Here is a 288,358-nt window from a genome sequence, read left to right as displayed (position 1 = left end):
AAGTCATCCTCCTGCCTGCCACCACCCTGGTGTTACAATGGTGCAGAGACTGTAGGGGTAAACAAGGAGGGGAGGTTGGAACCCATGTGTGGCAACAAGGGCCCTTGTTGCCAAACCATATGTGATCACAACTTCCCAATTCACCCTTGCATACCAGACCCTTGCTGTCACCAGCCCTCCAGGATCTGGGTGGTGTTGGTCGCTGTCATTGACACCCTCTGCCTCCTCTACATCCTCCACCACTGCAACACCTGGCTGGTTGGCCTCCACATTCAGAAGGTATCTCCACTGCTGTAGCAGATTGTGGTGGTGTCCTGTGGCTTGCACAATGTCAATGGGCTATATTGAAGCAGTCCAGGTACCTGAACCACTGAGGAGCCCGGTGCACAGTTCCACTATTGAACAGGTGGCACCATAGGCTTCATTATGTTGGGTCTCTGCCTCAGTCTCAGGCCTCCACTCCAGTAGCATCAGCCAAGTCCAAAGTGGGTACCTCTTGTCCCCCAAGAACCATCCCTGCACCAAGCTCCTCCTGAAAGATATCCAGACATCAAAGCTCCTCAATATCAGACTGATGCAGGCTGCCAGAGTGTCTGGCCCAGAATGCATGATGCACAATCATTACACACCAACTGCACATTAATTGAATGTGAGTCCTTTTATCCATGAGTCTAAAATTTTTCTCTAGAGCATCAAGAGTGATATGGGTGCAGTCTATATCCCCCTGGACATTTGATATCTCCATGATGGCTGTAAATCCTGCACCCAGAGCTTTCAGCTGGGCCTGGCCCAGGTCAGCTTTTATACACTGGTCAGCCCAGACATTCAGAGCATCCATAACATCCCTCATGCACCTGGGCAACTGTGAGATACCACAAAGATCTTCACTGGTAATCTGGAAGGACCTAGTGGCATTAAATTTTAAAGGCAGCCAACATTTGCACAGCTACTGGGAATGGGTGCCCCTCCATGTCCCAAGCCATCAGGCCCTGCAACAAGTGGCACAGGTCACACATTAGCTCCTTTTGGAGCTAGAGCTGTTGATGTCATGTGAAGTCCAACAGCTGCTCAAATGACTCATGTGTAGAACTCCACTCCATCCTTCTCTTACCAGTCCCAAGATTTTCCAACTTACCCAGAGTCAGTGCTAAGACCCAAGGCCAGTGCTCAGACCTGGGTCAGCACTGAGAGGCCAAATTTGGACCCTGTGAGCAGCAACAACCAACACACACAGACCTCCAGACTCAAAATGTGACGTAGCCACCATGAATCAGCACCCTGTCTGCAGTACAGAGTGTTTACAATCAGAAACCTACCTCCTTACTCACCCTCACTATTCCAGTGCCTGACCTTTATAGAGGAGGTGTTTTACTCATTGGTTGCAGCTGCAGCAAATGAGGTTATTAAGACAAGTGAGGTGGGACGATTGGGAATGAAGCTTGCTAATAACATTGTGATGAATGCAAAAAAATGCAAATTGACACTTTGCTCATTTTTGGTGACCTCCCAATCACTTCCATTTTTTTGGTATGATGGGAATGAGTGTGAAAATGGGTACCATTCCCACTGGTCAGCTCACTCCCGATTTTACAACATTTTCTCACTGGGCACGATGAGGTTATAAAATTATGCCCGATTATCCTGAAATTTACTGCAGCAGCTTAGAATAACCCTCCAATTCCCCTCATCTATTTGTAGGAAGAACCTAAACCCTGTTTGGTACCTTAAATCTTTGCGTACTTGATTTCAGACCTACATGTGTGACAGTCACAGACTTAAAGCTTCATCCTTCAGCGCATTTTATTACTGTGCCATCCCCAATTATATCTTTTTGGGAGAAAATGACTCGAGCTAACTTGGACCCCCACTCCACAACGACACCCAAGTCCTGAGCCCTGCACCATTCCTCTCATATCAATGGGAGATATTTATATGAGAGTTTCTACTTCTGCAATAAAATAAAATTGAGCAAGAAATTAATGATGCCATTCATCATAAAGATTGGAGGTAAAAGGAATTAAAAATAACTTGGTCAAATAAAAAAAAGTCAAATTGCCCTACCTGTGCATGAAAGATATAAGGTATGTTGTATGAGCTGTTTCACTAGGGGTGGCACAGTGGTTAGCACTGCTGCCTCACAGTGCCAGGATCCCAGGTTCAACTGCTGGCTTGGGTCACTGTGCGGAGCCTATACGTTCTCCCCATGTCTGTGTGCGGTTTCCTCTGGGTGCTCCAGTTTCCTTCCATAGTTTGAAAAATGTGCTGGTTAGGTGTATTGACCTGAACAGGTGCCAGAGTGTGGTGACTAGGGGAATTTGTTCGTGCTTGTTTAAAATTATACACCAATAAAGGTTCTACTTGGCCGACACAGTGCCTCCTTCACCAAGGGCAAGTATTTGTCACACAGTCAACATATATGGCCATTTATTACCTTTATTCTTTGAGCAAAAGTATTAAGCACAGTTGGATGCAAACACAAATACTTTATGGACAAGGAAAAGTAAATAGAATCATGTTGCCAGCATTTCTCTGAACTCATGCAGGGCACATTATTTCAGGAAAAACCTTGCGAAGTCTGGCTGCACCTGACCAAATTTTAGTAAAAACTCTCCCAGTAGATATTTCAGCAATTTGCTGATTCCTAGCGTAGCTCTTCATTGTAGCTTCTTAGACCAAGCCATTCACCATGTGCTGATATTCATATTTAGTCCACAATTTCCTATTTTCGCTTCACCTCCCTAGTTAAACCATACATGCATCTGTATATATGTATATGAGAGTGTGTGTGTGTGTGAAATAACCAAGGGGAATCGATTTCAAGTATTTTTTCCTGCTATATGTCTGATTTCTCTCAGAAGTCATTACTTAGAAATGGAGGCATTATCTGTCTGTCTGATCCACAAATCAAACTTGGTCATAACTACCGCACAAAATTATTTACTTTCATTAAGCCATTTCCTAAGGCATTCAAACACTGCTACGGGAACTGTGCCTTATCTGATTTTTTTTAAAAATTGCTATCGCGGTGGCTTAATAATTGTCAGAACCCCAGTTTGTTTTTAATAGGAACTAGCCCTGGGTTTCCCAGTGGATTTAGTGTCTAACATGGAGAAATCTAACAATCAATTAGGTCACTTAGTAATTAGCAGCCTGAGAAACAATGGGAGTCATTTTTCTTTAAAAGTTTGGAATTCTCAAATATTCCAACAGAATTTGTACTTGATGGGCCCAATTTTACCATAGGGGTAAAGAGGAGGGGTGGGGGGGGCGCAGGCTCAGGGGGAAGGATGAACTTGGGAGAATCTCCATCACCAAACTGCGCCACCCAACCAGAGATCCACTTGAGCCTGCCCCCCTCCTCCGGCAGATGCCAGCGGAACGCCAGGAAGGTGCTGCAGGCTGTCCAACGAGTGCAGTAAGAAGTCTTACAACACCCAGTTAAACTCCAATAGGACTTTAACCTGGTGTTGTGAGATTTCTTACTGTGTTTACCCCAGTCCAATGACAGCATCTCCACATCAATGAGTGCAGGTCAGCAGGATGGTGCAGGGACAGCAGCAATCGAGGTAGGTTGGGGGTGTGCTCTGCCTCCCAGGGGTGGGGTCTGATCGTGAGGGTGTGGAGTCTGCTAGGGGGGCTTGTATCCCAGGAGTGGACCATCGGGGGAATGCTGCCTCCCAAGGGGGATGGATCATGGCGGGGGAGGGGCTGCCTCCCAAAGGGGATGGATCGCAGCAGGGTGTGCTCTGCTGAGGGGGGTCTGCCTCCCGGGGGGGGTCTGATTGCGGCTCATTCCCCCCCTCCCCCTCCCACTCCCCCGACTCTCTCTGTTTTTGTCTTTCGTGACTGGGCGCACTGTTTCAGATTATTTTCGAACTGCACATGCGCAGTTCAGAGCTCCGATCGTTCTGGCAGCGCTATGCCCCGCCCCACAGCATGGACCGGACCAGAGCTGGCAAAAAGCATACAGGTGCGCTGGAACAGGGATTTCGGGCTCCGATCTGTTTTATGTCTGGATCCAGCACTTAGCCTCCGAATGATAAAATCTGGCCCTATACTGGTCATTACAACATCACTAGTATTGGAGCGACAAGCTCTATTATGTGAATTATGTATCAATCAGAGATATAAAAGGAATATCAGCTTCTCCATCACTAACACAACTTGACTGCTCTTAAATGTCAGGTTCTCTGCTCGGGTGGGTTTACAATTCACGGTGTACAAAGCTAAGTGACTGACAACAAAACAAACGTGTCATACGGTACAACAGGTAAATCAATGGTGATGGCATGCCTGGTGCATACACTGTATACTATAGTTCAAAAAAGTTTGCAATTCTTTCACATGCCTTTTGTGGAACATATGATCACTGCATTAAAAGAATCAATGCTAAATGGCAATATTGCCAGCAACTTATTTTGTGCACTGTGGCACCTGATGGTTGGCAGTTAAATGCTTCAATATTCCTTTTGGTTGTGCAATTCTTAAAAGTAGCCCTTGCCCCATGATCTGTAAATACTTCACTTCAGTAATTCTTGCTCAAGCATTCCACTACAGCTATCTAAAGGGTAGACATTGTACGTGAAATGTGAGGTGTGATTTGTGCTACAGAGCCTGGCAAGTAAACATACAAATGTGGTACAAAAAGAAATGATTGTAGATTAATCTGTGAAAGGGATAGGGAAAATATGAATTATGAGAAATTCACTTTGTGATTCTGGCTTGTAAATACGAGCAATTAGCAAAAGTTGTATAAAGCTGCCAAATGCAGGAAACTGTCAGTCAGGAGACTGAGAGCCTCCAGGCTGAAATTACTTCACAATTAATTACAAATCTGCAGAAAGCACCTGCATTTAAATCTCTGTCAGTAAATTCTTCAATAAAATTGGAACTGCTGGTTTGTGTCCCGGCATAAAAATAGTTGTTGCTAAAACAAATTGAGTTCTTTGAAGCTTTGGAACTGCAAGTTTGAATATTGAAAAGGGAAAATAATGATCTGCTTACCCTGAAGATGGTAGACCTTGAACCCATCTCAGTGCATTCCTTCTCGACATGAATGCATAGCACAAAAACACCTCAAACCTCATATCTAAATTGGCACAATCAATAGGCTGTGCATGCAAATACTGCATTCATGTGGGAGAGGGGGTGGCATTCTTTTGAAATTGTACAATGGAGTACAATGTTAATGTAACTTCAGGGAATCATTAATTTCTTACAATTGCCTGTGGCATATCTGAATAGAGTTTTATTGTCATTTTATGCAAAAATGCTTCTCTGTCTCATTCCATCTGGGTTACTGCGGAATTAAAAATATGATTAATCCTACTTCAAAATAAGATGGATCAAGTAATCAGTAAAGAAATAGGTGCCATAATTATTTGCTGGAAGTACATTGTAAATAATTTGACCCCTACAAATTCTTTGGTTGGAGTGGATGAAGTGGGTGTTGTAAAGAGAGATTCACTGCACCCAAGATGGGATATAAAGAGACAAAAGTGTTTGTTTTTCCTTTTTTGACACTACAGTATATAATTTAAGCGTGATCTGTGTAATGAAATCTCCTATTAAAGCATTTCTTTTCCAGTAAACCAACTTAATTTCTCTCTATTGAAACAAGTTGTGAATTGCCATGAAGGTTTCTGCCCATGTGTAGTTATGGCTCACTCTTGTCTCTTAATCAAAGACAATTCATAAAATTCATAAAAACATAGATCATTCAGCCCATCAAACCTGCTCAGCATTCAACATGATGATGGCTGATCATTCACTTCAATGTCTTTTATCCACATAAACCTCATATCACTTTGTCATTGATATTTAGAAAACTGTCATTCTCTGCTTTAAACATATGCAATGACTGAGCTTCCATAGCACTCGGATAGAGAATTGCAAAGATTCACAGCTGTCTCAGTAAAAAAAAACTCATCTCAGTCCTAAGTGGCTTTCCCCTTATTCTGAAATTTGTTGCCTGGTTCTAGACTCCCCAACAGGACAAGTGGCTTCCCTGCATCCACCCTGTCTATCCCTTGAGGTATTTTGCAGGTTTCAATTCGATCACCTCATTCTTGAAAATTCTAGAGAATACAGACCCGGTTCCTCCAGTTTCTCTTCAGAGGACAGTCTCACCGTTTCAGGAACAAACCTGGTGAACCTTCATTCCACTCCCGCTATGGCCATAATATCCTTCCAAAGATAAGGGGACCAAAACTGCATACAGTACTCCAGTCGCGGCCTAACCAAGCTTCTGAACTGCATGTGCACAGTTTGAAACAAGTTGAAAAAGTGGGCCTGTGTCAGATCGCACCTGAGCTGCAAAAAGCAGAAAAAGCAGCGCAGGTGTGAGAAGTGGGAGCGATGGCCCCCACGGACAACATTAGGTCCCTTATCCACCCCCCTCGCTACCCAGACCGATTGCGACCCCCTGCCTCCCTGCCCCACACCGATCACCCGTAGAGTGGCTGTGGACTGCCCTGCCCTGCACCTCCGCTTCCCCCACCAGAGATCCATCTGGCCCTCTCCCCTGAGAATGATCTGGCCTCATTCCCCTCCCTCCTCTCAAGAGGTACATCTGATCCGTCTCCTCCTTCCTCTCCACCCCGCCACCAGAGAATAATTTTCCCCCCACTTAACCAGGCGATGACCTGCCCTCCTCCCGCCTCCCCCCCCAACCAGAGAGTGATCTGTCTTCCCCTCCCTCACCCCCAATCCGACAACAATCTGCCCTCCTCCCCCCCAATCAGACAAAGATCGGGCCTTCCTTCCTCCTCTCTCCCTCTCTGAGTCAGAGAGCCGTTGGAAGCTCTGAACTCGCCTCTTCAGCAGCTGGAGCGCCCGATTCAGACTTTTATTCAGCATGTCCATTTTGGCACAATTCCAGATTGGCAAATGCCGTCGTAAAGGGGGAAATGCTGACAAAGTTGGGCGGGTGGTTTATTAATTCAATTTAAATACATGCAAATGCATTTATATCGCTGTTGCGCCCATTTTGGGCACGAATTGGAACACGGCCATTCCTGAGCCTTGATAAAGTGGCCACCTGCGTGGACACGGCGCGGATCACGTTAATGTCCTTACACCCGGCTTTACCACATTTTCGCACCCGAAAATGGGCGTGACACAATGGTAATATCGTGCCCCTAGAGACTTATCAACCTTCAGTTGGACTTGTCAGATCCAACCTTCTTTCAATTCCTCATTCTCCCTTAGATATCTAATTCTGACAGATAAAAAAGGGGAGATTTTAACCACTTATGGGCGGGGCGAGCTGGTAAAGTCACGCGGGAGTCGAGAAATCAGGGACACACCCGATTTCTTGTGATCTTGCCAGCACCGGTAATCCGGTCAATTCAGTCTCCTGCCCATTTCTGGCGAAAGGCTGAATAAATTATTTAAATATATGTAAAAGCTCATTTAAATATAATGGACGAGCCCGGGATGCGATCATCTGAGCTCATTTGCCTTTGTGGTCTCACTGGGAGAGGTTCTTTACGGCAAGGATCATGTAAGACACTGATGAACAGGGATTGGCTGTGATGGCCTCATCAGTAGAACTGGAGGCTATTGAGGCTCCCCAGGACGTCAAGGGCAAGAGGAGGTGCCCGAGCCTGGCACCCTGGTAGTTCTAGCCTGACACCCTGGTGAGCAGTGCCAGGCAGTGGGACCTGAGGGGGTGGGGCCTACAGGGCAGGGCCAAGCCAGGACAAGCTGATTGGGCAGGGAGGAGGGCCTCTGTCACTCTGCATCATGATCGGTGGAGGGGGCAAGGGGCCATACTGCTACACTGCATTACAATCAGTGCGGGGGAGAGAGGGGAGTTGGTCTGGGCAGCAGTGGCAGGGATATTTCTGGGCTGTGTGGAACTTGCAATTGGCTGCAGGCCCTCATGATAGTTGGGGAGTAGGGGTTGGATCACGGCCAGCTGCAGCAGCAGAGGCCTTACAAGTCTCTCTCTCTCTCTTTCTCAGACCTGTCATGGGCTCTGCAGGTTGCCATTGCACATGTGCAGCTACAGTGATCTACACACAATAGCACAATAGCACCCTCTGCTGCCTCAGCAGGTTGGCTGATGATTTAAGCCCCACTGCCTTCCCTTACAGCGAGGAATGGTTTAGCCCATTTCTTCATACACTAAGTACATAAATTTCTGGATTTTAACTCGTCCAAAAAACAGATGAGAAACTTCGAATCCACAGAATCGCTCCAGTGCAAAAAAAGTACCTCACAAGAGGTTATTGCAGAAGGTCGAGGGACATGGAGTTGGGGGTAGGGTGTTAGCGTGGATAGAGGATTGGTTGTCAAATAGGAGGCAGAGAGTGGGGGTCAACGGGTGCTATTCGGATTGGCGGATGGTGACTAGTGGAGTGCCCCAGGGGTCGGTGCTGGGGCCTCAGCTTTTTACCATTTATATAGATGATCTGGAGGAGGGAACCGAGTGTAGGGTGTCGAAATTTGCTGATGACACCAAGATTGGGGGAACGGCAAATTGTGCGGAGGGTGTGGAGAGTCTGCAGAAGGATCTAGATAGGCTGGGTGAATGGGCCAGGAAATGGCAAATGGAATTTAATGTTGGCAAGTGTGAGGTGGTCCACTTTGGTAGGAAGAATGGTAGGAAGGATTATTACTTACGCAGAGAAAAACTGCAGCAGGCGACAGTGCAGAGGGACCTCGGGGTCCTTGTGCATGAGTCGCAAAAACCCAGCTTGCAGGTGCAGCAGGTGGTCAGGAAGGCGAATGGGATGCTGGCCTTCATAGCGAGGGGGATTGAATATAAAAGTAGGGAGGTCTTGCTGCAGCTGTATAGGGCATTGATGAGGCCGCAGCTAGAGTACTGTGTGCAGTTTTGGGCGCCGTACCTGCGCAAAGATATTTTGGCCTTGGAGGGAGTGCAGAGGAGGTTTACTAGGCTGATACCGGAGTTGAGGGGGTTGAGCTATGAGGAGAGGCTGAATAAACTGGGCTTGTACTCGTTAGAGTTTAGAAGAATGAGGGGAGATCTCATTGAGATGTATAAGATGATGAATGGGATGGATAGGATAGAGGTGGAAAGACTCTTCCCGCTCAAAAAAGACAGTAGGACTAGGGGGCACAGCCTCAAGATAAAAGGGGGGCGGTTTAGAATGGAGTTGAGGAGGAACTTCTTCACTCAAAGGGTGGTGAATCTCTGGAATTCTCTGCCCGTTGAAGTGGTGGAGGCTGCCTCGCTAAATATTTTTAAGACGCGGGTTGATGGGTTTTTGATAGGAGAGGGGATTAAAGGTTATGGGGAGAGGGTGGGAAAGTGGAACTGAGCAGCGACAGATCAGCCATGATCTTATTGAATGGCGGGGCAGGCTCGAAGGGCTGGATGGCCTACTGCTGCTACTGTTTCTTATGTTCTTATGTTCTTAAGGCCATTCGGCTCATCGAGCCTGTACTGACAACAATCTCATCTAGCACCTATCCCTGTAACTCCACATACTTACCCTACTAATCCCCCTGACACCTAGGCCAATTTAGCATGGCTAATCAACTGAACCCGCTCATTTTTGGACTGTGGGAGGAAACCAGAGCACCTGGAGGAAACTCACACATTCACAGGGAGAATGTGCAAACTCCACACAGACAGTGACCTCCCAAGCTGGGAATTGAACCTGGGTCCCTGCCACTGTGAGGAAGCAGTGCTAACCACTGTGTCACCCTGCTACCCCAAAAGTTGTTTTGATAAGAGCTCTGCCAAGGTATTCATTTATCTTCTCTGCATTTCCCTGATCCCCATTATAAATTCTTCTGACTCTGCCTGTAATGGATTCACATTTGACTTTGTTAAATATTTTCTTTTTATAGAAAGGTTTTACAGTCCATTTTTATGATTTTTTTTGTTAGTTTGCATTCATATTCTAATCTCTTTCTGTTTGAAGGTTTCTTAGCCTTCCTTTGCCGCATTCTTAAGCGCTCTCAATCCCACTATTTCTGATAACTTTATAGGTCCTTTCTTTTAATCGTATACAATCCTTAACTTGCTTTGTCTGACTTTTGTTTTTGGGTTTTTATGCCCTGAAGTAATACATAGTTTCAGTGAAGTATTAAATATTTCTTTGGAGTGTGGTGGCTAGAGGAATTGCACAGTAACGTCATTGCAGTATTAATGTAAGCTTACTTTTGACACTAATAAAAAAAAGTTTGTCCATTCCCTCTGTACCCTGTCATACCTTTTAATGTATTTCCCAATCCACCTCAGCCAATTTGTCCCTTGTAACTTCTTCATTTCCTTTGTTCAAATTTAACATTGGCTTCAGATGGAACTACCTCACTTTCAAACAGAATGGAAAATTCTATCATATTATGGTCACCCATCTGTAAAGGCTTTTTTAATTGACCCTTTTTTTGTTATGTAACACTAGATCTGAAGGAGTCTGTTTTCTAGTCAAATGCTCAGTGGACTGCTTTGAGAAACCAAATTCCACCTCAGGTTCTTTGTCAGAGACTTGGGCTTATAGTCCAGACTGATTCCAGTATGGTACCGAGAAAAGTGCCAGAGTAAATAGAATGAAGTTACAGAGAAGTTTTGCTATAGTTGTACAGGGTTTTGGTGAGACCACAACTGGAGTAGTGTATGGTTATGGTCTCCTTACTTAAGAAAGGATATGATTGTATTAGAAGCAGTTCAGAGAAGGTTCACTCAATTGACTCCCGAAATGAACTGTTCGTCTGATGAGGAAAAATTGGACAGGTTTGGTTTGTTTAGAAGTTTAGAAAAACGATAGGGGATCTGATTGAAGCAGGGACTGGGAGAGGCTGCACCAGGTTCAAAATGCCAGGGTCCCGGTCAGTGAGGATGGGGGTCAGGGATGGTGACAGGGTGCTGGGCTCATTGGCTAAGTAGCCTGTCAATCTGGATGATCCAAATGCCACATTGGCTATTTTGGACACCGCAGTATAGACCACCCCACTTGATGAGTTACTGAGCCAATGATTGATGTTTTTCTGAATCTGGCATGCCAAGGAGATCATGCCAAATTCCCCTTCTCTTTAGGACTTGTCGGGTGCTGCATTCTTCACTGTTCTTCAGATCTGGCTGGAAAACATATAAGCATATAAACAAAAGTATCAGGATCAGGAATAGGCCACTGGCTCCTCAAGCCTGCTACGCTATTCAATAAGACCCTGGCTGGTCTGATTATAACCTGAACTCCACATTCCCACTTACCCCTGATAACCTGCACTCACTTGCTTATCAAGAATCTATGCAGCTCTGCCTTAAAAATATTCAAAAACTCTGCTTCCACGATCTTTTGAGGAAAAGAGTTCCAAAGACTTATAACCCTCTGAAAGAAAAAAATTCTCCTCATCTCTGTCTTAATTTTAAACAGTTCTCAAGGCTTGAGCACGCAGTAAAATGTCTAGTGCCTTGATGGTTAGTTTACAAAATTCTCAGCTTTCCAAACTCTTCCTGAATCCTCCCTCAGTCAATGGTGTCTATGGACTTGGCTCTTAGGTCCTCTTTGGTTACTTGACTATGCTGAAGCCCTGGTCCTGGCTTGTCTTTAATATGAGATTCAGAGAGTGTGATTGAGTGAGGGCATGTGTGAGGTTAAATGTGAAGGTGTACACTCCAAACTGACCTTGATAGAATTGATATGGAAGGAAGATTGGAAGCTGGTTGCCTTTCAACCTGAATTTTCCTGTTGTCCTAGCCTAGTGTCTGGATTGGTGTTTGGGAAAGAAGGTGGAGAGGGAAGATGTGTGTTGCTGCACTAAATAGCCTCTGAGTGTGCACATCTATTTATGTGTGTTTCCAGTGCACTACCAGTCCCATGGTTCTCACAATCATTCACATTCACCCTCATACTCTCAGAGCTAAAAGCAAGAATGATAAAATCATAGAATCCTATGATGCAGAAGGAGGCCATTTGGCCCATCGAGTGCACTGATCTCGATCCCACGCAGGCCCTATCCCCACGACCCCATCCATTTACCCTTGCTGGTCCCCCTAACACTAAGGGGCAACTTAGCACGGCCAATCCATGTAACTCGCACATTTTTGGAATATACAACCACCTGGAGAAAAACCACGTCCAGGTCAGTGTTAGATCAGCCAACTCCTAAGCTTAATTTCTGTCTTCTGCCCTTTCCCTCGTGACCTGGTCTTGGGGCCTAGTTTATCTCTTTTTTGTTTTGTTTCTTCAGTAAAAAGGGGAGAAAAAAGTTTTATTAGATAGCTGTGCTGCTTGGCACTTTTAAAAAAGTTATTTTTTATTAATTATTGATACTAATTTATTGCTTTGACTTTTTCTTTTGCTCAGCAAAGTTGTTTCTGGTTTGTTCTTAACTTAACATCGTTTTGAAATTCATATTTGATGCTGTGCTGAATCAGAACTCGGGCAGCCGCTGCTGGGTTTCTTGCGAAGGGGAACGGGAGGCTCAGAAGAAGCCTGAATGCTTTACAGATGGCTGACAAAAGGCATTATCTTTGCTCCAGAAGAAATGCAAAGTGTTCGAAATGCTCAGCATGTTTGGCAGCATCTGTGCAGAGCGAAACAGAGGTCAGTGACCCTTTGTGACCCCAGAGGATGGTGAACGTGTGGAATTCACTACCACAGAAAGAAGTTGAGGCCAAAACATTGTCTGATTTCAAGAAGAAATTAGATAAAGCTCTTGAGATTGAGGGATATGGAGGGTAGTGGGATCAGGATATTGAATTTGATGATCAATCATGATCGTTATGAATGGTGGAGCAGGCCCGAAGGTCGAAAGGCCTACTCCTGCTTCTAGTTTCTATATTTGACAGAACTAGTGTAGATCATACATCTGAAGAATTGACTCTGTTTCTCTCTCCACAGATACTGCCTGACCTGCTGAGTATTTCCAGCATGTTCTATTTATATTGCATATTTCCAGCATCTGTAGCACTTTCCCCACCTAACATGTGCTCCACTGGGTATTTGCCACTGTGATTAGTTTCAATTTAAATTGAAAAAATATTTAACAAGTCTAATTATTCTGTTAACAAAGCATATTAATGCAGGTGAATTGTTTCAGTTACAATCCCAGTTGGATGGGAAGATCCCAGAATGCAACCCTGGTTCAAAGGACTTTAATTTTTACTTTTTTCAGGAAACGTGGAGGAACAGAGTCACAGAACTGCTAATTAGTTTTAACTATTAAAAAAAATCAAACATGAAGGTGGCGATTCTCCTGAAAAGATTCTAAGTCTTGAATTCACAGGAAAACTGAAGTAATTCATGCTTTTTTTTCAGTGGAAGTTCATATTAGAATCTCCCACTAGAGGCTACCAGCTTAATCGCTGGCCAGCCCGGGATCCCTGCAGTGCTGCCCCACCCGACCCCCCCCCCCCCCCCTCCCCCGATGGCCCACTCGTGGACCCTCTGTGACCATTCCCAGGCTCTCCCTCCCATCCGGACCGCCCCAATTTCAAACCCCCCTCACAGGCAGATCCGACCCCACAGGCAGACTCCTTCACCCTGGCGGATCCCTCTCCCAGCTGACGCCCCCACTCTCAGACACACCTTCCCCCAGGAGATTCCCCTCCCTCAGCCTGCCCTGATCGCTGGCCTCTCTCCTTCCGATAGTAGTCATGATGTAGATATGCCGGTGTTGGACTGGGGTAAACACAGTAAAAAGTCTGACAATCACCAGGCAAGACTGTTCCCTTCCTGTTGGTGAACACTTCAGTGGTCACGGGCATTCAGCCTCTGACCTTCGGGTAAGCGTTCTCCAAGGCGGCCTTCACGACACACGACAGCGCAGAGTCGCTGAGCAGAGACTGATAGCCAAGTTCCACACACATGAGGACGGTCTCAACAGGGATCTTGGGTTCATGTCGCACTATCTGTAACTCCCATGACTTGCCTGGGTTTGCAAAACCTCACTCACTGTGCTGTCTGGAGACAATACACATCTCTTTAACCTGTGATCAGTGCTCCTTCCACACAGATTGTCAGCCACTTTAGGACTTGAACAGCAGGTTAGGCGTAAAGATTCGCATTCTAATTAGTAATCTCTAAACTGTCTGTGCTTTATATGCTCTGTCCGAGGCCAAAACTCTCCATTCACCTGACGAAGAGGGAGTCCCCTCGAAAGCTTGTGAGTTTACTGTCAAATAAATCGGTTGGACTAAAACCTGGTGTTGTCAGACTTTTTACTGTGCTCTCTCCTTCCCCCATCAATTCTCATGTACAGTGGCAGCAGGGCCCCTCCCCACTGATTGCCCCCTAAGCCCTGCCCCCCAACAAGGGTCTGCCTCCAATGGCCTCACCCCCTTGAAACTGCCTTATGCCTGTTGGGCAGTGCCAAGGTGCCCCCTGGGTGTAGACACTTTGCCCCTTAAGCAGTGCCAGATGGCACAGGCTGACACTGCAAAGGTGCCTATGCCTACAGGGCACCACCCCCTCATTGCCTGAACACCTGGGGGCCCCAGTTAGCCCCCTTTCACTTCAGCAGAGTCATCCTGATAGTTCCCCATAAGTGGGGACCTACTGTAAGTCCTGCTAGAGTGAAATATTCTGGCAGGGTGGGAGATGCTAGTTGGTCTGGAGAATTCATTCCCAAGCCCACTAATCACATTGTAATAACATTAAAAACAGATGTAAATTACTTAGTTGTTCCCACCGGTTTCCAGCACGGATCCAATGGCACTGGAAATCAGATGCTGGGAGATACGCACACGGCGGGGTGGGAGAATTGCCCTTGAAAACTTTGATTATGATACAATGTTCTTTTACTTTCTCATAAATATACACAGAGTTTAAAGTTAACATGGGTTACAAAGTATATCTTAAGCTACTGATGTTTCAATAAAGTCCCTTTAAGCACACAGATTGGCTGTGGTCAAATACATGTGTATTGTCTATGGATTTCATTTCAGATGATTGTCAAATAAGAATTTTGAAATTCCACTCCCAGAAAAACACACTTTAAATTTCTCTTTCACAAGTATGTTTTCTATCAGCATTTTGCATTCCAAAGACCAGTCCGGGTTTTCCAAATTACTCTTTCAAACAAAGCTTCTACTCCACTTTTAATAAAACACCCAGCATCCAGGTTTTACAAGGATTTTTTAATCTTGCCTGTTGTACCAATTCTTCACAGTTGTTTTAACTATCAATTCCTGGACCAGAGTAGATGGCATGAAACTTTTGATTTACCTCTGAAATCTGCTTTTCCACTTCAGAGTTGTTGCTGCATCTATCTCTTTCCCTCACAATACATTGTCTACTTTTCCTTTGAATTTGCCTAAACAATACCTTGGTCACTGGTCTCTTAACTTCAGTCTTCCTTGGACATTCTTTCTGTCCCAATTCCCTGGTTGTCTGGACTGTATCTGGTTCTTTGGGAAGTCTGCCTCTTATCAGCTTCCTTGTCCTATCCAGCTTGCCTTTTTCTTGGCAGAGTTGAGTGATGATCATGCTTGGTGTCCTCTCTGCAACTGCAAACAAATTTAGCTAAAAACTAAACTCAAAAGTCTTTCAACCTTAAAAGACCCCCAAGTTGCTAAGCAACTGCCACATGCTCTTGTCAGCTTATTTACTTTTCATGCCGTGACCTTCTCTTAAGCACACTAGAAGTATAGTTTGAATTGAGCATATAAACACCTTTGTCCAGCATGAAACTAACTATAATTTTACCCTTCTTTCCACAGAAAGATTACACCCATTTAAAACTATTCCTTATTTCTAAAGTTTCGAAATATAAATCCCTTAAAGCTACCTTTGTTTTCACAACAGTTGGTGCTAATTTACTAGGAAGTTTTGACGCTAAGCTTGGAAAGAAAACCAGGAGCCAAGCACCAAAAAATATGTCATTATTAGTTCGAGATATTCTCATTTGTACATAGGATTGTTGTCCATTGTGTCTGTGTTTCTCTGGTCTTTTGGGTGTTTCTGTCTGGATATTGCATTGTGCCATTTTCAAAGAACCTGAGCTGGTTGCACAACATGAACAACCAGTTGTGTGTAATTGTCTGATAAAGCCAGGTTTGTAAAGTGTATCATAAAAACCTGAGCTGTCGATGGGCTTTATAAATAGAGGGACGAAGTACAAAGGTTGTGCTAAACATATATAAAACAGTTTAACTGCACAGTGACTCTGGTCACTGTGGGAAGAGAGGAAATGGAAATAATTCAATTGATAAATTACTACTTTAAAGCTGGAAGGCATATTTTGTTTATATTTACAGAATATCACCTGCTGTGGTGAAGATTTTTGAACCTCTACAGCTACAATCAAGATTGATTCGAGTACACTCAACACGGAAGTCAAGTCAAGAGTGCGTTATAGAGTATAACGTGATTGTTGCACAGGTCTGTAAATAAATGTTATTTACTTGACATTGACCAACCGTTGGGATTTGTTTTCTTTTAAAAAAGTTAAAGCTGTGAAAACTGTGGCGATGAATAATGAATAATGTGTTTATATCTTTTTAGTGTTGAATGTACAACATTCATTAGGACCAGCAACTGAGGTCCTTCAATGTTCCCCTCAGGAGGTACTTACTAAAATATAACACAAACATATGCTAGAATGTCCAAACAGTCAAAGTGTTGGATTTATTCACATATTCCCATCCATGCAGGGTTGTGATGGGAGCGGTGGTGGGGGGTTGGGGGTGGGGGGGTGGGGGGGGAAGGTGCGGTAGGACTACCTCCACAACCATTACCTCTGACATAGTCAGAATTGGTAATGGTGGATCAAACAGCCCAGAATTCAAGTACCCTAGACCACCCGATTCCAGGATTCATCAGTACGGAGGTGAGGAAAGAATTTAATAACAGTGAAGCTGATGCAGAAAGGATCAGCTACATAAAAGCAGAGCCGACTGTGCCAGAAAAAAAAGCTCCATGCCCATTGTGAACCTCACGAAAGGACCACTGTCGTTGTCTCCCAGCCTGCTGTGCTGCTCGAGCAGCATAGCGGGTCAGGCGAATCCCAGCCACAGTGTGCTGGGAAGGCATTTATTATGGAAACAGCAAACTGTTCTCATATTGTACTTTAAATAAGAGAGGGCTCCTCATCTAATTTCAAGCAATCCCTTTGTAACATTAGTCACCCCTTTAACCATCACATACTTGGAGGTGCAAACAGGAACTGGGAGGAAATAAATGGGAAAGTTGATACACAACAGGCAGGTGAGATGTAAACAACATAACTGAGGAAGATAAGTAAGAAGTAAGTAAGAAAAACATGAAATGCATGCATGCACATGACTTGTCAGTTCTTACTGATAAGTCTGCCAGTGATGTTGTTCTCAGTAAATCAGAGAATACACTGTTTAAGAAAGGTAGGCTTTTAGGCTGTGCAATGCATAATGAGATTATCATGGTCACTGGTTTGCACTGACAAAAACTTAAATTCTGTTACGTCAAATCTAATGGGAAATGGTGACAGGGAAGGTGTTATAACACTTGTATATTATAGATCAACGTATATAGTAAAACTAATTTCAAAAAAAGCTTGATATTAAGGTATATTGTCATGCAGTGTGCAGGATCTTTACACATCATTTCACTAACATGATTTAAAATGTCCCAGCACAAGTCAAATTCATGTAATACAAATTGTTCATGAAACAGTTAAAGATACAATGAGTAGTATGAGGCACATAATGCTAAATAGAAAAGACTTGCATATTTGTGACTTTTACTGGGTCACTCAGAAATGTCTCATGTAAACAAAGTTAAAATTGTATTAGTGAATGTAGCAGCTATTTTCACATGCAAAGAGGTGAATGACAAGTTAATATCAGTAACATGAGGCAAGAAAGCACAAAGGCAGTAGCTAAATAGGGGAGGTTTTAGAGAATCAAATCTGTCACAGCCCTGCAGGTTCAGTGAATGTTAGTAACATTTCAAAATATATTGAAATCCATAGGATTAGCAAAAGAATTGATTGCCTAGAATGAGAGCCCAGTAGGAGATAGAACACAAAATTCAACTTCATCAGTACACAATACCATACAGAAACATTTCAAATTACTCAAAGGAAGAAAGTCCATTATCACAGCAGCCAGGTAAATGGAAGATATACCATTTCAAAAAATTACTGCATTTGCAAACTTCTAAGAACTGTACATGGTAGAATTTCATAAGATCACCTATGTATAAAATAGAGTCCTCAGTAAATGTTGCTCAGTTGCTGAGTGGTATGGGGATATGTCACCTGTTACTTGTCACCAGAGCCTTCATGAGCCTTCTCTAGGGTTTGATGAATGTGGGAGTATCATCAACAGATAAGAAAATGTCAATAATACAGGACAGGTACTAGCTATCTACACTACATCACCTGCCCAGGCACTTGCAGTGAAGGGATTTCACCTGCTTAAGTGGGTCTATTAGTATTATCCACTACAGTACATGAACAAGGAGAATATGACTGCACACTTACATATCTAATTACATGAAGTAATGCAATTAGGCTGGCGTCAGATGAAATAACAGCTTCATTTTGTGGATAGTCTTGTAACTATACTGGCGTGAAAACAACAATCATCCATATTTCCTGATGATCTAGCCTTTGTAGACCTTTTCATAATCTTGCAGGAAAAGATCCCTTTGGTGGCTGAGGTGCTGACTGGTCCAGAGTACTTTAATCTGAGGAACTTTGCAGATAATAGTTTCACACTAAGATCAGAGGCCAATAATCTGTAAACCTTAAAATAGGAACAAAACTCCAATGTATTCAAATAGAAACATTGACTTGTGTAATAATCTTACTAACACCAATCTTCCATCACCAATCGCAGGAGATTATAGATAACTCCAAGAAAAATAGAGTGGTAATAGTAAGGGATTTTCTTTCCCAACATTAACTGTATTAAAGGGTTGGATGGAGAGAAATTTGCTGAGTGTATTCAGGAGGAATTTCTCATTCAGTATGTGGATAGGCTGACTAGAGAGGGAGCAAAACTTGACCTCCTCTTGGGAAATAAGAAAGGGCAGGTGGCAGAAGTGTTCATGAGGGAACACTTTGGGACCAGTGATCATGATTCTATTAGTTTTAAGATAGCCATGGAGGATGATAGGTTTGGCCCAAAAGTTAAAATTCTAAACTGGGGCAAGACCAATTTTGAATGGTATCAGGCAAGAACTTTCAACAGTTAATTGGGGGAGTCTGTGGGAAGCCAAAGAGACGTCTGGTCAGTGGGAAGCTTTCAAAAGTGAGTTAACCAGGGTTCAGGGTAAGCACATTCCTCTTAGAATGAAGGGCAAAGTTGATAGAAGTAGGGAACCCTGGAGGACTTGGGATTTTGAGGCCCTGCTCAAGAAGAAGAAGGAGGCACAGGCCGGTGGGGTCAAGTGAATCCCTTGAAGAGTATAGGGGGTGAAGGAGTAGAGTTAAGAAAGACATCAAGAGGGCAAAAAGGGGACATGAGATTGTTTTGACAGATAAGGCAAAGGAGAATCCAAAGAGCTTCTACAAATACATAAAGGCCAAAAGAGTAACAAGGGAGAGAGTAAGGCCTCTTAAGGATCAACAAGGTCATCTATGTACAGATCCACAAGAGATAGATGAGATCCTAAATGAACATTTCTCATCAGTATTTACTGTTGAGAAAAACGTGGATGTTAGGGAATTAAATAGTTATGTCTTGACGAGTGTATATATTACAGAAAAGAAGGTGCTGGATGTTGTAAAGCACATCAAGGTCAATAAATCCCCGGGACTTGATGAAGTGTATCCCAGGACATTGTGGGAAGCTAGGGAGGAAATTGCGGGTGCCCTAGCCGAGATATTTGAATCATCAATAGTCACAGGGAGGTGCCTGAAGATTGGAGAGTGGCAAATATTGTGCCTTTGTTTAAAAAGGGCTGCAGGAAAAATCCTGGGAACTACAGGCCAGTGAGCTTCACATCTGTGGTGGGTAAATTGTTGGAAGGTATTTTGAGAGAAAAGGATCTACTGGCATTTAGAGATGCAAGGACTGATTAGGGACAGTCAGCATGGCTTTATGAGTGGAAAATCATGTCTTAAAATTTGATTGAATTTTTTGAAGGGGTAACCAAGAAGGTAGATGAGGGCAGTGCAGCTGATGTTGTCTACATGGACTTTAGCAAGGTCTTTGACAAGTTACCGCATGGTAGGTTGTTGCATAAGATTAAATCTCATGGGATTCAGGGTAAGGTAGTTAAAGGGATACAAAATTGGCTTGACGACACAGCCAGAAGGCAAAGGGTTGTTTTTCAAACTGGAGGCTTGTGACCAGCAGCATGCCTCAGGGATCAGTGCTGGGTCCACTGTTATTTGTCATTTATATTAATGATTTGGATGAAAATATTGGAGGCATGAGAAGTAAGTTTGCAGATGACACCAAGATTGGTGACATAGTGGACAGTGAAGAAAGTTATCTCAAATTGCCATGGGGTCTTGATCAATTGTGCCAGTGGGCTGACGAATGGCAGATGGAGCTTATTTTAGATAAATGCGAAGTGATGCATTTTGGTAAATTGAACTAGGGTAGGGCTTACTCAGATAATGGTAGGGCATAAGGAAGAGTTACAGAACAAAGAGATCTAGGATTACAGGTTGATAGCTCCTTGAAAGTGTAGTCACGGGTGGACAGAGTGATTAAGAAGGCATTCAGCATGCTTGGTTCCATTGGGCAGAACACTGAATACAGGAGTTTGGACATCTCGTTGAAGTTGTACAAGACATTGGTAAGGCCACACTTGGAGTACAGTTCTGGTTACCCTATTGTAGAAAGGATATTATTAAATGAGAAAAAGTGCTGAAAAGATTTACTAGGATGCTACTGGGACTTGATGGTTTGAGTTATAAGGAGAGGCTGGATAGACTGGGACTTTCTTCTCTGGAGCGTAGAAGGCTGAGGGGTGACCTTATAGAGGTGTATAAAATAATGAGGGGTACAGATCAGCTGGAAAATCAATATCTTTTCCCAAAGGCAAGGGAGTCTTAAAACTAGAGGGTTTTAAGTGAGAAGGGAAAGATACAAAAGTATGCAGAAAGGCAATTTTTTCACAGAAGATGATGGGTGTCTGGAATAAGCTGCCAGAGGTAGTAGTAGAGGTAGGTACAATTTTGTCTTTTAAAAAGCATTTAGACAGTTTCGTGGGTACGATGGGTATAGAAGGATATGGGCCAAATGCGGGCAATTGGAATTAGCTTAGGCATTTAAAAAAAAGGACGGGCCAGGACAAGTTGGGCCAAAGGTCTTCCATATTGGGTGAGCCTCCACTCGTCTAATAGGGGGACCCATATTCAACGAGGCCGATGGGGAGACCTATTGATGATTGCCTTTGGATAGCAAAACAACCTGGATTTTAGTTTGGAGGTGAGTTCTGTGCCAGTGGAGATGGAATGGGAATAGTGGTGGATTTCTGTTGTGAGGTTGGGGAACCTGAAATAATGGATTTCCAAATGTAGAATTATAGAGTACATACAGCACAGAAGGAGGTTATTCAGCATCATGCTTCTACTGGTGATCTTTAAGGGTTACTCAAGCTTGCCTCATTCCCTTGCTTTTTCCCTGTACATCAGCACATGGACTTTAGCAAGGCCTTTGACAAGGTACAGCATGGTAGGTTGTTGCATAATGTTAAATCTCATGAGATTCAGGGTAATGTAGCTAAATGAATACAAAATTGGCTTAATGACAGAAGCCAGAGGGTGGATGTGGAAGGTTGTTTTTTAAACTGGAGGCATGTGACCAGCGGCTTTCTCTTCAGATACTTATCCAACTCCCAACAGAAAGCCATGATTGAATCTTTCTTCACCACACCCTCATCCAGTGTATTACAGATCCTAACAATTCATGGCATAAGGAGTTTTCTGTCATGCCACATTTGTTTCTCCTGTCTATCACCATAAATCTGTGTCCTCTGGCTCTCAACCGTTCTGTCAATGGGAACAATTTCTCTCTCTTTGCTCCACTCAGACCCATCAAAATTTTGAACTCCCCATTAAACCTCCTAAGCTATAAGAACTGCCTGTTTTGCCAATCAATCCCCATAACTGAAGTCTCTTATGACGAGAAACATTCTCAATCTTCTCTGCAACCTCTCTAAAGATTTCACATCTTTCCTGACATGTGATGCCCAGAATTAGATATAATATGGCAGTTGAAGTCGAACCAGCATTTTCTAAAGGTTCACCATAACTCTAATTTCTTTTTGTACTCTATGCTATTATTTTAACAGCTAGGATTCCTGGTGCCTTCTTATCAATGATTTGTGTTCATCTGAATCCCTCGGCTTCTAAGCCCCATTAAGAATTATACCCTTTATTCTATATTGCCTATCTTTATTCTTCCTGCTAATATGTATCGCTTCAACAACAACCTTTGTGGCCATTACGGAGACATGGTTAGAACAGGGACAGGAATGTTTGTTGGCAGTTCCGGGGTAGAGGTGTTTCAGTAGGAGTAGGGAAGATGGCAAAAGAAATGGAGGAGTAGCATTGTTAATCAAGGATAGTTTAACGGCTGCTGAAAGGCAGTTTGAGGATGATCTGCCTACTGAGGTAATATGGGCTGAAGTTAGAAATAGGAAAGGATCGGTCATGCTGTTAGGAGTTTTCTATAGGCCCCCAAATAGTAATAGAGATGTGGAGGAGGAAATGGCAAAGCAGATTATGGATAGGTGTGGAGGTCACAGGGTAGTTATCATGGGTGACTTTAACTTTCCAAATATTGATTGGAACCTTTATAGGTCGAATAGATTGGATGGGGCACTTTTTGTACAGTGTGAGCAGGAGGGTTTCCTGACATAATAAGTGGATAAGCTGACAAGAGGTGGGGCCACATTGGACTTGGTACTGGGTAATAAACAGGGCCAAGTGTTAGATTTGTTTCTGAGGGAGCACTTTGGAGATAGTGACACAATTCGGTGTCTTTCATTATTGCAATGGAGAGGGATAAGGTAACACATCAGGGCAAGATTTATAATTGGGGCAGGGGTAATTATGATGTAATTAGGCAAGAATTAGGGAGCATAAGATGGGAACAAAAACTGTCAGGTAAAGGCACAAATGAAAAGTGGAGCTTGTTCAAGGAACAAATACTGCGTGTCCTTGATAAGTATGTCCCTGGCAGGCAGGGAGGAAATCCTGAGTGAGGGAACCCTGGTTCACAAAGGAGGTTGAATGTCTTATCAAGAAGACAAAGAAAGAATATGTAAGGATGAGAAAACAAGGTTCATTTGGGTCGCTTGAGGGTTACAAGGTAGCAAGGAATATGTTAATAAAAGAGCTTAGAAGAGCTAGGAGGGGGCATGAGAAGTCCTTGGCATGTCAGATCAAGGAAAACCCCAAGGCTTTTTACTCTTATGTGAGAAATAAAAGAATGACTAGGGTGAGATTTGGGCTGGTCAAGGATAGTAGTGGGAACATATGCATGGAGTCAGAAGAGATAGGTGAGGCGATGAATGAATACTTTTCTTCAGTGTTCACTAGGGAGAGGAGCCATGTTTTGAGGATGAGAGTGTGATATAGGGCGATAGGATGGAGGAGGTAGATGTTCTGAGGGAAGATGTATTAGCAATTTTGAAAAATTATCAACCTGAGGGTTGATAAGTCCCATGGGCCAGATGAGATACATCCTAGGATACTTTGGGAGGCTAGGGATGAGATTGACGAGCCTTTAGCTTTGATCTTTGGGTCCTCACTGTCCATGGGGATTGTGCCAGAGGACTGGAGAGTGGCGATTGTTGTTCCTCTCTTCAAGAAAGGAAATAGGAATGACCCTGATAATTATAGGCCAGTTAGTCTTACTTTAGTGGTTGGTAAGTTAATGGAAAAGATCCTGACGGATAGGATTTATGACCATTTGGAAAGATGCAGCTTAATCTGGGATAGTCAGCACGGATTCGTGAGGGATAAGTCTTGTCTCACAAATTTGATTGAATTCTTTGAGGAGGTAACTAAGTGTATAGATGAAGGTAGAGCAGTTGATGTTGTATACGTGGATTTTAGAAAGGCATTTGATAAGGTTCTCCATGGTAGGCTCATGAAGAAAGTAAGGAGATATAGGATAGAGGAAATTTGGCAGATTACATAAGTAACTGGCTATCTTGTAGAAGACAGAGGGTGGTGATGGAGGGAAAATTTTCGGACTGGAGGCCAGTTACCAACAGTGTACCACAGGAGTCAGTGCAGGGTCCTCTGCTATTTGTGACTTTTATCAATGACTTGGAAGAGGAGGCTGAAGTGGGGGATGGGTGGTTAGTAAATTTGCTGATGACACCAAGATTGGCGGAGTCGTGGATGAGGTGGAGGGCTCTTGTAGGCTGCAAAGAGACATTGGTAGAATGCAGAGCTGGGCCAAAAAGTGGCAGATGGATTTTAACCCTGATAAGTGCAAGGTGATTCATTTTGGTAGGACAAACTTGAATGAGGATTACAGGGTCAATAGCAGGGTTCTGAGGAATGTGGAGGAACAGAGAGATCTCAGGGTTCATATCCACAGATCTCTCAAGGTTGCCACTCAAATGGATAGAGCTGTGAAGAAGGATTATAGTGTGTTAGCGTTTATTAACATGGGGTTTGAGTTTAAGAGCCGTGCGGTTTTGCTGCAACTATACAGGACCTTGGTGAGACCACATTGTGTGCAGTTCCGGTCACCTCACTACAAGAAGGGTGTGGAAACGTTGGAGAGAGTGCAGAGAAGATTTACCAGGATGCTGCCTGGTTTGGAGGGTAGGTCTTATGAGTAAAGGTTGAAGCAGCTGGGGCTTTTCTCTTTAGAGCGGACGAAGATGAGAGGTGACTTAATAGAGGTTTATAAGATGAGGAGGATAGATAGAGTGGATGTGCAGACACTATTTCCTTGGTTGGTGTAGCTGTTACTAGGGGGCATAACTATGAGGTTCATGGTGGGAGATATAGGAGGGATGTTCGAGGTAGGTTCGAGTGGTTGGGGTGTGGAATGAACTGCCTGCTGTGATAGTGGAGTTCACTTTAGGAACTTTCAAGCGGTTATTGGATAGACACATGGAGCACACCAGAATGGTAGGGAGTGGGATAGCTTGATCTTGGGTTCGGACATAACTCGGCACAACATCGAGGGCCGAAGGGCCTGTCCTGTGCTGTACTGTTCTATGCTCTATTTTCTATGTAACCATAATGCATTAATATAGCTTCTTTGACATAATAAAATATCCCCTGGCATGTCATAGAAGCATTATGAGATCAAGTAGTACAGTAAGGCACATAAGGAAATTTTGGCTGAGTTTCATCCTTATGGTAGATAATGAGAGTTGGGAAAATTCCTAGCCTGCCTTGTGCTCTGGGACTTCATCCCTGTAAAAATAAAAACTGAAAAGCCCTCTAGTCCTCATCCCTTCTCACTTCCCATACCCGATACCTACTATCTAATACCCCCTCACACTTATATGGCCCCCAATGCCCCCATGCTAAGCTATACTCCCAACATAATCTATAATGCTAACACATCCCAATGGTATATCATGCTCCTTCCATGCCAAAATATACCTCCAAACAAGACCTATGGCACTCATGCCAAGCTATGGACTTCAAACAATCCTGTGGCCTCTCATGCTTCCATACCACGCTAAGGCACTAACGTGCCCATTCACCCACTATACACTGTGTAGAGCTAATTAACCCCATTGTGATAATAGGATGTGTAAAAACATGTTCAAAAGCAATCATTAATTGATAAATGTCCTCTTTATACTACAGCCCAGTAAAGGTATCAATCATCCAGATAAAGCATCAGTAAAGGAAAGTGGGAGCATTGAATCCTTTATTATGTCAATAATCATTGTGAAATAGACAGCTTAGATCAGAGAACCAGAGCTTTCAATCAAGCAATGTTTTCCCTGGGGCTCAGGGATTTCAACAGCCTAATGAATTTCTGGGCTCTCAGTCAAACCTCATAATATATTCTTGCTGAGAACTAAGAGAACTATTCTAATATTAGTCTAATCTAGAGCAATAGCTAAAGTTATTTGTTTATTGGTTGTCAAGCAGGGTTAATGTTATTAACTGAATCTGCACCACATTGATGAAGTTAAAACTAAGGCACAGCAGCTTTCTTTGTGGGAGAGAGTTTATTGTCTCAGTTCACAGTTAACACTGTCCAATCACATAGTGTCCCAGTATTCACTATTTAAATTTCTTTGAGCAAAACAAATTAACAATTAAAGGGAATGAATGAACAAAAGATTGCTTTCCCAATTTATAGGGGTGCAAATACCCATTACCTGTTTAACAATGTAATTGTCATTAATTAGATCGTTAAGGTTTAATAAGACATTGATAAATAAAAGCCCGTGCCAAGAGGGGGTAACAAGCTAGCATAGATAGAAGAGAGGCTAACTAACAGGAAGCAAAGAGGAGGCATGAATTGGTTGTTTGCATATCAGAACGATGTAATGAATAGTGTGTCACAGAGTTCTGGGACTCAACATTTTACAACCCAACTGCTGCCTACTTTCAACCATTCAAGGAAAGAGTGGTCCACTCTCAACAGGTTCAAGACCGACCATGGCTCCTGCCTGGCCAATCTCTACAGATGGGAAATTATTGCCAGCCCCCAATGTGCCCACAGGAAAGAGAAAACTATGCACCACATCCATGAATAGTGTCCAATCCACAGACTCAGGAAAGGCAGATCTACACTCAACACAGCAGAACTGAAAGAAACTGCTTGGCTTAGGGACTTTGCATTTGCTAAATAAGTAACAGACAGATAGAAATAAATGTTTACAATTAATACAAATAACTTGAATGAAAGGATTGAAAAGTTGGTTGCCAAATCTTGACATGAGGATAGGTGGAAGAGTTAATTGTGAGACAATGTACAGAGGCTGCAAAAATATATAGCTAGGTTAAGTGAATGGGCAAAGATCTGCCAAATAGAGTATAATGTGGGAAAACAAGAAATTGTCACTTTTAGCAGAAAGTAAGAAAGAGGCATCTTACCTAAATGATGAGATTGCAGAGCTCTGGTACTCAGAGGAATCTGGGTGTCTTAGTGCATGAAGCAAAAAAAATGCTAATATGCAGGTATATCGAGTAATTGGGAAAGCTAATAGGATGTTATTATTTGCTGTGAGGAGAGTTGATTACAAAAGTAGGAAGATTATGCTTCAGTTGTACAGGCACTAGTGAAACCACATTAGGAGCACTGCATTGGTCACCTTATTTAAGAAAGGATGTAAATGTGCTGGAAGCAATTCAGAGAACTGGATACCTGGAATGGGTGGGTTGTTTTACAAGGATATGTTAGACAGGCTGGGCTTGTATCCGCTAACCCTCAAAAGAATAAGGTTTGACTTGATTGAAACATGGTCTTGGCAGGGCCGATGTAGAAAGAATGTTTCCTCTTGTGGGAGAATCTAGAATAAGGGATCACTGTTTAAAAATAAGGGGTCACCCATTTAAAATGGAGAGGAGGTGAAATTGTTTCACTCAGAGGGTGGTGAGTCTTTGGAAGTCTCTTCCTGAAAAGGTGGTGGAAGCAGGGTCTTTGAATATTTTTAAGACAGGGTGAGATAGATTCTTGACAAACAATGGGGTGAAAGGTTATCGGGGTAAGCAGGATGCAGATTTGTGGTTACTATCAGATCAGCATTGATCTTACTAAATGGCAGAGCAGGCTCGCAGCGCTGCTCCATCTCTTTGTTTGTATGTTCATATTGCATTTACTTCCTCCAAACATAGCTGTAAATATTGATTGTTTATTTCCCACTTGTCACTTTTCTAGTCCCATTTCATACCTTGAGTACCGTTCATCATGTTGATTGTTCACCTTTGCAGACGTTTTCAGAATGTTCAGTTCCATGCTATGTAATTTTCTGTTGTGCCCTTGATGGCTCCTGCAGAAAAAAGTACTGCATGTACAAGTCTAAAGTAACCTTCTTTGGAGACAACTTGACTTGTGCCAGTTATAATAAATAACAAATTCCCTTTCAGTAAAAAGTCTCACAACGCCAGGTTAAAATTCAACAGGTTTATTTGGAATCACAAGCTTTGGGAATGCTGCTCCTTCATTGGGTGAGTCACCTGATGAAGGAGCAGTGCCCCGAAAGCTTGTGATTCCAAATAAACCTGTCAGAAATTAACCTGGTGCTGTGAAACTTCTTACAGTGCCCACCCCAATCCAATGCTGGCATCATAAATTCCTCTCCATGCGTGTTACACTTATAGTATGTCGTATGATAATAAGAAGCAATGAAATGCTGACATGTATCACACTATAAAGAAAACTGTTGGTGGTGAAAATCTCTAGTGAATCCAGATGATGACTCTATACATTGATTGGACAAGGTTGTGAACGGAAAGCGATTTTTTTTCCCCTATGTCAGATATACTGAGGACAATCACTACATCTCCAATATTGGCTCAACAAAGATCAAGAAAATCAGTTGGGGCTGCAAGTGAGAGTAGGAGTTTTCTAGTCTGTGGGCCCAATTTTACCATCAAGTTGTGCCTGTTTTTGGGCGTTTAAACGTGGTTAAGTTGGGGGTAAGGTGAGTAGCGCGATCTGCACCTACCTCGGTGCCAATTACCCCTTGTCCAAGGCCCAAAAATGGATGGGATCTGGACCATGGCGGAAATGGGTGCGACGGCCACATGCATTTCAATTGACTTAATGGGCTGCCTGGAAGAGTGCTGAGAGCACTAGGACCCAGCAGCTCCATATCAGACATTGGACACCCTGCTGAGCCACAGTCCCCCACCCTGCCATTCACTCGCAGAGCTCCCACCAACCTGAGAACAAAAATGGCCAGAAAAAAAGTGCGCCTATTAGCAGCAGAAAGCCGTCAGACACTATGCATTTACCTCCTCACTAGCTCTCTCTGATGGAGCGCACAAATCAGACTTTTATGGAGCATGTCTGTTTTGCACCGATTCCAGATTGGTGAATGCAATGGTAAAGGGGGAAGTGCTGGTAAAGTTGGGCGTGCATCCTTGGCCTGTCTGTTCATCCTTGGGTTTTTTGTGGAGTTGCCCCTCATTAGGGCAGATCAGCTGGAGACAGTTTGGCAGAGCATTCCGGCAAGTTCCATGCAGTTTACTTGTTAGCACTGAGGGGAAGGCAAGTGAACACTTGCATGTGTGCTGATTGGCTGATTGTGTTGGTGGGATGGGGGGAGGTGGTGAAGGTTGGTGAGTCAATGCCTCAATGATTAGGGAAAGGGGAGACAGAGGGAGGCATCATTCAACCATTGGAGTCCGGAGGAGATGGGGGCCTTGTGCGGGAGGGTCCGGGTTAGGGGGGACGGGGGGAATCATTCTGTCTGAAATCAATGGGGGCAAAGGGGGATCCTTTGTCACTCTGCCTGAGATCAATGGGAGGGGAGGGAGGTCCGCTGCCACTCTGCCTGAGATCAGTGAGAGGAAAGGGGAGAGGGGGCCATGATCAGTCTGGATGGTTGGGGGGATGGGGGGCGTAGGGGGTTGGGGGGGGTGGTTGGGGGGGGTGGGGGGGTAGGGGGTTGGGGGGGTGGTTGGGGGGTGGGGGGGCAGGGGGTTGGGGGCGTGGTTGGGGGGGTAGGGGGTGGCTTGAAGGGATAAGGGAGTCAGTAATGTTGTAGGGAAGGGACAATATCTGTAGGGGGAGGCATTATCCGGTCTGGGAGGGATGTGGCAGGGGAGTGGCATTCTATCATTTTTTTCTGCATATACACAGTTGGAGGTATCGATTGGAGCTGCAGGATTTTAGGCGCGATAAGCTTGTGCAGCGCGATTTGCACTCGCAGATATTTTTGCAGGCAGAGTATGTATGGGGGTGCCTGAGAACAGGTCTAAAAGTAAAACACTCCCAGTTTCAAGTCAGCCAGCACTTAGAATCAAAATGATAAAATAGGGCCCTTTGTGTCTGATACTGACTGACCAAAGAGAAAGTCATACTGAGGACTCATAAGACAGTTTGGCTCATAACTTTGCATAGCTTTAGTTGAAGCAACAGGAAGAATTGTTTTAATTCACCTACTGTTTCCTGATGTCCCATAATATTTAAGCTGCCATTTCAAAGGTTTACCTGGTCTTTCACACTTAATCTTCTTTGCACAGAGCCGAACAATTCTTTAAATGTCTGTTACACTATCTATAATGCACTTCTCTGTTAGCCTCCTCACAGGCTGTTTTATTACTTCAAAACCTCAATACCTTTTTTTATTTCCTGCCATTTTAAAATTATTTTTACTTAGCCTTTGCATTCCTTTGGCTTGCTGATTCAACCTTTGTGGCTTGTGACAGGAAATGTCACGGTATCACATCCTTTGAGTTTCAATTTGAAATGCAATTGGCTGGAAACTATTCATGCGATTCGAAAAGTTTTCAGCCTGGCCTTTTAATCCATAAATTACAGCTTTATTTTAATCTTAATTTGTGTTTAAAATTCATGGATTGCTCAGCTGCAAGGTAGGAAGTGTTATCATTAAATAAAAGTATGAAAGTATAACCAGTAGCAATATTCTTGCAATGGTATTCTAATACATTACCATTTATATGGTTTTCATACATGGTTACTTCTTTTTGGTGTTACAATCATACATTAACATCTACCTACGACTCTATTAATAATGGATATTCTACTAAAGCCATAACTGGATACCTGCTATGTTCATAAGAGATCTGTCATCTATTTCATATGATCCAAAAGGGTAAAAGCAGCATTTCTACATGTTTTAAACACTATGGCTGGAACTCTACCACCTCGCCCACCCAGAATCGGAGCAGGCGATGGTGCAACAATAGAAATCTCTGTTGACCTCAGATGAGAAATTCCAGTCTCGCCCGAACAAGGCCATAAAATTCCGCCCTTGTCAAAGAAAGAAGAGAATTATCAATACAGTAGTGATAATAATGATGTGGCTTGAGGCATGTTGTGAGTGAAAAATCCCACTGGTCAATTGGAATGATGAGCCAGTAAGATCGTGAGAGAGACAAAAAACAGGGTTTCAGGTCAGGTTTCTAACCTCTCGTATTGTTACCAGCACTGTGATGCTGGCATGATCAGTCTCGTACTTGGGAAAGATGCAAGGCTGATTATAATATTTAAATCTGAAATTAAATATTGTTAATGATCCTGGGATGGAATCATGATGGCCTCATCAGTGGGACCAGAGGCCACGGAATCCCCCCCTGAGTGGTCAGAGATGGAGGGGGAGTGGTAGTGTTCCTTAGGCAGTGTTTTAGCAGGGTTTGCGGGGTTACTGGGTATCACTGAAACTTTAGACAATATAAGACTTACGAAGCCAGTGTCTTAGTTTAAAGGCATAACTTTTATTTGACCAGTGAGTCACTCGGAGAAATTATCACAGAGCCCTAGGCCTGTCAAGATGAAAAACAGCCTGTCTTCTTCAATGAACTCTGATGTACAATGGTTAGGAAAGGTCAATTATACTCTTCTTATCAGACAGAGCTGCCTTTCATTGGGTTTGAATCAATCATCTTCAATATTCATAAATCAACAATAATACCTGTCATATATCCAGCTAATTGCATCTTACCATCTGGCATAATGGTATTTCATTAGTTTGTAAAGTCTGGACGTACCCTCCAATTTTGGCTAACAAAACATTCTGTATTCTTTAGTAACCAGACACCTCACCACTAAGTTCAAAGTTAACATTCCCACAAGTTCCCCTCCAGATCACTGCTAAGTCAGACAAATGTGATTCTGCATCCGGGCATGCATCCATCTTACCTAGACAGCGAATTAATCCTATTCATGAGATTGCTCTAAATGTTCCACCATTAGAAACTCTGCTGATAAAAACTTGCATATTTCCCATGTTTCATTCTTCCCTTTGGATGTGGTTTTGTCCTTTTGCCCTCTACCGTCATGCTTTCACAGCAATCTGCCTTTGGGCCAAAGCAAACAACGATTTTTATAAAATACATTTATAAAGTAATTTAATACATTCGAAATATCGTGTAAGATTTCCTACTGCATTTCGTATGTATGCAGACTGCTCCCTTGTTAGCTTATAGGTCTGGTTTAAAATCATTTATCTTAATGCTGGTAGTTCTGTCAGTGTCTTAAACATCTAGAGATTTAAAATCTTTACTAACCTATTAGGATTAAGCTCCCCCTACACATTTAAGTCTCGCTACATAGTGCAAGCTTGGCGCTGACAGCCGGGACCCTGGTATTACCAGCCTGGAGGTTGGTTTCTGTAAATTGTTAATTGTTTGACTTTGAGCAGAAAAAAAAGCAGAAAATGGTCATTCAGAAAATATGCTCAAAGTAAATCAATCAATAATGTCAAACTGAATCTCAGACTCAAAATTCAGCTAAATTGGACCATTTTCGTTCCTTTAGACCTTGCCCTGAACTGAGTTCTTATACCTGGAGATGTCCTTGTAAGCTGATCCCAGGTAAAGTGATGATGTAGCCCTGGTAAAGAGACAGAGAACATCATCCTGAGTTCCCACTCTTGATTGCTATTTTATGACCATGACTGTAAAGTGCACATGGAGGGGGCAGAATCAGGCCAATTGGTACCTTTGACTATATCATATGAAGAGGATAATAGAAAAAGGGCAAACAAAAGGAGTGAAGCAGCTAAAATCGAATTCAAGAGGCAGAGAATGTAGAGCACTGAGTTTATTGGATCTATTCCTGGTGTAAAATTTTGCTTGATGAGACAGCAGGTTGGATAATTGAATGAGGAAATGAGCAGACCTGATTTGGACTCTTCCCTATTTCCCAGTTTTTAAAATGAATAGCCAGAAAACCAGAAATGCCATGAATGATGCATGTGACTACAATACCTCTAGACTCTATATTCTGTGTTAGAAATATAGACAATCAATTTTAGAATTTAGATTAGGTAGTGGCGGTTTCTGGATTCAGGCTGAAGAAATTTTGACACAGAACACAACATTTTCAGAACCAGATTGAGAATTATTAGGTGAAGGTCAGGGTTTCCAAAACATTGTTGAGAGTGCAGCCTTGCGATGATATGATATTAGTGTAGTAGAGTTACAGAGCAGCAATTAAAAATGGGGAAACCTGAATGGACAAGTTAACCCAAACCAGTCATTATCTGGTTGGTCTCCTAAATAAGGCCTCATGGCAATATGGCTTCATTATCTTCAGTTGTATTTTGGTAATAACAGTGATTTTCTTTTCTCAGGAAACATAGGGAAATGGAAATTAGTGTTGCCTAAATTAGGGGATCAAGAGGAGACAATGGGGGAAAAATCCTATGTGATTACCATAACACCATAAGTCATAGGAGTAGAAATAGTCTAGTTGGCCCTTCAAGCCTGCTCTGCCCCTCACAGAGATCATGACTGATCTGATGTGATAATCCTCAACTCCACTTTTGCACCTTATCCCCATAACCGTTGATCCCCTTACTGATTAAGAATCTGTTTATTTTAGCCTTGAACATACTTAATGACCCAGCCTCTACATAGCCTCAACAGACCTCTGTGGTAAAGAATTCCATAGATTCACTACCCTCTGAGAGGAGAAATTCCTCCTCATCTCTGTCCTAAATGGGCAACCTTCACTCTGAGATTATGTCCTCTGATCCTAGATTCTCCTAGCATGACCTCTCAGCATTTACCGTATTAAGCCTATCTGTGACAGTACTGCGTTATTTTTATGCATTCTATATTGAAAGTGGGGTTGCTTCAAGAGGAAGGGCTTTGTTGTAAGAGTCATGGGAAACATACAGCAGATAATACTGATTTTAGCTAGGATTGTGTTACTTTGTATTTAATGGATCTTTTGTTTATTTAAGTTCTCCTGAGAATTTTGACTAGGGATATAGAGTCATGTGAGTTTTAATTAGGTTGATTGACAGGGACAGAGTCATGGGGTTAATTGGAAGAGCTAAGTTTGCAGGAAAAAATCAGTTTCATTTTAATTTAAAGCCATGAGCAGTTGCTGCCCGAAGTTGGTGGAAGAAAGAAGTGTCTCTCTCTCCAGAAGTTTTCTGGAAGTTCCAAGACTCTTAACCTAAGACAAAGCAAGTATGTCTGAGTTTTTCTAACTAATTTATAGAGGGGTTTAAGTCTATAAGAGGAATATTGCTTGATTAGAACAAATAGTGATAGGTTAGCAGTTAAGAATTATATCTTACCGTGTTAAAGTATTGTTAAAAGTTAAGATAATTTATATTATAATTAAACTTTGCTGTTCAACAAAGTTTGTTTTGATAAAAACTCCCTAGTTTGTCAGTAGAATAGCATCTTGAGTGAAACGTCATATCCTCACAGTGTCAAAATAGAAAAATTGAGTTCTAGTCTGTCTTTATTGTGTATCTTGGGGCTTCTGATCTGTTGCCTAACATCCCTGAGAATCTTGTCTCAATAAGGTCACCTCTTATTCTCCTAATCTCCAGTGATTACATACCCAACCTTTTCAACCTTTCATCACAAGAAAATCCCTCCATACCTGGGATCAATCTCGTGAACCTTCTTGGGACTGCCTCCAATGTCAGTACGTCTTTCCTTAGATAAGTGGACCAAAATTGTTCACATTATTCCAGGTACGGTCTAACTAGTGCCTTGTATAGCTTTAGCAATACTTCCCTATTTTTATACTCCACCCTTTTGAAATACAGGCCAACACTCCAACATAGCCATCTAAGCTCCAGCTCTTTGCTTCAGAGAACAATTTCAATCCTCCTTGTGATACAGTCCCCTTCTACCACTACATTCTTTCCTGCTCACCCAATTTGAATGGCTTCCTGTACCATAGTGTCATGGTCAACTTATCCATTCTGCAGCCCCACTCTTATTTAAACAAGCTGAAAGAACCTCAAACCCTTTGGACAATTGCAGAGGCTGACACCCTTGCAGTATTGTCCTTTGGGTCCCCTTACCTGCCCCAACTGCAGTCACAGCCCCCTGTTCCTGACCACTTTCCAAATCAGAAGACCTTATCCTAAAGTATCTAGGTAACTCTCTACCTTTCTGATGTGTTGCAGTGTCTGCAGTTCAGCGTCCTGAATTACTCTGAGCCAAAGTCCTTCAAGCTGCACTCACCACAGATGTATTTGCCCTGGATCACAACATTATCCTGGATCCCTCACACGTGGCAGCCTTGGCACATCACCTGTCCTGCCTCCTTAATGTGTTTTAAATAATTAATTTATTACATTATTTACTTATTTATGGTGCTTTTTGTATATTTTCAACTTATAAAAGAACAGTGCCTATATTATTTCAGCCTTAGGAAATATATAAACCTTAAACACTTACTAAATACTCATCAGATACAATCCAACCAGATAGCTACTCATGCAGCAGGCCAAGACCACTTTCTGAAGAGTGAAGAAGTTAGAAAGCAAAAAGCAAAAGAGTACCCCTTTTCCCTGCACTGAATTTCCATTTTGATCCAAATTCCCAAATATACAGACTTGGACTGTGTCTTTCTGTTTGTGCCCCCCCCCACCCCTCCTCCCCTCCACCCCCCCTCCCCCCCTCCTCCCCTCCTCCCTCCTCCCTCCTCCCCCCCTCCTGCTCCAGATTGTGCATCTCTTAATGATTCTGGAGAGAGTAGCCTTGTATTGCTGGATGACCTTCTTTTGACTTGTCCTTTCATATTTTTCCATGTATGTTGCACAAAGTGAGAATGAAAAGTGAAAGAGGAAATATTACCATACCAAATATTTGGAATAAGAAATGTTCATTAAAAAATTCTGATTAATTTTCACTTCCTTTGTTTGAATGAGAATGACTGATCTCTTTAGTGGGGGAACAGGTTGGTGGAGTCATTGAATATTGCAGTATGATGGAGCTGAATGTATACAAGCCTATCAATATACAGTGCTATATTGATTATGCCAATTCAGATTTTGATTCAATTCCTTTGCACTCTCAGGCTTGACAATTCTTCAAAAGCCAGACTTCTCCGATCATTTTGATGTTACAACCAATTGCAACTGTTTGAGTGCTAAATATCTGTTGATGTTGGTGCTCATTGTTCAAAATGTTTGCATCCATTCCCTTCAGGTTTTTGAATGGTTAAAAGTAACAAAGTCTGGTTGAAACTCATACTCGGGGTTTTGAAAATGTGTTAGATCCACTAACACAGCACAGTGCTATATTACATCATAGATTTATCACATAAATTGGATTTCTGTAATCAGTGACCTGCATCCACAGTCAGAAAAATGGCTGTTATTCCTGTGGAGCACAGAACTGATGGCCTTTTGCAGTGTTAAGACCAATAAGGTCAGAATAGGTAGCAGCTCGAGATGATAAAGTTCCGGTCAGTAAAGTACGATCAATGGAGCAATTTAGAGAACATGCCGACATTATTATCACAGGATCTCTGACTTACAATGGGGTCACATTTCCTCAGTGATTCTAGACAGCTATATCCTCTCTATATGAACACGAGTAGTGAAGTTGTTGAAGTTCATGTCAGCTTACTGTGAGGAAAGCATTGAAAAGGGTGGTGGTCATCACCAATCTCTAGTGTGGGCATGTTTTACTTTGTAAAGAAAACCATTCATCTTGCATGTTCCCTGACTTATGAAGGGATCTGAATTCTTACAATAGTTTACAGGATATTTATGGAACTGGAGATGTGATTTTAAAGGGATCCTTATCAATAAGAAATTCTAGCAATGAAGAGGAAAGTCTCATTTGGCATCAAAATTGTATTATTTGAAATACAGGGCCACAGTCTTCAGCCAGTTATGTCAGTCAGCAACAGAAGGAAGATCATTTATATCACAAAGCAGAAAGGATTTATGTTTATCAACCCAGGGCTACAATAAAACAAGTGTTGACTTCAGTTTTCCAACAATTACATCATGAATGACACAAATGTCTTCAGCCTTTTGATCTCATTTCATTTTAGCATACCGTCTGACACTTCTTCAATCCTTTCAGCCTCAAATTTAATAGGTGCACAGATGAATTGGGAGGACTTCTACATCACAGCAGAAATTGGAATCAGGCTTGAGGGTTATTTGAATCGTAGACACCTGAGTTTGATCAGTGTTTTTGCCTTGTACAATTAAAGGCCAGAGGGTTGCTGCACTGCGAATTGCCTGGCTGCTTTGTTCTTTTGTCCTCTGTTGTCACCTCCTCAAGAAATATAGCTGTACTTCAGTCAGTCAGCAGGCAACTTCAGGTCATTTGCCTCTGAGATCCTACTCCAACCATTTAATAAGATGTGCTCCTGGAAGTCTAATTGAGGATTTTAACATTGCTATCTGTACACATCACAAACTGGCCACTGTATTAACCCATCAGCTGTCCTCCATGTTTCCTTATTTGAATGCTATGTAAGGGATATTCTATGAAACCAATTTTGTGTGTATTGCTGCAACTAGTAAATTTAGTTAATTATGCTGCTGCTATTTAATACCTTCCTCAATTTAATTTGAATAGCATATCATAACTACAGATGGAAAATGTGTCGGAGATTGTTTTAATTGAATGTATTAACAGATTCAAGTCATTTCTCACAAGTACCATTTAGATAGAGTTTACCGTAATTTATTTGTGGCTCGTGACAGCTTACATTTAAAATTAACCAAACCATCACTTAGGATGGTATAGAAAAAATGTCACAAGTATGGTCACTGCAGTTGTGATCACAAACTCCCTACAGTGTAGAAGGAGGCCATTTGGCCCATCGAGCCTGTACTGAGCACAATCCCACCCAGCCCCTATCCCCATAGCCCCACATATTTACCCTGCTAGTTCTACTGACACTAAGTGGCAATTTAGCATGACCAATCTAACCTGCACATCTTTGAACTGTGGGAGGAAACTGGAGCACCCAGAGGAAACCCAAGCTGGGAATTGAACCCGGATCCGTGGCACTGTGAGGCACCCCAAAGGTGTGATGAATGATGTCAACTTATTAACTTTATCTTTCAGACTTCTCTGTGTGCAACACGTAATGCATTGAGACCTTGCCAACTTGGCCTCTCAAAGGCAGATGTTTGAATGTTCAAGGCTGACTCTCCACTGCCGTAGTGAGGGAGTGCTATACTGTCAGATTTTCTGTCCTTTGGATGAGATGTTAAAGTAAAACCTCACCTGTTCTCTCAGGTGGACATAGAAGATCCCGTGGCACTATTTTGAAGAACAGCAGGGAAGTAATCTCTGCTTTCTGAGCTAATGCTTGTCCTTCAATCAATATCACAAAAGACAGATTATTTAGTTAATATCACACTGTGTTTTGTGGAAGTTTGCTGTGTGCAAATTGGCTGCTGTGTTCCTTACATTGCAACAGTGACTACGTTTGAAAACTATTTTCTTGGCTTGTAAAGTACTCTGGGACATCCCGAGGTAATAAAAGGGACCACATAAATGCCGGTCTTTCTTTTACTATCAAGCTCAAGTGTAGTTCTCAATGCCAGCAGCTCTTAAAGCTCCTAAGAAGCTTTCACACTGCAAGTAATTAGGGATAGAAACTCCAGACCAGTGCTAATGCTTTGGAAGACATGCTGCAGAAGATCCAACAGTGAATGCAGTTGTACTCTTCTGAGGTAAAATCAGTCAAAACCAGTTGGAAATATCACCTGGTCATAAATGATTACTGCTGAAAATAATAGGTCAGGGTAATTGTAACTAGATGCAACCAGAATACCTGGAGATCACAAGTGGAAACCAGTTGGCGTACCCACTTAGCCTGTTGATTTCAATGGTGAATTTTATTGGAACCAATTGACGTATTGACAAGTTCAACTGTATACAACAGGAATAAATGGCATTTGCACAGGGAAACAAGTTGTGATTTGACCTGCCCAGATGGCTTCAACTGTAACCATTTGTGTCGTACTGGCCAATAGCTCCCCCAAATGCCACCTTAGAGTAATTTCCTCTCTTCACACATTAATGTGACTAACACCATTAATTGCCAAATTGGATGATTATGATGCATTTTGGGAGGGAGACTGAGGAGACAGAGGACAGAATCTTACAGGGAGTCTGAAAGATTACCACCTGGATGGCAACTGGCATGATCCCACATGGAGGCAATCTTACCATAGACAGGTGAGCAATGGAAGAGGCACCCTGCCTAGCAATGGCAGGTAGCTCATTAATGGCAGTTAAGCAGCCACCAAATAAGGATGCCAATTACTGGCAGCAGACACCACCCCCCCCACCCCCCCCCCCACCCTTTTCTAATGGAGGCACCTTCCCTGCAGCAAGTAAGAGAGGGCCATCAGAACTAAAGGCTCGATGAACCAAAGATGAGGGTGTGGGGCGGGATGCCTGGTGTAGCACAATGGGTTAATAGTTATGGCAATGAGATAATGAGATATCTCATGATGTGACAGTGTGATCAGCAGTCACGTGCAAGAGACTAGAGAGAAGATAGTTTTTTTTACACAGAAGAGAGATATACATACCTAGTAGTTTTGAAGAAATCTACCTGATTCAGACCTAAAGTAGAGGGAAACCTAACAGTTTTGGTCTTTCACAGAAGAAAAAGCCAGTTCAAGATCACTGACGAGCAGTCCCACTGGGGATCCATGTTCAGGTAATTATTAGCACCTCCAAGGGCACGTCCATGTTGAGGCATCCTTGCGATCTCAGATCAGCCTCAGCAGAGCCCACTTCCCTAAGTGTTTGTGAGATTCCAGAGCTCCTGGCTCTCTGGCCTGGCAGTATCAATAGCATGGCGTCCTAATAGGATGGCAAGCACAAAGGTGGGCCAATTAGGAGACCCCTGCCAGGAAGATTGTGCCAGCGGGTGTGCTGTGGGTAAGTGCAGACTCAAAACCACCATTTCATTCCAATGTCAGGGCCCTGAAGCCCAATGTAAAATGCAACCCGCTTGTGTCTAATTTTAGGCACTACACTTTAGGAAGGTTGACAAGGCCTTTGAGTAAGTGCAACGAACATGTGTTGAGAGACTTACTGAAGAGACGAGTGACTAGGGATTGTGTCATTCAAGTAGAGAAGGCTACAAGTGGATTTGATAGATTTGTTCAAAACTGTGAAGCTTTTAGATATAGTAACAAGATTTCCAACATCTGCTGTACTTTGCTTTTAGAAATAAGTTTAAACGTTTTCACTGAACCAGAGGATACAGATTTAAGATAATTGGCAAAAGAACCAAAAATGACAAGAATAAAAATTTATGCAGAAAATTATTATGATCTGAAATGCTTTGCCAGGAAGGGTGATGAAAGCAGGTCTAATTGTAATTTTTAAAGGAAATGAAAATGAGAAATTTATAACACTGTGGAGTTAGAATGAGGGCTGGGACTAATTGCTTGGCACTTTTACAGAGGGAATATAGGCATGTTGAACAGAATTATCCTCCTCCCATTTCAATGTTATGTGAAGATTCTTTGATTCTATGAACCTTGATTTTTCCTATAGTCACAAAGCATCTATATGTTGATGAAATTTTCACCTTTTCTATTCCTACATGTGGTTTTCTCAGGCTACTGACCTGCATGGCCACACGTGTAGTCAAAAATGCCTTGCATTAATGGAAACTGTCACTCCAGAGAAAGTAAGAAGTCTCACAACACCAGGTTAAAGTCCAACAAGTTTATTTGATAGTAAACCCACCAGCTTTTGGGGTTTGCCCCTTCGTCAGGTGAGTGTAGAGTTCGGGATACCAGAACTCTCCACTCACCTGATCAAGGGGCAAACCCCAAAAGCTTGTGGGTTTACTATCAAATAAACTTTAACCTGGTGTTGTGAGACTTCTTACTGTGTTTACCCCAGTCCAACGACAGCATCTCCACATCATGACTCCAGAGAAATGCAAGGCTCTTGCAGGCGATCGATTTCCACAGGAAATATAATGAAATCCGTGAAAATCAATGTACCAAGTCACCTGGCCCACAAAATCGCAGACTGCAGATTGGGGGATGCAATTGAGATTTTTCATACTTGTAGGTTGCTGCCCAAATAACAATTTAAAGCACTGTGCCAGCTCTGCAAACCATCATTTGCAGCACATATTTCCACTTCAAGCATACAAAGCTAAAAAGAACACCTTCCCTTTGAGATGTCCCTTGAGAACTTCAAATCTGTCAAACAGTAAAATAGTTTTTCACATAAAACACTTGCTTGGATGATTGAAAAGGGACAGGGATTGAAGAGCACCTGATTGAGAAGATGTGAATTCTGCTATACCATTGATGACAGGTGACACAACAGTGTCAACTTTTATAATCTAACTTAATCATGAACTTTCAGACAATGGAAGCTATCTGATTACTGACACTCATAATCCACTCACAACTCTCTAACAACCTCATAGCCAGAGAGCAGATTTCATAGCAGCATGTTGAAGCTGATGCCCAGATGCATTGTAATGGTGTAGATGCTTATTGAACCTATGCTAATAAGGTACGCTCTATCTTGTTCCTAGTGCTGATGCTGGAATTATGGTCCTTGGGATTTTAGACTTGTAAGATTTGGCATCGTAACATAGTTTTAATACTATGGGTGCTATTTTAGTACTAAAATTACATCTACATCACTTCCACTCATTTCAAACATAGCTGGTCATAGAGTAATACAGTGCAGAAAAAGGTATTCGACCTATCAAGTGTGCACCAATAATATCTACCACTAAAGGCGCTCTAATCCCATTTCCTGCACTTGTCCCATATCCTTGGCTATGATGATATTTCAAGTGCTCATCCAAATATTGTACAAAGATTTTAAGGTTTCTGGCTTCGACTAGAGTCCCAAGCAGTGCATTCCGTATTCCCACAAACCTCTGAGTGACTTTACAAGATCATTGCCACAAGTGTGCATTGGAGGTAGAGTTGGCAGAATGTCATATGAATCAGTGTCTAATACTGACTTGATGCCAGCTGGCTGTAGTCAATGCCTTCTGTTAAACACCCACAATTGAACATGTGTTCAATGGAACAATGGACCTTAACCACTAGTTTTATTTAAAACAGGTTATTTGCTAATTACACTGAGTTTTGGAAGTGCTGGGGTTTTGAGAAATTGATTACGGTTAATGAAGTCTGCCTGGAGTGGTGCTGCATGTGGGAAAGGCATTGCTTGTAACTACAAGGTCTCGCAACACAACATATGTTCCCAGTCATTGGAGCCATAGTGGCAGTCCCCTTTGGTTACAGCATGAGGAAGAGATGGTGCAGAGACAGCAGAGAAGAAGCTTCCTGCAGAGGAAGGAGGATGAGGGGAGGTTGAGCTCTCAGCAGCAAACCTATCTTTTGGGAACATTTCTCTCATCTCCAGCTGAATGATGATCAGTGTGTACATTGCTTGTGATTCACAGAGAATGTGCACACAGAGCTCTGCCACCTCTTGCAACCAGTCATGCAGCCTCAGGGCAGGTAAAGCATGGTGCTGTCAATGGCTGTGTAGGTGGCCTGAATTTATTTATGTGTGGACCCCTCAGGACTGGAACAGTTGACATACATAATGGGTGGGATTTTACAACCTCGCTCAGGCGAGATCGTAAAATCCTGCCCGAGGCCATGGAGATTTCTATTCTGTGAGCCCGCCTGCCCTGATTCCAGGGCGGGCACAGTGGTAGAATTCTGGCCCATATTGTCCAGCTCATCATCCATTGCTGACTCAGAAAGATGTCAGGGGCTCTATATGCCATGACAGGGGACTTCATTATCTTTTCTCTGAACAGTTTTTCCAGTATAGTGAAAATCCCCATGACATAGATTGCCATTAACTGCACATCTGGGCACGGTACTCAATGATGAGGTGCACTTTACCAGCAAAGGTTACCACTCTTCGAATATGCAGTTGATGCCTGGGCATGCTCAATACATTATGCTGTTAATGCCTATTATCCTGGGTGCAGTGTACCATTCTTGTAAACTTTTTCTGTAATCTCTCCAATGCATTCACATGCTTCCTATGTTGTGGCATGCAGAACTGCACACAATATTTCAGCTGAGATATAACTGGCATTTTATATAAGTTCAGCATTGACTCCTTGCTCTTGTACTCTATGTCCCTATTAATAAAGCCCAGAATGTTATATGCTTTAACTGCTCTGTCCACCTGTCCTAACCCCTTAAATAATCTATGTAAATATACACCAAGTCCCTCTCCACCTGCACCCACTTCAGAACTTTACCCCTAATTTTATATTGTCTGTCCTCCCTACCTTCTCCGTATTGAACTTCATTTGCCATCTATCTGCCCACTCCACCAACCTGTCTATGTCCTTTTGAACTTCTACATTGTCCTCTTCATAGTTAACTTCCAAGTTTTGTGTCAAGTGCAAACTTTGAAATTATCCCCCGCACAGCAAGATCCAGAACATCATCAGGAAATGCAAGGGTCCCAATATCGACCCCTGCAGAGCACCACTTACAAACTTTCCTCCAGACCATACTGATGCCCTCAGTGGTTCCATTCATGCTGCTGACCATGAACTTAATGATGGCTACTCCAAATGTTTCCAGTGATATATCCTTCATGGAGCTGATGACATGTAGCCATGTCTTCAGCCTACCAGTTATGTTTCTGCTGCTTCCAGCTAGGAGTCATCCTATCCTGCAAGAGTGAGTGAAGTGTGTTGGTGAATGTGGCACAGTGTGTTTGCATGATATATCTGTCATATTTGTATAACTGGACATGTGTGCAAGTTGTGAGCTGTGACTGCCAAGTGCATGAAGGTGTATGAATTGTTGATGGATGGATGAGTAAGGTGTCTGCAGTGAATGGTGTAGCATGTGAGGATAGAGGTGCAGTCCTAGGCCTTAGCATGTAAAGGTGCATTCACTGAGTTTGATCTCTCATCTGCAGTCATTGAGCTTCTTGTGGCACCGAATCCAGTTCCTTGGGGACAGACTGATAGCACTGAATGCAGCATTAGCTGCTCCCATTGCCTGTTTTTGTATCTGCTTGTGGACGGCCTCCTAGCCTCTCTCCCGTGCACCTCCTGCACCAAAGCCTCCAGCACATTATCAGAGAACTGTGGGGAAGCTCTCTGGCTTGTTGCTCCATTTTTTTAATGACATCCTATTCTCTGAGTCCTCCTTCACCTTTTTGTAGCTCTAGCTGCGGATTCAGAATGCACCTTGTCGTCAATGGAATAAAAGCAGAAAATATTGGAGGTACTCAGGTGGCATCTGTTGAAACAAACATTCAATCTCTCTCCTGTCTTCCTCCCAATCAGAGACTTTCCTTTTATCCTTGTCCCACCCATTTCTTCCTAAAATCCTATTATATAATCCAACTTGCCCTGGCCAAATGAAAGGTCATCAGGCTGAAACATAAACTCTGTTTTGCTCTTTACTGATGCAACCTGACTTGCTGCATATGTCCAGAATTTTCTTTCTTTACTTTGGATTTCCAGGATTCACAATATTCTGTTTTTTGCTAATTAAGGCAAATTAACTTTAAGCTTTTCACACAAATTTGAATCCTTTGCTGATTTTAGCAGATGCTCACCAGAGTAATTGGTGGTGGGCGACATGTCACGATCATTATAATTAGCAGACAATATGATACTTGCTGCTTGTATTACTTTGATGAGGCAAAGGCTGATCTATGCATTGTGAAACCTGCCCCTGAGAAAAGAAAAACCAGGAAAGGGTAGCAGAATAGAGACTTACTTGGGAGGAAGGATTGAAGGATAAGGGTTTAAAAAAGAGTAATGAGCCGTAATTGCGACAAAATTGGCAATACAGGCCTGTTGCTTGAAATTCTCCACTTTTGTTCCTAAAGTTTTGGGTGATTCCTGGTTCTGTGGTTTGAAAACAGGATTGGGATCAAACTTGCAAGTGATGGAATCAGGTCAGCAGGCCAAGATGCTCCCGCCTGCCTCCAGCTGCTCTGGCCAGAAGCAGGTGAAGAATAGAAATGGTGATGTATCCAACAGCAGTATAAATTCAAAGACTAACAATGGAGAAGGACAGCATTCAGCCTCGATCTTCCCAATGGTGGAATGGCCACCCATTGATTGCTGAACAGGCAGCCCTGTAGAGGTCACCTCCCGTTGGCAGGCTGGGATCATCAAGGCCAGAGACTCTACCGGGATTATAGGGAACAGGTCTAGATGGGACTTCCCCACAATGTCAGGGGGATTACGTGGGGTTACAAGGATAGGGCCTGGGTGGGATTGTTATCAGTGCAAACTTGATGGCCAAACGGCCTCCTTCTGCACAGTGGGGATTCTGGGATTCTATGCCCAAGTTGGCAAGTGGAAAAGGTCACACTCACAGCTCAAACAATTTCTCCTGAGGGGCCTACCAGGTTTGGACCTCATCATCTTTGAGTTTGATGTATGCCTATGCTCTCTTTGCAGCTGAACAGTATCTTACTCGCCTGGGGAGGCTGCCAACTTTCCAAAATTCTGCTTGGTTTTATGGCCTCACGAACTCAGCCACTGACCTTCAGTGGCTCAAGTTCCCAGAGGAGACCCTTTCACTGGCTGCATTCTGGAAGATTCCTTCGGTGGGTTGAACTCACGTCAGAGTTAGAGCCTATTTGTCCTCAACAGAAGTACGTTTTCATCAGCAGTAAGGTTCTGCTCTTTCTGCTCATTAAAAGAGGATAATGGAAATGGAGAATAAATTATTACAAGAACAGTATAAGTTTCTACTTGACATAAAAATGTATTTCAGATATTTAAATTTAAGATTATTATTGCTCTAATGCACCTATTCTAGTGTTTGAACAGTTTTTTTACTGTCTATTTCAATGAGTCAATCATTGAGCTGAAAGCAAGGAGACCAGTTACCCCAAGGAGACTGGAGTCTCTCATTCTCCTCAGCAACCTAATGGTTAATATTTCCTCGATCAATATAATTGTAAAAACTGATTTCATTTTTATTGTGCTATCAGACCGGTAGCACCAAAACACTTGGGTAAGTGCGTTGTTTAAAGAGCTTTATGTTCATTCATCAAGCCTAGTTTCCAAGGATATACACTTTTTGATTAATCCTGTGTCTCTGTTGCTGGCAAAAAAAAATGAAATATGAGTTAAATCATTCTGCCAAGACGGAATGAAATAAAACATTAGAGATGGAATTATCACAAACACAAAAATGAAAGTCGTCCCACCGCTCATAACTCATTGCTTCAGACACATCAAGAGAATAATGAAAATTAGCAGTGCATTTGTGTGAGGTTGTAATAATAAAGGACTCTTACAATAGGTGCAGTGTTAATACAGAGAGGTGAAATTATTGTCGGTAGTTGTCAGGACCCAGTGCTTTTCCTTTACTTATAACTCATCATCACAATAACCAAATAAATTGAACATTTGTGCACAATAAATGTAACTGAAAATAAATGTTTTTCTGCACGAGTGCAAATTTCAATTTGGCATTCCATGAAAGTTTGGTATTCTATGTAAATCAACTTGAACGGACCAAATCAAAACACAAGTAAAAATAGTGAAAGTACATAATGCTGGCATGGTGGCACAGTGGTTGGCACTGCTGCCTCACAGCGCCAGGGACTCCAGTTTCATTCCTGGCTTGGGTCACTGTTTGTGTGGAGCTTGCATGTTCTCTCTGTGTCTGCGTTGGTTTCTCTGGGTGCTCCGATTTCCCCCCACAGTCCAAAGCTGTGCGGGTTAAGTGCATTGGCCATGCTAAATTGTCTTTTTGTCCTGGGATGTATAGATTAGGTGGATTAGTGGGGTAAATGTGTGGAGTTGTAGGGATAAGGCTTTGGGTGGGATGGTTGTTGGTGCTGACTTGATGGGCTAGATGGCCTCCTTCTGCACTGTGGGGTTTCTGTGATCTATTTTCTATGACCTATAACTTGCAAAATGTGGGTTTGTGGTCAGTTCTTGGAAATGGTCAGTAGCATGAATTCATTGAGCAGAAAATGAACAAGGACTCTCAATCTTTCACTAAACTTTTATTGCTAAATGACACTTGGGGCCTGATTTTACCATTTTCATTCTAAGTGCTGAATCTGGGCACAATTCAGATCCGACTTGGAAATCTGCTTTCAAGTGCCCCCATACACATTTAGCCTGAAAAAAAAAGATGTGGGTCTGAATCGCACTGTGGGCAGGGCTTAGCACACCCAAAATGATCGGAGCTCTGAACTGCACATGTGCGGTTAGAAAAGAATTTGGAAGAGTGCCCCTGTCATATCACTCCTGGGCCACAGAGAGTGGAGAAAATAGCCCATGAGCGAAAAGCAGGAGCGATATCACTGTCCCGCTTATCCATCCACACCCCCACTACCCAGACCAATCGCGACCCTCTGCCCAGTTCCACTCACCGATTGCCCACACAGTAGCAGCAGACCCCCCCTATCCCCCGTCCCTCCCACCAGAGATCCATCTGGCCTCCCCTCTACCCGCCCCCCCACCACTGAGCGATCAGACTTCCCCTCCCCCCACCAGCGAGCGATGGGGCCCGTCCCCCAACACCAGTGAGTGATTGGCCTCCCCCCACCCCCCCCAACACCAGAGATACATCTTCCCCGCCTCCTTTCTTCCCACCCGCCCCCCAAAACCTGAGAATGATCTGGCCTCACTCCCCTCACCCCCAACAGGTACATCTGATCTGCCTGCTCCCCCCTCCACACCCCCTCACCAGAGAATGATCTGGCTCCCCTCCCCCACTCCCCATCCAAACCAGACAACAATCGGATCTCCCTCCTCCCCACCCCCACCACTGATCTGAGTCAGAGAGCTGTTGGAAGCGCTGAACTCACGTCTTTGGCAGCTGGAGCATCAGAAACAGACTTTTATTCAGCATGTCCATTTTGGCCCGATTCTGGATTAGTGAATGTGGGGGTAAAGGGGGAAATGCTGATAAAGTTGGGTGAGCGGTTGATTAATTCGATTGAAATGCATGCAAATGTATTTAGATTGCTGTTGCACCCATTTTGGGTGCGAATCAGATTGCGCCATTCCCGGGCCTCGGTAAAGTGGCCATCTGCACGGGCGTGGATCCCGTTATTGGCCTCACACCCGACTTTATCACGCTTTCGCACCCGGAAACAAGCACGACGCAATGATAAAATTGGGCCCTTGGAGCATGTTTCAAAGTCCCTGGTAAATTTTATTTTTCATTCAATTATTTTCTCCTTTTTGTCTTTTGACCTTCGCATTCTTTGGTGGAAAAGGCCTCTTTTTCGAAGCAGGTAGCTTCTAACTGTGTGATTGCTGAATTAGTCAACACTAGAAATATGATACTCGAACAAATTGGCTTTCTAGCCAACCTTCTCACCCCTCCATCCTGCTGCATGATATGTAGCAACCAGTCTGAAAAGGTTAATCCCCAGATAACTCAGCACCAGGCATTTAGCAGAAATCACTGGTCCATAAAATATTTTTCCCATCGAGGGGACATAGTTCAATGATTTAGAGGCTTTAGTTCCAACATATATTGTTTTTCTTGTTTATCAAAGGTAGCTGGGAAAGGTGGCTCTGTGGAGATATTACATCCTGCTTTTTGTACTCCAGGGAACCCATTCACGACAGAATTATTATTGAAATGCTGCAAACCCAAGGCCATTTAATAACATTGCTATATCTTAAAACTGAATTTTCTCCATTTGTAGCATAAATATGCTGACTTAAAACACTAATAAATGATTCATTGAATGTAGAGAAGGATAGGAAGCAATTTTTAGGGATGCAATGTGGTGATATCTTTTTATTTGCTCTTATCTGTCCTAGAACTGCTGCCCTACTTCTTGTGAGGCTCCGACAGGTGCTGCCTGCAGTCTATCAGCTGCAATGGCCACACTGGCCAATGCATTAACACACACATCGTAAAATACTGAATCTACTCTGGAGAAGGGGAGATCCTGTGGCACAATGGATAGCGTGCCTTGGTCTGAGCTAAATGCTCCAGGTTGAGTTCCACTCCAGGATTTATTGATAATGGAAGATGTGTTCCTATCACAGCTAAACAGGTTGATTCTAAGAGCTGCAAATCTTTCCAACGTGCCAATGGTATATGATCAGAGTAGGAGAGCTTCCTGGTCAACCTTGTGATGTAAAAAAAAGGAGCATTTGTGGTTCCAGCCTACAACATGCATGTACATGTATATGTTGCTACAGGAATTTGAACAACCTGAGGTGATTTGTAACACAACACAACCATTCTCGAGAGGAAGAAATGATACTAGCCTGGTCGGCAAAAGTGTGAATCATTTAATTTGTCTCCCTGTATTTGCCACAATTAACAATTAATGCTGGGCTGCATTTTCACTTGGGTAAAGACTGATTCATTTGTTTTTCTTCGGTCTTGAAATGTGGTCAACACAAACAAAGTAGCATTTATTACACATCCCTTATTATTAGTTATATCCGAGGGTTCACCTATTGAGTTTATATGGGTAGAACTGAGAAATAAGAAGGGGGGAGATCACATTGATAGAATTGCACTATAGGCCCCCAAATAGTCAGTGGGAAATTGCAGAGCAAATATGTAAGGAAAGTGCAGATAGCTCCCAGAAAAATAGGGTGCTAATAGTCAGGGACTTTAACTTTCTCAATATGGACTGGGACAGCCACAGTATTAGCGGCTTGGATGGAGAGAAGTTTGAGTGTATTTAGGAGGAATTTCTCATTCAGTCTGTGGGTGGCCTGACTAGAGAGGGATCAAAACTTGACCTCCTCTTGGCAAATTAGGAAGGCAAGGAAACAGAAGTGTTAGTGAGGGATCGCTTTGGGAACAGTGACCATAATCCCATTAGTTTTAAGATAGCTATGCACAATGATAGGTCTGGCCGAAAAGTTAAAATTCTAAATTGGGGCAAGGCCAGTTTTGATGGTTGGTAGAAGTAGGAAACCCTGGATGACTTGGGATATTGAGGCCCTGGTCAAAAAGAAGAAGGAGGCATATGACATGCATAGGCAGCTGGGATCAGGTGGATCCTTTGAAGAGTATAGAGGGTGTTGGAGTAGAGTTAAGGAAGAAATCAGGAAGGCAAAAAGGGATACGAGATTGCTTTGGCAAATCAGGCAAGGAAGAATCCAAAGAGCTTCTACAAATACATAAAGAGCAAAAGAGGCAAGGGAAGGCAGAATGGAAATTCTGAAAAGAATGCTAAAGACATACTAGATGAATTAGCAGAGCATTTAAACAGCTCACTGTCTGACAGCAGGCAGCAGCCCTGCAAGTAGCAATGAGTAGACCCTACCCTCACTTTACAGCTGTTGGCCTTCTTGCAACAATGAGCCGATGGCCTTTATATGAATGCAAAGGTAGGTGAAGAATCAATGGGTTGTTTATTGGACACCAGAGCACAATTAACGTGGATACCCAGGGATCAGTTACCACAGGTTTCTCCTGTCTGGCAATAAAATGTGAGCCAGAGGGGCAATATGTGAGACAGTTTCCCTGATTTACAGCTGGGGCACAGAATTGAGATGTCTGAATGTGTAGGACCAGTCACACAAGCCCTCCTGGGACTAGGTGGATCCAGCTTTGTGTTTCTTCAGGTGGAATACCAGGCTCTTGGAAAAAGATGAACTGAAGAAACACTCGGTTTAGGCTAAGGGCAAGAATGAATGTGAACTGGTACAAATGGACCCAGTAACTTTTAACAGGACCCCTCTTCCCTGCACTAGGCAGTATCCCATTAGCTATACATCTACAGATAGAATTCTGCTCATCGTGAATCAGTTAGTGGAGAGAGGAATATTGATTAAAACTCATTATATACAACAGTCCTGAAGGCAACAGTGTGTTGCCTTCTTGAACCACCACAGCCTGTGCAGTGGACAGAGATTCACTATGTTTTTAGGGAGGAAATTCTAGGATTTTAAGCTAGCAACAATGAAGGAATGGTGATACAATTCCAAGTCAAGATGATGAGTAACATGGAGGGAAACATCCAGGTGCTGGTATTCCCAGGTATCTGCTGCCCTTGTCTTTCTGGAAGGTGATGTCAATGGACTCTTGGTGAGTTCCTGTAGTGCATCTTGTAGATGGTACATACTGTTGCTATCATGCTTTGGTGGTGCTTGGAGTGAATGCTTGTGGATAGCTTGCCAATCAGGTGGCTGCTTTGTCCTGGATGGTGCCTAGCTTCTTGAGTTTTGTTGGAGCTGCAATCATCCAGGCAAGTGGAGAGTTTTCCAATACACTCCTAACTTGTGCCTTGTGGATGATGAACAAGCTTGGGGAGTCAGGAGGCAGGTTACTAGTCTTTAACTTGCTCTGGTAGTCGCAGAATTTATATGGCGAGTCCAGTTCAGTTTCTGGCCAATGGTAAGCCCCCAGGATGTTGATATTGGTGGATTCAGTAACGAGGTTGCCATTGGATGTCAAGGGCAGATGGTTAGAATCTCTATTATTGGAGGTGGTCACTGTCTGTCACACGTGTGTGCTGTGAATGTTATTTGACACTTGTCAGCCCAAGCCAGGATATTGTCCAGGTCTTATTGCATTTGAATATGGACTACTTCAGTATCGGAGGAGTTGGGAATCTTTGTGCAACTTTCTCCATCATTGGTGAACATTCTCACATCTGATCTTATAATGGAAGGTGGGTCATTGATGAAGTAGCTGAAGATGGTTGGGGCTTCGAACACTACCCTGAGGAACTGCTGCAGTAATGTCCTGGCACTGAGATGATCGAGCTGCAAAAACCACAACCATCTTCCATTTTGCTGGGAATGAATCCAACCAGTGGAGAGTTTTCCCCCGATTCTAATTTTGCTTGGGCTTCTTGATGCCACACACGAAGTAGTTGTTGTATATATTTGCAGCAAGTCCTGGACAACATTTCGGCTGGTCTGATAAACGGCAAGTAACATTTATGCCACACAAGTGTCAGGCAGCAATTACTATCTCCAATAAGAGAGAGTCCAAACATCTGCCCTTTCGTTGAAAGGCATTGCCATAATTGAATCTCCTTTTGTCAAGATGATGGAGTTAATCAATGAGCAGAAACAGAACTGGACCAGCCATACCAGATCAAAGGCTGGGAGTTCTGGAGCATGTAATTCACTTCATGCCTCCCCAAAGCCTGATCACCATGTACAAGGCACAAGTCAAGAGCATGATGAAATACTGCCCACTTGCCTGGATAAGTGTAACTCCTACAACACTCAAGAAACTACAACCCTCTTGGACAAAGCAATACATTTGATTGGCACCCCATCCCCGACTTTAAAAATTCACTTCCTCCACCATCGATGCACAGCGGCATCAATGATTACCATCCACAAGGTGCATTGCAACAACTCTCCTAGCTTCCTTCTCTAGCATCTTACAAAACTTTGACCTTGACCTCCTAGAAGGACAAGGCCAACAGATGCACAGGAATGGCACCATTCCCCTCTAAGCCACACACCTCGGAACTACATCACTGTTGCTAGGTCAAAAACCTGGAACTTTGCTAAAATGACATAATACCAAGGACTGCTGGGCTGCTGTGTTGAAGTATCAAAGCTGGTGAACTAAGTAGCCTGACTCCGCATCCACACACCTCACACATTCCATCACAGTTTACAAAATGTACTATGAACAAGAGCCCTGTGTGAAAAGACAAAAATTCCAGGAAAAGCCACACAAGGGTAGGGTATGCATTTTGGAAGGCACAGGTCGAGTTTTCCCAAGCCCAGATGCAATCCGGGCCCCTGTGTTAGTTTCTAATGAATGTGGAGAGAACAAATATGTAGGGTCTAGTTATTAGGTGGCAACGCTTGCTTCCCAAATGCTGGCCACCTCCAAAGATATACTTATTTTTCTTAAATGAAAAATTGGCCTTCATAGAAGAGTGCCACCTAGCAATAAATTGTGAAATTAATCATCAGTACTCCTGTTAGATGTTCAGTGTTCTATTCAGCTAATCCAGCACATTTGGAACTTTTTCTTTTGTTTGCAAGAAACCTAAACCATTCACAAGCCTTATTTATCACCTTGTGTCAAGTTCAAAATGCATGGATTGGCATGCATGCTGCATTTGAGTAAGTCTGTGAGACTGGTGACTGATAACTTAAGATTCCAGTACTTGAAGGCTTATTATTTCAATCACATTGTTACCATTAACCTTCTGCAATCATGTTAAAATCCCATTGATAATTATTTTCCTACGTATTTTTAACTCATAAGCAAAGGCTGATCTCTGAACAAATACAATATTGCAAACACTGCAAAGGTAATGAAAATATCTGTGAATTCACTTGATAATGATTATGTACAATATATTTGAAAACCGAAGACATCCTGCTGCTCTGCATTTGCGCAGAACTATTAAAAAGGCTTAATTTTTGCATGCATTTAACTTCTTGCTGTCCACTAACAATAAAATTAGCCACTGTTAAGTGACACAGTTTTGACAACATATTAATGTGCTTCAATGAGTTTAACCACACAGCAAGTATTTGGTTGTAATTACTTTGAAATTATATATATGCACACCAATTATGAACAGTAAATTACAGATGACAGTCTGCTATTTGTTATATATACAATTTGAACTTCAGTTAAGTACTATTTCAGATGAGAAAAAAATACTCATTAATATGAAACAAATTAAAAACAATGTAAAATGGAAATTTTAATTTGTCTTTGGCACTTCTTGAAGATATTTTCGGTACCAGAGCATTTACGACTGCCGATGCATGACATATGGAGGCACATGGCAAGATTCCCATTAATTTTCATTATGTCCTTGACTGAGTTATGATTCTGCAGCCTTCAAAAAATATTGACTTCTGATTGTTCTTTGTTTTCCTCCAAGTTTATGGAAGATCAATGGTATTCGACAATAATTAAACAGAATCTGGAAAATTGTGGGATTCGATTAGTGTTTGAGACATCCTGAGGATACAGAATGTTCTCTATATGTATACCTCTGTGCTGCAACTGAGTAAGAACTCTCACAACACCAGGTTAAAGCCCAACAGGTTTATTTGATAGTAAACGCCACAAGCTTTTGGAACAAACTGTTCTGAGTCACATTGTGACTCACCTGATGAAGGAACAATGTGTTCTGAAAGCTTGTGGCGTTTACTATCAAATAAACCTGTTGGACTTTAACCCTGTGTTGTGAGACTTCTTACTGTGTTTACCCCAGTCCAACGCCAGCATCATGACTGCAGCACAGCGGCAAGCACTGCTGCTTCACAGCGCCAGGGACCTGATTCCCAGTTTAGGTCACGGATGTGTGGGGTTTGCACGTTCTCCCCATGTCTGTGTGGGTTTCCTTCGGTTGCTCTGGTTTCCTCCCACATTCTGAAAGATGTGCTGGTTAGGTGCATTGACCCAAACAGGTGCCGGACTGTAGCCAGTGGGGGAATTTCACAGTCACTTCATTGCAGCATTAATGTAAGCCTTACTTGTGATTAATAAATAAACTTTAGCTTTAACTCCTGCCCTTTTGAACAGATTTTACATGATATAGTATTGATTCATTAGGCTGGGGTTTGAGCCCAGACATACCAATGGTGGCACCCTGGGCAGGATTTTTCTGAGGGCCATCCAAATGAAATATCTCCACCTCTCAGGGCTGTCAGTCCAATCAGAGGGCCAGCAGCTGGACAGTGCCATAAAAAGAGGTAGCAATTGCTTAAGCAAAAGGGAGATGAAGGTGGCACAGTCTGTTCTAATGTTGGCAAAAATGTGGCCAATAATTGGAAAATGGCCAATTATTGAGAAACTAATGGCCAATTAATGGGAATTGGAGAACATTCTCCATTGGTTTGAGTCTTAGAACATAAGAAATAGAACATAAGAAATAGGAGCAGGAGTAGGCCATCTAGCCCTTCGAGCCTGCCCCGCCATTCAATAAGATCATGGCTGATCTGTCGTGTCTCAGTTCCACATTCCCGCCCTCTCCCCATAACCCTTAATCCCCTCTCTTATCAAAAACCTATCAACCCGCGTCTTAAAAATATTTAGCGAGGCAGCCTCCACCACTTCAACGGGCAGAGCACAAAGTAAGATCATTGTGTATATCAGAGGCCAGTCACATCAACTGCAAGATATCATTGCAGGACTTCCTTAGGGCTATCTTAGAATCAACTTTATTTGAATTTTTTTTCAATATCTTTGATTGCATCATAAGGTCAAATGTCAGAATTAATTGATATTTGCACAATGTCACTGGGCCCAATTTTACCACTGAGTCATGCCTGTTTTCGGGCGCGAAAACCTGGTAAAGTCAGGAGTGAAGCGATTAGTGCGATTCACGCCCGCGTCTGTGCAGATGCTTTTACCAAAGCCCAAAAATGGCTGCGATCCAAACAGCGCCCAAAACGGGCACAATGTCTATTTAAATGCATTTGCATGTATTTAAATTGAATTAATGGGCTGCCCGCCCAACTTAGCTGGCATTTCCCCTTTACCATCGCGTTCGCCCATACAGATTCGGCTCAACAAAGGTGTGATTTGGATGCTCTAGCATCCAGGTTAGTTCAGAGCTTCTAATGGCTCTCTAATTCCAAATTGGTGATGGGGAGTCAGGGAGGAAGAAGGTGGGTCAGACCATTTTCTGATAGGGGGGTGAGGAAGGAGGTCCGATCGCTCTCTGGTGTGGGGGGGGGTGGGGTGGGGGGCGGAGGAGGAAGGAGGCGAGTCAGATGCATCTCTGGTGAGGGGGGAGGAGGGAGGCCTGATCATTTTCTACAGGGGGATGGGGGGGGAGGGAGGAGAGAGGCCAGATCACTCTCATATGGGGAGTGGGGCTGGGGGAGTGCTGGTGGGGGGAGGAAGGCCAGATGGTTTTCTGGTGGGGGGGGGGGTGGAGGAGGGAGGCTGATTGCTCTCTGGTGGGGGAGGAGGGAGGCAGGTCAGATGTATCTCTGGTGAGGGAGGGGAAGAGGGAGGCTCAATTGCTGTCTGGTGGGGGAAGAGGGAGGCCCGATCGCTCTCTGGTAGGGAGGGGAGGGAGAGGGAGGCGGGTCAGATGTATCTCTGGTGGTGGAGGGGAGGGAGTCCAGATGGATCTCTGGTGGGGTGGGGGTGGCAGGGACGGGGGAGACTGTTGCCACTCTATGGGCAATCGGTGAGGGGAAAGGGGGGCAGACGACCGCAATCAGTCTGGGTAAGGGAGTGGTGGGTGGATAAAGGGGACAGTTATGTTGTGGGGGTGGGGTGATGCCTGAGGGGGCCATCACTCCCTGGCCGCTTTATTTGCTTTTTGCTGCCTGAGAGCAATGTGATAGGGTGTGTTTTACAAATATTTCTTCACTGTACATGTGCAGTTCAAAGCTCCAATCGGAGCAGCAGCATTTTTGGTGCAATGAGTCCCACCTATAGTGTGATTCATACTCACGTACTTTTTTTCAGGCTAGGTGTGTGTGGGAGTGTCTGAGAGCAGTTTTCCAAGTCGGATCTGAATTGCGCCCATCTTCAGCACTTAGAATCAAAATGGTAAAATCGGGCCCGTTACATCACTTGTGACTCCTCAGATATTGAAGCAGCTTATATCAATATGCAGCAAGACCTAAGCAACATTCAGTCTTAGGCTGATAAGTGGCAGATAACATTCTCAGCACGCAAGTGCCACGTAACGACCAACTCCAATGATAGAGATCTAACCATCTTCCTCTGACGTCCAGTGGCATTTTCATCACTGATTGCCCCAACATCAACATCTTGGGGTAACTACCAGAACCTGAACTGGACCAACAATATAAACACTGTGGCTACAACAGCAGGTCAGAGGCTAGAAATTCTGTGGGGGGAGTAACTCAACTCCTGACCCCTTCCCCAAACTGTGTTCACCATCTACAAGGCTTAAGTCAGGAATGTGATAGAATATTCTACACTGCCTGGATGTTTCCAGCCACAACAACACTTAAGATTGACACAAGCCAGGACAAAACAGTCTGCTTGATCAACAGCCCATCCACCACCATAAATACACAAGCTATCCACCATCAGTGCATAGTATGTACTAAATACAAGATACACTGCAGCAATTCACAATAGCTCCTTCAACATAGCCTTCGAAACCCATGAACCCCTACCACCTAGAAGGAACCTAGGACAGAAAATGCATTGGACCACCAACATATTCCTCCTGGAGTGAAGCTTCTGACTATCCATCCTGACTTGGAACTATATTGCTGTTCCTTCACTGTCACTGGGTCAAATTCCTTGTAAATGGTGGACAGTGTGAGCATACCTTCACCAAATGAATTAAGAACAAAGAACATGGGAACAGCACGGGAACTGCCCTTTGTCCCACTAGACCTGCGCTGATCATGTTGTCCTATTTAGACCAACTGCCTGAATCCCTCTATTACCCACCTGCTCATGTGTCTATTCAGATAAGTCTTAAACGTCGCTAAAATGTTTGGACCAGCCAGCGATGAGGGACTTTGTCAAGTGCTCTACTAAAGCCCATGCAAACAATATCCACGGCCCTTCCCTCATCAATCATTTTTGTCACCTCCTCAAAAAACTCAGTCTAATTAGTGAAACATGGCCTTAAGCAGTTCAAGAAAACAGCTTACCACAACTTTCTCAAGAGAAATTAGGGATGGGCAATAAATACTGACACAGCCAACAATGCTCACATGCCATGAAAGAATGAAAAAAAATGTTTTAATTGACCACTCATCTGGACAGTGAGCAGCCTCACTGCTGATATTTCTGCGTTGAGAATATCTGATGGCACCAAGAAGGCAAAGTGCTGCCTCCATACCATTTGTTGGACTTTTCCTATGTCCCTGGTCTGTGAAATGTTTCCTGAGGGTTGATAATGAAGTGTATAGTTTTGAAGAACAAAGAAAAAAGAACGAAGAACAAAGAAATGTACAGCACAGGAACAGGCCCTTCTGCCCTCCAAGCCCATGCTGACCTTCTGCTCTTACTGGATCCTTATCCCTCCATTCTGTCCCTATTCATGTACCCATTCAGATGCCTCTCAAATGCTGCTAATGTGCCTACTTCCACCACCTCTCCTGGCAGCATGTCCAGGCAACCACCAATCTCTGTATGAAAAATTTACCCCGCTTTTCTCTCTTAAACTTTCCCCCTCTCAATTTGAACCTGTGCTTCCTTGTAATTGACACTTCCAACCTGGGAAAAAGGCTCTGACTATCCAGCCTGTCTATGCCCCTTATAATTTTGTAGGCCTCTATAATGTCTCCCTTCAGCCTCAATTTTTCCAGTGAAAACAATCCCAGTTTATTCAGCCTTTCCTCATAGCTAATGCTATGAGACCAGGCAACACCCTGGTGACCCTGCTTTGTGCTCTCTCTAAAGCTTCCACGTCCTTCTGGTAGTGTGGTGACCAGAGCTGCACACAATACTCCAAATGCAAACTAACCAAGATTTTATATTTTATACATGATTTCCCAACTCTTGTACTCATTACCCAGGCTGATGAAAACATGATGTGGAGATGCCGGCGTTGGACTGGGGTAAACACAGTAAGAAGTCTGACAACACCAGGTTTAGGTCCAACCAATTTATTTGATAGTAAACTCACAAGCTTCTGGGGTTTGCGGTTTGTCAGGTGAATGGAGAGTTCTGGCCTCAGACAGAGCATATAACAGCACAGACAGTTTACAGATTACTGATTAGAATGCGAATCTTTACAACTAACCTGCTATTCAAGTCTTAATGATGCTGACAACGTGAGTGGAAAGAGCATTATGCATAGGTTAAAGAGATGTGTATTGTCTCCAGACAGTACAGTAAATGAGGTTTTGCAAACCCAGGCAAGTCATGGGGGTTACAGATAATGTGACATGAACCCAAGATCCCTGTTGAGACCGTCCTCGTGTGTGCGAAACTTGGCTATCAGTCTCTGCTCAGCAACGCTGCGCTGTTGTGTGTCATGAAGGCCGCCTTGGAGAACGCTTACCCAAAGGTCAGAGGCCGAATGCCCATGACCGCTGAAGTGTTCACCAACAGGAAGGGAACAGTCTTGCCTGGTGATTGTTGAGCGACAAAAGCAAGCATGCCATAAGCTTTCCTAATCACCTATGTTGCCACTTTTAGGGAACTGTGGACCTGCATGCCTAGATCCCTCTGTTCCTAAGGTTTCTGCCATTTGCAGTATAATTCACACCTCAATTTGATCCTCCAAAATGCATCACCATTTGTTAGATCTTGGTTGTTTTTGATCATTTCTAATAATTTTGTTTTAACACCACTTTAAATGATGGTCATCAGGAAAAGAAAACTATGTTAGAACCATTTGAGTCTCATCCTTTTTTTACAGAGTCTTCAATCCTAATAATCCCTTGCATCCTCTTTTTAAGATAATTAAATCTACTTTCAGAGGAATAATTAGCAGTACTTCACTGTCACATTATTTTTAATTTTGTAAGCAGATTTAATATAAAAATGGATCCACAATTAAATTGTTTTGCTTTACATTTCCTCAGCTTTTCTCCGTATATATTATTTTCCCTTGTACCCAGCAGGATCCACAGTTTCTCGACAATGATGACAACTTTTCAAGCTGCTGTAATGAGTGCTGTGTAGCTGAGACTGTATGAGACACATGATTATGATGATTAGTGACGGTGATTTAAATAGAAAGCACATTGATGCACCACACTCAGATTCTCTCAGGCATAGGAGCACTTTGCCAAGATGTATTATGATTGCATGGGAAATTTTAAAGAATGCAGTTGAATATAGAACACCAGCAATGTCTTGTATCATTGCCTGTTCAACCACTCACTCAGTAATGAGATCTAACAAGCAATCTTTATAAATTTTATTTTGCGCAAAAGCAACTCAATTTTTGTAAGGTCTTTACAGGTTGCGACTAATATGTGACAATGAATTCGGGAAATAACTTTATGTTTGGTTACTCCACAAAATGAAGCCATTCAGCCCAAAATGTCTCTGCCAGCGGTTTGCTAGAACAATCATAAACCAATCCCACTGTTCTCTCTGTCTTCCTGCATCTTCCTCGGCTTCAAATATTTATCCATTTTTCTATTAAAAGATGAATGGCTTCTGTCTCAACCACTCCCTATGGCAAAGCATTCCATTTTCCAACAACCATCTTTTCTCACTCACTGACAGTTTTAAATTGATGATCCATCTTCACTGACTCTCTGTGTGGAGGAAATAGTCTTCCTTATATACTCTGTCAAAACCCATCATAATTTTAAAGATCCTCTATTAAATCTCTTCTTACCTTTCCACATTCCAGTGGAAATGGATGAGTATCTCAGGCCCTGCTGCATACCTATGATTTTCCCTGCTTGAGCATCTTTGTGAATCAACATTTTACTCTCTGTGTCTTGACTGTCCTATCTATGATGGATCTCTCTAAATTAAACACAAAGCTCTCATTGCAGCCTATCCATTTTTCATACAAATTTATAATTTTCTTTTTATTCTTTTACTCTAGCCTCTGTAAAATCTTAATGCGGTTTGTCCAATTTTATGAATTTACTTTCCTGCCCTCTTGCGATTGTTATGGTTAAGGTCAGGAATTCCAGAGTGTTTTATGGAGTTCACTTGGATCATAAGTTTTGCACCTTGAACTTGGCTAAGGTAAGCATCATATATTTCACTTCAGTTAGGATTCGAATGACTCACTAGGGAGCTTTTACCAAACAAAGTTTATTTAAGAACATAGTTAACATGGATGCAAAGAAAATTAGCAATAACTTTTATCAATAACAAACAAAAACAACAACCATGATGACGTATAACCCTTAATAAAGATATCAAAGATGTTCCAATCAAACCAATCCCATAAACAAAACCTTTCCACAGGTTTGACGCAGCAAAGATGTGATACTGGAACTGAGTCCTTTGGATGAATGCTGCCGTTCTCTTGAAACACTCAGAACAGTTTGAAATCAGAACAGCTTTCCAGAACACCAGGGAGAGACTCTGGTCAAGCCACCAAAAGCAGATTTTCTATTGCAGAAAGGCAAGAAACCTTGCTTTCAGCTAAGCAGCAGAACTTCCAAAACCCAGGGAGAGAAAGAGAGAGACATTTTTTTCCAGCTTGATGTCTCTTCTAAAACTAAAACTAAACAGTAACTCAAAGCTGAAAATGAAAGAGCTTCTGTCACCTGACCTGCCAACCAGTTTTTCTCCTAAAAACGTAGGGCCATAAAACAACACAGAGTGAAAAGAAATGAAACCCATTTAAACCACTGAAGGCGCAATAGGGGTCGGTGCTGGGGCCTCAGCTTTTTACCATTTATATAGATGATCTGGAGGAGGGAACCGAGTGTAGGGTGTCGAAATTTGCTGATGACACCAAGATTGGGGGAACGGCAAATTGTGCGGAGGGTGTGGAGAGTCTGCAGAAGGATCTAGATAGGCTGGGCGAATGGGCCAGGAAATGGCAAATGGAATTTAATGTTGGCAAGTGTGAGGTGGTCCACTTTGGTAGGAAGAATGGTAGGAAGGACTATTACTTACGGGGCGAAAAACTGCAGCAGGCGACGATGCAGAGGGACCTCGGGGTCCTTGTGCATGAGTCGCAAAAACCCAGCTTGCAGGTGCAGCAGGTGGTTAGGAAGGCGAATGGGATGCTGGCCTTCATAGCGAGGGGGATTGAATATAAAAGTAGGGAGGTCTTGCTGCAGCTGTATAGGGCATTGGTGAGGCCACAGCTGGAGTACTGTGTGCAGTTTTGGGTGCCACACCTGCGCAAAGATATTTTGGCCTTGGAGGGAGTGCAGAGGAGGTTTACTAGGCTGATACCGGAGTTGAGGGGATTGAGCTATGAGGAGAGGCTGAATAAACTGGGCTTGTACTCGTTAGAGTTTAGAAGAATGAGGGGAGATCTCATTGAGACGTATAAGATGATGAATGGGATGGATAGGATAGAGGTGGAAAGACTCTTCCCGCTCAAAAAAGACAGTAGGACGAGGGGGCACAGCCTCAAGATAAAAGGGGGGCGGTTTAGAATGGAGTTGAGGAGGAACTTCTTCACTCAAAGGGTGGTGAATCTCTGGAATTCTCTGCCCGTTGAAGTGGTGGAGGCTGCCTCGCTCAATATTTTTAAGACGCGGGTTGATGTGTTTTTGATGAGAGAGGGGATTAAGGGTTATGGGGAGAGGGCGGGAAAGTGGAACTGAGCAGCGACAGATCATCCATGATCTTATTGAATGGCGGGGCAGGCTCGAAGGGCTAGATGACCTACTCCTGCTCCTATTTCTTATGTTCTTATGTAAAAGGACTCCCATGGATAGCCTGGTAATAATGACAGCTGAGAGCTATAGAGAACATGATTTAAAAAAAAACTCGTAAAGGTTCACTAACATCACGCTAATCATCTGCACCCTTCAGCATATTTCCATTGAATATATACTCACATTCCATGGTTGTCCACTATATTGAACATCACCATGATGGGAACAGCACCAACTGGGAGTTTCCTTCCAAGTCACTCACCATCTTGACTTAGAAATATATTTCAGTTCCTTCACTGTTGCTGGGTCAATAACCTAGAACTCCCTCCCTAAAAGCGCTGTAGATGTGTTAACATAGTAAGAAGTCTCACAACACCAGGTTAAAGTCCAACAGGTTTATTTGGTAGCAAATGCCACCAGCTTTCAGAGCACTGCTCCTTCATCAGGTAGGTGGGAGTTCTGTTCACAAACAGGGCATATAAAGACACAAACTCAATTTATAAGATAATGGAATGCGAGTCTTTACAGGTAATCAGGTCTTAATGGCACAGGCAATGTGAGGGGAGAGAGGGTTAAGCACAGGTTAAAGAGATGTGTATTGTCTCCAAACAGGACAGTTTGTGAGATTTTGCAAGTCCAGGCAAGTCGTGGGGGTTACAGATAGTGTGACATGAACCCAAAATCCCTGTTGAGGCTGTCCTCATGTGTGCGGAACTTGGCTATCAGTCTCAGCTCAGCGATTCTGCGTTGTCATGTGTCATGAAAGCCGCATTGGAGAATGCTTACCCGAAGATCAGAGGCCGAATGCCCATGACTGCTGAAGTGTTCCCCAACAGGAAGAGAACAATCTTGCCTGATTGTTGAGCGGTGTTCATTCATCCGTTGTCGTAGCGTCTGCATGGTCTCCCCAATGTACCATGCCTCGAGACATCCTTTTCTGCAGCGTATCATGTAGACAATGTTGGCCAAGTTGCAAGAGTATGTACCATGTACCTGGTGGATGGTATTCTCACGTGAGATGATGGCATCCGTGTCGATGATCTGGCGTGTCTTGCAGAGGTTGCTGTGGCAGGGTTGTGTGGTGTCATGGTCACTGTTCTCCTGAAGGCTGGGTAGTTTGCTATGGAAAACTGTCTGTTTGAGGTTGTGCGGTTGTCTGAAGGCAAGAAGTGGGTGTGTGGGGATGGCTTTGGTGAGATGTTCGTCTTCATCAATGACATGTTGAAAGCTCCAGAGAAGGTGTTGTAGCTTCTCCACTCCGGGGAAGTACTGGACAATGAAGGGTACTCTGTCCGCCATGTCCTGTGTTTGTCTTCTGAGGAGGTCGGAGCAGTTTTGCTGTGGCATGTCGGAACTGTCGATCGATGAGTCGAGTGCCATATCTTGTTCTTATGAGGATGTCTTTCAGCATCTGAAGGTGTCTGTTGCGATCCTCCTCATCTGAACAGATGCTGTGTATACGGAGGGCTTGTCCATAGGGGATAGCTTCTTTAACGTGTTTAGGGTGGAAGCTGGAGAAGTGGAGCATTGTGAGGTTATCCGTGGGCTTGCGGTACAGTGAGGTGCTGAGGTGACTGTCCTCAATGGATGGTCAATTACCTGATGAAGGAGCAGCGCTCCGAAAGCTAGTGGTATTTGCTACCAAATAAACCTATTGGACTTTAACCTGGTGTTGTGAGACTTCTTACTGTGTTTACCCCAGTCCAAAGCCAGCACATCAGGTGTATTTACATCACAGGGACTTCAGCAGCTCAAGAAGACAGCACACCACCACCATCTCAAGGGCAAGTAGAGATGGGTCATAAATGTTGACCTAGATAGTAACACCCTCATCTCATACAAATGAATTAAAAATAATTGACATTGCTCTTAACTCTTTAATTTTTTTTTCTGTTCCATTGGACTTAGTTGATATGTCCAGTTGTTTTCATGTTCCTTGGTTTCACGTTAGCTCCATGCCCCATGTCATTTCTTAGAACAAAATCATGAAATGCTACTTTCTTGCTGACTTGCACTGGTCTAGGAAAGAGTGGATTTGATACTAAGTCTGAAAGTTGGAGCAAAAAGCTAATGAAACAGGGGAAAAGTCTTAAAAATTAGGGATGTTGAAGTTTGTGTCTGGAATATGTATTTACCTGGAGTCAGGATAATTTATTCATGGTATACCACTGTGGATCTCTTTAGGATCCAAAGCAATGAACCTCACATTCAAGTCGATATAATGAATACAGATTGTTTTGCTTCACCTGCCTTGTGTCCCTTACTGTGATGTGAATAAAAAAGTCTATTTTTCTTCCAAAATATATCAATAACAAACTGCTATGGAAGTAATCAAATGGCAATGTGTGATTAAACACAATTCTGCCATCAGCTTTTGAAAGAATTTTCAAGTGCTTCCCTATTTCAGTGCATAGAAGCTCTATGAAATTTCTGCTGGATTGAATGTGAAATGCAACCATATTTTTCATCAGTCTCTGGGAATTATAGCTGCATTTTTATGCCAGTTTAAAAAAACACACACAACAGAGGTTTTCTGACTCACTGCTGCTGTTTGTCAGATCCAGGTTAGACTTCCCTCTGCCACAATCCACCCACCAACTTTCAGAAAAGAGATGAGGTCACACGGTGTGTACCAACACACATGAAGTTCAATTTGAACTCACACCAATATCAATGAAAGCACTCCCTCCCCATCCACACTACTGCTATTGATTAATGACATAATTATGGTGGAGGCTACAAAGTCCACTTTTAGCATGTAAATGACCCTTTGGTGGAAAAGCTACATGGAAAAGCCAAATGATGGGTGGACATTTTACTCTATGGGGGATGGCACTTCGATGACTTTGTATGAGATTCAGGTCCGTTTTATTACTCCCCAGAAAGCCCAGTGGTAATGGATAAAATGAGAGCCAGCCTTTTAGAAGAATCTATTCACAGCGGTACACATTACGAACCCCCACCTCTTAAACTCAATTGTTTATTCATGCATGGGATGTGAATGTCGTTGGCTAGACCAGAATTTATTGCATATCCCGAATTGCCCTTGAACCAAATGTCTTGCTAGGTCATTTCTGAGTCAATCATATTACGGTTGGTCTGGAGTTACATGTAGACCATACAAAAACAGCAAATTTCCTTCACTAAAGGGTGACAAATTGGTTCTAATAGCAATTGCCACCATTCGACTTTCAATTCCAGATTTTTTATTGCATTCAAATTTGCCATTTGCTATGGTGGGATTCAAACCTGGATCCACAGAGCAATACTCTGGATTACTAATCCAGTAACAATACCATTACGCTGTCACCTCCCCCTATGTGTAGGAGCCCAAATGATATCTTGTTGGTGCCCACCACCTACATCCAATTTAGTAAATTAATATATTGTACATGCAATAGTATGTTGTGTTATCCGTTGCAAATGGCTTACATGTGGTGTTGTTGTTACTTTCAAGCTATTTATCACATTTTTATTCAAATCAACAAATAATTCGAGATAACATCAAGTCATGGATTTTTTTTAAAAAAGTCACAACAAATACATGAACAACAAATTCAGCTAAAGGTATTACTGAAGTTGTTTGGAAAGTCAGTCGGAAATTTATGGGAATTCACATAGCAACAATGTAGAGAAACTAATCATGGAGAATAAATAACTTGTAATGGGCGTAAGCAATGGGTGCTGAAAGGCTCTAATTTGCTAAAAAGACTTATTTTAGCTGTTTGAGCCTTATACATTGGGTATGAAACAATTATTTACTGCATTGAATTCCATGCAATGCCAGAAACACAACCAGAATCGAACTATAATTACACCAGTGGCGGTGCTGTAGAATCTTAAAAATTAAGGACAGAGCGTATGACTCAAAATGGATACTGAATAACAACAGCATCCTCATCCTCAAATCACCTGAAAACTATATTTCATCCTCTAGCATAAGTCAAATGTAGAATGGTGTAAGGGACACAGTCACTACCACCTTTGAGCAGCATGGCATAATTCTTTTAAAATGCACTCTCCAGGCTCCAGCAAAAGTAAAATACTCTCCAACAGCACGGCAAGGAGCTGGCAAACAGTTTCACTGACAACTCCTGTTAAAATATTTGACAGCATCTCTTGCCATCAGCATCAGCTCAAATTGATGCCATCACACCCAATTAGATATGAGCTGTCCTTAACGGGTACCACGCAAGGCAGGAGGCAGAAGAAGTACAACTAACTGTTCAAATTAAGTCTTGTAAGACATTCCTTTAAGAGATGCAAAATGGAGCCCCATGATTGTGAGACATAACCAATCAGACACAAATATCCATTGTACCACCTGCAATGGTTTTGAGGCCTAATTTCTTTACAACAAGGTCTGATCAACACTGCAAAAAGAATTAAAATACTCCATCAGAAAAGGCAACAGTAAGTTGTTATCATACTTCCCAATACCCCTTTTTTACCCTAGGCATCACCATAAACTTCATCCTCTTAAAGCAACATTCACATCACTAATCATTCACAGTACACACTGGGCTGTAGGCAGTACACACTGGGCTGTAGGCAGCAGTTTCTTTTCCTTCAGTTCAATTTCCCTTTCAGAAAGACAAACTGCCTTCAAGGGGAAAAGGCTGGCTGCATCACATACTATTCACAGTCATTGTTCAGCCCCTTGCTGCATAGTCACGCACACAACAACATGGGCCCCACTTAGACCAATTCTGCAATTAGATGAATGAGGAGGCAGCACCAACATTTCTGCTACCTATTGCCACCTTACACACATAAAATATATAACACAAACCAATTTGTTGCCCAAATTTCTTTGATCCTTTTCGGCACAAGCATAAATTCCATTCCCCTGGATTCCTGGGTATGGACTCCAGCACCAACTCAGAAGCACAACTTCAGCTCTTCAGCTGCGACGAGTAGAACACTACTGCTCCAAATGGATATCATTGCCAAAACTGGCCTGCAACATAGAGTCACCAACATTCTGATGCCTTCTTGGATCTTCAGGGCATATTCCAACCCACATTCATTTAAAGTTTGCTACCAACAGCTTTTAACTGAACAAGGAGCTTCTGTTTTACCATTCTGATTTGAAATGCTGGGCAGACTTGAAACTGGGAGTGTTTCAGATCTGACTTTTCTCAGGCACCCCCATACACACTCTGCCTGCAAAAATATCAGCGATTCTGAATTGTACGACACAAGCCTGTGGTGAGGCCTAACAATCTCGAAACCCTGCGGCTCCAGTCGGCACCTCCAACTGCATATGTGCAAAAAGAGGTAGAATTCTGCTCCCCTGCCACATCCTTCATAGACCAGATAATGCCTCCCCCGACCCTCACAAACATTGTCCCACCCCACAACATTACTGACCTCCTTATCCTTCCACCTCCTCTGCCACCCAGACCTATCACAGGCCCCTCCCCCCTGCCCAACAATCTCAGGCAGAGTGATCCATCCTCTTCCTTCCCCTGCCAGCCCCCCACCGATCTCAGGCAGAATGAACCTCCCCTCCCCACCCACCTCAGACTCTCTAGCACAAGCCTCCCCTGATTCCGATGGCTGTGTAACACCTCCCTCTCTGTCCCCTGTCCCCAGTCACTGAGGCACTGATCCACCACCTTCCCCCTCTCCCATCAGCATACTTGCTAGTGCTCACTTGCCTTCCTCTCAATGCTACCTGGAAGTTGGCCAGGACCCTCAAGGTTCAGGGCATCTAGAGGACGCCTGTCATGTGCATCAGAGACAACCTAGAGCGAGGTAGGCAGCTGGCTCCCTCTACCTCCAGTGTACATTTTGGGAAGACATATAGATGTAGTGGTAGGCCATATAAGGTTAGGAAGTTGTAGTTGCATTAACGTGTTATTAATAGGATTAGCATTAAGTTTTAGGTTGGGAGTCAGGGACTTGTAAATATATTGGGGGCAATTCTCCCAGCCTGCTGTGGGGCGGAAGAGTCAATTAGAAGCAGTTTAACTGACTTTCCACTGGATGCCATGGCCTCTATGAGTCTCCAGCAGCCGGAAATTGGCACAAAGATGCATAAATTATTTAAACAAGTATTTAAATACAATTTAAATATCAATAGTGGGGCCGGGACTGAATTCTTTGGGCCTGCTACCCTCTCCCCTCCAGTCAGGAGTGTTTCACTCCAGCAGGGTTTACAGTAGCTCTCCACTTGCCTTCATTGGCCAAGACATTGAGTACAAGAGATGGGAGATCATGTTGCGGCTATACAAAACCTAGATTAGACCACATTTTGAGTATTGTGTGCAGTTCTGATCAGCACACTGTCAGAAGGATGTGAAATCTTTGAAGAGAGTGCAAAGAAAGTTCAGCAGGATGTTGCCTGGTGTCGAGGGTGTTGACTATATGGAGAGGTTGAATAAACTAGGATTATTTTCACTGGAAAGACAAAGGCTGAGGGGAGACCTGATAGAGGTCAACAAAATTATGAGGTGCATAGACAAGGTGGATAGTCAGGGGCTCCTTCCTAGAGTGGAAGTGTCATTTACAAGGGGATACAGGTTCAAGGTAGGAGGGGAAAAGTTTAAGAGAGACGTGCAGGGGAGGTTTTTCATGCAGAGAGTGGTGGGTGCCTGGAACGTGTTGCCAGAGGAGGTGGTGGAAGCAGGCACATTAGCAACATCTGGATGAGTACATGAATAGGGAGGGAACAGAGGGATATGAACCGAGTAAGGACAGAAGTTTTTTTTTAAGTTTAGTTAGGGCAGCATAGTCAGCACAGGCTTGGAGGGCAGAAGGGCCTGTATGTGTGCAGTCCTTTTTTGTTCTTTCTTTGTTCTTATGCACATAAGTTCTAAACATCTGACTCAAATCTCTGACACGAAGCTCAGTGTCAGAAACACTCATGGAGGCAATTGGGTAGTGGATGTCCAAATATCAGAAACTTAACATTCCTGGGCAATTTTGGCACATTTACGCACATCAGGATTTCTGCAGGGTCCGTGCATGCATCTCCCAATTTATGTCTCATTTCCGTCAATCCAGAGACCAGAAGATTTGCGCCATCTTGTTTAGTAAGTTAGCACTGTGAAATATGCACACTTCTGCAAGTTAAAGCTAATTCGATATTCAATCTAAGGGACAGTTACTTAATGACAGAAGTACTACATAAATGTAATGCTCCATCTGCTCTCCATTCACTTTGTCCCTTGTTTTAAGCATGAGTCAGAAGAGGTTACTGATTGACTTTGCTGGATTGACATGAATGAGAAATTATGAATCCTTAAAACTAAATGGTGGATGCAAGTCATCAAATGTCCAATTGTTCGACAAAAGTAAATGCAGGTATAAATAAGTTGTTAAGGGTCATGGGGGAGGGGTAACTCACAATGCTTTGCACTGAGCATGGAGATTTTTGATTTAATTTGTTTTGGAACTTTGGTTGTGCATATTAACTCTAGTTTTTGCTTGAGATTCACTGAAGGATTGGAATTATTTTAAAATAAGATATTTCCAGAAGAAAGAGAAGGATTTAGCAGATGATCACATTTTTCATTCCAGCTGCCAATCGGGAGAAAGCACTGAAAGAGACAGGAGCTGAAGCAAAAGGCTGTGTCATCGATGTCTTTATGAATCAAGAGGCTATACAGCTGAAAAGAGCCTGAATTCAAAAACTCCAGGCCCTATTTTATCACTTTGCTTCTAAATGTTGGGGGGACTTGAAACTGGGGATGTTTCAGATCCGATTTTTAGACATATTCCTAGGTGCCCCCATATGCACTCTGCCTGAAAAAATAGCAGCGATTCTGAATCATGCTGCAGAAGCCTGTGGGAGGGGCTTAACTTGTCCAAAATGCTGCAGCTCCGATTGGCACCTCCAACTGCACATGTGTATTAAAAAAAGAGATCGAAAAACGCTCCCTTGCCACATTGCTCCCGGGCCAGATAATGGCTCTCCCTGGCCCCCCACAGACACTGCCCCACCCGCATAACATTAATGACCCCCTTATCCTCCCATTCCCCCACGACCTAGACCGATCGTGGCTCCCTGCCCCCTTCCCTCCCCACTGATCACACGCAGAGTGGCAGCGGACCTCCCCCCACATACCCCCTGCGCCATCTGACGCACCACCATTCCCCCCCACCCCCAGTCACCATCTGAGTGGAGACATCTGACCCACCTTCCTCCACTTGACCCCCTGATTTGAAAACCCACAAATATTTGGCTCTGAGACCTGTTCAACTTACATCTCTCTGAGGAATCCTCTAACAATCCAGAAATCTGTCTTCAGTTATTCAAACCTATCTGGACAATAGTTCAAGAGAGGAAAAAGACTCCTTTCTTTATTAGGCCCGCAGCGACTGTCTTACTACAATTCCAAAGCGTGAATTATTCTCTTTAATCGTAACTTGTCAAGTATAATTTTTTTTGAACTGTACCTTCTTTTGTGTGAGTATGGGAGTGATTGACTGAGCATTTAAACTTCTGAATTGAATGTGTGAACGAATAACTCTCTTCACAGAAGAAAACTATCAGTGGGGTCCCCGAGCTGCATCTCCTCACTGCCTTTGAAGAGCGTGCACAGGAGCTGGCAGGGGAGGGTGAGGAAAGCCAGGCTGATGTGCGACATGGAAGTAAGCACCTGCAAAATGTTCATTCGTATGTCATATCTCAAGTAAGTGGCATGCTGCCTTAATACCTGTCTCTCCCTTGAAGTGAATTTTGTGTCTTTTGTTGTTGGTACAACCCTGATGCACTTGGGGAGTCCCCACCCCACCCCCTGCTGCTCCAGTTGAGATGGCCCGCGACAGCTCGGAGAAAACCGAGGAGTCCTCCGAGGCTAGTGCAATGCAGGCTTCCACCACACAATCCTCCAATGTAGATCCTATCACCACAGCGGGACAAGTTAGTGGTGAGGCTCCTGGATTACTAATTGGTGCGCACAATATAGCGATATATGCATATTGGGTAGAGCTAGGAATGTCTGAGGCCTTGGGCACATGGAAGGTCTATCGGAGAGGCAAGGATTCAGCTGGTCCTAAGCCAAGTGCAAGGCTGCTGGGAGTGCACATCCTGAAACTTCTGCAGATGCATTAGCAGAGCCAGGGAATGCAGGAAGGGCTGTCAGCAAAACTGCAGCAACTGCGAGGCTATTTGGAGGATTTCTGTCACAGAAGATGGTGTTGGCATTGCGTGGTACCCAGGCAAATACTGCAGGGATGGCATCTGCAGTGGAAAGGGTGGATGGCCATTGTAGGGAGGACTGCAGAGTTTATACAGTGAGGAGTTGTGTTAATGCCTGCAGAGCTCCCTTGACGGTAGCAACAGCTGACAGACCTTGTTATTGTCAGTGGGGCCCGGGTTGGAATGTCAGTAGAAACCACAAAGCCCTGTCCAGCTGATGGCAGTACAACCAGAGTGATATTGGTGGTATTGTGATCAGACTGCATGTACAACCCTTCAGGGTCAGTCTGCGGGTAGGGGAATGCACATAACACAAGCCCCAGGCCAGCGTGATCCCCCAATCTGAGGAACCCTGGATGGCATGAGCACCACATTCCCCCACCGCCCCCCCCAAACCCTAGCACCCATGCAAGATCCCATCTCACAACATGGCAGTACCTGAGACCTCCTCTGCATCCTGGACGTTGGTGCTCAGTAGTACTCACTTCTTCACTCTGTTTCGCTACTGCTACACCTGAGCCACACTTTACAGAGCAGTTGTGATTCGCGCTGGAGTGACATCTCACCGGAAAGGTGAGAAGCTTCTGGGAGGGGCAGAAACATGTATGCCAAACTCGCTAATGATATGAAATCCAGCCAAATACCTGCTAACAAGCTTTGGCTCATCTTGGGTGCAAAGCAGTTCATGCCATGAGAAAGGGGCTGGGAAAATATCAAAGTGATTGGCATGGGCTTAAATCGGATTTTTAGCATTGCCACTCTTTTTCCCTGCTCGCCATGCTGATCAATGGACACAGTAAGGTAGTAAGGTTGCACGCATAATCTTCAAATCACTGAAAATCAGGGCAGTCTGTTGAAGGGATGGGCAATAAATGCTGGCCAGCCAGCGATGCCCATATCCCATGAATTAATTAAAAGTAAAGGCAGATCTCTGTTAATTGCCACTATCAAAGCAGAGTTTAATTATGTTTCGTATTTGCACCATTTTTCACAAAAAATGACAAAGTCACCTGCGTCATGCAGATTGTTAAAGCAACATTATTATGGATGGGAATTGTGGGGTAACATTGGGATTCTGTTCATAAGCTCTGAAATTAGTTTGTGTGCAAACACTGAAAGAGTACACGGTTGAGAGTTCGGCTGTTCTATTACTCCTGATTTGGGTGGGCTGAGGGATGTAGTACTTTGGTTTTGTTTCCATGGTAACAGGTAACTGTGATTGCCACAGTATTCCATCACTCTTCAGGATCAGAGTTGAGGAAGTGGTGCCGGGGGTGGTGTGTGGGGGGGGGAGGGGGAAGGGTGGTGATGTTTACAAGCTCCTGCAGAGCTAATGTTTTGAAGATTTGCTAACCTTGCCTGCGCAAAATCTTTTCTTCTTCAATATACTCCTGACCCTTCCTGAAAGTAATGGCTGCCGCTGGGGGCCAGTCCACAGATGTTGGACAGTTTCTGATACTTGACCTGCTGCCTGTTCTTCATTTGCAAGATGTGCTGGTTGTCTTCACCCAACATCTTTACAAACCAACTTTCTCCCAAGGGTCTCTTGCAAAAAGTAAAGTGAGCACTAGCTGACTTATTCCTTCCTGAGGCAAGGGGCACTGAGATCAGCAAATAGCCTCCCTGCTGCTCCATCCACTGAAATCTGTAAATTAATGCACACTAGTTGTTAAATGTAGAAGCTTCCTAACCTTCCGCATAGGCTTAATTAACTGGGCCTGTGGAGCTGCTACAGTGGCACTTGAAAAAGCTTGGAGGAAAAGAAAAATGATTACCTTTTGCAGGAGAGGAAAGTAAGTAATGATTTAACAAGGAAGTCCATTCGACAAAGCAATGTTCTTTTGAACAGATGAAACAACCAAGAAATTGCAGTCCATTTTGTGTTAATGAAATCCAAGGAGCAAATAATGAAAACACTGTGCATTAATTTGCTTGAAGGCAATTAAGATCTTAACTGCTCTTTTGACACGCTTTGCCATATCGAAATCACCACTGCTCATCGCCGTACGAAGCTCCACTGTCACAGGTACCACGTTCACGGGCTTGCTGCCAGTTGACATATCTGTCTCTGTCACTAATATCCGTGCTGTAAAGGGACTATATTCATCATAGAAATTTATTGGAAGCGACTGCAGAGAAAGACAGTTCTTTCAGGGTCTGATTTAAAACACAGCAGGAGACTCTTTCTCACTAGAAATGTCGATACGGAATGCGAACAAGGACAGAATGAGATAAAAAGATAAAAAAGCAGCTAGCCGATTAGCCCATAGTCTCAATAAACAACATACAACTCCTCCCTGACAGGCTCAGTGTCCTGATGGATGGGAATGGGCAAATCACCAAAGTGAACACCCCCAAGGGAATAAATTTGGGTCACCTCATTAGATAGGAAAAGCACCAGATGTGTGACATGGACAATTACGTGCCCATTTTGTGCTACCACATTGAGGGTGAAAGTTACTCCCTCTGTCATTAAAGACTTTTTATTTATTTTTGGTTCATTCATGGGACATTGGCATCACTGGCTGGCCAGAATTTATTGCCCATCCCTAGTTGCCCTCAGAGGGCAGTTGAGAATTAATCACAGTGATGTGGCTCTGGAGTAGACCAGGCCAGGTAAGGATGGCGGATTTCCTTCTCCAAAGGACATTACTGAACTGGATTACAACAAACAGCAATGATAAGGTCCTTACTTTGTTTATGGTTTGTTCTAGTGATGTAAGTAAGGCTGCATTCAATGTCAATCCCTAGTTATGGCCATCTGAAAATAAGTAATAGGTTTTTTCCTTGAAGCATTACAATATTTATAGCAAAAGATGTTAGGCAGCAAATTCCAGGATTTCTGGTCATTGCCAATGAAGGACTGTTTGTCCAAGCCAAGATCATCTGTAACTTGGAAGGGACCACAGAGGTGAAGGTGATTTGCTCTCATACTTCTTGGCAGTAAAAGCTTATAAAGGAGGGGAGATGCTGTAAAAGTACAGTTGGTGGCTTGAAGCACCCCATAGAAAGTATTCAGTGCACTATAGTGTGCTGGTGGCAGAGGGAACGGGTGCTGATTTCAGCCACAGAGATGTTAATCGAATGATCTGCTCTAACCTGTATGATATTGAGGCAATTGAAAGTTGCATATATCTAAATAGGTGATGACTATTTTATCAGGCTCCTGTTGATTCTAAGTGACTAATTGAAGCTTTGATCTGGATGATATAAGGATTCACAAGGTTTATAAGTAATTTTTGATTTGTCTGTACACTGGCCACTTTAACTATGCAATTATTTTCTTTCAGCTACTACAGTTTCTCTGTACTTGTGGCTGGTGAGGTGAAGTGTGTTAATCCAAGTCTCTGACTTGCTGGTAGCAAAAAGGTGATGGGCAGAATTTAATGCTTTTCTTCAGGCAGATTCTGTGATTGAGTAGCAGCCGTTAGTGATGGGATTCCCACTGTACGGGGGGGCTCAATTGAATGAGTGACCCAATGCTATTCAGGTCAATGCAGGTAAAAAATGTTATTACTTATCAGTGTGACAAGTAGGCTTACAGTGACACTGCAATGAAGTTACTGTGAAAATTCCTTAGTTGCCACACCCCAGCTCTTGTTCGGGTAACTGAGGGAGAATATAGCATGGTCAATGCACCTAACCAGCAAATCTTTCAGACAGTGGGAGGAAACCGGAACACCCGGACGAGACCCATGCAAACACAGGGAGAACATGCAGACTCCGCACAGACAGTAACCCAAGCCGGGAGTCAAACCTGTGTCCCTGACAATGTGAGGCAGCAATGCTAAGCATTGTGCCATTGTGCTGTTCATGAGGTTTACATCATAATATCATTGGGCTTCTTGGAGAGAAACAATGTGGCTCACCCACCATTTCTCCAATGATGGGCAAGACTCCAGTTGCACTCATTAAAATCCACCTGAGGAGCTGCCTAAATTCAGGTGGACATCCAAATGCTAAATGTGAAAATCAACCAGGTGGTAAAGACATTTAAAAGTCAATCCTTGTGGTCATTGGATATTTGTTACTTGAGGGGAATGTTTTATGAGGGGTTTGCAAGACTATGCAAGTTAGGTTTTGTCCTGGAAGTTTTCTTGAACTTTGAAATCTTTGAAATTGAGGTAATTTGCACCAGATTTTGCTGTCAAATTAACAGTAAGAATAATGACACCTTTGGTGAGGAACAGACATGTAGTTAAATGGAAATATCCAAAACTTGCCATCTGAGTTGTAGCATTCTGCCATGAGCTTTGTGCACACAGTATTTTACTGCCCACCTGATCATACACATGCATTAAATTTTGTGAGGCTGCTGTATTTGCATGGTAGGTATGAACTGAAACTCCTGAAGTTATTTAGAGCTCATAATCACAAGTGTAAGTACTTTTGCAATGATGTGCGAAGTGAAATGCTGATGACTGCCCATCACCATCTCTAGCTCCAAAAAGTCCAATTTATTTGAGGAGATGGAAGAACTGTTAACTTTTTCCTGTCTTTCTCTCTGTCTCTCTCAATCCAATCTTTTTTCCCTTCATTTATTTTCCCTTACCCAAATGACATTTGATTCACAAACTCTAATGTACTCTCAGTCCATTAATAAATCTCACTGGTTAGGGAGAAATCCTGCTGATACTTTGGTCAGTCAAGTCTCACATACCTGTATTCCCTTACTGCACTGACAGCTCTGACTTTCAACAAGATGGTGGGCAGAAATGTTTTGATGCCATTGGATGCCCTACTTAACAGGAGCTATCCTTTTTGACAATTTGACCTTCAAAGGGTGTAAGTTTACAATATGAGCTAGGTGACCGTCTCTCCTTTTTGTTTTACTGTTATATGGGTGGAGGAAAACAGAGCAACTCTTCATGTAGAAGCTTTTTATCAAGGACAAAATAAGGGCACAATCTGTTTAAAGCACTCCAGAGAACTATAAAGGGTTCTGGATATTTGCTGTTTAAAAGGACCATTGTGAATTATGTGAGATATAAAAAAAAGGAAGCTAGTGAAATCTGCCAGGCTTGTTCTTGCTTCTGTTCAATTTTACTGTTCAATACGCCTGATTCGGAGATTGTAACGCAAGAGATCGTTCATCAGAAGATTTCCTCATTTGTCATATGGAAGTACCTGGATCATGGTAATCTATTATTTCTATTAATATTTCTATAATTATATTGATAATTCTATAATCAGTACCTTGTAGGTAAGAAAATTCCGCTTGTGACCAGTATTCCAGGTTACTTTGCATAGAGTGTCACAACTCGGATCACAGGGTTTGTCAACTTGTGAATAAACGTTTAACGTTGGCCTGAATTTTTTGTTCAGTGATAAAACAAGGCATTCATCCCTAGCCTTGAAGGAAGCTACTCACAAAGGTTTAGCAATCTCTGTGTTGTGATTTGTTTCTTTCTCAATGGCAGTTTAAATCTGGTGCCAAGTCAAGAGGATGCCTTGGCATGCAGAAATAAGCTTGCCAGCATGAAGACAATCACATTGAAGTGCTCAGAAGCAAACCAGACCTAACAATGGAGGAGCCTATCCACATTCCGTCAGATGTTGTGAATCTGACATGTGACCATCTCAAGGCCACTCTGGTAAGAACATAAGAACATAAGAACATAAGAAATAGGAGCAAGAGTAGGCCATCCAGCCCTTCGAGCCTGCCCCGCCATTCAATAAGATCATGGCTGATTTGTCGTGGCTCAGTTCCACATTCCCGCCCTCTCCCCATAACCCTTAATCCCCTCGCTTATCAAAAACCCATCAACCCGCGTCTTAAAAATATTGAGCGAGGCAGCCTCCACCACCTCAACGGGCAGAGAATTCCAGAGATTCACCACCCTTTGAGTGAAGAAGTTCCTCCTCAACTCCGTTCTAAACCGCCCCCCCTTTATCTTGAGGCTGTGCCCCCTAGTCCTACTGTCCTTTCTGAGCGGGAAGAGCCTCTCCACCTCTATCCTATCCATCCCATTCATCATTTTATACGTCTCAATGAGATCTCCCCTCATTCTTCTAAACTCTAATGAGTACAAACCTAGTTTATTCAGCCTCTCCTCATAGCTCAACCCCCTCAACTCCAGTATCAGCCTAGTAAACCTCCTCTGCACTCCCTCCAAGGCCAAAATATCCTTGCGTAAGTACGGCGACCAAAACTGCACACTGTACTCCAGCTGCGGCCTCACCAATGCCCTATACAGCTGCAGCAAGACCTCCCTACTTTTATATTCAATCCCCCTCGCTATGAAGGCCAAGATTGGCAACCATCATGGAGACCTTCATCCAGCAGGTCCTGAACTCCAAGACCACACTCGCTGGCGGGCATCATTAGAACGTAGATGACGTGGGGACAAAACACCTTGACCTTCCTCCAGCTGCTCCATTTTCTGCATGAATCAAGCCAAGATCCTCTGACACCCACTGGGAGGATGAACATCGGCCAGACACCCTGATGGGCTCCCCTCCGGATACTTCATGGGTACGCAACTGGTCAGAGTCCCCCATGCCTGTACCTGTACCCACTCTAGCAGCGCAAGCTGCTGAGGGCGCACCTGCTCATGAGCAGAGACCCTTATCAGGTCAGGGCTCTCCAGGCCTTGGGCTAGCAGGGGATGTTTGCGCAGGTCATCATGCATCAGGATGTAACAGTCAGCCGGTTGCCTTTGCCCTTGCTGTGGATATCGGGGCTGCAGCCAGGCGTAGTTTTTGGGCTAGGAAAATTTTTTAAAAATTGATTTCACTTCTAGTTCATTGGTCTGCTATCTCTGAAAATAATTTGCACTTATTGAAACTCATTAGATGCGTATATGAATGTTCTGGTTAACTTACATTAATTTTATTTGGACTTCGGGATCCTCTTATCTTGAGGTTTCATCGTCCTACCAGATCAGTGACAGTGCCCCATTATAAGGTGAACATTCATGTGATGTTAACCTCAATGCAGCTGGTCTCTAGACACTTGTTTGTTATAAAACCACAGGATCATAGAATCCTACAGTGTAGGGGACCATTCAGCACATCGAATCTGTACAGACCACAATCCAATCCAGGTCCCATCCCCATAACACCATTCATTTACCCTAGCTAGTCCCCCTGACATGAAGGTGCAATTTAGCATGGCCAATCCACTTAACCCATGCATCTTTGGACTGTGGGAGGGAACCACGGCACTTGGAGGAAACCCTGTGCAGACACGGGGAGAATGTGCAAACTCCATACAGTTACCTAAGTTGGGAATTGAACCCAGGTACCTGGTGCATTAGGCAGCAGTGCCAACCACTCTGCCACCGTATCATGTTGCCAGGGAGATGTGTTTAAATCTTTATTAGAAGTATATGGTGGGAAAGATTTGACCCTTGATTCCTCAAGGGACAGCAGTTGTTGAGGGCAGCTCATCATCTCAACAGCTGGTCTCCAAACCCAAGGCATGCATTTTAAATGAGAGTCCTAGGCTGGTCCAAATCTCATTAATAGCAGCATTTGCAGTATTAGATGGCATCAAAAGCAACAAGCCTTGCCTCACATTACTATTGTCCCTCAGTGGACTCGATGTCCACAGACTGAGCACATTAGTAGGTTACCACTGGCCGAAACAGGACTCCCACCCTCAGCACTGATTCAGCTATCCCCTCAGATAACAGGAAATGGCTTGCAGGGCTAGGAAGGTGTGTTAACACACAGAACACAGAACCCTACAGTGCAAAAACAGGCCCTTCGAGTCCACAATGACCGCAATCCCACCCATTCCCTATCCCCATATCCCTACACATTTACCCACTAATCCCTCAAATCTACACATCCCAGGACACTAAGGGGCAACTTTAGCACAGCCAATCAACTTAACCCGCACGTTTTTAGACTGTGGGAGGAAACCGGAGCACCCGGAGGAAACCCACGCAGACACGAGGAGAATGTGCAAACTCCACACAGACAGTGACCCGAGCCGAGAATCGAACCCAGGACCCTGGAGCTGTGAAGCAGCAGTGCCAACCACTGTGCTACCATCTCCAATGTGCCACATTAATAGAAACTAGGAACAGGAGTAGGCCAATAGGCCCTTTGAGTCTGCTCCGCCATTCATTTTGATCATGGCTGATCATTGAATTCAATATCCTGATCCCCCATACCCTCCTTATCTCCTGATCCTTTTAGCCCCAAGAGCTATATCTAATTTCTTCTTGAAATCAGACAATGTTTTGGCCTCAACTACTATTCATGGTAGTGAATTCTACTCATTCACAATCTATGGATGAAGACATTTCTCCTCACCTCAGTTCATAGAATCATAGAAACCCAACAGTGCAGAAGGAAGCCATTTGGCCCATTGAGACTGAATCAACAGCGTTCCCACCCAGATTCTAACACCTTATCCTCACATTTTTACCCTGTCAGTCCCCCTGACACTAAGAGGCAATTTACCATGGCCAGTCATCCTAACCTGCATATCTTTGGACTGTGGGAGGAAACCGGAGTACCCGAGGAAATCCACACAGGCACAGAGAGAATGTATAAACTCCACACAGACAGTGACCAAAGCCAGAATTGAACCTGGGTCCCTGGCACTGTGAGGCAGCAGTGCTAATCATTGTGCCACCATGCCACCCCTGACAATACCTCTAAGCTACTGCTTCCCCGCCGCTCTCCCAACTGGGCTATTTCAACTTGTATTACAAGTTGCTGAGTGTGAGAAAGGGAAATGGTACAATTTCCTTTACAGGGATTCTATTTAATTTGATTTGATTTATTATTGGCACTTGTATTAGTATACAGTGAAAATTATTGTTTCTTGTTCGCTATACAGACAAAGCATACCGTTCACAAAGAAGGAAACGAGAGTGTGCAGAATGTAATGTTAAAGTCATAGCTAGGGTGTAGAGAAAGATCAACTTAATGTGAGGTATGTCTATTCAGACTTTAACGGCAGCAGGGTTCTTGAGTCAATTGGTAAGCAATCTCAGAATTTTGTATCTTTTTCCCGTTGGAAGAAGGTGGAAGAGAGTATGTCTGAGGTGCATGGGGCCCCTGATAATGCTGGCTTCTTTTCTAAGGCAGCGGGAAGTGTAAACAGAGTCAATGGATGAGAGGCTGGTTTGCGTGATGGACTGGGCTTTGTTCATGACTCTTTGTAGTTTCTTATGGTCTTGGAAAGAGCAAGAACTATGCCAAGCTGTGATACAACCAAAACAAAAATGCTTTCTATGGTGCATCTGTAGAAGTTGGTGAGAAATATAGCAGTAATGCCAAATTTCTTTAGTCTCCTGAGAAAGTAGAGGCATTGATGGGCTTTCTTACTATAGCGTCCGCATGGAAGGACCAGGAAATGTTGTTGGTGATTTGGACACCTAAAAACTTGAAGCTCTCGGCCATTTCTTTTTCCTCCCTATAGCCCTCTGCTATGTTTCTGTCTCGGAACAGAGGGAACATGACAAACAATATGTATCCTCTTAAGCAATCAAATTGAAAGGGTGTGGAGGCGTGGGGGGATATTTTACCAGGCTCTTGAAAATTGGTTTGGATGTGTGGATGTGAACAAAATCAGAGAAAGCTATGTTGTGCCAGTTTCACAAAGTGTTCCTGCATCCTTCTACTTTTCCATAAGAACTTATGTGCATTGATGGCAGCAGCCAATTGAGATTGTTTAATGACAGTTAGGGCCAAATTTCCAAGGGCAAAGTAATTTTGACACTATCCCATGGGCCCCACATTGAATCAGAACCTCAGTTACTCAGGAGCTGACTGTCCAGTGGGAGGTCCTCAAGCTGCAGACACTTACTCTAGTAGTGGTTGCCATGGATCACACTGGCATCCATCAGAGCCCACATGCTACTCCCGCAACACATCACCTACCTTGCCAACCTTCTTTTGTTTTATTGAACTAAATAATTGTTTTCTTTCTTAAACGTTAGCAAATTAATGCCACTAGTCCTGCTTGAGCTTATATTCTTATTATTTCAATTAATGTCATACTTATCCAGATTAAAATTCCTTAGTTGAGGTAAGAGAAAAGGAGAAAATCCTCATCAACCAATCAATCACTTACCTCCTTTGCAGTTACATCATGCTTTGATTTTCTTTGGTATACACCGAACCCACAGATACACCCTCTACCTTTTCACTCTCTTATTGCTGTGTCCAGCTTACCCTCCATTTCTGGGAAGCAACTTGCAACTCCTACAGCTCCCAGTGGCTGTCAAATGGTAGCAAAAAGAATACCTCCTTCCTGCTCTGCATCAGATTCCATGGACCAAATCCCCAGCCACATATTCAGTCTATGTCCCACTCAGGCATAATCTCATCTCCTTGCATTCCCTTATTTGAATTTACAACATCATTCTGAGTATTTGCATATGAATAGGACTCTGTTTCTTTAAAGTAGCTTGGTGCATCGTTATAAGAAAGGTATATGAATTATTTCATAACTAATTTGCATATCATTGATCATTATATGTGCCCTGTAATTTATGATGAAACCATCTCCATTAGCCAATGTATTTGTCTCGCAGATTGCCGTCTTCCCATCTAATTTTCTCTACTTTGTTGCAAAATCCTGTTGAAAATATGATCCCAATGGAATTTTTTTTCTCTCAGAAGGAGAAATCAAATTAAAATTGCATTCAATTGAACATTCATAGCGTGAATGGATATTTCATTGCTAGTAATCCTTAACAATTCCTCCCTCTCTCGCTTAAAAAAGCACAAAAAGTTCAATGCTGCTCCCTGCTAATTACCAAAAAATGAAATAAGGAAAATGTTTCATTCGCATGGGCAAGGAAATGAACATTCATCTCACCAGTCCACTGCTGTAATAGTTTGCCTTCCCTCATCATGTTCAGCAGTCACTGATGTGAGTTTGATTCAGACAATTCCATCCTTGCTGAACAAGTCTTTTGGGGAAGAAATACACTGTAATAAGGTTCATTGGGGAAAACTAGAGAGAAATATAACCACACTTAGACCAGCTATTATTCCCACTGTGATTCACTCAGTCCCTTGTGATGCTGTGGGTATCCAATTTCAAATTAAACTTTTTGGAAGGTATTGCCACATTTTGATAATATAATTGCTCAAGGGTTAATTTACATTTCTGTATTTTCATTACACTTTTAACTTTTCAATTCTTTGCATATTTTGTGTTATCAGTACTTTGAAAACTGGTGAACCCAAGCTCCAGTATAAAGCAGAAATATCCATCAATAACATTTAGCAAAAGAAGACAGTGGCCGAATTTTTCCAGCCCTTATTGCCGGTGGATTTTCTGGTCTCGTTGATGGCGACCCCAAGTGGCGGAGGATGCAGGACATGGAAAACCCCACAGACATTGAAGGGACTGGAAGATGCCACCACCATCCAAATGCTATGGGCAACATGTTGTCAGAATCAATAGGCTTGATAATAAGCCTAATTGACCCTTAATAGTTTATTTAAATGAGAGGCAAGCAGGCTGGCAATTATGGGGGAGAACTCAGGGATAGACAGGAAGGTGGTGGGATGGACACCTACCCCATTTTATGTGCCCCTCCACAGGAAACAAATCTGCTGGGGACACATAAAATTCAGCCCACCGATAGAGATTGAAATCTATTACTGTTGATAAATTTGCATTTGCTAAGACCCCAATATTTCAGCATGTGTATTTCCTTCGACTGCATTTAGTATGAACTTCAGGATGACAATCATTAGCTCTACCTTAGTAAAAGCAATTGATAATGTTACAGGTGGGAGAAAGCTGGGACAGTTTCCCCCTTTCCTCAGCTCTCGGCAAGATAGATTGATATGTATTTTTGAGGAGAGTTTCAACTTCCTGAGTGCTGTGAATTTTAAAAAAAAGAAAAAAAAGGCTCTTTAAGTTTAAATTAAAAAAGGATAAACATCTATTTCTCACAACAGCCAACTGTAATCGCAATGGACATTCACTCTTCACACACACTAGATACGCACGCACGTAAAGATGATTTTTAGCGGTGTAAAAGGCACTTAACTTGCTTAATGGGTGAAAGGAGCAGGTCACTTCTTTAAATAATTCTGAAGAATGGTGGATAATTACATTGTAAGCCTGAAGGATTCTCTCTTGGAAGCCTGAAAACAATAAAGGTTGAATGCTTCTGGCTGTATAGTCAAAGTTATGGTTGGTGATGCTCCTGTAGTATATGTAAGAAATAAATTCTCTGGCCTCGACCACCACAGGATAGGTAATTTGACAGTCTGTCGAAAGGACATGTGGCCTTGGGTGGGAATTTCTGGTCCCAGGGTGAGCACAACTGGAAAATCCCACCTATAATTTTGCAGGTAAAATTAATTAGTCCCATTTTATTACCCGAAATGATTGTGTTTTCAAGGCAGGACTCAATCTTGTGCAGGGCAAGAGGTGGCTTCCCTCTGGTGTTTATATCCCAGATTGACTCACTGGGCTGCCCTTGTGGTTCAATAGATATTAGTTATCTCCAGCTAGTTTCAGCTATTTGATGACAGTATCAATGCATTCTATTGTCTAAAGGGATGCTGGCATGTGTATTTGAAAACAATGGGGGATGTTAGATATCCCATCAACATGACCTGGCTATAATTTGACTCTTGAATGTCTTAACATGAAATTCCATTTTCTTGAGGCCTGCAAGTCTAACAGCCATTGTTATTTTAAATCTCTTTAATTGAAATGGAACCATAGAATCCCCAGAGTGCAATATGAAGCCATTTGGCTCATCAGGTCTGCACCTACTCTCCAACAGAGCATTTCACCCAGGCCCTTCCTTTCACCCTATCCCCATAACCCCACACACTTACCATGGCTAATCCATCTAACTACATATCCTTGGATACTAAAGGGCAATTAAAATTGCCAATCCACCTAACCTGCACATCTCTGGACTGTTGGAGGTTCCAGTCACAGGGTGAATGTGCAGACTCCACACAGTTATCCAAGCCTGGAACTGAACCTGAGTCCCTGGTGTTGTGAGGCAGTAGTGCTAACCACTGTGCTGCCTTATCAACAACGCCTGAGAAGGTCATTTACATTTTAATGACTTGTAAGAGGCATGTGCAGACATGAAGTTAGTCTGTTTCTGTAAAGCTTCTTCACGCTCAAGGCATAAAATCAGAAACTTCACTTATCTAAATGATATAGGAACTGATTACACTATTAAGCAAACATAATAATTGTGGTCTTGGGCAAAGAATGTTTATGACACTGAGACATTTTCTCCCAGAAACTGATACTAAAGAACAGAATAATTAATTTTCCACTTAGTTAAATTGCTGAGCAAAAGGGAAATGGCATAACTCGTGAGAAAAAATAGTAAGTTTCTTTTTGTAATGTATTGTTCTCCTGGGCATTACATCAGGAACACCGCTCATTTCACTGGCTTAAATATATTGAAAATTCAAATCATCATAATTAATCCTATGAACCACTTATTTTTTAATTTGTGACATTACTTATGCTGTCCTGAGGTCAAGTAGATGATTTATTCTGTGGGATTTGAAATGAAAAGGACAAATTGACATTTCCCAGGTAAAGCAGATTAGACTGGTTTCTGACACAAAAAATATTCCCTCCTGGTTTCTGACATGTACAGTATTTCCCTCAAGGGAGATGTTAACTTTAGCTGATGTCATCAGGACCCAACTCCAATTTCTAAATCAGTGGCTCTTCTGCCAGGCCAGGCCAGGCCAGAGGGAAACCTGTTGGGCAGAATTCTCTGGCCCACGCTGGTCTAAAAGCTGCAAGTTTCCTCCCGACTGTCACGTTGTCTGCAACCTGCCCGCTACAATTGCAATGGCAGGGCTGAACATGTTTTGGCTGGACCAGGCAACGTAGGAATGCAGGTTATGTCCTGGGAGGAGAAATGATGTTGTGATCACAGTCCTGCTCTTCGTGACTCACAAAAATGATTGAAAATTGTAGGTTTTAAGGGTTTCTTCAGCTGGCGAGCCAGTATAATGAATCAAAGGTTTTATGGTGGACACTCTATCCAGTTCTATCTTAATATGAAAATCAGACACTCTAGTTTGTATATTAAGAGACTGAAACAGGAGGACATTTTGACTACTTACTGACAGGCTCTGATAAAAGTGGTGGAAGCCAGAAAGTTGGGCAGTGCATCTTCAAGATTCCTCTTTGGGCCTTTAGTGCATGAATTTCAGCAAGTTGAAGTTATTTCTGATCAGACTAATACATATTAACTGAATTTATTTGGTCAGATTTATTTAAATAATAGAAAGAGTATCCTACCCAGGCCTTTCTCCTCCACCCTATCCCCACAACCCCACAAATTTACCGTGGCTAATCCACCTAATCTTCACAAGTTACAGCAACTTTTTCTGTCACTGGAAAATAACAGTGGTGGGTCTGCCCCATCCAGAACAAATTGAGCAACTACTGTAGATGTGTCTGACTTGTATTATGGACCTCGGCTTGGTCTGTGCTGCTGACAGATGGAGATCAGACTGGTTTCCAGAAGGATCAGAGCTGAAATTCTTTCTGAGGAACGCAGAGTTTGAATGACTTTATAACTAAGTGTGACCACGAAAATCTGAGTGACTGCTAAGCCAAATTGTAACTTCTGTCTTAGTTGTATTCGCCATTTAATGTGCAATTGATTTTCTGCCTATTTATTTTCGACCTCAATTTGCTGGCTAAATCATTTTACTTCCAGCCACAGAAGAGTTGGGGAAGGGGAGGGCAGAGGGGGCAGACTGGAGACAGGTTGTAAATCAGACTTACATATAAACCTGCAGTTGTTTCCACTCATCTCTGACTTTGGTGAGCTACAGGTGTGAAAGTCCGAAGTGTGCACATTACACTTGGAAAGAGCATGTCTGAAACTTGTGTATTCACTTGGATAGCCAGATTACTCTTCTGGGGAGGTAAGGGAGCTCTTTGGATATTGTCCTGGGACACCTGTGGGAGAGGTAAAGCACCCATTAGGAAAGGTGAAGCACCCTTTGGGAGGGGTAAGGCACTCTTTGCAGGGGTAAGGCATCATGTGATTAGGATTGCTAAAGCTAGACATGATTGTGCTGTCAATTTCAGCAGAATGTTCAGGAAGCTTATTTCTCGTAGTTTCCTCTGATGGTAGTTTTCATATCCCATTTCTTTCTTGATCCTAAATAAACGTCAGCAGTGGCTTTTTTTGCCTGTGTGAATTGATATGAAATCAGCACTCAGACAAATTAAAACAGCTCCTTCTATACATAGAGACATTTCAAATAAATGGATTGGATTTCCAAACCAACTTTAACTAGATTAGCTTGATGTATCAAACTTGGTTAGATCACACTTAGCCTATGAAATGGAACTGGAGAGGATGTAGAGAATATTTACAATGATGATACCAGAACTGCATGGGTATACACATTAGGGAAGAATTGACAAGCTGGATCTCTACTTTTCTCTTGGAAAAGGAAGGTTGTGGGATATTCTTTTTAAAGTTTAAACTTTTTAAAATAACTTTTTAAAGTTCTGAAAGTTTTTGATAAAGTGGCGATGGACAGAGGAGAAATGGTAGGATGGTTCCTTGTTTTTCCACCTTTCCACTAATTGCAATACATTGTGTTATAAACAAGTGATTTAAAGTGTTAAAAAACGCAGACTTTCTGTGAGTTTAGTGAAAGGTGTTGATTTCTTAACATCCAAATGTAATTGCAATAGCACCCACTCACACATTCACACAAGGAACACACATATAGGAAAAGTTGATTACACCAGAGGTGGAATGCAATTAGCTGTTTAAAGAATCCAAATAGTCACCATTACCTATTTTTTCAATGTGATTTTTTGAAATGTTGCAGGCCTGGTGATTTCCTTTGGGTTCACTGAAATAAAAAAGAGTTTGGAAGTTTCTGGTGATGAATTCACAGTGGCTTAACCCTTACAGCAGCAGGTTGCTGGCTTTTTCCCAGTTGACATGAAATTGAGTCCGTGTAGTAAAGATCTGGCTTGGTTCTGCACAGGACTAGGTAAAAGGATAGACTCTGTCCTCTGCCTGCTCATGTTTTGGCAGGATCATATCCTTTGCTGGGTGCCACTTTGTCCCTCTGTGGTCTCTATCTTTCAGACTGACTGACATCTGGTCTCAATATGTATGCTAATGAATGCTTTCTTCACAAACTGGTTTCTGTCAGGTTACCTTTATTCCTGTTGTCCACACAAATGGTCACTGACAATGTCACTGAATGATCTGTTTCTGCACTGTAGACCAGAGAGATTTTCCACTGCTGACGCAAGCTGAAAACATGTTGGGAATTGTAAAAAAAAACCTGACCATTGGTTGGAACATCATAGGCTGGGCGTGCCTAGTTTCTTGATTTGTAGTTCTCAGCATGTGTCAGGGGCACTACAGCAGAAAATACTAACCAACATCTTGTGGATTTTGCTGAGGTAAGACAGCCTCAGTTATAATGCCAGCATTTTGAAAGCCAAAAAATGGCTTCTGACATTTTCAAACCACTGCTGAGCTTATATGGAAAGGTGCTCCAGAGCTGTAGATTGGTGAATGGCGCCAGCCAGATTAATGTGTGAGTCCAAGTCTGAGATTAGCTAGAGTTGTTATATATTGACTCCCTACCAGCACACCAATTGCACATGCAGTTTAACCACTAACTAAGGATAGCTGTAAGTCTGTGATGTGGCAGCGAAGGGAAGAATATTCTCAGATTGCTGAGGCTGGAGGGAGATTGTATTTTGGAGCAATCCACAAAACATATGCAAAAAACAATTATTTGCTTCACTGGCACATGTTAATGACATCTATTTACTATTCTGAAATATGAAACCATTTATTCTACACTTTAACCTCTGTGGCTGAAGATTTGAGCAAAAGGGGGTGGGTATTTTCTCTTTTTGTCCCACATCTCCATACTTATGGGCTTTTTGTTTAGAACTGGCAGTCATCCATCTTGATCCAAAATTTGATTTTTGATTAAAGGCAATCAAAGCTTCACATCTTAAAATGGATTTGTAACCTACGTTACCCTGAACATATCTTCTGATGCTGACAGCTCAGCTAATAGGTGTATTTAAACACTGGAATTGCACACAGAGAAAAATCAATTTATTCTGACAGGCATAGGCAAAGTCAACATGTAGATGACACAGCCTCCAACATTTATTCTGATTTGTTATCTTTTTCATAAAAAAACTGACAAATGCACAGCCTTTACCAGATATTAATCTGTTCCAATATATAATATAACAAAACACTTTGCCCTTTCTAAATTTCAACTTTATTTCCAACATTGTTACTGGTTATTTTGGAACATCCTTATGTGCACACTCCTGTAAAAGTAAATAGATTTGCCAGACTATGTCATTCATATGCATAATGTTAATAGCAGATGTTCTGGACTTCCTGTACAATGTTTACACGTTTGACAAACCCAACTGAATGATGGGCATGAATCATAAATTAAAACAGAAAATGCTGGAAATATTCAGCAGTTCAGACAGCATTGTAAGAGAGAGAAATGGACTTAACAAGATGGTAGTTAATGGAGGTGGCAAAGATCACACCATGCTAGGATGATCACCGTGCAAAGAGAACCCCTTCACAGGACAATCTCAGCTGTGGCCAAGGTAGGCAGTGAAAACCTCAGGACCTGTCTGAATGAAGCACTGCACTCCACCTCTCCCGACTCAAGGCAACAGGCCTGTTCTAGTTGATCTCCAATAATTAACCTTAATTGCTCATAAATGTGTCTTAATTGACTACACACTCTTTACAACTCCCCACCACCCCATCCCACCTCTGGGGAAAATGAACCTGAGGTGGAATAGTGTCTGCAAGCCAAGCTCACCAGCAACATTGCAAATTTATATATCTGCTGCCCTTCATTCTTGCCCTCCCCATATGTGATCAAAAATTGTGCCCCTGATGTCTCTGTCTATGAGCAACTGAAGAGGAACAACAGTGACTCCTGCTGAATAATTTACCTTTATGAACATCAGGTAAGAAGAAAATGCCTATAAGTCAACATTATGCTGAAGCTATCTAGACCTATCGTGATGTACACATGAGAATTGGCCACTCTGACAAAGTGTTGGAAGATGACCAGAAAGTATGTAACTGTCCTCCACTATTCATTATCTTTAGGATAGGATTGAAGAAAAATATGATGGTGGGTTTGGGGAAAGAGGTGTCAATGGGGTATGTACATTGATTGCCAGCAATGTGATTTCTTTGATAACCATTTAACTGATATTTTTCACATATGGGGGAGAACATGTTCTTCCATGTAGATTCTCCATAGCAGACAACACTACTTGCTGTTATCTACCTGCACAGCTCCTCAGTTATATCAATGGAGAACAATGATCACCTATCAAACTGGGAGTGGTAAAGGAGACCAGATTGATGAAGCTTTCTAGAAATCATCTAAATGTTCCTGAAGTCGAAGGAAAGGCAAGGGATCCTAGAGCAAAAGAGGAACTAAAAAAAGTCCATTAGTCCAGAGACTTATAATAGTGTCTCAAAGTGTAGAGGGAATTGGAGAGGTTATGGGTGGAATCATTTTGGGCTTCAGCAGTTGCTGGCACAGCCACCAATGATGGAGTGATTAAAACTGGGGATGCACAAGAGGACAACATTGGAGGAATGTGTGTGTTTGTTGGGTTATAACACTTGGAGCAGATTACAGAGATAGAAAGGAGTGAGACCATGAAGGGATTCAAAAACAAGGATGGGGATTTTAAAACTGATGTCTTACCAAACAGGAGCCAAAATGTGTCTGCAAACACTGGTGATGGATGAAAAAGATCTTGGTGCTAAATTTTGACACCTTTAAGCTACATCTGTAATTTATTCAGGAGCACTTTTACTTAGATTGGAAAGTTTCAATGATTTATGACTCATTACAATCAGTAAGATAACCAATCCTGAACTATCCTTATCTAACTCATTGGTCTTAAAATTGATTGCTTAATTCCAGACAAGGATTTTTCAATCAGGGCACATGTAATGTGTTCACTTAACTGCTATGTGGCAAATGGACACTTCATGAACTATGGTTTTGCAAATTTCACTGAGAAACGTGACTTGCTTTCTGCCTTGAAGTTTTTCTCTTGTGTAGTAATACTGCCCCATCACTTTGAAGGATGGAGGTTAAAGAGCAGCTAGCCACCTCATACTCACCAAGGCAGCAACTAAACTAAAGTCTTAACAAGATTCTTAAAAATATATATTTAAATTGACAATTGTTCTTGAGCATTAAAACACTACCTGCTTTTGAACCACATTTGGCATGAAAATAAACTTGAAAAGAGCAGCTAATCCTAGTCGGAGTAGACTGCTCTATTTTCATTGAGAGCAGCACAATTTAAATGTGATTGGCAGAGGGTCAGAACATTCCATTTTCAGGCAGAACTATTGTAAAATGCTGAAAAATATCATCCATTTTTCAAGACCTGCCAATATAATTGGTGCGTGTACCTGACCTGAAAACCTCGGGATGTGATTCTTTTTTTTCCCTCAACCCAATGGCCCTTCTGTCTGTGAAGGACAATGCAATGGAAAATGAACCTTTTCAGTAATTGCATATCTGTCTCACTTGCAAATAACACTAGCAGCGTGCTCCTGTGTGCCACACCACAATGTTCCAGCTTTTAAGGAACCGTCATACCTGATTGGCTGTCTCTTGAGGCAGGGTCAAGGAAGCATTGCCACAAGCTATTTGATAATAGAAATTTTTTTTGCGAAGGGAGGAAAGTTCTCGTTTTTAACCAGTAGATTATTAACTCTCCCATTTCTATTCACTGGCACTTTTGAGAGAGAGAGAGAGAGAAGATATGAGGTTAGAAATTTTCAACAGATATGTCATGACATCAAGAAGAAGATCCGAGATTACGATCACTCAATGTAAGAATAAAGGATATTTAGGAAAAACTACAGAATGCCGAAAATACATGTATCAGTAGAACTCATCTCCTGAAAATTGGCAGAAAGCTCTCCACTATCTGCTGATGTGCCTGGGACCAGGATTAATCATCTTGTTGACATTTGTTTCTGTCATGAGCAAAATATCATGTACCTTTTCCAAAACTGAAGCCATGAAACAAAGGTTAAAAAAGGTTAGATTTTTGAGGCAACAGTTTAACTCTTGCCATTGTAAATCTGCATTCAAATGGGTGACCATTGTTTTAGTTTTTTGTCTTTTGTTTGATATCGAGTGACAACATAATCATAATCGGGTAACATAATCAGGTCCTTGACCTAATCGTAGTTTTGCTCCCTCGAATCTATTGCAGATTTCTTGATGAAAACTCTTGTTGCACGTCAAATGATTTAAAGTGATAAAACGCCATTTTATTTTCTCAATTAACAATCTCAGAGCATTATATTTTATTCTATACCTGCACGCATTTATGCCAGTCACTTTCACTTGACTGTGGAATCTAAGAATGGATACCTTCCTTCAAGGTTGGATCAGCAGACCTGGATTTTGTTTCAGGCTGGGGAAATGCAAGTTGAGTCCATTCCCATCTTTTGAAATCCAGTATTACTTCCTAACCTCAATCCTGCAATATTATTGTCTCTGAGAGACATGGGGAGCAGTCGGGTTTTGCAAACTGTGATATAGTATTAGAGGAATGCAGGTGCGGGAATGAGCTGGTTAGTAGGCCAGCCTTGTGTTTCAGGGATAGAAGCCCAACTAACAATGCATTCTTATACACCCTACACTTCACTCACCCTATCCTCATCCACAGCTGTGCCCCATTATATCCCGATGTTCCCATCCTGCATTCGACAAGCTGCCACATAAAAGGTGGCTGCATGAGATAAAGGTGTACGGAGTTGCAGGTAAAGTATTAGCATGGATAGAGCATTGGTTAACTAACTGAAAGCATTTATGGGGGTAAATGAGTGTTTTCCTGGTTGGCGATCAGTGACTAGTATCCACTCATGGATCAGTGTTGGGACTCCAATTGTTTACAATTTACATGGGTGATTTGTAGTTGGGGACCAAGTGTTGTGTGCCAAAGTTCACAGATGACACTAAGATGATTGGTAGAGCAAAATGTGCAGAGGACACTGACTATCTGTGAAGGGATACAGATAGTTTAAGTGAATGGGCAAGGGTCTAGCAGGTGGAGTACAATGTTGGTAAATGTGAGGTCATCCATTTTAGTAGGATTAATGGTAAAAGGGACTATTATTTAAGTAATAAAATATTGCAGCATGCTGCTGTGCAGAAGGACCTGAGTATCCTTGTGCATGAATAACAAAAAGTTGGTTTGCAGGTGCAGCAGGTAATTAAGAAGGCAAATGGAATTTTGTCCTTCATTGCTAGAGGGATGGAGTTTAAAAACAGGGAAGTAATGTTGCAACTGTGCTGGTGAGGCCACAGCTGGAATATTGTGTATAGTTTTGGTATCTTTACTTGAGAAAGGATACACTGGCACTGGATGGGTTAGAGAGGAAATTCACTATGTTGATTCCGGAGTTGAGAGGGTTGGCTTATGAGGAGAGATTGAGTAAACTGAGGCTATACTCATGGGAATTTAGAAGAATGAGAGGGGATCTTATAGAAACATATACAATTATAAAGGGAATAGATAGAAGCAGGGAGGTTGTTTCCACTGATGGGTGAAAGTAGAACAAGGTGGCATAGCCTCAAAATAAGAGGAAGCATTTAGGTTTGAGTTGAGAAGGAATTTCTTCACTCATAGGGCCATGAATCTATGGAATCCCCTGCCCAGTGAACAGTTGAAACCACCTTGTTCAATTTTTTTTTAAGGCAAAGGTAGATTTTTAACAGTAAAGGAATTAAGGATTATGGTGTGCCTGTGGGTAAGTGGAGCTGAGTCCACAAAAAGATCGACTATGATCTTATTGAATGGTGCAGAGGCCAAATGTCCTACTCCTGCCCCTAGTTCTTATGTTATGTTCTTATTCTCTCCCTGCCTCCTCATACACTCCATACCCTCTCATATTTTCATGTTCTCTTCATGTTCCCTGGTATCCTCCATAACAGGTTGCATAGGTTGGCATAGATGGGACATGGGGAATGTGTGTGGGGTCAGGGGTGAAAACTAGAGAGCTGTTTTTTGCTTGATCCTTTTTTATTCAATTCTTCACAGTGCTGAAGCATGGAGATGGACTTTCCACCCAGCCTGCGCCTGCAACTGCAACTGCCAACTTTCTCATTCATTCTGGCTTGGCTTATAATCCACCGTACAGCCTAGAATGAAAATTTTACCTGCAAATGGCCATTTTTAAACATTGGGATCGCAGAGCTAGGAATGCCCCCATGTCTGTATCCCTGACCCTGGTGCAAAATCTGGGCCTTACCACTTACCGCATTGAAAGACAGATAATTCTTTAATAATCTTGCAGAACTGAAGTTCTGCAGTGCCCTCCTGAAAAGTCATTCTGGAGTTTCTGAAATTCAGTCAAGCATTCACAACAGACTCAGTTGTATTAACAAACTCTTAGAACTGCAAAAAATGAAGTTTATTGAAACTATTTTTTTTGGCTAGAGCAAATGTCTTATCATCCTGTCCAGAGCAAGGTGGCTGATATTTTTATTCTATAAGTGAAATGTGCAGACGGCTTTTCAATTTAACTCACTTAAGCTCATTACACTAGAGATTCAAAGCAAGGTTTACTTTCATTTTCAATGCATAAGACCACTTTTCCCAATGGGAAATGTGTCACTATGGTTAAAACAGATCTATGTTACAATATAACATCTAATAGTGACATCAGAAGTTGTCATTTAATACTTGTATGCCCCTGACTACTCAATCGCCCTCCACCATTGGTCATGTTCTTTACAAAGAGGCAATTTTTTAGGGCTTCCAAACCATGATTGGTATAAGACAATAGTGGGGAAACAAGAAATTCAAATTTGCTATCAGTTCAGAAAAGCAATCTCTGACCTCAGCAGAGGTACATGGGGGGTTATGAGTGAAGGCCTTTCTGACCTGAGGAAAAAGGTCACACAAAAATAGATGAGGTCATGAGGCATTGTAAATATGAAATTGGTGTAAAAATTCTAATTTTTGTTACTCCTGCCCCTATTCTCAACTCCATAAGCAGATGAAAATCCAATCTCGTGAATGGCTGTAGTAGAATGAGACTCTTAAGAGAATGATAGGTTGAGCATTTTTTTTCTTTCAAGCCTTCGAAACCTCTGCTTAGTTTCAGGATCATTTCAAAGACTTTCCAAACCTGTAATTTGCTCGTTGGTGCTTTTTCAAGTCAATAGTGACCTTGGAGGATATACAGAGAAAATAGAAGACATCTGGAATGTATGGGGGCATAGGAGAGAATATGGTGAGGCCTGGTGGGGAATATGTAAATTATAAGGGAGCATAGGCAAATCTAGAAAGCATGAAGGGGGCATGATGTCATGGACAGGACATGGAGGACTCTGCGAGTGTGTGTGGGTGTGAAGTTTGAAAGGAGTGTGGGCTTGTGGGCCCAACAGTCATATTTACAACTGGAACAATATCACAGTAAATGGAGGTGGACCTTCTAGTCTGCCAACATCACCACCAGCCTCCTTGATGCCTTGGGCCTACCTCTCCAGAATGAAAATATGGTGGGTGGGGGTCTCCTTAATGGAAATAGCATTGAGAGTTGGAACTTTCCCAGCTCCCACTTGTCATCTTCACAAATCCAGCCCCCATCTTATTATCTTGCTGGTAAACAAAGATTGGCCAGCAAAAAAGATCGGTTGAACATCTGTGAAAGCTATTATCCACCAACAAAGTTTTTGGCCTAACAGTAAATGAGAGGTCTGACTTTTAATCTTAAACTCCAGAATCCACAGTAAAACTTGCATTTTGAGAATTATTTGAGCATACTCCTTTAGGAATTGTGTTTAAACTTCAAACTTTTGAAATGACAAGCCTACTTCATTGCATTTGCTGATTTAAATAGAAAATATTGGCAAGGTTTTCTGCAGAATTAATCTGAAGAGAAGAATGCCTTTGGTGGCTTTGTTGATGAGACTTTCATGTGATGGATCTGCTGTAAGAAATCCTTGACACTGTGCTTTCAATATTGAAGAAAGACTTGAAGTAATCTACGTCAGCACCTCGAGTCAATTCATTAAGTAAGGTTATAATGTGACCATGAGCCAGCCCTGAAGAACAAATGCGATGTGAACTGTATAAATCGCAAATTGAAATATTCAGACAAGCAAAGTTGCTCCAGTTGATATTTGTAGGGCCCAATTTTACCATTTTCATTCTAAATGCTGAATCTGGGCGTAATTCAGATCCGACTTGGAAATCTGCTTTCAGGCACCTCCATACGCATCAGCCTGGAAAAAAAAATTGCAGGTCTGAATCGTACTTTGGGCGGGGCTTAGCTCACTCAAAATGATTAGAGCTCTGAACTGTGCATGCATAGTTAGAAAAAAATTTGAAAAAGCGCACCCATGTCAGATCGTTCCCGGGCCACACAAAGTAGAGAAAGCGGCCCAAGAGTGAAAAGTGGAGAGATGATGCGCACACACATCACTGTCCCCCTTATCCACCCATCCTTCGCTACCTACACACATCACTGTCCCCCTTATCCACCCCTCACTACCCACACACGTCACTGTCCCCCTTATCCACCCATCCTTCGCTACCCACACACATCACTGTCCCCCTTATCCACCCCTCACTACCCACACACGTCACTGTCCCCCTTATCCACCCCCCCCCCCCATTACCCACACACGTCACTGTCCCCCTTATCCACCCCTCACTACCCACACACGTCACTGTCCCCCTTATCCACCCCTCACTACCCACACACGTCACTGTCCCCCTTATCCACCCCTCACTACCCACACACGTCACTGTCCCCCTTATCCACCCCTCACTACCCACACACGTCACTGTCCCCCTTATCCACCCCTCACTACCCACACACGTCACTGTCCCCCTTATCCACCCCCCCCCATTACCCACACACGTCACTGTCCCCCTTATCCACCCCCCCCCACTACTCACACACATCATTGTCCGCCTTATCCAAACCCCATTACCCACACACATCACTGTCCCCCTTATCCACCCCCCCCCACTACTCACACACATCATTGTCCGCCTTATCCAAACCCCATTACCCACACACATCACTGTCCCCCTTATCCAAACCCCATTACCCACACACATCACTGTCCCCCTTATCCATGCCCCCCTCTACCCAGACCAATCACCTCCCCACCCACAGAGTGGCAGTGGACCCACCCACCCAACCCCCCCCCAACTTTCCACCAGAGATCCATCTGAACCCATCCCTCCCGCCCCACCAGTGAGCGATCGCACCCCCCCCTCCCCCACCGACAACGATCTGGCCTCACTCTTTCCCCACCACCGCCCCCCCCCCCCCCCCACCCCCACGAGAATGGTCTGGCCTCCCTCCTCCCCCACAAACCGCCCCCCCCAGACAACAATTTGGCCTCACTACCCCACTCAAAGCGCACCTCCCTCCAGAGAATAGTCTGGCCTCGCTCAACACCCCCCCCTCCCCCAGACAATGATCTGGCCTCACTCACTCCACCCAGACCCCCCGCCCCGGCCAGAGGAACATATGACCTGCCTCCTCCTCCCTCACCACCAGACAACGATCAGCCCTACCACCGGCCCCCCACCCCCCAACCAGAGAAAAATCAGACCCCCTACTCCTTCTCCCCCCCACCAACCAGACAACGATTTGGCTTCATTCCCACCTCCTCCCCAGCAACAGAATGCTCTGACTCACCTCCGTCCCCTCCCCCCCCCCACACCACTGATCTGAGTTAGAGAGCCGTTGGAAACTCTGACCTCGCCTCTTCAGCAGTTGGAGCGCCCGATTCAGATTTTTATTCAACAGGTCCATTACGGTGCAGGTCCAGATTGGCAAACGCGGTGGTAAAGGGGGAAATGCTGATAAAGTTGGGTGGGCAGTTTATTCATTCAATTTAAATGCATTTAAAGCACCATTGTGCCCGTTTTGGGCGTGAATCAAATCACTGCCATTCCCGGCTTTCGGTAAAGTGGCCATCTGCGCGGATCACGTTAATGGCCTCACACCCGACTTTACCACGTTTTCACGTCCAAAAACGGGCACGATGCAATGGTAAAATCGGGCCTGTAGTTTCATTTCCCTATAATAATGCACTAAATAAAAGCTTTTGGTAGCTAGATGGTGCAATGAACTGGGTGAGGAAGCTTATGTAATTAGGTTCTGGGTTCACATCTCAGCTGACCATTAATTTAGTGAAAATCCAATCGCACAAGATTGCGGCAGGATTTTATGTATTTTTTGCTTTCTGCAGTTCTATCTGTAAGACCTGCGCTTTGAAATTTCAAAGAAACTATATTAAAGCAGTGCTTGGATTATCTCTAATTGCATATCCATTAAACAGTATGGGGGGTGGGGATGGGAGGGAGAATTATTTTGATTACTTTGTGTCACTACATCTTATGGAAAGCAGGTCGTTTCTGAAAGGCCATCAAAATATCATAAACAGAAAATCATTAATATTAATAATAAGCCTGCAGAAACATGTTCCCCAAGGGAAGAGTAAAGCTACACAGAGAATTTGCCATCTGACAGGCAATGCAAGGCCAATAATTATCCTTCAATCAGTCAACAGGGAAGTTGTTCTCAAATGAGGAGAATTTTGTGGGCTCCTGCAACTCATAGGATCCATCCACATCTATCAGATATGAGTGTTCCTCTGAATTTCAACTTTGAGTTCCAATCTCCTCTTGCCTGGACGAGACACTGAACCTTGTGACCCAGAGGCAAGAATGCACAGCTTCAATGTTTTATTCCAACCATTCTCCCCAGTGAGGGGTGGTGAGTAGTCCTGGAGACCAGGCATATACAAACATAATGGGATCAAATTAATACTGCATTACAGATTTCTTGTGAAGTCGTTATGTTCGCAAGTTAGTTAAAACAATTAATAATTCCTGTCTTTGTATGAAACTAACTCCAATATGTAACGGTGCAAATTCTGGGGTTTTTGTTTCCATCATCATCACGGGGCAGGTGGATTGTTACCATTTGCCATCATTGTCCCTCTGAAACTTACTGTAACTTCAGCATGTTGGGCATGCAATTGTGGTCTGTCACTTGATCCTCTGGCACAGTCTGTACTGGTAAAACTTGTTGAAATCATGGAGAACTTCAACTTTTCTGCTCACGCTTTTAGAAACTCCATAAAACGTCACAACTTGTTCATCCAGATGGAATTGGGTTTTTAATCGTGATTTGAGTAATAACTATTACTGAATAACTGGCTCTGAAAAGACACTGCCGTTTTCATGAAGTCACTTTGAATAATTAGTAGAATGCTAGCCCTATCTTTAAGAAACAATCTTTAATTGGCAATATCTACATTGTCAAAGTGATATTTTCTGGTTGGGTGTTGGTGAAAATGCTTTAATGTGATTGGCTGTTAGAATCATGGAATCCCTACGGTGCAGAACGAGAACATTCGGCCTATCGAGTCTGCACCGACTGCAATCCCACCCAGGCCCTATTCCCATAACCCCACATATTTACTCTGCTAATCTCCTATGGTCAATTTAGCCTGGCCAAGCAACCTAAATAATGTGGGTATGCCCACAAGCAACCTAACCCACACATCTTTGGACTGTGGGAAGAAACCGGAGCACCTGGAGGAAACCCACACAGACATAAGGAGAATGGGCAAACTCCGCACAGACAGTCACCTGAGGCTGGAGTTGAACCCGGGTCCCTGGCACTGTGAGGCAGCAGTGCTAAACACTGTGCCACCATGCCGCTCCCAGTCTTGGACAGTCTGGCATCAGTATGTGTCTACACAGAGAATGGCAAGTAAATAACATTGCAATCAGTTGAGGTATCTTTGAAAGGTGATAGATTTCAAGTTCTCATCACAGAGATTGTTAGATCTCTCAGTAAGGCATACTTCGTCAGCAATGAGTGCTCTTGTTCCACTGATGACTGCAAACGGTAGGCCATTATACTAATGGTTATTGACTTAAACCCTACTTCCATAAACCTATTATATTCATTTTTGAATATGATATGAAAGACATTCAAGTTAGTTAAAGTATTAGATGATTGTTCCAGTCACCAAGCAATCTGAGAACATGATGATAATGAGTCTGTTTTACACCAATGGAAATAAAAACCGCACATGGTATAACAATGGCTGCCAGTTTGTTATCAATGTCTGCCTAGTATTGTAGATCAGTTTCACCCCGATAAATCTAAAGCTGGTTTAAAGGGTTGAACTCTGAATCATTTGCTCTATCTTCAGTATTTGAGGGGAAATGAATATATGAGACTGTATTCAACTGCCTGTTTCAATGCTTAATCCTACATTGATTGTTAAGTGTAACAAGTTGTCCATTTTTTTCCCCATAACTCTAAATTTTATTCTTCATTATTGACTTCCCAGTAAAAGTGTTGCTATATTATAATCTCTAAGGTAGTAAAAATTCCCGCCACACTCATTGATTTTTGTTTCAGGCGAGCCCTGAATTCTTGGAAATAATGTGACATGCACAGTATTTTATTTTTTCAGTTCATCCATTATGTGGGATAATTAAGTTGTTACAAATCAAAAGGAATCTTTGGTTAAAATTAGGAAGGTAATATAATTTACATTTCTTGTGTTTTAAACAATACAATCAGCTTTACGTTCTATACTTTTTCTACTGACCCAATTGCTTAGCAAATTTATCAAACAGTCCTGATCTTGTAGCTATGTTCCTGGTATTAAAAACAACTCCATGTGCCTTCTCATCTTCAAAATCTATTCTAAAAGTCTCTCTTTTCTCAAACGACCACCCCATATCTGACATTTCGGATGGAATTTTCCGGTCTCGTACGCTGTCACTGCCAGTGAGAATGGAGAATTTGGTGCTCAGCTCAATCTCCATTCACAGCAGTGAGTCTGGAGAATCCCAACTGCGGACGAGGTCAGAGAATCCCGGCATTAATGTAACATTGATATTCAGCTACAAAATTACCTCTGTTGGTTTAATTAATCATCCTTCATGACTGCAACCATGACTTATTGCCCCTTCACATAATTCTTAACTTTCCTGTTATCTTCTACACAATCACATTCACTGTCAAAGCTCCATGCTTCACCTCCACTGCACCAACCTCGGCATAAAATGAGGGAGCTCGTCAGAGTCATAAGTAGATTGGGAGAAATTGTTATGGTTGAACAAAGGATCAGGAACGGGAGGGTGCAAAGTGATTTGCAAAAGAAGGAAATGTGATGTGAAAAAGACCTTTTCATATGAATGCATTCCAGACCTAAACCAGTGCAAGGAAGTTTGGTGGAGACAGATTCAATTGAGGTATTCAAGAGGATGTTAGGTGATTACTTGAAAAGAGATAATGCAAAGGGGTACAGGGAAAAGACAAAGGAATGGCACTAAACCATGATGCTCATTTGGACAGCCAGTGCAGATACTATTGGCCATACAGTGTCCTTTTGCATCATAACAATTCTGCAATTCTGTGAGAATCTGGCCTGGCTCTCTCATTCAGTACAGAGGGAATTCAGAATTGCATGAAACATTAAATTAATTCTCAATTGAACTTTTGAGTGGTTGCATTCCTAATTGCATCAATGCTGACATTAAATTTGCTGAAATAATTTGTCTTCATGTGCTCTTGTGTACTCAATTCTCCATCTTGGATGTCACTTTTAATTGTTTACATGCTGCATTTAGGTACATCATTTTGATTTACAAAGATAGATTGTAGTAATTGGACTAGTAATCAGGAAGTCTGGGATTAATTATCCAGAAACATGATTTCAAAGCCCACCTTGGCAGTTTGAGATCTTCAGCACTTTTATTAAAAGAACAACTGATGTCAATAAAATTGATCATGTTGGATTGTCAAAAAATCCTAACAGATTAATTAATGATTTTTGGGGAAGGATATGTGACTTTGCTCATATAGTTGTCAGGTAGAAACTATAAGCTTGAATAAAAAAGATTTGGAAGAAGCAAATAAGAGAAGGCAAGGAGGAATTTGAAAAGAAACTGGAAGCTAGCATAAAAAGGAATTGTGAAGTCTTCGATAGGCATTTAAATAGTAAATGGGTATTAAATGGAGCTCATGATGTGGAGATGCCAGCATTGGACTGGGGTAAACACAGTAAGAAGTCTGACAACACCATGTTTAAGTCGAACCGATTTATTTGATAGTAAACTCGCAAGCCATTCGCCTGACGAAGGGGCAAACCCCGAAAGCTTGCGAGTTTACTATCAAATAAATCAGTTGGACTTAAACATGGTGTTGTCAGACTTCTTACTGAGTTAATTGGAGGAGCAGGGGTAATGAGGGAACCAAAAGGAAATTTACATATTGAGCCAGAGGGCACAGCTGACAGGCAAAATTTTCCCCAGAAATGCTTCACGTCGTTAAGACTAGAAAACCGGTTGGCATGAATTGGACCGCAATCGTCTCACACTTAAGTCATTTATTGGGACAGTGGTGTATTTTGTGCCAGTTCTGGGAGAGGTGGGCTCTAAACATGCCGATGAACCTGGCTGCCGAGCTATTATGCGTCATTTTGTAGGGCATCCCGATTTCACAGTGCACAGGAAGACTCCCTCAACAGCGGCATGTTTCCCCAATACTGCACCTTCACAGAACGCTGGCATCGGGTTATTGGGGCCCTCCCAATGGGTCCCTCTTCATGACCCAGGAGATGTCCCCTTTCATGCCCCACCCCTTTGTGGCTCACCCCTTTAGTGTGAGAAACGAGACTGGAAATTGTGCATTACTGGCCATAATTTCTGAGACTCCCTCATACTCTGGTTTCAGAGGTTTGAAGAATTGCAAACATTACACATTACACAGCTTCTCCTTGTTAACAAACACCATTGTGATCCTGATGAAGTTTGTCATGTCCAATCATTACATTTGCCAACGCAGAGTTAATTTCCACATGTGTTACAATGATACCCAACTCTGCAATCTCAGTAATTCCAAGGTTGTCATCGCACAATCCAGTTGCCTGCCCATTTCTAAGTGCTGGAATGAATCATAATTCCCTTCAAATTAACATAATTTGAAACCACCACCTTCATTTCTGTTGGTGTTGATTGTATTCTAATTCATTTAGTTACCAGAGTACACAGGCATCAGTTATGACAATACAGAATCAAGTCATTAATAAGACATTATACTGTATGATTCAATCTTTGCTCTCAGACACATCACCGCTCATGATTCCAATATGTATACGTGGGTCTTTACTGAACTCACATTTCAATATGAATACTCAGGTACATCATACTTGACAATCCCACTCACGGCTCTCACACTAATTCTACCTCTGATCTCTATACTTTGTGCATCCTCTCACTAAATCAGCAGAAATCAAAGACTTAAAAAGTAATATCAGAACAACATTGTGAAGACAACAAGATGTTTTTTGTCGTTTCAATCGCTTCCAATTATTCTGTTGCCATGGTTGCATGCCCTGCTATATTTTATAACTATAAGCACTGTGACCAGATCAACAAAGACATGGATGAGCGATATTTATACAATCCACCAGTTGTCTACCCTTTCCTCAGCCCCACCTATACACGACATCCCAGTCAGTGAGAAAGTTGTTTTTATTGTGGACTGATCCCACAAACAACCCAGGACATTGATACATGCCGGTAGTGTGAACTGTCACTCCCACTGTTTCCACCAACGTGCAGGCCAAAATTTTACATTCCCAGTCGTCAGGTTTTCAAAACCTCAGAGCGATTTTACACTAGGGTCGCTTAAAAGTTCATTTAAGGGCTGTTTCTCACCAAGCCTCAGTTTTCAGCCTGGCAGGTGGATGACAGCTTGGGGCAGACCTGGAAATTAAGAAAGGTTAATCTCAGGCATGAAGGGGGATGGGATGCCTGGGAAAGTGCCTCCATCGGGAGCCCCCTTCTGACTGGGGACACTCTCCCCTATAGCTCGGTAATCTCTGGACCTTCCTATCCCTGACACCCGGAGTGTCTTCCTGATGATCCTCCCCTGTCATCCCTGCCCTGAGACCTCTATACCTACTTGGGCTTCCAGTTCCTGGGACTCAGGTTAAGGCAGCTGTATAAGGCCAGACTTCATTCCAACTGAGGAGTGGAGGTTCTGCTGTATGCAAGTCAACATTAGGACATAAAATGGGAGCGGGGCTCTCGGGAATCAGCGGAGATGTGATCCCCACCATCTCTTCAAATGATGGGGGCCAACCACCTTTGATCCTAAAAGTTCAGGCCCTATATTCCCTGTATCGCTTCCCTTGTCTGCTGATTACATTGAATCTGATGGTCCAAAAAAGAGCATTTTGTACAACCCTAGACAATGCATTTAATTTCACATAGAGTTCACCATCAAGAATCCATTCTCCCAGCTTTAATACACTGCCCAAATATGATTCTACCATTGTCAAGGCTCTAATTGAAATCTTCATCAAATGGAGGGTCAATTTCTTAAGTACTCTCCTTGCTGCACCTAGCAATGTTTAAAGTCTTCGGCAAACAATTCTCTTAAATCCACTTTCCATTGCTACTTCTTTTGTAACCCTTTAAATTAATTGCAGCAAATTCTGAAATGCTGCGGCTGTGCATTTTGAAAACAGACATCCACCAAACTCTTTCCTTACTAGCTTGGTGTTTATCTCTTTTGTCTATTACAATGCTCTGAAACATTCTTTTATGTAAGAGCTTCTAAATTGCTGCGGCATAATAAATTCAATACTCAATATAAATTACTTTTAGAACTATAAAATGCACTAAGGTTTAAATCTCTGAATAATTACAAAGTGCACTATGGTGCAATTCCATTTATAATGATGACAAACTACACAAAGGTTTAACTCTCTTTGAATACATGATGGTGTAGTTCCCTTCAAATGACGTAATTAAAAGTCTAAAGTTTATTTTTTAGCGCCACAAGTAGGCTTACATTAACACTGCAATGAAGCTATTGTGAAAATCCCTTAGTTGCCACATTCCAGTGCCTGTTTGAGCACACTGAGGGACAATTTAGTATAGTCAATGCATCTAACAAGCATGTCTTTCTGACTGTGGGAGGAAACCGGAGCGCTCGGAGGAAATCCATGCAGACTACGTACAGACAGTGACCCAAGCCAGGAATCGAACCCGGGTCCCTGGCATTGTACTGTTGTGTTGAGATTGTGGAAAATTAACTACCCTACGACTATAGATAGGAAAAAAAGTCATTTTTTACAGTCTTTTCGAAAATGGGCTCACGCTTGTTCCTTGAATTTGCCTAGTACCTGCTTCACCAATCAGATTGTTGCTAATCTGTACCTCAACTGAAGTGACCCAATGTATCTCCATTCTCTTTTTTATATCCTTACCAAGCAAAAACTTATCAATCTCAGTTCTTGAAATCTCCCAGTTATCCTTTAGGAAGAGAATTCCAGATTTCTACTACTATTTGTGTGAGCAACTGTTTCCTGATTTCCCTTCCAAATGACTCAGTTCTAATTTTAATCGTTTAATGTCCAATTCTTTTCGATTCAACCCCCCACCTCCTGCCCCATCCTCAAAGCAAAGTCAGCATGGAGATGACTTGCTCCTCACTGACCTGCCCCACAGCCATAGTGTGCTGTGGGCAGGCCAAGCAAGGCTGGTGTGAAACGTTCACCCCTCGCCAGGGAAGAGGTCTTGCCCTCGGGAATGGCTGGCCAATTGGGTGGGCCAGGAGCTCCATCTGTCCTGGCAGCACCATGAGCACGTTAGTGGACATTGCTGAGACTGCAATGCTGCAATGAGGAAAATGAAGGCAGCCCAATGGACCCTAGAAACTGTTAAGTCCATGATCTTTGAAAAAAAGAGGGTTTGGGTAGGTTAGGGTCGGGGGATCAGAGCGTAGGGGGTGTGGGGGGTTTAAGGCAGCAGATGGGCAGGAAGAAGGGGAGGTTTATCTCTGGGACCTGAAGCAGCAAAGGGCAGCCCCTGAAGACAGAACAAACCCTTGCTTCCTTCCTGCCCTTAGAGGAATTTAAAACAAAAACTGAGCTGCCCATCCCTTCCTCACTGCCCTTGCCACCAGTTTCATGGCATGGGGAGTGTACTGTTGGAGTCAATTGTCTTGGTAGCAACTCTATATTTGATCCTTGATTATCTATTTAAATAGATTTTGGTATCTGCCCATCATATTTTATCTGTGCCCCCTCCCCCCCAGCCCCACTGTTGAAAGCACACCCCATGGCAGCACGTGACATGCAGAAACATGTTTGTGGTGCAACTGCAGTGGAAGTAGTGTACATGGACTTCAGTATTGTTTTCAACAAAGTACTACGCTGGAGATTATTGAAGAAGCTTAACGGGAATGGAATTAGATTGAACATTGGGAAGAAGAGAAAAAATGAGCAAGTCAGTTTCGCAAAGAAAGTGGGTAGTGGTGTTTCAGTGTTCAATTCTGGGGCTACTTTGTTCACTGATTTCTACTTAGAGTAAAAGGGAATAGTATTGAAATCTGCATGTGGTAGGAGGTTAAGTTCATTTGTTAGTGTCACAAGTAGGCTTACATTAACACTGCACTGAAGTTACGGTGAAAATCCCCTTGTCACCGTACTCTGAAGCCTGTTCGAGTTTATTGAGGGAGAATTTATTATGGCCAATGCACTTAACCAAAATGCCTTTCAAACTGTGGGAAGAAACTGCAGAACCTGGAAAAACCCACGCAGACATGGGGAGAATATGCAGATGCCACACAGACAGTGACTGTCCGGTTTGATTCCCAAGCTGGGAATCGAACCGGAGTCCCTGGCACTGAGACAGCAGTGTTAACTATTGTGCCACTGTGATGCCCCACCATTCTTTAGAAGATGGAAGGGGGATATTGATAAAAAGGGGAAATTCAATGTTAGTAAGTAGAAAATAAGTTCATTTGTGAGAAATCTATAATTATTTTATGGGATTAATTAATGTCCAATTTAATCTCTTTTAAGATGTTAATATATATAGCCTCATCAGATAAGAGTTAAGAGCTTTTTCATTTATTTCAGATGACTGAATAATTAGGAGAAGTTTAAGAGGAGGGCAGTAAATATCACAAAATTGACGAGCTGATAAGGATGAAATTTAGAAAGTACTTTATTTAATTTTTGGTTCTTGTTTGATTAATCGCTCTTTACTCAGAGAAATGAAACATATTCTGGAAAGTTTCTCAATCTTCAGGCCACTTCAGAACGAACAGCTGCACTCTGTAATTAACATCTCCATGCGTCATCAAACCCCAAAGGACTGAGTTTTTATCCAAAAGCTTGTCACCTAACATGCAGCGTAATATATCCTGGAATGAGCATTTGAAAACAGTGGAATAATTCATCTTGTTTTTTATTGTTTGACCTATCTCTCCCCTCATCTCTTTTGACAGATCTGGGCAGATTACCTTCTGTACACATCTCAGTGCCTGGATGAGTCTATCCAAATAATGTAAAGCATGACCTCTGCTTTATTTCCTATTAGTTGCTCTTCCCCCAATGCAGATTTTTGCCCATGAGATCCCAGCATCCATATATAATTGGAAAGGGACTCAGACCAAAAAGAAAACTGGAGTGCAAGGCAATCTTTAAGAGCTCACTGCTTACTCTAATGTAGCAGGACCTCCAGCAGCAATGGTGATGGTGAGGGGGAGATTACTAAGAAGGAGAACTGGTCAGCCCTTGTGGGCCCCTCCCTGAATGGAACAGGGAACAGAAAAAATGAATGCTTTTGGCAAAGGAGAATGAGGTCCAGTAGAAGTTACTGTGATCAGTACTGACCTGGTGGTGGGTAGCTAGGCAGTAGTGTGTCAGACATGCTCCTGTTTTGCACGCACCCATGGATTTAAGGGTATTGAATATAGGGGCATTTCCAGAGTGAATAATTGGGATGGCAAGTAGTGAAAAAAGTAAACTTTATTTATTAGTCACAAGTATCTTGCATTAGTACCGCAGGAAAGTTACTCTGAAAATCCCCTGGTTGCCACATTCTGGCACCTCAGTGGGTACACTGAGGGAGAACTTAACGTGGCCAATGCACTAACCAGCACATCTTTCGGATTGTGGGAGGAAACCAGAGCACCCAGAGGAAACCCATGCAGACACAGGGAGAATGTGCAGAGTCCCTGCAGACAGTGACCCAAGCTGGGAATCGAACCTGGGTCTCTAGGGCTGTGAGGCAGCAGTGCTAAGCACAGTGCTAACCACCCTGCCACCCCAAAGGCATCAAAGTTGGCAATGATGGTTCAGCAAATTGACAAATGCTGAGGTTTGATGGTGAACAAAGGGCTGAAGCCCAGGCAATTTGTAGGCTGAGAGTTCAGATATTGTTGGAGAATTTATTTTTCAAAGAGCCAGAGGCAAAAGGAAGCAGCTTTGGAAGGGTTCAGGAGTGTGTAGATGATGAGGGAAAATGTAAGAAAAGGCCGCATCAGTCCACAAAACTAGAGAGGACATGGTGATAGTGAAAATGCGTAGAAAATTTGATGCAGAAAAAAAGTTGAAGGATAAGAAGATGGCTAAGGTGTAAGGTTGATGGAGTGAAATGAAGATTCAGGTCACTTAGATTGAAGAATTGCTCTGTCATTTGATGGGGCCCATTAGAAAAAATCTGTAAAAGACCAAGGAGTTGGGAACTTAGCATGGATAGAGGCAAGAGAATAGGAGGGCAGAACAGTAACGAGGAAGTTGGTTAGAGATTAGGGGTCAAAATAGAGAAATGTACAATCTCAATACCAGGGACAAGAAAGAAGAGAAAGGCCCAAGAAAGGAACAAACCAATCAGCTTCATTCAAGGTAGCAGGCCTGGTGGACAAATAGATGCAGTCTATTAGGGGACACAGCATTTGCAGAAATTGGTGGGAAACATGAAGGTCATGCTTATGCTCAGAAGCCAATAGGGAAGTGGGATTAAGCTCAGAGGGTAATAGGTTCCCTAACAACAGCACAACTCAGTTAAGAAGTCAATCATGAACAGTGTTCCATGTTCCCCAATCAAATGAGAAACAGAGTGACTTTTAAAAAAAATCATTTACAGGATGTGAGCATTGCTGGCTGGGCCATCCCTAATAACCCTCGAAGGTGGGGGCCGCCTTGAACTGCTGCACTTCCTGAGTTGTAGGTTCACAGTGCTGAACAAGATGTTCATGTCAAACATTTTCTGTTTGATCTATTTGATAACTTCCTGCAATGAGTCTCCGCTCATTAAAATGTTTGAAAGAAAATATCATAAAAGTTGGTTTCAGAACTATTGGGGATGATTTTCTCAAGTGCTGAATTGGTGGGATCACGACTGTTTTGTCAGTTCAGCTTCTCACTAGCTAGGGTTGTGTGTGGGGGTGGGGGGTGGGGGTTGGGGGGTCCTGCGGAATTTGCCAGTTCTGGAACTCAGCGCGTACATAGTGGCCCCGATCTGTCAGTTCCTCATTTGCCGGCCAGCTCAATCACTGGCCAGCATGGGACACCCACAGTGCTGCCCCTCCAGAATCCACCCCCCTCCCCAATGGACCCGATCACGGCCGCCACAACAATTCCCGGGCCAATCCTGAACCCCCCCCAATCCTGGAGTGCCCTGATGTCCATCCCACCCCCTAGCAAATGTGATCTGCCCCACCCCCTCACCCTGGCAGACTCCCTCCCACACCCGCTGACACCCCAGAGTCAGACCCCGATGGCAGGCCCGCCTGGCAGACCATGCCTCCCCTCCAGCCTGCCCCAATCGCTGCCCTCCCTCCATCCCAGACCGATCATAATGCAGAGTGGTAATGGGATCCCCCACCCCCACTGATCACCCCTAGGCCCCGCTCATGACAGGCCCCACCTCCTTGACACTACCCAATGTCTGGTGGACAGTGCCAAGGTGCTCCTCTGGGCATGGGCACTTTGCCCCTTGAGCAGTGCTGGGGGCACAAGCTGGCACTGCCAAGGTGTCCATTGCCCAGGGGGCACCAACTCCCCAACGCCCGGCCACCTGGCAGGCCCCAATTGTCCCCCCTTCATTCCAGTAGGGTCTCCTGCCAATTCCCCGAATGTGGGGAGCTACCCTAAACCCTGCTGGAATGAAGTACCCCTGGCGAGATGGGAGATTCAATCGGGACCGGTAAGTTCCCAATAATTATATTTACAATACATTTAAAACATGTTTAAAAAAATGCAAATTACTTATCTGCTTTCCCGTTGGTTTCCCGTGTGGTCTGGTCTCCGACTGTTCTCCGGCTCTGGGAATTGCTCATGCATTTCTGGTGCATGTACAAATCGCAGAACAAGGCTGGTGACATGCAACTCCCACCCTGATCCACCAGAAAAGTTGCAGGTCGGGTTGGGAGAATTGTCCCCATTATTTCAATTATTATATCAAACTTATGCTGAAGGCGAGAAATTTATGTTTGCTGCACGTCCATGAATTCATTTCTTAATCATGTTTGTGGCTCTGAAGAAATTATTCTTTTTGTGATCAATAGATTGTCTCGGACTGTTAACTACTACATGCCACTGTACGAAATGACAGGTCAACTCAGTTATAGTGACTGTACTGACACATCAGTCTATCATTATCTTTGTTCAATAGCATAATCACTGTTATAAGTACATCTAAAATGGTGAGCCTAGAGGGTGAAGATTACAATACTTTCTAATTTCCCACCAAATTATCTTGTATCTTGTTTTGTAGGAACACAGGACAGGAGAATGCTATTTAGTCCCTCAAGACTAACTATCCCACCATTTAATGGGAAAATGGATATACTGTGACTTCGTATATCTTCCTTCGCTTCATGATTTTTGTTAATGCAAGATATTAAAAGACAATCAACCCCAGATCTAAAATTGATAATTCATTTAACATCAATCGCATTTGCCAAAGACAGTCCAAACTTCTATTCCATTTTAACCATAGAACCATAGAAAATTTCAGCTCAGAAACAAGCCTTTTGGCTCTTCTTGGCTGAGCCGAACCATTTTCTGACTAGTCCCACTGACCTGCACTTGAACCATATCCCTCCACACCCCTCTCATCCATGAACCCGTCCAAGTTTTTCTTAAATGTTAAAAGTGACCCTGCATTTACCACTTTATCCAGCAACTCATTCCACACTCCCACCACTCTCTGCGTGAAGAAGCCCCCCCAATATTCCCTTTAAATTTTTCTCCTTTCACCCTTAACCCATGCCCTCTGGTTTTTTTCTCCCCTAGTCTCAGTGGAAAAAGCCTGCTTGCATTCGCTCTATCTATAACCATCAAAATCTTATACACCTCTATCAACTCTCCCCTCATTCTTCTACACTCCAAGGAATAAAGCCCTAACCTATTCAATCTCTCTCTGTAACTCAGCTTCTTGAGTCCCGGCAACATCCTTGTGAACCTTCTCTGCACTCTTTCAACCTTATTTACATCCTTCCTGTAACTAGGTAACCAAAACTGTACACAATACTCTAAATTCAGCCTCACCAATGCCTTATATAACCTTACCATAACACTCCAACTTTTAAACTCGATACTCCAATTTATAATGTGTTTCTTAATTTCATCCCTCAATGGGATCCAGCTCTCAACTTTAGACTATGCCCTTAGCCCTTGACTCCCAATTCCCAAACGAATGGAAAGATGGGGTGCGATTTTCCATCCCTCTGCCAACCGCCCTTTGATCCTGCTGATATCTACGCTGTTTGGCATAACTTGCCCATTCCACTGACAGGGAACCTATCACGGGGAGGGTCGCCTTTGGTGGGGCTTGAAGATCGGACTAGCCTTCTGGTAATTTAACATTTGGAATCCAGGGGCTGATTTTCTCATCCCAAGTTGGGACGGAATAGAGGAAAAGCTACAAAAAAAAAGGTGCTGACAGCTTGGTCCCCCGCCTCTGTTTCCCACTCTCATGGTGTTCCCAAGGATGGTGGCGAGGGGGGAAAGGGGATGGGTGTCATGAAGGGTGGGTCAGCTTTGCAGACTTCTCCACAATGATATCTTGCATTGGTTCAAGGGATCATTGGAAGCCAATGGGAGTTTCTGAATGCTCTGTAATTGTTCTGTCTAGTCATATTGCACATTCTCCTCATGTCTGCATGGGTTTCCTCCAGGTGCTATGGTTTCCTACCACAGTCCAAAAATGTGTGGGTTAGGTGTATTGGCGTTGCTAAATTACCCCTTAGTGTCAGGGGGACTAGCTAGGGTAAATGAATGGGGTTAAGGGGATAAGGCCTGGTGGGATTGTGGTTGATGCAGCCTCAATGGGCTGAATGGCCTCCTGCACTGTAGGGATTCTATGAATCTATGGTCTATCAGAAGCTATTGGGAGGCTGTTTTGATGTAGCTGCCAGATCCCTCACATAGCAGTAACATTCTCATTGCTGGTAAAATGCCAGTCAGGTGAAAAAATAGCTGTCGATAAGCAATTAACTGGTTGCCCAGCACTATTATTCCCGCTGGTGGGAATATCTCATGTTGATGGGAACACATCAGGCTTTCCTCTTGCTGCCACCATACCACCCCTCCTACTTTTCATTCCATCTTTAAAGAGCTCGTAAAATTCCAATCCATGTCATTTTTATGAAAGGATGGACTCACATTTGTAAAGCGGCAAAAATATCCCAAATTAATTTTTAGCCAAAGCTTTACATTACAAAAATCCAGCAGCAAATTTTCAAGTGCAAAATCCAGAAAAAGCAATGGGGAAAATGACACAAAAATACGTTTCAGAAATCTGAAAGGGCAGAGAGGTCACTGTTGTTTCATTGAAATATCCACACCTTCTGAAGGTGTAGCACTCCTTCCATACTTAATAAAAATATCAGCTTAGATTGTGTGCTCCACTCTAAGAATTGAGCCCATAACCTTTGTACTCTGAGTCAGAAGTGTTACCACTGAGACAAAACTGACATTTAGTTCAAAATGGATGTGGTAGTTTTAGTCTTACAATTTGACATTTTCTGTTATTTGAGTTGACAGGAGGTGTTGGGAACATCCCACACTCTTCAGTAAACAATTTACCGTGATTGGAGTTAATTATTTGACATGAGTGAGGCTAACTCAAATAGAGCTGTAAATGAAGACACAGGTTTTGGCTTGAAGAGAATTTGGCATGCTTGCAGACACTGTCATCAAACAGTTTGCATGAGGAAAAGATAATTGTAATTATCTTTTCCTACCTTTTTAATGTGATGTAGTGATGCTATTGAAGGGGTAGTTCTCCGAAAGCTTGTGCTACCAAATAAACCTGTTGGACTTTAACCTGGTGTTGTGAGACTTTTTACTGTGCCTACCTTTATATACTCAGATGTATTATAGGCATTAATCTGTATGAAACGACAAAACACAAAAAAAATCAGGAATTCCATTTAATAATTTTAGGAATGCTATATTATAGCAATTTTTGTACGGTTAGCCAAATGCCTTTAATTAAAAAGCCATTAAATTATTCTCCCCTCTGGGAGACTGTATCTTACAGTCTCTTCTGCTTGCGCACACCTTTGATGGTATTGACATCAGAAATTTGTACAAAGCCTACCAAATGGACCATTCAAAAGCACCTATTTGACTGTAAAGTATTGGGCGATATCCTAAGGCTGCGAAAGGCACCGGTGCCAACAATGACCCAGTGATAACTTTGATTGTGATTTCAACTCCAGAGATTTGAAGACATAATCCATGTTGATGTATGAGTGCAGCACTGAGGAAGTATTAGGCTGTGAGGAGTGCTGCACGGTTGAGGTACCGTCTCTCAGATGAGGCATTAAACCAAATGTTTACCTTTTATCGAGATGTGAAAGATCCATTGTATTTTTCAAGGAAACATTGTTAATACTTATTTTAGATATATTTTGGTGAATATATAACCGTAGGGTGACCAAAATAGTCGCTTGGAGTCCGAGTGAATAGCTATCCCTCAACTTACATCACTGAAATGGATTATCCAATCAATTATTTCATTTATCCTTTTTTTGCTATGTTGCTGCGCACAAACAAATTGGTTGTGTTTGCCTAAACAATACTGAATAACAAATGTACTTTGGTTATAAAATGCTTTGGGATATCTTAAGGTCATCAAAGGTGCCATATAAATACAAACTCTTTTCCTTAAATTATTTGAACATGAGACAGTATTTCACTTCCATAAAATTTTGAAACCATCTCAAAACCCCTTATGTGTTTTTTTTTTGAAAGGCACTTAATAATGGCCTATTGTACTTTAATTTCTGTGCTGGGATTGTTTGCAAGTTTATTATTTACCCAGTAGTTGTGTATTAGCTGCATATGATAGAACTCTATTCTTATTGTGGTTGATAGCTTAACTGAACTAGCATGTCTTGAGACAGAAATCATTTCCTATTCACCAGCATGCTCATTCCTCACCTTGATGCGTATTTTTAAAAAAGAAATCTGAGTGTCTAGAAGAAAAATAACAAGCGCCAGGCTAATAGATCAATTCTCTTAGGTCTACTGGAGTTGCTGTTCCAAGCATCTCATCACAGCTGAACTTTCCTTGTGGGTATTTTGATGGTCGCTGCATTGTTTTCACTGTTTAGTTACTGCTGGCAGTGTGGCAAGCGTAGCTGGACAGTTGTTAAGCAGCACCTATGGCATTTTATGTTTGCCCCACAGACCAGCCTCAATGCAAAATTATGAATTTTAACCTGCAAGCCAAAAAATGCAACCATTAACGTCTGTGCTTGACTCTCAGCACTTGCACATCAGAGGGCACATTTGATGTATTGTCATGCAGAACACAAGCAGGCACCGGGGAAATTTCTGTTCTCAGCAACAATAAACATTTTTTCCTGCCAGTTCCCCGTGTAGGGCTTTTTGCAGCAGTGGGCGGGGGGAGAGGGGTCATGTTTTTAACAATTCCAGGTTTCCAGGGAACACATCATGCACTGGACCACCTTGAAAAATCAAAGTAGTGTAATTTGATGACCAAAGAAACTATAAATTGAAATTCTATCATTAAATGGAATCTCAACGTTCCAATACCAGTGGCTAAATATTACAATGGAACAGAATTAACTGATGTTATCTATTGCAGTGTAAACTTTTTACTGCAATATCTAATAATTCAATGTTAGGAGGAAATTGTTCCTTTACTGTGATTTCATCAGCGATTTATTTTTCAAGGCACAAAATCTACAAAACATTTTGCATACTGCATCTCAGGATCATTAAAGATGAAATTCTCTTAATTCTTAACCGTTAATTCCAGTTATTAATTTCAATCCAATTCACTGGAGGGCTCCTTTATAAAAGGCGAGGCTTACTTGGTTCAGAATAGCCACAATAATTAAAGATTTCCATGAGCTGATGGGATTGCACTACTCTGCCCATTGCCTAACCCATATTAAGTCTTTTTTTGAAATTTGATTTCTTATCTAGAATGGAATTGTACAGAATCAGTAAATATGTTCCAGCAGGATGATTTAAAAGATTTGAAAGTAAAGTGATATTTTAAGCATTATGAAACGTGCTTGGTGCTGATATTTTTTAGTGGAATTCATAACTGTTGACCAAGATAGCAATCAATTTCTGGTCGTTGTATCTCGATGAATGTAATAGGGAAGTGCACATAGCGTCCATTTAAGTGTGTATAGGGTTGAGACAGAAATCTGTAACGAAGTAAAAATACAATATTCCCCTGGTAAGTTTCACTGTTCAGCACGAAAATTTCCTTTCAAGTGATAGACACAAATAATCTACAGAACCATAGAATCCCTTTGGATTGTGGCAGCAAACTGGAGCACACAGAGGAAACCTACAGAGAACGTGTCCCGAGGCTGGAATTGAACCCAGCTCTCTAGTGCTGTAAGGCAGCAGTGCTAACCATTGTGCCACCATGCCTCCCCTAACTTGCTGTCCAATTAAAAAAAATGGTGAACAGGCTGTTAAATCTGGAGGGCCTATAGGAGGCCTTTCAGCTCTGAAAAAGCAGCAGGCTGCCATTTCAGATAATTGAGGGATGATCCCCTCTCTCCAACATTTTAAACATAAAAATAAAAAATTCTCTCAACAGCTGGACCATCATTACAGTGGGAACCAGGAAGGCCTATGGGCACAGCTGAAGCTAGGTAGGTGTGGAGGGCCTCAAACCCTGCTCGAATGCTGACTCCTCTGGGTCTGTGCCAGAGGAGGCTTTCTCAAGGAAACTATATCAGATGTCTTAACAGGCTTCTAACCCTTAACTGGCTACCTGTTACTTGCAGGCAGGTACTCTGGCTGAAGCTTTAGACTCTAATGGGGATGGGAGAGGGGTAGTGGCGGGAGGAGTGGGGGGAGGGGGGAGGAGGAGGCGGCAGAGGGAGTTCAGTCACAGGAGATTGGAGACGATGTGCTGCCTCTGCAAGGATAGTGTCAACAAATGAACCGTACCACAAATGGTGCAAAATTCATCGACACCAAATTCTGGTCTGTTTTCACCCCTATTGTGGTCTAAAAATTCAGTCATGTTAGGATGACTTCACACTATAAATTGTGTAAGTCCAGCATGAATTCAGGACAATACCTGACTTGATATCAGAATGAAGATGACTGAGGTGCCTTGGAATATGTAGTCTCACTCCACTTCCTGTGCACTTGGATTGTACTTTACGTTAGTAACAGCAGAATCAAGAACACTTTGCACTGAAGCTAAATTTAGTCATTCACCTGATGGAGTAGTGCTCCAAATGATTGTGCTACAAAATATATCTGTTGGACTTTAACCTGGTGTTGAAAGACTTCTTACGGTGCTAAATTTGAAGAATAACTGTTCCGTAACTGAAAATATCTTATGTTAAGAGGTTATGCCAAAACTGGAGACATTTCAGGTTGTGCTTTAATATTTAAGCTGCATTTAAGAGTTAGAATCAGAAGTGTCTAAATATTATACCTATGAAAGTAGATTGATGTGTGAAATGAAAAGATAATCATATTCTTTCTGCAACATCATGATTTTTTAAAATTATATCATTTCTATTGTTAGATGTCTGTTCACTTAGGCTGTAGGACATTGGTTGAGAATTATTCACTGACTTTCATCGTTACTATTGAAAACATTAAAGTTGCATGACCCCTACAGTCCTTAAATCACAGACTGTCAGAAGCACTGGTTAAATAAAAGATAAGTTGTGATAGACATAAAATTTGGAACAGTATTCCACCAAATTCTCAGAAAACTGCGCTTTATTTTTGGCTTCCAAGGACATGTTTTTCTTTTATTTGATGAGTAGGATCATTCACATTGTCATTTGACTCACCAGGGATATCTTTAAATGGGAGATGAATTGCCGCAGTCGGTGATTGGAGGTCTGGCAATGGAATAAGTTTGAAGGTTCTTTTTTATCACTCCTGAGAATAAAGCAAAAGAAAAAGCTATATACTTAGTTCTATAGAGAGCTGCACTGGATTATAAATCTTATTCAACTTAAATGGTGACAAAACACAACATTTCCTTTCTATAATATAATTTAGCCAACCCTTTTTCCTATGGTCCTCATTCCTTTGTGATTTCAAGTTATTGAAAAAGCAATGATTTCCAGAACCTTTATCAATCTCTGAACATGCAAAGTGAATGCACTTGCATTGTTCTGCTAACCTTGCATTAGTATGTCCTTCATCAATGTGCTTAACAGCTTATATTTTTGCTTAACGTGTTAAAAAGACACGAACTGTAATACTGTTCTTCATGAGATGACCTTCAAGCCATGGGATCCTGTCAATGAAATCTCCCAGCAGGTTCAATGGGTTGAATTTTACACAGAGCATACTGCTCACAGCTGCCCCACCCCTGCCACCTCGCTACTTGGAGAAAAAATGTTGGTCTTGACCCGGTCAGCATTACATAAGGCTGCCTCTGCAAACGTAAGACATTCTGGGCCTCAGTGAGAGGAAGTCTCATCCTGGAGCTGCCATCCAAACTGATTAGCCAGCAGCTCAAGCCTAGCGGTCCCAGGAGCAGCAATACTCAGTAGAGGGCACTACGCGGACTGCAACAGGACCCTGAGCTGATGGCAACGTGGATGTCAGAGAGAGGGATCAGTCGAAGGTAATAAGCAAGGAGAGATTAGAGTGTTGAGAGGGGGCAAGACGGCTGGTGTATGTGGGTTTTGTTGGCCAAACAGGAAGTGACCAAAGATGGTTTGGCGAGACCCGGATTTGATTCCTGGCTTTGGTTCACTGTTGGTGTGGAGTTTGCATATTCTCCCCACGTCTGCGTGGATTTCCTCTGGGTGCTCCGGTTTCCTCCCAGAGTACAAAGATGTGGGGGTTAGGTGGATTGGCCATGGTAAATTGTCCCCTTGTGACCCAGGTTGCGTAGATTAGAGGGGTTAACAGGAAAAATATGATGGGATAGGATGTAGGTGGGATTGTTGTTGGTGCAGAGTCAATGGGCCACATGGTCTCCTTCTGCACTGAATTCTAAATACTTATCCATTCTCACCTACCGGCCCATGCCAACCACATTATGGCATAGGCAGCACAATATTCAAGTCAATTGGCTGATTAACAAGTTCAAGTGTCATTTAATTTTTTTTTAAATGCTGGGCATTTTGATGTTCCTCTGCCTATCGTTTTATGGGAATTGGGTTGGGGGTGAGTAAGAAGGTGGTGGATTGGCCACTCATCATATTTAAATGACCCCCCCCCCCCCCCAGTAAACAGTTCCTGGTAGCAGGGCTGCAAATTGTTTGCCTCAACTCATTTGATACCTCTAGATTTTATGCTATCAATCCCTTGTCGTTGCTGTGTGCGTGATGAGCTGTAGGTTTTTTTTTTGTCGTGCTGCTGTTTGGGCCATTTGAAGCCTTTTTATTAGCAATCAGGTCTCTTGTAGGGTAAAACTTTAAATCTCTACAGAGTCAACTCAGAGAAGTAATTGCCTCAGTAATGTTGAGCAAATACAGCTGCTAATTAAAAGTGGCAGAAGATACAAGGTGACTCAAAGAGAGTATTGATTTGACTTTGTTTCCAGACGGTAAGTGACATTCAAGGAAAGGATTTAAAATGTCAATGTAAGCGCACAGCTGGCTCTGACTTTTTCCCCCTCTTGTACATGAGTTACTGAAACGCAGTTACATGAAATAAAACCATCCAGTAAATTGTCATAGCTGTGGATTAATGGCTGGTTGCTACGTGCTTTTGGAAGAATGCTTACCTGCCAGTTAACTCCTAATGTTGTTGTTTGCCAAGCGAGCTCAAGCTGTGTAAACTCCACTCCGTTCGTCGACACCAGTTAAACTGATTGGAATTAAAGGGTTTAAGCAGTCATTTGAGCCACTCAATCTGAACAGGAAATTGCACTTGGGGGGTGGGTGGGCGAGGGAGGCGGGGGTGGGGGGTGAGGGAGGCGGGAGTGGGTGGGTGAGGGAGTGGGTGGGTGAGGGAGGCGGGGGTGAGGGAGGCGGGGGGGGCGGGTGAGGGAGGGAGGCGGGGGGGGCGGGTGAGGGAGGGAGGCGGGGGGGGCGGGTGAGGGAGGGAGGCGGGGGGGGGCGGGTGAGGGAGGGAGGCGGGGGGGGCGGGTGAGGGAGGGAGGCGGGGGGGGGGCGGGTGAGGGGGGGAGGCGGGTGAGGGAGGGAGGCGGGTGAGGGGGGGAGGCGGGTGAGGGAGGGAGGCGGGGGGGCGGGTGAGGGAGGGAGGCGGGGGGGGGCGGGTGAGGGAGGGAGGCGGGGGGGGCGGGTGAGGGAGGGAGGCGGGGGGGGCGGGTGAGGGAGGGAGGCGGGGGGGGCGGGTGAGGGGGGGGGCGGGTGAGGGAGGGAGGCGGGGGGGGCGGGTGAGGGAGGGAGGCGGGGGGGCGGGTGAGGGGGGGGGCGGGTGAGGGAGGGAGGCGGGGGGGGCGGGTGAGGGAGGCGGGGGCGAGGGAGGCAGGGGTGGGGGAGGGAGGCGGTGGGTGGGTGGGTGGAAAGACCCAGGGAGGATGTTGGGAAGGCCCTGGGGAGAAGAGTGTTTCAGTGTGGGTCTCAGTCTGGGTATTTGACATAATTACGCTGAAGTTGGAAGTGATTTTATTCCCTTGAATTATTGGTGTAAAACTGGCAGAACAATCTGAAGTTACTGATTTAAATTGTTTGGTTCAATGCTTCCCACTGCAGCTCAATTGTGCAGGGGAATTTAGCACTTCTGGACAATTGCTGCAGAGAAACCCTTAACTGGAAACTTCTGAGAGGGATTCCCCCATGCATGTTTGAGACAATCCTTAAATCCAATGTCGGGGAACCAGGAAATTACAGGTCATAGGTGAATAATTTTCACAGAATCATCTGTTAGGCAACATATCCCAGAGACTTCCAACACCATCTTTAGTTATGTACTGTCCTCTGGGAAGAGAATATTATAGAACAGGAGTTCTCAATCGGGGTCCCCAGCTCCCTTGGGTTTGTGAGAGGGGTTCAATGGTATTCTAAATCATTAGATAATCTTTAATATCTTGGCAAATGAGCCTGGAGCTCAGATGCACATCATGTGATCCATCTATTTAATTTTCATTTGTGGGTCTTACAGTCTAGCTGTATGCTAACTCCTTGATGTTGTTACCATATGACACAATGATGTTGCCAGCGTTGGACTGGGGTAGGCACAGTAATTAGTCTCACAACACCAGGTTAAAGTCCAACAGTTTTATTTGGCAGCATGAGCTTTTGTAGCATTGCCCCTCCATCAGGTGAGTGAGGACATCTTGAAACCCACCATACAAAAGAACCCCCAGCTTCTGTCGCAACTTTACGGACTTCTTACAGAAATCCAGCACCCATGGGACTGTTGTACCAGGAGCACTCCTCATCACAATGGATGCCTTGGCACTCTATACCAGCATGCTCCACAATGACAGCATTGCTGCAACTGCCGCAGTACTCAATGCTGACAACTGCCAAGCTCCAGGTGCAATTCTACAACTTATTTGCTTCACCCTAGACCACAATATTTTCACCTTCAACAATCACTTCTTCATCCAGGCAAATGGGACAGCCATGGGGACCAAGTTCGCACCTCAATATGCCAACATCTTCATGCACAGGTTTGAACAAGACTTCTTCACCACACAGGGCTTCAATCGACGCTATACACTAGATACATTGATTAAATTTTCTTTCTTTGAACTCATGGTGAACAATCACTGAAACAACTACATGACGACATCAACAAGTTCTATCCCACCATCAGACTCACCAAGGACTACTCTCCAGAATCAATTGCATTCTTGGACACATGCAAATCCAGCAAGGATGATCACCTCAGCACCTCACTGTACCACAAGCCCACAGATAACCTCACAATGCTCCACTTCTCCAGCTTCCACCCTAAACACATCAAAGATGTCATCCCCTATGGACAAGCCCTCCATATCCACAGAATCTGCTCAGATGACGAGTATCGTAACAGACATCTACAGACACTGAAAGACGCCCTCATAAGAACAGAATATGGTGCTCAACTGTCACTCACCTGATGAAGGGGCAATGCTCTAAAAGCTTTTGCTACCAAATACACCAGTTGGAGTTTAATCTGGTGTTGTGAGACTATTTACATATGACACAAGCAAGCCTTTAAAAAAACTGTGTTGTGTCTCAGAGACCTATGATAGTTCTAAATCAATGGAGGAGGGCTTCTGAAGAAAAAAGGTTGAGAACTATTGTGATAGAGGTACCTGGAAGGACAGAAAAGGAAGGCTGCCCAAAATGGGATAGCAAAGCACTCTTTCTAAAAAGTTATACTTGCACATTGTTGTGTGCATTGAAATCTCTCCACTCCAATTTATGGACCTACCTAACCCCCAGCCAAGTTTCATCCATAAACCTCTCCCTCCCTGGCCTGTCACATTCACTGGGTACTGAAAATATACTATGGAGGATGTGGCAACAACAATGGAGTTCTCAATGGCGCATGTCTATGACTAGGTGGAACAACCATTTTGTGTTCCAAATACCATAATAGATATCTTAAACTCTCTTCAATAGACACTATCTTATCCATTTAAACTGTGAAGTGATGACATTGAAAGAACCTTGAGACAGGGATTCACAGACACCAATACTGCTCAGGTTTTATCCCATGTTCAAGGAGAACCTAACATCAGGAGTAAACTGTAAGAGTAATGTTCATTTTGGGGCATTCAACATCCCTGTTCTAATGAGTAAATGTCCACTCTGTGGATGGGGTCAGCCAGCCACATAGCAAATGTGGCAGGGTCAGTTGAAGTGCCTTCTTCGAAGTCAGCATACAGAAGTAACAAATCCACCTGCTGCCAATCAAAGAGCAAAGTATCTGGTACTATTGACCTGGTACGATGCAATGAGGTAGGATTAATAAATGACCTCATAGTGAAAGTGCCACGAGGTAGCAGTGGTTATAGTGCAATTGAATTTTGCATTCAGTTAAAGGGAAAGAAGAATGGGTCCAAGACTAATATTTTAAACTTAAATTATGGCATTTATAAGGGCATGAAAGCAGTATTAACTAAAGAAAATTAAATTAAAAAAACAGTTCAGTAGAGACACGGTGGCAGATATTTAAGCAGATATTTCAGAATGCATAGTATAAATACATTCCACCACGAAAGATAAATTCCAAAGGGAAGACCCATCATCTGTGGTTAACTAAAGTTTAAGATTGTATCAAACTTAAAGAAAAAGAATAGAATTGGGCAAAGGTGGGTAGCAAATCAGAAGATTGGACAGAACATTAAAAAAACAAAGAATGACAAAAGGATTGATAAGGAGGGGAAAGAGTAGCAGAGAAAGCTAACTAGAAACGTAAAGACAGAGGGGGCAATCTTAACAAAAAATTCTAAATGCCAAACGAATGTGAAAATGGAAAATAATCCTGCTAATTTTATGGGCAAGCTCCTAGTCGCAATTCTACGGTACTAAGTAAAAAAAAGAGACAGGATTCGATTCTCACCATTAGGGGATGGGGCAAAGTCTAATAATGCCAGTGAAGCCAGCTGCTGAGCTCTAGGGTTCACTATTGTGCAGGTGGCCCCAACTCCCAGTATACTGAGAGATCTCCAGTCACTCCATTAAAACCCACTGATCGCTTATTGTACCAGTCTCTCCACAGCCCTCCACTCAACATTGTCCTCCAACAACCCCCCAATTCCTGCCACAGCTGATCAACTTGTGGGCAGTGCTATGCTAGCAGTACCAGTGTGCCAGGCTAACAATGTCCCAGGGGTACTGCCTGGCTCTGTCCCGACCACCCAGGTGGCTTCAATGGCTTATATTCCCACTGATGAGGCTATCATATTTGGTCCTCACCGGTACAGACCATACGTGATCCTCGCCAGTGATGACCACGACTAGTAAGCAGGTAAGGGCAATGAGCCTGATCAATAGCTTCCGGGACTCACTAGTTATATTTAAATTAGGTAATGAATATTGAAATTGGCTTTGCACTCAAAGGGCATTAACTTGATTTCAGTGGCAAAAAAACAGCTGGTAACATCACAACAGGCAAAAGACCAGGTACAGACCCAATTTTTTTGCCTCTTGCCTGATCTATCTGGTGGGATGAGCCAATAAGATCACCACCAGAAAGTAAGAGTTTCTATAAATATTTTAACAGAGAGTATTGGTCCTCTAGAATGTGAGTCTGAGGAATTAATAATAGAAAATAAGGGGACGGCAGAGGAATTGCACAAGTATTTTGTATCAGTCTTCACTATAGAGGATACAAGTAACATCTCAGAAATAGCTGTAAATCAGGAAGGGAGGAAAAAGATCAACAATATTACAATCACCTAGGAAGTGATACTGAGCAAATTATTGGAATTACAGGCTGACATGAGTCTGATTCCTGATCAACTACATCCTAGCGTCTTAAAAGAAGTGGCTAGTGAGGTAGTAGATGGGTTTTAATTTTCCAAAATTCCCTAGATTCTAGAATGGCTCCATTTGGTTAGAAAGTAGCAAATGTGAGCCCATTTTTCAAAAAAGGGATGAGAGAGAAAGCAGAAAACTAAGGCCAGTTTGGTTAACATCTGTCAGAGGGAAAATGTTAGGAGCTATTATTAAAGAGGTTATCGCCAGAGTGAACAAGATTTTTTTGCAAGGGAAATCACTTGTAACCATTTTGTTGGAGACCTTTGAAGATGCTGCAGATGAAGGGAAACGGGTGAACGTCCTATGCTTAGATTTCCAGAAGGTATTTGAAAAGGTGTCATATCAAAGAAAGTAAAAGCTCATGGTGTAGGGGAGACATATTGGCATGATTGAAGAGAAGCTAACTAACAGGAAGCAAAATAAGCATAAATGAGTCATTTTCAGGTGGGCAAGATGTAAGGGATTGTATACAATATATATATATGACAACGAACTAAAGCTCTGGTTGCTAAATTTGCTGACGAGTCAAAGATAGGTAAGAAACAAAGTTGTGAAGAGTACATAAGGAGACAACAAAGGGGTGGAGATTGGTTAAATATGTGAGCAAAGATCTGGCAAAGTGTGAAATTGTCTATTTTGATAGGAAGAATAAAATTATTATTATCTAAATTTTTTTCAGCGTCTAAGTCCATAAGATTGGGAGTGAAAACTTGAAAAAAAAATCGGATCATAAACTTTCCCATTTTCATGCTAACTAAACATTTAGAATCATTCTTGTAAAATTCCACCTAATATGGTTTATCTGAGTGACTCAGGGAGCTTTCCAAAGATCTTCCTGCTGTCAGTAGCGGGTATCCATTCAACATCTTAAATTTGCAGAGCTTAGTAAATTGCCACTGGGAAATCGCATATGGCCCTCCACGACTCAGTACATGATTAATGTATTTACCACTAGCATTATGGATAATTAATAATCTGGAGTAATCATTCCTTTTACATGGGTTTTTTTCTCAGCAGTGCTGTTAACAATTTAAATAAAAATTAATTCTCGCAATATAGAATGTCCTCCCTACATTTTCTTGTAGCATGTAGAGCCTAATTGCACTGCTACCCACAAAAACTACTTCCTCCAATGGAAATTAATTGCCTCAAGAGCAAAAATTTAAAATGATATGAAATGCTACGGGTAGAGGGGAGTATTTCTGCAATGTTTGCATTTCATGTGAAAAGTTGTTGAGTAAGCAATAAGAGATGTAATTGTCTGCAAGTCAAAGTGGGAATTTGCACAGCAAAACTGACATTCAGTTTGCCCAAAACAATTTATTTTCTGATTGTACTTGACGAACAGAGTGTCACCTTCTTCTGCTCTCAATTCTACCGAAAGATCAGTGTGTTCCCAATGGAGACAGAATGGAACCTGTCTTAATGATCACCTTCCTAGAGAAGTCAGGAGCATATCAGTCTGTTTTATTTTCCCCATTGTATTTATTAAGAACAAACTCTTTGCTATATTTCAAGTTACATTTGCAGCACGCAAGGTCAGATTTTCATCTAAGATTAAATTGTGCTGCTACCAGTAATGATGGAAGTAATAGTAAAAGGCTGGACCAGAAGTTCAATTTAATGTTCTTAGGTCACAATGCATATTTACAATGGAAACATACTTGAACAAAGAACAAACTTGTGTTCAGCATTGTGGATTATATATTAAGCATTATACATTATACATTAAGCATGCATGATCTTATACAATCCCTTCCCAAATTGCTCCTTAGTGTTCCAAGATGTGTAGGTTAGAGGGATTAACTTTGCATTTACATAAACATGAATTCAATCTTAATATAGTTCCTATTAGTCTGACTCCAAATAATATGAAGGCTTTCTTTGTTTCCTTTCTTTATTGTCGTCTTCAATTCTCTGCCCGAAGTCAGGTCTGATCCAGAGCACTGAGATTTCCAACATGGTTAGGGCAAGGAGATAGGTCCTAAATCCCCCTCCCCTGCCCCCGATTTGGAATGGGGAGATCAAACCCTGTGCTGTTGGCCACATTGACCATCCAGCCAACTGAACCAATCAACCCTCTACCCACAGGGAGCCTGAGTTGCCAACATAACCTTTACCTGTGTGCTGTAGCCTGGAGCTATATATGGATAGTGATGGTAGAGGCTTCAATTTCTTTCCATCACATGGCTGACCAGAAATTTCTCCTGCTTTTACCACCTGCCATTGGCAGATGGCATTGGAAGGATTTTCAGGTGAATCCTCAATCTGTTTGGTCAGTTAGCCACTGGGTTCTGGAGTAGGATTTGAACCCAGAGCTTCAGGCTCAGAGGCACAGTGTGCTACAACTCTGCCACAAGACTTCCTTTTCCCGTGATACCCATTGTACGTTTGTTTTCATTTCTGCTAGTGTAATTGGAAGGGGAGCCTAGACCATAGGATTCTTTCTGCCTGACCCAACCAACAACATTTTGACAATTCAGCTAACAGGAAGCAAATATCCCTTTCGTACAGGGAGATGAATGAAACATGTTCTGTGCTACTCGTCGAGTTTGCAGGTTTCACTGTTGCCCCTTGCATAACTGTTCATAAACAGTTTTTGCATTTGTTGTTGTCAAGTTTGTCTTCGGGTGGCACGGTAGCACAATGGTTAGCACTGCTGCTTCACAGCTCCAGGGACATGGATTCGATTCTTGGCTTGGGTCACTGTCTGTGGAGTTTGCACATGCTCCTAGTGTCTTGTGGGTTTCCTCTGGGTGCTCCGGTTTCCTCCCACAGTCCAAAGAAGTGCAGATTAGGTTGATTGGCCATGCTAAAATTGCCCCTTTGTGTCCTGAGATGTGTAAGTTAGAGGGATTAGTGGGTAAAATATATAGGGATGTGGGGATAGGGCCTGGGTGGGATTGTGATCGGTGCAGACTCAATGAGCCGAATGACCTCTTTTTGTACTGTAGGGTTTCTGTGATTTCTACCAAATCTGCTCATCAGAATCTTCCTTTTTTTGAATTGAGTCTTTAATCCCTCCTGTACATTTTGTGGCTATGTTTGTCCATGGGTTTGGTGGGAAAGCAGAATGATGGCTGGGTAAAAAAAGACCCAGCTATATCCAAAACAATTTTGGTCGGGTTGCACTTTAATGGTTGCATCGAGAAGTATGTAAAAGATCAATGTTATGTATTTAGAGATCAATAACAATGGGAAGAACTTGGGGGCTATGAGTCCAAATGTCAGATATTTATATCCATATATATGATATACATATCTATAGTTTAACAAGGCTGACTTTTGAGACCTTGAGGGCAGGCCTGGTGTTTTGAACACTCTGCATCAATGGGTCACCAGTAGTAGTCAGGTTGGCAGTGAGGTGCTGGCTGTATTGGGTTCTCTTATCAGGGTCACTGAGTGCTGATTTTTCTGCAGCACTGTTTCAGTTGCTGTTGCTGCTTTGAGGCTGCATTGATGTTGATCACAGGGAGATTTAGATGCTGGTCTATTCAGCAGTTGTCAGCTCCTGTCATTGTTCAGGTCATACACATGACCTTGCGGTCCCTCGCATGGGCAATGACATAGTTGAGCCGGTGCCAGTGCTTGGAGTGAGGGTTTTGCCACGAGGCCTTGTACTTGTCTTTCTGATGGAACAAGGTGTTGGTAATGACTAGTCTGTGTTCTAGGCATTTTGTCTGGAACAGGTATCATTGTTGGATTTCCCTACCCCACCCCCGCTCCCTGCTGATTACCCCTTCCCAGAAGATCCACATCTGGCACTGAAGTGACCAAGGAGGATCACCTTGTCACCCATTGGCACTCAGGTGAAGGATTTTTCAAGGTTGGAATAAAATTCCTCTTTGGACTCATCAGTATCTGCCAGTGTTGTGGTGCACATGCTGAGGACTGAAGCATAGTAATTCTGGGGTGGGGATGAGCCAAGGCATGAGAGTGTTCCTTTATCCCACAGGAGAAGTTTCTGAAATGGCTAGTTTGTTTTTAAAAGTGAAGCCAATCCTGTGGGGGTGACAATCTTCTCCTGGCTTACCTTTCCTGAATAACTGTAACTTGAGCTGGCCTTCCTCTACCCACTGGATCATCAAAGGGGCAATGTCAATTCAAAATGCTTGAGTTCCTTTGCAATGATAGCAGTACACCGTTCCAGTCTGTCACTACTGGGGTTGTCTATGAGTCCAGATCCTGAACATCATTTTAATATATAGAAGATGTCTTTGTGTGAGTTATTTTAACATGGGTGGCTGTTAATTTAGGATGATGCACAAGGTTTCAGTCAGTTCAACATAATTAGAAACTTCAATTTTACATAGTTTCAAATATTATGAAATGAGCAGAAAGTTTGCATCTGCTACTGTTGAATACAATAGGAATTCTGCACCTCATTACTTTGAAAAATGGTCAGGCAAAACCAGGGATCTCATTCAAAATTATAAAACCTATCGGTGCAGTTTGGACGGGATTCTCCCAGCCTGCTGGACTGCATGAATAGTGCAGTAGGCTGGGAGACATCAGCGGTGGCAGATTCGCAGGATTCACGCTGGGCGCCTGGGCCTCCGCCTGTCTCCCAGGCACCGTTTTTGAGAGTAATCTGCTCTGCACTGGAAATTGGCACAGAGCTGATTATCATATTGAAATGAGCATTTCAATATGCTTAGTGCGCCTGGAACAATATTCTCTGGGCTCACTAGCATTTTCCTTCCTCTCCCACCCCACCAGGTGTGGGTCCCTCCAGTGGTGTTTATAACTGCTCCCCACTATTTTTTAATCACTTTAATCCTTATAATAATCTAGACATTCTATTGCATTTTCAGAATCATTAATATTTAACAAAGAGATGCCCACTTAGCAATTTCAGAAAGCTTCAAGAGAAATATTATGGGAAGATTTATGGCCTGAAAGAATGCCATTAGATAACTGGTGCCCTGACCCCCTTGGGAGCTCCTGGGTAAGGCAGGGTGCCCCTTGGACAGTGCCAGCCTGGCACTGCCAAACTGACAGTCTGGTACTGCCCAAGGAGCAAACTGGCACTGCATACCTGGCACCTTGGCACTGCTTGTGCAGTGGTCTGCCCAGTGCTATGCTGCTGGCCTCTTGGGCGGGAATAGACACCGCTCCCTGCTTTCCAGAGTGAATCCCGTTGAGGTGCTCTGCAGTGCACAGAGCGTCTGAGATTCGCTCTAAGTACACCAAAAAAAAAGACAGCAGTTGGATTTTTTTGGGAGAATCCTGGCTTTTCTGTTTCAGCTTTGTATTGATACAAACTGTATGATGTAGCATGCATGTGAAGTCACCATAATAAAATTTTAAACATTTTGAAGCTTGAATTTTTAACCACTTTAACCCTTATAATAATCTGACCATTCTATTGCATTAATATTTAACAAAGAGCAATTTCAGGAGGCTGCAAGAAAAATATTATAGAAGGATTTACGCAATGAAAGAATGCCATTAGATAATCTGACAAACTCGTGAAATCGCACCATCCGAAAAATCCTTCCCTAGGCGTGTAGCAGGTTTTTATTCACAGTGCTTTAAAATATCTGCACCTTGCATTCTTCCAGCAGCTCCAAACAACTTTGTTTACTTTTATCAGATCCAACACCTAGACTGGACCAGTTAAGCACAGTGAGCATCAAGCCTTAACAGACTCAAATAATCAGAAACAGAACAATTGAATACCACAAGGGCAATCTACGAATTCAATATGGATACAAATTAATATATCCACTGGCATTCCAATCCAATAAACCCTTTTAAAATTAATTTTTGGTCCTACCAACGGCTTTATCTGGATGACCTCATGGTTTACTCCACAAACTAAGCAGTCTCAGCATCTCATTCAGCATGACCCCGAAATCAGTGCTCTGCAATTTGTCTAAACTTAGTAATGTAGATTGCAGTGGTCTCTCCTGGGGCTCTCCCCATGGAATTGTATTTAAAATACTGCAGAATCATTGAGGGATTTAGGTAATAATGCCCTTTTACCAAATCCACTATTTCTGAAATGAATTCGAATTGGGTGCATTCAAAGACACAAGACTGCAGATTCAATTGTAGGCCTGGGTCCCATAAGCACTTAACAAGACTGCCCTTTTCTCCCACTTCTTTTCTATTCTGTTTGCCTTGAAATAATACCCTGACTGCTGAGTATACTGTATCCAGTCTTCAACAGACCCATCAATGGGATCCAATCAACCTAATAAAGACATCTTAGCAGCTCACTTCCACTTTGCTACCTGACTTTGAACTTGACAGAGTTCTGAGCTCACCATCATGGGACCACACTTGCTGCTTTTTTCCTCATTGCCAATGTAATAACTTGGCTAAACCAGTTAAGTACAGACAACAAATGCATATTTGTACAACATGCTATTTACAGTGCAACTTTGACACTCCCAGTCTGCCTCCTGGATTAAACTGAGGCAAAAACTTGCACTCTACGAGGGTGATCCCCCACCCTAGTTCCCAATTGGGCTCCCAGGTTGTGTGAACCTGTCAGAAGATCCCCTCTTAAAGGGGCCAGACACCCCATTAAGTTATGGACCTGCATAGATGGAATTATGTTCCATAATTTGTATTACCAAGGCAGCAATACAAAGCCAGCAAGATAATAAATTCCATCATTTCTCTGTTATTTTTAAGCAGGCATTGTCTCTATATTGCATCTTTGATATAATTTTTTTATTTGTTCCAAATGTTCCTTTAAAGAAAATGGAATACAGAGTTTTTTTTTGGTGCCTTCGTGCAAATATTGGCACATTCATGGATGCCTGCAAATATCTTCCAGCAATCCTTTGCAAATATTAAGACTCTGAGGGAATCCTTGTGAACGTTACCACATCTGGGGATGCTATGCAACATTAGAAGTCTGTCTGAAAATATTGATACAGTTTCAGAAGGTCTCTGTGCTAATTTCCAGAAGACAGTGCTGCCTAACCAAAGGCAAATAGTGCTAAGTATTACAGTGACATTATGTTTGTTAGGAGATGCGAGGTTGAAGCAGTGGGTGGAATTTTTTGTAGCACGGAATCTTTTGTAGCATTGAGTTTTGGCTGCCAGACGCTGGCAGTTCTTGTACCCAGCAAAGCTGCTGAAGTGGCAGTGACTGCTGATCGGAGGACACCCTCCCGAGTCGCAGGATCACTGAGGAATGCACTACAGGTAAATACTGGGGTGGGGAGGGGAGAATGTTTTAAGATTTTGCAGCTGTGGGTTGTAGGGAGATGGATGCGGGAAGGGGGGGGGTGGGGTGCTGAGGTCAGAAATAAGAGCAGGTGGGTGGCTCTCAGCGTGTTCCCTCCCCGCCACCACCCCAGCCCCCCCATCCCAATGTCCAGTCCTTCAATGAGTGACGGATTGCCTTTGATTGAGAACATCTGCACCACCCTCTGCCCCCATCACAACCCTTGAGGTGAAATGCAGCTCACACAGGTTCACCCAATGTACATGTTGCATGATGACAGGCTTACTTGCAGTGGGGTTAAGCGCCAGTGGGATAAAGCCATTATGTGGTCATTAATTAGCAATTTAAGGATGTCAATTGGTTGCAGGGCAGGAAGGTTGACCATGGATAACTCTGAAGGGATTCTGGTACATCACCCCACCCAGATAAATGCTCTTCCCACCTCCATGCTCCCCACATACAAGGGCAGAAAATTCTGCCCAGTGTGTGAAGTTAATGGGCAGAAATCCAGTGAACTCTCTGATGTCCTTTCATGTTCACCCTCTGAGAATCCAAGTAAGAAACCCAACCCATTCTTGCTATATCAATGACGTTAGATTAAGCGACAGCTTTCAAAGGTCTCCAACTGAATTGCAATGTTTGTTCCCATCTCAACAAGAAAGGAGGGCATTAAGCTCTAAGTTTTGGTTTAAAAAGCAGCACCTACTTTCTTATTGTGCCTCTGGATACAAAGAAAACTACAGCACAGGAACAGGCCCTTCGGCCCTCCGAGCCTGCGCCAACCATGCTGCCTGGCTTAACTAAAAGCCCCTAACCTTCCAGGGACCATATCCCTCCACCCCAATCCTATTCATATACTCATCAAGACGTCCCTTAAATGTCACTACCGTATCCAGTTCCACTTAGTCCCGGCAACGAGTTCCAGGCACCCACCACTCTGTGTATAAAAAAAAAATCTGCCTCGTACATCTCCTTTAAACCTTGCCCCCTAGTAACTGACTCTTCCACCCTGGGGAAAAAAAGCTTCTGACTATCCACTCTGTCCATGCTTCTCATAGACTTCTATTAGGTCTCCCCTCAACCTCCGTGTTTCCAGTGAGAACAAACCAAGTTTCTCCAACCTCTCCTCATAGTTAATGCTTTCCATACCAGGCAATATCCTGATAAATCTTTTCTGTACCCTCTCCAAAGCCTCCACATCCTTCTGGAAGTGTGGCGACCAGAATTAAACACTATATTCCAAGTACGGCCTAACTAAGGTTCTATCAAGCTGCAACATGATTTGCCAATTTTTAAACTCAGTGCCCTGGCTGATGAAGGTAAGCATGCCATATGCCTTCTTGACTACCTTCTCCACCTACATTGCCACTTTCAGTGACCGGTGTACCTGTACACTTAGATCCCTTTGCCTATCAATACTCTTAAGGGTTCTGCCATTTATAATATATTTCCTATCTGTATTAGATCTTCCAAAATGCATTACCTCACATTTGTCCAAATTAAACCCCATTTGCTACTTCTTTCCCCAAGTCTCCAACTAATCTATATCCTGCTGTATCCTTTGATGATCCTCAACGCTATCCACAAATCCACCAACCTTTCAATCGGCTGCAAACTTACTAATCAATCCAGTTATATTTTCCTCTAGATCATTTATATATATTACAAACAGCAAAGGTCCCAGCACTGATCCCTGAGGAATACCATTTGTCACAGCCCTCCACTCAGAAATGCATCCTTCCACTGCTACCCTCTGTCTTCTTTGACCGAGCCAGTTTTGATTCCACCTTGCCAGTTCACTTCTGATCCCATGTGACTTCACCTTCTGCACCAGTCTGCCATGAGGGATCTTGTCAAAGGCCTTACTGAAGTCCATGTAGACAACATCCACTGCCCTACCCTCATCAATCATCTTTGTCACTTCCTCGAAAAACCCAATCAAGTTTGTGAGACACGAGCTCCTCTTGACAAAACCGTGTTGCCTCTCTCTAATATATCCACTTATTTCCAAGTGGGAATAAAGCCTGCTTTGAAGAATCCTCTCCAATAATTTCCTTTGCTGGCTCTTCCAGCTATTCATACTATTCATGGCTCCACAATAAGAGATGAGTCTAACTGCTGCAAGCAATCTGATTCAAATCATAATTTCTCTGAAAAACACAGCACAGCCTGACAGAAAAACTGTTGTTTGACATGGGAGACTGGGCTGAGGAAGTAAAATCTTTCCGTGCCATATTAGAATGCTAATGCTTACAAATCCCTTCCTGTGCAACTTGAACAGAAATGTTAAGCTATTTAGAGTAAACATGTCACAGCCTCAGTTAAAACTCATGGGAAAGGCGTTTCATATTCAAGCACTAAGCATTCAGCTATCATCCCACAGTACAAAAGCAGTCAGAGAATAGAGGTGTGGGTGCAACTGCTGGGAGAAGTAGAAACACTGGAGGGCAGACTTTCTGAATCCAGCATTGCCAATGAGGTCATACAAACAGCATTGAAAGGTATTCTGAAAACAGCCAGACAAGATATGTCATCAGTTTGGGATATCGCCAGTGCATTGGCAGAATCCCATGTCAAGAAGCAATACTCAGAGGAAGTGCCACATACTGAGACAAAGAGAATCCTATTAACAGCAACCGTAATTGTCTTAATGAAAAAGGAGCAATATAAAGTCTTGTGCGGTGAGGGAGAAATCACTCATTACTGATCTGAGAGGAGAAAGATTCTTCAGTAGCTGCAACAATTTCACGTCCATTGTTAGATTTCCAGTGCATCACCTAGGATAAAGCCATTATCTCATCCTTTACATTGGGCTTGAGCAATTAAGACCATTCTTCTGCCTGTTTCTGTGTAACCCCAGCATCTCCTGTCTGTCAATTACTGGAAGAATCCACAGAGACACATCCATAGCCCTTCCTCTAGCAGGAGCCTACCTCTGCTAAACTGTCTGGAAATCATTTTCAAATAGTTTACAATGATGGAGAGAGTGTTAAAATTATATAAGTTCTCTGAATTAAAAGAAAATCAACACTTTGCCACTGCTGCAAATGGCACCATGAGCAGTGATACATGATCAATCTCACTGAGCCATATCAATGTTACACCGGGATAATCTTGGTGAATTTGTTCTGTGATTTCACATTGTACAACATGAACAGAAACACTGGGCAAACATGGTCATCAAACCAAACTACTGAGAAATCTATACAGATAAAGTTGCTGATTGTTTGTTCAGTGTACTAGAAAAAGTAATAAAGAGTGAGCTCTTGTTGGAAACTCTCTGCCTCTCCTCCATCTTTTGGCAGCTTGTCCTGCTTTGTGTGGTCTTCACTCAGTCTCCCAGTCATAACTGATTTTAAGAACAAGGCCTATTATCATAATCTTTTCAAGGAGCTGCTGAATGTGATTCTCCCAAGTCGCAGTGCTAATTTTTTTAGCTCAGCGGACTGGGAGATTGTCACATTGGCCAATTCACGGAGTTCGGACGAGTGTCTCCTAGTGCTGGATTTCCGGTCATTTGAAGAGAATTTAAAATGATTAGTGGACCTGGAACTGAAGTCTCAGAGCCTGCTAGCATTTTGCATCCTGCCAGAGTATTTCGCTCTAGTGGGAATTACAGTAGCTCCCCACTTTCGGGGCATGCTCCTTGGAGTGCCAGCCTGTCCTCCTGGTACTGCCCAAGGAGCATACTTTCAAAGCCAAGGGAGTACCTTGGCACTGCCCACTGGGCAACATGCAGTGCCAAGGGGGAGCAAGGCCTCTGGGGCGATTGGTAGGGTGTCTCGCTGCCATCTGCATAGAGATCAGTGGGGGAAGCAAGGAGGGCAGTAAAAGGAAGGTCAGCCTGCTGGCGGATTGGCACCTTGTTGGGGGCGGGTGGGGGAGTGGTGGGAGTAGGGATCGGGGAGTGGTCGGGGTAGGGATCGGGCCATGGGGTAGTTTAGGGCTGGACCTGGAAATGGTCAGGGGAGCCAGCAAATCAGGCTGTGGGGGTGGGCAGAGAGCTGGCGATTGGGGGGGGAGTCGTGGGGCTGGCCTGCGATTGAGCTGGCCAATCATTGGTGAAGCTGTCACTGGAGGACCATTGCGCTGATCTCGACGCTGACAGATTGCCATATGCACAATAGCCTCCTTAGCGCAACGCTGCCAGCCTTTCCAGTGGCGATGGTGACCACCACCACCCCCTCCCTGCCCTCCCAACCTTAAACTTGATGATATTCACGCCAGTGCACTCCGCAATCCACAGACTGTGGGAAATTCTTCTCTGAACTCCCTGAAATAAACAGTGAATTACTGCAATTTTCACATGAATTTGACACTCAGAATTTTTTTGGGAGAATTCCAACATTGGTTTGTGCAAAAACCTTGCAAAAGTCCCACACTACTCTCCATATTACTCCCTGTACAATTTGGAAACTTGAAACCATCATGCAGAACACTAAATGCCCGCATCATTATCATAACAATCAGAATGAAACAGCAACAAACCTGTAAACAGTTGATTAATTATTTGACTACTGCTGATGGGGGTGTCCTTTGTGCTGCAGAACATTTGTTCAGCAGTAGGAGGTTAAGGGAGGGCATCAGCTGGAGCTTGAGTTCTAAGCTGGCAGAACTGTCATCAGATTAGAGTTGCCAGCTGATTGGTGTCCTGATCTGACCCCTACATATTTCTGGCAGATATTAAATGTGTCCCTAGCCAAGCTTTTCCAGTACAACTCAACACTGGCATCTACACAGCAATGTGGAAATTGCCAAAAAAGCAAGACAAATCCAACCTTGGTCAATTACTGCCCCATGTGTCTACTCTTGCCCATCAGCAAAGTGATAGAAGGTGCTAATGCTAAAAGTGGCACTTAACTCAGCAATAACCTGCTCACTGATGTTGGCTTCAATCAGGGCACTGATTTCCTGACATCATTACAGATTGATCCAAACATAGATAAAAGGTGAGGTAATTGAGACTGCCCTTATCACCAAGGCAACAGTTGACCGAGTGTGCCATTAAGGAGCTTTAGCGAAACGAGTCAATGGGAATCAGGTCAGAAACCCTCCACTGGTTGGAGTCATACGTAGCACAAAGGAAGATGATGTGGTTGTTGGAGATCAATCATTGCAGTGCCAATACATTACTGTACAAGTTCCTCAGTGTAGTGTCCTACACCCAACCGTCTTCAGCTGCTTGACCAATCACCTTCCCTCCATTGTAAGGTCAGAAACGGGATGTTCGCTGATGACTGCACAATGTTCAACACCACTTGTGACTCTTCAAATGCTGAAGCAGTTCATGTCCATATGCAGAAACACCTGGGCAACATCCATGCTTGGGCTTTTAAGTGGCAACTAATATGCATGTCTCACAAGAGCCAAATAATAGCCATATCCAACAAGAGGAAACCTATCTCTAGCTGACATTCAATAGCATTACCATCACTGAATCCCCCACTATAAATATCTTGAGGTTATCATTGACCAGAAACTATACTGAACCAGTCATAAAAATTCTGTGATTGCAAGAGAAGGTCAGAGGCTGGAAATTCTGCAGTAAGTCACCGCCTGACTCCTTAAAGCTTGTCCACCATCTGTAAGGCACAACTCAGGAGTGTGATGTAATACTCACCACTTGTCTGGATGAGTGTAACTCCAACAATTTTCAAGAAGCTGGACAGTATCCAGGGCCAAACAATTCTCTTAATTGCTGCCCCACCAACCACTTGAAACACTAATTCCCTCCACCACCGAGGCATAGTCGTGGCATTGTGTACCATGTATAAGATGCATTGCTCCTTCAACAGCAGCTTCTAAACATGCAATCTCCAGCAGCTAGAAAGGCAAGGGCAGCAGATGTATAAAAACACCACCACCTGCAAATTTCCCTTCAAGCCAAATGATAATCCTGACTTAGAAACTGTATTGACAGTTCTGTCACTGTTATAGATGAAAATCCTAGAAATCTCAACAGCAATCTGGGAAGAGCACCTATTGCCTTGCAGGCTATAGTGTTTCAAGAAGTCAGCTCGCTACTATCTTCTCGAGAGCAAATAGGGATGGGCAATAGATGCTTATCTGATCACCAATGCCCACCAATCTCAGAAATAAATATATGGTAATCCCTTTAGTAAGGTTGCATTTGGTGCACTTTGCATCAGAAGTGTACAGACACAACATGAACACTATTTTGAAACCCTAAAGAAATACCAAATCCAATTTGTCACCATTTCTGTTTTTATGTCTGGTTCTGCTCAGAACCTTGGTTCAAATTGCTGATAACTTGAATTTGCTTGGTAATATTAAGCCAGATATCCACAGGTTTAGACTGAAGCAATTAGAAACAAATTTTTGTGGACCGGCCCACTTTGTCTGAATGTGGGGAGTGTGCCGAGAGGTTTTGGAATGGCTCAGGAACTGTGTAACAGGGTGCCTAGGCTCTCTGATGCAATAATGGAATTCCAAAGCAGTGGGGGAACACCCTATATCCTCAGTGGAGAAGGAGTTCACATTATGACCCCATCCCCTGCAACAAATAATGTTGCTCCATCTGGTCTCATGTCCTCCTTCCATTCCTCTTGCAGATTAAGTGGTCCCATATTTGATATATATACTTAAATGATAGTATGATTGCTTTAAGAGCTGGTCACATGATTTGATGGTGATGTTATTGGGGTGTTTCACAAGCTTTTACTTTCAATTTCTATTCTGTACAGGTGACAGCTCCTGTTGTTGTCATTTTGAATTTATGGGCCCAATTTTACCATTTTGACTCTAAGTGCTGAATCTGGGAGTGTTCAGATCCAACTTGTAAACCTGTTCTGTAGCGACCCCATACGCACTCTGCCTGAATAAGAAACAACAATTCAGAATTGTGCTGCAGAAGGCTGTGAGTGGGGCTTATAGTGCCTGAAATGCTGCAGCTCCAATAGGTGCCTTCAACTGCACAAGTGCAGTTTAAAAAAAATTGAAAAATGTTCCCCTGCCACATTGCTCCCGGGCCGGATAATGCTTCCTCTTGGCCCCCACAGGAATTGCCCCATCCCCCAACATCCAGGCCAATAGCGGCCCCTTGCCCCCTTTCCCCCCCCCCCCCCCCCCCCCCCCCCCACCAATCGCAAGCAGAATGGCAGCAGATTTCCCTTTCCTCCACACCAGAGAATGATCTGACTCATCTCCCTCTCCTCCCCCACCAGGGAATGATCTGACTCACTCCCTACCCCCCAACTAGAGAATGATCTGGCTCTCCACTTCCCCCCCACCCCCCCCATCAGAGAATGATCTGGCCCTCCTTCCCCCCCCGCCCTCCAATCAGAGAATGATCTGGCTCTCCTCCCTCTCTCCCCTCCATCAGAGAATGATCTGGCCCTCCTCCCTCCTCCTCTCCGCGCCCCCCCTACCCAATCCGAGAATGATCTGGCCCTCCTTACCCCACCGCCCCCCAATCAGAGAATGATCTGGCTCTCCTCCCCCTCTCCCCCGCCATCAGAGAATGATCGGGCTCTTCTCCCCCGCCATCAGAGAATGATCTGACCCACACCCTCCCCCGCCCCACCCCACTGATCTGAGTTAGAGAGCCACTGGAAGCTCTGAACATACCTCCTCAGAAGCTGGAACGCCCAAATCAGACTTTTGCTGACCATATCTGTTTCGCACTGAATCTGGACAGGCGAACGCGATGGTAAAGGGGGAAATGCCAGTAAGTTTGGGTGTCCAGCCCATGAAATCCTTTTTGGGCGTGGTCCCGATCACAGCCATTTTAGGCACTTGGTGAAGGGGGAATGGGTACTGAGGCCACATAGTTACGGATCGTGCTACACGCCTCACGCCCAACTTTATGAAATTTTCACACCTGGAAATGTGTGCAACATGATGGTAAAATTGGGCCGTACATGTGCAGACCACATCTTTTTCTTTTTGTTTAAAACCCACAGCTTCAAACATAATTGGGACATTAAAGAAAGAAAATTGGCGACAAGTCAGGGCTCTGTTGAGAGCTGGGCCTGGGTAAGATGTTCTTTCAGAGTTGGTCAAGACTTATTGAGCTAAATGGCCTCCTTCTGTGCAGGAGGGATCCTATGAAAAGATCCTAAGTAGAAAAAATATGCATCCTCGCAATTCTAACATTAGAAGGCTGGGGAAAATCAATTACAGGATTAAAAATTTAAGTGTCAGTGCAGGAAGACTAAGGAAGAAAAAAAAAGGGAAAAAAGTAAACATTGCATTTCTTTACAAAACAAAAGGTTCCTTTAAGCTGCAGGATCCACACCAGTGTTGGAGTGCAGAATGACAGAGTGGGAGACTTACTATGCAGTTGGAAAAGTCTGGAAGCATTCTCTGTGGTTTCAAAAGAGGGTTTTTTTCCCGATCAGAGAAGGGTGAGATTCCAGGTAACATCTGGCATGTTTGAAAAATGGAGACTTTTCAGTATGGCTGGGGCTGTTTGAAAAAAATAATACATCAGTCAGAGGCCACCTATCAGCACACTCCACAAATACAGACAAAGTGGGTTGGTCCAGCCAACGTTTACTCCTCCACAAAAATTGCTTCTAGTTCCTTCAATCTAAACCTGTGAGTATCTGGCTTAACATTGCTGAGCAAATTCAAAATATGGCATTCAAAGGCCATCAGGATAAATAGGGGAGTTCCTGGAAGATCGTAAAACTAATAAAATTATACAGGGCATCTCGAGTCTCTAGTTCCCTGCAAGAGAAATGATGGGTCAAATTAAGATCCATGGGTCCTTTCAATGAAGAAAATTAATCATGGATTTTGTATGCCAACAGAATCTGGGTACCATCAAGAAAAAGAACAAGTTGCATTCTACAAAAAGAATTTACAACACGGACTAAGAGAATACCCAGAAATTGGAATAATCAAATCTATACGATTCACCCTGTATAGATAAGACATTCAGATAGAGCTCTTGATCATATTTCTGGAATCATATAGATTTGGTTATTCCAAAGTGGACAATCCATCAAGATAGAGGTTGATACTGGTGCTGCTGTATCCTTAATTCATGAGACTACATACAAACAAAAGCTGAAGCATCATCTTCTAAAACCAGCTGATATGATTATAAGTACATACACAGAAGATAAGGTGGAGATGCTGGCGTTGGACTGGGGTATTCACAGTAAGAAGTCTCACAACACCAAGTTAAAGTCCAACAGGTTTATTTGGTAGCATGAGCTTTTGGAGTACTGCTCATTCATGAGGTGAGTGAAGAGTTGGGTTCACAACAGGGCATATATAGGCACAGACTCAATTGACAAGATAATGGTTGGAATGCAAGTCTTTACAGGTAATCAAGCCTTTACAAGTGCAGACAATGCGAGTGGAGAGAGGGTTAAGCACAGGTTAAAGAGGTGTGAATTGTCTCCAGCCAGGACAGTTAGTGAGATTTTGCAAGCCCAGGCAAGTTGTGGGGGTTACAGATAGTGTGACGTGAACGCAAGATCCCAGTTGAGACTGTCCTCATGTGTGCGGAACTTGGCTATCAGTTTTTGCTCGGCGATTCTGAATTGTCATATGTTAGTGCTGTATAGGGCACTGGTGAGGCCGCAGCTGGAGTAGTGTGTGCAGTTTTGGTCGCTGTACTTACACAAGGATATTTTGGCCTTGGAGGGAGTGCAGAGGAGGTTTACTAGGCTGATACCGGAGTTGAGGGGGTTGAGCTATGAGGAGAGGCTGAATAAACTAGGCTTGTACTCGTTAGAGTTTAGAAGAATGAGGGGAGATCTCATTGAGACGTATAAGATGATGAATGGGATGGATAGGATAGAGGTGGAGAGGCTCTTCCCGCTCAGAAAGGACAGTAGGACTAGGGGGCACAGCCTCAAGATAAAGAGGGGGCGGTTTAGAACGGAGTTGAGGAGGAACTTCTTCACTCAAAGGGTGGTGAATCTCTGGAATTCTCTGCCCGTTGAAGTGGTGGAGGCTGCCTCGCTAAATATTCTTAAGACGCGGGTTGATGGGTTTTTGATAAGCGAGGGGATTAAGGGTTATGGGGAGAGGGCGGGAATGTGGAACTGAGACACGACAGATCAGCCATGATCTTATTGAATGGCGGGGCAGGCTTGAAGGGCTGGATGGCCTACTCCTGCTCCTATTTCTTATGTTCTTATGAAGGCAGCCTTGGAGAACATTTACCTGAAGATCAGAGGCTGACTGCCTTTGACTGCTGAAGTGTTCTCCAACAAGAAGAGTGTCGAGCAATGTCCATTCATTCATTGTTGTAATGTCTGCAAGGTCTTGCCAATGTACCATGCCTCAGAACATTCTTTCATGCAGCCTGTCAGGTAGGCAGTGTTGACTGAGTCACAAGGGTATGTACCGTGTACCTGATGGATGGTGTTCTCACATGAGATGATGGCATCTGTGTAAATGATCTGGCACTTCTTGCAGAGGTTGCTGTAGCAAAGTTGTGGGGTGTCATAGTCACTGTTCTCCTGAAGGCTGGACAATGGTCTATTTGAGGTTGTGCGGTTGTTTGAAGGCAAGTAGTGGGGGTATGGGGATAGCCTTGGCGAGATGTTTATCTTCATTGATGACATGTTGAAGACTCTGGAGAACATGTCATAGTTTCTCCGTTCCAGGAAGTACTGGACGACGAAGGATACTCTGACTGTGTTTGTCTTCTGAGGAGGTCAGCATAACTTCTGTAGTAGGGAAAATGCTTGAATCTATCAAGGAAAAAATAGCAAGATACCTGGATATAAATTGTCCCATTGGTAAGACACAGCATGTGTTCAGGAAGGACTGGTTGGTGCAGTTTTTCACTGTGATGCATTGGAACTGTCAATCAATGAGTCGAGTGCCATACCGTGTTGTTATGAGGGCATCTTTCAGCGTCCATAGGTGTCTGTTGTGATTCTCCTCATCCTGTATATATGAAGGGCTTGTCTGTAGGGGATGGCTTCTCTAACGTGTTTAGGGTGGAAACTAGAGAAGTGGAGCATAGTGAGGTTATTCGTGGGCTTGCGGTACAGTGAAGTGCTGAGGTGACCAAGAATGCAACCAATTCCAGAGAGTAGTCCATGGTGAGTCTGATGGTGAGATGAAATTGTTGATGTCATCATACAGTTGTTTCAATGATTGCTTGGCATGAGTCCAAAGGAAGAAAATGTCATTGATGAATATATTGTGCACCATTGCATGAAAGCCCTGTGCTGTGAAGAGGTCTTGTTCGAACCTATGCATGAGGATGTTGGCATATTGAGGCACGAATTTGGTCCCCATGGCTGTTCCGTTTGACTGGATGAAGAACTGGTTGTTGAAGGTGAAGGTATTGTGGTCCAGGGTGAGGCAGATGAATTGTAGAATTGTCTTTGGAGATTGGCATTTGTTGGCATTGAATACTGAGACTGTTGCAGCAATGCCTTCATCGTGGGGGATGTTGGTGTAGAATGCCGAGATATCCATTCTGATGTGAAATGTCCCTGATTCAATTGCTCCATGTGTGCTGAGTTTCAGTAAGAAGTTCATAGTGTCGCAACAAAAGTTGGGTGCTGTTCAAATGAGGGGTTTCAGGATGCCCTCGCATAGCACACAGGGTCCTATTGCCTGATATGATGGGATAGCTGGGTGTGTTGACCTTGTGTATCTTTGGGAGGCAGTAGAGATCTCCAAAGCAGGGAATATGTGGGATAAAAGCACAGAGGGTGCTCTGAAGGTCTGGGTCAAAAGTCTTGATCAATTTGTTGAGTTGATGGGTGTGTTCTTTGGTCGGATCTGTGAGTAACTGTCTGTAGTATTCCTCGTTGTTCAGTTGTCGGTTCACTTCTTTGCAGTAACCTGTTCTGTTCAGTATGACAGCGGCCCCTCCAGAAGGCCATTGCCCTCGACTTGACATGTACGCCCAAGCCATCAAGAAATGCACCAATGCCAAATTCATCAGCTGCACTCAAGACAGTTCTGAACGTCACTCAAGCACAACCCAACACCATCCACGCTCTCAAGACTAATCGCAACATTGTCATCAAACAGCAGGCAAAGGAGGGGCCACTACTGCACCAGCCCTATGCTAAAGATCACTGGATCTGTTTTTAAGTAGTCTTTCTGAAATACAATGTTTCTTGGATGACCTCCTAATTACAGGGTCAAGTGAACAAGAGCACTTGAATAATTGAGAAGCAGCATTGCAAAGCTTTAAGGCACATGGGCAGGATTTTACAGTTTCCGGACGAGCGAGACTGTAAAATCGTCTCCAAAGTCAACAGACCTTCCCATTGTCCACTCCTCGCCCACTGGGCAAATAATGGGAAGGTCTGTTGACCTTGGGCAGGGCAATAAAATTCCGGCCATGATCTGTGTATCAAAAATGAAAACTGTGACTTTTTCCAGATATCAGTCTAGTATTTGGGTCCTGTTACTGATAGTAAAGATCTATGTAAATCACTAAAAAGATGGAAGCTATTTTAGAAGCACGATGCATTTAAGGTCATTTCTAGAATTGAACATAAGAACATATTATGGCAAATAAGTTGTTTCTAACTTACCTATTATTATCTATGGACTATTATTTAAATGGTGAAAAGTTACAACATGCTACTGTGCAGAGGGACCTGGGGGTTCTTGTGCATGAATCACAAAAACTCAGTTTGCAGGTGCAGAGGTGATGAAAAAGGCAAATGGAATATTGGCCTTTATCTTGAGAGGGATGAAGTATAAAAGCAGAGAGGTCTTGCTGAAATTATATAAAGTTCTGGTGAGGCCGCACCTAGAGTACTGTGTACAATTTGGTCTCCTTATTTAAAAAAAGATATATTAGCTTTGGAGGGGGTACAGAGAAAATTCACCAGGTTGATTCCGGAGATGAAGGGGTTAGCTTATGAGGAGAGATTGAGTAGACTGGGCCTGTACTCATTGGAGTTTAGAAGTTTGAGAGGAGATCTTAGAGACATATAAGATAATGAAGGGGCTAGAAAGTAGAAGCAGCGAGGTTATTTCCACTTAGAATGGAAACAAAAACTAGGGGGCACAGCCTCAAAATACGGGGAAGTCAATTTAGAACAGAGTTGAGGAGGAACTTCTTCTCCCTGGGGGTAGTGAATCTTTGGAATTCTCTGCCCATTGAAGCAGTAGAGGCTACCTCGTTAAATGTGTTTAAGTCACAGATAGATTTTTGAATAATAAGGAAATTAAGGGTTATAGGGAGCAGGCGGGTAAGTGGAACTGAACCGCTATCAGATCAGCCATGGTCTTATTGAATGGTGGAGCAGGCTCATGGGGCTAGATGGCCTACTCCTGCTCCTATTTCTTCTGTTCTTATGTTCTTACCTACATTATTAAAACCCTTGAATAATTTATGATGTGTAAATTGGGCTGGACAACAGAATGTGAGAAAACATACAAGGACATCAAAGATGCTTTGCAGAAATCTGAAATATTGGTTCATCTTAAGCTGAAACTATGATTGCTGTTTGCTTGCAATGCTTCACCCCGTGGAGTAGGGGCAGTAGTTTCACATATTGTGCCTTTGGGAGTAAAACAACCAATAGCTTTTGCTTTGCAAACTCTGCCTGGTGCTGAATATAGCTATGCTCAGCTAGAAAAGAAAAACATTGAATATAGTTTTCTGCATACAAAAGTTTCATTATTTACTTGCTTGTCATTTCACATTATTGACTGATCATCGACTCTGAGCTATTATTTTTGAGTTGTATAAAGGCATAGCTTTGTTAGCTGCTAGCCCATAGCAAAGGTAGTTACTGATCTTATCTGTACACTCCTGTGATATTAAGTATCTTCAGACAGAGTCCTGCTGATACGTTATACTGCATACCTTTATCCATTAAGCAGATACCGCCAACTTGTTGTGATAATATTCTTTATTTTTTTGCAAGTAGACCATTTGCCTCTGACAGCTCCTCAAGTTCAGAGACATATCCCAAATGATCTCGTGATGATGAAGGTGATGGATATGGTATTGAAAGTAATGATAGTTGGAATTCACAGTACACCTCCTGATTTGCAATCATATGTGTCAAGAAAGTTTGAGTTGATCAGTCAAGATTCTATACTGGAAAATCCAAGTAATCATTGCTCCTGGTCTGTGTGGAAGAGTTCTTGAAGGATGCACGGCTATTATCTGGATGAAGGAATTAGCCTGTAGTATTTTTGGTGGCCAGGTCTGGATGCTCAGATTGAAAAAAGAGTGAGATAGTGTCATTACAACACCGCACCATTGTCTCCTTTATAAAATTGGAAATGGCCTAAAATGCCAAGGCAATGACATTGAATTTAGTGAAATTTGATAATGAGGTTCCAGCTGGGGCAGAACACAAAGCACTCCATGGGTTTAAAATAATGCAGTCAAATGCAGTGAAAATCTCCTTTGCAAAGAAATGAGGGGTCCCGAGGATCAAAATGGTTCATTTTGGCTTTTTTTTTTCAAAAGCTGTTGTTTCTTGTAAAATTGTGTAGTAACTGATTATATTAAGGATACAGTTTAGGCGATGTATCCTCAAGGCAGGCAGCCGGCTCCTCACAACCAGCCCACCTATTCAAAATCACTTTTGCTGAATCCTTCGACCGAATCAGACGAATTTCAGTTCTTACAAGCTCAGTATCACAGTTAAAATTGGAATGGATTTTACTGGTCCATTTGAGGGTTAGTCATAATTGATGCACATTCCAAGTGGCCAGAAGTTGCTATCATAGGCTATACCGCAACTGAACTAAGTATTGAAAACCTTGATGAAATTTTCGCAAGATGCGGTACCGTTTACTTCATAAGCATTTGAGAATGATCACAAAGTAAATGGTTTTCTGCATATAAAATTTGTACCTTTATCATCCTGAGATGTGAGCAGGATGCAGAAATGCTTCAGCATGATTTGGACAGGCTGAGTATGTGGATATTTGCATGGCAGATGCCGTATAATGTGGAGAAACATGATGTTATCCACTTAGGTAACAATAATAGGAAGACAGATTATGACTTGAATGTGTGTAAATTGAGAGAGGTGGATACTCAGTGAGATCTTGGTGTCCTCATGCATCAGTCACTGAAAGTAAGAGTGCAGGTACAGCAGGCAGTAAAGAGGGCATGTTGGCCTTCACAGTGAGAAAATTTGAATCTTGGAATAGGGATATTTTGCTGCAATTGAGTAGGGTGTTGGTGAGGCCACACCTGGAGTGTTATGTGCAGTCTTGGTGTCCTTATCTGGGGAAGGATGCCCTTGATACAGAGGGAGTACAGGTTGATTCCTGGGGTGGCAATTCTGTCAGATAAGGAGAGACTAATTTGGCTCGGATTATATTCACTTGAGTTTAGAAGAATGAGAGGGGATCTCATAGAAATATATGAAACTCTACAGGGTTAGACAGGGTAGATTCAGAATGTTCTCAATGGTGCGGGAGTGCAGAACGAGGGTCATAGCTTACTCGCTGCAGTATTCCTAGCCTCTGACCTGCTCTTGTAGCCACTGTTTATGTGGTGAGTCCAGCTGAGTTTCTGGTCAATGCATTACTCAGTAGACACTAATACAGATCAGTCAATAATCATCCTATCATTAACTACAGCCAGTAACGATACACATCCTGACCTCATGGGATTTTATTTCCCATTAATTATGGGTGTTACCTCCCATCTGTTTCCCAGCAACATGGGATGCTGGACAGTGAAATGGGGGAATGATTCTCACTGAATCGAATCCACATGGCTCTCATCTGACCCTGAGAAATCCCTTATCTCTGCATTCCACCTCCATTATTAGCTTGGAGCTGTATAGCTCTATTCAATGGCAGCCATCTCGTTCCCAATAACTGCTGATAATGTAGCCTGCATTCAGTAGGGCTATTGACCTCTGGAATGCAGGCACTATCTCCTGCCTCATACCATCAAGCCCTGCTGTGTTTTGCTGTTGGCCGAAGCTTTCACAAAATGTCACTCAAAACAAACTGCATCCATTTTATAAATTCAAAATACATGTTTTAAATGAGAAGTACTTGTTATTCATATAGAGCTGTCTTCTGTAGCAACAGCCCTTGTCAGTGTCCTCCATAGCCTAAGATCATTCACTCTTAAGTCAGTATTGTTTTTGTATTCTTAAACCCTTGATTATGTATTTTTATTAGACTAATTAGCCCCTGTACATCAGGGTACCAGCCATAATTTTAGCAAAAGCAGGTCCAATTTCTTACACAATTCAAGCCGAAGGTCAAATAATTTGGCAATGCCATGCTGACCAATTATTATAATCTTGAAAAGATTTCTCAGAATCATGTCCAGAAGTATCAATCTACTTCTAGTGTTGTGAATACCACTATGAAAGGCTTAATTGAATCTGAATTGCCTGATGATTGTGTCTATGCTACTATACCATATGAGATTGATGCAGAATTAGTTCTTAGAGAAGAAGTGTCTACTGAAGCCGCAAACCATACTTCCAGGACCAAGGATAGCCAAAGAGGAATAAACATCCTCCTAATCAATTTTCTTATTGACTGTGTATAATGATTAATGTTGCATAGCAGTAGTGTGTCTGGAATATTATTGATCCTATGCAGAACATTGTAGTCCTGACCACAGAAGTTAAGAGGGGGAGGGATGTTGTATATTTAAGTGGTTGCTTGATTGCTTTAAATGGCAGTCACATGGTTTGATGGTGATGTAATTCCAGATTTTTTTAAGCCCCTGTTTAGTTTCAATTTCTATTCTGTGCAAGCAAGAGCTCCTATAATCAAACTGTTGTTGTTATTCTAAATCTGCATGTGCAAATGTAACCCCCAACAGTTATTACCATATTGCAAGCTGATCACCACCTGTGAGGTATCCAGTGAGGAAAAGCAACATAGCTTTAATCCCCATAGAATTTCCAGAATGAGTGTTGATAAGGTCTGTACAAAGTGTTACAGAAAGTATCCTGATGTATTTCAAAATCTTCACCGAACCTCTAGTGAACTGTAAAAGGTGATGAAACTTTATCTTGTGCTCAAAATCCTTAGCTATATCATGTTTATTCTTAATTAGCTGCTCACTGCTAAGAGACAGCATTAGGTCAAGCACTATCCACAAAAATACCATGCACCTTAATTAATGAGCACTAACAGATAATTTAAATGGAAGTCGGCTTCGTAACAATCTATCAGACAGCTGTTCCTAATGCAGGCTTCGACTTCTTCACCACGATATCACTTTATGCATAAAAATCGGCTAAGCCAACTTGCTGAATCAGGACCTTTTACTTGATCACCTCGGAGGCTCTATCTCTTGAAGGAGACCTAAAATTACACCTAAAATATTTTAATTGTGAAGTCGGCTCTAAACCCACAATCCTTTGTATCAGAGGAGAGGAGTCAGACAGTCAACTATGGAACAAAGGGCGTTTCCATAGTTTTGGTAACACACAGTTACAGATTGGACTGGAGAATATGGAGGAGAAAATCTCCGACTGAGTTGAGCACACAAATCCTTGTAGTATTTCTCAATCATTGTAATAAATAGCACTAATCCACTCACCCATGCAGGCAATATTGCTTCCTCTTTCTTGTCTGGGCTGACAAGGTACCATTGGGGTAACAGATGGCAAGTGTTTACATTCTGTAGCTGTTATTGGTTCAAATGTAATGAACTATGAATTTTTTTTTACTACAGCAATATGTTTCCCAGACTGCTTGATGGAACAGTTCAATGTTCTGAAAGAATTCAGCCACCTTCAGTGCAAAAACCTTATCCTTGATTAAATATGACTGCCGGGACAAACCTGTGCCAATAGAAAGCCTCCTAAAAGTTAACTCTTGACTGACCAGGTAGATCAAACTGAGCAGCAGTATTAAAACGTCTGTACATTTTGTGGAATTTGATTAGTTAGATTTTCAGATTACCTGAATAAATTAATTGTGTCTCTTCTGGAGAAAAGAATCTGCAAGGCTGGAAAGAGTTACATCATTGATTTATTTTTAAATTACCGCAATAAAACAGAACATAATGAATCTCGTAGGGGATGCATTCATCGTTAAGGCAATGTGCACTGTGTTCAGTTATTAGCTACATATATTTGATTTTAAATTAATGGAAACATTGACACAATCTACAATTGTTTAATTGGCTGTGTACATCTACTTTTCATAAAGCTTCTTAGTTCCACTTTTATGGCATCAGAACTGTGATCAATTTTTCATGAATATCCTTCTGGGTAACAATGCAAATTGGGAATGTTTATATGCAACAGGCTGGGAGAGGTATAACACTGGAAAGAACTTAAATGCTACAAGCAGGATTGCTGATTGGTGCCCATGAGTTTACATGAGATTGTGGTTCTAGATCATGGAGTCATATAGGCTTAATTTTCGTGGCTAAAGAAGAATTTGTGTTGGAGGTGATCAGAGAGGCAATTAAAGGAAGATGATGTTATTTTTAAAAAAGCATTTTGTCCATGAGTGACGCTGGGGAAATTTAACTTGTACACCTAATTCTTGAACCTTTGTCCTGATTGGCTAGTTAGGGTAGGGAAGCATTGAACTGAACTGACGAGAGGAATTTTCCCAGCACCTTGTAAGTGGCTTTGGACCAGGAAGGCTGGAAAATGGCAAAAAATACAACAGGTCAGTTACCTGATGTGTTCCCAAATTCAGTCCCCAAAGCCCCTTTCATTAGTCAGTGCCAAGGTAGCTTATTGCTATGATTGACATAATGTCCATGATAATGAAGGAACTGTGAAGATATCATGGGCTGAATTCCCCCATTTGAAATATGAATCCAACATGAGACTGATTCCCTGGTGGAGAAACTCAAAGGGCATGTGGCTATAAATAGGATGAGATCTTCTTAATGGAAGTTGATTAAGATGCTGGCTCCTGCAGTGCTATCAGTTAGGGTCAGTGGATGGCCTAAATTTGAGAGGGCCCAATTTGAAGGGCAGCCACCAGACTCACTGTGGATGCTTTACTGCTGAGGTGAATGGTGAAGAAGCATGCAGCATGAGGTGGGACTGGCACCATCTAGTAGATCCATCCGTCCATCTCCAGGTGACAAGCAAACAAGTGCAAATATCTTCTGTCCTTGAAAGTAGGCACTGCATATGAAGCTCATGCTGCTTCAACCTCCCAACTTGCTCTCACCTTCTATGAGTGGACATGCTTTAGACAGAGTGGGGATTCTGTTTGTGCCTGGCAGAATTCCAAAGTCTTTATAAAAATGTCTGCTAGTTGTCTCTAACATTGGCTTCCCGCTGTGACAAGAAGGTTGCCATCACTGAGGGGAAACGGATCTTATGAATTGTTTTGCTATTTTCCCGGTGGCCCCTCTCCCCACCACCACTTCCAAAGCCACCTCCAAGGAGCTGGAATAATTCCAGCTGTAGAATAGTGGTGAATGGGTGAAGACTTTCTGAACTGTCTCAGTTTGTGCAAAACACAAACAAATAGGCACTTTGGTGAGGTATTGGATTGTGGCTAGTGTGTAGGGGACCCATATTCCAGCAAAGAATCTGTGAGAATTAGAAGGTATTTGGAACTGAGAGCTTTACTTGGAATGCACTTTTTTTGGTTTGTCGCTGATTAGCACTTTGCCCCAGAGCCAGACGACAAGACAGAGAGTGTAGATAATTGAGTGTAACAAACCAAGGTGAACATAAGTTTGGCAGCCACACTGTCTCTCGACACTCTCCCTCCACACACTCTCTCTACACTGTCTCCACAGTCTCTTGCCGGACTCTCTCTCCTGACACACTGGGTGGGACTTTATAGCCTTGGTTGCACCAAATTCGGAAAATCCCACTTGAGGTCAATGGATCTTTTCATGGTGTGCCCCTCACCCACTCCGATTCCCATGGCAGGTTGGCCTGTAAAATTGCAGCCACTCTCTCCCCAGACACACACTCTCTCACACACACACCAAATAGAAGCTAAAATAACATACAAGTCAGTCCTTCGCTTGTCTGTGAGGTGTAAATTGTGGTTGTTTGAAGTTAGGTGGTTTTGAGTTCGGAAGTTGACTTTGTTCAGGTCAGCATTTTATTGAACTCATTGGCTTCAGTGTGAGAGAGATATTTTCTGCTCTTTGCAAACAGGACTTCAGATGACTGTCATGTTTCTTTTCTCTTCCTGCTTGTTCCTGTCTCTGCTTGTCAGACCCAGTTTTAATCTCCTGTTTATATATTCCCCAAAGGGAATTCAATTAGCATGCCTTGCATTCATTGTTGTAGATCAAGTAATCCCATCTTAAATCTTTACATCTCTGAAATTTATCACACATTTCAAGATATAGATCAACAGGATATGGTGATTATTTTATCTTCCACAGGGGTTTTGAATATTTGAGTATCTGACCAATGTCCCACATGTTGTGACTTCAATGCCTTCTTTTTTACGAGCATCCCTGTTTGAAATGGACCTTGACCCCCACCATACAACCTCCTCATGGATGCGATATGCTATGTAGGAGGTCTGTAGTGCACTTTCTAGAGAAGTGGTCAAGTTTACAATATGAGCTATTGGGTGACCTGGGCAACCTTCTTTTGATCAGTGCCTTTTGCTTGTGTTTTTTTTAAACAAGTCCCCTTTAAACAGCTCAGTATGTCTTTGGTTAGCTGGTGACATTATAGCTAGAGCTCACTCAGTCATCATAGAATCCCTACAGTATAGAAGGAGGCCATTCAGCCCATCAAGTCTGTACTGATTACATACCCGCACAGGCCCTATTCTCGCAACCCCACATATTTATCCTGCTAATCTTCCTGACACTGGGGTCAACTTAGCACGGCCAATCAACCTACCTCACACATCCTTGAACTGTGGGAAGAAACCTGGAGTACCCGGAGGAAAGTCACGCAGACATGCAGGAAAGTCATACAGACAGTGACTGAGGCCAGAATTGAACCCAGGTCCCTGGCAATGTGAGACAGCAATGCTAACTGTCTCATGTCTATCATTGTGACATTGTTGAAGATTTTGCATATACCTCTTCCAGTTTATGTAGTGGAATCCATAAGATGCAACATCAATTGATCTGATCCATACACCATCAGCTCAGAGACTGGCATCATGCATACGATAGAGGGTAGGCTAGAGAAGAGATTTTCAGAAGGTGGAGGTGGTGACGTAGTTGCATTGTCATTGGACCAGTAACCCAGAGACCTAGGGTAATGCCCTGGGGACCTAGGTTTGAATCCCACCATGGCAGATGGCAAAACTTGAATTAGATTTTAAAAAAAGTTCTGGAATTAAAGGTCTAGTGATGATTATGGAGCAATTGCATTTTGTTTTAAAGAAAGTCATGAATGTTTGTTTAAGGGGTTACACAATCCATTGTTAGTTTAAGGTGAATTGGTTCTGTTCTAAGTGTATATTGAGTGAATGGAATTTCCACGACCTGGCATGGATGTACGAGTGGCCACTGATGGTGGGTGAGGGTGTGAGTCAACAGGCAGGTGGCATGAGGAGTGGGTAAGAGTGTGAGGGTTGAGGACTTAGAGGCCTTCCCTGCAGAATACTAATTGACTCCCAAAAGTGAGCAATTAGGCCCACCACAATTGGTATTAACATAGCAACAAGCGCAAGATTCACCATGCGGAGAGCATGATAAGCAGGTGCATGTGTATTGGCTCCGCATTCCCAATAATAAAAATTCACTTCCTCCACCACCAAAGTACAGTCTAGTGGCAGTGTGTGCCATCTGCAAGATGCACCACAGGCATTTCCAAGGCTTCTTTGACAGCACCTTCCAATCTGTGTGGGTACATCATCACCTGCAAATTCCCTCCAAATCACACATCATTCAGACCCCACATCCTCATCATTCCTTCACTGAATCTGGGTCAAAATCCCGGAACTCCCTCAGTGGGTGTATCACTATGCCAGTGACTGCAGCAGTTCAGGAATCATAGAATCCTACAGTGCAGAAAGAAGCCATTTGACCCATTGAGTCTGCACTGACCACAATCCCACCCAGGCCATGTCCCAGAAGCCAGCTCACCACCACCTTTTCAAAGGCAATTAAGGATAGGCACTAAATGCTGGTTGAGCCAGCGATGCCCATATCTTGTAAATGAATTTAAAATAAAGCATAATGGGCTGAAGGGCCTCTTTCTATGCTGAAAAGCTCTCTGATAATGGTTTTCGTCACGTCAAGCGTGTCTCACCAGGAATTTTACACACTCTCGCTTCCAAATACTTGTGTGTTTGGGACCTCAACCTATTTGACCATATTATGAATGCATCTTCCGTGGCCATAAAGTCCCAGCCTTGTGGTTCAGAGATAGGGATTCTATCCATTGTGTCATAAGACCTCTTTATGGAAATGTAAGTCCTCATGGGAAATGTAGGGGTGAACATTTAGTAGTGCTACATAAGCAGATTGAACAAACAATAAATTGTCTAATTTAGATGTTGGAAAGGAAACTCTTGATTATTTAGCATTGAGGTGCATCGTCACACGTTCCAAAAACTTTACTATTCTTCCTATGAACTAGTTTATGGCGCAAAGCACTCACGTACAGCTTTACCCAGGCAGAAGACAGCATCTGATGAAGTGGAGTACTCTGTCCATAAGAAGAGGATTTAATGCACTCAGTGCATACCTCATTGTCTGAATCAAGGCTGAATGTGCGCAAGGTAAAATGTAGCACTCCTCTTTCTCTTGGTTAATTGCTGACACTTGCACGAACTTGGAATTGCTGTTATGGTTTTAAAAATGTCACATATCATCAGCCTTTTCTCATTACCAATTTTACATCATTATTATTGTTACTGTTAAATATTTCAAAGAACACTGAAGTATTAAACAAGGTCATTGCAAGCATCTCAAAAGGAATGAAGCCTTTGAGTAGAAATTAATTTGATGCACACAGACCCAAATAGAGTGAACTATAAAAGTTATTTTGGCATCTAAAGCCCAAGTGTGCTCAGGATTAAATTCTGAGAGAGTTGTATCAAAATAAGTTGCTTGCAATCTTGCAATTTGACCATTTTATTGAATATTTAGTCAGCAAGATACAAAATCTCATTAAAGCTATTCTCAATTGATTGGAAGATGTTGTGGATGAGTGGAATGCTGATTTACACCACATCCATTCATTTTGCTGAGTTGCCAATCTCTTTTGGAAGGTGGGAATTCGAGACCAAATCATAAAGGTTCCAAACACATGAACAGACCAAATAACCACTCAAGTATTCTCCTGTATGTCAAAACAGGATAGTTCATAACAAATAGGCTACCCATCCTGTTCAGCTGCAGCAGGGGAAAGACTTGAATAAAGAAAGAAAGTGAAATGTAAATCTGGGAAGCATATGTTCATTGATTGTCATAACTCTACAGTGCACGTCAGGGTTTCAATACCTCTAGCATAATTATTACTGATGCTGAACTAAACCTCAGGACTCCTCAGAATTCCGCCTGCTAGGAGTTCTTTGCCAAACTGACTGGCTTCCAAATTTCTTTTTATTTCTTTGTGTTTTTCTTTGCTTGCACTTTTTTGCCAGCTCACTATACTCATTGCCCTGGTCTGCCCCATTGTACTCTCGTCAGCCAGAGAACTCAACTCCTGAGAGGGATCAATTTTAACTTCCCGCACCCAGTGGAAACCAGATTGCAGGGCAGGGTGGGTACATGGTTAAAATTCAACAAAGGATTTACCCACTCTTTTTCTCTGCTCTCGTGAATGTAACCTTTACCCCATAAATGATTTCAAATATGCAAGTAAATCTCCGACCACATAATTGACCCGATCTGCTATTAAAACTGAGACCTGAGTGGGAGTCCATGATGAGTTCCCAACTAGGCCAAACTCACTATGAACAGTCTCCAGGGCCAGAAGATATCCCTGCCATTTTGATTGAGAAATTGGTTATCTGCACATACAAAGGTGAAGCCTATAACTATCATTCTCAGAAGGATTGCTTTCCAACATTCTTTCCAGAGTGCTGGATTCAAACTGAATCAGAACACTATGTATGGAATCATAGAATCCTACAGTGCAGGAAGAGGCCATTCAGAATTTGAGTCTGCACCGACCACAATCCCATAACCCCATGCAATTACCTTAGCCAGTCCTCATGACTCCAAGGGGTAATTTAGCATGGCCAATCCACCTAACCCGTACACCTTTGGACTGCAGGAGGAAACCAGAGCATCCGGGGAAAATCCATGCAGGCAAGGGGAGAATGTGCAGACTCCACACAGACAGTGACCCAAGCCGGGAATCGAACCCGAATCCCTGGTGCTGTGAGGCAGCAGTGCTAACCACTGTGCTACCCAGCACCCATTGAAGGTCCTATTGCTTTATCTAAACTGAAATAAACAGTAAACTGAATAACACTCTGACATAAGAATTATCTCTCTTATTTTTTTGTGTACCTTTCCTTTGCTGGCCTGTTTATAACACATTGGAATGAAGGAGATTGTAAGGTGCAACTTGGTGAGAATATTTCAGGCTGCTGCGCCTTGTCCAGTTCCACTCAAAGTAGATTAAGAAAATAATCCTAAGAAGTATGTTGGAACTAGGACATTTCTGAAACTCTTGTCCACCTTGAATTCAATTCTTGCAAGCTGTGTGTTTTATTTCCTGTACATTATTTATGTTATGCTCAAAATAATAGGGAGTACAAAAACAGTCCACCAGACACAGATGCTTACATGTAAGTCTGTTCACTCAGCCTATTTTAATATTAATCCTTCCTTTCTCCTTCGACTTCTTTTCATTTTTTACCTATTGTTTCTGAACAAAATGAGAAGAGCAAATATCTAAAAGTAAATGACTGCAAATTCTGGATATGTGAATAAAGCAAAAGTGCATGGCATAGCTAATTAGCTAAAATGAATAAATATAGGGAAAACATGCATCATTAAAATTCAATAAATATTACGATTAAAATTATGATTCTAAATGTACCAGTTTTGAAAAGGGATCATTTTATACTACTCATCTTTTAAATCAACAAGTCACAAATAAATATAAAGATTGACTTGTTCATGAGTTCCATTTTAATAATAAAGACTAATACTGTGGCAATGCAAACGTGACAGAGAATGAACCTTCTTTTATTTTTAAAGATTTCATTTAATATTTGAAGGTTGCTGAGGTCATTCGTGTCATCTCTGTGAAATAGAGAGTATACCAGCAACATAATGCAGTCAAACAACATCTTGTCAATCTGTGATGTGGTGTCATATCAGTGTCAGCGTTGTCATCATAATGTTTGCATGTCTGCTCTTCCTATTCTGTAAAGTAAACATATTGAAAGACTATAAGCCTAAAGGAAAGTTGTTTCAATAAAAAGAGGGCTTGTAGATAGGTCTTTTGTGGAGTAGCAGATGCATCCTCGACTGCTAATAGCTGTCGGGCTATCAGCGGCTTCAGCTAATCTGCTAACCGCCCATTTTTATTAGAAATAAATTCTTTCAATAAAATATGACTCTTACTACCTAAAATGGAAATGAAGTGTGACTTGGCACCAAAAAAAAACAATGGTTTAATTTCTGTTGTTAAAATATTTAATTTGCATAGTTGTACTTAGCGTTCCATTGAGTAGTTTTACTTCCCACTGATGGTAAATTAATACACACAAAATACCCTGAGTTCTGGTGGTGCTTATCTGGTAAATGGAGTTAATTGACCCATATTTAACCACCCAAGTAGCCTTAATGGTCACAGATGGGATGATTTTCTCTAATGTTCTGTAACTCAAGACACTGGGGTCATTAGCTGGAAACTACACTCTATTTTTCCTTAATAGCTGAAAAAGGGGAATGAATGTATAAGAGTTTCTATTGTACAATAAGGAATAATTTAACTGAACTGGGTATTATTTCATTGTGCCTCATGATAAGTTTTACATAAGTAGGTTGGTCATATTTGGATTTCAATGTATAATTCGTATATTTGAGGAGTGAGTTGAGATCTTTAAAATAATCAAGGAGTCAATAGGATGGATGCAGAGAATAATTTCCTCTGTCAAGAGAACCCACAACATGGTGGCAAATCTTAAAATTATTGTGAGGATACTTGAGGACAGATCAGGAGGGGGGTGGTGTGGAGGCAACAGGGGTCTCGGCTGCTGGCTGGAAAGATTCCATCTTTATGAGAGGTCCCATTGCAATTTGTGTCACTTAACAGGATAGTGGCCAGCATTGCACCAGGATTAAAGATATCTCGGGGCAGAAATTCTGCCAGCCAATCAGAAGCCAGGCAGTTCTTCTGTACCGACAGCACCTCTGGGAAAGTGGTGGTTGCTTTTGGTACTGCACCCAGCCAAGACCACAGACTGAAAAAGGACCCAGGCACAGGAGGGTGAGGGTGGGAAGGCTGTCGCGGGGAAGTGGAATGGCTGTGATCAGCAGCAACAGCAAGAGTTGGATCTGAGAAGCCCCTCCCTTCCTAATACTAGTTCCCTTCTCAGGAGCTGGATGTCTTTTTTTTATATTTGTTCATATTGGCTAGGCATTTATTGCCTATCCCTAATCTCCCATGAGAAGGTGACAATGAGCTGCCTTATTGAACCACTGCTCTGCATGTGGTGTAGATACATCCACAATGTTGTTAGGGAGGGAGTTGTAGGATTTTGATCTAGAGACATTGAAGGAATGGTTAGGATATGGTATTAGGATGGTATGCGATTTGGAGGGAATTTGCAGATGGTAGCGTACTGATTCATCTGCTACCCTTGAACTTCTAGATGTTAGTGGTCATGGGATTGAAAGAGTCTTGTGGAGTTCTTGCAGTGCATCTTGCAGATGGTATGCACTGCTACTACTGTATGTTGTTGGTGGAGGAAGTGAATGTTTAGTTTTGGGAATGGAGGTGCCTATCCATCTGCATTTGCTGGTAATGCTCTCTGCATGGTGGACCTCCCACCTGTCATATGGTAATACCAACAATGGTATGGTGATGCCCCTAAGAGGGCCTTAATTGCTCACTTATGGGTCTCAATTACTATGGGGCAGGAAAGCCCTCTGGACCCTCAACCCTCACATTTTCCCACACTTTTACCCAGTCCTCATGTCACTTGCATGTCAACTCTTTCCCCCACCCACCATCAATGACCATTCATATATCCATGCCAGGTCATGGAACTTCTCCACCCAATCACCCAGTATACAGACTTATCAACCTCTAATAAAAATGAATAATGTGTAACCCCTTAAAAATGCATTCATAACTTTCTTTAAAACAAAGTGCAATTTCTCCACTCCTTTAAGACGTCAATCAACCAAAACTTTAAAGTAGCAATAATAAAAGTTATAAGTACGTGACACATAAATATTAAGCCATTGACAGAAGTGATCAGAGAAAAATAGCTTACTATTAATATCATAAATGTGTAAATCAGGCAGAGTTTATCTTCTCCCTAGCCATGTCAATAGAGACAGTCCTGATATGAGTGTTTGGGTTCTCAGTCAAGCACCAATATGCATCAGTTAACATGGAAGGAGAATGAGTAAGCCTTTTGACCTTGCCTTACAAAAGTTCCCAAAGCCAGACTATGCTTCACTGCTCTTCTGAGGAGTCACGAATAATAATGGAAGAGCTGACCCAACTTCATGAAAACGTGAGAGATGCTTACCCCCAACATATAGCCAGCCAGATCAGGGGTGCATGGTGCAGACTCACCAACTGCACCCTTACCCCATACTGCCAGAAATTGGAGGTACCGGGAATGCGGCAGAATCTGAAATCAGATCCTGCCCATTTTGAAATGAGTCCAGAATCCTTATAGCTCCATGACAATCCGGTCCGAAGTCATTTCCCATAGCTTTGAGAAGCTGCGATTGCTGCACTATTACTGTGATTTTCCTAATTATGAATAATCACTAGGGGATAGAAATAATTCTAACTGTGTGATTATCACTGATACTTCTGCTGGAAGTTAGCCAAAAGTACATGCTAAATGAAATGGATCTGGAGTTATTATTGTGCTGTGGGAATAATCAGTTTGTTTCCAATGAGCGACTGAATGCTCTGCACAATTGTCACTTGAAAATTTTGTAATTATTTAGGATTGAGTTACGGGTCTCTGACCAGCTACAAGATTATTGTACAAACTTCCCAGGATAATGTACATACATACATACTAATAACAATCAATAGTTACTCATGAGCAACAAGAGAGGTGAAGTGGCAGGCTCATGAATTTGAGTATAAACCACTTAATTCAAAAAACGAAACGGGAAGTTAGTAGAGATCTTAAAGGGCAATGACGACTGTTACAATTAAATGTGGAGGGGTTGAAAGGCTCTCTTTGTTTGCAACAATATATTTTTTTAAAGGGACAAACTTGCTAATTCCATCAATGCTTAACTGTTTACATGCTGTTAAAAATGACACAATTTCTTTGCATTTTAAAAAAAAGAATTGTTTACATTATACTTAACCTGGGCTAAGTAAGCTCTCTCTCTCTCTCTCTCTCTTTTGCGCTCTCTCTCACACACACACACCCCCACACACACCCATACACACACATATAGAATACAGAGTGGGGAGAGTAGATTAAATAAGTAGTTAATTAAAGGGGTATATGACACTTGTTGGTTGGTGACTCAGCTGGCTGAATTTAATAGTCTTGCTGCCTAAGGCACCAAAGTGGCTTAAGCTGCAGACAGACAATTTACCTGTTCTTCTGGAGACCATTGTGCTGAGTTGAATTCTTTTTTCAAATCCCTGTCTGCCTTGATCTTCAGAATCAACAGATGCCATTCAAAACTTGAGAGTTGAATGGAGAAAGCAAGAGGAAAGGACGTCACTCAACCTTTTCCTTCAGTATTACAGTTGTTGCCACAGTCTGTGGGGAAAACAGTTGCTTAAAAGACAAATGGATTGGGTAGCACACGACAATCTCTCCCTCAAGCTGCCCCGTGACCAAAATATGGTTGTGCCTGTTGTATTTGAGTTACCTTGAATGGATCATGGCTGGGATTACCTCTCTAATCAGGGCTCCGTTGTCCAAATAGTTCTGTCTAATGGTTTGTTGTCACCCAGTTGAGAGCCCAGGTGATTGTCTAGAGGCTTTTCTAATGGGGAAGGAGATGGCCCCCATTCATCTCCTTCAGGCAACTGTTCCTGGTGCATCTTTGCAGATGTGCAATTTGATTAACTTTTAAGAAAAAAAAGTAACCTTTAAAATCAGAGGCTGGGAACTACTGCTCCCAGTGGTCTCAGGGGTTTCAGCACATGTGCCAGCTGTGAAGTGATTGCGCATGTGTGATTGATCCATTTGCACTGTCTTCAGGTCAGTAAATGGCCCTGAGCACATGTGCAGTTCACGCTTGTCTTTTTGCAGCTGGAAACTTGTGCAGAAGAAAAGGAGGAATAAATGTGAAAAAAGGGTCAGGAGACCTGAAAGATGAGCACCTCGCTGAAAAAGGTGTCCAAAGAATTAAGACATAGGAGGGGTAGCAGGGTTCAAATCAAGAACGTGGTCCCAAACCAGGAGTGGAACAGAAAGAGTTCCTAAGAAAACAGTTAAATAAAGGACAGGTCTACAAACAGGTCCTGTTAAGTGAAGTTAAACATAAGGAGCAAAGGAAAAAGCTCAAAATTAAAGAGACTGACCTGTGGGTAGCAGACTTGGATCAAAGTGGGCTTGAGAGAAGCCTGAAGACACAAGGAGATGGCTGAAGGTGACTGTGTGCTGGGGCATTAACGCGCAGAAGTACCCTTTGGAGCTGTAGTGTACCACTTGGCTTGGCTGAATATCAGAGAGTGAGAATGACCGGTAAAGCTTTAGTGTCAGTAAAGATCCAAGGGAAATGAGCATCGGAAAGAGAATTTGAAACCCTGGAAGTGAATCCTTGTTGAAGATATCTGAAAGGAAGCTTCATCTGGGAGAGAATCCCAAGGTGAGATCTTTGAAAGTGGAGATTGTAAGCCCTCATGAGAAAAACAGTTTGTGAGATTGGGTGGCTCACGGTGTGATAAGCATGTGGAGAATTGATGAGAAATCTGTAGAATTTGGTGGCCCCTGTCAATATTTACACTGCTGCCTGTCAGCTGAAAGGTCCAGGTCATTCTAAGGATTTAAAATCCTACCACGTGATTGGGTGGGGGCGGAGGGCTGGTATGGAGGTTAAAGCGACTAATCCACTTCAAAATTTGCACGCTGACGGGCAGGAATTTGGATGATAATTGCAGGGCTGCTTGAAATCACTGGTGCTCTTCAGGCCTGCAAGGGCTAGAAGGGGCAGTCCAGCCACGACACTCCCATCCTGGCAGAGAGTGGCAAGGTCAGCGACTTGCCTCAAGCCCAAGATCTTTGAGCAACCCCTCTTCTGTAGCCCAGCAGCAGAGGGGAAAATGGGCACTGAACCAACCTACCTCAAGCCCCCTCAGGGCCCAAGGCGTCAGGCTAATGTGTCAATGCCAGGAAAGTGCACTCTTGGCACTGCTGTGGCGCGTGGCTTGAAAGGGGCCTGAGTGGGGGGGGGGGCTGTCTGAGAGGAAAGGGTGTGTTAAGTAGGGGGGTCTGACAGAGGAGGAGAGGTGGGCTAAAAGTGAGAGATTTGGGGCGGTTTGTTCAGTTCAGATTATCCTTATGTCTGTGTGTGAGGGGAGCGGTGTGAAGGGGAGAGTTTCCAGTTATTTGTGGGTAAAGAGGATGGAGAATTTTGAAGGGGGGGTTGGTGGTGCTCCTCTGGTCAGTCGAGGGGGCAGCATGTCATTTTTTAAGGGGAGGGCCCAGGCTGGCATGGGCACCTAGTCCCAATTTGGGGAGAATCATGGCCATTGTAAATGGTCTTGAGTTTATGAATTAAATGTATATCTTTACAATTAAAGTTGGGGGTGATTTTGCACATTTACTGGTGTTTGCATTGCCATATTTCCAACTTTTTTGTCTGGTGTAATATAGTTCATTTTTCTTGTTTAATAAATGTTTTATTCTTCTGTTAAAATTTAATCAGTCGATGCTTGAGAAGCTTTTCAGTAATTGCCCTCCAAGGTTTTGAAGAAAAATAAAAGTTAGGATCCATCAATGTTCCACTTTGGCATCTGATTTGTCTGGTATTAACATCAACTTGGATCATAAGAACCATCCTTGACTGTGATCGCAAGGCACTAGAATGTGTCTTTAGTCTTTAAAAAAAAAGTTAGTATTTTCCAGCCGGTAAAGTCAAACACTGTTTTTTGATGTGAAGCATGATTTGTTATATAATAATATCCAGTGATGCATTCACAAGAGTAGTAACATAGGAGCATATGAATTAGGAGTGGGAGTAGATAAATTAGTCCTTTGAGCCCACTCTGCCATTAAACATGATCCTAGTTGATCTTATCAGCCATGTTCAGTTGTGTACAGTTCTGGTCACTCTATTATCGAAAGGATATTATTAAACTAGAAAGAGTGCAGAAAAGATTTACTAGGATGCTACCAGGATGTAATGATTTAAGTAATAGGGAGAGCCTGGGGAGACTGGGATTTTTTTCCCTGGAGTGTAGGGGACTTAGGGGTCAACTTATAGAGGTCTATAACATAATGAGGGGCATAGATTGGTTAGGCAGTCAACATCTTTTCCCAAAAATAGAGGAGTCTAAAACTAGAGGGTATAGGTTTAAGGTGAGAGGGGAGAGATAGAAAAGGGTCCAGAGGGGCAATTTTTTCATACAAAGGATGGTGAGTGTCTGGAACAAGCTACCAGAGGTGGTAGTAGAGGCAGGTACAATTTTGTCTTTTAAAAAGCCTGAGTAAGATGGATCTAGAGGGATATGGGCAAAATGTGGGCAATTGGACTGAGCTGAGCGGTGAAAAAAGAGGACGGCATGGACAAGTTGGGCTGAAGAGCCTGTTTCCACGCTGTAAACCTCTATGACTCTATTCTGGTTTCAACTCCACTTTTCTGCCTGCCCCCCATAACACTTTATCCTACTTTCTATCAGAAACACATCAACCTCTTTCTTGAATCTGTTCATTTGATTCTGCCTCAACTGCACTCTGGGGCAGTGAGTTGCACAGATCCACAACCCTCAGAGAAGTCGTTTCTCCTTGCCTCAGTTTTGAACATACCTCCTGTAGTTCTGCTGTAAAATGAGACTAGTTATAGTGTGTATACTATCTGAATCTGGAGTTGGGATCGAGCTGACACTGGAAGCCATTGGAGTGAAATTCATTGGAAGGGGGCAGCTCATTCCATCTCACTTTTGCAGCAGAAGAAATCTTGAGATTTGATTTACACTGAGCAAATTTCGCATCAATGTGAAAGTTCTTTGCACCAATGCCAATCTTATAATCTCAATGCAGAGTTGATCTGAAAGTGAAATGTTAATCATTAAAGTGTTGGCTGGTTCAGAGACATTCCAGTGTGCCAGGACAGGGCTATTTTACAGACCATTGCTTCAGAAATAAATGTTGATGTTACAGCTATTAAAATTGCTTGAATATCAGGGGCAGCAGAATTATGAGAATTTTAACAGTAAGTTATAAAAAGAATCATGTAATATCAAATTTGAAATCTAAAGCATGGGATGGAATGCTCCCCAAAAAAATCAGTGTCATCGTGGACGGCATGGTGGCATAGTGGTTAGCACTGCTGCCTCACAGCACCAGGGATCCGGATTCAATTCCAGCCCTGGGTCACTGTCTGCGTGGAGCCTACACATTCTCCCTGTGTCTGCGTGGGTTTCCTCCGGGTGCTCTGGATTACTCCCAGAGTACAAAGATGTGTGGGTAAATATGTGAGGCTATGGGGATAGAGCCTGGGTGGGATTGTTACCAGTGCAGGCTCAATGGGCCAAATGGATTCCTTCTGCACTGTAGAGATTCTATGAAAATGGTAAGAACAATGGAGTAATCCACGGCTGTCTCTCAAATGTGCTTTTAGATACAGGATCTCAAACTGCTCACGATATTCCAAATGGGGTCTGACCAGAGCCTTACACAGCTTCAGAAGTACATTCCTGCTGTTGTATTCTAGCCCTCTCCACATGAATGCTAACATTGTATTTGTCTTCCTAACTGCCAACTGAATCTGCACGTTAACCTTAAAAGAATCTTGAACAAGGACTCCCAAGTCCTTTTGTGTTTCTGATTTCCTAAGCATTTAGAAAATAGTCTATGCCTTCATTCCTTCTTCCAAAGTGCTTAACCTCTCGCTTTTCCACATTGTGTTCCATCTGCCACTTCTTTGCCCACTTTACTAACCTGTCCAGGTCCTTCTGCAGTCCCCCACTTCCTCAATGCTACTTGTCCCTCTACATATCTTTGTATCATATGCAAACTTAGCAACAGTGCCTTCAATTCCTTCCTCCAAATCAAGAATATATATTGTGAAAAGTTGTGGTCCCAACACTGACCCTTGAGGCACACCACTAGTCACCAGCTGCCATCCTGAAAAAGACCCACTCTCCTGTCAGTCAGCCAATCCCCTATCCATGCCAGGATCTTACCCTTAACACCTTGGGCACTTAATTTATTTAACAGTCACCTATGTGGCACCTTGTCAAAGGCCTTCTGGAAATCTAAATAAATCACGTCCACTGGCTCTCCTTTATCTAACTTCCTTGTTACCTCTTCAAAGAACTCTTTTATGGATTTGTCAGACATGACCTCACCTTTACGAAGCTGTGCCAATTCCGTCCTACTTTATCATGCACTTCCAAGTACTTTGTGATCTCGTCTTTAATCATGGACTCTAAAATCTTGCCCACAACCAAAATCAGGTTAATCTGCCTATAATTTCCTATCTGCTGCATCCCTTCCTCCTTAAACTGTGATGTTACATTAGCTACTTTCCAGTCTTCTGGGATCCTCCTTGCCTCCAATGATTCCTGAAAGATCATCATTAATGCTTCCACAATTTCCTCAGCTATCTCTTTTAGAAATCTGGGGCATAGTATATCCGGTCCAGATGATTTATCCTCCTTCAGACCTTTCAGCTTCTCTAGAAGCTTCTCCTTAGTGATGGCCACTACATTTACCTGTGCCCTCTGATTCTCCTGGAGTTCTGGCATCCCACTGCTGTCTTCCACCCTGAAGACTGATGCAAAGTAACTATTCCATTCCTCTGCCATTTCTTTCTATTATTACTTCTCCAGTCTCATCTTCCAATGATCCAATGTCTATTTTTGCTTCTCTCTTACCTTTTATATATTGAGAAAAACTCTGTCTTCTTTTATATTACTAGCTAGCTTACACTCACATTTCATCTTCTCCCTCCCTTATTGCTTTTTTAGTTGTCCTCTGCTGGCTTTTAAGGCTTCCCAATTCTCTGGCTTCCCACTAATCCTTGCTTTTGCTTTTATGCTGTCCTTGATTTCCCACATCAGCCATGAATGCCTTGTCCTCCCCTTAGCATGCTTCCTCCTCCTTGGGATAAATTTCTGTTGTGCCTCCTGAATAACCCCCACTGCTGTCCCACTGTCGTCCTGGCTAGGCTCCCTTTCCAATCAACTCTGGCCAGTTCCTCCCTCACGGCTTTGTAGTTATCTTTATTTAATTGAAATACCATTCCATCTGATTGCAGCTTCTCCCTCTCAGACTACAGGGTAAATTCTTTCATATTGTGGTCACTGCTCTTGAAGGGTTCCTTCACCCTACGTTCCCTAATCAAGTCTGTTTCATTACATGTCACAAGTCCAGAATTGCATGTTCCCTAATCGGTTCTGTCAGAAGCTGCTTCAAAAAACTATCTCTTCGATATTCCACAAATTCGTTTTCTTGGGATCCACTACCTATATGATTTTCCCAGTCTACCTGCATATTGAACCCCGCCCCCCATGATTATTATAATACTGTCTTTTTATATGCTTTTTCTATCTCCTGATTATTTGTTGCCTCACATCCTACTAGGGAGACTCCTGCCAGTATGGGAGGGTGGGGCCTTAAGAGACATCGGAGAGCCTGGATTCAGAGTGTTCGTGTGCTGTTTTGCAAGGGTGCCTTGATCTCATGGTGCAATGAGAGAACTCCTCCCTCCCCCTACAGATATTAGGAACACCCCCCGACTCATCAGCAGCAAAGTTGGAAAATCACCCCTCCTGGCACAGATTGCCAGCATCAGATCTCTCCCTAGCACTGGCACTGCCTCTGACACACCAGCTGTGTCCACCTGGCACTGCCAGGTGGGCATTGCCAGTGTGCCAGGTGGGCACTGCTAGTGTGGCTGCTGGGCACCACTAGTGTGTCAGATAGGCCTGCCAGATGGGCTCTGCCTGATGAGTACTGCCCAATCACCCCCGGACTTCAATAGCTCCCTAGCCTTCAGGCATGACTATCATACCAGGTTTCTGCTGTTGGAGACCAGTCGTGATTCTCACCTCATCATACTTAAATGCTACTTTAAATATGCTAATCACCTTACACTTTTCTGGGTGTGAACTGGTTTGTGCCATTAGAAAGGGCCCAGCAAACTGTTTGGTGCTGGGTATGAAACCTATTTTTAGGCCCAGCACACTATTCTCTGGGATTGGTGCAATTTGTGACAGGCATGGCAACGTTGGAAAATCACTCCCATTATTTTAAATGGGCTAATATTTGTTAAAATGGCAGAGGCATTTTATATATATTTTTTCATTTTATTCATTCACTGGCTGTGGAAATTGTCCATCCTTAATCACCCTTGCGAATGTGGTGATGGTGATCTGCGTTCTTCAATTATTAAAGTCCCTGGGGTGTAGGTACAACTACAGCGTTGTTAGGAAAGGAGTTCCAGGATTTTGACCCTGTAATATTGTCTTTTTTATATGCTTTTTCTATCTCATGATTTATTTTCTGTTTCACAGTCTCGGGTTGAGATTCTAAACTGGAAAAAGGCCAAATTTGAAGAAATGAGAAAGGATCTGAAAAGCGTGGATTGGGACAGGCTGTTCTCTGGCAAGGATGTGATTGGTAAGTGGGAGGCCTTCAAAGGAGAAATTTTGAGAGTGAAGACTTTATGTTCCTGTCGGGATTAAAGGCAAAGTGAATAAGAATAAGAAACCTTGGTTCTCGAGGGATATTGCAACCCTGATAAAGAACAAGAGATGTATGACATGTATAGGGAACAAATAAGATACTTGAGGAGTATAAAATGTTAAAGAAACTACTTAAGAAGGTAATCAGGAGGGCTAAAAAAAGACATGAGGTTGCTTTGGCAATCAAGGTGAAGGATAATCCGAAGAGCTTCTACAGGTATATTAAGAGCAAAACAATAGTAAGGGATAAAATTGGTCCTCTTGAAAATCAGAATGGTCGGCTTTGTATGGAACCAAAAGAAATGGGGAAGATATTAAATGGGTTTTTTTCATCCGTATTTACTAAGGAAACTGGCATGGAGTCTACGGAAATAAGGCAAACAAGTAGGGAGATCATGGAATCTATACAGATTAAAGGGGAGGAGATGCTTGCTGCCTTGAGGCAAATCAGAGTAGATAAATCCTCAGGACTGGACAGGGTATTCCCTTGGACCTTGAAGGAGACTAGTGTTGAAATTGCAGGGGCCCTGGCAGATATATTTAAAATGTCGGTTTCCACGGGTGAGGTGCTGGATGATTGGAGGATAGTTCATGTTGTTTCGTTGCTTAAAAAAGGCTCAAAAAGTAATCTGGGAAATTATAGGCCGGTAAGTTTGACATCAGTAGTAGATAAATTATTGGAAGGAGTACTAAGAGATAAGATCTACAAATACTTGGATGGATAGAGACTTATTAGCGAGAGTCAACATGGCTTTGTGCGTGGTAGGTCATGTTTAACCGAACTATGAGTTTTTTGAGGAAGTTACCAGGAAAGTGGACGAAGGGAAGGCAGTGGATACTATCTACATGGACTTCAGTAAGGCCTTTGACAAGGCTCCACATGGGAGGTTAGTTAGGAAGGTTCAGTCGCTAGGTACACATGGAGAGGTAGTAAATTAGATTAGACATTGGCTCAATGGAAGAAGCCAGCAAGTGGTTGTGGAGGATTGCTTCTCTGAGTGGAGGCCTGTGACTAGCGTTGTGCCGCAGGGATCAGTGCTGGACCCATTGTTGTTTGTTATCTATATCAGTGATCTGGATGTTAATGTGGTAAATTGGATCAGCAAATTTGCTGATGATACAAAGGCTGGAGGAGTAGTGGACAGTGAGGAAGGTTTTCAAAGCTTGCAAAGGGATTTGGACCAGCTAGGAAAATGGGCTGAAAAATGGCAGATGGAGTTTAATGCAGACAAGTGTAAGGTATTGCACTTTGGAAGGGCAAACCAAGGTAGAACATGCAAGGTAAATGGTAGGACTCTGAACAGTGTAGTAGAACAGAGGGGCCAGGGAGTACAGATACATAATTCCCTAAAAGTGGCGTCACAGGTAGACAGGGTCATGAAGAGTGCTTTTGGAACATTGGCCTTTATAAATCAAAGTATTGAGTATAAGAGTTGGAATGTTATGGTGAGGCCGTATAAGACATTGGTGAGGCCAAATTTAGAGTATTGTGTGTGCAGTTTGCTCACCTAATTACAGGAAGGATATTAATAAGCTTGAAGAGTGCAGAGAAGATTTACAAGGCTGTTGCCGGGACTTGAGAAACTGAGTTACTGAGAAAGGTTGAATAGGTTAGGACTTTATTCCCTGGAGTGTAGAAGAATGAGGGGAGATTTGATAGAGGTGTATAAAATTATGACGGGTATAGATGGAATGAATGCAAGCAAGCTTTTTCCGCTGAGGCTAGGGGAGCAAAAAAAAAACAGCGGGCATGGGTGAAGGAGGACAAGTTTAAAGGGAATATTAGGAGGGGGGGATACTTCATGCGGAGAGTGGTGGGTGTGTGGAATGAGCTGCCAGATGAAGTGGTAAATGCGGGGTCACTTTTAAGAAAAACTTGGACAGGTACATGGATGAGAGGGGTGTGGAGGGATATGGTCCAGGTGCAGGTCAGTGAGAGTAGGCAGAACAACGGTTCGGCACAGCCAAGAAGGGCGGAAAGGCCGGTTTCTGTGCTGTAGTGTTCTATGGTTCTAATGGTGCAGGAACAGTGATATTGTTCCAAGTCAGGATGGTTGGCTTGAAAGGGAACTTGAGAGTAGTGGTGTTCCCATGTGTCTGCTGCTGTTGCCCCACAGGATGGTAGAGTTGCAGGTTTGGAAAGTGCTGTCGAAGGACCCTTGGTGAGTTCTGCAGTGCATCTTCTAGTTGGTACACACTGCTGCCACTGTGTTGGTGGTGGAGGGTATGAATGTTTGTGAACGGGGTGCCAATTAAGTAGGTTGCTTTATGTTAGATGTTGTCAAATTTTTTGTGTTGTTGGAGCTGCACTCATCCAGACAAATGGGGAGCATTCCACCACACTACTGACTTGTGACTTGTAGATAGATGGTGGACAAGACTTTGGGGAGTCAGGAGGTGAGTTACTTGCTGCAGGATTCCTAGCCTTTGACCTGTCTGAATGGAGTTTGCTCTTCCCACATTCCAAAGATGTGTGGGTTAAATTGATTAGCTTTGGTAAATTGTCAATTATTGTCAGGGGGATTAGCAGGGTTACTACACGGGCTTACAAGGATAGGAGCGAGGTGGGATTGTCCTCGGTGCAGGCACAGTAGGCTAAATGGCCTCCTTCTGCACTGCTAGGGTTTCTATGACTTGATCCTGTAGCCACAGTATTTATACGATTTAGGCTCGTGCATTTCTGCTTCCTCCACCTTTCTGGTCAATGGTTACCCCTCCCCCCCCGCCCCCCCAGGATGTCTATCATAGGGGATCCAGCAATGGTAATGTCATTGAGTGTCAAGCTGTAAAGAGGATGTGAGGAGACTATAATAGGTCATAATATATTTAAGTCATGGGTAGATAGGTTTTTGACAGAGAAGGGAATTAAGGGTTATGGGGAGAGAGCGGGAAAGTGGAACTGATCCACTTCAGATCAGCCATGATCTTATTGAATGGCGGGGCAGGCTCGAAGGGCTAGATGGCCTACTCCTGCTCCTATTTCTTATGTTCTTATGTTAGGTCATAGGTAAGTTAAGTAAGTGGGCAAAGCTCTGGAAGGGAGAAAATGTGAAATTGTCCATGTTGGCAGGTAGGTTGTAAAAGTCTGTCTTCTAAATGGTGAGAGATTGCAAAGCTCTAAAGTGCAGAGGGATCTGGGTGTCCTAGTGCATAAATGGCAAAAGACTAGTACAAAGATACAGCAAATAATCAGAAAAGCTAATAGAATGTTATAATTTATTGTAAGGTGAATTGAATATAAAATTAGGCATGTTTTGCTTCAGTTGCACAGGACATGGGTGAGATCACATTTGGATTATTTTGTACAGTATTTAAGGAAAGATGTAAATACACTGGAAATAGTGCAGAGGAGTTTTCCAAACTAATACTGGTAATGAGCAGGTTGTTTATAAAGAAAGTTTCGACAGACTAGGAAGAGATGACTTAATTGACACCTTTAAGATCCTAAAGAATATTGACAGGGTGGAAGAGGAGAAGATGCTTCTTTTGTGGGAGAATCTAGAACCCAGTGTCACTGTTTATAGAACCATAGAGTTCCTACATTGGAGATGGAGGCCATTCAGCTCATTGAGTCTACACCGAATCTCCAATAGACCATCATACCCAGGCCCATCGCCATTTAGGACAGAGGTGAGGAGAATTTTTTTATCTCAAGAGGGTTGCATTTGGAACACTCTTCCTGAAAAGGTGGAGGAAGCAGAGTCTTTGAATATTTTCAAGGCAGAGCTGGATAGACTCTTGATAAGCAATGGGGTGAAAGGTTATCAGGCATCAGCAGGAATGTGGAGCAGAGATTGCAATCAGATCAGTCATGATCTTATTGAATAGCGATGCAGACTTAAGGGGCCAAATGGCCTACTCCTCCTTCTAATTGCTAAATTTTAATCAAGAGAGTACTGAGCATGTGGAACCCAATATCCCAGGGAATAGTTGAAGTGAATAAATAGTATTGAAACATTTCAGTGAAAGCTGAATTAGCATATGAGGCAGAAAGTATAAATTGTAAGGCTGATACAGTTAAATGAGAAAGGACAGAAGGGGGTTTGAATACAGAATAATGCTTTCTTGGACTAGATGGGCAGAATGGTCTGTTTCTGTGTGATATAGCTTATGAATATTACACCATGAGATTTTAATTCATCCACTTGTCCCTCAAGCTCTCATTTCATTTTTGCTATTTTTATCCTGTTTTTTTTTAAATTTTAGTTTAAACTTTTGCCCTCGCTTGTCCATCCTGACAAATTTACTTTCAAATGCTGCCTTTGATGCTAAGCAGCTTGAATTGAGCCTAAAGCATGAAGTGGAAATATAAAAGGTTAACTCTCTGCCTGTGTCTGTTCAAGTATCAAAAGTCTACAGAGTGCTGAACACTGGAGCCGTACATGGTCTGCAGTGTGAACAGGACCACCATCCACCCCAACTCCCACCCTCTGTATTGTTAACACTCTGTTTCTCCTGTGCTCTGAAGCCAGATTTCTAAAAGGCAGACCGACTTTATTCTCTTTCAGGGAATATATTAATCCATTACTGCACCTTCTGCAAATGAGAGGACGCGCCATTAAAAAAAATCCATTAAAATCACGGACAGTGTTTGGAAAGTGCTACTCTCAATGGACTGCAATAAATACAGCCTTCAGCCTTTCCTCGCCCTGAAACTTGTGATGTGTCATTTTTTTGACGGAGGGTCCTTGAGGCGATGGGTGAGCCGCAGCACTGCATCCTTGACGTCTTTAATTAAGTGGAATGTTTACCATTAGGTGCTGACATGTACCATAAATAGAAGCACAGCCGTAACTATCCTCAGGAAATCAGTGATGAATAAACTCTATTAAAATCATCAACTTCTGGCAATTGGTTTACCTACCTCATTGAAGTGCATCCTCGGAGCACTGCATTATGTGTGGACAATATGTCATCAAAAACAGTAAAAGTCAGATCTTCCAAGCAATGACAATGATTGTCGGGGTGCCGCTTAGCTTGAAGATTTCTCTTATTTGGTGCTGCTGAGCATTTCTTCCAGGATTGCCTGAGCCCCTCTTTCCCAGAAGTGAGTAGCGCAGCATCCATTGGGGAACTCCATCAGAGCAGAGTCTGGAGAAGACAGGACATGCCCTCCTTTGATGGAACTGGCTGCCATAAGGTACGCTTAAAAGTCCAATCTGAGTGGATGAGTGAGTTAATGGGAGGGTGGGTAAGTGGGTAGACTATTAATGTGGTATGGGGCTAATGTGGGTAGGTGTGTGAGATGGTATTGATGTGAGGTGGTATGGGGGTAATGTAGATAGGCGTGTGAGTCGGTATGGGGTTAATGTGGATAGGTGTGTGAGTCGGTATGAGGTTAATGTAGGTCGGTGTGTGAGTTGGTATGGGGGTAATGTGGGTAGGTGTGTGAGGTGGTATGGGGGTAAAGTAGATAGGCGTGTGAGTCGGTATGGAGGTAATGTGGGTAGGTGTGTGAGGTGGTATGGGGGTAGTTTGGGAAGGTGTGTGAGGTGGCATGGGGGTAATGTAGATAGGCGTGTGAGTCGGTATGGAGGTAATGTGGGTAGGTGTGTGAGGTGGTATGGAGGTAATGCGGGTAGGTGTGTGAAGTGGTACATGGGTAATGTGGGCAGGTGTGTGAGGTGGTATGGGGGTAGTATGGGTAGGTATGTGAGCTGGTAGGTGGGTAATGTGGATAGGTATGTTAGGTAGTACATGGATAATGTGATAGATGTGTGAGGTTGGAGGTGAGTTGAGAGGTAGGTAATCTGGTGCTCACAGATGATAGTTGGGTCTGATTGCGGGGGTAGTCAGGTTGGGTCAGGGGTTAGCCAGACAGGTGGTCAGTGAGCTAGTTGGACCTGGTCAGGGGAAACTTGTGTAGTCAGAGATCATGGTGTAGTTGGCAGTTGTGGGGGGTAGTTGGGAAGTCAGGTGATTGAAGGTAGGTGGGTAGTTGGGGATCGGGGAGTGTAGTTGGTGAGTCAGTGGGGTAATCAGGGGATGAGGTGAATGTATTCAGTGAGTTCGGAAGTGATTGGGGGATCAGTTGTTGTCAGGTGTTAGACAACGATTTAATCTTTCTAATTTATCCAGGTAAGTCCCACTGATATGTCTGAAGTCTCTGATTCAAATCAGAGTCAGAGACATTTGTTGAGGGTCCTGGGGAGCAGGGGAATTTCATATTGTAAGTTGAGACTTCCCAGGCAATTCTCAAGAAGGTGCTTTTGATTGGAGTTCCACAGGGTTCCAATAAGCATCTTTGGTTGCATGTCTGATCTCTGACAATCTAGAGACCAGAAGAATTGGCCTCATGTAAAGAGATTATAGAAATAAATTGTACTTTACGCTATTTTAGTCTCAAGTTGTTTCTGAATCCATTCTGAATCCATGCAGAAGGATCTAGATAGGCTGGGCGAATGGGCCAGGAAATGGCAAATGGAATTTAATGTTGGCAAGTGTGAGGTGGTCCACTTTGGTAGGAAGAATGGTAGGAAGGACTATTACTTACGGGGCGAAAAACTGCAGCAGGCGACGGTGCAGAGGGACCTCGGGGTCCTTGTGCATGAGTCGCAAAAACCCAGCTTGCAGGTGCAGCAGGTGGTCAGGAAGGCGAATGGGATGCTGGCCTTCATAGCGAGGGGGATTGAATATAAAAGTAGGGAGGTCTTGCTGCAGCTGTATAGGGCATTGGTGAGGCCGCAGCTGGAGTACTGTGTGCAGTTTTGGGCGCCGCACCTGCGCAAGGATATTTTGGCCCTGGAGGGAGTGCAGAGGAGGTTTACTAGGCTGATACCGGAGTTGAGGGGATTGAGCTATGAGGAGAGGCTGAATAAACTAGGCTTGTACTCGTTAGAGTTTAGAAGAATGAGGGGAGATCTCATTGAGACGTATAAGATGATGAATGGGATGGATAGGATAGAGGTGGAGAGACTCTTCCCGCTCAAAAAAGACAGTAGGAGTAGGGGGCACAGCCTCAAGATAAAGGGGAGGCGGTTTAGAACGGAGTTGAGGAGGAACTTCTTCACTCAAAGGGTGGTGAATCTCTGGAATTCTCTGCCCGTTGAAGTGGTGGAGGCTGCCTCGCTAAATATTTTTAAGAAGCGGGTTGATGGGTTCTTGATAAGAGAGGGGATTAAGGGTTATGGGGAGAGGGCGGGAAAGTGGAACTGAGCCACAACAGATCAGCCATGATCTTATTGAATGGCGGGGCAGGCTCGAAGGGCTAGATGGCCTACTCCTGCTCCTATTTCTTATGTTCTTATGTTCATTCCGCCACCTGCAGCAGTGCAATAGTTCATTCAGCACATGTGAAGGTCCCTGAGGTCACTGTAATGTGTAGCCAATAAGAGCCACTGCGCAATGATTAATAATTTTGTTTACCAAGAAGTTCCCTTTTCCAAAAGGCCCATGGTCAGAAGTCACCAACCTTTGGCTGGCCTCTTTAGATGTTTCGAGTTTCTCTCAAGCCCACTTTCATTCAAGTATGCTTCCTGCAGCCCTTTCTTCAATTCGGAGCCTATTTCTCAGCTCCTGTCTCTGTGTTACTTAACAGGATCTGTTTTTGGCCTTTGCCTTTGTCCCTTACCTGAGGCTGTGTTTGACATCTTTCTGATCCCTGCCATTTGTCCCTAGCTGCGTCTTTCTTCTGTGATCTCTCCCTGTCCCTTTTCCCATGTCCTGCTCTGTGGGACATTTTGTTTTGAATGGCAATCTGATTCAGCTCATCTAGCCTGCAGTCTCACATCACTTCAGTCTGTGCTTCCATTTCTTCTTCACAGGTGTTCAGGGCAGGTTCCCGACCTAAAGGAGGAGAAAGAAAAAGCAGTGCATGTGCAGCCAGTTCCCGGCATGAGCAGAAGTCAAGTTCCTTGCCTGGAACTGGAGTTTGCAACTCGAACCACCAATTTAAATTGAGGTAAGTACTAAAGTTTTGTCACGGGTTAACATTGGAACTGGGGAGCTGTAAGAATTGGAAGAATACCACGCAGATTGATTTAAATATGTGGCAGGCTTCAGATTTTGTCAAGTCATATGGCTAATGTATCGATTATTCGCAAGTCAAACCCAGAGGTGGCTCTTACCAGGACAAAATCCTTGCTAAACTCAATTGAAGAGTGACCAATGTTGGTTGTCATTTTTGTTTTCTGATGGGACATCAGCCTCATCAGCCTGAAGCAGGAGAAAGCCTTTGACAGAATATTGCACACCTCCACGGTGGACGTACTCTCCAAATTGAGGTTGGGGTGGGAATCCAAAATTGCTCTACACAAACATGAGCAGGGCAATTTCAATCAATGGATGGGAATCAGAAAACTTTCCAATTGAATCTGAAGTCAGGCAGGACTGCCCTCTCTCTCCCTTCCTGTCTGAATGTTGCCTAGGTCCCTTTGCTGAGTCCATCAGGAAGGATTTAGGCATAAGAGGCATGACAATCCCAAGCAGTAGAGGCACTCAGGTCAAAGTTTCCCTGTACATGGATGATGTCATCGTCTGTTGCTTGCATCCACTGTCGGTACGCAAACTGATCAATGTTTGTGACTAGTTCGCACTGACCTCAGACGCCAGAGTAAATTGTGACAAGAGCAAGGCCATATTTTTTGGTAACCTGACAGGCCAACCCTTAGTCCCCTTTACTGTCAGGACAGTCGGTTTAACGGGGTTATGGATATGGTTTGGAGGGACTGGGGCGTGCATTAGAAACAAGGGGGAGAAAGTAGGTACAATGAGCCAGAAACTCGGTATGAGGAAGTGATCTCCATCTCCATGGCGGGTGGAACCTAGTCATCAAATATGAGGCACTCTCGGTGTTGCTGCACATAGCACAGGTCTGGCCCATTTCCCCACTCCTGAACTGTTGAAGTCACCCAAGCCATTTTCCATTTCATCTGAAGTTCAAAACTGGACCACATTCAAAGAGACGCAATGAATAAACATCCAGATAAGAGGGGGAGAATGTGCCCACATCACCCTACCTGTGATGGCCAACTTTGTATGTAGCTGCATCTAGCTATTCATTGATCCTCGGTACACAAATATCAAATGTCACTGTGCACTGAGATTCGACCTATCTCTTACATAACAAAGTATGGGTCTGGCTAAGTTGCTGCAGAACGGTCCAAGTAGTTAGACCACCTGTTCTTCATGGAGAAATTTATGCGGAAAAACACCTTTTACCACACATCCATTAAGCAGTGGCCTGCACGCAATGTCTTAGAGGCCTTATGGGAAAAGGACATGGTGGATCCTGTTAATTGGTTCCTTCAGCTGACTGTCAGAGTCAATTGGCAGAATGTCTCATCACCAGAATCTCATTAAAAAAACCAGGGTCTCCCGCTAGTTCCCCAAATGTGGGGAGCTAGTCTGAATCCTGCCAGAATAAAGTACTCTTGATAGGATGGGAGATTCGATCGGGACTGGAAAGGTCCTGATAATTAACTAATCTACATATTTAAAATAGGTTAAAAAAAGATTTATATTATTTACCTGCTTCCTGCCGGTTTCCAGTATGGTCTGACTGCCGACTGCTCACTGGCTCTGTAAGATGTGCGTATATTCCCCGTGTGTGCGCAAATCCCTGTTCAAGGCTGCAGACACGCATCTCCCAGCCGGACCAACCAGAAAAGTGGTGGGCTGCGGATGGGAGAATCGTGGCCATTATTGTATTTTGTATGATAGCCATTTTGTAATGTTTGTGATATTTTTGTAGATTTCTTATGAATAAAGAATATTTTTGGATCAAAAAAAGAATTGGAGACATGGGAGTTTCAGAAAAAAATCTGACCACTGCCATTCAATTCGAGCAGTCCCTTGTGTCATAATGGATATTGTTATCTTATGGATCTGGCTGACAGCAGTTCACACATATTTCAACAGATCTCTATACAATTATTGCCAGGCACAGTTGTACCAGTTTTCATCCTCTCTGTCAAGTAAGAGTGATTGGGAAATGCAACTGAAATCACAGTACACATGTGGCAGCTATCACCCCTTTGCAAATTTGGAGTTATATTTGTAAAAACCAGCAAATATTCCCGTTAATAAAATAGCAATAATAAGATTAATTAATCAGAAATATATGCAATCGAGAGCATTTAAGCCAAGGCCATTATGAAAACCAATTTTTCTGTGTGCGATTGTAATATGTGCTTATGTGTTCACATTATACGCACATACAATATGAAACCTAAAAATACCAATCATGAAGTAACTTGTAATCTCTGGATTTGTGCCCCACAGTCGTCTCCTGCTTTCAGTCGTTGGGCAGAATCTTGTTGAGCTGATACACATGCCAATGAGGCATTGGCAAGGCTTTTGGCGAGCCTAGCCCTTTGAGTCAAGCTCATGGGGGCAGAAGACTCATCTATTGAGCACTGTGCCAATCAAAGGCCAGCAGATCTTGGGCTGGACAAGCAATGGCTGCCTCTCGAAGTTATGATGTGCAGATGCTGGCATTGGACTGGGGTAAACACAGTAAGAAGTCTCACAACACCAGGTTAAAGTCCAAACAGTTTATTTGATAGTAAACCCACAAGCTTTCGAAAACGCTGTTCCTTCGTCAGGTGTGTTGAAAGTTCTCAGGAGCTTGCAGGTTTACTACAAATAAACTGTTTGGACTTTAACCTGGTGTTGTGAGACTTCTTACTGTGCCTCTGGAAGGACAGGCACTCGAGTCCTAGAATTGTGTAGTGACTGAAACCACAGGTAAATAATGTTGGTGGGTTTGTGAGTTGGGACAGGGATGCAGGGGGCCATCAGCAATGTAAGTGGCAGTGATCTCAATGGACACCGCCCTCCTGATGACCAATCACCAAGCCCCCTCCCTCGACTGCCTTGAAGATGACACAAACTGGTTGCAGATTCTTTCCTGACAACCATAGGCCTTCCCATCTGGAAATTAATTCTGGCCAAGATGGAAAGTGGTGGTGTTTCAGTAAATGGGAAACATGTCCCAAGGAAATGCAGGATTTGTCTCTGAAGCGCAGGAAAATGAAAAGATGAGATGCCAGGCTCCTGATCTGAGTCCAGATAGCGATCCCTGTACTGAGAGACTGCAGGCAGTGAGGTTCCAACATTTTTAATAGAGGAGAAGACCTCCATCTGTTCAAAAGAAAAGAAGCAAAAAAAAGTTTTTAAAATGGCCCCTTGGACTGGGTCGCCAGTGAAATGGGGAAAAAAAAGGCACAGAAAAAGCAGAGGGAAAGAGGTATCTTCAAATGGCCTGAAGAAAAAAGAAGCGGCAGAGATCACCAAAAGTGTTCCATTCGTAACAAGAAGTAAAATTTCCAAAGCTTAAAGAAGGTTCAAGAGAAGAGAGCAGCAGGTTCCCGCCAAAATTTCAAAAGCGCGAGAAAAGCACATTGAAAGAACTGGCAGCTGCTAACAATTTTATTTAAAAAAAAATAGCTGTTTCAAAGAAATAAAGCACTGAAAGAGATAATGTATTTAAAGCACTAATGCAGTGAAAGAAGAAATACATTTAATGTGGCAATGCACTTAAAGCAGCAACCATATGAAGGAATAAATGACAATGGGCTGGAAAATTGGAGAAGACACCAAAGAGAAGGTAACTCTCAAAAAAGGTCCACAGAAAGAGGTAATGGAAACCACCAAAGAGAGGGCCTTGAAAGAAGCTAATGAAAGACCCCAAAAAAGAGGACAACAATGAAAAGCAATAAATGACTAAAAGAAGGCAACACAAGAATTGCAGAACGGAAACAAGTCAACACTTTGTCGGAGGCAGACCCGATCAAGAGTGAAGCCAAAAAAGTTTGGCTGAAGGTAAGACAATTAGAAATTAAGGTTCAATTTGTGAAATGTATCTGTCCAGTAAGAACATGATGGATTTTCCTCAGAAGAAATGCAGGAATTAAAGGATGGCACAGCAGTTAGCACTGCTGCCTCAAAGCACCAGGGTCCTGGTTCGATTCCCAGCTTGGGTCACTGTCTGTGCAGAGTCTGCATGTTCTCTCAGTGTCAGTGTGGATTTCCTCTGGGTGCTCCGGTTTCCTCCCACAGTCCAAAAGATGTGCTGGTTAGGTGCATTTGCCATGCTAAAATTCGCCCTCAGTGTACCTGAACAGGCACCGGCATGTAGCAATGAGGGCATTTTCACAGTAACTTCATTTCAGAGTTTATGTAAGCCTACTTGTGACACTAATACATAAACTTTAACAACAAATTAGGAACAATTGAATGTGAGAAGAATTAGCAAAGAGAATTAAAGCCCTAGAGAAGACATTAAAATAATAAGATGAAATGACTGACAGAAATCTAAGAAAAAATGTTGCAAAACAATTTATGAAACAAAAGTTAAGGAGAAATTAATGAAACAATATAGAATAAGCTGAACTCCATGAAAAAAAACAATTAGAAAATAAGTCCAAATCCAGTGAAGAATTGAATCTGAAGAATAAAAGCTTGAGAAAAGGAAACTTGTCAATGAGAAATTAACTGAAGAAGTAAAAACAGAGAAATTGATAGCAGAATCAACAATTCAGACAGAGAAAGAAGCTAAGATTACGTGCCAGAACATGTTTACTGAAATAGTCACACAAATGAAAAAGCAACGGACTGCATGGAAGAACTCCATGCAAGATCATATTTGGAACTGTACATAGTTAAAGCCTGTCTATAAAACTGTTTATATTTGGACCACAAGCTTCAAGACCTCATCAATGAGACATCACCACTGCAATAATAAAAAAAACACCCATATTGAGTACATAAAATGACACGGTGCCACAATATAAAACTTTGGTGGTGGATCAAGTTAGATCCCTGGAATTATTGTCTCTGTGACCTTCATATCCAGTATACATAGAGGGATGGATCATTCATAAACATGTGGATCAAAGGAGAAGTAGAGAGATAATCCAGCAATCAATGTTGCTGCCAAGGAATGTTTTCAAACATGCAAGCACTGAAATACTTGAATGCCCTGTTATAAATATAACTGATGTTTCCGTGGGAGCAAGTAACGATGAACCGTCTGTACCTGAAGAGGTGCCTGTTATTTGTATTTCCTGGTAATGTCGATATGTTGGAAGCATCTCAGACTACAGAATTACACTATTCTATAAGTAACAAAAATCCCTCAAAGATTTGATATATAATTGTCCAACTTGTTTAGTTAGAATTTAGGATGAAGTAACTTGGTTACTGAAGATTTTATAAAGGAGTTAGAGGGACAGATGTGGTGATTGAGGTGTGAGGATCTTTCAGACAACACAGCAGAAGAGGGTCACCTGGTTTGAAGAATTAATTGATTTGATTTAATATTGTCAAATGTATTAATATACAACGAAAAGCAGGTGATCAGGAAGGCGAATGGGATGCTGGCCTTCATAGCGAGGGGGATTGAATATAAAAGTAGGGAGGTCTTGCTGCAGCTGTATAGGGCATTGGTGAGGCCGCAGCTGGAGTACTGTGTGCAGTTTTGGGCGCCGCACCTGCGCAAGGATATTTTGGCCCTGGAGGGAGTGCAGAGGAGGTTTACTAGGCTGATACCGGAGTTGAGGGGATTGAGCTATGAGGAGAGGCTGAATAAACTAGGCTTGTACTCGTTAGAGTTTAGAAGAATGAGGGGAGATCTCATTGAGACGTATAAGATGATGAATGGGATGGATAGGATAGAGGTGGAGAGGCTCTTCCCGCTCAGAAAGGACAGTAGGACTAGGGGGCACAGCCTCAAGATAAAGGGGAGGCGGTTTAGAACGGAGTTGAGGAGGAACTTCTTCACTCAAAGGGTGGTGAATCTCTGGAATTCTCTGCCCGTTGAAGTGGTGGAGGCTGCCTCGCTAAATATTTTTAAGAAGCGGGTTGATGGGTTCTTGATAAGAGAGGGGATTAAGGGTTATGGGGAGAGGGCGGGAAAGTGGAACTGAGCCACAACAGATCAGCCATGATCTTATTGAATGGCGGGGCAGGCTCGAAGGGCTAGATGGCCTACTCCTGCTCCTATTTCTTATGTTCTTATGTTCTTATGTTTCTTGCGTGCTATACAAACAAAGCATACCATTCATAAAGAAGGAAACGAGAGAGTGCAGAATGTAGTGTTACAGTCATAGCTGGGTATTGAGAAAGATTAACTTAATGCAAGGTAGATCCATTCAAAAGTCTGATGGCAGCAGGAAAGAAACTTGTTCTTGAGTCAGTTGTTACCTGACTTCAGATTTTTGTATCATTTTGAAGAAAGTGGAAGAGAGACTGTCCGGCGTGTGTGGGGTCCTTAATTATGCTGGCTGCTTTGAGGCAGTGGGAAGTGTGGTCAGAGTCAATGGATGGGAGACTGGTTTGCGTGATGTATTGGGTTACATTCATGACCTTTTGTAATTTCTTGCAGTCTTGGGCAGAGCAGGAGGCATAGCAAGCTGTGACACAACCAGAAAGAATGCTTTCTAAGGTGCATTTGTAAAAGTTGGTGAGAGTCATAGCTGACATGCCAAATTTCCTTAGACTTCTGAAAAATTAGAGACTTTGATGGGCTTTCTTAACTATAGTATCGGCATGGGGAGGGGAGGGGGGTGGTGGGGGGCGGTACCAGGACAGGTTGTTGGTGATCTGGATACCTAAAGACTTGAAGCTTGGGACCAAGAGTGAATAAGAACCCCAACAGATGGAGCCTTCTCTTACACAGAAGGCACCTGGGAGATATGTAGGAGACACGTAAGAAGTGAGGCGACCAGCGGGCTGCTCTAGGGAAGCTGGGGGAGCTGCTAGCCTCTGTACATTTTCTCCTTGTTCATAAATACCTTTTGTGTTCTTGACAAAGTCTGTAAGTGTGCAGCAAAATCAACACACCTTTCAAAGTGATTTTGCCACTTCTGCCTCCAAGGTTTTTGGCCCCACTGGGAGAAAGTTTGTTCTTGTTGAGATTCTAAAGACTTATTGAGATGCTACTTGGTACTCTGCTGAAGGTGCTGAATAATAAGCAGCAAGGAGGTTACTTCAGTGACTTGATTTATGATTCCTTCACATTTATCTAATAGAAGTTCAAAATTTTAACATGCAAGATTTCGTCCCTCTACAGACGAAATGGTTTCTGTGCATGTCTGATTGAAACAAGCACAAAATGTCTTAGGATAAGAAAGAAAGACTTGCATTTATGTAGCACATATCATGGCCTCAATTATGTTCCAAAATGCTTTAACAGATGATGTAAGTTAGTGACTGAGAAATTGCCTCAGTTACACTTGTGGAATAAATATCCAGATTCCAATTACATGAGAGAAGAGACTTTTTGTCCAGTTATGCTGCTCTGGCATATCCTAGCAAATAGATTAAGATCAACTTAAAAAGGAGCCTATTAACAAGCTGCTGATTCAGTTGAATTTGGAGGTCTTATCCGAAGGCAAATACTCCCACGAGGGAGAGGAAGGAAAAATCTAAGTCTGCGTGACTCCATTTTAGCTTGTGGAAATAACTGTAGTCTAGTGCTGACAAAGCCTGTCCTTCCAGCCAGCATTACCTTCCTGCAGCAAGCAAAATGCTAACTGACCTTACACCTACTATAGCAGTATCTGCTTTTAAAAAATACCTTTACCACCTTTACTGTGGCGCTGTTCAGCAGCCAATGCATGTGCGTTCACTTTGACTGTTTAAACTATTTGGATGTGGGGTCAGAAACTAGAGGATGTTATGTTCTGGGTTTAAAGAATATCTTGTGATGTGTGGAATACTTTTGACCTGCTGCAGTTATAAGTTTTTCTTATTTTAAAGTAATGCTAGAAAAAGAACAGCACAAAATCTAAGAATAAACAATAATATTAATATCCCTTTCATTATTAGAAATATTATACAACAATGAAAGACAGAACTGTCCATTAAAAAACTTGCAATCACGTCTTCTTATTTCAAATATAAGTATGATAAAAGACCTGATTGAAGTGAAGTTTCTTTGCTTGAATAACACATATCCCTAATTATTGTCAAATGATCCAAGCAGTTTAAAATTACGATATGGTGGTTCCGGGTGAATGAGCCAGATTGTTTCTAGTAGTTGAAGGGCCTAGGATAAGGGGCCTTTAACATAGGACTAAATGTAAGAGAGTTAGAACAGAGGGCAGGAAAAATGTTTTCTCCCAAGAGATTTGTTAGGCTCTGGAATTTATTTCTGAGGTAAATGGCTGAGGCAGAAAATACTCAAATTTGTCTGCATAGATGTACAGATGAATGATTTAATTTTATATGGTGCCTTTCACAGCCTCAGGAAGAAATCATTACACAGCAAGATTCAATACACAGGTAAGGAGATGATTGATGTTGATTGAATGAGGATTATTGGCCGGAACAATTTTCTGATCTAATACTACATTGGGATCAATTTTAGTAGTAGACTGAACTTGCAAGAATAAACCAATTCAGTAAGCCAGCTGCTTTGTCCTGGATTGGATTAAGCTCTTTGAATGTTGTTGGAGAAATGGAGAGTATTCCATCAAATCCAGGGAACTACAAGCCAGTGAGCCTCACATCCATGGTGGGTAAATTGTTGGAAGGTATTTTGAGAGACAGGATCTACAGGCATTTAGAGACACGAGTACTGATTAGGAACAGTCAGCATGGCTTTGGGTGGAAAATCACGTCTCACAAATTTGATTGAGTTTTTTGAAAGGGAACCAAGAAGGTAGATGAGGGCAGTGTAGTTGATGTTGTCTACATTGACTTTAGCAAGGCCTTCGACAAGGTACTGCATGGTAGGTTGTTGCATAATGTTAAATCTCATGGGATCCAGGGTGAAGTACCTAAATGGATACAAAATTGGCTTCTTGACAGAAGCTAGAGGATTGGTTGTAGAAAATTGTTTTTCAAACTGGAGAGCTGTGACCAGCAGTGTGCCTTAGGGATCAGTGCTGGGTTCACTGTCATTTGTTATTTATATTAATGATTTGGATGAGAATATAGGGAGCATGGTTAATAAGTTTGCAGATTTGTTCTCCGGAGCATTGAACCTGGTGGCTGTGGCTGTGGTGAGTGACTGATTTGAATTAAAAACCGCTTTTTTCCTCTACTTCCGGTTCTCGGGGCTTGTTAGAGTGTAGTTTACTTCCGTACCGGAAGTTAGGCCAGGGGATAGTCATTAAGGGGGAGCGGGGGGTATAAAAAAGGGGTAGCAGTATAGAGCGGGCAGCGTCGGGAGTGGGCAGCGGAGTGAGTGGGAACTGAGTGAGAAGGGCTTTGGCTCGCTGGGCTTAGGCGAGTGCAGGCTTGGAGAAGGTGAGTGACAGATTTCTACCTTTGGGCACTTACAGGAGGTTGGGACATGGTAGGGAATATAGGGAGGAATGCAAGTTGCGTCCGGTGCCACATGTGGGAGTTCCTGGTGGTGTCACGTGTCCCCAAGGTACACATCTGCAGTAAATGTTTAGAACTGCAGCGATTGAGGGCCCGGGTCAGGCAACTCGAGGGGCGGCTGGAAGATGCGTTTCTAGTCAGGGAGAACGAGGAGATAATGGCTGGGAACCATGAGCAGGAGGAGGTCTCAAGGGCTGAAGAGAAGGGAGGATGGACGACTGTTAGGAGGGGAAAGAGGAAGAAGAAGAGTAGTCAGGGTCCCCCGGCCTCCCCGGAGGCCCCCCAAGGTTCGTCGACAGGGGCACAGAAAAATAGGAAGGAAGGGGAGACTGACTTAGAGGGACGGAAGGGGGCTGGTAAGGTGATAGTGGTAGGGGATGGGAGGGTCCGAGGGATTGATAGGAGGTTCTGTGGGCAGGGGCGCGACTCCAGGATGGTGGTCTGCCTCCCTGGAGCAGGGGTAAAGGATATAATGGAAAGGGTAGAGGGAATTTTGAAAGGGGAGGGGACCCAGGCAGAGGTCATAGTACACGTAGGGGAGGGGGACATAGGAAGGAGGAGTAGGGGAGAGGTCCGTAGGCAATTTAGGGAGTTGGGGGCCAAACTAAAGAGCAGGACCTCCAGGGTGGCACTGTTTGGGTTGCTGCCCAGTACGAGCAGGGCTAAGAATGACGAGATCATGCAGTTGAATGCATGGTTGAGGGACTGGTTTAGGGTAGAGGGGTTTACTTTTGTGGATCACTGGGAGGTGTTTAGGAGAGAAAGGCAATTGTACAGGAGGGGTGGGGAGGATTTGAACGGGAGGGGGACTAGTGTCTTAGCAGGGAGGTTAGCTGGGGTGTTCAGGAATGATTTAAACTAATAGGGAGGGGGGGTGGGGAGGTGGCTGGGAGAGAGTCGGGTGAAAGGAAAATTATAAGGGAGAAGGTGGTTCCGAGGGACACTTGTGGGTTGAACTGTGTCTGTTTCAATGCTAGGAGTGTGACAGGGAAAACGGATGAGCTTAGGGCCTTGATGTTTGTGAGGCAGTTAGATGTGGTGGCTGTAACGGAGACGTGGTTACGGGAAGGGCAGGACTGGCAGCTGAATGTTCCTGGGTACAGGTGTTCTAGGTGTGACAGAGGAGGGTTGAAGAGAGGTGGAGGGGTGGCACTGTTAGTCAAGGAAAACATCACAGTAGTGCAGAAGGAGGACGATATGGAAGAGATAGGGATTGAGTCAGTGTGGGTGGAGTTGAGGAATAAAAAGGGAGAGATCACATTGCTAGGGGTGTACTATAGGCCACCCAACAGCCCAAAGTCAGTGGAGGAAGGCATTTGCAGGGGCATTTTGGACAGGTGTAGGAAGAATAGAGTGGTTGTAGTGGGTGATTTTAATTTTCCCGGAGTGAATTGGAGGGGGCCTAGAGCTGGGGGTACGGAGGGAGAGGAGTTTGTGAAATGTGTTATGGAAGGGTCGCTAGAACAGTATGTAACTAGCCCGACTAGGGGAGGGGCTATACTGGATTTAGTGTTGGGAAACGAGCCGGGGCAGGTGGGTGAGGTAGAGGTAGGCGAACATGTGGCGAACAGTGACCACAAGTCCGTCTACTTTAGGATAAAAATGGAAAGGGACGAGTGCCATCCGAACGGGAGTGTGCTGAACTGGGGAAGGGCGAGCTATGGCAGGATTAGGAGGGAGCTGCAGCAAACTGACTGGGAGGGACTGTTAGCTGGCAAGTCCACGGTTGGCAAGTGGGAGGCTTTTAGGGACAAAATGAAATGGTTGCAGGGAAGGTATGTTCCGGTTAAGCGAAAGGATGGGAAAGGTAGGATTAGAGAGCCGTGGATTACGGGGGATATTGAAGACTTGGTCAGGAAGAAGAGGGAGGCGTATGTTAGGTCAAAACAAATGGGTACGGAGAGTGCGCTGGAGGAATATAGAGAGAGTAGGAGGGAGCTAAAAAGGGGAATTAGAAGGGCGAAGAGAGGGCATGAAATGGCTTTGGCTGGTAGGATTAAGGAAAATCCAAAGGCATTTTATTCCTATATTAGAGGCAAGAGAGTAGTTAGAGGGAAAATTGGTCCTCTTAGGGACAAGAGTGGAGAGTTGTGTATTGAGTCGGAGGGAATGGGGGAGCTCCTGAATGAATACTTTGCGTCGGTATTCACGAAGGAGAGGGGTTCGGAATCGTGCGGTCTCTTGGAGGGAGCGGAGGTTCAGTTGCAGGATATAGTTATTACGAGAGAGGAAGTGCTAGGGCTTTTAGGTAGCGTAAGGACGGATAAAGCTCCGGGGCCTGATGGTATTTATCCCAGGCTGCTTAGGGAGGCGAAAGATGAAATTGCTGGGCCTCTGGCGCAAATCTTTGTCTCTTCTTTGGACACAGGTGAGGTCCCAGAAGACTGGAGGGTAGCAAATGTGGTCCCGTTGTTCAAAAAAGGCAGTAGGGATAACCCTGGGAATTATAGGCCGGTGAGTTTGACGTCGGTGGTAGGGAAGTTAATGGAAAAAATACTTAGGGGTAGGATGTATGAGCATTTGGAGCGTTGCGATCTGATTAGGGATACGCAACATGGCTTTGTTAGAGGGAGGTCTTGCCTTACGAATCTGGTGGAATTCTTTGAGGAGGTGACAAAAACGGTTGACGATGGGAGAGCCGTTGATGTCATCTATATGGATTTCAGTAAGGCGTTTGACAAAGTCCCTCACGGTAGGCTGGTAGAAAAGGTTAAGGCGCATGGGATACGAGGCCAGGTAGCTAGGTGGATTGAGAACTGGCTGGGAAATAGGAGACAGAGGGTAGTTGTGGAGGGGACCTTGTTGGGCTGGAGGCCAGTGACCAGTGGTGTGCCGCAGGGCTCAGTACTGGGACCTCTCCTCTTTGTAGTCTACATAAATGACTTGGAAGAGGGCGTAGGTGGTGTGATCAGCAAGTTTGCTGATGACACCAAGATGACAGGGTTGGCGGGTACGGAACTGGATTGTCAGGTGATACCACAGGATATAGATAGGTGGCAGATGGCATTTAATCCTGACAAATGCGAGGTGATGCATTTTGGACGGAATAATGCAGAGAGGAGCTATGTGATAAAAGGTAGGCCGATTAGGAGTATAAACATACAGAGGGACCTGGGAGTGCAGGTTCACAAATCCATGAAGGTTGCGTCACAAGTGGAGAAGGTTGTTAGGAAGGCTTATGGGATGTTAGCCTTTATAGGAAGGGGCATAGAGTATAAAAGCTGCCGTCTAATGCTTCAGTTGTACAGAATGTTGGTTAGACCGCATTTGGAGTACTGCGTCCAGTTCTGGTCACCTTACTACCGGAAGGACGTGGAGTCTCTGGAAAGGGTGCAGAGGAGGTTTACCAGGATGTTGCCTCGCATGGGGGGACTGGGTTACGAGGAGAGATTGAAGAAACTGGGACTATTCTCCTTGGAAAGATGGAGATTGAGAGGGGACATGATAGAAGTATATAAGATACTGAAGGGAATAGATAGAGTTAATAGTGAGAGACTGCTCCCTAGACTGGGTACGAACACGAGAGGTCATCACTTAAGGGTGAGGGGGGAGAGGTATAATTTGGAGGTGAGAAGAAGGTTCTTTATGCAGAGAGTTGTGGGGGTCTGGAATGCGCTACCGAGTAGGGTGGTGGAGGCAGGAACGTTGGACTCGTTTAAGATGCAGTTAGATAGGCACATGAGTGAAACGAGAATGGAGGGATATGGTAGGGGCTATTAAATAGGGTTAAACCTCGGGAGACACTGGAAGGGCAGGCTGTAAGATTAATATTTTTGTCTTTATTCCACAGGTGGAGGTCCACCTCGTGTCAAGCGAGGGGCATGCACACGGCGGGTCGTGCGTGGGCTGCTCTTGGAAGTCCAGGAGTGGCCTAGTACTTCATGTCGGTGTGTGTGCTTGATCCTGGACCGGCAGACGGGCGCCGCAACAGCTCAGTGACTAGCACTGCTGGCTGTGCAGAGACATGGATTTGGGCCTGTGTCTGTGGGAGTTTGTGCATTCTCCCTGTGGTTGCGTGGGTTTCCTCCGGGCGCTCCGGTTTCCTCCCACACCCCAAAGATGTGCTCTTAGGCTAATCGGTTTTTACCAAATTGACACTATTTCTTCCCTGAATCTGACTGAGTAGGGTCCCATTCGTAGACATACAGGGTAGAATAGGTGTAGGGTGATGCGGCAGCGTGGGCTCGTTGGGCCGAAGGGCCTGTTTCCCGTGCTGGGTTGTTCTTTGTTCTTTGTTCTTTGTTCTTTGTTCTTTGTTCTTTGTTCTTTGTTCTTTGCTCTTTGCTCTTTGCTCTTTGCTCTTTGCTCTTTGCTCTTTGCTCTTTGTTCTTTGTATGACATTAAGATTGGTGGCATAGTGGACAGTGAAGAAAGTTATCTCCAATTGCAACGGGATCTTGATCAATTGGGCCAATGGGCTGACGAATGGCAGATGGAATTTAATTTAGACAAATGCAAGGTGATGCATTTTGGTAGATTGAACCAGGGCAGGACTTATTCAGTTCATAGTAGGGCATTGGGTAGTGTTACAGAACAGAGATCTAGAGGTTCACATTCATAGCTCCTTGAAAGTGGAGACACAGTTGGACAGAGTGGTGAAGAAGGCATTCAGCATGCTTGGTTTCATCGGTCAGAACTTTGAATGCAGGAGTTGGAATGTCTTGTTGAAGTTCTACAAGACATCGGTAAGGCCACACTTGGAATACTGTGTGCAATTCTGGTCACTATTATAGAAAGGATATTATTAAACTAGAAAGAGTGCAGAAAAGATTTATGTGATGCTACTGGGACTTGATAGATTGAGTTATAAGGAGAGGCTGGATAGACTGGGGCTTTTTCCTTTGGAGCGTAGCAGGCTGAGGGGTGATCTTATGGAGGTCTGTAAAATAATGAGGGCCACAGATCAGCTAATTAGTCAATATATTTTCCCAAAGACTGGGGAGTCTAAAATAGAGGCCATAGGTTTAAAGTGAGAGGGGAGAGATACAGAAGTGTCCAGAGGGGCAATTTTTTCACACAGAGGTTGATGAGCTCCTGGAACAAGCTGCCAGAGGTAGTAGTAGAGGCGGGTACAATTTTGTCTTTTAAAAAGCATTTAGATAGCTACATGGGTATGATGGGTATAGAGGGATATGGGCCAAATGCAGGCAATTGGAATTAGCTTAGGGGTTTAACAAAGGGCAGCATGGACAAGTTGGGCCAAAGGACCTGTTTCCATGTTGTAAACCTCTTTGACTCTGTAAACTCCTGACTTTTGCCTTAGACAAGATCTGGGGAGTCATGAAGTGAGCTATTCACTGTAGAAGTCCCAGCCTTTGAGTAGTTCTTGTTGCCAGAATACTTATGGCTGGCCCAGCTAGGTTTCTGGTCGATGGTGACCTCCAGGTTCTTGATGGTGGAATATTTAGTCATGGTAATGTTGTTCAATGTAAAGGGGAGTTAGTTAGATTCTCATTTGTTGGAGCTGGTCATTGCCTGGCACTTGTGTGGCACAAATGTTACTGGCCACTTATCAGCCCACCCTGAATGTTGTTCAGGTCTAGCTTTGTCCTAACATCAATGTCCATGCACAACTGTATGTTGCTTTGCAGTGCTGCATATAAACTCTGAGATTTATCATAGCCATAAAATGATTCTATTCCCTGAATGTTCAACTGGTGCACGGTGATGCACAATGAATCTCGGAGATCTGAAATAACACTTGTGCTTCCTAAACTGCTTTGGAGGAGCCCTGCAGTACTCCGCAGAGAAAGAGTCAAAATTTGTGGTTGTCTTCTGTTGCACAGCCTTGCCATCATGAAGGGATAGCCCATGACACCAGCAGTATGACAGGTCATTGGACAGCAAGAAGAGAAGCAGAAGAAGAAAGGGGAAGGGGCAAGGAAGAAAGAAAGATGTGCATTTATATTGCACTTTTCACAACCATCTGACATCTGAGTACTTTACAGACAATGGGTGGAATTTTCTGGCCATGCTCGCTCCAAAACCGGAAAATCCGCTCCCCCCCCCGCCCCCCCCAAGATCAATGGACCTTTCCCATTGATGTCACCCCTTGCCTGCTACAATTCCTGTGGCAGCTGGAATGGGAAAATTCACCCCAATGAATTACTTTTGCATTGTAGTTGCTGTTGCCATTTAGGAATCATGGCAGCTAAATTGTGCACAGCAAGCTCCTACAAATAACAATGTGAAAACGACCTGTTCATCTGTTCGTACTTTACGGTGTTAGGATAATTATTGGCCAGGATACTGGATAATTCCCTTAATCATTATAGAAATTGTGCCATATCATCTGTTATGTCTACCCAAGCAGCTGGATGGCTCCTTAGTTTAACATAATCTGAGAGGCAACACTTTTAACAATGCAGTACTCGCTCAGCAGAGCATTGGGGGATTAGGCTTCATTTTTGTATTTAAGTTCTGGTGTACGATCTCAACAGCTCCTTCCCGGCCTGATGATTCATAAGCATCCAATTGTGATACCAATTAATGCAACTGAATTTCCTATTCACCAAATCTCACATCTTACTTTATCTCTGCTTTTGATAATCATAGTCCATAAAAAATAAAAGCCAACACAAAGTAAACATTACAAATCAAGTTTATAAATCAGGTTCTACCAAAGTGTATGCAGAAGTTACAAAATCGTCTAGTGGCTGTTTTTGGTGGTCTTTGTCCTGGTGCTCCTAATCACTGCAGCCTCAGCGGAATGCTGTTGATTCTCAGTGGAGGAGACTGCACTCTGAGCAGCGCTGGTTATAGAGCTTCAGACTGTACTATCTTGGCATGAACTGCAGCAATCTAGACTGACTGGCTGACAAGCAACAGCAGCGGCACTGGCAGAGTGGCAGTGTTGGGAGGACAAACACTGCCATTTTGAGAGAGAAATCACCAGTCTGGTGCTCGATGGACTTGGTGGCACCCCCCCCCAGGGATGGCGCTTCAGTGGTCCTAGTAGTCTGTTGGAGGCTAGGTTGCCTGACTGCTGTGCACTTCCATTTGAGAACAGGGACAATGTTCTCTGGCCTCCCAGCCATGTCGCCGGGAGGTAGCGTGTTGTTTGCTAGTGGCAGGATTCTCTGGTTCTGCTGCTGTCAATGGGAATTCCCATTGATGTCACCCCATGCGGGGCAAACCCACAAGTGAGGGTGCACTGCCAGCGTGAATGGAGAATCCCACTAGTGTGAACAGCTGGAGAATTCCAGCCCTGGTATTCAAAACTATAACGACAGTAGTCTGCAAATGTATGGCAGCAAGCTGACTCAGCATCCAGACATTAGGGGCCTTCTGATTATGCAGCAATAGAAACTGAGACGCTTGCTATCAGCTGTTCCATCATTGTTGAGTTACCAGGGTGCTAATGGAGAAGGCCATGTCTTCCCTGCTGCAAAGGATAGACTCCAAACTCTGCACAAAGTCAAGAACATGTTGATGCCGGACTCCTCCATACTCCATAATATTGCATGCATGCTTTTTGACAAGCCTTCGATGTGCACCCTCTCCCCCCTCCCACTCTGGCTGCTTGTCATTCATGCTCATTAACTTACAAAGTATAATTTCACTTTTTAAGCTATCCTCTAAAGTAAATCCAGTATCAATATCTGGTTGGCAACAGGTTTGGAAGCGAGTGATGCTTTCAGTTAATTATCATTGTCTTCTTCCTTTTCCACTTGGTTTGTTCTCACTGGAACAATAGAGGTTGAGGGGCAATCTGATAGGAATGTACAAGATTGAGCGGCAGGACAGAGTGGATAGTTAGAAGCTTTTTCCCCAGAGTGAAAGAGTCAATTACTAGGGAGCATGAATTTAAGGTGTGAGGAGCAAGGTTTAAAGGAGATGTACGAGGCAAGTTTTTTTGCACAGAGGGTGGTGGTGGGTGCCTGGAACCTGCTGCTGGGGGAGGTAGTGGAAGCAGATACGATAGTGACTTTTAGGAGGCGTCTTGACAAATACATGAATAAGATGGGAATAGAGGGATATGGTCCCCAGAAAAGTAAGGGGTTGTAGTTCAGTTGGGCAGCATGGTTGGTGTAGGCTTGGAGGACTGACGGGCCTGCTCCTGTGCTGTCATTTTCTTTGTTCTTTGTCCTTTCCTTTTGCACCACTGCCTGCCCAGGTCAATTATATACTTGTGAGGGGCCTAGACCGGATAGACAGGAAAGATATATTTCTCCTAGCTGGGGAATCAATTAGTTGCCAGCAGGCAGTTTTAAGGTGATTGGTAGAAGGATTAAAGGGGACATTAGGAAAAATATTTTCACCCAGAGAGCGGTGGACATCTGGAATTCACTGCTCAAGTTGGTGGTTGAGGATAAAATGCCCAATTCATTTAAAAGGTTCCTGGATCTGCATCAGAAGTGCTGTAACTTGTCAGGCTATGGACTAGTGCTGGAAAGTGGGATTAAAATCAGCAGCTGGGTTCAATCCTTCCTTTTTTGGCCAGTGCAGACATTATGATAGCTGAATGGTCTCTTTCTGCACCATAACTTTTCAATGGTCTTATGATTCTTGGCTGCAGATCTTGGGTATCTAAAATAAGAAAGGCACATGGGTAAGGTTGTAGTGAGGGAAAGGAGCCACGATTAATGCACATTTCCACTATATGGCACTTTGAAAATCCAAAGAAATTGTGTGATGAGGGAAGGTCGGATGTAAGAAGGATTGGGAATGATTGTACTACCATTTTCTATTATTTAATCCATACCATTGGCCATGCCCTGAATTACAGCCTTTCCATGGCAAACATCATTGCCTCAATGTCATTTAGGATATGCAATTCTGAACAAGTCCCTGGTTAGTTCATGCTGCCTCCATTATGCCCCACTCTGTGTCAGTGAGTGTGATGCAATCTGATTGGATGATATGTCTATCATTGAATAGTTGGCAGTGTGTGTTAACTGTTAGGTGTGGGTGTGACATTTGCAGCAGCACTAAACTGTTTGAGGATAAAGTGAAGCTATAAATATTAGATATGAATCATGATTGATAGAGATTGTTGATGGGTAGTGATAGGAGTCTGGCGCATTGAGTAGTGCCTATTGCTAGTGTTCAGTTGGTGGAATATGATATTTGAACATGCATTTACTGACCTTGACCACTCATGTAAGCTCATTGAACATTTTTGTGAAACTGCATCTGGGTCCTCAATGCCACAAAGCTATTTGCTCCCATTGCTTTCATAGAGTTTGTCTGGAGAACTTCCTGTTACTTGTAAATGGAGCACTTCTCTCCTCCTCAACATCTTCTTGACAAAAGTCTTCACTGCAATGTTAACAAATGCTGGAACTCATTTTCTCCAATGGTATATCTATCTTTTGCCTTTCCAAATGTCAGAAACAGTTGTAGAATGATCTCACCTGCTGCAACCACAACGTAATTCCTTTCAGGAGGTGGAGAGGTGGCATGGTGGCACAGTGGTTAGCACTGCTGTCTCGGGGTCAGGGACCTGGGTTCAATTCCAGCTTTGGGTGAATGCCTGTGTGGAGTTTGCACATTCTCCCCATGTCTGTGTGGGTTTCCTCCGAGTGTTCCAGTTTCCTCCCATAGTCCAAAGATGTGCAGGTTAGGTGGATTGACCAGGGTAAACGTGTGTCATTACAGGGATAGGGTCTGGATCACTAATGCTCTATCTGACAGTCAGACACGATTGGCTGAATAGCCTCCTTCTGTACTGTAAGATTTCTATGATTCGAACTAATGCAGGTCTGCTTTAACTCGTGGTACCCTCTCACATTTATGGGTCAGTTGTTGAGACATCCAGTTGATCAACAGAATGCTCAGTGCTGGCTGCATGATACAATCATGGCAATAAGCAAGCAACAGGAAGCAATGTGATCCCTGCCCTCATTTTCAGGAGTTACTGAATCACTTTTAAAGCTACATGGAAATATTGAGGACATTTGACCAATCAGGAGTTGGAGACCCTAAAAGGGTTAGCAACAAGTGATAATCATATACTGAATTCACTTTATGTTCATATTGTCACAAAATCTTTTCCATGGCAACCCTATTAGATCATAGAATTCCTCCAGTACGGAAGGAGGTCATTCAGCCTTTCGAGTCTGAACCAACCACAATCCCACCCAAGCCCTATTCCCGTAATCCCACACACTTTCCCTACTGCAGACTGGGCTTCCTCTCGAGGCTACCTATAGCTACTAAAGCTAACACAAAGATTCAAAAATGTAGTGCACTGATGTTGAAGATGTGACTTTACTTAACCAAATGATTGAATGGGAGAATGATTTGAGGGAGCCTTCACTCAAGCTGTAGAATGTGGGCAGCCGGATGTCAGTCTGGAGGACAATGCCCCAGCGAAGGCAATTATAGATTCCCAAAATCATACTGCCTACATTTCCGGTGGGCATTATCCAGTAAACATTAATACAAATCAGTCATTTCTTATTAAATTACAGACGTTACCTCTCTTCTATTGCCCAGCAATATGGGACGCTGGACAGTGAAATGGGAGAATGATTCCCACTGAATTGAACCCAGGCGACTGTCGTCCGACCATGAGAAATTCTTCACGTTTGCTCATCACCTGCGTTATCTGTCAGAGTTGTCTGTCCCTATGCATAAGGTAGCACTGGTAGCCATCTTGTTCCTGACCACTGCTGATAGCATTACTGCTTTCAGTGAATCTATTGTTCCTTCCTTCTCCCTGTATTTTGTCACTGAGTGAAAATGTAACCAAAAGCAAAACACATCCATCTTGTAAATTTAAAATACATGTTTTAAATGGGAAATATTTGTTAATTATGCAGAGCTATCTGCTATGGCAATAGCCCTGGCTGGCTTATGCTTCCATAATCTAAGATCATTCATTCTAAAGTTAGTATCGTGTTAGTGCTCCTAAATTTGTGGTTATGTGTTTATTAGCCTAATTAGCATCCCTATACCTGTCCCCCCTTTTGGTTCATTGGCCAAGGACCAACTAATGGATGTATCTAAGTAACTAATCTTAGTCCTTACTAAGTATTTCAACTTTCAGATTCTCTTCTTCTTTACCCTATCTGCCGTCACTGATGCTGTTCCTCCTGTGGACTTAGAAAGTTGTGCACTTCAATATTTGATCAGGTATATAATTACTACTAACACTAGGATCACAATGAAAATAATATAATCCCTTCCAAGGTCAATATTCCCAGAGATCCTATCCAGCCTGATAGTCAACCACCCAAGCATGGGGGCTTTGACATGCTCCGTTTCTGACCTGAGCTGATTCAGCCCTCGTTATAGGGTCTTTGAGTTTCCCTACCTCCTTCTTGATGTTTCCAACCAGATTAGTCATGTTTACTGAACTGTCTGATATATAATTGCAACACGCTGATCCAATTACTGCACATGTCCCTCCCCTTGCTGCCAAGACACAATCCAATGCCATTATAATCCCTCTATATGCATAGCAACCATCTCATCATTGATCATTATGAGGGCAGCTTCTGTATTGGCAACTTGTTTCCAATGGAGCACACAATTATCTCACATTGTTCAAATCATTCCATATTGAGTAAATATTATGCCAAAAACCATTCTCCTTCTGTCATAGCTTGCTGGGGTCTTGGCAGATGAGGGAGTTTATACACATACAGAAGTTTCTTTAGGATAACAAGATCCCTTCCATCCAACAGAGCGCCAAGCTTATGCTCTTTTTCCACAAATCCAATGTACCATTTTTAAGTTGGATATTATGGTTCACTGAAGCAAAACAATGTATTATGTGACTGGTCATTACTGGATGTGTTCAGGCATAGCATAGTCCTTGGGCTTACTGTATAATCACTTTTGTTTACCCCAAGTTTTTCCCAGAACTTCCCAACTTCTCTGTGCAATAGATTTTCTCTTGGTATAGATGTTTTAAATCTAGACCAGGAACTGATCCTATTAAATTGTAAACAAGTGTGTACCTCTACGTGCAGTTAGCCTACCTGCACAGGCCTCACTGTGGTGAGCTATTCCCTTACCTCCTAACTTAAAAATTCTAATATGTAATGTCCTCGTGTGTGCCAAAAGTATTAACCTGTGTTTCCTGATGAATGATCTTAGATGTTTGTCCTGTTTGAGCTAATATCTGCATATTCAGTACAAGAAAAAATGGAAACACACATTCATTATAAAAATTGCCATGATTCTCCCTTTACACAAGTTTTGACCGTTAGTCAATGTTAAATGAGCAAAATTCAATTATATCTTGCAATATTGTATATTTGATGTGGTCTTCTTGTCATCAATGTTGGGTGTAGTCCTGTTGTCCTGCCACTGGGATGTAGACTTGGGCTTGGTTTGCTTTCTTTTTTCAAGAGCTCTCATAAATCTATAAAACACAAGTCTAATGTCTCGCAGCATTAGGTTAGTTCCTTATCAATTCAATCATTCCTATCTCTTTCCTGCTAATACTACTCTGATTATTTTACGCTATTATCCAACTTAACCTAATTGCTGAGCTACAAATTCAAATTACTCCAGCGAAGTTCGCAAGCTACTACAAGAGCCATTATTACCCCTGTTCAGTAGGATTATAAATCTACTGGGGTGATCTACTGATACTTACTCCTTCAGAATTTACTGAGATAAGGTTTTAACTGAGTCCAGTGACGTCACCGGGGCCTGGGTTTCTCATCAATGAGGGAACATGTTTGTGTTGAGACGTATAAGATGATGAATGGGATGGATGGGATAGAGGTGGAGAGACTCTTCCCGCTCAGAAAGGATAATAGGACTAGGGGGCACAGCCTCAAGATAAAGGGGGGGGGTGCGGTTTAGAACGGAGTTGAGGAGGAACTTCTTCACTCAAAGGGTGGTGAATCTCTGGAATTCTCTGCCCGTTGAAGTGGTGGAGGCTACCTCGCTAAATATTTTTAAGACGCGGGTTGATGGGTTTTTGATAAGAGAGGGGATTAAGGGTTATGGGGAGAGGGCGGGAATGTGGAACTGAGTCACGACAGATCAGCCATGATCTTATTGAATGGCGGGGCAGGCTCGAAGGGCTAGATGGCCTACTCCTGCTCCTATTTCTTATGTTCTTGCAACGATTACATTGAGGACCTCCCCACTTGATCCTTAGCCCTTTCCTATTTATCATAAGTTTCACCACTACTTATCCCCTGGTGTAAGTAACTTAGGAGTGTTCTCCTCTGCTAGTTTTGTCTAGTCTCCATGCAGCTGTAGGGTAACCACATGTATTTTAAGAGAATGTAAATAAATTAATTCGCTCATGCACTGAAACACAAGGCTTCGGCTGATAAATTCTTCCCCACCCAATATCACATCCTCTGGAGGTGCATTGCTCTTCCCGTCATCAGTTCAAAAGGGGTTAACCCTGTTCTTCGAGAAGGCACAGTATGTAGTCTCACAACACCAGGTTAAAGTCCAATAGGTTTATTTGGTAGCGCAAGCCTTTGGAGCATTGCCCCTTCATCAGGTGAGTCAGAGCGTTGCCCCTTCATCTGGCAGCTCCACATCATGGCTACCCTTGAGAAAGACTAGCTGTTTGTCATAACAGTATTGCAGGAAAAGCCTGCACCCAAATGTTTCCTTCCTGTAGAATAGCCTTGGCTAGACTGTTCTTTAACATCCTGTTCATCCTCTCTATCATTCTTGAACTCTGAGGATGGTATGGTATGAGAAATATTTGCTTTATTCCCAATATTTTACAGGCTTCTGTTTAAACATTCCCTATGAAATGGGTTTTCTGATCTGAATCTAACTGGAGAGGCATACCCCACCTGGGTACTACCTCATTTACTAATATCAAAGCCACTGTTTTGGCTGGAACATCTCTGCATGGGAATGCCTCTACCCACTAAGTAAACTGATCAAAAATTACCAACAGGTCTTTCCTTGCACTCTGGGTAAGAGCCCTGTAAAATCCAAGTGTAACTTTTCCCATGGCACTTTAGGCTGATTACTAATGATCCTTTAGGTGGTTGATTACTCAACTTGACCTTGCAGAGACAACCTGATTCCACTAAGGTGCACTGCAGGCACCTTTGACAATATCCTTGTGTGCGAATCCAATGTCTCCAATTAAGATCTGTTGTATTACTTCTGGGGCTATTCTACCTTCCCTTCTCCGTATGCTGTCTTGACCTCTGTCCTCCATTCCCATTTGCCTTCCTCTGACGCCTGTCCTTGTATCTGTTTCATATTGATGTCTGTGACTTCCCTGACTTGTACGGCTGCCACATTTACTGTTTGGATTTCTTCCAGATTGTGTTCTAACGGGTTTTTAGGTGCCTTATCTGCCTGACTGTTTTCTTCTTGGGCTTGGGTGGAAATCATCTGATAATACTGGAGCTTCTAAGGCACCGTGAGCTGCCTGAAGTAAATTCCTGATTAGTTGTCCATACTGGATCTGTTCCCCTGGATATGAAAATGTTACAAATCCCCTTCTTCCCCAAGCTGTCATGTAGTCATGGACCATGCCAAAGGCATATCGGCTCTGTGAACACATTTTCCTTGTTTTCCGCTACCCCTTTCTAAAGCATTGGTCAAAGCGAACAGCTCTGTGACTTGTGCTAAATTGCTCCCTGGGATTTGTCCTCCTGCAATCACTGTTCCTTTGTCATTCACCACTGCCCATACTGCGCGGGGTTGGGCATTGACATGATTCCTGGCTCCATATGCTTACAGATTAATCTCTCCCTCCCCGGTGAGTGGTTCCTTTGCTTAACCCTCTTTGCCTGCTCCTTTTGTCACTTCCACTATACACACTTCCTCTGTTCCTTGCACTGTTAACCTTCCTGCAGGATTTTCTCTTACATCTCTGCTGATCTCTACGTCTCTGCCTCCTGGCAAAAGATTTGCCTCCCAATTTGAACATCTTCCATCAGAAACTTATTTTAACCTTCCTGGTCCTAAAAGCTGAATGATTGTGTATGGGCTGTAGAGAATTATTTTTCCCATTAAAATAGGTGGCTTGGACCTTCTCACAGCCCAGGAGGTACATGCTAAAGTCCTTATACATCGATGCATTCCCCTGCTACTGAATCTATCCATCCCATGTCGCTGGGTTACTACTGCAGCTTGTGCTCCATCACTGACCTGATGGAGAATGTGAAATAGCTTGGCAAGATCCGGTAGACCCAACACTGGGGTTCTTGCCATGGCTTGTTTTAACTCTGAAAAACCTTGTGCTTCCATGTCTTCCCACACTACTTCCTCACTACTGGCCTTTCCTTCCTTAATCAGGTTCTGAAAAGATTTGGCAAGTACAGCATAATCCTCCACAAAATTCGTGAAATAGTTAAAAGGTTCCAATATTTGTCTTACCCCTTCCTGATGAGAAGTCTTTGCACATAAAATATAACCTTCTTGCGGTCCTCTGGAATTCCCCTTTTTCTTACTGGCTTCTACAACATAGTAACATCTTCGAAACAGTAATCAAATCTTTCAATTTGATTCTGGGCAGTAACATATTTTGGTTGCTTATTCATCTTCTTAAATAACAACATCATTTGTGAAAAATTATCCCAAGCTCAGAAAACAGTGTTGTGAGCTTTCAATTGTCGATTAAATTTAAAGCTTGTTCCTTCATCCATAGCTATCACCTAAACTGTGTTTTACTTCTTAGAATGCGTCTAAATATCTCTTTTTATTACCACGGTTGTTTTCTGTATTCACCAAATGAATCCCACCTCTACTCCTTTCCGACTCTGTCTACTATCATCTCTTCCATAAGGTCTCTTTTATTATCCTGTTCACTTCTCACATTTTATCTGTACCTTGCTTACCTGTTCCTTTCCTTTAAGTATTCATTTATTCCACTGGATCGTTTCTCTCACCTTTTCCTTATTTCCAATCTGTCAATTATTAAACTCACACTCCCATTCTATTTTATGAAACTCTTCACTAAATGCCTGAATGCTTTATCTCCCCACTGCTATGTTTTGATTTAAGTTAATGGTTTTACTATTTGAAAGCTACCACAAAATCTTAAAACACAAAGATCCATTCTGTGTGGGACAGAATGGGTTAACTCTGTACTTGTTTCAAAATGGGACATAGTATATTTTTTGAAATGAATGTCATTAGATCAAAACCCCCATACTTCTGAATCAAAGATTAATCCCTGTCTTTCCATTGTTAAGATTAATTCCAAACAAGATTTATCATCACTTTTAAATATCCCAATTATCAACCATACCTGCTAAAGACTATCACACTCTCTTCACCTACTTACAACTTTTCAGATGTAACATTTTGCAATTTTTAGACGAATGCAGATACAAAGTGCCCAAATCTCTGTCAAATTCTTATCCTCCTTTTTTGAGGACAGATTTTGGCCATCGATCAGTCCCAAAAATGAAAAATTAAAGACTTCAGTATCTTTCTTTGATTTTTAAAGTGTCTGCATTGGTCAATTCTACTGTTGCCTGCAATTCCCAAACATCCACACAAGGGTGCTCTCGCTCTCACCCACAGACTGTCAATTGCTCTCTCTCTTTCTCCAAACCAGATCTCTCTGTGTTCTCATTTTTAACCCTTTATTTCTCTCTCTGAGAATTTCTCACTGGATTTTTTTTCTCTCTCTAATAAGTCTATCTTTCTCTCCTCTGTCTTTTCCCCAGGTTGCCGAATCGCAGCCTATTTGACTCTGTCTGTCTCTCTGTCTCTATTAACCCCTTGAGTCCCACTCTAAACGCACCCAAGACTCTCACTACTCTCCAGCACCACCCCTTCCCCCCCCTACTTTTGGGGACTTTTCCCTTTCTTTTTTATTTTTAACACTCCTTAGCACAACCTCACCATTGTGCCAAATTTTTGTTGGAGTCTCGTCACCCAGTGCTGCTTTCCCTCTTTCTGGAGTCTTGTCACCCAGTGGTGCTGCTGCCATTCTTTTTCTGCTCCTGGACCGAACCTTTTTCACCCCCAGTCCTCCATATTATGTATCTCAATCTCCTCACGTCTTCTCTGACTCTCAGTAACATTGTGCCCCACAACCCCTCGCAGTGATTCAGGTAAGTCAACTTACGGTCCTGATGGCCTGACAGGGACGACTCTAACTAATTGGGGTGGTCAATATAAAAACATATACACCCTCACTTAGGAGTCCTGTCCTGATGTCTGAAGCCAGTGACATCATCCTGCTTCACAGCGTCAAATTATAGAGGGGGGGGGGGCTTCCTCTCGAGGTTATGTATAGCCACTAAAGCTAATACAAAGACTCAAAAATACAGTGCACTGATTTTGAATACATGACTTTATTTAACCAAAAGATCGATTGGAAGAATGATTTGAGGAAGCCCTGCACTCAAGGTATAGAATATGGGCAACCGGATATCAGTCTGAAGAACAATGCCTCTGTGAAGGCAATTATACATTCCCAAAATCATATTGGCCACCTTTCTGGTGGGCATAACCAAGTAAACATTAATACAAATTAGACAATAATCATCCTGTCATTAATTCCAGGCAATAACAATACACATGACCCAATGAGGTTTCAGTTGTTATTAAATTATAGACTATACCTCTCTTCTATTGCCCAGCAATATGGGATGCTGGACAGTGAAATGGGTGAATGATTCTCACTGAATTGAACCCAGGTGACTCATGTCCGACCCTGAGGAATCCTTCATATTTGCTCGCCACCTGCGTTATCCCTGAGTTGTCTGACCCTATTCATAGGCTAGCATTGGTAGCCATCTTGTTCCCAACCCCTGCTGATAGCATTACTACTTTCAGTGAATCTATTGTTCCTTCCCTCTCCCTGTATTTTGTCACTGACTGAAGTTTCACAAAATGTAATCAAAAGCAAAACACATCCATCTTGTAAATTCAAAATACATATTTTAAATGAGAAATATTTGTTAATTATGCAGAGTTGTCTTCTATGGCAACAGCCCTTGGCTGGCTTACATTTCTATAATCCAAGATCATTCAAAGAACAGAGAGATGTACAGCACACAAACAGGTCCTTCAGCCCTCCCAGCCTGTACCAATCATGATGCCAACCTAAACTAAACCTGTATGCACTTATGAAGTCCATATCCTTCCATTCCTATCCTATTCATGTATTTGTCTAGTTGCCCCTTCAATACTGCTATCATATCTGGTCCTACCACCTCCCCAGGCAGTGTGCCTTAGACATTCTACATTAAAAAACTTGCCTCACACATCTCCTCTAAACTTTTCCTCATGCATCTTAAATCTATGTCCCCTAGTACTTGACACTTCTACCTTAGGAAAGAGCATCTAACTATCCACTTTGTCCATGCCACTCATAATCTTATAGGCCTCTATTAGGTTACACCCTCAGTCTCCATCACTCCAGTGAGAACAAACTCTCCTCATAGCTAATGCCCTCCTATCTGACAACATCCTGGTAAACCTCTCCTGTACCCTCTCCAAAATATCCACATCCTTTTGGTAGTGTAGAAACCAGAATTGTACACAATATTCAAAATGAGGCCTTACTACGGTTCTGTACAGCTGCAGCATGACCTGCCAATTTTTATACTCAATGCCGATGAAGGCAAGCATGCAGCAATGTTGGCTGGACAGCTGGTTCATGATGCAGAGTGATGCCAACAGTCTGGGTTCAATTCCTGTACTGGCTGAGGTTATTCATGAAGGGCCGGTCTTCTCAACTGAGCCCCTTGCCTAAGGTGTGGTGATCCTCTGGTCAAATCATACCAGTCAGCTCTTCCCCCTCAAAGGGGGGAGGAGCTGATGGTCATCTGGGACAATGGTTGCTTTTTAAAACTATTTCAGTGAAGTAAAAATTCCTAAGGATTACCTGAGGTTGTGAATGATGCTACAATGAAAAGGCAATTTGTTTTATTCTTCCTAATGGTCCAAGGGCATCTGTGAACCTCAATTTAGAAAGCTATGTACGAATCAGTGGAGTTCATTATTCCCAATAAATTTGGCATTTCTGTTTCTTTGGAAAATGCCAACTATTCTTCATTTGTGCCTGGGACACTCATCCTTAGGATGAAGTTTTAGATTTTGGATGTTTATTTTTCTCTCATGGGACCCAAGATGAGGTAACTAAATGGATACAAAATTGGCTTCTTGACAGAAGCCAGAAGGTGGGTTGTAGAGAATTGTTTTTCAAACTGGAGACCTGTGACCAGCGGTGTGCCTCAGAGATCAGTGCTAGATCCACCGTATTTGTCATTTATATTAATGATTTGAGTAAGAATATAGGAGGCATGGTTAGTAAGTTTGCAGCTGACACCAAGATTGGTGGCATAGTGGACAGTGAAGAAAGTTATCTCAGATTGTAATGGGATCTTGATCAATTACTTTGAAAGGTTAGTCATGGCACAAATCAATTCCAGCCTCTCGGATTACCTGGATCCAGTTTGCCTACCGCTGCAATAAGTCCACAGCAGACACCATTTTCCTGGCCCTGCACTCAACTCTGGAACACCTAGATAACAAGGACACCTATGACAGACTCCTATTTATTGACTATACCTCTGCCTTCAACATTATTATTCCCACAAAATTCATCGCCAAACTCCATGACCTAGGCTTTGGCACCTCCCTCTGCTACTGGACCCTGAACTTCCTAACTCACAGACCACAATCAGTAAGGATATGCAACAACACCTCCTCCACCATCATCCTCAACACCGGTGCAGTATAAGGCTGTGTTCTCAGCCCCTACTATACCCCTTATACACCTGTGACTGTGCGGCCAAATTCCCCTCCAATTCAATTTTCAGGTTTGCTGACGACACCACCGTAATGGATCGGATCTCAAACAATGACAAGATGAAGTACAGGAATGAGATAAAGAATCTGGTGAACTGGTTCGGCAATAATAATCTCTCCCTCAGTTTCAACAAAACAAAAGAGATTATCGTCGACTTCAGGAAGCGTAAAGGAGAACATGATCCTGCCTATATCAATGGGGATGAAGTAGGAAGGGTCAAGAGCTTCAAGTTTTTAGGTGTTCAGATCACCAACAACCTGTTCTGGCCCCCCCATGCTGACACTATAGTTAAGAAAGTCCACTAACGCCTCTACTTTCTCAGAAGACTAAGGAAAATTGGCATGTCAGCTACGACTCTCACCAACTTTTACAGATGCACCATAGAAAGCATCCTTTCTGGTCGTATCACAGCTTGGTATGGCTCCTGCTCTGTCCAAGACCGCAAGGAACAACTAAAGGTCGTGAACGTAGCCCAATCCATCATGCAAACCAGTCTCCCATCCAGTGCCTCTGTCTACACTTCCCACTGTCTCGGCAAAGGAACCAGCATAATTAAGGACACCACGCATCCTGGACATTCTCTCTTCCACTTTTTTCCTTTGGGAAAAAGATACAGAAGTCTGAGATCACATACCAACCAACTCGAGATTTTTTCCCTGCTGCTGTCAGACTATTGAATGGACTCACCTTACATTAAGTTGATCATTCTCTACACCCTAGCTATGACTGTAACATTACATTCTGCACTCTCTTGTTTCCTTCTCTATGAACGATGTTTTGTCTCTATAGCGTGCAAGAAACAATACTTTTCACAATATGTTAATACATGTGACAATAATAAATCAAATCAAATTGGGCCAGTGGGCTGGAGAGTGGCAGATAGAGTTTAATTTGAAGTGGTGGAGGCTATCTCGCTAAATATATTTAAGTCACGGGTAGATAGGTTTTTGATAGACAAGGGAATTAAGGGTTATGGGGAGAGAGCGGGAAAGTGGAACTGATCCACTTTAGCCATGATCTTATTGAATGGCAGGGCAGGCTCGAAGGGCTAGATGGCCTACTCCAGCTCCTATTTCTTATGTTCTTATGTCCTTAATTTAGATAAATGCGAGGTGACGCATTTTGGTAGATTGAACCAGAGCAGGACTGACTTAGTTAATGGTAGGGCTTTGTAGAGAGTTACAGAACAAAGAGATCTAGGGGTACATGTTCATAACTCCTTGAAAGTGGAGTCACAGGTGGACAAAGTGGTGAAGAAATCATTCAGCATACTTGATTTCATTGATCAGAACACTGAATACATGAGTTGGGCTGTCTTGTTGAAAAGTGTCCAGAGGGGCAATTTTTTCGCACAGAGGATGGTGAGTGTCTAGAACAAGCTGCCAGAGGTAGTAGCAGGGGCAGGTACAATTTTGTCTTTTAAAAAGCATTTAGATAGTTACACGGATAAGATGGGTATAGAGGGATGTGGACCAAATGTGGGCAATTGGGGCTAGCTTTGGGGTTTTACAAAAAAGGGCGTCATGGATAAGTTGGGCCGAAGGCCCTGTCTCCATGCTGTCAATCTCTATGACTCTTTCTGGTTAGGTAGTTGTCCAGAAATCTCACAATTATTCAATGACATTCTGGGTGAGATTTTCTGGCAGCTTTCGCCCCAAGAATAGAAAACCCCACCCAAGGTCAACTAACATTTGTATAGTCCACCCCCATCCGCTACGGTTCCTGTGGTGGGCGGGATGGGAAAATTCTACCCTCTGTGTCACTGCTGGTAAGTTAAGTTGTGTATCACATTATATCATTTCAACTCTTCAGGTTGAATGTCCTCCACGTGCTTGTTACAGAGCAACAGACCCCGTCTCATTGGCGATGCTTTTTCCTCCTGAGTGAAAAGATTTCCCATTCAAGCTGCACTCCAGGATCCAAGTAAATAATCCAAGCTGACACTGTGACAGTTGAGGGAGTGCAGCATTGGCAGCACTACTTTCTGGCGGCTGAATTTGTAATTCTGGCTGCTTGTTCAGGTGGATGCAAATGATTCTGCATTGCAATTTGGAAAGGCTATTCAGAATTACATTCCTCTCTGAAAATCCTACATAAAAGAACATATTAACTGGGTTATTCATTGCGATTTATGTTTGTGGAAGTTTGTAGTCTGCAATTGACTGTCACCATTTCTGTACATAACAATGATTTGTTGCTTGTTTAATACTTTGCAGTGTCCTAAGGATATGATAAATATAAATACAATTTTTTTTGTTTTCATTTAATTCAGTTCTTGCTGTTTTAGCACCTGTTGCTAACCTCTTTAAAATATATTCAATTAAAATTTGAGTTAAAATCTTCAAAGCACTTACTGCTGCTTCAGTGTAGAGTGCCACAATGCCTTAAAGCAGCTCTGACCTTGTAGTTCTATGAGATAGCTATATGTTCAGACCTCAAAGAGAAGGTTCCCTTTAAAATTTTTTTCCTAAATTCTAAGTTTCACCAAAGCCCTTGGGAAATTCAATCGTGACCAGAACTAGCAGAGAACATTATTTTGTGGGTTTACAATTTTCTGTGATAAATGTGAATACTATGCTCACAATCTATCCTCAGAGGGCTTATCCAAGGCTGAAACCATTAAATACAGGAACATCAAGATAGCACTGAACTGAAGCATGGATAAGAGGAAATCCTATTTTTGCCTTGTTCATTTATTACTGACCTATAGCAATGCAGCAAATATGCAATCCCACTGAATTTCGTCTTCCAAATGGACATAGATTAATGAGACTGCTGCACCAGGATAGGTTCTGAACCACGCTTATCCTATGTTTGAAGGGAATGACCTCTATATTCTGTGGCTAAGCTAACTTTGTATTCACTTTTGTAGGTTAGTTTGGATTGTTATAGTCACTAGTTGAGTAGCTGGGTAGTCCGTAATAATTCCTTAAAGCTAAAAGAAGCCAATAGCTGGAAATCAGAAAGGATAATGGTTTCTGAAGAAGGTGTTTGGCTCATAAAAAGCCAATATTGCAGCAGCAAAATTCCAAGACATTACATGTCAAGACTAAGACTGCAAAATTTGTTCTGGTAATGCCCATCTTCTTGGCGCTACCAGATGCTGTATCCAGTCCAATATGGCATCAGCAGCATGCACATTGCCAGTACCAACCTGTTCAGATGTCATCTTGGAAAAGGTTGCATTTGAGTATTTGCTTGTTTGGTGTTTGATTGTATGTGTCTGTTGATTGTTTTTTGTGTGCCATTAGTCATGCGTGGATGTGGTTACAGAGAAACAGAAACTAAACTGAAGGAAACAGCAGAAAAATTAGCGTGGAGTGACATTTTAAAAGCATTGTTAACAAAGTTCCCGTTTAGGCACAGAAACTGGTATAGCTGCACAATTCCAGGGCGTAAAACACAATAATAAGCATAGACGTAGGGTGCATGTGCTGAAAGTATGTAGTGTAGCCAGATTGAGACATCAGCAAGTACATTGCTTGGAAATTAGTGCTACAATATTCAACCAAAATGCTTCAGCTAACATCCCATCTTAACCTAGAACAGCTGAACTCAGTGGTGCAAGCAATCAACACCGAAGCAGTCCATGTTGAAATGCAGCAAGACCTGAACAGTATTCAGATTTGGGCTGATAATTGCAAATAATATTCACGCCACAAAAATACCAGATCATGATCATCTACAGCAAAAGAGAATCAAACCATGTCCCTTGGCAGTCAATGGCATTATCATTGCTGAATCCCCTACTATGAACATCCAAGGATCACCACTGACCAGAAACTGAACTAGAGCAGCAATATAAAAACTCTAGCTCCAAGAATAGGTCAGAGGCTGGGATTTCTGTGGCTAGTAACTCACATCCTGATTCACCAAAGCCTGTCTGCCATTTACAAGGCACAAGTCAGGAGTACTCTACATTTGCCTGGATAAGTTCAGCACAAACAACACTCAAGTTCAACACCATGCAGGACAAAGCAGCTCATTTGATTTGCATTCTATTCACCATCACCTTAAACATTTGTTCCCCCATCACTGAAGCAATGTGACAACAGTATGTACCATCTACGAGATGCATTGCAGCAACTTGTCGCCCTTTCTTTGACAGCACCTTCCAAACTCATGGCCTCTCGTACCTAGCAGGACAAAAGCTGCAATCACACAGGAACATTACCACTTGCAAGTTCCCCTCCAAACCATTCACATCTTGATTTGGAACTATATTGCTGTTCCTTCACTGTCACTGCGTCAAAATCCTGGAATTCCCTCCCTAACCGCACTGTGGGTGTACCCACACTGCAGGGACTGCAGAAATTAAAGGAGGTGGCTCACCACTAACTTCTCAAAGGCAATTTGGGACGGACAATAAATGCTGTCATAGCCGGTGATGACCACTTCTCTTGAATGAATAAAAAAAATGCTCAGAACATTTCTCTTCTTCCTCCTAAGCCCCAAATGTGTCCTCCTGCATGCTATAACTGCTTCCTCTCTATTAAGACGAAGGATAATCTGTTTTCCTCTTCCAACCTATTCTTTTCCAGAACTGCAGACCTAGAGATGTGCCGATTAGGTTGATTGGCCATGTGATTGTAAATAAATAATCCCATTTCATTCCCATTTACTGTGTGTACTGGCTTGTTGGCATGTGACGATTTGACACGCAGTGCAAGTACTGGGAGAGTGAGATGGACGGGGAGGAAATCGGCAAGTCTATACCTAGCAAATGTGCTGAGAGGAAAAGTAAGTGAGAGAGTAGTAGGAACAGGCAGTTTGTGTAAGGTGACAGGGGTGATTACCTTAACGGCTCTTCAAACGATGTCAACAAAGATACAGAGGAAAGCCCAAGTTTACTGAGGAAAGGAGCAGAAATTGCTGGGAGGTGGACAAGTTAGCCATTATAGTTCAGACTTAAATGCACTGACTTAAAGCCAGGTGAGGTTAAACAGTGTGAGAAAGGAGATTTATGAAGAAAGGGCAAAAAATGGCAGCAGGTGGTCAAAGAACCACATAGCAAGTAGTTCTGATGGAACTGACTGCACTGGAGCCTGGAGAATAAAGCATGCCAAACCTTTTGTAGGATTGTATATTGTCTCATGAATGGGTATAGAGAGCTGAACAATAACTGTTTATTAGTAACACAGAACTCTGTACATACATAGGATACAACAATGACTAAGTGCTATCTTCATTTTGACTTCCAACGGGCTCACTACTGCATTCTTCTTCTCCCATGGGATTTTTTCAACATCATAATGTGGGCAGTACTGTTTCCTCACATTACCCCTTACAGTCCTGATCACATTAATACGGCAAGACCTTTGGCCCATGTCTCTCCAAGATACTTCACAGTGCTGTTGTTCGGATCAGATTGTAGTTCCTTCGCTGTGCTGCAGAGAGAGTATTGAGATGGTTTACACTGCCCTATCTGATGGCATGTTGGCCTGTTGTGAGAATCTATTTTAGCACCAAGGAGAAAATTCCAACTTTTGGTTTAAAATGAATGAAGGATTAAACAGCAGGAACTGAATTCAGAGTGAGCTTTTGTTCGTTTAATCCTCTCTTTACCTCATACATTTAACTTAATTGTTAAATAATTCTTTTCTCAGCTCACTCTTCAATCTCTTGACAATAGTTTTCTCTATTAATATCTGAATTTAAAAAAATGCTCAGAACATTTCTCTTCTTCCTCCTAAGCCCTAAATGTGTCCTCCTGCATGCTATAACTGCTTCCTCTCTATTAAGAGGAAGGATAATCTGTTTTCCTCTTCCAACCTGTTCTTTTCCAGAACTGCAGACCTAGAGATGTGCGGATTAGGTTGATTGGCCATGCAAAATTGCCCCTTAGTGTCAAGGGGATTAGTTGGGTAAATATGTGGGGTCACGGCGATAAGGCCTGGGATTGTTGTCGATGCAGACTCAATGGACCAGATGCCGCCTCCTACACTGTAAGGATTCTATGATTCCATGATTTATGTTCCTTCCACAACTGTTAGATTACAGATTAATTTAATTCCCTTACATCTGGATCAGGTTGCAGTTCTTTCATTTCACTGCAGAGGGAGCATTGAGATTTACATTCTGTTCCTCTCTGTAGGAAGGTATTTCTTAAATCTTAAATCATGGGCCATCAGATAAATAACTGATGATTGGCAAGGTTCTTGCTGCTGGACTCAAGTACTGTCCAGCCATTCATTGAGGAGCGTGTGGTCAACTCACTGGTGGATATCTCAACGACTGGGGTTCCTATCTTTGAGTATTAAATAGTTCTTCATACGCCAACTGAAATGAAAGGCCTAAGATTGGTTCCGCTGCCTCCTCTCTGATGTATATATTATCGGTCGCTCATCTGAATCATTTTTCATCACCGTTTAAGACAACGGATGTTACATCAGCATCCCTTAAGGAAGTTACAGTAACCGGGATGAAATTAGCTCTTCTGCAAATTTGAAAATCGCGTGACAGGTTAATTTATTTTTGTGAGCTATTGAGAGATCAGTATCTATGCCCTAGCCAGGATCTCCCTATACTAATATGAAACATACCCAATTCAGAATGACTTGAGATTTTAACAGCCATTTACTAGCTGAAGAGAAATGTTTCTGAACTTCGAAATGGCCACTGTTACTTACACCTTTGATTACTGTACTTTGCTGCAGGGCTGTGTGTGGATGTGTGTGATAGCAGAAAGTGAGTAAAGTAAAGGAATTAGGTCACTTGGTTCAGCAGTAGCTTTGACAGCACCAGTATACACACAAATGTAACTGACACAAGCAATTACAAATGCATCAACGTGCCTCATGGAGTATCCAGGGAAAGCAGGTGCTCCCAAAACATAAACCCACCTTGACACCAATATGCCGTCGCTAAGGTCTTTCATATTTCTGTGTGTTTTGCTGATCTAATAACTCATTGCCTGTCTTGGCATTAAAGTAAATAACTAACCTTGGTGAGAAATTCCCTCACATTGCACCGCTTCTAACAGTGCTACAAATGACTACCTTGCTACTCTGGGGGCTACCAGTATGTGACATTCTTCATTTATATTGATGCATGTGACTGCATCCCTGACCTGTGCCCCAGAGTATTGAATTGCTGTTATAGTGATGTCGCAGTGCCGAACCAGCTGATGTGATGCCAGGTCCTGACAATGTCTGCATTTGCCAGAAAGGAAAGAAAGAAATAGGGAGGAGGCAATGGTGTCATTTAAAGGGCCAGGCACCCAGATTGCAGATAGGTAAAAATACTGGAACTCTCCTGAAAGTATCCTGGAATGTCCCTGGGGACATTTTGATCCTGTTGTCAAATACTGTTGCCACATCCTCAAAGGATGGCAGAAGAGTTGCAATAGGAAATGGCAATCACCACAGTGATTGTCGCTTTGTGTCTACAAGAGAGAAATGGAGCTGAAGCTGCAAAAAGTAAAATCTCTCTAATGTCCATTGCCAACTTGGAGCTCGACTCCTCCATCCTCCTTTTACAGTAATAGAAGGAGGCCTGGTAGGCTAGGCAAGGCATCCGGAATTTTGCATGCCCTTCAGCCTTCTGTGCCCATCAAGATCTTCATCTGTGTCCTCTGCATCAGTACCCATCTGTCACCTCACCTGGAAATAAGCTGGGAAATAAATCATTCATGACGTCTGGCCTGGTTGCAGCTTGCTCATGCCTGGTGACTTACTCTATTCTCGTACTAATTCTAGATTTTCAGCCATGACAAGTGCAGTGCCTATATCTGAACTGGTGTCACGTCCAGTGATGAGGTCTCTTTATCATAGCTCCATTGCTTCCTCTTTGGGCTGTTATGGCTGTACAGACACAAATTCTTGGGTATCTGAAAGCAGGAACCTCGAAGGGGACAAGGGACGATTGGCATGCAAAAAGTCGGGTGAGGGGGGGAAGTTCATGGGTTTTAGTATATAATATTTAGCCTTAGAAATTAAAGTTTAGCTGTAGAAAATGGGATAAATGCAATTAAAGGCAGCTTGGAGTTCTTTTTACACTTGAAAGGTTGGGAATATGTTGCTTAAGAGATTAGCAGCAAGAGAGGTAAGCTTATAAAACAGCAGGAAGTCTTACTTAACTCGAGAATTGATGTCTACAGCGCTTGTAAATGAATGCAGTCCAGAGAGACGCTTTTGTTTTTTTTTGGAAATAAAGCTGAATTAGTTTAAAAGCGTTTAGCGAATCCTGAAATCCATTTACTTAATCAGATCAAAAAATAAATTGTAAATGAGGGATAATTAATTTAAAGGTTGCTTTGATGAAAGGCCAAAGCAGACTATGTCATGGACATAGGTGTAGCTGAGTAAAGCTGTTTCAATTTATCTGACTGTTTGCTGGGAGAGACAGTTAAATGGACTTGTACAGTAAGCAGAGTTAAATACCAACTATATGGAAGGCAATGAGGCTTAATCTCAGTTTGAATATTGCAAACAGAATTGCATAGTTTAAAATTCATGGGAGAAGCTATATAGGCCTCTTATTGTCTTATTGCAACAGAAAGTAACCACAAGATTTGCTTGGAATTAGTGGAAAAGGAACCAGAACAAAGATCTGAGATCTCCACAATCAAGAGAGGGTAAACCTTTAAGAATAGTTGGAGCTGAGGAGAATTCTCCAGAGGAGTGTTGTATGTTTATGGATGCTTTCCACACAAGAATGTTAAGATTGAAGTGCCTTATAGGAGAATTTTTGGGGAAAATAGGAAGTAATCCTGAGTGCAAAGCATATGTAAAGGTAGCGCTGTGGCACAATAGTTAGCACTACTGCCTCACAGTGCCAATGACCGGTTTAATTCCAGCCTTGTTGACTGTGTGGAGTTTGCACATTCTCCCGTGTCTGTGTGAGTTTCCTCCGGATGCTCCAGTTTCCGTCCACAATCCAAAGATGTGCAAGTTAGTTGCTATGGCCATGTTAAATTGTCCCTTGGCTGTCCCAAGATGTGTAGATTAGGGGGATTAATGGGGTAAACACATGTGGTCACGGGGATAGTCTACATGAGATCTTTGGTCGAAGAGTTGGCATAGACTTGATGGGCTGAATGGCCTTCTTCTGTACTGTAGTGATTCTATGGGCTTTATTTTACTATTTTGATTCTAAGTGCTGGGCGGACTTGAAACTGGGAGTGTTTCAGATCAGACTTTTAGACCTATTCTGAGGCGCCCCCATATGCACTTTGCCTGAAAAGTAATCAGTGATTCCGAATTGCGCTGCACAAGCCTGTGGGTGAGGCTTAACTCAAAACCCTGCAGCTCCGATTGGCACCACCAACTGCTCATGCTCAGAAAAAAAGGTAGCGTTTTGCTCCCCTGCCACACCACTCCTTGGCTGGATAATGCTTCCCCCGGCACCCACAGTCATTGCCCCATCCACACAACAATACTGACCCTTATCCCCCCACACCCGTGCCACCCAGACCGATAGCGGGTCCCCTCATCCTCTTTTCCCACTGATCTCAGGCAGAATGGCAGCGACTTTCCTTCCCCTCCACTGATCTCAAGCAGAGTAGCAGCGGACTTCCCTTCCCCTCCACTGATCTCAGGCAGAGGCGCAGCGGACCACCTTCCCTCTCCCACCGATCTCAAGCAGAGAGCTGTTGGATGCTAGGCACCTATCTCATTAACTGAAGCGCCCAAATTGGGCTTAAATGGAGCCCGTCTGTTTCGCGCTGTTTCTGGATGGGTGAATGCTGTGGGAAAGGGGGAAGTGCTGGTAAAGCTGGGCTGGCCATTTAATTGCATTTAAATGGCTGTCGCACCCATTTCGGGCATGGTCCCGATCATGGCCATTTTCGGAGCTTGGTAAAAGGGCAGCCGGCGCAGAGGCGGATGCGGATCGCACTACTCACCTCACAGCTGACTTTTCCAAGTTTTCGCGCCCGACAAGGGGCACAACGCGATGGTAAAACTAGGCCCTATATGGCTAAGAAATATTTATAAACCACATTGTTAAGTTAATGGTGATTATATTTTATTGTGCAATAAAATATGTTTTGTTAAAAAAGTGAAATCTTGTGGCATAGTTCCATTGGTTAAAACAATGCATCATAATTGATTTTTATGTGTTAACAGTCCCTGATCAGATGGAACAACGATCACACCATTTACACCATGCCATCACGCCAGATAGCAGGAATGAAAGGTGGTTGGAATTGAAAAGGGGAATTGAGCAGGAGTTGCCATCATCCTCAATGTTCTCAGAGACATTAAATGTTACGGGCCCTGCTGTAATTAACTCATGAGAGCCCATCTGAGAGCCATCTCTATGGTAGGGCTGCGGACATCTTTGTCCCCCATCATCTCTGTTATGCTCCCTTCTATTGTCTGCCACCTTATCTCTTTTAGGGCAGAGTGTCAGTGTGCATAGCACTGTGTTTGGGTGAAATGTCTGCCACTGCTGAATAGCTGGGTATATGTAGATGCAGCAAGAGTGGGTGTGACGCTGGCAATACCGTTCGGTGTGGGAGGGTAAGTTGGAGCATCTGGATCTTAAGTCCGAGTCCTACGTGCCACTGGGTGACTGATAGGCATTGAACACTATGATATGTCGATGGGGTGTTGGGCAGGAGGTATCATATAGAAATACATTCGCCGACATTGACAAACTGTGTGAAGTCATTAGAAGTCTTATGCAACTACTGCCAGGTCCTTCTGACCCTGTTCCCTTTCTGAGGCTGGTCAGAGAAGGTCTCATGGCCCTCTGCAAGACAATGCCATCTTCTTCTGCCCACCTGTGTCATTAATGCCACCAGTGCTGTGCCTGGTACTCAGGGTTCCTCTGTGTGCCTGTTGTTCAATTTGCAAGAATATCCACTGCAACGATTTGTACTTTGCAGAAGGGGGCGAATGAATTTTATGCCTCAAATGTCTTATCATCCCTGCTAGATAATTAATTTAATATTGTCTTCAAAATGTACACCTCTGCCTGTGGTTTCACTCATCTCACCTCACTCATCCTATTTCAGAGTCTAATCCTGGGAACCCTCGTTACATCTTTTAAGTGAGTGTTATTGTTGTGCATTTAGATTTGAGTTAAAATCAGTTGTTCCACCTCATCAGGTGTTTCCCCAGCTAGGCACGCACAACATACACTATTCCCTGAGGGTGGCTAAGTGACCTGTTATTCCACCTTCCTCTTTCCCACTATGTACCGGCTGCTTGAAGATTTCATTCCAATCTTTCTTCCCCAACAGAAGATCCTGATTCTGGCAGGTATTATTTGGAAGAAGTCATATTCCACCTGATTAGTCAACTAATGTACTATGTCATGAGGGTGTTAGTTAAATTAAAGCCTTAAAAACAAGTTATAGGCTAATTGTTCAGAAAGGCATTTATATTTTGTCTTTGAGCTAAAACTGAAACCCCCACCCCCGCCATCGAAACTACAAATTAATATAAAATTATCCTGCATCTGGAAAACATCCTTTCCCACTAATTGCAAATTCAGAATCTTCAACTCCAGTTTTATGATTCCACGATAGACAGCAAACATCAGCGATCTTCCCCCTGGAGCTTCTTAGAGCTGCAGCGCACAGTCGGAGATAATATGTAGAAACTGCTAACTGGGACGACATTGTAATCCAACATATTAGAACTCAGTGTGCACTGCCACAGAAATGCAGCGTGTGGTGTGTGCCTGCAGTTTCTTGATCCGAGCGCTGCCATCAGGTCAAAGCCCTGAACAGAAGCTAAATGGAAGAGATGAGTCACTGCAGGTTCCTGTCATTAGTACCTTAATCTATGGCCAATTGTAGAAGACAATAATGAAGGTCAGGGTACAATCTCTTCCTGGCCTCCTGGCAAAGATATATAGTCCTGAACTTCTGGGTCAAGTGCTGACTTTAACCAATTGTGTTCCACGTACGCACATCGGGATAACACAGAAGTCCCAGCACGTGCATGCTAAAAGAGCGTCAACTCTGGACCTCCTATTCGGGTTTGGAAGGCTGCCAGTATTGAAGCACTGAGCTGCAACCTTGCCCTAGATTCTGTCACTTTTACTAATGATAGGTGAGTTTTTGCCCTTATTAATTTGCACACATAATTTATGGTCTAGCTGCAATGAGTAGATATTCTTTGGATAGGTTTTGTTTTTGTAAACGTTTTCAAAAGATGTTTAACACATTTGCAATATAGTGGCACAGTGGTTAGCACAGCTGCCTCACAGCTCCAGGAACTCGGGTTCAATTCCGGCCTTGCCTTGGTTAACTGTCTGGGTGGAGTTTGCACATTCTCGCCATATCTGTGTGGGTTTCCTCCGGATGCTCTGCTTTCCTCCCACAGTCCAAAGATGTGCAGGTTAGGTGGATTGGCCATGCTAAATTGCCCTTTCATATCAGGGAGAATAATAGGGTAAATACAGGGGTATGATCTGGCTGGGATTGTTGTCAGTGCAGGCTCAATGGGCCGAATGGCCGCCTTCTGCACTTTAGGGGTTCTATGATATCCTTAACCTTGGATTCACCACTCCCGAATAAATTTACTTGTTAGAGATGGGGAATAATTTCAGCCCCTTTCTCTTACAATGGCAACTTGCATTTATAAAATAACTTTATTAGACGAAATATATCCCAAGTTGCTTAAAAGACACATTATCAAAGAAAATGTGTCACCAAGCCATGTAAGGAGATATTAGGACAGGTGACCAAAAACCTTTGTCAAAGAGGTCGACTTTGAGGAAAACATTCAAGAGGAGAGGTGAGGGAGGAGAGAAGGATGTGCAAGAGGCCAGAATTGGAGCATCACAGAGATGTTGGAATGTTGTAGGGCTGGAGGAAAGAGAGCCAAGGTCAGAGATTGACAATGATCATTTTCAAATCGAGCTGCTGCCAGTATTGGTCAGTAAACAAAAAAAAAGTGGGGAACTTTGTGAAATGGAGGAATCTTAGAGTCATAGAGGGTTACAGCGAAACAGGCCCTTTAGCCCAATTTATCCATGCCACCCTTTTTTTAAAACCCCTAAGCTAGTCCCAATTGACCGCATTTGGCCCATATCCCTCTACACCTATCTTACCCATGTAACTGTCTAAACACCTTTCAAAAGACAAAATTGTACCCACCTCTACTACTACCTCTGGCAGCTTGTTCCAGACACTCATCACCCTCTGTGTGAAAAAATTGCCCCTCTGAACACTTTTGTATCTCTCCCCTCTCACCTTAAATCTATGCCCTCTAGTTTCAGGTTCCCCTACCTTTGGGAAAAGATATTGACTAGGTGGACTATGCCCCTCATTATTTTATAGACCTTTATAAGATCACCCCTCAGCCTTCTATGCTTCAGGGAAAAATGTCCCAGTCTCTCCAGCCTCTCCTTATAACTCAAACCATCAAATCCCGGTAGCATCCCAGTAATTCCCTTCTGCACTCTTTCTAGTTTAATAATATCCTTTCTATAGTAGGGTGACCAGAACTGTACACAGTATTCCAAGAGTGGCCTTACCAATGTCTTGTACAACTTCAACAAGACGTCCTAATTCCTCTATTAAATGTTCTAACCAATGAAACTAAGCATGCCGAATGCCTTCTTCACCACCCTGTCCACCTGTGACTCCACTTTCGGGGAGCTATGAACCTGTACCCCTAGATCTCTTTGTTCTGTAACTCTTCCCAACACCCTACCATTAACTGAGTAAGTCCTACCCAGGTTCAATCTACCAAAACGCATCACCCCACATTTATCTAAAATAAACTCCATCTGTCATTCATCAGCCCACTGGCCCAATCAAGATCCCGTTGCAATACAAGATAACTTTCAGTCCTGGACTAAAAAATTTTGGCAGGAAACTGGCGGAATTTCCTGAAGAACTTTGATCCTGGTAAGTTTGATTGCAAATTGATTAGTTTCTACTCCATATTGCTCAGTCACAAAATCAGAGACTCGCTCAAGTCTACATCTTTACAATTCTAGAGGCAAATGTAGAACAATCAGCTGTACATAAACAGGATGTGTGGACATCTTTGTTCTCTTGATGGAGACATTGATAAGTCAAAGAACTTCCTCCACAATTCCTACAGATCTTAAGGAGTTGCAAAGTATATTTTCAGTCATTTACTTCCACTGGAGAATCGATAGGATATCAGACACAAATGCATTTCGGCTCATTGTAATATTCCACACTTGCTGTTTAGTAACATTCTCATATTCCTGTTAACTTTGATTTTTTTTATAATTAAAGGATTATTCACATTTGTTTATGTGTGAGAAACTTTCTGTTGCCTCTTGGCACTTTTAAATTTAAATAGACGTTTAATAGTCTGCTTGAACTCAGACTTAAAGCAATTTGAAGATAGATATCCAGTATATTAACAGTAAGCTCCAAGAAGCACAGTTGTGTAACTGTTCATTTCAAGCACTATTGCTTGTTAAAAGGAGACCCAGTTTAATTACTTTATAGGCAGCTCCCACACCAATGTCACTTCAAACAAATGGAATGTGTTATGCTAGGGATTTTTAAAAAAAAATCATTTGTTCATAGGATGTGAGTGTTGCTGGCTAGGCCACATTTATTGTTCATCTCGAATTGCTCTTGAGAAGACAGTGGTGATCTGCTTCCTTGAATCACTGCAGTCCATGTAGGAACATCCACAGGACTGTGAGGGAGGATCATCCAGGATTTTGAACCAGCAGTGAAGGAACAACAATATAGATCCGGGTCAGGATTGTGTGTGACTTGGAAGGGAATTTGAGAGTGTGGTCTTTCCCTGCTTTCCTTCTTCCCAGCTTCCTTTTACCTTCTAGGTGGTAGAGGTCATTGGTTTGGAAGATGCTGACGAAGGAGACTCGGTAAGTTGCTGCAATGCATCTTGTAGATGACTGCCAATGTGTGTCAGTGGTAGAGTGGATGAATATTCCGAAACTATTGTATGCATTACCCTGGTGGGCTGAATTATCAAATGAATGACCCTCTTGTACACTGCCTTGTTTGTCCTCTCCTTTTTCATTTCAACTTGGTGCACTTTGCATTAAACTAGAAGCTGCAGATTCTCAGTCATTGGTACTGATGGCACTGTAGCTATTGAAGTCTTTGTGCTTTCCTGGTGTTGTTTGACTGAGTTTAAACTTTTTGGTAAATTGAGCTGTTTATTAAAATGCGTTAAAATTAAAATAAACAGTTGCAATTAAGAATATTCCTGAGGTCATTTCTGACTAGGCCTTATAGGGGCTAGTGGAGCACAATGAAAACATGCTGCAATGTTTCTTGGTTAATATTCAGTTTTTTAAATCTTTGTTTCTTACTCCCCAAAATTTTCTCCCTCGTTGTGCCCTTTCTCCCATCTTTCAAGGTGCTAGCTTTGATTTTCATACTAGTTTTTTAGGGAGAAATCAAACTGTTGATTTTACCAAGAAAGTTCTTGTTTTGTGCTTTTGTCTTGTGGACTAATCTATAGTGGGGAGATTTACCCCCTACCATGAGTAACTCCAGTCTAACTCAGGCAGGTTACTTCAAACTACTTCATTAACATTATACACATGATAGGATACATGGTAGCTATATCCCTCTTGAGTATAGCCTGTTCCATGCACTGTAACACATTGACTATTGTTATCATTGTTACATCATGATATATACCACCAACTCATTACCATAACAATTAACCCATCATGTTACAATTCTGATTTTTTTTCATCAGCTTCACAGGCTAACTGAATTGATCTGTTTGTAAAATTGATGATCTTTATTAAGTATCCACCAATCCTAATTTAAATTTGAAACACACAACTTGGGTGGCACAGTGGGGCAGAGTGGTTAGCATTGCTGCCTCACAGCACCTGGGATCCGGGTTCGATTCCCAGCTTGGGTCACTGTCTGTGTGGAGTTTGCATGTTTTCCCTGTGTCTACGCGGGTTTCCTTTGGGTGTTCCAGTTTTGTCCCACAGTCCAAAGATGTGTGGGTTAGGTGGAATGTGCATTAACCTTACTTAACAACATGGAACCCATGAAAGGCCTGGTGAAGTCCACATGCACTCGCACCCAGGGCCTACCAGGCCACTCCCATGGATGTAGGGAGGCTGAGGGGGAGAATTTTTGATCCTCTTGGCATGACTCACACTGTCCAACCTAATCAGTAATGTCTACATCAAGACCGAGCCACCACATGTAGTTCCTGACTTGCATTTTCCTCTTTGAAATCCCAGTGTGGGATTTTGTCAAGTTATCCTTTGAGTTGGTCACCTTCTAAAAGTTATCAGTCCCCAGCAGAGCTGGGCCGAGAGGTGGCGGATGGAGTTTAGTGCGGAGAAGTGTGAGATGATTCACTTTGGTAGGAATATCAGATGTGTTGAGTATAGGGCTAACGGGAGGACTTTGAATAGTGTGGATGAACAGAGGGATCTAGGTGTATGTGTACATAGATCCCTGAAAGTTGGGAATCAAGTAGATAAGGTTGTTAAGAAGGCATACGGTGTCTTGGCGTTTATTGGTAGGGGGATTGAATTTAGGAGTCGCAGCGTCATGTTGCAACTGTACACAACTCTGGTGCGGCCGCACTTGGAGTTCTGTGTGCAGTTCTGGTCCCCACATTACAGGAAGGATGTGGAGGCTTTGGAGAGGGTGCAGAGGAGGTTTACCAGGTTGTTGCCTGGTATGGAGGGGAGGTCCTATGAGGAGAGACTGAGGGATTTGGGGTTGTTTTTGCTAGAAAGAAGGCGGCTAAGAGGGGATCTTATTGAAACATATAAGATGATTAGAGGTTTAGATAGGGTGGATAGTGATAGCCTTTTTCCTCGGATGGAGAAAGCTAGCACGAGGAGGCATGGCTTTAAATTAAGGGGGGGTAGTTATAGGACGGATGTCAGGGGTAGGTTCTTTACCCAGAGGGTGGTGAGGGATTGGAATGCCCTGCCTGCTGCAGTTGTAAATGCGCCTAGTTTGGGGGCGTTTAAGAGATCCGTGGATAGGTTTATGGACGAAAAGGGATTGGTTTAGATTAGTGGGTCATTTTTTTTTTAACTGGTCGGCGCAACATCGTGGGCCGAAGGGCCTGTTCTGCGCTGTAATGTTCTATGTTCTATATAGAGATCATAACAAATTGGAGGCTCTTGTGTGACATGAATCTAGAGGCTGGAAACCCATTCTAGAAAATATTCCAGGGTTCAAACGATATCACAGTTACTATTGTGATCCTGCCATTATGACATTGTAGTTTATGTTGAGCAAATGGAGCAGTTTTTCTCTGTAAATGAGATTAAAAAATAAAGTAGGCATTGGTGCTTCTTACGGTCTGTGAATAAAAAACCTTCGCTTTATTGAAAAATTCTATTGCCCCTGACAAGCCAACAGATAAGGGGAGGGATTCTCCCAAAGAATTTCTAGGTGTTGGATTCATGTAAAAACTGGAGTAAATCCTAATTGTTAGCAGGAGTTTCAAAATGAATGTGTAGTGGTCCATTTTGGAGGTCCAATGGGATGAAGGAGTACAATATCAAGGGTAGGATTCTTAGCAGTGTTGAGGAGCAGAAGGACCTTGGGGTCCAGGTCCATAGGACTCTTAAATCGGCCTCGTAGGTGGAGGATGTGGTCAAGAAGGTGTATGGTGACCCCACTTGGAGTACTGTGCGCAGTTCTGGTCGCCTCAGTACAGGAAGGATGTGGAAGCTATTGAGATGGTGCAGAGGAGATTTACAAGGATGTTGCCTGGATTGGGAGGCATGCCTTTTGAGGATAGGTTGAGGGAGCTAGGTCTTTTCTCCCGGGAGAGACAAAGGTTGAGAGGTGACCTGATAGAGGTTTATAAGATGTTGAGAGGTATAGATAGTGTGGATTCTCGGAGGCTATTTCCCAGGGCTGAAATGGTCGCTACGAGAGGATACAGGTTTAAGGTGCTGGGGAGCAGGTACAGAGGAAATGTCAGGGGTAAGTTTTTCAGTCAGAGGGTGGCGAATGAGTGGAATTGGCTGCCATCGGTGGTGGTAGAGGCAAACTCGCTGGTGTCTTTGAAGAGACTTCTGGACGAGTACATGGGATTTAATGGGATTGAGAGTTATAGATAGGCCTGGTAGGTAAGGATGTGATCGGTGCAACTTGTGGGCCGAAGGGCCTGTTTGTGCTGTAGTGTTCTATGTGCTATGAATCCCCTGTAGAGTGCACTGGCTTGAATCGTGCTGAAAATAAGTGGGCGGGGCCTATTCCCACTGAAGAGGTTGGCAGCAGAGTGCTAAGTGGGCCACAGTGCTTGCGCTGATCTGTCAGAGCAGAGATTGGCACATGCACTGTGGCCCGCACTGCTCAATTGCTGGCCAGCCCTGCAGAGACAGTTGAAGATTTCTGAGAAACATCTGCTCCAGTTGATGAAATCCAACTTGATTCAACTAATGAATCTGTAGAACCTGAACTGAAACAAGTGGAGCCGCAGAACCTTCCATTTCCAAGCAAACTCAGAGATACCTGGCTCCGTACTCCTCTCTAGACCAAAGCAAATGTTATGGAATACCCTTTACAAGCCTAGATGAGTGCAGCTCCAATAACACTCAGGAAGTTCAAAACCATCCAGGAAAAGGCAGCCCATGTGATTTGTCATCCATCACCTTAAACATTCACTCCCTCCACCACTAATGCACAATGGCAGCAGTGTGTACCACATACAAGGTGCATTTAGCAAATCACCAAGGCTCTTTTGACTGCACTTTCCAAACCCATGACCTCTCCACTTGAAGTGCTAACTGGCGTCATCAATACTGATTAGAAGTCTGGGACTTTTCTGGGTCGTAATGCTTAGTTTCAAACTAGGCATGGTGTTACCATGGGAGTCATTGGGGAAAACTATTTGAAATAGGGTTACAAATAAAATCTAATTTTTATGCTCAAATGAAACTACATCAAGTAGTTATCTCGTGGCACCCACAGGGAAAGAAGAATCATAATGAGGCAGATCTTTAGTAGTTTAACAAGCTGTTGCTATGGTGGTCAAGATCAGATGGAATTTTGAACAATGAAACCAGGAGAAACATTGGAATTTTTTAATAAGAAGAGTTTCTTTGTTGTAAAATGTCATTATTATCAGGAATTGTTTACATCAATATTATTGATCACATCAGAAGTTTGAGTGGACTCAGAAAGCAATCAGCTAAGTTTATGGAACAATCTAACAGTAATGCTGAGACACTGATATGAAAGGAATGTTTCATTCTTTGACATTTTGAATTACAAACCTAGCACAAAAATAATAATTTATTCTGCAAAATATATTCTGATCCCTAGATTTTCCTTTAGTCAATCTGGAAAGTATAATTAAAACAGCTCTTTGTAGCATTTGTTACTGCACAAACACCAAACATGGTTTTCTATTATTTACTACATTACTTGTGAACTAAACACTTACCTTATCTTTTAATTTTTTTCCTAAAACAGGCAATAATTTTATTCTTGACCAGAAGTGCCACATTTGGTTCAGTTAAGTAATGAATTAATGGAGCATTATAATTGTTTGATTTTATAGGGAGCCACTGTACCGACATTCATTGTAACTGTGCTCTATGTATAGACACTAATGGACTTTTATCTAATTAGCCTTGGAGAAAAATAACTCCCTCCCATCAGAGAAAAATCCTTCTATTCCATTAATCTGGGCCAATTGTACCCATGTCCTGGAGCTGCAAACCAGTGCATTAAATCAGAACACCACATAATGCCCCTATAAATAGGATATTCAAATGATGCCTCTCCAAGGATAGCAACATTATAATTCCCAAGTCTATACTGTGTAATGTTTGATCAGAAATTGCTGTGTGTAAATGTGCATAGGGAGTATGCTTTAATTCTGCATTGTATAGTGGGCTATAATAGTCTTGAGATAACTTATGTGTGCACTGAAGAAACAGTAATTCCTCTCAGCCATGAGGTCTCTTTACAATTGTGTGTGGATATAACACTGAATTCTGCACAGCAACCCAAAAAGAATTGTCCAAGTTATGTGTTACATGATCTGCAAAAGTGAACCACTTTTTTAAAACACCCTTGGCATGTGCAACAAAATGGAGTGTGTTGAGATATTTCTAAGAATGGATGTTAAAATAGTACTCAGCATGATAAGAGGATTAGGAACAGGTGTAAGTGATACTGCCCCTTGGGCTTACTCCACTATTCAATTTTCTAAATCCGTTCATGGGATTGGCAAGGCCAGCATTTATTACCCATCCCTAATTGCCCTTGAGAATGGGATTATGAATCAACTTCATGGACTGCTGCAGTCCATGTGGTGTAGATACACCTACAGTGGTGGTAGGGAGGGAGTTATAGGATTTTGACTCAGTGACAGTGAAGGAACAGCATTATAGTTTCAAATCAGAAAGGTGTGTGACCTGGAATGGTACTTACAGGTGCTAGTCTTCCTACATTTACACTGCCCTTATTCTTCTAGGTGGTAGAAGTTGCAGGTTTCAAAGGTGCTGTTGAAGTAGCCCTGGTGAGTTGTTGCAGTATATCTTACAGACGTTATACACTGCTGCCACGGTGCATTACTGGTGGAGAGAGTGAATCTTTAAGGTTGTGGCTAGGGTGCCAATCAAACAGGCTGCCTTGCCCTGGATGGTGTCAGGTTTCTTGAATTTTTATGGGAACCGCATTCGTATAGACAAGTAGAAATTATTCCACCATTCTTATGACTTGTGCTTTGTGCCATCTGGGTAGCAAATGGCACAGCAGTTAACACTGCTACCTTACAGTGCCAGGAACCGGGGTTCAATTGCTGGCTTGGGTGGCTGTTTGTATTGAGTCTGTACGTTCTCCCCCGTGTCGGCATAAGTTTCCTCTGGGTGCTCTGGTTTCCTCCCACAATCTGAAAGGAAAGCTGGTTAAGTGTATTGGCCATGCTAAATTCTCCCTCAAAGTACCCAAACAGGAGACTAGGGGATTTTCACAGTATCTTAATTACAGTGTTAATGTAAGCCTTCTTGTGATGTTAATGCAGAACACTCAACCTCTGACCTACACTTGTGACCACAGTATGTTTCTGATTAGGTCAGTTATGCTATTGGTCAGTGGTAATCCTAGAAAGTTGACAGTGGAATGTTCAAGAATCATACAGTGCAGAAGGAGGCCATTTGGCCCATCAGGTCTGCACCAACCACAATCCCATCTAGGCCCTATCCCCATATTCCATGCATTTACCCTCGTTAGTCCCCCTGACACTAAGGGGCAATTTAGCATAGCCAATCCACTTAACCTGCACACCTTTGGACTGTGGGAGGAAACCGGAGCACCTGGAGGAAACCCATGCAGACAAGGGGAGAATGTGGAAACTCCATACAGATAGTGATCCAAGCCGGGAATCTAACCTAGGTCCCTGGTGTTGTGAGGTAATAGTGCCAATCACTGTGCTGCTGTGCCGTTCTATGGTAAAGCCATAGAATATCAAATGGGGGATAGTTTAATTCTTCCAGGTTGGAGATATGCATTGCCTGGTGCTTGTATAGTAGGAATGGTATGTGTCATTTAGGAGCTCAAACCTGATGTTGAGTTCTCACTGCACTCAAGCATGGACTGTACACCTCAGCAGAACAAGTGAGAACCCCTCATCATTCTGCACCCCACACACCTCCACCCCGCCCACTCCAATCCCACAATCCCAGACTAACATTTTCATCTCCTGACCATTGCCTTTCCAAATGCAAAGTGGACAATGAATTCAGGTCAAAGGGAAAGGTTTTGCTTTTGTCAATAACATACATATCTTCATTTTCATGTAATATTTAACAGTTGAAATACAAGAAATAAATGTGCTGGAAACAGTTTGGTGTCTGGCCCCTTTAATGAGTGAGCCTCTGAAAGGTTCACATGACCTAGGTTGACCAATCGGGAAACATTGGATCTTCACAATAACTTGTCTGAGCTTGTCCCAGCAGTTAGATTCTAGACTAACTGGAAGTATTGAATCTGCATCACCCTGTAAATAGTTGCTGTTCATTCATAAACATCTGTAGTTTGTTCTTAGCTAGTGGAGCCAAGATAGTACACACAAACAGTGCATGCTAATTTTAAAAGCCATGCAGTACTAATGGAATATTTAAATAATTGAATTTTGATAATACTCCAAATCACACTTACTTTGCCTTTTCTTGCTTTTGAATATTAAATCCTCTATGATTTCATCTGCAATGAGCTCACTGTCATTATTCAAAAACAAAATATACATCTTCATTTTAGTTCAATTTTCAGTCTTATTCTTCTATTTTTTTCATAATATTATGTGTCCAATCTGAACAATGTTGTGCTCTATTAAAGTATATTTTAATAAGTCATAATGATACTAGATATGGATTATACTCATATTTGTATATGATCAAATTATAAAGGGATGGCACGGTGACACAATGGTTAGCACTGCTGCCTCACAGTGCCATGGACCCAGGTTCAATTCTGGCCTTGGGTAACTGTCTATGGGGAGTTCTCCCCATGTCTGTGTGAGTTTCCTTCGGGTGCTGTGGTTTCCTCCCACAGTCCAAAGGTGTGCAGGTTATATTGATTGGCCATGCTAAATTGTCCCTTGGTGTCAGAGATTAGCAGAGTAAGCATGTGGGGTTACGCGGATAGAGCCTGGGTGGGATTGTTATTGGTACAGGCTTGATGGGCTGAATGGTCGTCTTCTGTACTGTTTTGATTCTATGATTTCTATGCTTCTTTGATAATTTTACATGAAAGAACGTCCTGCATCAGTTTTCCTCGGCAGGCTGTTGCTAGTGGGGTACTACCAGGATCAGTCCTGGGGCCAGACCTATTCACAATCTATGTAAAAGATTTGAATGTGATGACCAAATGTAATAGTTCCAAAATTGCTGATGAACACAAAATTACATGGGAACAGAAGTTGTGAGGAGGAAACCAAGGGGCTTCAAGGAGACTTTGACAGGAAGTGAAATGGGCAAGAACATGCATATGGAATATAATGTAAATAAGTATGAAGTTATTCACTTTGGTAGGAAAAACAGAAATGCATTTCTTAAATGATGATGGTTTGGGAAATGTTGATAACCAAAGTTGATGTTCTTGTTCACGAGTCACTGAAAACTAGCATGCAGCTACAGCAATTAATTAGGAAGGCAAATGGTATGTTGGCCTTCAGTACAAGGAGATTTGAGTACAGGAATAAAGGTGTCTGGCTGCAATTGTATACAGCCCTGATGAGCTCATACCTGGAATACAGTGCACAATTTTGGTTCCCTTACCTAAGGAGGGATATACTTGCCATTGAGGGATTACAAAGGAGGTTCACAAGATTAAACCCTGGGGTGGTGGGATTGTCTTATAAGGAAAGATTGAGGAGACTAGGCTCATATTCTCTAGAGCTTTGAAAAATGATAGTTGACCTCATTGAAACTTACAAAATTCTTGCAGGGCATAACAGATTAGATGTGTGGTTACAACCAGGGAACACAGTTTTAGAATAAGGGGCAGGCCATTTATGATTGAGATGAGGAGGCATTTCTTCACTCAGAAGGTTGTGGATCTTTGAAATATTCTATCCTAGGGGACTAAGCAGGTTCAAGACAGGAACTGATAGATTTCTGGACATCAGTGGACATAGTGCAGGAAAGTGATGTTGAGATAAATGATCAATTGTGATAATTGAATAGGGGAGCAGGCTTGACAAGTCAAGTAGCCTCTGATGTTCCTTACTTGCTGTCATATTCCCCCTTTTATATTTTGATTGTCACATTTTGCTGACTATTTCAAAGTCAGCAAGTCGGACTTGAATGTACATGGGAAATACTAATCAAAAACAAGGGAAGTGACTAGAAAAGTAATATTTTATAATCCATTTGTTATGTAACTTCATTATCCCTGGCTAACTATGGGCAGTGCCTTGGGATATTTGCTTGAATGTAATGAAATGTCTTGTTACTTCATGTCACCCTTTAGCCATCAATCTTTAGATGTCACACTGAAGCATATTCTCTAACTCAACTTGAGTTGTTCTTTGGGAAATTTGTTGGTATACATGTCAGCAATCAAGAAACTTGAGGAAAAGGAAAAATACCATTTATTCCAATAAGAGATAGAAATAAAAGGGCATGGAGAAATTCTCTGGTCCTGCTAACTCCCAGTGAGTATCATGATGACTCAGAGAACCTGGCACTGGATGGAAAATGGGTTTTGCACCGGGCACCAAACCTGTTGTGATGCTCCTGACCCACCCTGCTGACCCCAATCAACAATAGTGAGTGGGGATTCGATAACAATTCAAATTAATTAATTTAAATATGTTGAAGCCCAATTCAAATAGCTCCCTTTATTCATCTGCCACTCCTGCAGTTTCTGAAGGAGATGCGCTTTTCTACAGATCCACACAAGTGAGCACCTAGTGTGTTGGACTCCAAGGGTCAAGGAAGTACCACCAACCCTCAGCAATGAGAGGCACTCTCCTATACACCAAGCTAGTTAATATGACCCTCGCACTCAGGCTCCCTCCCCTTCATTACCCTATACAGCCCCCCTTTCTCCCTTGAACCCCCACAAAGCCCACCCCTGCACCTCAGGCCCCCCAGACTCAGCCTCCTTTCTGGCTCACGCACCTTGGTAGCTCCAACAGTGCACTGCCTCCTGTCACCCTGCCACTGACACCATGCCAGGTGCCTTGGGCCCCACGGTTGCACAAGGAGGAAAGACCAGAGGTCATTTACCCCTCTGCTGCTGCTAGGCTGCAGTGGATGAGTCTTTCAGGGATCCTGGGATTGGGTGGGCTCAGGCTAAGGGCAAGGGATTGACCTCTCCACTTTTTGCCAGGTTAGGGATGTTGTGTCTCTAGTGCCCATTCTAGCCCCAGCAAACTTTAAGACTACCCCGGCATGGTGATTTTCAGGTATATCCTTTGATTAATATTTGTATTCCTGCCTGTCAGCTGTCAAATTCTGAGCTGACCAGGTCACTTAAGTCCCCATGCCCTCCTGGTCACCTGGCAGGATTTTTAATTATTGCAGCACCTTATTCTGTAGCAGAGAATTTATTTTCTTTCAGTCAGAAACAATGTGTGTAGACCCCTTTTAAGTCCTCTAACAAAGAGAATTTCACCTGATATGTGGTGGGGTGGGGATGACGGCAGGTGGAGGGGGACATGCTTCCAGTCTGCAGAGCTGTGCACTGAGACCTAATGTATGCACACAACTTTGCTTTGAAGTTGCTGAGGCTTCCCAGCAGGCTGAAATCTTTGAAAGCCTCTCCATTGCACTTGAAGTCTTTGATCTATAACAAATCTACCCTGCAGTTTCTTGAAAAAGATTCAGCTGCCAGCTCAATAGAGTTTTATCATCCTTTAGCCATCTGTGTTTTTATTTTTATTTCCCTTTATCATTGAATGCACCTCGAGTACCCCATTAAACCTGGCCGCAATGTTGATGGTTGGTGGTTTAATGTCCTTTTACACAAACACTTCAACAACTTCAGATCAAAGTTGTGGGCATTCATTGGGGCTGAGTGCTCATCTGTGCAGAATGGAATGACTACCCTTTTCCGGTGAAATTGACATCTCCTCTCTGTCAGCCTTTGACAGGGAGAAAGGAAAATCTCTGCTGCAGAATGGAGTGCTGCAATAATTTAAATGCCTGCCAGGTGACCAATAGTGTGAAAGTGAACACTGCTTTAAATTTGTCCATCCCCAGCTCTATCCAGGGTGTAACTAGAGACGTAAGTATGATCTCCTAGTTGGTGACACATAAACGCATTAGGCAGGTAGGTGACTGTATAGTTCAGTATATTAATTTGTGTCACGAGTAGGCTTACACTGACATTGCAATGAAGCCTGCCCAGCAACAATGTTAAACTTGCCTATAGTGTTGCTAGTCAGAGCGACTGAGCACCTTTCTGGATGCCACTAACTGCACACACGTAGTAACTCAAGCACCAGCACAGAAATGAAGGCTGTTTATATACCACAGGAAACAGTCTTCTTTCAATATGCAGTATGTGTACTACCACAGGAAGAAGGCTCATGAAGGTTGGTGCCAGATTCCATGGGATCTGTCATGATGCCTTCATGCTGCAGCAGTCCAGCATTTCAGATCTTTATATTCCAGGAAGCAGACTTGACAGCTGGTTCATAAGAAATAAAGGATGCCCCTTTCAAATTTCACTGATGATACCTATGGGGAGAGCCCACTAATGAGGTGCAATGAGGTGCATTGCCATGAGAAAGACTTGCCCATCAGGCCAACAGCGATTAAGCTCTTTTCAGGTGCCTAGAAAGTTCTAGCGACATCCCACAGTATTTACTAGTAAGCGAGTTCTGAATATTTGTGATCTGCTGCATCCTGCGGGGGAGGGTGTGGTTACTGGTGGATTCTAATAAGGAGTATATAGAGGAGAAGGAGGAGGAGGAAAAAGGTGGGATTTCCAGCACCAAACCAGCCTCATAGATTTCTAACTTGGGACATATTCATATCACAAGGGTTCACCTGGTGTGAAAGAGCAGATGAAATCCGATGATTCACTGCAAATTCCTGTACACCGATCAATGGGTCCAATTCTGCAATGACATTCATTGTGAGACAATTGAAAGGGCAAATTGACACTTGGGATGCAGTGAAATGCCAGATATGGAAATAGTGCTAATCAATAAATACAATCTGGCACAATTCCAGAAAGAAATCTGAACGACATTACATTTGATCAAATACCTATGCGCATTTGTTTTTTTTTATTGTTTGGAAGGTACAATTCTTAATGGGGCCATGCAACAAATACACCAATCGCTCTAAGTTGCACTGCAGGTTAGCAAGGTTTTAAAATAAAAGCAACCCGAGGACTGAGCTTTATTTCTTGAGGGATAAAATTGAAAAATAAAAAAGTTATGCTCAATCTGTATTGAACCTTGGTTACATAAGAACATAAGAACATAAGAAATAGGAGCAGGAGTAGGCCATCCAGCCCTTCGAGCCTGCCCCGCCATTCAATAAGATCATGGCTGATCTGTCGCTGCTCAGTTCCACTTTCCCGCCCTCTCCCCATAACCCTTAATCCCCTCCCCTATCAAAAACCCATCAACCCACGTCTTAAAAATATTTAGCGAGGCAGCCTCCACCACTTCAACGGGCAGAGAATTCCAGAGATTCACCACCCTTTGAGTGAAGAAGTTCCTCCTCAACTCCGTTCTAAACCGCCCCCCTTTTATCTTGAGGCTGTGCCCCCTAGTCCTATTGTCTTTTTTGAGCGGGAAGAGTCTTTCCACCTCTATCCTATCCATCCCATTCATCATCTTATACGTCTCAATGAGATCTCCTCTCATTCTTCTAAACTCTAACGAGTACAAGCCCAGTTTATTCAGCCTCTCCTCATAGCTCAACCCCCTCAACTCCGGTATCAGCCTAGTAAACCTCCTCTGCACTCCCTCCAAGACCAAAATATCTTTGCGCAGGTGTGGCGCCCAAAAATGCACACAGTACTCCAGTTGCGGCCTCACCAATGCCCTATACAGCTGCAGCAAGACCTCCCTACTTTTATATTCAATCCCCTTCGCTATGAAGGCCAGCATCCCATTCGCCTTCCTGACCACCTGCTGCACCTGCAAGCTGTTTTTCGCCTCGTAAGTAATAGTCCTTCCTACCATTTTTCCTACCAAAGTGGACCACCTCACACTTGCCAACATTAAATTCCATTTGCCATTTCCTGGCCCATTCGCCCAGCCTATCTAGATCCTTCTGCAGACTCTCCACACCCTCCGCACAATTTGCCGTTCCCCCAATCTTGGTGTCATCAGCAAATTTCGACACTATACACTCGGTTCCCTCTTCCAGATCATCTATATAAATGGTAAAAAGCTGAGGCCCCAGCACCGACCCCTGGGGCACTCCACTTACACCACACTTATGAGTACTGTATACAGTTCTGGCCACCATATTACAAAACATTTATATATAATACATTTCATAATAATTGAGGTACTGGAAAGAGTACAGAGAAGAGTTACAAGGAGAATACCATGACAATCCATGTATCTACATCTCAGGGACACACTTTAAAAAAGGTTGTTCTTCATGTTAATACACTGGGGCAACCTTAACAAGCTGAGATTGGGACATCCATCCCTGAGGCAGAGGAATTCTTGCCCTTGAGAGCCGCCAGTCAATCCTATTAGTTGCAAATAAACTGGACTGCTTTGTTCTGGATGGGTCAAGTTTTTTCAATGTTGTTGGAGCTACACTTATCCAGGCAAATGGAGAGTATTCCAATTGACTTTTGATGTGTGTATTGTAATTGGTGGACAGGTTTAGGAGATTCAGATTGTGAATTGCTTGATTGAGGCTGAAATCCCAGCTCCTGACCTGCTCTCAGTGACTTTCAATTTTTCTCTCAACGTACAATTCCTGCTTTTGCATGTGGCTTCAGTAGAGGTAGAAACAGGCTTCTCTGTTCCTGCCCTGACCTTCGAATTGCCCTGGGCTGACTACCTCTAGATTTTGGAGGGCCAGAGGTCCCACCAATGACTGTTCCACCTATACCTTTGCAAAGATGGAATGAACCATTGGAAGGTGACACGGTTTGCTAGTTATTGAGGAAGGAGTTTTACTGATAAGTAGTGGAAGCTCTTTGGGTGGAGTTCACAGTTCCATGTCCCCTTTGTGGAGAATGGTCTTGGCATGTGTGTCAATGCCTGTCTAAGTTGCTGATGCTCATCCAGTATTCCCCTGCTCAGCAATGACCTGCAGTGCTCTGTAGCTGTGACCAATTGTGCAGAGCTTGTAGAGGATTATGTTCCAACAGCACTAGCACCCCTCCCCACACTTCTCCCCAATGAATGGCAACTGCTCCTGCCACCAAATCAACAGGTGAAAGCCCTACTAACCCTAACTAGACCCACTGAATTTGTGCTGATGCATAACTGTATGATGTCCTGTGATGGTGACTGCTGCGAAGGAATGAGGTCACCTGAGGAATCAACCTCATGGACATCCTATGAAACTTGTCGCATTTGTGACAGTGCAGACAGACAAAAGAAACGGATATGAGATAGATGTGACAAAATCAAATCTTTCTTGACAATTGTCATACTCCATCTTCTCATTGTTAAATCATTGAGTTACAGTCAGCACATATGCATCCTTTAAAATTAAAAATTAAAAATCCTGCCACCAGATGCCTCTGAAGTCTCTGTCTCTCCGTCTCTGACTGAGAGGGACACAGATGGGACATATGTCAACAGGCCTCCTCCTTCTCCTCAGATCTTTGAAGATTTGTCTCTTCTACGTTAATTGATACATTATTCCAAATATTTACACTCCTTTGTGAGGACTTTTATATCATGATTTTAAATTTATTTTCACAATTTTAAATTCATAAACTCTTATTTTATTGGTTTGACTTACTCTAACACAACATTCTGAGTTCACTGTATCATCTGTAGCATTCACTATTTCAAATACATTGATGATACCTCATCCCCATTACACCTAGAAACTTTGGTATTCCTCTTTTTTCATTCTGTCTGATGTCCTTTGCAAGAAGAAACACTATAGCATCAAGGTGCCCAAATCATTTAAAGGCCAAAGTTTTAAAAATGCAGCCACTCAAGTAATTCAAGAATCATAGCGACCAATTTCTGGCCCACAATTACAGACGTGATAATGACCAAATAATTCTTCTCTTTAGTGAGAATGGATCGGGGTTAATATTGTCAGGCCACCAGAGAGTAATGCCCTGTCCTTACTAAGTTAGGTGCATTGGCAATGCTAAATTTTCCCTCGGTGTACCCAAACGTGCACTGAAGTGTGGCGACTAGGGAATTTTTACAATGACTTCATTGCGATGTGAGTGTAATACATGTGAATAATAATTAAACTTTTAAAACTTTATAGGAAACAATGCTGTGTGATCTTCTACACTCACCTAAGAGCGCAGATAGAATCTTGCTTTATTATCTCAACCAATAGCACTACACTGGAATTTTAGTCTCAGTTGTGTGCTCAAGTCTCTTGAGGAGGACCTTCTGACTGAGAGATGAGAGTGTGACCCCCTGAGCCACAGCTAACAAATCGACATTTGCATCATGCTTCCATGGCGACCTAAAACGTGACTTTGTATTTCTCACAATATTTTCCAATCACATTCCCAAATCTGTTCAACCTGAATGGGGAGGAGGGGAGGGGTGCGGGGCAGGGCAGAAAATCGTGGTCAGAGTTCTCAGTTTCAAACCTGATCAAATGTTATGCTACTTTCTCTTTTTGACTATAGGGAAATGGTCTGGCATTCCTCTGGGATCGTACATTGGCCTGATCCCTGAATTGGTTTGCCTGTTTCACTAAACACCTGAGTGCAGTTAACAATTATGTCATCTTTCATTGTGAACTTCACTTCAACCTGAAAGAAGGTTGTCACAATTAAACTGAAAAGCTGTTAACCCCTAGTTTCTTTCTAAAAGATTGGTTCTTTACCCTTCACTGCAATGATGGATCATTTTGCATATTGCTCCATGTCCCGACTGGAATTGACATGTTTCCCATTGCGGGGATTTTCTGTCCTTCATAGTTTAATGTGTGATTTCTCCAGTTGATGCTGATATAACTTCTGATGTACAGTGAATCAGGATTCATGCTGATTAATATTGCCATGTTTACCAGAGTTCCATCCAATGCTACTTGGATTATGATGCCCTTGAATTTCCACTGGACATCCTTGTGCTTTGGATCACCGAGGTCTCAACCAACTTCTCAGTGACCACCTGCGAATCCTCAACCTTATGCAGTGACTGCTGTTTCCTCCAGTCAGAGTTTTCTTTACTTTCTTTTGACTTGCGTTGTTAAGATGATCCTTCTATGTCATACTCTGCATTTGGAAATGGCCAATTTTGTGTCAGGGATTAGTCTAAGCACTAGTAACAGGACATTTTAATACCTCTGCCAGTACAAGCTGCTGTTGTTGTTAGGGTCTTCTGCTTACTCGGCTTCAGCTTATTTACTTCAGCAGTTGACTCATGTTCCACTATGTGTATAGACATTGCTATTGGGCAAGCTATGTTAAAAATTAACTTCAGCAATGTCAGCAACAAAGTGCTCAGTTTTTAGACTGCAGACAAATCTATTTTGCAAAGCTCTTCCTTGAAATTCCCCAAAATTACAATGGATGGATAACTTCTTCAAAGTCATGATAAAGTCTCCAACTATGTGACTGATTCCTGGTTCCAAACCAAAAGCTTTGGCAATCTCCAAAGACACGGAATGCAGCAGTGAAATACATGTTGACCCACTCCACATGTACACTGAAATGGTTATGACTGTACTCTCCCAGTTGTCCAACAATACCTATTAATGCAGGCATCTTTTGAACAGCAGTCCACCTATATGTACAAATAACCATTTTGCTAAGACTGGACTGTAAAATTATTTCTCAACAAATAAAGCCTTACAGTTTATCTGTTGGTTTGCTGGAATTGTCCACAACCCAAATTTATTTCAGCTAGGGAATTCACAATCCCATCTCATCGCCACATTGTGATATATTTGTAGGACAATTTAGGGTGAGTGTGCCACAAGGAAAGTCAAAGAACAAAGAATAATACAGCACAGGAACAGGCCCTCCTGCCTACCAACCTTGTGCCAATTCCTAATTGCACAACCTATTGCCCATACATAGTTTCTATCACTCTGTTTGCCTCCCATTCATATGTTTATCAAGATATGTCTTGAATGTGCCTGCCTCCACCATCTCCACTGGCAATGCATTCTAGGCACCATCGACTTCTGTATAAAAAACTTTCCCTGCACATCTTCCTTAAACTTTCCCCCTCTCTCCTTGAACCTGTGCCCTCTTGTAGTTGACCTTTCTACCTTGGGAAAAAGCCTCTGACTATCCACTCTATTTATGCCTCTCATAAGTTTGAGACTTTCAGTTTGAGTTTCCAGTGAAAACTTTATCCAATTTCTCTTCATATCTAAAACCCTCCAAACCAAGCAACATCCTGGCAAAGCTCCTTTGCACCCTCTCTAGAGTGCAAGTAGAAGACGGGTTCAGTAGAAGTGGCCTCTGGTTGATTCCATACTTTCTTTGATTAATGAGGAGCATTTCCACTTCAGCTAATTCTAAAACACAACTTCTGTTCTTGTTGTTAATTATTAAGCCCTTTGGTTCAATACCAATAACACATATTACCTTTTCAAAAGCCAGGGCTGTGTTATCTAACCCCTTCTCCTGAACAGCATTGATTCTGGTTTCACAGTTCTGCAGTGTGTATTCTGCAGGCCCACCTTGTGAGTAAATTGAAAATGAATTGCTATTGACACTGCTCTAATAGTGGCCAGTAAAAACATTGGGGTGCTGTATTATTTCCCAATATCTTCTCTAACTGCATATCTCTTCTTGAAAATCCCTTTGGGAAATATTGAAGGGTGTTTTAGGCTGAAGCTATCTCAGCAGTGTTGTCCTAAAGGGAATTTTCAAGATGCTGGAGCAATGGAGGGGGTGGGGGGGGGGGGGGGGGGGGGGGGGGCTAGTTTATGTGATCTGAGGAACTCTGATGCTTTGTGTCTAGCTCATTTCCGAACAATTTTCACATTTCACAGCACCCCACCAGATGCCTGCTGTTTATTGGATGATAAAAGAAACTCAAAAGCAGGGATAAAGCCAGAAAATGCTGGAAATGCACAGTGGGCTTGCAGCACCTACAAGTAGAAAAGTTAGGTTGACAGTGTATGATTCATCAGACACTGGGTTCACACAATGAGCTTCACCTGAAACATTTAACCAGCCTGGCTTCTACTGTTTGTTGGTGGAGCTGCTGTATACCTCTGATTTCAGATTTTTGTACAATGTACATCATGCATTATTGCCTTTTACGCAGCCATTATTATACACTGCTTTGTTCATTTTTTTAATGCAACATTCAGAAAGAATTAACTAAGCATGTTTTGAAACTACCATTAGAAACTTGAGCCTGCTGAGACACAGATGTCGTATCTCGAACATCAGTCACCCGAATTCTAATTTTGCATGTGCTGAAAGCTCACATCTGGAGTTAGATCTTGACTTTGCAGAATTGTGTGAATGGCAGGTTAAAGAACCAGCGGCTCATTTTATCTCTCTGATTCTCATTTCCATTGACACCAATGGGGAGGGATGTAAAACAGGCTGCCAACTCACAATCACCCAGTTCACACAATCCCACAAAGTCAAGACCTGCCCCATCTACGATTCTTGCAATTTCCCCTGAAGGGAGAGCCATTGAGCAGAATACAAAATAATGTGTGACCTTTCATCTTCCCTCCCATTGATGAGCTAGTATTGCATTCCATAAAACTTTCACTGCCGCCTTGGAATCTTCTTTGTCCTCAGATTCTACAAAAACAAATGTTTATTTGTATGGAATAATAATAACCCATGTTTGCTACGGGCTGGAGCAGAGCATTCTCTATGATTATGTGTACCATGATTACAGCTTGTTGTATCCACACATCAAAAGCAATCAACACTACAGTTCTTTTCCCACCTCCAGATAGTGCTAGTTCACACTAATATATATATATATAAACAAGCAGAGCGCATGCGTCTTGCGCACAACAGCATCACCTGTTATCAGGTATGTTAGTAACACTTGTGGCGTAGAGCCAAAAACCAAATGCCTCGTGTTCACACTGTTGTGATGGAAAACTATCTTTCATCTAAAATCCTGCTAACAGCAGATTTAGATTCCTGTGATAATTGGCTGTGAGAGCGAAGAACATTCGCAAGAGCCATTGGCCATCATTTCCCTTCCTGCCAGCTCTGAAAATGCCATCAACTAAATGGAATAGAATGTGAGGCAAGTGGGAACATGGATGTTCAATTTGGATGCAAATTCCTTTACAGGTTAAATGGAGCAAAAGCCTTGGAGGAATTCTTTCTTTCAATGTTATGTAAATGTGATATTAAGTCCATGTTGTTGCTGTTGTGAGGGCAGTGATTATGAACTGAACACTTTAATCACTATTCTGCTGGAATTATGCTGAAATATAAAAAAAGAATAGAAAGCGCCACAAAATGGTATGAATTCAATGGGTCGTAAGCCTAACTAAAGCCCAGTATAGGCTATAAAATCACAAATCTCGTCTTATTTTCCAGGAATGCAGGTGCCAACTGGCATGGAAAGCGTGAACAATTGAGAGAGGAGGCTGTATGCCAATTTCCTTCTTGGCAGTGATTCTATACTCTGCTATTATTAGTGAACGAAAGCACTAGTACCCATTTATTGCATGAATTTATTAAGGTCGCAGATATAATATAAAAATATTTCAATAAAGCACCACGCACAATTATCTGCACCCTGTTTGGGGCAAAGCCTGCATCAGCCACAAAGTTGCCCCTTATCATTGGAGGGAATTATCATGCTGAGATATCCTTTGGTCCTGTCTTTTTATCCAAACCATCTGGATGTTGGAATAAATTGAGCATTCCAGTCAGTTCAGTACAACGCTGAGGATGTAGGCCAGGGTCCTCATCTGTACTATCATTCCCTCTGCACCACAATCAGAATGCCCATACCAATCTGTTTGGTGGCCTCTTGGGCTGATGGAGCAGCTCAAAAACATTTTGCTGGCTATTGCTGTTTGTTCCAATCCCCACTACTCTGGTGAATACTAAGATGTGCTAACAGTGGTTGGGCCACCAGCCACCTGCATGCCAATGAGGTGACCTTCACCCAATCTCAGATATTCTGGTGGAGTGGCGGGTAATGGTTCTTTTTGCACTGCAGTTCTGCTGGAGGACCGAGCCCTTGAGACTTTAGGGCCATTAATCATCAGAAAATATGAGTTGCAATTGAACCAAACACAGTTATTTCAAATATCTGAAATGTAATAAGTGTGCCCTGCTTTCTTAGCATAACCAGACAGGGAGAATAAATGCCACAAATATTCAATTGATAATAACCCACTCATGGGTTTATAGTCAAGGAGATCATTGAATATTTATTGTATTCAATATCTTTTTTCCCTACTTTATTTATTGTATTTTGATGTATGAAATGACATATCTTGCTGCACATTCGTCACAAGACTCCTGAATGAAACATTATTCCGAATGAAAAATATATGTTCTGCAAGGACAAAGGTAATATTTATTTGACGGCAAATATATTTACAGTGAGGTCTTGTTAGATTACTAAGTATTCTAAATAACTAAGCAATATTTATGTACGAAGATAATATTTTATACATGTATATCGCACTTTTTAAGTTAAAGAGGAAAACCTAATAATAAATTCTAAAATGAAGACTGTACTGTAAATAAACAGCATATCTGTCAGCATGCAAAGAGAAAGGACTACGCCACCAACCTGCATTTCTATGTAGTGCACGAGCTGTAGTAACATCTTCTAAGGTTCTTCGGAGAAGTGTTAGCGAAACAAAATTTGATAATGAATTACAGAAGGTGATATTATGGATAAAGCATCCTGGGTTAACCATGCAATTCATCCATCAAGTCCAGGAATGAAGAAATATGCAGTGAACTGCAAATCTCTAGAACTTCCCAGTTTATCTGCATGGCTCTGTCACTTGCTTCACATAAATGATATTGCATTCTGAGCCTCGCTATTACTTTTAAGAACCCACAAGATCTGCAGATTAATTGCTCACTGAACTCACTTCAATGAACAAATGCTCAGAACTATTTGTGTACTTATTTAGCAATATGGTTGTTCGTGCAATCTCAGGTCAATCTCTTCGTCCTTTAATGGGAACAATTTAAACTGTTGAGTCCCATCCCCACGTGGTGAGTGATTTTTAAAATGTCAGATTTCCTTCTTTTTCTATTGCCGCCTCTTTCTCAAACTAAATCTGTTTTTCCCTCTTTTTTTTTCCTCTTTCATACCTGATTTGACTCTACCTCACAATTTAAATTCACCACCCAGTTCAGGGTTCCTGTCTCTTTTTCAGTCTTTAAATCCCATTATTTAAAAAAAAAAGTTTACTCCATCTCCAATATGATGTGAATAATTGTGAAGTTATTTATCTGGGCAGAAAAAACAAAAAGGCTGAATGTTTCTTAAATGGTGAGAAGTTGAGAAATGCAGATGTCCAAAGGGACTTTTGAGTCCTTGTTCATAATGTACTAAAAGTTAGCACGCAGGTTTAACAAGCACTTACGAAAACAAATTGTAGGTTGGCCTTCATCACAAGGGGATTTGAGTACAGGATTAGGATGTCTTCCTGCACTTGTAGAGAACCTTGGCTGAGACCTCATCTGGACATTGTGTACAGTTTTGATCCCCTTATCTAAGGAGGGATATACTTCCTTAGAGGGGCTGCACCTGAAGTTCACTCCCTCTAGGGATTAATCCCTGGGATGGAGGGATTATTTTATGAGGAAAAATTGGGCAAATTGGATCTGTATTCCCTTGAGTTTCTGACCATTCAGCTTTGGGTTGGATTTAGATTCATTGGGGTCGATTATAAACCCTTCCAACTGGTACAAATATGGGTAAACTGCCTGAAAATGGTGTTGTCCATTTGATGGTCTGGTTGTTGCCATTTTGTGTAGCATGCTGAGACTAGTTTAGACTGCAGTTTCAGGCAGGAATCCCATCTTAATCTGCAAATAGGTGTATGGTGTTCATTATAAATGTGCCACAAACATTTTGCCCTCCAATAGTGATGGTGGACAGCCTAGCAGTGACACCTAAAGAGGTTAATTGAGAGCATTCAAAAATGGCCCATTTACGGGGCCAGTAAAAGTAGGAACCCTCCACCCTGCTCACTACCAAGTCACATGTGAACCTGCTGAGAATGCATAACCACTTATCAAGGTTCCAGCTACTGGTTAGCTCCACATGGTGGCCAGTTCATGTGCCTTCTATTGTAATCAGTGAAAAGCTTTACAATGCAATTCACCAAAATTCCTTAGACAGCAGCTTCCAAACCCACAACTACTTACTTCTTTAAGAACATATGTAGCAAATACATGGGAATGCCACCACTTGCAAGTTCTCCTCCAAGCCACTCACCATTCTGACTTGGAAATATACTGGTGCTCCTTCACAGTCGCTGGGTCAATATTCTGGAATTCTCTCCTCAACGGCATTGTGGGTCAACCCACATGGACTACAGTGTTTCAAGAAGGCAGCTCACTACCACTTTCTCAAGGGCAACTAGGATGGGCAATAAATGTTGACCAGCAAGAGATGCCCATGCCCCATGAATGAGTAAAAGAAAATGTACAGCTTAAGTTGAATTTGACTGATGTTCAGGCCTCATGGCAGCCACAAGAGAAGGAAGTGTGCACTTGTCCTGCCTATTATTTGCCCATTGTGTAGCCAAACTGGCCTCCATTTTTAAGATGTTGCTATCTGCTGACAGGTCAGTTCAGTAACAATAAAACTAAGGAAGAGATTTTGCATTTTATTAATAGAATTTTTGGCTGTAAGTCTGAGATTTAAAAGACAAGAATGCTAAAAGAATTAACATATAATTAATTCTTGAACTTCTATTTGCTGAACAAAGTTATGTGTATCGCAGATGGCACATCAGTGTTAAAGTTCAGTCGCAAAGTTAGCAAACAATTCTGTGTTAGTGTCTTCAGATAGGTTGTATAACGATATGCTAGCCTCTGGCAGCTTCTGCACTGTACATTACTGAATAAAGCACTGTTAAGGATTCAGCCAGAAGAAAGATAAGCAAATGTGCTTTGAATGCCTTAACCACCCTGTCCACCCCCCTCCCCTGCCCCGCAGCAAAATGAAGCAGGCAAACTGTAGCAAACTCTTATTAAATGGTGGCTCTGTGGTATTTGTTCTCGCTTGTCAGCCTTGGCAAAATTCCCAACATTATCAGTGCTAAAATTATGACATTTGCATTTAATGAAGGATGGCAATTTGTGCATTTCAAAGAAATGCTTTTGAACAGTTTACTTAATTACCTGCATAGGGATTATTTTAATAGTTCTTTTTATTCCAACAAATATGCATTGAAATTTTCAGAATAGTACCCTTCAAGTACCAGGAACTGCAGAGTTTATTATGCTAATTTCAAAGAATTTCTGTTTCATCAGAAGTGTTAATAAATAGTATGTATTAATCACTCTTTCATGTATTGAAAACTTGTATTCAGTCAGCTAGAAAACTGTCATTTGCTTTTTAATTTAAATAACATTAGTATGGTTGCAGTGAGGGACAGTTGCATCAAGCAACAATGTCTCTAGAATATTAACTGAGGAGTGATGATGATGAGGTTCACAAAAAAAAAGTTCACAAAAGGGCTAGCCTTTTGAAGTGTCATGGAGACTGCACCGAGTTCCCAAAATGATGGGCAGAATCTAGATATTTGGGAGGTCCCACCTCCTATTCCACCCCCCCTCCCCCTAGTTTCAGACAGATTCCAATAGGGGACAAGGGTTAGGGCATGAATCACGCATGCGTGCCTCCCAAACTTGGCAAGGAAACTAAAATTCAAGTTCAAACAGAGCCATTTTGGTTATTGTAAGAGCCTTAGCCCACAATATGGGGAGACAAATTTATGGAGTAGACAGGCTTTTGATGGGATAGGGTCTGTATAACTGTTAGGATGTGAAGATTTTTAAATGCCTGCTTTTTTAATCAATGGAAAAAACAGGGTGCTGGTGTCAGTGAGAGGTAACCATTTTAGCTGTTTGCTAACATTTACCTCAGGGCTTTACATGAAGACTTGGCTGATTTCCAAAAGCTATAATTATCTTGCAAGGTAGGGTTCTGAAGTCATAGTCTAATTGACAGCTCAGGGAGGCTATTAAATGGTGAGCTGTCTTGATGTGATATTTGAATTTATCTAGCCATAGTCTTGAAGGACTATAGCCCATCTTTCTTCATTAGAGAGAGACAGTTTTTCACAGCTTGTAGCTTGAGGGGTAACATCCATTAGCATGGGGTAAGGAAAGGAGGCAGGGCCTACATGAAATGCAACAGCCAGTATAAGTGTGATGAATAGATATACTTTTTCTAAAAGAATTAACCATTTAAGGAGATTTAAAAGGATCAAATAGATTTTCATAAATGGGAACTTTTTTATTATAGCGAAGGTTGAATTACATATTTGGAACTTTATTTTACTTCATCTCAACATGGTGCAAGGGGGTGGGTGGGAGGCATGAATTGGAACTGAATTGGCACAATGTCCCCACAATAGCATGGAGAGTAGGTGGGGATGTTGATGGAGTGTGAGAGCCAGAGGGCCATAAATTGAACAAAGAAACTGGGACCAAGTCCCAGGGAGCCAAAGCATCCTCTTAACCAGGCTACCTTGGCACTCATTTGCCCAATGGTCACTTTGAACTTCTTCTTCCACCACCTTCCTGGAACAAGAATTTGGTCTGAGCACTTTCCATCAAAAGAGATATGCCGAGTCAGGGAATTTCCTGACTCAAGCAATCCAACTCGATCGTGAAAATCTGACCCAGAGATACAAAAGAGATCGTGAGAGAATAGGGGGAGTTTTAATCTGGAGGAGTGCTTGTGTTTGGATGTGGATGGTTGTGGGGATAGTTAATCTGGAAGAAATCCAAGCCTACTGGGAACTAACTTTTGCATTTAATTGGAAAATGTTAAGCAGATTGCACATAGGTCTTCTGGGAGAAGGGATTTGCTTATTAACATATACTAATTGCTCAAATGGAGCAATATTTCAACACACTTTGAAGTTACCTACTAATGGGAAAGGTTTTCTGAGAATAGTCTTGCTGAAAGCTTATTGACTGCACTTTGGAGGTTTTCTGAACCACATCAGGATGGATGACACCTTGGTTACTTCAGACTGGCCCTCAGACAAGGACAGTTTCAACAGTGGCAGAGGGAGTCTGCAGTTGAGAGACTTGTAGCTTGTCAGCAGAAAAAAGATGTAGGACTCTTTACCTGTTCTAAAGTCACATGGCCTTTTCTCTGGATATTAATGACACAACAATTTGGGTAAAGTTTCACCAAAGGTGACAGACTTTTCGTAAAAGAAATAACACATACAATAATACCAGTTGCTAAGTTGTCCTGTGAACCAGAGTCTCTGTCTCAGTTGTCAATCTGATGACAAATCTTCCATGCACATTTTCTGATCAAATTCCTTTAAACCATCAAAGTAAAGATAATTCTGTTGGCTCTTTATACTGTTTTGCTGTGGCCCTGCGCCGTATAAGGTAAAGTCTGCTTTTGGAAGTCCATTTAACTGCTTTTTAGTTACAACGTTGTTAATCTCCATTCTTTCTCCAAAACTTTCCTGGCTAGGCCTCCTTCGTAGGTCACATTTGAAGTAAAAAGTCTGACAACACCAGGTTTTAGTCCAACCGATTTATTTGATAAAAGACTCACAAGCTTTCGAGGTTTCCCTCTTCGTCAGGTCGAAACCTCGAAAGCTTGTGAGTCTATTATCAAATAAATCGGTTGGACTAAAACCTGGTGTTGTCAGACTTTTTACTGTGTTTACGCCAGTCCAACGCCGGCATACCCACATCATCACATTTGAAGTGCCATAGTCTCTTTAACTCTCTACTTTGTTATCTCAAAACCATTATCAATTTATAGAGGTGGGAAAAGATGACACATTTATTGCCCCTTAACAAAGCTCAGTCCATTTATCTTCCCTGGTGTGAACACCGCACCCCCCCCCGCCCCGCCCCCATAGGTTAAGTCCTTTTGCAGAATTTGCTGATTTTAGCAAGGCTTCTGTTTGATTAAATTAAGCATCATGCTCTGCATTTTGAGCCCACAATACAGTTCAGTACAGTTCTTTATAAATCTTTTGTCTGGTTTGTTCTTATTCCCCGATGTTCCATTTTACCACCATGAGACAGACTCCACACACAGGGCTATCCCACAACTGGTCTCCGTTCACGAAAATAAAATAAAGAAAGAAACATCAAGACAAATAATACATTGACTTACTAGAGGAGGAAGTTGCAGGCAGCACCGAACTTGATGCAGGGTCTGCAGATAGAGGCTGGGATTCCTTGTCATGTCTCAAGAGCAATGCTTCATGTTGTTCTACCTGGAGGTGGCAGACATATGCATCCTCCAAGAAGAAGATCTGCTCTCTGCTGGACTTAGTGTCCATTCTTCATCTATGGCTGGCAATGTGGCCATTGCTCTCAGCCTTTTTGCCTTTGGATTGTTCCAATCCGCTGGTATCCTTGGCTGGTTACTCACATGCGCAGAACATTATCAACTACACACGTGGGGCAAAATGCGCCCCCTCCCGCCCCCAAACCCCATCTAATCATGAATGCAAAAGCTTTCACTCCATCATTGTGAAGCTGACATGCAAATACAATAAGATCTGCAGATATGTATTAAAATCCCTGGGACTTTTTCTCTACAGTGGTCCAGCTTCCCTGTGCTCTTTGGTTCTTCACACCAATGGGGATGATTGCTAGTGAAGATGGAATATAATGTTTATAATGTTTCATTGTAACAATGGATAAGTGAGAATTTTTAGGTATGGTGATGGATATGTATTTAAATTGCTTTCCATCATGGATAAGGACTGTTACAACTTGTGATCTTCTGCCAGAATATTTAAATCATTCATGTCATCTAATCTTTCAACCCTTTCTTTGTGCATTGGTTAGACGCTCCTATATTTTTACGCTAAAACCTAGGCTGCTATTGATAATGGCTGGGTTGTAAATTGATATTATTAAGCAGACCAGTGCCTAAGTAAAATACCAGACAATGACAGATCATATTTTTATGGTTAGCGTACAGTGTGATTTTAACCTTCGCTCTTTTATAATCGTCAGGCCTGGCCAAGACTACTGCTGGAGGGAGGAGCTTTTAGCTGTGGGCCTTTCCACTACCGCAAACTTAATTTAAAGAACTGCTTAAACTTATTTAACATGAAAACCTTTTAGAGAAGTGACTGTCATTCTGTTCATCGAGACTTGCTTCTGACAAGTTTTTTTGCAGTGTTGATAGGTTAGCAGCATTATTTTGGTACATAAACAGTGATCCCTCTTTTTTTAAAAAAAGGAGCTGTCAGAACAATTCTACACCCTGTTATCCCCAGGCTGCTGCGGATAAATCTGCCGCTGAACTTTATTAATTCTGATAATCTGTAAGCAGTGTCTGCTGTTTTTATGCAGCTATGTGAGTTGGAATTAATCTCTGCAGCATAGTGCATACCAATTAGTCAAAAACTGCAAAACTATGCATGGCTCACTGACTAATATATTTATTTCATACCCCTTTCATTAGTAATGAACTCAATCTATTTTGCAGGCTCCATTCATTATTAATAAAGTAACTACTGAAAAATATTCTCAACCTGCCTGAGGTGGGTGATGGGTTTGGCGCTGTGTAATTCAACTGCATGCTGAGCCATAGATAATGTAGTTATTAATCTCTAACTGGTACACATTCAATTTGCAAGTTATTTGCCATGATTCCCCTATATGCATCTATAGAGAGGCTCTACCATATAGATGATCTGGAGGAGGGGGCTGAGTGTAGGGTGACGAAATTTGCTGATGACACGAAGATGAGTGGAAAAGCAAATTGCGTGGAGGGTGTGGAAAGTCTGCAAAGAGATCTGGATAGGCTGAGCGAGTGGGCGAGGACCTGGCAGATAGAGTTCAATGTTAGCAAGTGTGAGGCTATCCACTTTGGCAGAAATAATAGTAGGGGGGATTATTATTTAAAAGGTGAAAAGCTGCAGCATGCTACAGTGCAGAGGACCTGGGGGTCCTTGTGCACGAGTTGCAAAAACCCAGCCTGCAGGTGCAGCAGGTGATCAAGAAGGCGAATGGAATGTTGGCCTTTATAGCGAGGGGGATAGAATATAAAAGTAGGGAGGTCTTGCTGCAACTGTACAGGGTACTGGTGAGGCCTCAGCTGGAGTACTGTGTGCAGTTTTGGTTGCCGCACTTGCGGAAGGATATATTGGCCCTGGAGGGAGTGTAGAGGAGGTTCACTAGGCTGATACCGGAGATGAGGGGGTTGGACTATGAAGAGAGACTAAATAGACTGGGTCTGTACTCGTTGGAGTTTAGAAGGATGAGGGGGGATCTTATAGAGATGTATAAGATAATGAAGGGGATGGACAGGGTAGAGGTAGAGAGATTCTTCCTGCTTAGAAAGGATAACAGGACTAGGGGGCACAGCCTTAAGATAAGTGGGGGGCAGTTTAGATCAGAGTTGAGGAGGAACTTCCTCACTCAAAGGGTGGTGAATCTCTGGAATTCTCTGCCTGTTGAAGTGGTGGTGGCTATCTTGCTAAATATATTTAAGTCACGGGTAGATAGGTTTCTGATAGACAGGGGAATTAAGGGTTATGGGGAGAAAGTGGGAAAGTGGAACTGATCCACTTCAGATCAGCCATGGTCTTATTGAATGGCAGGGCAGGCTCGAAGGGCTAGATGGCCTACTCCTGCTCCTATTTCTTATGTTCTTACAACTGTTCCTGTTTAGCTATTTGGCACATTTTACTATGACAACGGCACTATAAAATGTGACTTGTTGCTGCTGTCAAGGATTCCCTCGTTAATAAACAATACAGTCAACACCCCTGGAGAGACCACTTTGTGGACTTCTTCAACCAAGATTCAGTCTTCAGAAGTGACACCATCCCACAACATTCGACCCACCATCATTTCAGTACAACCCCAGCTCAGCGTGAGGTCAAGAAAGCCATCCAGCTGAAAGTCAAAGTCTCCGGCGCAGGTGGAATCTCTGCTGAAGTATTAAAAAATGCAGAGATGCACTCTTGACAATTCAGAGTGCAAAAGAGCATGTCGAGAGATCTCAGAGACACTTTAATTGTGACCATTTTCAAGAAAGGAGACTGGTCTAAATGCGAAAATTACAGAGGAGTTTCCTTACACTCCGCCACCGGAGATATAATTGCATGAATCCTCCTCGACCACCTTCTCTCAGTGGCTGATGAGCTCCTCCGTGAGTCTCAGTGTGATTTCAAGGCACTATGGACACAATCTTCAGCATGCAACAAATCCAGGAAAAGTGCAGGGAGCAGCATCAACCTCTACATGGCCTTCTTCAATCTCACAAAGGCCTTCAATTCTTGTCAATCATGAGAGATTGTGGAACATCCTCCTCAAATTTGGCTGCCCACAGGAATTCCTCACCACTCTCCATCTGCTCCATGATGACATACAAGCCATGATCCTCACCAACGGAACCACCGCAGACTCAATGCGTGTCCAAACTGGGGTCAAACAGGGCTGCGTCATCGTACCAACATTCTTCTCCATCTTCCTCATGGCAACACTACCCCATCACCCTGAAGCTCCTCACTGGAGTGGAGCTAACTTACCAGGCTAGCAGGAAACTGTTCAACCTCTGATACCTCCAGGCCAGAACCAAGCCCTCCTTCACTTCTTCATCAAGCAGACAACGCCTGAGTGTGTGTGCAAACATTCGGAGGCTGAGCTACAAACTATCTTTGATACATTCACCCAAAGCATGTGAGAAAATAGCCTCAGACTAAACATCCAGAAAACAAAGAAAAAAAGAAAATTACAGCACAGGAACGGGCCCTTCAGCCCTCCAAACCTGCACCGACCATACTGATTGACCAAACGAAAACCCTGAGGACCAATATCTCTCCATTCCTACCCTATTCATGTATTTGTCAAGATGCCCCTTAAAAGTCACTATCGTATCTGCTTCCACTACCTCCCCCAGCAGTGAGTTCCAGGCACCCACCACCCTTTGTTCAAAAAACTTATCTCGTATATCTCCTTTAAATCTTGCTTCTAGCACCTTAAACTTATGTCCCCTAGTAATTGATTCTTTCACCCTGGGAAAAAGCTTCTGACTATCCAATCTGTCCCTGCCCCTCATAATCTTGTAGACTTCTATCTGGTCGCCCCTCAACCTCCATCATACCAGTGAGAACAAACCAAGTTTCTCCAACCTCTCCTCATAGTTAATGCCCTCCATACCAGGCAACATCCTGGTAAATCTTTTCTGTACCCTCTCCAAAGCCTCCACATCCTTCTGGTAAGGCTCTCTACCAGTCCGCTCCTGCCCTATAAAACTGCTGCCCAACCATCAAAATCCACTATGAACCCCTGGATAATGTGGATCATTTTGCATACTCGGGAGCCTCCTCTTGGTGTGAGCAGACATCGACAATGAAATCCCATATAGCCTCCAAAGCACCAGTGCAATCTTCAGACACCTGAGCAGCAGATTGTTTAAAACCCGAGACTTCAAATCCAGCACCAAGCTCATAGTCTACAGAGCAGCCAGTGTCCCCGCCATATTTCATACAGAAATATGGACAATGTACAGCAGACACCTGAAATCCCTGGAGAGATATCGCTGATGTTGCCTCTGCAAAATCCTGCGAATCCACTGGCAAGATAGGCGTACCAATGTGGGCATTCTCACCCAGCCTGATAGCCCCAGCATTGAGGCACTGGTCATGCTCGACCAGCTGTGATGAGTGAGCCACATTTTCCCCTTGCCTGACACAAGACATTTGCCCTCTGGTTCTAGTTTTTCCTACTGGTAGAAACATCGTCTCACGTCCGTTCTATCCAGGCCTCACAGGATCCTATAAGTTTCAATAAGATCCCCCCTCGTCCTTCTAAACTCCAGTGAGTACAGACTCAGAATCTCAACCGTTCCTCATATGACAAGCTCTTCATTTCAAGGATCATTTTTGTGTACCTCCTCTGAATCTTTTCCAAGGCCAGCACATCCTTCCTTAGATATGGGGTCCAAAACTGCTCTCAATACTCTAACTGGGCTCTGACCACAGCCTTATACAGCCTCAGAAATACATCCCTTCTCTTGTATTCTAGCCCTCTCGACATGAATGCTAACATGAATGCTTAACTGCCTACTGAACCTGCATGTTAACTTTAAGAGAATCTTGAACAATGAGTCCCAAGCCCCAAGTTGTACTAGCCTCTCACATCTTCAACCTCCAAAATGTCTGCAATCCCACCTCCAATTTGATGGCCATTGAATGAATGGGCTTCTGTTCCCCACTTGTAATATGGCTTGAGAACTATTTGCATGTGCATCCTTTCAGATTTTGCGCAATGTCTACTTGAACATTCGGCTGCCTGTTCCCTCTTGTTCAAATAATCTCTTCATTCTGACTTCAAATGGAAAAGTTGTGCCTAGGCAACTGCACTGGTGATTGCTCAGCTACCGCAGTTGCTCTGAAGTACAGGCCTTCCAAAGAATTGTAGGGAGAGCCATTAAGGATGTGAATGAGGGAGGCTAAGCTAACAAATTAATGAGTGCTTCAATTTCCATACTACGCTAACAGCCAACACTCAATAGTGATAAGCAATTAGGCACATTTCCCTCAGCTGGAAGACTCCTTGGAGCCTTCCATCTGGTGAGATGATGGTTTGTGGCTTGGTGGTCAACACAGTGTTAAGCATCACCTTGTGCTACTCTACATTTGCTGCGGAGGAAGACAGTGTGCCGAGGGGTGCAGGATTCACTGGCCTCTGCTTTCCCTGGACATCCTTCTCAGCTAGCTGAACTTTCCTTCAACTCCTTTCCTCTTTCAATGGCCTTGTGAACAGTCAGCATTCAGGGGCCAATGGCACCTGTCTTCCAGTGGTCTGTGTCGACGCCTGCCATCTATGTATCGAATCTGCAGATGACCTGATAACAGAGGTACGGATGTCCAGCAGGTTATGTCCTCCTAGCCAATTAACTGTGCAGAAGGTCTATGGGTCTACGATTGTCATCCATCCAGTGAATGTGAACTTGTGTAAAAACAAACATTGGCTTCCTACCCCAATGCTAACTATGCTTGTATTTTCCAGCATCTTCCAAGATGAGGAATCTGGCTCCAGGAGGAAGAATTTGAGGATGCATTCACAAGGGTCAGCCAGCAACAGTGGTAGAGTAGAAGGAAAAGCGGATTGATCATTTCTCTCAGGATGAAAACCTTTCAGTGCCTCGCAACTGGCTCCCTCCAGAAGTGAGTTAAAAGGGGGAATTGCAGCAGCCAGCCAGTGCAATGATTCTGAATTTTGAAAAAGGAGGGTTATAGGATCCAACTGAGGAGTGTCAGCGTGTTATCAAACATGTGCAGGCCACTATGGTAGTATTTGGAAGAAGTGGGAAATTAGGAAGTAAATAAGACAAACGCTACACATTATTATCACCAAAAGCAGAAACAAAGATACAGCGACATACAAGTGGAGGTGAGTAATAAACTGGTTTTACTTTCTTCGGCATGATTGGTGAATATTTATTATCTGAGCACCATAATATGGTTAATATTGCAGGCAAACTTGTAATGATAACAGTTTAAGTGGAATGTTTAACCCAACATGTTGGTACAGAATTTATGGAGAATGGCAGGTAGAGTGGTTTTTTTTAAATAATTTTTGCTCCATTCTTAAAGTTTTAAAGTCAATGCTCAAAGTGCACCAGGAAAACCCAAATTCAAATTCAAGCCAATTCATGGTGCCCATAAAAGAGACAAACAAGTTGAAAGCTACCAAGATAAGGCAGTACATCCCGTCTTGAGTTTGATATTAGCCAAAAGGCCGAAAAGTGATGGTTTCATGAAAATGCCTGGCCAGATCCTCGCTGCATCAATTAACCTTGGCATTGTATCAGCTCAGGTCATTTCTTCCATATTATCCACCCGCTCCTCTCCATACTGTGAGGCTGCAGGATCACATTCCTCCTCTTTTGGCTGCACAAATTCCACTGTTGTAATGTTGAAATAGAACAGGAAGTAGCTGACATGATGGATCCTGAGTCTCCCTTTGGACTGTCAGGTGGGTCCCAATCTAACATGACCATACACTATCTTAACATTGCAATGCCAAGTGAAGATGTGAGGAACCGTCATCTTGCTTCTGATACAAACATACTTCTTCCCCATTGGCAACTGGTTACAATGGACCTAGTTAACATCATTACCTTGGATAGCAATCCCTTTCCATTCAGTTGGCACCTCTGCTTTTAAATATAGCCGCAAATACAATCTTCATCCTTTGGTCCATTTTCTACAACAGGACCTACAAATCTCTGATGTCAAAAGAAGCAGCTTTACTGATATTGTCACAACTTTCCTTTTCAAAGATAGTTCCAACCTTTTTAAAATTTGTTCTGTGCACTGGGCTTTTGTGCCCTACAGCCACACCCCTGAGGAAATCTTTCCTATATCCCATCCAAAATAGATTGTGGCCTCTTATTGAAAATAATCATTCTATTGCACTGCACAAGGAATAGTTGTAGGCTTGGCAGATCAGCTAAATCGAGGATATAAAATGGATTTTCTTAAATAATGCCAAACAGTGTTTATTAATTCTGGAAATTAGTTCCATCACAGGAGGTGCAAAACATATATCTTTAAGGTGTTATTAGGTACATGAGACTCAGAAGGTGTAATTTCCAAATGTCTGTGTGGCCAGGATTCAGTGTGGATATGATGTAAACAACTGTACTCTTTGACATATTGTGCACTCTACAAAGTGTGTAAATGAGTGGATACCAAGAATGAATATTGTGAACGTGAACCAAATGCTGGTGAAAAAATAAATCTCCAAATTAAATGGGTAGATGCAAGCCATCTGCATTACTTTGAGTGGCTCCATGTCCAATATATTATCTGTGCAATCCAGTGGAGGCACTTCACCATTGAGAAATGGAAACTGTATCTTTTTAAAGTGTTGCCTTTTACTCTTTTACACGTCTCATCATGATCTCCATTGTTCCCCACTGAGGAATATAAACTTGTTCAGTAACCCAATGGAATCTCAAAAACAAGTGAGTGGAACGTGGCACAAAAATAAAACATCCATGACCTGTTCCCATGACATAAGCATGTTCTCCAGTAGTTTCAGAACAGTCAGTGGCATGTACTTCAAAGCACCAAGATAGATACTATTGTCATACCTGAATTTCCAGATTGTCATGTCCTCATGATCACAAATGATCTTTCGGACATGCTGAGGGAGCATGTTGACCATCCAGTTATGCTGAGCCACTGGGTTGATAGCACCCGATCTCCATTCACTTCAATCCAAAGCTACCAGGTATCCAGCTCATTCTAATTAATCCTGATCCATCTGCCCAAGCCACGACATTTATCCACTGCTCAGGCAGTTCAGAATCTAGAAGAAATATAATCAAAGTTAGAGATTTTGCATCGAGACCCAATCATTTTGCACCTGAGGCTGCGGGGAGCATTACATTTGTCAGACACGGAGAGTCAAAAATCCCTTATTCAGCTTCCACCCTCCACAGATCAATGTTAATCCTCTGCTATCATGTTAGTGCAGTGAATATCCTTCTGGCAAAGGGAGAAGCTGAAGCCAGTCCCTCTTCAACATAGGTTTATTCATAAGATTCAGTATAAGTGCAGATTACTTTTCACACACAGGTGCAAGCTAACGTACCTGAACCTTTTCCCAGTTAGTATCAGCTGCTCTGAATCACAACTAGAGCATACACAGTCTTTGCAACATTAGCAGGACTGAATATTAGTCTAGGACGTTGATAGGGCCTGTCCGGTGATAGTGGCGGGGGGGAGGGGGATGGTGGAAATGGTTGTTAAAGGGGGTCATGACCTCTGGAGGGTGTGTCTCTGATGGACACAGGGGAACCCGAGTGTGACTCCTTGACCTTGTCCAATGCCAGCCCTCCCAGTTAAAGCTGCTATTCTATCTGCTGTGGGCTGTTATGAGCTTAAAGATCACAATCTTTCTAGTGTGGTGTATTTATTGAACTGAATGTATCATGGCTGTCCTCAGACATTTCCTCTGGCACTGTCACTGACTACCTCCCCTGCCACCTCACCCCCCCCCCCCCCACCTCCACGCCCACTCTCCCCCCACCCCGATCCCCACAAAATGGGAGACAGCTCAGGGATGGGTCTAGACCACAGTCTGTGTTTGACAAAGACCTGCACCTTCAAATCTGCTGTGGGATCTGTACAATTTGCCCAATGTATTTATTATTTTAGAAAGCGTGTTTAAAGAATATTTATTAAGAATATAGTTATTATCATATTTTTAATATCCTTCAAATACTACAGGTAATGACTGTTAAGGGAGTTTATTTTTAGCCTATTTACTTGGAACAATGAGCAATTAGAAAGTTGATTCCTAATTTTACCTATGCCTCGTCCTTGAAAAAAAGCAGTCAGTCTTTTATTGTGTCCCTCACCTACCCAGATGGTGTTATAAAATGCACAGCCTGTCTCCGCACCGTGACTGACCTGTAATCTATTATACTATTGAACTGCTGAAAGTTGCTTGCAACCTTGGCTACCCAAGGTCAATAATTTTAACTAACATTAAAACCATGATAAATTGAGCTGCTGCGGTGCTTTGTATCTGAAATGCTGTCACAATCTCGTGTGGTTCCTTTCTCTCTTTTATTATTGTCGAGTTTTTTTGACCTTTTCTCATTATATTTACCTGAGGCTACATCCGAGCGTGGTTCAATACGGCAGCTGGGAAATACTTCACTTAATGTCTTTGTATTCTGAAGCTAATCCTGCTTCAGCTGTTACAGTTACACAACACGCTGCAAGTCGTGTCTGATGTGTAGCTGTCCCATCGTGTTAAATTCAATGCATTGTCTTGTTCATTTCAATGACCATTGCACTGGGAGACCTTGAAACCTGTCCTGCCATGTATCTTATTACCCAGGCTGACCCCAGATATGCAAATATGCTCACAAAACAAAGAGACCATTGGCAGCTGTGGAGCACTCGATATGCAAAATGTACCTCAGGTGATGCTATATTCATTTATATGAAGTTCACCTTCATTTTTTTCAATGAAGGTGGCCCTGCCTCTGAAATGAAAGTGATTTATTCCTATTTGGTTTGCTTATCGGGAAAGAACCAGGTGCAAAAAAGGCTCTCACATTGCAGTTGTACTTTTTAGTTTTGTGCAGTAATGGAATGATTGTAACATTAATTATAATTTGACCACACTTTTCACTTTTGAAAGTGGTCGGGAAGAAATAGCGGCATTGAACTTGGTGGGTAGAATATTATCAGCTGTGAGGCAGTGGCTTTGCATTCGGGGAGTTTTAGAAAATCTCATTTGATGGGCAGAAGGATTCCCTGATACCTTTCAACCTCTGAGCAACGCTGGAGGTGGGGTGAGTCTGGCATTAGCTAGCAGGCAGTGGCTAATTGGAGCAATTAAGTGTCCACTTAGGGACAAATTGGTAACGTAGATAGATGGCACCGAGCTCTCTGCTGAGGCCAAAGTTTAACATATGATTGAAAGCGATCTCCCAATGGCATGCCAAAGCACCATTCTTTACTCCCTCTCCTATGGGGGAATCTGTTCCAGAATAATGGCCTGATAGCCTTGTTACAGTTTATTTTAAGGTTCTTTTGGAAGTCTTCAGAGCTACCTTAATTTCATAATGTCCTCATGATCCCCCACCCATAGTGGCCAAGCCTACATTTCCTGCTGGAGCTACCAGCTGTTAAGTGCCACAGTTGCTGCCATTAATTCACTCAGCTGCACAGCCTTCTCAATGCAGTCCTTAATTGGACAGGGTTCTTCCAGGAGATAACTTCTTAATTGGCCTCCCCCAGTAAGGTCATGCAGGTAGGCAGACCACAAACTATTAGGGTTGGACCTGAAAATGGCCCTGATGCTAGTTTAACATCTAAGGTGATAAGAGTCCTTCCAGTATGTCATTGCAATGAAGATTCATACTCAGAATTATCTGTCAAAACATTATTTATCTTGCTATTGGCTATGGCCTGTGGTTGCTACTGTTTGAATGTCAGTGATCCCAACCAATTCAACAGAGTAATTAGAAATTACTCTGTCAAATTACTAATTATTAATATTTAATTGCTATGATTTGTCAGCTTAAATATTTCATTCATTTTGCTATCCTGGGGCATTCATTGCATTGTTAATATCTGCGGTACCTGTTACCTCTGGACTTACAGTAGATATTCTTGATGTTAAACATGTCACATGGTGTCATGTCATTTTATTCGTTCATGGGATATAGGCTTCGCGAGCAAGTGTTGTTCAACCACACAGAGGTGAATCAATTGGCAATTTGTTACCCATCACCAATTATTCTTGAGGAGGTGGTAGGTAGGTAGGTGCCTTCCTCAATTGCTGCAGTCTGGGTAGGTATTCTCACAGTGTTGTCAGGCAGGAAGTTCTAGGTTTTCCGATGAAGGAATAGTGATAGATTTCCAAGCCAAAATGATGGGTGAGTGTGAGAGGAACTTGCAGATTTTGCTGTTCCTGTGCATCTGCTGTCTTTGCCCTAGTTGATAGATGTTGTGATTTTGGAAGGTGCTTTCGAAGAAGCCTTAATAAGTTTCTGCAGTGCATCTTGTAGATGGTTCACATTGATAACACAGTGCGCAAGTTGTGGAGGGAGTGAATATTTACAATGGTGAATGGGATAGCAATCAAGTCACTGGCTTGTTCAACAACTTGAAAATAACTAAAACTGACTATAGCTGACTATCATTTACCCCATTGCATCTCTGTGGGACCTTGTTGTATGTGACTTCAGTGCCACCCTACATCAACATGGCGACTCAATTTATAAGATACTTAATTGGCTGTAAAGTACCTTCAGACTTCCTTATAGCATGAAAGATACCATATGTCCAGATTTCCTTGCTGTCCTTTTAATACAATCTGCCCACCAGATTGTCAGAAATCGCTCAAAGTATCTAACAACTTGCTTTAACCCATCATTTTTTTTCTCAGTAATTGCCTCAGCTAAGGTGGTATATAAATATCTATATGCCCAGCATGTATATCATAGTCATCATAGAACCCTACAGTGCAGAAAGAGGCCTTTCAGCCTATCAAGTCTCCACCAAACACAATCCCACCCAAGCCCTACACCCATATCCCTACATATTATATATCTTGATTAGTGTTAGTTTACTTCCATGATATGAATTCATTATACACAGTAAGATGGACAAAATGCATGTTTTGTGAATTAACGCAACGAGGTATAAATATCTTGAGGATTTGGTTGCCACAGTAATTGAGTGCTTTTGCTATCTTGCGGTTAATCCCAATTGAGTTTATTCTGTTGTCAATAAATAGATGACCTAAGTGTTATAGTCATGGAGATCCAATACTTTAACCTGTCCATTTGTTCTTTATTGGCATTGATGTGCCATCTGTGTGCAAAAGATTATATTTCAAAAGGTCAGTTAATACATTCTTATCAATAGTGCAGATATTAGCTAAAGTGTCAATCTTTCCTCTCCCATGCATCTGGAAAACATTCAGTTGTCAGGGTAAAAGAGAACCACAATATTTGATTCGACCCTGTCCATATGTTGCCAGAGGGTGTTGTGGATAATTTTCTGGTTGTTCTCCTCAAGGCTTTTCTGCAGGGCTTCAATATTTCAGGAAACCAAAAATTTGACAGTGCTTGTATACAGAAATGTTTATATAATTATCCCTACAGTTTGAGCATCCTTTACCTAAATTCTTGGAGTTGATTGCATGTCAAGTTTCAGATCATTTTGGTTTTTGGATACCACGTATAACATTACAATAGTCTAAGCCTAGGCTAGCTCTCTTCGAAAGTCAATAAAGTGGATGGAAAAGTAAGATGTATCACCGAATAATAAGTACAGAATACTTGTAATAAGTTTCTTTTTGACATGTTCTTCACAAAAGTCAAAAGGTAAATAGTGCAGACAAACAATTAGATTTTCTTGCTCAAGGTTGATAAGGTTCAAAAAAGCAAAGCTTTTGAATGTGTTTGTGTTTCAGATTTACAGATAAAAGAAGGTCAACCTGTCATTCTATATTATGGCATCCTAGTCATACACCCTGACAATTTATTTGCAAAGTTATGGCCTCACCACACTGCTTGTGACCTATCATACCCCGAATCCTTTTCTCTCATTCCAGTACCTTTATGAAATATCTCTGTGTGACTCTGTGTAAGCACAGTAAGAAGTCTCACAACACCAGGTTAAAGTCCAACAGGTTTATTTGGCAGCACCAGCTTTTGGAGCCTCAAGCTCCTTCTTCAGGTGAGTGAGGACTCGTGTTCACAAACAGGACATTTAAAGATACAAACTCAATTTACAAAATAAAGGTAGAATGCAAGTCTTTATAGGAAATCAAGTCTTAAAGGTGCAGACAATGTGAGTGGAGAGAGGGTTAAGTACAGGTTAAAGAAATGTGTATTGTCTCCAGTCAGGACAGTTAATGAGATTTTACAAGCCCAGGCAAGTCGTGAGGGTGACAGATAGATAGTTTGACATGAACCCAAGATCCCGGTTGAGGCCATTCTCATGTATGCGGAACTTGGCTATCAGTTTCTTCTCAGCAATTCTGCGTTGTCGTGTGTCATGAAGAGAAGCTTTGGAGAATGCTTACCCGAAGATCAGAGGATGAATGCCCATGACTGCTGAAGTGTTCCCCACCTAGAAGGGAACACTCCTTCCTGGTGATTGTTGAGCAGAGTTCATTTCATTCGTTGTCGTAGCATCTGCATGGTCTCCCCAGTGTACCAGGCCTCAGGACATCCTTTCCTGCAGCGTATCAGGTAGATGACGTTGGCTGAGTCGCAAGAGTATGTACCGTGTAACTGGTGGATGATGTTCTCACGTGAGATGACGGCATCTGTGTCGATGATCTGGCACATCTTCCAGGGATTGCTGTGACAGAGTGTATGTTGTTGTGGTCACTGTTTTCCTGAAGGCTGGGTAATTTGCTGCGGACAATGATCTATTTGAGGTTGTGTGGTTGCTTGAAGGCAAGAAGTGGGGGTGTGGGGATGGTCTTTGGCGAGACGTTCATCTTCATCAATGACATGTTGAAGACTCCAGAGAAGATGTCATAGCTTCTTCGTTCCAGAGAAATACTGGACGACGAAGGTACTCTGTCCACCGTGTCCCGTGCAACCAATTCCAGAGAGTAGCCCATGTGAGTCTGATGGTGGCATGGAACTTGTTGATGTCATTATATAGTTGTTTCAATGATTGTTCACCATGAGTCCAAAGGAAGAAAATGTCATCGATGTATCTAGTGTATAGCATCGATTGAAGATCCTGTGCGATGAAGAGGTCTTGTTCAAACCTGCGCATAAAGATGTTGGCATATTGAGGTGTGAATTTGGTTCCCATGGCTATTCCATGTGTCTGGATGAAGAACTTGTTGTTGAAGGTGAAGATGTTGTGGTCCAAGATGAAGCAGGTGAGTTGTAGAATCGTATCTGGGGACTGACAATTGTCGGCATTGAGTACTATCATATCACACGATCTGTAACCCCTATGACTTGCCTGGGCTTGCAAAATCTCACTAACTGTTCTGGCTGGAGACAATACACATCTCTTTAACCTGTGCTTAATCCTCTCTCCACCTACATTGTCTGTACCTTTGAGATTTGATTACCTGTAAAGACTCACATTTCTAACCATGATCTTGTAAATTGAGTTTGTGTCTTTATATGCCCTGTTTGTGAACACGAGTCCTCACTCACCTGAAGAAGGAGCTTGAGGCTGGACTTTAACCTGGTGTTGTGAGACTGCTTACTGTGCTTACCCCAGCCCAATGCCGGCATCTCCACGTCATGACTCTGTGTAACCAGGAATTGCCTTGAATTGTATGCATTGCTCTCAAGCCCCCAATCTATTTGGTCCTATGATCCTTGTACGTTCAACAAAATATTTGCAGATGATACTAGAATATAAAATCACGTTATATGTTAAATGCAAATGAGTTCAGGAGCTTTGGTGATATTTCAAACTCCTATACTTAATTTACAGACTAGGGCCCAGTTGTGAGTTTGAGTTTAAAAGGTATCTTTCATTTGTATTCTCCTGAGTATTGCTGTATGATTTTTGTCTGCATTGGGCTGTGACAGTCAGTAATAAGCCATATTCTTTGATCCAATTTTCATTCATACATCTTAGCATGACAATACCTCTATTTTAGTCAACTATTCACAGGCACTTAATTTTTGTTAACGTTGACACCTTGAGAAAAACATGTCCCTTTGTTTTAAAATGGAGCCTTGTTCCTGTGTTGGCGGACTGTCTCTTGAGTTCTTTAACCCACGGTAGCGTTTAGAGTTCTTATTCAGTCAATGTCTATCTCTCCTGTCAACTGTGACTGAATGAGCTTCTGAAGTGAGCTAGTACTCTAGTTAGAGCAACAAAAAGACGAACTGCGTAAATCATCACTCAGGACATGTCAGTGATATATGGAGCAGAACTTCATGAAATATTACTTTTAAAGTTAAAACGGTTCACATGGAGTAAGAAATATTTCACTGAAATCTAGCTTTCTATCATTTTCATGGTAAAAATGAAAAACATATGGGCAGTTAGTTTCTGCTAAAAGATGAAAATAAGCACTAGATAGATTCTGTGTTAGTGAGACATGTCTCTTTAAAAATCTGGATTTAGCATGCAATTTTAGAGCTAATTGTTAATTGCCATAATTTGAATGTACCTGGATATACCAAAAAAGTCTGAAGCTAAAGGTTTGCCTGCATCCATTATTGGGCATTGGGATTGTGAATTGTGATCCATTCACATCCGGCTCTCTAGAGCAAGGTGGCAACCTAACTTCATACTGTTTCTGTACTTGCTTGATTGTTGAATGCAACTGAGTATGATCTATGCTACTAAGTGCAGGCTCAACAGGAACTGAATAAGGTTGGGTGTGAGGCTATCACCTGTTCCAGCTCGTCTCCAGCTCTTGAATACAGTCCTCCCCAACTTAATGCAGGAGTTGCATTGACTGAAGGGAAGCTGCCATGCTGAATGTAACTAATCAAAGCAAATGGAGCTCCAAGGCAGATACATTAATACAGTTCTGGAAGCATTAGTCATGAAATTCCAGGAGAGAGGAAGTGATTGTATGTCTGGGAGGGGGTTGGGTGGGAGCCAAAGGCCATTAAAAGTACCCTGTGAAGGGAATGGCAGAAATCAGTCAGGGCAATCGGTGTAGGAATCCTGAGCTGAAGATCTGCTAACAGTGCTGGAAAACGTTTCGTGACGTGGTGGTCAAGGTCAACAAATGTATCTTCATGTGACATCTACTACACCTCACACCAGCCTGTCACATTTCTCAATGCTCATCACTCATCCATCAATTGCCCCTAACATGCCTCAAGCCTAACATTCAAATATGCCGTCTCACCCTCACATGCCCCACATCTCAACCTCTCAAATGATGCCAACCTCACACCCTCCTTTCACTAACTCCACACCTCCCACTGTTCATCCATGGCAGCCACATTACCCAAACACAGAGCAACACAATCATTGACATACTTCCCTTCCTCCTGCCAAGGGAAGAAGCAGCACAGAAGTGGCAGAGATATCTGAATCCCCTGCGCACTATAGAGGAGATGGTTCTTTGCATCTTGGATCTGGCACATCCAGTGTCGCCAAGTACACTCAGGGTAATGCTATATGGTTTCCTTACGCCCCTTCCCAAATCCTACCTCACCTTCACCCTGTTATCTAGCACAAGGTGCAAACTGCAGACCTCTTTTGAAGGGGAATGTTGTAGATGAGTTCTGCTATTGCACAGATGAGGACAATGGTGGTGTGGCTTATAAGGGTAATGAAGGATGCATACCAAGGCACTTATTGCATTGAAAGGCCTCCTATCACTATTGGGGACATGGAAGAGCCTGTCTCCAGTGTGACACAGTTTCAAGCCCATCCTTCCAACTCTGGAATCTATGACACCTGTGGACTCCTGACTGTGTGTGTTTGTGCGTATGCATGTGTCATATCAACGATCAGAATTCTTAGCTTGATCTGAATTGACGTGCTTAGAGTCAGATTACTCAAACAATTGTGCTCACTGAAGCAGCACTTATTTATGAGTGTCAATGATTACTGCTCAGCGTTTAATTCTTGGCACACACAGTTCCAAATTCGATGACCTCTATGATATAGCTTTACCCCTGTCCGACTGGACAAGTTATAATATCCCCTCATAGGAAGGTGGTCATGGCACAGTGCCTGAAGATTGTTTGCTCTGTGCTGAAATGCCTGTTGACAAGTCTGAAGGGTCTGGGACTACAGGTTAGGACAATGCCAATGGCTAAGATGAGTGCTCAAGATGCAGTAGAGTGATGAAAGCTGTTTCCACTCAGTTATGTGGTGTGGAGCAGGGGTGATGTGGGGGTCTTGTCCCACCAGTGTGTGAACAAAGGACTGGGCATCAATGTTGTGGAGAGGATATTAGTCAGTGGACTTTAAGAGGCAGATGATGAACTGACGAGTGGTGCTCAGCAGACAGATGATAACCATCAAGTCTTTCTCTTTGATACTGTGGTGAGGAGACCCCCAAGAACATGGAGCCTGTTGATTCCATTGGTTTTCTTCTCACTTATAGGATGGAGAGGGGAAGAAGATGATGTCAATGATGACACCTAGCTTACCAAAGGCAGGAGCAGAACCATCAAGAGGAAGAGGTGGCAGGGCTTGTTCCACACACAGAAAATGAATCCAAGAAAGATACTCACTAGAACCATGGTGTAAAAATGGTCTCAACATACCTGCAGATGTCGGAAATACTGATGGGTGCCAGTAAGTGCCTCAGCCATGGAGTGAAGCTCCTTCAGCTGTGCAGCACAGAAGTCTTGGACTAAGGTATTTATGGTGGCCACCACACTACTAATGTTGACCTTATTGGGTTGGCCTGTCAGTGCAATAACCTCAGTCTGAAGGCAGATGGACTCCTCCATCAAACCTTGCGATGTGAGGTGTGCAACAGACATTGCTTCCTGATTTTCCTGATCTTGCCTTTGGAGCTCCAGTAACTGAGGCATGACCAAGACCAAAGGCCATCACATGACTGGGATTTGCCAGATTCTTGACTTCCAGCAACAGTCTGAGTGCTGACACACTGAGATGCCCCTGCCTCTGAATGCTGTGGATCAGACAGCATGATCTGCTTATCAACTTGTGACCTTGAGGCTGTTCTAGAACTAGGTCCACTGAGCTGTGTGTTTCTGCACTGGTGGAGGTTGTGGGTGAGCACTGTGGTGGATCTTCTTTAAAGGTTTATTTATTATTGTCACAAGTAAGCTTACATCAACACTGCAATGAAGTTACTGTGAAAATCCTTTAGTCACCACACTCCGGCACCTGTTCGGGATTATTTAGCATAGCCAATGCATCTAAGCAGCACATCTTTCGGACTGTGGGAGGAAACCAAAGCACCTGGAGAAAACCCACGCAGACACGGGGAGAATGTGCAAGCTCCACACAGACAGTGAGCCAAGCCGGGAATGGAACCCAGACCCCTGGCACTGTGGGGCAGCAGTGCGAACCACTGTGCCACAGTGCTGCCCAATGTTGAGGTCTGTGAATTCCTCCTCTGCTACTGCAGAGCTGGATTTGAGGAGCTGTCTCCAGTTGCTTTGTGTACAGTTACACACCAGCACACATTAATGGAGTGGAAGACTTTGCAATTCTTATCCCTCTGTCCATTGATATTTGGGCCCACTGCGTGATTTGTGTGCAGCTGATGATTCCCAGCACCATTGGGTATCTCACTATCCTGATGAAGCCATGTGCCACTTGTCCCCTTTCTCTCTAAGTAGAGAGAAAACAACAAACTCTCCTCTCTTTGCAATGAAGGCCTCCACCACCATCTTGACACAACAATGTAAGGCATAATGAAACATGGGGCGAGATTCTCCAGCCTCCCACTCGCGTGCTTCATGCTGGCAGGAGGTCCTGCACTGTTTGCAAGTGGCGGGATTCTCTGGTCCTGCCACTGTCAGTGTGAATCCCATTGACGTCACCCCATGCCGGCAGGAAACCCACAGGTGGGGGTGCGCTGCTGGTGGCACTGGAGAATCCCGCCGGCGTGAACAGCTGGAGAATTCCAGCCAGCTTGCCTGCTTCCCTCTGGAATGTTCTAGTTCTGCAGACGTTGACCTTGGTGAATCTCAGATGCCTCAACCATTCCTCCTGGTCAAAAAGGATAGTAGGAGGAGAGGTAATAAGCCGTGGATAACGAAGGAGGTGAAGGAAAGTGTTAAACTAAAAGCGGAGGAATTTAGAGTAGCTAAGAGTAGTGGGCGAGAAGAGGATTGGGAGAGGTTTAAATGTCAACAAAGATTGACAAAGAAGTTGATAAGGAAGGGTAGGAGAAACTATGAAGCTGGGCTAGCGCTTAATATAAAAAAGGATAGCAAGAGTTTTTATAAATATATAAAAAGGAAGAGGCTGGCTAGGGTGAATGTTGGACCTTTAGAGGATGAGAAAGGGGACCTAGTGGTAGGGGATGGAGATATGGCTAAGATATTGAATAACTTTTTTGTTTCGGTCTTCACGGAGGAGGACGTGAATAATTTGCCGGGTGTTAGCGATGGAAAGGTGGTAGGACTGGAGGGTCTTAATGACATTACTGTTACTAGAAAGGCGGTGCTCGACAGACTGGAGGGGCTGATTGTGGACAAGTCCCCAGGACCGGATGGAATGCATCCGAGGTTCTGAAAGAAATGGCAGAGGTTATAGTGGATGCCTTGGTGGTTATTTTCCAAACGTCGCTGGATTCCGGGGAAGTGCCGGATGATTGGAAAACGGCTAATGTTACGCCGTTGTTTAAGAAGGGTGCCAGGCAAAAGGCGGGGAATTATAGGCCGGTTAGTTTAACGTCTGTGGTAGGTAAAATGTTAGAATCTGTCATTAAGGAGGAAATTGCGAGGCATCTTGAAGGGAATTGCTTGATAGAGCAGACGCAGCACGGTTTCATTAAAGGGAAGTCGTGTCTGACAAATTTACTGGAGTTCTATGAGGATGTGTCTAGGGCGGTGGATAGAGGAGAGCCGGTGGATGTGGTCTTTCTAGATTTTCAGAAGGCGTTTGACAAAGTGCCTCACAAGAGGTTATTGCAGAAGGTCGAGGGACATGGAGTTGGGGGTAGGGTGTTAGCGTGGATAGAGGATTGGTTGTCAAATAGGAGGCAGAGAGTGGGGGTCAACGGGTGCTATTCGGATTGGCGGATGGTGACTAGTGGAGTGCCCCAGGGGTCGGTGCTGGGGCCTCAGCTTTTTACCATTTATATAAATGATCTGGAGGAGGGAACCGAGTGTAGAGTGTCGAAATTTGCTGATGACACCAAGATTGGGGGAACGGCAAATTGTGCGGAGGGTGTGGAGAGCCTGCAGAAGGATCTAGATAGGCTGGGCGAATGGGCCAGGAAATGGCAAATGGAATTTAATGTTGGCAAGTGTGAGGTGGTCCACTTTGGTAGGAAGAATGGTAGGAAGGACTATTACTTACGGGGCGAAAAACTGCAGCAGGCGACGGTGCAGAGGGACCTCGGGGTCCTTGTGCATGAGTCGCAAAAACCCAGCTTGCAGGTGCAACAGGTGGTCAGGAAGGCGAATGGGATGCTGGCCTTCATAGCGAGGGGGATTGAATATAAAAGTAGGGAGGTCTTGCTGCAGCTGTATAGGGCATTGGTGAGGCCGCAACTGGAGTACTGTGTGCATTTTTGGGCGCCACACCTGCGCAAAGATATTTTGGCCTTGGAGGGAGTGCAGAGGAGGTTTACTAGGCTGATACCGGAGTTGAGGGGGTTGAGCTATGAGGAGAGGCTGAATAAACTGGGCTTGTACTCGTTAGAGTTTAGAAGAATGAGGGGAGATCTCATTGAGACGTATAAGATGATGAATGGGATGGATAGGATAGAGGTGGAAAGACTCTTCCCGCTCAAAAAAGACAGTAGGACTAGGGGGCACAGCCTCAAGATTAAAGGGGGGCGGTTTAGAATGGAGTTGAGGAGGAACTTCCTCACTCAAAGGGTGGTGAATCTCTGGAATTCTCTGCCCGTTGAAGTGGTGGAGGCTGCCTCGCTAAATATTTTTAAGACGCTGGTTGATGGGTTTTTGATGAGAGAGGGGATTAAGGGTTATGGGGAGAGGGCGGGAAAGTGGAACTGAGCAGCGACAGATCAGCCATGATCTTATTGAATGGCGGGGCAGGCTCGAAGGGCTGGATGGCCTACTCCTGCTCCTATTTCTTATGTTCTTATGTTCTCCTCACTGAAGTGGAGGGAGGAAACGTGGTCCCTGAAAACCCATATGAAGCGTCCTCCTCCTCTTCATACTGTGCAGAGCTTCTCCCTCTCTGTACGTAGTGTTTGCTCCGTTTGTCTTTCTTATTGCAGATCTCGACATGTTGCAGTCTTTGTGCAGTCGTGTCATCAAATTATTTTCTCTCACTTGCACGGACGCAGCCAAATCCAACAATTCACCGCAACACTTCCTGAAACACTCCACAATACTTCCACCAAACCTTCTTGTAGCAAAAGCAAGTCAAGAACCTCACCTGCAAGTTAGGTGTCTGTCCCTTTAAATAATTCTTAAATAAGGTTCATCTGAGATTGATATTTCACAGGGGTTCAGTGAAGCTGCACGGTTCAAGTTTCAAAGACGTGTATTAAATCAGCCAAGACAACTGTTTGTTGCTGCAATATGTTGACATTGAGAGCTTCTGGCACCTGCAGGCAGGGTGCAAGGGTATGGGCCTTGACAGAGAGACTGGAAACACTGTGTGTGCTTGTTACTGAGATTCAGGCTGCTTTACTGCTTGGCAGAATAGCCCAACCTCTCAACCAGAGCACTCAAAGCTTCAAAGTACAACATACAAAATGATAAAACCCTCCAACGATTGTGCTGCCACTATCATAGAAATCACCTCAGCTCATTAATGAAGTGCTTCAAGGACTGAGCTGCAGGTTCAAGATATTTTGCAGAACTCATTTAAATGAGAAGTGAAGCTCAGTCAACGAATTTATCCTTGGGCATTTTGTAGCAGTTGGTTTATTAATAAATAGACTTCAGAGAGTCTGTGTAATAAGACTGAGGATCCGAAAGTCCAATTTCAGTGCTTTAGTTTAAAATGTCTGACAAGCAAGGCCTCATCGTTTGCAGCATGTTTAAAAACTTGATGACATGAACATGACAGCCAAAGAACAGTTGAGGGAATGTTGAATGGTTGCTTTAGCTTTTGGGGAGTTTATAATTAAAATGCAGCACTTTTTCATACCTATTCTGCTAATGTAGCCTTAAGTATCAAGAACAAATGGCACCAGCTAACAAATAAACACGCATCAGATTGGACTTAAACATCCTGGGATCAATTTACACTGGAGTGAATTGGGAGAATGCAATATCAAAAAGGAAAACTATTTGACAAGGCTAACATAGGAAGAGCTGGAAGAAAAAAAAATCAGGATTCACCTCATTCATCTTCTGGCATCCAGGTAGTTACATGATACAAGGTTAATCAGCTGTGGTTCGGTGGGAGCATCCTGCATTTAAGTCAGAAAGTTGTCAATTGAAGAGGAGTCAGAACAGAAATCTGTACAGACATTCCAGTGCAGAAATGATGGAGTGCTGCACTGTTCCAAATGCTATCTTTTGAATAAGATAATAAACCGAGGCCCTGTCTGGTGTCTCTGGTGGTTATAAGTTATGGTAATCAATCTCTATCATTACTGTAAATAGGTCCAGGCGTGAGGTGGGGACAACTCCCAGTGGTGGGAAGGTTTGTGAAGCATAACTCTAAAAGTATTGGCTTTCTCTCAAGCATGTAGCTTTTACAATCCTCATAGAAGCTGTCCCCTTTTGAAAAGAAACTCTAACTTCCTGAAATTGACTGAAGGGATCCACAAGAATTTTACTGTCACAAACACGGGATTTACTCTGCAACCGACGGTGAAACTCTCCATTGGTGGGATCTTCCTGTTGTCAGTGGAGTTTCCTGATGAATGCAGTCCTCGCTGCCGTGAATCTCGCAGTGTGTGCGCTAACGGTTGGACCGGAAGATTCCGTTGGCATGAATGGCTGGAAAGTTCCAGCCTTTACAAGCAATATTGATTAAACACTATTTTGGTAGGCAATTTGTGCTCTAAATGAGGAAAGGTTTCCTCATTGAATTATTAAAATAAGTGAAATCCCCCTCTGTGATTATTTATACTTTACTCTGTTCCTTGGGCATATACTTCATTCTCCAGGAACCAGTTTAACACAATTCTCAGTACTGTGGCACAGTGGTTAACACTGCTACCTCACAGCACCAGGGCCCAAGGTTCAATTCCAGCCTCGGTCACTGTTTGTGTGGAGTTTGCACATTCTCCCTGTGTCTGCATGGGTTTCCTCCTGGTCCTCGGGTTTCCTCCCACACTCCAAAGTTTGGCCATGCTGAATTGCCCCTTAGCATCAGGGGAAGTAGCAGGGTAAATACATGGGATTACAGGGCTAGGGTCTAGGTGGATTATTGTTGGTGAAGGCTTGATGAGCTGAATGGCCTCCTTCTGCACTGTAGGGATTCAATGATTTTCAGCTGCCGATGCCTTCCATACTTTCTCCTTTTCCAACTACGTACCTTCTAAATGCTGAACTGGCTTTCATGGTGAGATTCCTCCTCCAGCCAAAACTAGGCATGTCTTCCAGCTTAATTTAAATGTTCATGAACTTGGTCTTTTTAATTCAAGTGCAACTTGAACTCGCATTGTGCATACTGAATGATGGAGACTGGCTGTCTTTATCTCTTGGTTCTCAGCATTTTGGATTCTTGCAGACTCTCCTGTCCATGAAATTCAAAGATGCCCACAGAAAAACCGTATAACCCAGTACTACAATGATTTGCTATGTTCTCTCCTCACCGTCAAAACCTGTCTCACCTCAACATGAATCACCTGGGCCATATATCCAGAAAGAACAACTAATTAGCTTTCCTTTAGACTCCCCCATTCCATTCAATCTTAGAATTAAATAGACAACTTTACATTCACAGTTTATAAAACCTGACATTCCTAAAACCTCTCTAAGATTTGGAGAATAAGGACTAGATTTTCCTGCCCTATCAGTGGTGGTCAACATCATAGGTGGGACAGATGTTAGGAAACATAATATATTTGTATTTTTGGATATTAGAATTAGATTTAGGTGAGTTTAATTGTGCATTTCTGTGTAAGAATAGATTAAAACTTTAGTTAGATCATGAAAAACAAATGTGCATGCAGGAAATGGGATTTTGGTTTAATTTCAAATTGTGTCTGCATTGTGATTAAAGGGTTTACAGTGTGAAAACAAACAGATTTTCAAGAAAGACAAAGCTGTTGCTGAGCAAACAGGGACCACTTTAACTTAGAATTTTTTTGAGTTTAGTTTAGGCTGGAGCCAGCGGCAAATGAAGCCAGGTAACTTGGAAGGTAACATCTCTCATGGGAACTGCCAGAAGCAGAGAGGCAGAGTAATGGAGTAAGATGCAGAAATCCAGAAGTTAAAGAATAGGTAGTTCTAAACACCGGGGAATTGGGACAAATAAAGTATATCTCAGGAAGCTTGAAGTCAAAAGAACAACAAACAAGAATTTGAAGTTAAAGTAAACAGCAGAGAATGGGCTCTGAGCTAAAGAAACAGCTACAGTAACCAGTTTTAAAGTCAAGAAGACAGATATCTGAAGTATTCCTAAGGCTGGTGACCTTAGTGTAGCCTGTGAAGCAGCGGTGTTCTGTTGGCATGGCTGAGAAGTGTGAATGCACATAGCAATCCAAAGCAGAGAAACTTGGAAGTGGATCTATGCTGGAGGTATCAAAATGACAGCATTGTTTGGGAAAAAATTATAAGTTGTTTTTTCGAGAGTGAAGTTTGGAAACACTCATGTGGAAATCGGAGTTCTAGTGAGGACACTTGACTCGGAGTGATGAGCATCTGGGTGGATCTGAGAAGAAATTCACAGAAATTTTATTACGTGGCATCTGCAAAGGTATAGGTGGGATGAAGGAGTATTGTTGTCAAACTTTCCATTATTGGTAAGTGTTTATTTCTTTCTTTTGTTAAAAGCTAATTGGCGGTCCTGTGACTCTGTTCATTCACATTTCTAAAAAAAACTGTGATCTATTGAACCAAGATTCCATCCTGGGACATTCCCATCTAGTAGTGACACCAGCTGGGATCATAACACAGGAAAATATGTAGAGTGACTAAATGTGCCAGGAGAATAGATGGGTTTGGTGGAGGACACCTTACACTTTCTTCCTGGGAAATCAGTCTGGGCCTTAGTGTCCCTGTGGCAATCAAGCCACTCAAGCTTCTTGTCAAGCAGGATATGGAGCAGGTCACATGACCCTCTTCACTACTCCATTTTACCTTCAATTAAACAGTTCAAAAGCATAACAAATGTATAAAGCTCATATTTATAACATTATGCAAATTACACATATACTGCATCATAAAATATGATTTACTGAATGATATATCTTTAATTTGCATCTGTATGAATTAAAACTACCAACTGTTACCACCCAATAATAAAGCTCATTTCAGTTTTACTACTCACTAAAATAATTTGGTAATTTTAACCCTCCAAGATGTATGGATTTATTTGAGTGGAAAGTTCAAATGTTATACTCTGAAATGGGAACCCAAAACACTTCAAATCCACACATTCCACTCTTAATTGAGGTGGAACATGGGGTAGGTAACTAATCCCCTCTAAGGATCCATCCATTTTTATATGGTTTCAATTTTAACTTCATGTTGGCAAGCCTTGGGCTTCAAACAATCCGATAAATAAAATGGGGCAAAAAGGGTTGGGATCATTTGGTAAATGCCTTAACAGCACTGTTTGAGAGAAAGAAAGAACAGCTTCCCCACTGTCACTACTGCACATACCCCTCCCTGTCCCAATACACTGCCCAGTAAGCCTCACACTTCCAAAACCCATTTATCACTAACCCATCAATCAGTAACCTCCCCATCATCATTGACACTCCCCACAATCACTAATCCAACCTTGTTCTGATGACCAACCTTCTCATCTCCCCAGTCCTCACATCACCAACCTCTGTAATCTCTGAACCCTCTGTGATCATACCAGGTGCCCCCTATCCACTGTCCCTATCTCTATATCTATATCCCACAGTCTCTGCTTCCAAAAACTAACCTGATTCTTATCTGTGGTTTTTCTGCCAGGTACCCCTCTTTACATCAGATGGCTAGACCTGTCGAGTCTTTTTGCTCCTCCACTATTTTTAGCCTTTCACCATTTAAAAAGGACCCTTTTTAGGCCCAAACTCAGTTCACATCACATTGAAATCCATCTGCCACAGTTTCATCACTTCATGTAACTTATTGACATCTTTGTCATTTTCTGCTCCCATTTGCATTGCTACTGGACAGAAAATCTGTTTACAATAAAAACACAAACAATTCTGCAGCTTTTGGGGAAACCCTCAGGGTAATGTTCAGGGTTTCCTGAACATGACTCACTCATACCTTCTTCCCCAATTCTGAAACCACTGATCTGGAAAAGGTGAAACCACTTGTTATGTTTTATGTTATTAAGTCTGTCCAGAATCTTAAAAATAGCAATCATGAAGAACAATGGATAGCAAGGAATGAGTAATACTATAAACAATTCAATGGGTTCAACAGGCTTAAACTGATATGAAAACTTGAGTGGCTTAGAAGGCTTGTCTTAACTTTGATTTAAAAACTATTCCTTCTCATATGCTATTTATAATATATGTGGGGATTTTCACAGTAACTTCATTGCTTAATATAAGCCTACTTGTGACTACTAAATAAACTTTAGCTTTTACTTTGGAGTACTTTGGTTTATACATTAACTTTATAGACTTTTTTTTGCTGTGCGTCTCTCTCTCTCGATGTTTTGTGGCATAGAGTAGTCATCCAAACATCCCTTGGTAGAATGTTTTGATTGTTATTAATGTCATGACACTGAAAAGGTTTGAGCAGTGTACTCTGTAAATTTAATATAAAACAAATCACAAATTAATATCCATTGTCTCAACTGAGCATATCTCGGAGATCGATTAGAAATGTTTGACACTGCAATATAGTGCAATGGGGAATAAATAAACTAATCTTGCCCTATTGTCTCAAAGGCAGAGGATTCTGAGCTAACATTGTACTGTTAGCAGTGCTAACCATTGTGCCACCATGAGTGGCATGGTGGCACAATGGTTAGCACTACTGCCTCACAGCACCAGGGACCTGGGTTCAATTTCCGGCTTGGGTCACTGTCTGTGTGGAGTTTGCTCATGTCTCCCCATGTCTGCACGGATTTCCTCCCACAGTCTGAAAGACGTGCTGGTTAGGTGTATTGACCCGAACAGGTGCCAGAGTGTGGTGACTCATGGAATTTCACAGTAATTTCATTGCAGTGTTAATGTAAACGTTACTTGAGCTTAATAAATAAACTTTAACTTCAACAGTGAACCTCCCAGTGCTTGTAGAGGCAAGCAACTTTGCTTTGCTTGGAAATGCCTTCTCCATAAGAAACATAAGAACATAAGAAATAGGAGCAGGAGTAGGCCATCTAGCCCTTCGAGCCTGCCCCGCCATTCAATAAGATCATGGCTGATCTGTTGTGGCTCAGTTCCACTTTCCCGCCCTCTCCCCATAACCCTTAATCCCCTCTCTTATCAAGAACCCATCAACCCGCTTCTTAAAAATATTTAGCGAGGCAGCCTCCACCACTTCAACGGGCAGAGAATTCCAGAGATTCACCACCCTTTGAGTGAAGAAGTTCCTCCTCAACTCCGTTCTAAACCGCCTCCCCTTTATCTTGAGGCTGTGCCCCCTAGTCCTACTGTCTTTTTTGAGCGGGAAGAGTCTCTCCACCTCTATCCTATCCATCCCATTCATCATCTTATACGTCTCAATGAGATCTCCCCTCATTCTTCTAAACTCTAACGAGTACAAGCCTAGTTTATTCAGCCTCTCCTCATAGCTCAATCATGAAAGTAGCAATTGTGACAGGGCTGTTGAAAAACTGAATGCAAATGGGTACAACGCAATGGGAAACCTTCTCTGGCCACACTTTCTACTGGTAGAGAGTGAGAGTTGACAGTGCTCTCTTTATGTAGAACCTTCTTGCTTGGACATAAATGCAATTCTTTTGTGTGGATTTGTAAGATTTGATCTGTTCTCTGGTAAAGCTGTTTTTTTCCAGATTAAAGGCGTGAGAGTTATGATCAGTGCTTTAAGCTATAAAAAGTGGGAAACTATGGCTGGAATTACCTGACTGTTCTCACCATCGGAAGTCTCCAGTCCTGCCGGCAGTGATTCCCGCCTGCCAGCATGGGGCGATGTCAATGGGAATTCCTACTGACAGCGGCAGGGCCAGAGAATCCCGACACCAGCAATCAGCATACCAGTTCCCGCCAGTGGGAAACACGCAGCTGGAAGGTTGGAGAATCTCTCCTGATAATTTTGAGCTATGTGAAAATATTAAGAATGGTTTGTGTAGTTATGTGTTGCACATTGGGCAGGATTTTACAGCCCTTGCCTCCAGTGGGATCTTCTAGCCTCCCTCTTGGTACAAAGCTGCTGCTCACTGCCGTGAAACATGCCACAGAGTAGGAGGAAAAACTTGCCTCAAGTCATTACTTCTTCCAGACAGAGCTTTATTGCAAACCACATTGAACTCTCCTTGAATCATTATCTGTTTCCCCTTTATATGCACCAGTGGTGTGATTTGATTTTGATTTGATTTCATTTATTATTGTCACATGTATTGGTGTAGAGTGAAAAGTATTGTTTCTTGTGCGCTATATAGACAAAGCATACCGTATATAAAGAAGGAAAAGAGAGTGCAGAATATAATGTTACAGTCATAGCTAGGGTGCAGAGAAAGATCAACTTAGTGCTAGGTAGGTCCATTCAAAGTCTGGTGGCAGCAGGGAAAAAGCTGTTCTTGAGTCGGTTGGTACATGTCCTTAGACTTTTGCATCTTTTTCCTGTCGGAAGAACGTAGAAGAGAGTATGTTCAGGGTGCGTGGCATCCTTAATTATGCTGGCTGCTTTTCTGAAGCATCCGGAAAAAGAGTGTGAATGGGTGTGAGTCTGGTTTGAGTGATGGACTGGGTTTTGTTCACGATCCTTTGTAGTTTTTTGCAGTCTTGGACAGAGCAGGATCCACTCTAAGCTGTGGTGCAATCAGAAAGAATGCTTTCTGTGGTGCGTCTGTAAAAGTCATAGCAGAGATATCAAATTTCCTTAGCCTTCTGAGAAAGAAAGAACATCTATTAACCTCTAATTACTCACTTAATCACTTGATGAATAGGAATTAACCATTTTCTATTCTAGCATATGGCACCTTCCAGATCTTTGACTCAAAACACCCCACGGCCAATAGATTATTTCTGAAATGCACTCACTGTTTACATTGTATACAAAGACAAAAGCCAATTTGTGCACAGTCAGACTTCATTTCTCATGCTTTGAATTAAAATTGGGAATGTGTGTGAACCACAGAATATTTCATTACCCTGGACGTACTCGGGAAGATGCGCTGGGGTCCCCTGGAAGTCCCCATGCAAAGACTGCACGGAAATTGCTTGGGAAGTTTAAACTTCTGATGGCCAATTATCCTACAACTGGAACCATCTGATGTAAATTGGAGGCGTTCGATGTTTCCAACTTCTCTAGCAGAATAGTTACCCAGGGAAAGTTAGAAGGATTAAAATTACTTCTCACTCATAGGTAACTATGGTACTGATTCAACTGCGACCATCAACCAACAATATAAGTTGTTGTAGCTAGCTCCAAATATGATTCTGCAGCACTGAAATCTACAAAGAGAGACATACACTGTTAAGACCATGCATGACGCAGGCACACAACATACTTTCACACATTTTAAATAAACTGCTGTTTAGCAGTCCCCTGCATTTCATCTGAACTTTTCAAAGAGGCGAAAGCGCAAAAGCAGTTATGGTCTGCGCTGAGTGATAGAAGGATTCCAGTTAAAAATGCCACGAACCTTGTTGCTTTGGAGACATATATTGCCGATTTTAGATATGTTTCACGCTCTCATACATTTAGGAATTAATATCGGGAAGATATTAATGTGGTAGTGAGGTCCTTTTAAGGGGGTAATCTCTGAGGGCCACATTATCAGACTGGATCCTATCAAATGGCAATGCAGGAAGCTGAGCCAATTGTGTGCAAGGGTGCATGTCCCAAGTCGTAGAGGAACATCAACTGGAGCGGGGGAGAGTGGAGAATAGTCACGTCTGTCAGATCCTTATTTGTAAATAACTATTTATCACTGGTAATACACCTCTTTATACTTAAAGCCACAACACCTTCAATCTATTATTCTGGCAACGAGGAAAAACTCTAAAAGTTGTCAAGAGATTGCGGTGTGCAGCTAAAGAAGGAGGAGACTTGCACATCAAAACTACAAAGAATCAAGGTAATTATGCACATAAAAATGCCTTTGATTGGAAAGATTAAACCATTTGACTTAAAAGTGGAAAATGGGGATAGTGTATCAAAAGGCTGTGCTATTTCTTTGTAGCAAGTGAAATCACAGCAGAGGAAAAGCTGCTGCTCACAGTCTGTGGCCCACAAAAACATGGTCTAGTGAGGAATTAATGTTGCCTGACAAGCCAGACACAATAAAGGTGATCATATTGGCTCACAGTGAATATGCACTGTGAGCTGGTAAGATTGTGTCCCAGATCAAAAGTCCAGTTCGCACCAGGCACAAACCAATTTGGTGCTGCACCCAATCTTCCCAGCTCGGTTTTGTTGTTGAGATTGGCTTCATGCCCAGAAAGCGGACAAATCCTATTTGCATGGGATTGAATAAATTTCAATCCTATTAGCATGTCCAAGAAGGCATCTTCCGGCCTCCTGGAATCTTCCTTCTTGCCGGCAAAGATTTTTGGGAAAGTGGGCTTTCCCAAAATACAAGCATCGTGACAGTTGCCTTTTAACATTTTAAGTTATCCATTTTTGGATGTGAGCATCATAAGCAAGACCAGCATTTTAATGCCCATCCCTCATTGTTCTTGAGAAAATGGTGGTGAGTCACCTTCTTGAACCGTTGCAGTCTGTGAGACAGGGAACATCTGTGGTGCATGTTAAAGAGGTAATTGCAGGATGTTGACCCAGTGATAGTAAAGGAACAGTGGTTTAGTTTCATGTGGGACTCCATCAATCACCTCTCTGATGCACTTAGAGTTATTGACTGGGAGATACTGCAAATGGCACAGGCAGAGCCCCAACGCCAAAAAGATTGAGGGGTGATGAGCCACTGTTGAAACATGGGCATCAGATTTTCCTGATCTTACCTCCTGAGACACAAGTGTGTGGATACGACAGGAAAGCTTATCCAGTGCCTTTTGATGCTGCATGCTGAGAATTGTCACCTGTGAGTTGCACCTTTCTTCTGTGAAACTATAGGTTGCTGACTAGCAGCAGGCTATTTCTGAGACTTACGTTGGACCTCTTGCTGGCTGTCTTGGTCCTAATTTGAGGCAGCATCTGGGGCTGATAGAACAGGCATTTGAACAGGCACAGCCTCAAGATAAAGGGGGGGCGGTTTAGAACGGAGTTGAGGAGGAACTTCTTCACTCAAAGGGTGGTGAATCTCTGGAATTCTCTGCCCGTTGAAGTGGTGGAGGCTACCTCGCTAAATATTTTTAAGACGCGGGTTGATAGGTTTTTGATGGGCAAGGGGATTAAGGGTTATGGGGAGAGGGCGGGAATGTGGAACTGAGACACGACAGATCAACCATGATCTTATTGAATGGCGGGGCAGGCTTGAGGGGCTAGATGGCCTACTCCTGCTCCTATTTCTTATGTTCTTACGAAGTACAGGTCAGACCTGCCAACTTCCCCAAGTGTTGAAGAAATCTTCAAAGTCTGTAAAATAACTTCTCAGCAAAAAAATTCAGTGAGCAAACGATTCTCCAAGAGCAGATAAGAAAGCAGGAGTGAGTGCTGAGTATTTAGTGGTCTGTTTCTCTGAGATTGCTTCAGCCTCTTCAATTGCTTGCTGTGAATTTTCTTCATTCCACTGGTGAGTAATAGGCTTGGAAAACTCTAGCCCATTGAATCAGTCAATTAAAGGAAGGTTATTGAAGTATGTCGATCAGCTTTAGCAGAATGGAGAGTCGCTCGAGACCAATATGTGTGTGGGCGAGATCAGCTTCATAGAAGATAATTTTGGCAGTAGATATGTACATCTCCCAATTATCACAGTTTAGCTTTTGCAAATTAAATACCTGGGCAAAAACAAAATGCATACATTTATGTTGAGATTGGTAAATGATGTGTTAAAAGGTTAACAATGTGCAAAGGGACCAGAAGAACATCACTGTTGATGATGAGTGATTAACGGTTGTACTGTACATTGGCTCTAAATCTTCCATTACTTATAAAATACAGTATGCTTACATAACTTATCATATTGGGGTTGTCACATAAAGACTGCTTTTAATATAATTTTTGAGGTAGTTCTTAACCCTCACATTTTATAATATATTGACAATCATTTGATGATGAATATCAAAAGTGAGAGTAAAGGTCACTGTACTATAATTTAATTAATATGGATTTAGAGATTAATAGTTAATTAGGGACATCTGAATGCAGTAAATATATTATAATTACCTCCTATAAAATGCAGATATGGTTTTCAATACCTGAAATATTAATGAGGAATTAATTTTCAAATGTCAAAAACACAAAAGAGTTGTTTCACAAAATGCAAACGCATCAGATCCCATTCTGGATATTGTAGGCTTGTTTATTGATGGCATACACAAGAAAATTATAGCAGCCTATATTTATGTATGTGTAGGTCTATAATTGGTCATGTCGGACAATGATTTATCAATAAAGACAAGAAGGAATAGCAGCAATATTAATTGGAGTTACTATTTTTAAATAAAACCAACCCAGCACACCAGCAGCTTTATACAGTGGGATCAGGTTTATTAGTGGATGCGTACGCCACATGGAAACTGTTACCATGGTTAGGCATATGTAAATTAAACATATATGTGGTTTTTAGAAATATTTTTCAAAAGGAAACCATGTCCAACAGTACGGAATAAAAATCTCTCAACTTGTGTATTGCTGAAATCTTCTCATCAGAGTCCCTGTTATTGGTTTGTCATGCAAAAATGCAATTTCCTTACACAACAAGCTTTCTGCATTTTAAGCTGCTATTGGTTGTTGTTATCTGGAGTCAACTGGACCCTTTATCCCAGCATACTTTCCAAGGCAATCAAATGCTTCAATTGTTGGGCTGATAATATTTTGTTCTTTATACAAGGCCACCAAATTGGAGTTTTTGGTATTGAATTTTGTTTTCGCTTTGGTCTCTCCAGCACAAATGTTGTTACCTTTATGTATTAGAACACATTAACAGTTAGATCCTGCAAAAGTGATGACAGCTCTTTGGAAATAAAAACTATTTTAATTTGATTGCAGATTAGTCAGCTGAGAAACATAATGGCAAACAGTGCTTGTGAATAGGGCCAACTTTATGTCATATACTGAAAAGCAAGTGCACAAGCTTTCCGAACTAAGGAGGGATGGATTTTTCTATCAGTGAGCACCGAGAAGTTATGGATGCAGAGAACAGAATTATCATTCCCAGCACAGAGCTTAGCATGTTGATATGGGAATTTGGGAAGGCGGGATGAAATCAATGTACCAGATTCAGCATCCCACACAAGAACATTCATGTGGGACAGTATCACACTTCTAAACTGTAGGAAGTGAGAATTATTCACCTTATAGAGGAGACAATGACATAGTAATGAGGTCACTGGATGAGTAATTCAGAAGCCTCAAGCTAATGTTCTGCTGCCATGGGTTCAAATCCCACCATGGCAGCTGGTGGAATTTGAATTCAGTTAATCACAACAAAGGCAACCATGATTGTTTTAGAGACTCACTGGCACAGTAAGGAAATCTGACATCCTCACTGGTCTGGCCCCATTTGGGGACTCTAAATCCATGGTAACATTTTCTCTTAACTGCCTAGTAGGACACTCAGTTCAAGAACAATTAGAATTGGGCAACTGGCTGGATTTGCCAGTGATGCCCACAGCCCATGAAAGAATAAATAAAGAAAAATGTCTACAAAATACGGCATTGCAGTGTTTTAGTCTGAGCCAATGATAGCCATGGTACAGAAAGAGGATCACAGTACGCATAGTGGTTACCACTGCTGCTTCACAGCACCAGGGATTTGGGTTCAATTCTAGCCCTAGATGACAGCCTGTGAGGAGTTTACACATTCTCCTTGTGTCTGCGTGGGTTTCCTCCCACTGGCCAAAGATGTGCAAGTTAGATGGATTGGCCATGGTAGAATTTCCCCTTTGTGTCCAAAGATGTGCAAATTAGGGGAATTAGCAGGGTAAATGCATATGGTTACAGGGATAGGGCAAGTGATGGGCCCAAGCAAGACGTTCTGTCAGAGAGTCGGTATGGACTTGATGGGCCAAATGGCCTCTTTCTGCCCTGTAGTACTTCTATGATTCTATGATGTACTATTTGTGACTCAGAGGTGGAAATATGAGTGGGTTTGGATCAAGTAGGATGTAAACATTTTTAACATCTCAAACCCAAAGCCAAGCCACCTTGAATTTGTCACCTTCCTGTGTTAATGGAAGTGGGACGGGACTGGGATTGGCTGGCAGTAGCTGGTAACCAGGAAGCAGGTTGCTATTTAAGTATTATAATGAGATTGCATGCGTTTGGTTTTATCTTTCTTCCAGCTTGAACCTGGCTGGCTGGATTTCTTGACCTCAGGAAACCTGGCAGCTCAACAGGGCAGAGGACTGCTGTATGGAAAAGGCAAGTGCCTTTCCAGCAGGTTGGTATCCAGAATCTGCATGAGTACTTTCTCTTAGGCCAATAAAAGAAACCTGCTTCCCTCCCTGCAAGTGGACCATTCACCATTCCTCGCCTGACCACGGACTGAACCCCCACATGATCACTGACCCTTTTCCCGCAATCATTGAATCACCGTCACTGATCTGCTCAATGGTTGAACACATTTTGTGTTCAATCCTCTGTCCCCGATCTGTTGCTGACTTACCACAATCATCCTTGACCTTTCAGACTACTTTGTTTCCGCCCACTTGTTTGCAATCCCTACGCCTGTAACATGGGCTGCTATTTCCTTCCTTGCCCAGGAGGAAGTTGGAGTGGTGGCTGGGAGTGGCCAAGCCTGTGAATCAAGCTGGCTTCCAAATGGGAATACTGCTCAAAACCAGGGACTAGAGTTCAATTCTGGCCTCAGGTCACTGTCTGCGCAGAGTTTGCATGTTCTCCCTGCGTCTGCATGGGTTTCCTCTGGGCACTCTGGTTTCCTCCCAAACTCCAATGATGTGCATGTTAGATGGATTGGCCATGCTAAATTAGATCGGGGGATTGAAGTGTAGGTTAGGGGGATTAATGAGGTAAATACTTGGGGTTGCGTGGAACAGGTCTGGGTGGAATTGCCCCTTAGTGTCAGGGGGATTATATGGGGTTATGGGGCTTGGGCCTGAATGGAATTGCTGTTGGTGCAGACTTGATGGGCCCAGTGGCCTCCTTCCATGCTGTAGGGGTATGATTCTATGATTATATGAAATGAAGCACAAAGGGAGTCAAAACTCCATGGTATCAGGAAAATTCTGACTTCTGGGTATCTCCGACCAAGACTATTTCCCCACCCCCATGCTGAGAAATCTCAACTTGGTAAATTTACAACCACATTTTTCCATTGCTTATCTGCAGTTAGTGAAGGGTAGCTGGCCAAAAAAAGACCTGTCCCAGAATGTAATCATCAACGTGCTGTGAAAAATGGACTGAGTTTTTTTTAAATGCAGCAGAGAAGAAACTGAGGGAAACAAAATCTTAACACAAGAGAAGAAGAAAGTCAAAGACAAGCAGGTACCGAAATGATAATAAGGAGACAAATGCGTGCACCACAGGGTTAGAGAAAGGGAGGCAGAATGACTGGAAGATAAACATAAAGACAGATGGTGAGAGAAAAAAAAATAGATTGAAAAGCAAGCAGAAAGACAATTACAGGAAGAAAGAGATCATTTATTTTTTAAAGAAATTGTTCATGAGTAACATCCTGCCAAATCAATCAGCATTATTAGAGTAATTTCCATTTTAAGCATTCATTGACAATCCATCCAGCGCTGCTGCAGAAAAAGTTTTGACATTGATTTTAAGCCAAAGAACTATTTGATGAGCTCTGGTGTGGTTTAATGCAGGTGAGTGAGTACAGAAGAAGCAAATCAATTATTTCTGTATAAGTGAAAATATCAGTTCTGAACTTGCCTGACTCAATGTATCTTGTCATTTTCGTCAATGTGATGTCTTTTACCAGCTAAATAATATATTTTCATGGTTCAAATCCACCCCTATCTTTCCTGCTGATAGCTTTGTTTCTCCCAGTTATAGTCACAGTCAAAACCATAAATGGTCACAACTTGTTCCCTTCCTGAAAAAGTTTGTGTTTACTTCTTCAGAACTAGAAAATTATTATCCTTTTCAGTCTTCTGCAGTGGGATACATGTAAACAAATGAAAGATGAACCTCTCCTTGCTATCCACACAATCTAACAGCAATAGTCCTGCTATTCTACCAGGAATGGTGACAATTAATGGGAGGAGACAGATAAACGTCTGCAGCTTCAATGATGGTGGGACTACAGCTGGGAGAAAGTTTTGCCTGTTGGGAGACGATCACCTCAGCCCCAAGGAATTTCCCGCATTAGTTCGTCACGGCCCAACCATCTACATCTGCTTCATCAATGACCCACCCTCTCTCATTGAGGTGGCATGGTGGCACAATGGTTAGCACTGCTGCCTCTCAGTGCCAGGGACCGTGATTCAGTTCCAGCCTTGGGTGACTGTGTGGAGTTTGCACATTCTTTCCTTGTATGTGTGGGTTTCGTTCAGGTGCTTAATTTTCCTCCCAAAGTCCAAAGATGTGCTGATTAGGTGGATAGACCATGCTAAATTGCCCCTTAGTGAGCCAGAATGTGTAGGTTAAGGTGATTAGTCTGGGTAAATACGTGTGGTTATGGGGCTAGGGCAGGAGAAGGGACTGGGTAAGATGCTCTGTCGGACAGTCTATGCAGACTTGATGGGCCAAAGGGGATTCTATGAAAAAGTCAGGATCAGGGACATTTACTGATGATTGCCTTGTGTTCAGTTCTATCTGCAATTTCTCAGAAACAAGCCGTCTATACCCCTCTTAACAAATTTTGATAACATGTGCCTTGGGCTTGGGAGCAAGCAACCAAGGCTTTTTGAAGAATACATTCCAAAACTCTGACTTTCATCACCTTGAAGGACAATGACAGGCAAATTAGAAAACCAGAACCTCAGTTTTTCTACATTACAGTTGTTAAGTATATTGAGATGTGTGGTAGTCATCAAAGTGAGACAAATGCAAATCTCTTTTTGCTAATTTCTACTCCAGGCCATGCATCATCTTGGACATAGATTATCAATCTTTCATTATTGCTCAGTGAAAATCCTGGAAAGATCCACTTGATAGCATTGTGGAAGCATTTTCACCACAAAAAGCCATAGCAATTCAAGAAAAGTCCCACTGCCGCCTTCTCAAGTGTATATTAGGGTGGGCTTTGCCAGAAATACCCACATCCTGAAGAAAATAAACATCTGTCATGGCTCAGTTGGTAGCACTTCCACTTCCAAGTTCAAAGGTTGCGGACTCAAGTCCCACTCCCATGCTTTGAACACAAGAACCTAAGTTAATTCTCCTGGTGCTGCACTGTCAGATCTGCTAATGTTCTGATGTGATGTTAAAAAATGGATGTAAAAGATTCCAATTTCAAGTTGGACAGGGAAATTATCCTTAGAGTCCTGACCATTATGTACCTTTAGTCAGCGTTGTAAATCAGAAACCTGCTCAATCTGGATATTATATCTGGATAGTTAGAAGTTTTTTCCCAGGGTGGAAGAGTCAATTATGAGGGAGCCCAGGTTTAAGGTGTGAGGGGCAAGGTTTAAAGGAGATGTACGAGGCAGATTGTTTTTACACAGAGAGTAGTGGATGCCTGGAACTCGTTGCAGGGAGGTAGTGGAAGCGGATAAGGTACTGACTTTTAAGGAACGTCTTGACAAATACATGAATAGGATGGGAATAGAGGGATATGGTCCCCGAGAAAGGTAGAGGTTTTTAGTTGAGTCAGGCAGCATGGTTGGCACAGGCCTGGAAGGCTGAAGAGCTTGTTCCTGTGCTGTAATTTTCTTTGTTCTTTGTTCACTGTCACATTGCTGTTTATGGGACATTGTTATATGCAAATTAGCTGCCATGCATGGTGACTACGCTATAGGAAAGTATTTAATTGATCACAAAACATTTGGGAAGTCCTGATGTTATGAAAGGGATTATATTACTGTATATCTTTCTTTATTTTAAATGCACAAGAGGATGTTCTGATATAACAGCTGAACTCTTTGTTCTAAGTGTGTCAGGTACTTTCTTGGATTCAGCCCTGTAACTCTTTCACGTAATGGTTTAAACGTTTTCTTTCACTTGAAGTGGCCTTACATGGAGATATCTATTTTTGTAATATGAGGATAACAACAGGGCCCCATGCCTCCATGAATTTTAGATTGGATAATTATGTATTTTGTAGATGTGTTTAAATCTTTTCTAAAGTGTGCCTACACTTAATGCTAGATATTAGACCCTTTATTAATAAACCATAGCTAACTTAGACCTCAGTATCCAGGATAGCAGTGATGTGCTAATGTAGTCAGTTATTTATCACATATTGCTTTCTGAAGCAATGAACTAAAAATTTATGCCAGCTAATTTTTGGGTATGGAGTTTATTGCTACCTGCTTGTGCATACAGATTGTGGTGAGGTATGACGATATTATGCTTTAAGAAATATTTGTGTTATGTTTCTTGTGTCGGATTTTCTTTAGCAGTCATTTGTACCTATTGATGTCATTTTGTCTATAGCCATTGTCCTGTGCTGTTACTGCAGCAATATAATTGATCCCAACTACTGGAATGTTTGTTTTAATCAGGATTAATGCCAGGTTGTCATGTTTACGTTTTCTCCTGGGGGTTTTCAGAGTGTTGTTTAAGAAAGTCATTTGACTGGGTGGGCCTAGGCTCATAGAAAGAAACCTAGTTCAGTTGCTGCTTGGGATCTGAACATTAGAGACTTGAATCTGCCAGAAATTAAGTCTCTTTCTCTGAAGTTTTGAAGTTTGAAGTTAAATCTTTCTCTGGAGACTGCTGTATAGGAGTCAGAAGACAGGCATCTTTCTGGATCTCTGTCCAGAGGTGCTAAAAGGCTGGAAATCTAGCATCCATGGGTATATATATGTTTCTGGTGCGAATTGGTTCTGAAGAAGGCTATGTGTGTATTGGGACATTGCTTCAGTTGGTACTATAGAGAATGATAAGTTGCCATGTTTGAATATTTAAATTGGTAAAAATTATGCTAATTGTTATATTGTAACATTATTATATAATATATAATCATATTCTTAAATAAAGATTGTTTTAAATAGAAAGTACCTAGTGGGTCAATAGAATCACATCTTTGTGAAACACTTTCTGCTCATGCTAATGCCAGAATTAGTTGGGGTTGAGGCTAATTTTATAAAATACCTGGAGTTCCTGATCTGGTCCCCAACAAGGGACATTACAATTTTTTCTACTCACTTGGACCTGCATGAGTTTTGCGATTGCTCCAGTAGTTCCAACATTGCTTATTTACCTCCAAGCTGCCTATAGCCTCTACACATGTGCAGTAGGAGAGCCTGGCAGCAGTGCTTGCTGATTACATGATCTAGACAACTTGCTCATCTTAGAGGCTCATTTATGTCTGTTAAAGGAAATTCTTATGCATGTAATAATGCTTGGCAGAAAATTAATTTTTAAGACCGGAAGGATGTCTCAGCAGGCAAGGGACAGGGCCCCTGATTTAGTGACAACACATTAGAGGGTATAGTCACTGAGACGGACTCTATACCATAGCCAATTTTTCCCACGTGGAAAAAAAGCCCTCAAGAAATAGCCTGAAAAGGGAATGGGAAGATTTTAGGTGGGACATCAATACACTGGTCTGGCAGCAATTTAGGATATAATACAATGGGCTCATATGTGTAGTGAAGGAGAGAGAATGCACCCTCACAGCACATCACCTGTCTATCACAGCAGCAACCTCTCTTGCTGCTTAACACACAATACCCCAGTCACTCACCCAGCAACACATGCTGCCACTCTGGAATTATAATTACCATTCAAACACACAACCTCACCCATGCCCATGAAACAATGCTGCCACAACACAGCTGGATGTTTTATACATCCAGCTATTCAGCTATGGCAGGCCTGTCACCCAAATACAGTGCCACGCATTCACTAATATTCTATTCTCTCACTTGCAGGAGAAGATTGGCAATAATAACAGGGAAAGACAGAAGACCAACTCCATTTTCTGAGCTTCCTTATCTGCAATCAAGGTGTCTGACTCTTCAAATAACACTATCACGGGACCTGTTTTATATTGGAGATGTCTGGATGTTTGTTGCCCAACTTTGTGATTCTGGTATCACATCAGGTTGGGCTGTGTGGTATCATAGGTAGAGCCAAGTAAACACTTCCAGTGCATGTGGGACACATCTGCATGCACTCTTTACCGAATGGCATGCGGGCTATGGAGGAAGCAACCAATGGTATTGTGAACTGAAGGGATGGGGCACGTAGAGAGCGCTACAAGGCCTCCATAACCCTGCTCCATAGAGCACGTCACAAAGCAATTTCTCCCTCAATGTTTTTTGTTCCTTTCGAGTATGAGTTCTGATGGAGTTGAATTGTCAAAACTATTTCAGGTATTGATTGGCACTCTTTTGTACTTCCAGCATTTTCTGCTTATATTTGAGATGAGCAGCAATTTTGCTGATGGCATAACGATTTCAATTCTTGGCCAGTTACTACCTTTAGAAAGACATTGGATCAACTCCTAGTGTGAAAGAAGTTTGAGCATTAAGGAAGAACATCATGTGTATAATACTTAGAGAGGTATTAATAGCTTTATTTTTCACATGTGGTTAGAGAGTACAGGGTTACTGGGTGAGGTGATGGGAGCAATTCCATCAGTGGAAAAGTTATGACTGAACTGTGGAACTTGTTGTAGTGTATTGGTTATGATTTGGTGAGTCTGAAGAAGTCTCTGTTGTCTTTATTGATCTTAGAACTATTTACTAATATCTTATGGGTACAAGCTAGGAGCTGTCTCAATCCTTGTTGGTGTACATGGCTCTGTCCAATATGAGACTGACCCTCGCTGTGTGTCATGTGCTCTCTTTACATCAATGTATCGATGGTACGATATACAGTTCCACATTAACCGTATATATATACTAGACTCTTATATTACAGAACTAATGAGTTTTATAGACTCCTCTCTCGTTCCAAGAATTTGTGAATGTATTCTCAATCTTTAGTTTTATTTCAGAAACAAAGAGCATCAAATCTAAAGACAACGATTTTATTTGCTTGATGTGTATCATTGTAGAATTAAGTACTCGATTCTGAATCAACATAGCAAAAGGATCTATTTATTTTAAACTATGTTTGTTTTCTAATTTGCTTAGTGCAAATGAGTTGCGATTTGAAACACTGCGAGATAAACACAGCAGCAGGCGTGGCCAAGGTTCAAACTTTTCTTTTAATGTCATTAAAATGCAATAGATTTTACAGCTACAGATAATGCCTGGAGCTGCCTTAATCTGACTGTGGCACTTCAAGTCAGAATGGAACATTTATACTCCCAACACGTAGTCAAACCTCAGTGCAGCCTCTCTTTTCAATAAATGCTGCTATATATGTTTTATAGGAAAATCAGCAAACATATAAATACTCTCAGGAACAGTTATCTGTAATGTGTTAGGAAGACTGAGATTAAAAGGTTGTGGGTAGTGTCCCATGAGTAAGCTGTAGCTATGTGGTGTAGTGAACAGTGAAAAGTAAAATGTCTGTGAGAGATACTGCTCCGCTTCTTGATGATAAATGCCATTGCAGAAAGAAATACTTCACTGAAGGAACAAGATAAATGAAGCCAGCTGACTCACCAGCAGAATTGCTCAGGTTAGCTTTTATCAGTTTGTTCTGAGAAATCTTTTAGTGTTTGTGCGGTTGAGTGTAAAGTAATCTGACACATCTGTGTGAACCCCACTGTTTGTGACATGATTTCAAAACTGAGACTCTACGGTTAGCGGGAAACAAAACAGGCCAAAGATTTGCACCACCTTGGAGGTTGTAACCAGTGATTATGGAAGTAGCATTTTTTAATGTGCAAGACCCTGTTACCGAGACAGTAGCAATGAGCTACTGGGTCGGATTAACCTCAGCTATATTATTTGTCCTTGCCATGAGATGACAGGGAGCAACTCTCCCATTCCACTGCACTGCTTTTTTAGCACTATGGGCCAGGAGACTCTAGTGGTGGCTAATTCGCATGATTCACATTGGGTATCTAGGCCTCCACGCGCCTCCCAGCATTGGATTTCCGGCACCGTCAACTCTGCACTGATTCCTGGTGCATAGTTGCCTAATATAGGCAGCAAGTAATTTTATTATAATTGAAATCCTATTAGTGGGCTCGGGACTGAAATCTTCAAGCCTGCTGGCCTTCACCCTTCTCCCCACCAGAGTTTACAATAGCTGTCCGCTAACGGGGAGCTGGCAGCTTGACCCCGCCGGATAGAAGGAGGGCAGTTGATGTCACCCTGCCCCCCTTAGGGTTGGGTACCAAGGAGTGGCCACTGGGCATTGTTGCCCTGGCAGTCCTAGCCTGGGCCTCCTGGTACTGCCCAAGGGACAAAGTTCCAATGCCCAGGGGACATCTTGGCACTGCCCATTGAGCATGGGGTAGTGTCAAAGGGGTAGGATCTAATAGAGGGCTAGGCATGATGGGGGCATGTCCTCCAGGAAGTGATCAATGGGGGCCCTGCTGCCACTCTACAGTCAGGATCGGTGGGGGTGGTAGGGAAGCCAGCGATCGGGGCTGACCATTGGATTGGAGGAGACAGCATGCTGGGCAGGTCGGGGCTGTGGGGAGGGGCAGTACTGTGTAGGGGGTTGGGACTGCCGGGCATGGTAAAGGGGTGTGGGGGTGAGAGAAGGTGTGGGGCGGGGGCGGCTCCAGAGATCAAGGCAGACTGGGATATGGAGAGAGTGTCAGGGCTGGGCCCGGACATGTTCGGAGGAGAGGCCAATGATCGGGCTGTGGGGGGTCAGTAGAGCAGTGATGTGGGATTGTGGGGTTGGCCAGTGATTGATCTAGCCAGCAATTGAGAGGCTGGCAGAGAGGGACCACTGCGTATGTGCCGACCTGGCATGCCGCATGCACAGTGGCCTGCTCAGCACAATGCTGCAGGCCTCCCAGATGGGAATAGGCCCTGACCCTCTGATTTCTGGAGTGAATCACGCTTATGCACTTTGTAGTGCACAGAGTGTGGGAGATTCATTTTGAAAATCCCACTGAGAAAACCAACATGATTTACTCTAGTTTTTATGCCAACTCAACACTTCTTTTTGGCAGAATCCCACCCAACATGTCTACTGGTGGTGGGATTATTCAGGATCTTGATGCTTAGCTGTGTCATGGCTCTTAGGGGTAGGCTCAATGTACTAGGCGGACTTCTGGACCACAGTTTTATCACAGAAAGCAGATTAGTTTCTGTTGTGTATGTGGTGCCTGTCTCTTTTAGACAGTGCATCTGATGTAGGTCACCTGACTTGAAGGACCAATGGGGATTGAGAGTGAATAATCACATCACAGGATGAAGTCCTCTCTCAGGCAGAATACTCCTGGCAGCCATGTAACAGATATGTAAAGGCTGCAACCTCCTATACATGGTTCTCATTATCAATAAATACCGTTTGTACTAACAGAGTTTGTAGCCTTTTGATGCCTGAAGTGTGCCACACTACTACATATCGGAGCTGAGACAATATGTTTTGATGGTACAGCCTACCTGTGAGTATCTAGTTTGGATGGAGTCTGGAAAAGAGGAATACTCATTCATGTGCCTGTTTTTGGTTGAATAGACTCAGAGAGAGTTGTTCAGATAGTGTCAGACTCTGAGGGGCAGAAGTTATGAACCTGGTGTGGCCGGCAAGTCAAGAGGTTTGGAAAGAGAGAGAAATTTGAAATGAAGAGAAGTTGGCCTCCAAGAGCAAAAGAAGCAAAATTTGAGCTACAGTTCTTTTATTTGGAAGGGAGGAAGACACGTGAAACAGAGTAGGTTTTGAAGTGAAAATGAAAAAATAGAAGGCAGATATTTGCTGCAGTTAGATAAGCTTAGAGGCTAAAAAGAGAGAAAGGAGAAAAACGCCCCAGGGAATGCCAGAACTTGTCCCAGAGACATGGGAAAATGAAAAGGCTGAGAATTGCAGGGTTCCTGATGTGATCTGAGTTTGCGGGGAGTCCGGGTAGCAATTGCTGCACTGAAGGACTGCAGGCACTGAGGGCCTACAGGCAGTAAAAGCTTAAAGGGTTTAGTTGAGGCAAAATCCTGTACCTGCTGAAAAGTAAATAAACTGAGATTTGTTTTTTAAAAGAAGATAATGGTCCCAATTGGACAGGGTGAGAGGCATTACTGAAATTAACAAAAGGAGGGCATCAGGAGAAGAGTGAAGCAGGCTCTCCAGCTAGCCAGAAGAAATCAGAAAATTGTAGGCATCATTTTCTTCTAACAGAGGAAAAAAAGAGAAGTTAGAAGTTTAAAAAAGGGTCCACAAAGGAGGAGCTGTAGATTACTTCTGAAACTGCAAAAGCACAGAAAAACAGCAGCTATTGACAGTTTGAGAAAACAGGAAAGTTAACAGCCTTAAAGTGGCAAGACCTTAAGTTTGTACATCATGTAAAGCAACAACCACAAGAAGGGACAGAGGACAAGAAATCAGGGAAGACCCCAGACAAAGGGCGATTATAAAAAGAGGATCTGTAGGCAGTGCAAGACCTCAGCAGTGGAAATTAATGCCTCAAGAGGCAACGCTGAAGCTGAGAGGAACTAATATGCCTTCAAGAAAGAGGCA

Source organism: Carcharhinus amblyrhynchos, chromosome 13 (assembly GCF_965287045.1).
Source record: "Carcharhinus amblyrhynchos chromosome 13, sCarAmb.v2.hapA, whole genome shotgun sequence".
NCBI lineage: Eukaryota > Metazoa > Chordata > Chondrichthyes > Carcharhiniformes > Carcharhinidae > Carcharhinus > Carcharhinus amblyrhynchos.
The sequence above is the reverse complement of the archived record's forward strand: the minus strand, read 5'-3'. Positions refer to the sequence as shown.